This window comes from Lethenteron reissneri, chromosome 43, assembly GCF_015708825.2.
Source record: "Lethenteron reissneri isolate LAM-NWPU_2019-01 chromosome 43, ASM1570882v1, whole genome shotgun sequence".
NCBI lineage: Eukaryota > Metazoa > Chordata > Hyperoartia > Petromyzontiformes > Petromyzontidae > Lethenteron > Lethenteron reissneri.
This window is the reverse complement of record NC_083821.1, coordinates 2,836,520-3,097,513: the sequence shown is the minus strand read 5'-3', so window position 1 is coordinate 3,097,513 and position 260,994 is coordinate 2,836,520. Positions and strand designations below refer to the sequence as shown.

Sequence of the window (260,994 nt, the reverse complement as noted above, 5' to 3'; positions counted from 1 at the left end):
GATGGCATCTAATTACCGGCATTGTAAAGAGCGACGTTGGCCCGAGCGGAGTAAATATGTCTCGACGCACGCACGCGCACACGCGCGCGCACGCACGCACGCGCGCACGCACGCACGCACGCGCACGCACACACACGCGCACGCTGTAGCTGATGGCTTGCGAGCGCGCGTGGCCTCTCGCACCGCGGACTCATCTCTCGCTCTGTCTCTCTCTCTGTCTCTCTCTCTGTAGCTTGTTGCGCATCTCGTTCTGTAATTGCGAGCGAGCGAATACCGGTCCGCGCTGGCGTTCCTTCCCCTTGCAAGCATCGTCCGTTCATCTGCGTCTTCCGATGTAAATACACCTGCCCGATGCATTCAAACTAAAGCGCAAGCATTACATCTGACACAGTATCGTCGAAGCGCGCCACCCCCCCAACAGCGCGGGGCCCGGGGCAATCGCCCCGATTCTCCGTGCACCCTAGGGACGGCTCTGCCTACTGTGCTAGCGGTGGCACTGACGATGCATGAATATTCACCATCATTATTATCATCATCGTCGTCGCACATGGATGATAATGATGATGATGGATGTATAATGATGAAGCATGTATAGTTATTATCATCATAATCAGCCACGCCCATTCCACTCATCGATAAAAGTCTCCCCTCCGACCCCCTCCAAGTGCCCACGACCTCTCACGATCCTGCGATCTTAAACAATAAAAATCTACCCAGCATCTTGCGCACGAACTTGATGCCATTTACATTCAGGGCTTAGACCTCGAATTCTTATCGACCGCAATGGATGATGCGCGCACGCACGCATGCGTCGACTCACGCGCGTATTCATCGGTTATTTACGAATCCATCTCTACCTTCTACGCCTGGAGGTGCATTCATCGAGCAGTGGATAGATCATGGCTAGCGATTGTACGTCCTGTGCACACGACTGCCGCCGTGGATTCCCGTCTTTCCCTGCAGGCACCGGACGCCGTTAAATTCGCCATCGATAATTATCGATAGATATCGGGAAACGGCGATCCGCGGACCTTGCATCGATTGTGACGTGGAGGCGGTGGTAAATCATTGCGACAAGGCGAACTTGTCACAATGATCGCGAAGGTGTGGTCGTCATGAAGAGCTCGTGAACATTGCGCACTCGAGCGTGGGGGTGTTGCGTGTGCTTCGGACTGAGGAGACAGAGTGAGAGAGATGAGGAGCAGAAGGAGGCAGATCGAATGGATTCGAGGACATTTGTAAGTTAGAGAGAGAGAACGTCGTCTTCGTTATCATCACATTGACTTTCGATTTAAAGCTTTCGTGACTGCAGGGATTCATCTTCTTGGTTCTGTCGGTAAAGTCACGTAGAAGGGAAGTAATAAAATAATAAAAATAAAACATTATAAAATAATTCTCATTTATTATGTTTTATTTTTATTATTTTATTACTTCCCTTCTACGTGACTTTACCGAAAGAACCAAGAAGATCACATTGACTGTTAATTTAAAAAAAAAGTTCAGTCAGCTTGGGCATGGCAGGAGATTAGTAAGTTGGAGAGAGAGCATCATCGTCGTCATCGTCACATTGACTGTTAATTTTAAAAAAAAGTGCAGTGGGCTCGAGCAAAGCGATGAGATGGGTTCGCGTGGAGCAGGAATCGCTTCCATTGGCAAGCATCGTCCGTTCAGCTGCGGCTTCCAATGTAAATACACCTGCCCTGACGACAGGTAGGGTCGTCCATATGGGGGGGGGGGTGTGGGTACCCCCAGGCAACGACTTGGGGGCGGTGGGGGGGTGGGAGCAGGGAGGTCTTTATCCAACAGTGGATAGTTCATGGCTGATCACGATGATGACGACGATGGTGATGATGGTGGTGGTCTATAGAATTGTTAAATCCTTTATATTAAGTTCGCTTGCTTGCTTAGGACCGTGCAAATCTTTCGGTCGTTTTTCAACCCACTTCCCGTGATTCAATCGAGCTGACATTTTCCACACAGACTCGTTGCGCGTGACAATTAATGTTCGTGAAAACATTTTTCCAATATTTTAGGACAAAAATATTATATTTAATTACCAATTGCTTAATGGTGCAATGCAATCATCTGACCCATAGGTGGCAGCCATCTCAAGCCAGAGGACGAGAGGACTCTAGTCGCCACGCATATAAAGGATTTATAGTGAAAAACTTTGTTTTTATGGGTTAATTTTTTTTACGACTTGTGTGGTTGTGTACACAGCTGCCACGGCGCTCGCCACTGACCGCTAGGCACGCAGCGCCAGGTTTGATTCGTGGTATTTACTTGTTGAGAAAATTATAGCATCGCGCATTGAACGGACGTTAAACACCCCGAGACAACAATAGGCCAATTTTTTTTGTGGGTGCCCGTGCAAGAGCACACGTAACAATTTAGAAAATTGACCACAAACCAAATTGCTAAATAAATAGCACATCCTCGTCTCTCCACATAACTACCGGGTGTGGTTTTGAATTCGGGTCTCTTTGTAATATAAGTTTCATAAATATATCCTGGCTTCTCAATTGGTGAAATTTAGCAATGGAATATAAACGATAATTACAGGGATTATTTGTCATGTGCGTGCTTTGAACGAGAGACAGAGAGGGCAGAAAGATAACAAGATCAGGGAATACAAGGTCGTTAGTTTACAATAAAGTATTTCACCCTCCAGAATAGTATTTGGCCTACTCTTCCACGCTGACCATACGTCTCGAAAAACGTCATAGTACCCACACTTTACCCCACCGTACGCGGCCCAAAGGTCAGGACGCAACGGGTTATTACAATTATTTGAACAAATTGTCAATGGCTATTTAGTTCATTTCAACAAATGTTTAAGCTCACTTCCATGAACATCAATGCACGATGCGTGAAATTATCTTTAAAATGAACTTAGGGCTTTATTTTAGTATTATTACAGGTGTCATCTTTAAACACATTCATCAACTTCGTTTCGTCTCAATTCAGTCAACTTTCTTTCCACCTCTTTTTTTTAAACGTCACCTGAAAAGGATGACGTTATAGAACAGCGACAATAGGTACAACATTAACCTGAAGAATCAATTATTAAAATGTTTTAATGCCAGTGTTAAAATAAGTTCAATAACACGACGCGTTCTGACTTGTGTGCCACCACGGTGAACACGACTCGCTCTACAGAGGCGACGATAGGTGGTGGAGTTGGGAGTGCAAGGACTTTAAGAACCCGCTGAGATCGAACCGGCGGACCTGTGGATTGCAAGTCAAGTCCAGCGGTGCTAACCATTACAACCATTACAACATCACTTATGCATGAGTGCGCAATTAAATATAATAGCGTGCTTTTACAGTAACAGAGCCCCAGAGGCTTGAAAGTACCATGATAGGCACCCCCACCCACCGCCCAGTATTCCACAATCCACATCCCTGCTGTTTCGGCACCCTCTTTTGTATGAGCCCCCCAATCTTCCCCAAGGAAAACGACCTCTTTTGTCCCCCGCCAGCCCCGTTCCACCGCCACCTCCCGTAACACCTCTAAGTAGACCCCCCCACACCGAACAGCGTGAAGAGCCGACGCATTTGGCACCGGACCACTCCTGGCCGCGTCTCATTCATTATTGATCGGCCTCGTTTAAGAATCTTACGCGACGACAATGTCCGCGTGAAGTGCTCCGGTTTGTTAAGCGCGTGCCCCTCTGCGCGCCGGCTGCAGGACCGCAGTCGGTGTGGCTTTCCAGAGCCTTTGAACAACGCGTGATCATGTTGTAGAAAAAGGAGTGCTTTGCTACCTCTCTCTCTCTCTGTGTACCTCGCCCGGCAAACCCCCCCAAGGGTACACACAACAAGCGATTGTTGTACACAACAATAACCTTTTATTACCTTTGCTTAAACATTTAGTGGTCAGAGAATCGATATGCGTTGCTGTCCGCGGAGCGTACTAATTAAGACGAAATGTGTTGTCTGTTTTGTGGGCGAAATGTTTAACAAAAAAATTGTTTTTTTTCTTTCCATTTGTGTGATCATTAGCAATTGCATTTTCACGCATCGGTAACAAAACAGAAGGCATCTCGTGTAAACTGCTGCTGCGTGGGTAGTGGTGCGAAGGCCAAATCAACAAACGTTTCGTCAACAATACTGGAACCTTACAAGGAAAACTATGTAACAGGTGACGTTTCGGGCAATGACCCGTCTTCTGTTGCGTCTTACATTGTTCTTGTGGCTTTGTTTTGGTGATTTTGAGGACGGTTTGGTCTGGCCACGTTTGCTTGTTGTAGTACAGAGTTGGCCTGATAACTTTAATCTACATTGTCTGAATGGTATTATTGTTTGACTTGCATCCCACTGGGATTTTTGCACACAGCGTTGAAATGCGGTGTTTTTTTCTGGAAGACTTTGCTGTTTTTCCCAAGGATTTTTTATGTTGCGTGCAGTCAGTCACTTTAAGATGTTTCTTGTTCATGTTTTTGTTTTGTTGCGGTTGCACCCGAGTCAAGAGTCGCATGGCTCACAGGGTTATACCTAATACATGAAACTGAAACTGAACTGAAGTCGGGCCATTGCCCAAAACGTCACCCGTTATATAATTGTATTTTTTTATTTTAAGGCAGTGTTATTGACTAATGTGTTGGAGTTCAGTTTTTTTAACCTACACATATAAATTAACGACTGAGTGACTGATGTACATTCTAATGATGTTCTAGAACGTCTGGGACACTTTAATTCGCCACAACTAGTCGATGGACTATGTACACAGGAACGAGAAAAATAACAATAGTCTACAAAGTTTAGTTTAAATTATTTAGCCTTCCACATAAACCCACAGCTCTCATTAATGGGTTTCTCCAAATATGCAAATATCGCAGGATGCTTATTTAACAGTCTTGAGACCCAGTAAGGCTTTTTCCTGTTTAAAACAATGGTATTATCACGTTTGACTTTAAATATAAATTCGTTTACTTCGTAATATTTTTGCTTATTGAAGTGGTTTGTATGGTATTCAATTTCTACTATTTGGTAACTATTCATATGCATACCTACTTTAAAAAAAATATAAACTGATAATCAGGAAAAAAAACATTTAATTCTCATCAGGCCCAATGGTGTTAACAAGTGCACTCTCCCAACTCTTATATTGTCCACTCTATCCCTCCGGCCTCAGTTTTAATTATCCCAAATTAAACATTGTAACTTCCTTACTGGTGTTTTTAACACATTGCCACCGTACTAACGCCACTCCTATTACGACCAAATGAGTAACGTTAACCTACAATAGAGGCTAGGAGGGCCCGACACCCTGCCCTCGCCCCTTGCCTGGACGTCCGCCCCAGAAATCTGACACGAGCCAGGCAGCGAATCTAGGCAAGGACCTGCATCTGTTGGCCTCTGTTGGCATTTTAAACACTGAATGCGCCCTTCATTCCCTCGCCTCCATCCGCTGGCTCAACCACCTCAATGTTAAACTACTGGACGTTGTCCTAGATCAGTGTTCTTCACTCGTTTTCAGAGTGAGGGCCGCCACACACATTTGAAACCATTGGGGTTTTGACAGCACTACCATTGTCTGTCGTGGGGCCCCACTGAAGACCAACAGGGGCCGACAGTGGCCCGCGGGCCTGGCAATGAAGAACGCTGGGCCACGTCAACATTGAGCCGCACGAAAACTGGCCGGGTTTTCCATCATCGCCAGCATGGTCAGCTACAAAATCGTCCGCTACCTGTGCCACAGCAGTACTCTCTGCCCTACCGTTCCCCCTCTGCTTTTCCACCGTTGAACGAGACCTCGAAATGTTGCTAAATGCCATTGTCGAGGTCTACTGGCCACGATGAGAGGACTTCAGAAGAGAGTTCGTGTCGGTTTTTTTTTTGCAGTTTCTCCATTAAACGAGCACATGCTACAATGGTTTACTGGACGGTCCACAATGTTGGTTGCGTGGCCACAATTGTACTACTGTGGCTTGTCTTTAAATGCCCCTCCATGTATCCCTGTCTGTCTACGGGTTTACTATACGATACATAGTTTGTGTGACATGGCGATAAACTCGCTCCTGTTGCCTGTGTCTTTAATGGTGAACAGAATGACGCGGGCACGCTGAAACGGAACACATGAAGCCAATGTTGTAAGCATCATATCGCAAGAACGTTCCACTGTTTAACAGCAGCATGAAGGGTTAAAGGCACTGCCCTGCAATCGCTCTGCCCACGCCACCGCTGGCGGAAGAGCCTCCAGTAGAATGGTGGAGATCAAGAGGATACCTCCCGAGATCATTAATGGGTCTACTCTTCCACGCTGGTCACACGCCACACATTCATATGCTAGCATGTAGAGAGGCGTGAGTTGTTAGCGAGCACCTATTAAATGGCATGCACGCCCGCAGGTGCTTGGGTGCAAAAGAACCGAATGAACTGCAGCTGCTGTTTAATTGTATTTTTGTTTTAAATGCAATGTTGTGTTAACCTGATCGAACAATTGGTTGTCGAAAAAAAAACGAGAGAAAAAAGGTCACGACCCCGACTGGACACTGACCATTACGCCTTTAATGGCGACAGGTATGTGGTGTGACCCTCCCAACCTCCAACCCAGACTCCTGACCACACCCTAAACGACACCACCACCACGGCACCACACCAACGCATACATCAAACACATAACCCCAATGGCGCCGCGGTGGCTAGGAGATGTTAACTACCTCGCCTGGTGTGCAGGAGGTCGTGGGTTCGATCCCGAAAACATGACGATGGCTGCTGTATATTTGTAGTTTGCGTGTCTCTATCTCATCATCATCACGGTGGCTAGGAGATGTTAACTACCTCGCCTGGTGTGCAGGAGGTCGTGGGTTCGATCCCGACAACATGACGATGGTTGCTGTATATTTGGAGTTTGCGTGTCTTTCTTGCTTATCATCATTACAGTGGCGAGATGTTGACAACCTCACCTAGTGTGCAGAAGGTCGTGGGTTCGATCCCGAACCCTAACGCCTGCTGTATATTTGGAGTTTGCGTCTCTCTGCCCGTGGTCGCCCTGGCTTTTACTCCGGGTCCTCCAGTTTTTTTTTATCTCCACATTTCGAAACAACACGCGTTTAGAGATATTTGGCTGCTCTGAATTTGCACGCGACAAGCCACTTCGTTGAGCTCTCATTTGTGGCCAGGTCGCTTCTGAGAAAGAGCTGTGGAGGGCAGCTTACCTGGTCAAATAAAAAAAAAACACTTTATATACACTCCAATACCCACAACCCCAACACACCCCTTACATGCACCCTCAACACACCTCCAACTCTTCATCTACAAAACAGATCCATAGCCTTTACCACTAACAAAAGACAAAGATCCCCACATATCGCCTTAACAGACTGTTGAGGCAAGTGCTTTTAGCGAGCGCCTATGAAGGCCAGAACGGCACACGAGGGGGTGTGTGGCCAACACCACGCCCGGTCGCCTTTGTCTAATTTGCGTCCGAGTCGACCTAGGGGAAGCCCATGACGGGTTGAGATAATCATCCGTCACTGGGGTTTGCCGTGAGCGAGAATCGAACTCGGGTCACCGGGTTCGTAGCGCAACGCGCTAACCGCGACACTGCGGCTCCCTACGACAAACGCAACACAGATTACGACTCGTGCAACACGCGCAACTTTGCACCTTGTCTTTTTCTGGCAGTTCACGAAAGCAACTCTTTCTGCAGTTCATACACAAACACACGCGTGTGTACACATCGCCAGCTCACGCACTCACACACGTGTACACCCATCAACGCACACACAGACACACGTGCACATGAAGCGACATGAGGAACGCCTGTGTTGTAATCTCGGAGACTCTGAATGTGCCCGTCACTCAAGCACGCACTTACTAACCAACCCACTCACTCGTTAACCTCAACAACCCACTCACTAACCCAATCACTCATGGACCCACTTACCCACTCACTAACCCACGCACTCACTAACCCAATCACTCAATCACTCCCGCGTATGCGCACGGACTCACTAACCCGACTCGCATGCACACACACGCACGTGGGCACTCACTCACTGGGCGCTCCCATAACTGTGACACGCAAATGCACTCACTCACCCACTGACTCGCTCGCAAATGCACTCACTAACTCACTCAATCACGGACACACGCGCATATGCACTCGCACACTCGCTCACTCACCCACCCACTTGCACACTCGCTTACCCATCTGCTCGCTCACCATCCCACCCACCACTCGCACACTCGCTCAACCACCCACTCACTCGCTCACCCACCCACTACTCGAAGACTCGCTCACCCACCCACTCACACCGTCGTTCACCCGCCTACCCACCCACTCGCTCACCCACCCACACACTCGCTCACCCACCCACCCACACACTCGCTCGCCCACCCACCCACACACTCGCTCGCCCACCCACTCACACACTCGCTCGCCCACCCACCCACACACTCGCTCACCCACCCACCCACACACTCGCTCACCCACCCACACACTCGCTCGCCCACCCACTCACACACTCGCTCAAAACCCCACACAGTTGCACACTTGCTCACCCACCCACTCACTATCACACTCGTTCACCCACCCACCCACTTGTTCACCCACCCACACACTCCCTCATCCACACACCCACACACTCGCTCGTTCACCCAGCCACTCGCTCACCCACCCACCCACTCATCCACCCACCCACTCGCACACTCGCTCACCCACCCACTCACTCGCTCACCCACCCACCACTCGCACACTCGCTCACCCACCCACCCACTCGCTCACCCACCCACTCACTCACGCACACATTGGTTGTAACCCGGTCGGCCTCGTGGTAAATTGAGCGAATTCCGCCCCGGAGCGACTGGCGAAACACACACGCACACACACACGCACACACGCGCGCACACACACATATATATACACACACATATATACACACACACATTATACACACACACATATATACACACACACACACGCACACATATGAACACATTTTCAGACACACACGCACGCACACACATATGTGCACACATATACACGTGCGCACACATATGCACACATATACATACAAAAACGAACAGATATATACACATATATAAATACATGTGTACGCACACCCAATCATGCACAGACACATGTGACAAATAAAAGCAAAGATCCCCCGTGTAGTCTTAGCAAACTGTTAGGGACAAGTGCTGTTATCGAGCACCTATGAAAGCCGGCACAGTACACGAAGTGGTGGATGGCCAGCCCCACGCCCGACCGTCTTTGTCTCCCCAGCGGCGATGTTTACACACCACACCAGGTACTCATTTGAGGCTGAGTCGATCTAGGGAATGCCCAGGACCGGTTCAGATAATCGCCCCTGGTGTTGGTGGCCGTGAGCGGGAATCGAATTCGGCTCACCAGGTCCGTAGCGCAGCGCACTGACCGCTACACCACCGCTCCCCAAGGCACACAAAGATAAAGATCCCCCGTATAGCCTTAACAGACTGTAGGGGCAAGTGCTGTTAGCGAGCACCCATGAAGGCCGGCACGGCACACGAGGGGGTGGGTGGCCAAAACCACGCCCGGCCGCCTTTGTCTCCCTAGCGGCGATGTTTACACATCGCAGTAGGTACTCATTTTAGGCTGAGTCGACCTAGGGGAGGCCCGGGACCGGTTCAGATAATCGTCACTGGTGTTAGCCGTGAGCGGGAATCGAACTCGGGTCGCCGGGTTCATAGCGCAGCGCGATAACCGCTACACCACCGCTCCCCACACACACACACATAGACACACATGCACGTGCGTTGCTCACACGTACACACACACACAACAACAACAAAAAAAGAAGACAACTCTGGCTTTGCTTCACACCGACCCGATCTCGCCTAGCCCCGGGCCACTCAAGGTCGGGTGTCTATTTCTCAAACAACAAAAAAAAACAGAGAGAGAGAGAGAGAAAAAAAATCTTTCCATTGCTCCGTCAGCACGGCGTGCCCATCACACGCAACACAAATCAGACAAAGGCGCTCATTTTAGATTTGTCAGTAACGCCGCGCACGCTGCATGCTGCTGCGGTCAAAGCAGCATGGCACAGTTAATTAAAAAGAGAAGCGGCAGCGAGTATGATGCACATCTGTGGTTCGTAAAGGTGCAGGCCTGGAAAACATCTCCCTGATCACTTTGGCGGAAGGCCAACCCCACGATAGAATAATAATAATGATGATATATAATAATTTAGGTATTCACCCATGAGAGCCGCACGAAGTCGAGCAACTTTTTTTTGCACGAGTTATCCTGCGACATTTGCTTTTTTTTAATTTCTAAGACGTTTTCGGCCAATTTACTACTATAATGAGCCAAGAATGTCTGTGTGTCCCGCGCTGACGTCACTCCACGTCGGCCAGCCCCCCTCATTAATAATCATGAGCAGGTGACGTCACTCCACATCGAACAGCCCCCCACATTGATAATCATGAAGAGGTAACGTCTTCCACATGAACCCCCCTCTCATTAATAATCATGAGCAGGTGACGTCACTCCACATCGAACAGCCCCCTTCATTAATAATCATGAAGAGGTGACGTCTTCCAAATGGACACCCCCCGCTTATTAATAATAATTAGCGGGTGACGTCACTCCACATGGGGGGGGGCGAGGCGCCTCCTCCCCCCTCCTCGGCGTCAACTCACAGCCCTCACTACAAAGGCAGAACAACCCTCACGTCACGCGGTCTCCGTAACGCTGTTGAGACATCGAAGTAAAAAGGACGTCACGATGAACAAGGGATTATAACCTTTGAATGAAATAAGTCTGTGTCACCGCGCCCTTACTAATTGCACACGAATTGATGCAATGAATATCACGTCGCGGTCAGCTTTTCGCTTGCAAGGTTCAGATCTACTGCATATTTTATTTGTATTATTTTATTATTTCCCTTCTACGTGACTTTACCGAGAGAACCAAGAAGAAAAAAACGCTACAAGTTGAGTGCAACGTGCGAGTGAAGTTCCTTGTGGCGACTCGCTCCACTGTTGCTACAACTCAGCACCGTAGGGAACATTTCCGTCCAGCAGTGGATAGATCATCGAGAATTATAACGGTGAATTGTCACTGGCCACGTTTTAATACAGTGCGTATTACAGAACATACTTGCGTAAGACGCCGCATATTTTTTTATTTGGAAGTCTAATTTGTTGACATTACATTATCCCCTGGATCAAATTCATATGAACCGATTGTTTGTCCGTAATGCTTCGCGTGTACTGCATCCGTGAACCCGGTAACCCGAATTGGATTCCAGGCTACAAATTATATTAATTCATTCATAAGTCTAACACAATTTAGAACGCACACAAATTGAACTTAACGGGGACCTTCAGGCGCGCGAGAGAATACGGAGAGAGAGAATCAGGTCTAAAGATTCAGACAGAAAAGAGACATCAATGGTGATGTGCGGGCCAGTGAGAGAGGAGGATGAGGAGGGAGTGGATTCTGCGTGAGTCTATGCGTCTCTGTGTGAGTTTACGAGTTTTTATCTGTGTGCGAGTCTATGGGTCTCTGTGTGAGTCTATGCGTCTCTGTGTGAGTTTATGAGTTTTTCTCTGTGTGCGAGTCTATGTGTCTCTGTGTGCGAGTTGATGTGTCTCTGTGTGAGTCTATGGGTCTCTGTGTGAGTCTACGAGTTTTTCTCTGTGTGCGAGTCTATGGGTCTCTGTATGAGTCTGTGGGTCTCTGTGTGAGTCTTTGAGTTTTTCTCTGTGTGCGAGTCTATGGGTCTCTGTGTGAGTCTTTGGTCTCTGTCTGAGTCTATGCGTTTTTCTCTGTGTGAGTCTATGTGTCTCTGGGTGAGTATTTGGGTCTCTGTCTGAATCTATGAGTTTTTCTCTGTGTGAGTCTATGTGTCTCTGTGCGAGTCTATAGGTCTCTGTGTGAGTCTTTGGTCTCTGTCTGAGTCACAGGGTCTGTGTGTCAGTCCATGGGTCTCTGTGTGAGTCAGTGAGTCTCTGTGTAAGTCACTGGGTTTCTTTGTGAGTCAATGGGTCTCTATGTTATTCACTGGGTCTCTATGTGATTAACTGGGTCTCTGTGCGATTCAGTAGCTCTATGTGTGAGTCTTTGGGTCAGTTTGTGAGCCTATGGAACTATGTGTGAGTCCACGAGTTTCTCTCTGTGCGTGAGTTCATGGATATCTGTGTGAGTCTATGGTTCAGTGTGCGTCACTGTGTCTCTGTGTGCGTCACTGGGTCTTTGTGTGAGTCTAGGGGTAGCTGCTATGAGTCCATGGGGTTCTTTGTGTGTGTGAGTCTATGGGTCCACGTGTGAGTCTATGCGCGTTCACCTATGGAGGGAGTGAATTCCAGACGAGGGGAAATGCAACAGAGTAGCGACGTTTGCCGGGTCTGGTCCGAATCAGGACGACAGGTCGTGACAAGGAGGAAAAGTAGGCCAAGGCTACTTTGAGGTAGATGGGAGGTTGCGAGTTGGAACTCTTACACCAGGGGCGCGTGATGGCTCAGCCGCTCCAGGTGAAGTATGGTCAAACAACCCTCATCGAAAAAACAAGGACGACTAAAAACAAACCCCACCCACACACACACATACGCACACCTGTTTGAATTATGTATACAGTATTTTTTGAGTCATTACATTTATTTAACCAGGTGAGCGCCAATGTGCCATTCACGAGCCGGGCTGCAATTATCATATGAACAAATAGCAATAATTAACTTTCTAATTAAGTTGAAACAAGATTGACAGCGTTGGTTCCACACGATGACGCATTGCACTCCGTGATGTATTCTAGTGCCATATTATGCAGATGACGACGGTGATGATGTCAGATGATCTTTACCGTCAATATCACAGCAGCCTCAGCGCTGTGCGCATATCCCATTCAGTCATTATACTATATCTGCTTTCTATGTGCTCTGAAGAAGTGCCATTGCCTAGAACGTCGGATTTGTATATATACCATACTTGAGGCAGATACAAATGTCCCCCCTATAGCCTTAACGTAGTGTTGGGTCAAGTGCTATTAGCGAGCACCTGAGGGGGTGCATGGTCAAGACCACGCCCGGCCGCCTTTGTCTCCCCAGTGCTGATCTTTACACACCGCAGCAGATACTCAGTTAAGACTGAATCGACCGAGGGGAGATCTATGACCGGTTCAGATAATCGTCGCTGGTGTTGACCGTGAACGGGAATCGAACCCGGTTTTCCGAGTTTGCCCGGTTCGTAACGCAGCGCGCGAAGCGATGTACTTCTGCTCCCCATCTCACACACACACACATGTGCACACACATAATTGCAAAATAATTTGCAGATTCTTATTTATATCTTATATATAAGTAAATATATTTTGCTTTTCACGTATTTGTACTGTGCATATATCTAGTATATTGTATGTATACTGAACTTCTTTCGCCCCGTACGTAGCCAACCATGCTAATCAAGTGCTAATGTTGAAAAATATATAATACATCATATCATAATAATATAATGTATTGTATAACATATCACACCCGTGCTCAATTATAATTACAATTACATTATTACGTGCAATTAATCACAACTGCCGTATGAACGCAATTCATTACGAATAACATCATTACAATTGTAATTGGCTCCAGTTCTGCAACGTATTATATCTTCACAGTAATGCAGCATTAAAATCATGATGGTATATACTGACGATCAGCGATTCATTTTTCACTCGACATTATTCCCGAACGTAACTCGGCCGGCTTGGAGTAAGAAAATTATCGAATGTAAGGAGCTTATACCACAAAACCTTGTACAAGGTAGTCTAACCAATAACACTAATACTCTATTATCATACCCTATATATTGTTATAATTGTACAACGAGATTTAAGGAGAAAATAAAGGCGACATGGATGTGGTTGGGTGGCCAAAGTAACTTCGCTTTAACAGAGTCCACAACTTGTTGTAGTTTAAATTAATATCACGAAGCCGTCTGCAACTTGGCAGAGATTCTAAAATTATATAGACAATAATATAATTTAGACAATATATACAATTATATGGGGTGAGTGACAATAATATAATTGTGAGTTGTGTCTGTCCATCCCCGGGAGACTGTGTGTTCTACAGATTGTTAACTGGATGTATGTTTATCAATTCGTGTGCGAAATGGTTCACACACACACATTCATAGCACGCACACACACGGATACAAAGATAGCCTGTAACAGACTGTTGGGGCAAGTGCTGTTGGTGAGCACCTATTAAGGTCGCCACGGCACACGAGACGGTGTGTGGCCATCGCTACGCCCGGCCGCCTTTGTCTTCCTAGTGGCGATGTTTACACACCGCACCGGGTGCTCATTTGAGGCCGAGTCGACCTAGGGGAGGCCCTGGACCGGTTCAGATAATCGTCACTGGTGTCAGTGGCCGTGAAAAGGAATCGAACTCGGGTCGCCGGGTTCGTAGCGCAGCACAGCGCTGACTTCTACACTACCGCTCCCCACACGTACACACAAATACAAAGATCCCCCGTATAGCCTTCATAAGACTGTTGGGGCAAGTGATGTTAGCGAGCACCTATGAAGGCCGGCACGGCACACGAGGGGGTGGGTGGCCAGCACCACGCCCGTCCGCATTTGTCTCCCGAGTGGCGATGTTTGCACACCGCACCAGATACTCATTTGAGGCTGAGTCGACCTCCACCCGTACACACACGCACAAACACGTACGTACACACAACAACAACTGCCATTCGCCACTAAGTGGCGGTGACGTCACCACGACGCTTGTGCCAGGCCAAGTGCACCTTGAAGCCACGTGAAGTGTCGAACGCCCGCTGGCAGGAGGTCACGGGGCAGACCCAGCAGGTGCCACGGGTCGACTGACCGAGATGACCGAAATGACTGGCTGATGCACCACCTGTGCCCCCTACTGTACCAACTTGCTGTGCTTTAGCCACTCGGCGCTCCGCTCGTTGTTGTGAGCGTCGCTCCTCCGACGTACACACGCACACACACGTACACACACGTACACGCACACACACGTACACACACACACGCGTGGCCCGCGCCTGTAATTGGGTTAAACGCGTGTTTTGTCGCGGCTCGCTAAATCCCTTAATCAGCACCCCACACCACAAAAAAACCCACGTGGCGCAGCGGCTCTTTGGAGTGCGCGATAATTATAATAACACAAGTCGGTGACCCTCCATTTTCAGATTATCATCAACCTACTTGCTGTGCTGATGCCCCCCCCCCCCAACTTCGCCCCCCTCCCTCCAACTTCGCCCCTTCTTTATAGCACGTAAATAGAGAGGTGAGAGAGGCGAGAGAGGCAAGAGTGGACAGATTGAGTCTCCAACTCTGTTCATGTGGCCTCCAAGTCACGTGCTATGCCTAAGCAGACGGACAGCCACGCGGCCCCGACGTCTGCAGCTACAAGATCACTGCAACTCCTTATTCATTGTGGGAATTACGTCTACAATTTAATCTCCGCAAGTGAATACAGACTGCAATTCATACGTCGTCCAAACCAGTGGTTCTTAACCATTTACTTCGGCCCTGCACCCCCTTTGCCTATATCGTTAAAGCATGCGTCGTGCTAATACACACAGAGGTTTGATGAAACAAAGTCGTTGGACCTCCGTGCCCGTAACTTAATTTGTTTTTTTTCGATTATTAACCTTCTAAGACAATCTGGGCACGTCTCGCACACACCAGAAAGGGCATCTCGCACCCCCGGGGAATGCAGCGTGCACCCCAGGTTAACCGCTGGTCTAAGCGACGCCCCATCTCAACAAGTTGATATTAATCATTCTCGTAGCAATCAATCAACGTGTTATTGGATACACGGAAAGTCCCGTTTAGCGAGTTGGGCAGCGAGTTTGCGAGGGGGATCCGTGATTCATCGGCACAGAACAGGAACAACAACAACAGCAACATCAAAGAGACAGATACATCAGGGCTCACATATTTCCTCGCCCTTGCAATGCGATGAATACGATGTGGATTTGCTATAGAGTCTGAATGGCACCGCGTCTCGAAGATAAACAAGTGGGTAGATGTTGTGTACGTGCAGAGACAGAGAAAAGGTGGTCAAGTCGTCGGCAGAGGAGAATTGGAAGGCGCTCAAGCCCTGGTGTTGAACGATTGGCACGGAGTTCACAGGGCTGATGAATGAGGTGGAGCGAGTTCCAGACTCCCGGTAAATGCGAGAAGAATGAACGACCTCGCAACTAAACGAAAGTCGATTTATATGAAGAAGAAAAAATACGGGGAAAACTTTAGACCGGTTTTGACTTCGTTGGGTTTCATCAGCAGGGAGTGGACGTTTTTAACTGAAACCCAATAGGTGCCCTGATGCAATGGCCAGTGGTAGAATTGTGTAGTAATAATAATAATAAAGATAACCGTATTCTCTGGAATACTAGCCACTTTGTTAAAGTAAGACGCGTCGCAGACTTGTGTTCGGTGTCAACAAAGATATACAAATCAGATATTACAGAGTTTAAAACGTAGTAGGATTTCTCTACCAATATTATCCATAATAGGTATTTTTTATAGTTAGATCGCGAAAATATAAATGTGTCGTTAAACCCACCACCACCCTACACAGCCAATTAGTAAGGTTTGTCACGTAAGCGAAACGTGTCAATTAGTGACGAGTTCAGAGAGTAAATCCACAAAGTTTCGCCAGTGATTACAACCAGCATCATCAGGCGACAGCCAGAGCTGTGGAGAAATCCTCCTCCTAATTCGGTCTTAAATAGAGGCCGTAAATGTGATGTCGTCACTTGTGAGCCGATCAATCGCAACGTCGTACTCGAATTGTAAATGTTGTGGGTTTACTCTCCAACACACCGGTGTGCTGAACTAGTAACTAATTGGCACTTTTGTGTACCTGACAACCCCTTACTAATTGGTTGTAGCGGGTTTAACGACAACATTTATATTTACCTGTTCTCTAACCCAGGTCACACACACACAACTACGCGTCGTGACGTTTCGCTTAACATTTCACGGGGGAAAGCGGTGTGCGTCTTATAAACGGGAGAATACAATACCCAGATTGACACGTGGCGTCTTGAATACCCCAGCATTTCAAAACTCTGACATTTTGCCGATAGAACCGACAAAGACTTGACCAGAGAGTTGGGGGCAAGTACTGTGAGAGAACACCTATGAAGGACGGCGTAGCACTCACGAGGGAGTGGGTGGCCAGCACCACGCCCGGCCGCCTTTGTCTCCCCAAATGCTGATGTTTACACAGCAGAAAGGCACGGGACTGGCTAAGATATTCATCGATGTTATTGGTCGTGAGCGGCGAATGGAACTCGTGTCGCCGAGTTGGTTGTGCAGTGCGCTAACCCTACACACTACCGCTCCTCCGAGCTTACAAAGGCTAAGTCGACACACACACAGCACCACGCCCGACCGCCTTTGTCTCCCCAGTCGCACCAGGTGCTGATTTGAGGCTGAGTCCACCTAGGGGTGGCCCAGCACCGGTCCAGATATTCGCCAGGTTCGTAGCGCAGCGCGCTAACCGCCACACTACCGCTCCCCTACCGTTGACCTACACGCACGCACACCCACGTCTTGCATCAGCGTGGCGGCTATTGACATTTTAATAAGTTTGAGATAAGTTGCTAGGGCGGTTTTGAATGAGCAGCGGGAGGATAAATTACTCATTATACCCATCGGCCTGCGGGCGTCATACATTTGCGTCTACCTATAGCGGTCAGTGGGTGATATAGCCGCCGAACCGGTTAGCTGAGAAGAGTCGAAGGTTCGATTCACCCCACGGGCAAGAATGGACTATTTGGCTACTGGAGTTTGTCGAATTACAGCGCATCAATCAATCAATTTGGAGCACTGCAACTGACAGAGGCGTAGAGACACTGCCTGCAAATAAATACTTTACCGCAGTCGTCATAACAAACACTGCCTGTTATACAGGGGGTGGGGGTTTGGGTAATAACTCGTTGTGGCTTAGTAGAATGTGCATGTGCATTGTCAATCCATTGCTCGGTAAGGAACCCACGCACCACGCCTGGTCAAGCGAAGTGTGTGGGTTTGGTGATGGCTGGGGACACAGACAGACGTGGGAACGTAGAAGTACAGTCCAACTAATTTATATATTTTTTTCGTTGGCTGAAACTGCCCCTCTGCTTGGGTTTAAGCAGTAAAAAAAAAAGTCTGATCCGGTTTCAAGCTCTCGGGGCCTCATCAGCAGAGTCCGGCTTGCCTGAACAAATGCTGATGATTCCGCAAGGATGTTGTTACTGGAGAGGGAGCTCGTAGACCCGACCATCAACAAAGGGGAAGATTAAAAAAAAACACTCATTCTGGTCTCTCGTAGAATGCAGACGATTGCCCCCAGCGTTGACTAATCTTTGGTTTTAATCAATCAGTCAGTCGTTAGTTTGCGTGCCAACATCGCCCTCAATGATGGAGTCAATCGGTGCACACTGCCGCAGAACGGGGGAACGGTACAGGGGGCACGAAGTAACAGGAATGAAACAATAAACCTGCCTCGACATCAGTGGCAAACAATAAATAGCACTCTTAAGTTACATTCCCGAATTACTTCTTCGTTCGCATTGGATATTTTACCTTGTGGCTTTCTGCCATGTACACTACGGGGTTTTTTTACGACTGAACATCTGTGAAAGAGAGCATTAAAACACATCACATAAAGTCTGTTCAAGCTAACCAAATACTACACAAAGCTACCGAATTATTGTTACTAGAAAGACTACAGCACAACAGGAGCGAATGCTTCACTATTCTGGCAAAATCGCCCGATGATGCTGGATGTAATTACCAGCGAAACGTCGTACTATTCAAATTGTAAATGTTGTGGATTTACTCTCCGACACGCCGGTGGGCTGAAGTTGTAACTATTTTGCGTTTTGTTTACGTGAAAAATCCTTTACTAATTGTCCGTGTCGGGTGGTGGAGGGTTACGACACATTAATACTTACGCGATCTAACCCCAAAACCTTTATTATGAATGATCTTGGTCGCGAATGCCTACATGTTAAAACTGAGCAGTATAGCTCATCAAATTCCTCCAGTATAAATACATTTTCTAATTCATTTTGCTGTGATCTACAATCACATCTTAAATAAATTTTGGTTAATTTATTATATTAGGCAGATCTCCCTTTGAAAGTGTACTGTGTTTACCTAGGTGAGCTACTCAAGAAACCAGGATACAGTCGTTTTCCCAAGCGTGACGAAAGTGACCATATTCAAAACAAATCAATTCAAGTTGCATGCAATGACACAAAGAAAAATCAACAACAAATAAAAAAACGCACACTGCACCACGGAAGGAATTGAAACTTTTGCACAAATGTAAATAATGTTTTTTTATATTTATATTCGATTATTTTTCGCTTGTACACAAGAACGAAGGGTACCGCTTGCATATCGTTGGGCTACAGCACCGCACGCGAATACCCGCCAGGACACAGGGGCTGGGTGGGGAGGGTGGGGAAGGGCTGGGTGGGGAGGGGCTGGTCACCCCGTGGTGCCCTTATAAAACTCAACGTTTAACCTACTCACGCCGGCTTGTGCCCGCCATCACAATCGGCCATATTTGCGGAATACACCACGCCGCCGTTGACCCTGGCCATTGACCGAGCAACCCAACGTTCCTACCAGCTCCCTCCGCAGGAATGTTCTTATATTTTGATATTGGCAAGGGAGGATCCACGATTCAATTCCCAGAAGCGCAGCAATCGTCTCGGGACGATCCGCCTCGAGACTGGCCATCGCGAAAAATACAAAATGAAGCTACGTAAACATTCAAATTTTAACCAAATGGAGGTTTCAATTTGGGCGATGAAATGTAAACAAAGCGAGGATATAAGGCGCGTCTAATGATCGTCGTTGTGTACACATGAGATGCGGAAAAAAATGAACCCGTAAAAACAAAGTTTTTCACTATAAATCCTTTATATGCGTGGCGGCTAGAGTCCTCTCGTCCTCTGGCTTGAGATGGCTGCCACCTATGGGTCAGATGATTGTCTGCCACAATTAAGCAATTGGTAATTAAATATTTTTAAAAAATTCCCTAAACAGTGTAAAATTTAGGAAAAAAATTTTCATGAAAATTGATTGTCAAGCACAACGAGTCTGTGTGCAAAATGTCAGCTCGATTGGATCACGGGAAGTGGGTTAAAAAACGACCGAAAGATTTGCACGGTCCTAAGCAAGCAAGCAAGCACGCAAGCACGCAAGCACGCAAGCAAGCACGCAAGCACGCAAGCACGCAAGCAAGTGAACTTAATATAAAGGATTAAAAAACTAACGAGTGGACAATCAGTTCGGCAACATTGGCTCAACTCAAGCAAGCTTATCGTCTGTGTCGAGGCAATGCTGATGAAATAATATGCACTTTCTGACGGCCGTCTTGCTTAGGGGATGTGTAAAAAAAAATGTTTTTTGTACATGGAGTGTGTGAGCAATTGCTTGCGTATATGTGTGTGGGTATCACGTGTGTACATGTGCAGTATGTGTGTATGTGTACGTATAAAGTGAAGTAAGCCACTCGCTAACAGCGCTTGTGAGTTCCTCATTAACAACACTTGCTCCAAGAGTCTGTTGAGGCCATAGGGGGATCTTTGTCTTTGTATTACTTTCTATTAGCACGGTTGGCTACGTACGGTGCGAAAGAAGTTCAACATATTGTACATATAATGGGGAGCGGTGGTGCAGTGGTTAGCGCGCTGCGCTAAGAACCCAGGGGTCAGAGTTCGATCCCTGCTCACCGCTAACATCAGTGAAGGTGATCTGAACCGGTCCTGGGCCTCCCCTAGGTCGACTCAGCCTCCAATTAGTACCTGGCGCGGAGTGTAAACTACATCGGCACTGAGGAGACAAAGGCGGTCGGGCGTGGTGCTGGCCACCCACCCCCTCGTGTGCCGTGCCGGCCTTCATAGGTGCTACTCGCTAACAGCACTTGCCCCTACAGTCTGTTACAGGCTACACGGGGGATCTTTGTCTTTATCTTTGTGGGTTTGGCCACCCACCCCCTCGTGTGCCGTGCCGGCCTTCATAGGTGCTACTCGCTAACAGCACTTGACCCAAATATCCTGGTAAGGCTATACGGGGGATCTTTGTATTTGTCATGTATGAAGACGGTAGGGTACATGCATGTGGGGGAGCGGTGGTGCAGTGGCTAGCGCACTGCGAAACGAGTGACATCCAAACCGATTGGTAGGCTCTCTCTGAGGTCGACTCAGCCTTAAGTCTGCACCTGATGCTGCGTGCAAAACATCAGCACGAGGGAGACATCGGCGGCCGGGCGAGGTTGTGTCCACAACATCTCAGTCGCTCCGACAATAATAGCTGCTCCCTAACAACACCAACAGTTCGTATGACCACACGGAGATGTGGATAACAATACTGGCCCCAACAGTCTAAACAGACGCAGCAGTCGAAAGGATATATTATATATATTCCAATGTAACTATGTTAATCAATGCGTTTGCACATGTACTTAATGTGTGTGTGTGTAGTTATGTTGCGCGTGGCCTGTGTGTGTGTATGTGTGTGTGCACAGTGTTGTGGTGGTGGCGCAGTGGTTAGCGCACTGCGCTACGAACCCGGCGACCCGAATTCGATTCCCGCTCACGGCCAACACCAGGGATTATTATTTGAACGCGTCCTGGGCCTCCCCTAGGTCAACTCAGCCTTAACACGAGTACCTGGTGTGGTGGTGACCACCCACCCTGTCGTGTGCTGTGCCCTTGCTCCCAGCACTTGCCCCAAAAGTATGTTAAGCCTACACGGGGGATCTTTGTCTTTGCATTCAGAGTGGGGAGCACAGCTGGTGCATCCATCAGTCATCTTAGGCAGTTAAACCATCACACCTGGATCTTTCCCGTGATCTCCTGTCAGCGAGCCTTCACGTGTCATCAAAGTGCCACCAAGCCAGCCACCAGCTCTGTGCCGATATCACAGCCACTTGATGTCGAATGGGCCACTCTTGTGGCGTGTGCGTTTGTAGTAGTGTATAATGTATCCAACGTCATTTATAGGTGAGCATAATATGTTCAGCCCACGGGCCACGCGTTGTTTGCCAAGTACGAAGACTGTAAAATGTGATCGTTCTGAAAGTTACCGCTGCCTGCGCGATTATTTACACCCGGAGAGAAGGCGGCGGGGGGGGGGGGGGGACGCATCGATAACATACAGAGCAGAGCTTTCAATTTGTGTTCTCTCCGGGAACGTCGGGGAGACGTTGGGGGTGGACAACAAACAGCACACTTAAAACACGCCACGTGAAACACACGCTCAACAAAGATACATTAGCTTCTTGGTTCTTTCGGTAAAGTCACGTAGAAGGGAAATAATAAAATAATAAAAATAAAACATAATAAAATAATAAAATATTTCTCACGACGTGAGAATCATTCTTCACCTGAGGACGGCTGTTTGCGTTGTGGCCGAAACGTCGTGAGAATTATTTTATTATGTTTTATTTTTATTATTTTATTACTTCCCTTCTACGTGACTTTACCGAAAGAACCAAGAAGATGAATCCCTGCAGTCACGAAAGCTTTAAATCGAAGCATTGCAGATGTTCGCGAGCTACACTGTGAACCCGGCCACCTGAGTTCGAGTCCTATTCACGGCAAGCGACCCCGTACCTGGACCATGGGAACGAGGCCTTCATGAACCATGGGACCGAGGCCTTCATGAACCATGGGAACGAGGCCTTCATGAACCATGGGACCGAGGCCTTCATGAACCATGGGACCGAGGCCTTCATGAACCATGGGAACGAGGCCTTCATGAACCACGGGGACGAGGCCTTCATGAACCATGGGACCGAGGCCTTCATCATCCAGCAGTGGATTGACCACGCCCGAAGACCATTAACATCCCACACCATCACTCGTAATTCTTGAACGTATTATATTCAATGTAACCAACCAAAAGAGACATCCTATGATACGTTAGACAAACTCGATTTATTCCAGATTTGAAGCTTTCGTGACTGCAAGGATTCATATTCTTAGGTTCTTTCGGTAAAGTTACGTATGTAAAAAATTAAAATTAATAAAAGTAAAATAAAAAATAAATAAAAAATCACGACGTTTCGGAGGCAACACAAGCTTCCGTCTTCAGATGGAGCCGTCACAGCACGGCTGAAGACGGAAGCTTGTGTTGTCTCCGAAACGTCGTGATTTTTATTTTTATTTTACTTTTATAAATTTTAATTTAAATTTTTTACCTACGTGACTTTACCGAAAGAACCTAAGAATATGAAACTCGATTTAATTTCTCTCTCTTTGTACTGCGCTCAGAAGCCATTTGTCGTGGTGGGGGGGGGGGGGGTCTGCCGCGCCTTATAAAAGCGTAAATAAGAATATTAATAATGAACAACGCAATCTCTGACAGTCCCGACTGTGTCGACGCTTGCCCCTCTACAGGAATTGCCCTTCGTCCGGGCTTGCCTCCCATAAACTAACCCCCTCCGCTGCCCCCCCTCCCCTCCCCTCCCATATAACCCATCGTCCAGCCGCAAACGACGCACGACCAAGACCGCACCTCCCATTCCTCGTTTCCTTGCCCCGAGGTGAGTGAGCCAATGATTGTGCCCTGGTGCCACCACCTGGCAATTGTTTATTGGACTGTAAAAAAAACAACACGATTGATATGTGTGTGTGTCCCCCCTCTGGCTGAACACACCTGCACGCTCCAACTGAGAGACAGAGAGAAAGTTTTGTGTGAGTCTCTTTGTCTGGCTCTTTCTCTATTTTTCTCTCACTCAGACCTCTCTCTCTCTCTCTCGCTACTCGAGCTGCGCACGCAGAGATGAACGAGCGGTGAGTCGGCGCCAATGATTTCCCAAGCTTTGCGGTTCTCTGTATATATCAAACACAAAGGCAACGCTAAAGTAGCTGAGAGAAGGCTGGCGGTACCATGAATAGATTACATTCAGCAAAAACATTCGTCGAAGATTATCGATTGGAAGTCAATATCGATTGATCCCGCATTCATAAATACAAAGATCCCCCGTATAGCCTTAACAGAACTGTTGGAGCAAGTGCTGTTAGCGAGCACGGCACACAAGCAGGTGTGTGATCGTCACCACGCCCGGCCGCCTTTGCCTTCCTAGTTGCAATGTTTACACACCACACCAAGTGCTCATTTGAGGTTGAGTCGACCTAGGGGAGGCCCAGGACAGGTCAGACACTCGGCAGCGGTGTTGGCCGTTAGCGAGAATCGAACTCGGGTGGCCGCTTATTGCTGCACTGCCGCTCCCACACAGAGAGAGAGAGACACACACACGGACAGAGACAGAGAGAGACGCACGCACACACAGCAACCGCGACACGACAACACGGACGCAGCACGAGCCACGGCAGACACGTTAGAGACGCGACGACTACAGACAGAGCGAGAGAGTGAGCGACAAAGCACGGCAGTCACCCCACGTCAGCGCCCAGAGGGACCTTGGGGGCGCTTTCAAAGTGGGCTCGGTGCCGCTGTTGATTTGTTAACACTGAAGACGGGCCATTGTGGGCGACGATCTCGGCATGGTTATGAATTAAGGGCGGCGATATTAAACGAGTGGCCCCTGGGCAGCTCTGGTGGTTACCTGCAGCCGGGAGGAGTGGCCGGAGAGCGAGAGAGAGAGCGATCGGGGTAGAAGCATGCAGCTATTTATATTGAGCGTTTTGCAAAGCGGATTGCACGCATCGACACGGCTTCGAGGTGAATATTCTCGTGACGTTATTCGACACACACAGAGAGAGGGGTAGGCAGGGACGGTGTCATGATCCGTATTAAAAAAAATTAACCCGTAAAAACAAAGTTTTTCACTATAAATCCTTTATATGCGTGGCGGCTAGAGTCCTCTCGTCCTCTGGCTTGAGATGGCTGTCACCTATGGGTTAGACGATTGCCTGCCACCATTAAGCAATTGGTAATTAAATATTTAAAAACATCCTAAAAAGTGTTAAATTTTGGAGAAAAAAAATTTCACGAAAATAAATTGTCACGCACAACGAGTCTGTGTACAAAATGTCAGCTCGATTGGATCACGGGAAGTGGGTTAAAAAACGACCGAAAGATTTGCACGGTCGTAAGCGCGCAAGCAAGCAAGCAAGCGAACTTAATATAAAGGATTTAAAAAAACTATGAGTTAGTTTAACACGTCGTCGTTGCAGTAGTAGTAAGTTTCCTCGACCAATGTTAACCGTAAAATTTCTTTTTTTTGGGGGGGGGGGGGGGGGGTTAGATCACGTGATTATAAATGTGTCGTTAAACCCGCCACTGCGCGACACTGCCACTTAGTAAGCTTCGTCATGAATGCCCCAGCTGGTCTTCGTAACCGATAGGCTCACGGTGACGACGCCACCGTTACTCGATGTCAGAGCGAAACAGGAGGACTTCTTTACAATTCTGGAGATTCGCCCGATGAGGCAGGTTCGTTCATCGCCAGCGAAACGTCGTACTCGAATTTGGATTGTTGTGGGTTTGCTCTCCAACACGCCGGTGGTGCTGAACTAGTCACGAATTTGTCGCGTTCTATTTACGCGACAAATCCTTTCTAATTGGCTGTGTCGGGTGGTGGCGGGTTTAACGACACATTTATATTCACGAGTTACTCGCGAATTACTGAAACTAGTAGTTGAGGAAAACCAAATCGCAACATCGCGCCTGCCTGGCAAGTCTGGTCGGAGCGAGGGGAACGGTCCAATCAGCCCCACCGCCAGTCTTTAACCGATAAAACTGAGTACCACTTTGTGAGGAAGTGACCAGCCGTTGTCCAGTCGATGTAGTCGCCCACGGCTAGAGGAGCGCGCGATGTCCACCTCCGGCTGAGTCGGGGATGTACACGGAAGGTGATGGCCGTTTTATTTCAGCAGGATTTATTTTTGTACAGTGGCACGCATTAAACTCGACGCGTAGATTTCGATTTAAAGCTTTCGTGACTGCAGGGATTCATCTTCTTGGTTCTTTCGGTAAAGTCACGTAGAAGGGAAATAATAAAATAATAAAAATAAAACATAATAAAATAATTCTCACGACGTTTCGGCCACAACGCAAGCAGCCGTCCTCAGGTGAAGAACAGGTCTGTCGGACGCTGTCTTTCCGACAGACCTGTTCTTCACCTGAGGACGGATGCTTGCGTTGAGGCCGAAATGTCGTGAGAATTATTTTATTATGTTTTATTTTTATTATTTCCCTTCTACGTTACTTTACCGAGAGAACCAAGAAGATCGACGCGTAGATTTTCGTGGCCAGCATTACGAGGCGCAATTCACATTTCGGTTAGGGCCACGTGGTGAGAATTGTCATTGCTATTTTTTTAAATCAATGTCCACGTGAAGCACTGGCGAGGTCGGTGGTAGACGGTTATTGCCACCAAACATTTTGCCGCATCATAACGTGCGCTTAACCGCCCCAAACAATTATGCAGTATCATGAATGTGTATACCCACTTAGATTTTTATATATATAAAAAAAACAGTGGGCTGTTAAGTAAAAACAAAAAACATTCCGGATTGTTTATGCTATCCCAGGTTAGAATGCACCCTGCCTTTTACACAGCCAATTACCTGGTGCCTGGGCGGTAGGGCTCGTTCTGTCTCTGGGGTCAAGAGATTGTGACAGGAGTCAGGAGGTTATAGGTCCGGCTGACGCCAGCGTGTGTTGTGAAAACAAAGACACGTCCTACTATTATTATTACTACGACTACTAACGCTGCCGCTGCTGCTGAGGCCAGTATTCTCTTCAGGAATGTTCTTCCATCCTCCACCCCCGGTATTAGTATTACAGACGACATCACATTAACGAGATGGGCAAGTGAACGCGCCCTCGGCAGAAACCGCACACGCACATATTCATGTACAAGAAGCAAAGATAAAAGATCGACCCGTATAGCCTTAACAGACTGTTGGGGCAAGTGCTGTTCGGCGAGCAGCACCTATTGAAGGCCGGCACAGCACACGAGGGAGGTGGATGGCCAACACCACGCCCGGCCGCCTTTGTCTTTCTCTAACTTAACTTGTACACATTGCAACAGGTACTCATTTAAGGCTGAGTCGATCTGGTAGACCCCATTTAAGATCTTTGAGCGGTAAAGAATATTCGTCAAAGATGTTAGCGGGGATCGAACTCGAGTCGCCAGGTTTGTAAGCGCATTGCGCTAACTGCTGCGCCACCACTACTTACATATGCAGTATACACTGACATACACATATATGTAGACACATATACATATATATACACACATATATACTGTTGGAAGTGTTGGGTACAAGACGTGTGTTTTCTCTCGGGGGAATAAAAATAAATTGAATAGATCAACGCTGTATGGTTGTCGGGCCAAATCCCACTGGCTTTTATTGACAGGCTGAATGACACTATTTATCCGGAGTATATTCTCGAATCCGCGCGTTCATATTTTCTCACTTTTTATATTTAACGTCATTTATCGAGCGAGATATCAGTGCTGACAGTATATATATATACAAGTAAAACACTCATTGGGCAGCAATTTTTTGACAGGTCCGACTGCTGATGAAACCCTGAATGTCAAACCCCAGCCTCACAGAGTTTGCCGGACAATATTGGTGATGATTGATGATCAGGGGGTGGCCTTCATCCAGCAGTGTATTGACCCTGGTGGCTGCTGCTGATGATGATGATGAATGTGTGGAGACACTGCGGCGTAGTACCTAGCCCCGGGTCTATCTGTGTGTAGAGGTTTCGGCTGAAGCTAAAGTCGGGGCTAATCCCGGGCTAGCAACGGTGTTAGGATTTGCTTTAAAGAGAGCGTTAATACCTTCAGGGCTAATGTTACACTTGGGGATCACGTTTAAGATTGTGCTCAGAGCTCGGATAGACCAAATTCTTTGGTTAAGGCTCGGATTAGGGGGCTGATGTTACAGAGTCGTGCTTGCCTCGTGCTCTCGTCCAGGAGTCGGCAGCCTATTGGCTCCTGAGCCGCGTGCGGCTCTTTCAAGGACTGCAGTCCGGTTTTTGAAATTCGCAAACAATGGATCTTGTTGTTATTTTGGTTGCCGGCCCCTGACTATGGGAGTCCAGTTCTCCATGGAAGTCCAGTTTACCATGGAAGTCCAGTTTACCATGGAAATCCAATTTACCATGGCTGTCCAGTTTACCATGGAAGTCGAATTTACCATGGAAGTCCAGTTCACCATGGAAGTCCAGTTTACCATGGAAGTCCAGTTCACCATAGAAGTCCAGTTCACCATGGAAGTCTAGTTCACCATGGAAGTCCAGTTCACCATGGAAGTCCAGTTCACCATGGAAGTCCAGTTCACCATGGCAGTCCAGTTTACCATGGAAGTCCAGTTCACCATGGAAGTCCAGTTTACCATGGAAGTCCAGTTTACCATGGAAGTCCAGTTTACCATGCCACCGCATGCGGCTCATCAAGGAACTGTTTCGTGACCACTATTTATGAAGGACCCACCGTCTCGCATTCACCACACAGTGCATTGGGGGTTCCAGAAATATTTAGGGGTTTTTTTACCGATTTCTAAGAAGAATTTCTCTGCTTGTTGTTTTGGTTGCGACCTCTGCGAAGATCATAGAGCCAGACTCAGCCACTTTGACGATTCTTATATTTCGCCGTAAATGCATCATACTTATGTAACGTCAGCCTAGGCACCTTTATAATTCCTGGGGTTCAGTGTTCATGCCCTAGGCTCAGAGAGAGCCAAATACCTCTATTTATCTATCTATCTGTCAGATTTGCTGATCACAGGCCACACAATACAAAGCGATCAGCAACAAACGGCACTCCCTGTATGCTTGTGGTCCAGTGGTAATGCTTGCAACGAGTCAGACAAAGATACATACAGCATGCTTTTAGGGTTCGTGGTTGATTCACCGAGGGTGACTAAACCAACTCGGACAGAGGGTGTTCATGGTCCAACGTTAATGCGTGAAGCTCAGAGATTTAGATTCTAGAGCAGTGGTCTATAACCTGGGGTGCGAGATGCCCTTTCTGGGGTGTGCGGGACAGGGCCAGATTGTTTTAGAAGGTTACTAATCGAAAAGACAAATTCAGTACGGGCACGTAAGTACAACTACTTTACTCTTTGGTTCTTTCGGTAAAGTCACGTAGGTAGAAATAAAATAAAACAAATCACGACGTTTCGATCGCAACACAAGCAATCCTCATCAGGTGGAACAACCACAACAAGAAAAGATATTCTGAAGTAGACTAACAACTACTTTGTTTCATCAAACCTCTATGTATGTATTAGCACGATGCATTCTTTAACGATTTAGAAGCAAGGGGGTGCAGGGCTGCAGGAAAGGTTCAGGACCACAGTTTTAGACTCCAGGAACCTTTAGGATGCTCCGAATGAAGTTGTTGATATTTGAGGCTTATAGGGCCAAGTAGCTCACGTCCTTGACACCCTCGACAAATTGTAGCGGCACGGAGGAGCAGTGTCAACTCCCTCGCCTGACCATGACGCCTGCTGCTGTATATTTGGATTTTGCGTCTCTCGCTCTCTCCCCGTGGTCGCGTGGATTTTTCTCCGAGTCCTCCGATTTTTGCCTCCACATTTTAGAATGAACATCACGCGTTTCGAGTAGTTGGCTGCGATACATTTCCACGTGACGAGCCACTTCGTTGAGCTATCAACCGTGGCCAGATGGCTTCTGAAAAAGAGCTGGATAGCTCAGTGGGCCTTACCTGGTAAAATAAAATAGCATAGAAAAGCTTTTCATTGATATTGACCAGCGAAAATACATTGAGTGTATTTATTGTTGTTGTTGATGTAGGGGAGCATTATTTAAAACTCATTAAAAGATCTCGCCCTCCCCTCCCCTGCCCCTCGGTGTTCCTCTGGGAAGTTTCTAGACTCGCCTCTGGTTCCCGAGGCTTTTAGAGGGGTCCACACGAACGCACACAGCTCCATTGCGTGTCTCCGTGTATCGATCGAATGATGGCGTGTTCTTTTTCTTAGTTCATTTGTCAATCGGTCCCATTCATTGCTTCGGCTTTCCAGACAAAGCCGACGACATTTGGTTTCGGCAGGCAGCAAACTCTGGACCGGTTCTCCGACCTCCCAGCGTCTCGTCAAGGCGGAGGCAGGCGGGTGCTTGAACCGAATTGTGGTGAACGTCGCCAGATGTTTAGAGGCCGGGAAAGCCTCTCGCTGCAAGTGAGGTACACGTGGGGAGAGGAGGGGTGGGGGGAGGAGGCTGCCTTGGGTTCAACGCCAACACCGATGTGACTCGTCACAATGAACAAACCGGTCCGTTGTCGCCTCCTCGTGGCCACGATTGGACGATGCAGCCTCTTGGGCTGTACCAAGTGACAGCTTACCGGTGGGGGGGTGGGGGTGAAAATTTAAAGTGAAGGCAATAGATACGAATTTAATTTTGTTATTCCATTTCTACTGGCGTCAATGTCACGAGACGAAGTGCCCATGCGGAGTTCCCGTGTTCGATAACAGTCCGCGGAAGCGAGGACTATCACATAACTACTTTCAATTACAGCACAAAACTGGGTTACGTTCTGCCAACATAACGGCATCGTGAGGTGGGAGGAATGGGACGGTCTTGATTGAGCCTTGAGCAGGGACAGGGAGTCGACAGCACGGATGGCTGGGGGGCTGGGGGCTGGGGGGCTGGGGGGGCTATACGATCTTAGGGGGGGGGCAGCAGAGGAGTGACATCTTCACTCTACAGGGTGGGCCAGATGTCTTGTGACACCTCATTTAATTATCTAACACTTCATATTTTATTAGTATACCAATATGTATTCTTTGGTTCTTTCGGTAAAGTCACGTAGATCGAAAAATAATAATAACAAAAAATGAAGTGAATAAAAATAATAAAATAATGATAAAAACTCTAATGTAGACTGTAGCCTGGTTCTTAATCGGAGTGAGTGTACTGGCAGTCCATAATGTAGACTGTAGCCTGGTTATTAAGCTGAGTGAGTGTACTGGCAATCTGTAATGTAGACTGTAGCCTGGTTCTTAACCTCGGTGAGCGTGCTGGCAGTCTATAATGTAATTCTACATGTAATGTAGAATTGTAGAATTGCATTATAGACTGCCAGTACGCTCACCAAACTTAATAACCAGGCTACAGTCTCCATTATAGACTGTCAGTACACTCACTCCGATTAAGAACCAGGCTACAGTCTACATTAGTGTTTTTTTGTATTTTATGTTCATTTATTTTTATTCACTTTTTTTTCTACGTGACTTTACCGAAAGAACCAAATAATATACATTTCTGCAGTCACGAAAGTTTTAAGTCAAAATTTATACCAAATGGGTGTGTAATGTAATGTAAGCATCGCGCCGAAGGAGAGATGTGAATTACCTCGCTTTGTGTGCAGGAGGTCGTGGGTTCGATCCCGACTCTGACGCCTGCTGTTGTATATTTGGAGTTTGCGTGTCTCTCTCTCTCTCCTCCCATAGTCTTGTCGATTTTTCTCAGGGTCCTCCGGGTTTTCCCTCCACATTTAGGATCAACATCACGAATTTTGTGTATTTGGTTACTGCTATAAATTGCCACTTCGCTGAGTTATCATTTGCGGCCAGGTCGCTTCTGAAAAAGAGCGACATAACTCAGTGGGGCTTACCTGGTAAAACCAAAAAAATAGTTTATATTATATTTTTGATTTTATATAACATTATAAAATATCATCATTGCTGTTAAATCTTTCACAAAAATCCTTTGGAACATCTTTCGTAGTTTTTTCTGGTTTTTGATTTTTCGTGAGCCCGTACGCTCACCGCCAGCCGTTCTACAATAGTAATTAAGGTTTATTTCGAACATAAATGAATAAGTAAAGTGAACCAAATATTCGGGGCCAATTAATTGGTGAGGTGGGGGGGGTCATAAGACATCTGGACCACCCCTGTGCAATACTGTATCAGCACTTGGAACCAGATGTGCTGGTGGGAAATGTCAATATAACTTTTTTCTTTTTATATATATATAGATGATGAATTGAGTGTTTGCCAGACACCCGCTGTGATGTCTCCGCCAATTTGCCGCGAGGCAATACTTGGCTCTGCCGATGATAAATCGATAATTATCGAGATCCCGCCGTTGTGACGACGGCGAGAGACGGCCACAACAGCCTCGTGCCCAAATCATGAAAAGCAACAAACAACAAACAAACAACAAACCCTTTCTGTCTCGCGCAATGTGTGATTTAGCGAGTAAAGGCGAAGGCCCTGCAAGTGCGTGCGTGTTTGCTTGCTCGCCTGACTGCCGGCAGACGTGCCTTCCAATGGAGGGGGCGCTCTAGACTGGTGCTTTGGCCTACTCTTCCACGTTTGGCCAGACATCTTGGAAGGAGGTAAAAAAAAACATGCATCATGTATCACACGATCGGTCCGGGGTGGGCTGTGGGTGGGTGTGAGAGGAGGGAGGTGGTGATTCCAAAAGCTCCGCACAGATGGATTCAACAATCCATTGCACTGGATTCAACAATCCCAACTTTACTCCTCTAAAACGCGAACCTGCTAATCGACGAACAGAATCATATGAGCTGTAAAGCTCTTTTGTGGTCAACTGCGGTGAAAGAGGGGCGGTGTGTGTCGGGTGAGGTGTGGTTATTTAAGACACCTGCCCCAATGTTCCAACTGCCGCGCCTGGAGATCAAATCGGCCACCTCACGACGACAAGTCTGGTGTGCTCGTAACCATTGCACCCAGAGCCGCTTATACTTTGTGATTTCAAAGCAGGAATGGAAATCTGTCGACCGCAGAAAGGGGTTTAACCGAGTGATTTTCCTTTTTGGTGTATCCAGTCGTAACTTCGGGTAGGCAGCACTGCAAATAGGCTGCTGGACTCCCTGCGTGGTGTTAGATCTCTCGCTCCGGACACTGGCCTTGTAACTTTTGCACACAATGCTAAATCTACGCTCCCCGAGTCTCGGGTCTGCTGTGGATTTCTCGATCGATCATCAAATCGATTTCCTCCACCTGATTCGATACCACCGATAGAGATGGAACATCAAAGTCTGGACGGGAGGTGATCGATGGGGAGGGATAATTGATGACCTCATCGGCACAAGCCGCGTCACGCTGGGCGTGGCTTGCAGGAGGGTTTCCCGCATTCAGCATGTGGCTTTTGTTTTCATTTACACGTGGAGACAAAATCTGGCTGTAGTTATGTTTGTCATTATGTAAAAACACATTGACTCATAGCTTCTCGTGGACGTTCTATTTGGCTTTAACGTCGTACTTTATAGCAGTGGCGAGATGTTAACTCCCTCGCCTGGTATGCAGGGGGTCGTGGGTTCGATCCAGACCCTGACGCCTGCTGTATATTTGGAATTTGTGGTGTCTCTCTCATCATCATCACGGTGGCTAGGAGATGTTAACTACCTCGCCTGGGATACAGGAGGCTGTGGGTTCGATCCCAACCCGAACGCCTGCTGTATATTTGGAGTTTGCGTATTCTTCCCTTGATCGCGTGAATTTTTATTGGAGTCCTCCGGATTTTCCGTCCACATTCAGAAACATGCGATTACAGTATTTGGCTGAATATACATTTCCACATAATAAGCCACTTAGCAATGACGACCTCCTGTATACCAGGCGAGGTAGTTAACGTCTCGCCACCGTGACACGTGGCCACCCACCCCCACTTGATTCCGTTGGTTTTCACAGCAGCAGCAGAACTATTCTGGCAAATCACCTAAACGTCGTACTACTCAAATTGTAAATGTTTTGGATTGACTCTCCAACACACCGATGGGCTGAAGTAGTAAACTAATTGGTGCGTTTTGTTTACGTGACAAACCTTACTGGCTGTGTCGGGTGGTGGAGGGTTACTACACATTTATACTTATGCCATTTCACCCAAAAACCTTTATTATGAAGAACAAGCGACATAATCGTGGGTGCTTTAATTTCTTCATTCCTTTGGCTGTTCTGGATTATGTGCCAATTACGACATCCAGATGTAAACTTTATCAAGGATGTGGTTTTAAAGGTGCAAATTGTTTGCTTAATATCGATTAAAAACATTTTGGGCTGTTTGGAAATTTGAAATCCGATGTCATGATCGCATTTTTAACCTCTGAAAAACGTCCCAGACTAAAGAAAAAACTAAGTGCACATATTTCTAGGTATAAGTAAGCATATCATCAATTGTAGCGTAGTTTATAGTTCTCCAGCCCTTTTAGAACATCGTTATCATTTTCACCAGTCATTCGTCACAGCCACCACATACCTGCACAGCTTCTGATAGATCGAGGCTTAACCAGCACGGTACGGGCTGGAGAAGACGTGGGCTGATGTGTGGGTGGATGGGTGGGTGGGTGACACGGGCTAGAGAAGAAATGGCCTGATGTGTGGTAGAGGAGGACATGTAGCTAAGTGGACTTACTGGGCAGTTGGAGGCAGTCGCCCTCCAAACAACAATGGAGGGCGAAGGAACGACGGCTCACAACAACGAGCTGAGCACCGGGCGGATAAAACCCCAGCAAGTTGGCACAGTAGAGAGCACAGGTGGTGCGCACCGGCCAGTCACCTGACTCAATCGACCCATGGCACCACCTGGGTCTGTCCTGTGATCTCTTGTCGCCGGCGAGTCTTCCACGCTTGACGTGACGGCACGACAGCGGAGAGTCACATCACCAAGTGTGTAAAGCGCGGTGGCGTGTGAGCGCATGCATTGCGACGACACGGACACGTGAATGTATCCGCGCCACCATAAATGAGACGAATGCGAATGGAACTCCGAAGACACGCGTGTTTTATTAACGCGTTAAACCCAACCCCCCCCCCTTCCGTTGCATGTAATGAAAACCCACAAGATTAGCAAACACGCACACGCAATGTACATCGGCATTTCGCGTTCAGTAGATCAATTATTGTTTTGCGATTTACAAACAATTCAAGTATCCTAAATAAGTGAATATTTACACATTACTCATGTACAGCGGTTAGACCCAATTTGTGTTTTGTTTTTACTGAACACTCTATATCCCCTCCTTTCACAATTAAATAGTTTTACGTACACACGTGATCAAACAGCGACATGCCACCACAGCCCACCTTTTCAGGATTCTATGTATATTCACAGTACAACAACAACAAATCTAAATGATACGGGTTTAGTATTTGTTAAATTCCCTGGCACACGAACGGTAGAATTAAATAAGTGCAAACTCAATCGGAGGGTGCTGCTGCCACTCACCGACGATCTGAACGGTCATCGCCAATGATCCATCGATCGTAAAGGGGAGGCCGGGGGGGGAGAGATCCTCCTCCAACCCCGTCAGACGGCCCACACCCCCCACCCCCCGTACACGTGGTGTGCGCTTTTGATATTTCCGTTTTAAGTGCATTGCTGTTAAACCCGGCAGAGCGCAAGGCCACTCGCCACTTTGAATGGGAGCTCGATTCGTTTCTCAAATGAGGAATTCGCGTTTTTTTTTATTTTGAGATTTTTTTTTCGTCCCACGTTTTGAGAAGATATAGTAAAGGTTAAGAGAAAGGAAATATGGGAAATATTCTTCGCCGGCGCAGGCATGGTTTCATCCAGAGCGCGCCGTATAAATAATAAGACGTTTAACAATCCACTCCTGCTTTTATGAATTGTCACAATTCAGAGTCACGATGTCATGGAAAGGATGGCATTGTTTTACATTTACGTACACAAGACAGATGGTTTTTCCCGTCCTTTTTTTCCCCCCTCTCACAAATTGTATGCCAGTTGTGCAATCGGAGTCAAGTCACGAGATGAAGCTGAATACATGAAGCATCTCTCACAGACCAATGCATCACCCTATGCATCCACGCACTAGGGTGGCAGTGGGGGAAGGAGGAGGAGGGGGGGCTGACAAGACTTTTCCACCCGCCCTGCCACAGAGAGAAATGTCCATCAAACGGTGGTCAAACAAAAACAGTTGGAATTCTCAGCTGCAATTGCAGCAACTTTGGTGGACGGGATGAGTCCATTCATTCGCGGCGCTTCAAAACCATCACCCGCTGCGAGGACGACTGCAAGTTGCAGGGTGTCCCGTTCACCGCTAAATCTCGGAACGCGCAAACGGCTCGGCGTAATTTAATTTAGAGACGCGTAGCACCGTTGTTTTTAAATGCACTGTTACTCACCGCAGGTAACTGCATCGACACGACCACGCTCTACGATAGCCGGCGGCCAAACTGTGCCGCACGCCCTCCCACGTGGAGGGCGTGTGGCACAGTTGTGGGAGCCTCGGAAGCGAGGAAGTTATTTTATTTCTAGTTTTAGTTCAGGCGAACTGATGACACGTACGGCGTACGTGCGGCGCATATACGACACGTACGCGTACGGCATCGGAATGGGAACGGAGTTCCCATTCCGCCGGGATTCGAGCCCAGGAGGTCAGCGTCAGCAGCCCGGTGCCCCCTCTGACCTCCAGAAGCCACCCGGCGGTGGATCTGGCAGATGGAAACTGCAGCGGTCATTTGAGCCAATTAGGTACGGCGTGAATACGACACGGAAGGCGCCGATTTTCTTTACGCGAGCGATTCGCCGAGTGCGCTGCGAACGGAAGAACGGACGAGTTTGTGCACCGCGAGTTACGCCTCTTGCGAATAACCAGACGCGCCGGAGTTCCCAATACGCGGCTCGCTCAACCTCATCCGGAACAGTCCGGAATGTTGTTCCATCGAAAGCTGTTCGTGGGATTAGAGGAATATAGGGTACAATAATACACGATTCCGATGGATTGTCATCGTTATTGTGGATAAGCATAGCCTTTTGTACGCCGTGGTGGTAGTGCGTTAATGGTTACGATCGCTACGCCGAACTGGCCTTGCAACGTTCCACAAAATATTCTCGTGATAAATTAATCCCCGGTCAATCGGGTGTTGTTCCGAGTAAGTTATGAGCTTCGAATACTTTTAATCTCTTGTTTAGTTTACTGTTACGGCATGAAAACAAGTTAAACAAGACTTCGTTAAATAAATAAAAACCCGCATCACTGCTCTGCAACAGAGACCTCTGCACGACATGCATGTCTGTGGGCACAAATGTCCTTCTGATAAGAGTTGGATCATTCCCTAAATCATTAAAATATTAATAATTATTTTCTCACAACCCTTTGTCAATCCACCGCTGGACGAAGCCCTTCGCCACCGCCAAGCCGTGTCTTATCGCTGGTCGGCGTTGTGTTTGACCATACTTCACCACGTTGGTCAAGCAGGCGTGTTGGTGGACAGCTGTCCCAGCAGTGGTCCAGAAGACACTCAGCCACTGATGCCAGCCGTGGCCGGGAATCGAACTCGGGTTGATGGGTTTTGTTTGACGTTGAGCAGAATGTAAATCTTACAAATATAATAACTGTGCTTGTAAAGGCAACAATTATAATTCAAGTGTTCAGTGTTTTTTTTTTTCGATTTGTGCTGGCACGACACTGCCAATATAATCGCTTGTGCTCGTGTTGTTGAGCATTAATACTGTAGACGGGCTTTAGGGGAACGAAAAATGCTGGATGGAACGTGTGCTGCTGCTGTTGTTGTTGTTGGGCAGTGGCAAATAAACATTTAATTATCACCGCTGGCATTCACTGCCAGCGTAAGAATTTTTTTTTTCAAATCGACCAATCAACGCATCCGAGTACCCTTAACTTGACAAGTATTCCCAGTACCGTAAATACTGTCGCAATAGTTCACCTGGAGAGATATTCGTTTTCTGAAAGGCAGTTTTTTTTGTAGTTTTTTTCTTTCTTTCTCTCGGGAATTCAGAAAAGTTATGCCCATTTCGCAGCGGTGGCATTCCCAAGGGGCCGTCCGTTTAAACCGCTCAACAACAACAAACATCTAACCCCCCCCCCCCCCCCCCCCAGAAATGCGCTCGGGATGGACGCAAATATGTACACCGACGCACCCACTCATCGACGCGGACCACGCCAGAGACCGCACTGCGCGAGAACTCCTACTTATCCGTGGCCACGTGGTGTTGGGGGAGATGGGAATCGCAGATTCCAGTTATTCGCGGGGTGCCCGCCTATTTTAATTCTCTCTCTCGTCCGCGAAGTAAGCATCGTGGGAAACCCTCGTGGAGGATAATTAGGTTGTTTTCGTGGGCCCCCCTACAGCTGCCATGGATGCTCTATCCACTGCTGGGTGAAGCCCCCACCCCAAAGACGAGCACCGACGGTAAAATGTTAGGCACGTGTACCACGGTCGTCACGGGTGAAAAAAAAAGAACATCGGTTATTATCGAGCTTTTGTAGATTTGTAAGCGTACGAGTACCATCCCGGAGCGCTTGCTGCCGTTTCGTCAGCGACGCTCCGTGCCGCCGTCTATCGTGAACGATCACCGCCGCCACCGTGCCGCGGTTGTCAGCGCCGTACGCGGCGCTGCGGTCGAACAAACCGCCACGTTTTCTCAGAGAGCTCCCAACTCGGCACGAGTTTTACAACCAGGGCGGACGAATACTTGCGGGCGGTCTACACGTGCCGGCGTAATCGACTGTAAAACAACAACAACAAAATCGCGTAAAGTTACCGGTGGGATTTCTGACGCACGCGCACGGATGGCATGGGGAGTCGGCGCACTCGGAGACCGCTCTTCCCCCCTCCACCTCAAAAAAAAAAACCACGCGCTCCGCGAACTCTGACCCCAGCACCCCATGTGACGTCGTCACCAACTGGCAATTGTGACATCAGAGCATTAGTGTCGTTAGCCCAAACATAGCATGAGCCATCCGTGTATAAATACGCGTGTTGAACTACGTTCGCGCCATGAGCAGCCGTACATGGTGATCGAAGGCGCGAAATCTCGTTTGCGGACTGCGTACAAGCGGACTGCAAATGCAAGCACCGTGACGCATTGAAGGCTTTGCCCGCGTGCCCGCGTGATGTTCTTGGTGCTAGCGTTACCAACTGGTGGTCATTGGCGACACTAAGTATGTCTGGCCGAGCGCAGTAAACAACGGCGACGCTGGATAAAGCATCGTAATGGCCAAGTGCCGTGCCTCCCTTAATCATCGGATAAAAAAAAATAACACGCAAAGGGCTCAGTTGTTAACCGCAAGGCCAAGTTGGTGCTATGTAAACACAATTCAAACAGAGTCTGTCCTAACGAACGCACTCATGGAGTATGTACTCGCGTACGTACGTACGTACATACGACAAACGTACACCGTCTTGAAGCATTCGCAAGGAAGCTAAAGAGAATAGCAGCAGTAGCAGCGTCGGTTTAAAAAAAATCGCTCCTCTCAAATGGGAAGCGGAATTCGATAAAAAAAAAACTATCCGCGTGCCCTTGCAGTATTGACGTCAGGGCGCCGTTAGTTATTCACTTAAGAGCTTACAGGTACATTAGTAGAGGCCACGGACCGCGTGCTGATTGGCTACTTTGGCAGCATTATTTGCTCCATCGTTTGTCTCAACAATGTTCATCTTCGCAGGCAAGAAGACCCCACTGAGCACTGTCGCTCTTTTTCGGAAGCGACCTGGCTATTACAAATGGTAGGCCAAACGAAGCGGCTCATCGCGTGGAAATTCATAGCAGCGGCCAAATACTGCGAACGCGTGACGTCGGTTTCAAATGTGGAGGGGAATAAACCGAAGGACCCGGAGAAAAACCCACGTAACCACGGGAAGAACGTGCAAACTCCAAATATACAGCAGCAGCAGCAGGCGTCAGGATCGAGATCGAACCGACGACCTCCTGCACACCGGGCGAGGTAGTCAACATCTCGGTGCGACGGCTCCCCGACGGAGCTGCTTTAAAACCGCAGCGACTCCGTTTCTGCTCGTCGGTTCGGTTAGAGGCACTCGCATTGAGTTGTTGCGGCGGGGATCAGCACTCATCAGGAACCGCCCTATCACCCCTAAAAAAACTATTAAAAAAAACAATTACCACGACTGTAAGAAATATTGACCATGCGAGCAGAGGCACTAAGTCATTAAATAAACGCGAGTTGCTTCTAGAAGCCGGTCGAGATGATCGTGCACACTGCCCAAAGGAGTCTCGCAAACCCACCGGATGACAGGCGGCCAGGAGATGGCAGTATCCACATAAAATGGGTCTGCTCACCACCGGGCCGAATCATTGCGGCCGTCTTTATCCCCCCCCCGCCCCTCCATGAGCTCACGGCTGGGATTCTCCGGAAACTGAAGATTTGTCCCACATGCAAGCAAGCAACACAACAACGAAAAGCCCCACCCACACAGACGGAACGTTCCCATTCCCATCTCACATGATTTCTGACAAGTGGCTCAGGATCGTCGAGACAGAGGTTAATGCCGCCCCCCCCCCCCCCCCCCCCCGACGCTTATTCGGGCAGAGTCTCGTGTTGCCTCTCACGATTATTAAATCTTCGCCGTACCTCAGCCGTGGTCAATCCACTGCCGGATGACGGCCGTGCCAAACCATCGCAACCCGCCCCCCCTTCTCTCACGACCCTGCGATGCGAGAGTTCCGCCGATTATTTCCGACCGGCATTGCCAACGCACTTGGGGAACCTCTCGCTCTGTCTCTCTCTCAGTCGCGTCTTCGAGACAGCTTGGGGCTTCGGCGGTTAACGTCGGCATGAGAGAGAGAACAGATCTGGCACTCTGCTCCCGTGCGGAACGTGCCGACAGCGCGGGGTGGGGAGGGGGACGCCAAACTGATATTATTCCCTATGGCCAGGTGCGCTTCAAATTAATGTCATGTGAACATGAATAAATACTCTAAAAGGGACGTAAATAAATTACGATTATCGCACCACGACGAGAGAGGAACCCGCGGAAACAAGAGACTCGGCGAGTCTCTCTGCCGCGATCTGTTAGCTCATTGCCGGCAATTACATTGCTGCACGCTTGACTACAAACGAACGTGCGAGGTTAGAGGCGCCAACCTAATCACCGTCTAGCGACTGCTTTGTCCACATGCGTGCGAGCAGTTGTGCAACAACGAGAAAAAATAACAAATAACCGGCGCGTTCAGGATCGCGAAGCGCGTCGCTTCGAATCTGCTGAGCGACGCTTCAAAGTTGAGTCGGTCGTCTCCTGCGAGCAACCGGTTGCGCAACCGGCTGCGGAAACGCCGACATGAGAGATTCCAGTTGCACGCTACCCAAGTTGCGCGACTGCTCGCAACCGGTTTGCAAAGAGTCGTCCAACACAAAAGCGGTTCAGTCGCACGCGACCCAAGTTGCGCGTCTGCTCGCAACCGGTTGCAAAGAGTCGTCCAACACGCAAGTCGCCCGCTACCAAGTCGCACAGGTGTGAGCAGCCGGCTTAAGGCAAGCATAGGAGGCGTCGAACTTCCACTCGGGTTGAACACTTGGCGGTGGGGGATCAATACTGCCCTCTGGGTCTCCAACACGACCCTTCCGTTCCAGTGGCAATGATCCGGACGAGTTGTCACGATCCAAGGATTCTGGAATCGAGAATCACGTTTGCCGCCTCCGGCCCCGTCGCGGTGAGCGGTGGCGCGTTCCGGTGGCGGCCGTAAGAAGCGACGCCGAGCTCCCGTCGTGACGAACGCAATCGTTGATTTAAAAAAGAAACAAGCCAAGGGGCCACGTCGATTCACGCAAACTCGATGCGGTATTTGCGTCGCGAAACTTGAGAGTCGATGCGTTAATCGACTATAATCATCGCGGCACAGCCATGGGAAGCCGTCGGTAAGACGGACCCGGTCCTGGGCCTCCCCTAGGTCGGCTCGGCCTCAAATGAGCACCTAGTGCGATGTGTAAATATCGCCACTGGGGAGACAAAGGCAGCCAGGGCGCGGTGCTGGCCTTCCACCCCCCTCCACGTGCCGTGCCGGACTTAATGAAGCGCTACTCGCTAACAGAACTTAACACAAACGTCTGTTATGGCTATACGGTGGATCTGACATGGCCCCTTACTTGGCCATCTGTAAAAAAAAAGAGATTCATTGCTCGTAAGATTCCTCCTCCGGCATCGAGAAAGATTCCGATTCTCACCCTCTGCCTTCGTAGCCGTAATACGTGGCACAAGCGCAGCTGTGACGTCACCGCCAGCGAGCGGCGGGTGGCAGCTGTTGGCGACTATTTTCCTGCGGCCCGTTTCGATTTCACCTTCACCGTATCATTAGATTGTAGTTCATTATTGTTTTTTCAGCATACGTACTGCGAGTGTAGTTATCGTCATTATCGGCTTGCGTTGCGTTTCGTCTGGAATTTATTCATTCGTGGGAGTGCAGTTAGTCTTTTGTTGCGTGCGGCGGCGCCGTGATAATTTCGCTGTGAAAGGCGCCCTTATAAAATATGAAGATCCTTACTGTGGTTACAAACACGTTGTGTCTGTGTGTGATATTTCCCATCATCAAGTTCAATTATGGCTTCACGTGATCCCCTTGCTGCGGCCGCTTACGTTCACCGCGAAAGAAAAACAAATTCTAGAGATGTCTTTAATCAAAATCCCCCGAATCCAGAAATCTAACAAAACATCAAATCGCTGTGTGGGGCGAGGGAAAATAATTTAGGGTCTCAGTGACAATCGCAATTAAATAACATAAAAAAAGCTTCCGTACGCACTGGCGTTGGAAGGATGATTACCCCCCCTAACCCCCCGCCCCCCCCGCCCCCCACGGTAGCTAACGACGCTCATCGCTGTTAGTGCAAACCATCAATAGCCCACGCGGCAAGTAAACGTCACAATCATGGAAAAGGCAAATATTGTCGTTTTTTCCAAAACACCTTCCGGCCCCCCCCCCACCCCCAGCCCCCCCAAGGCCCCCCCCAAGGCCCCCCAAGGCCCCCCCCCCCCCCCACCGGCATTCCTAATAGTACAGTATTGTGTTGGTAAGCTTTACGGAGCACGACGAAGGAGCGTTTTTTTTTTAACCTCCTCGCAGCTGGAGGCGGTGCGGCGGGTTTTGACAAAAAAATATTGTTCCAGGGGGAAAATAGTTTCAAGTGGATGTTGTTGTGCTTTAGACTCCGTACACCTTACTAATAACCATTCGGGGGGTGGGGGGGGTAGCCACGGGAATGCTCATTTTTCTCAAACACTAAAAAAAAGCGAAAAAAAGAAGAGCAGGAAAAATAAAACGTAATAAAACATCGTATGTATATATATATATATAACAACAACAAAAACGTTGTAACCAGAGGAGACGCGGAATCCCCAGCGTGCCGTGCGAGCGCGAGTGAGACCAGCGCCACAGCGGAGCCTGCACGGCCTCGAAGGGCCACGGGCCTTGCCTCCTCGCGGGAACTCCCCACAGCGAGAGTCTTCCAACTTCGTACCCCCCCCCCCCCAACTCGAGTTCTTCGGTGTTTGTCGGGACAAATAACGCACGGACGCGGTCGTTCACAACGGCCGCATCGGTAGAACAGTTTAGTTTTTTTCCTCCGACGTGGATTTTTTGTTTCGTTAGGCTCGTTGCGAGGCCGGGCCTCAACCGCTCCACTCCCCACCCCTCACCCCACCTCGGCGTGGATCGCTCCTCACCCCTCTCGCCGCCGCCGCCATCGTCACGCGGGCAAGCGAGGTGGCGACGGACGGAGGTTGGAGCCAGGGAACGCCGCCGTCACCGTCATCAGACGTTGCTCTGTCTCTCCTCGGTCAGCTCCAGCGGAGCCTTCTCCACTCTGAGAATGAAAGCAGAGACGGGCGAGCGCTCGGGTCAGCGCCGCGATGCCACCAGCAGCAACAACAAACACGGACGCCCGACTTTCAGGTGTCGTTTCGGATGCGTATCCACGTCGAACTTCTGTCGCACCGAACGTAGACAACCGTGCTAATTGGAGATGCGTGGGGAAGGACAACGAACTAACACACACAAATCAGTTCTAAAGAAATGAATGCCCAATATAGATTAAAAAGTGCGTAGCTGCAGTGGGCTTCCTAACGTCGGAAGGAAGAGCATTCCAGACGGCCGCAGAAGAGCATCTGAAAGCGGCGCGATGCGGTGACCACCGTCTTATAACGAAGACAGAAACGCGAGAGACCGAGAATAGTTATCTCGAATTAAACGAACGGCACGGGCGAACGAAACGACAAAAGCAACAACAACAAAAAGACAGGTGACGGGAAAGCAGACAGGCGATGCACTGACTGAGAAATCGGAGCAAACCCGCTTGGGCACTTTCATCGAACCCCCCCGGGTTCCATTATCAACGAAACCGATGGAGACTAAATTTCGATTGAAAGCTTTCGTGACTGCAGGGATTCATCTTCTTGGTTCTTTCGGTAAAGTCACGTAAAATGGAAATAATAAAAATAAAACATAATAAAATAATTCTCACGACGTTTCGGCCACAACGCAAGCAGCCGTCCTCAGGTGAAGAACAGGTCTGTCGGAAAAGGTGAAGAACAGGTCTGTCGGAAAGACAGCGTCATGCAGTCGCTGTCTTTCCGACAGACCTGTTCTTCACCTGAGGACGGCTGCTTGCGTTGTGGCCGAAACGTCGTGAGAATTATTTTATTATGTTTTATTTTTATTATTTTATTATTTCCATTCTACGTGACTTTACCGAAAGAACCAAGAAGACGATGGAGACTACTCCGTGGCTCCGCCGCTGCGAGCGGCAGCCTCTAATCGGACGCTGCGGGGACAGCCGGCCAGGGCTGGCTCGCCACGAGAAGGCGGTCGTACAGCGAAACGGACCGATCGCCATCGGTCTCCAACTGCACTGGGATAGAGCGTTGCCCCCTTGCGGGTGTGTTTTCTCCGGGTGCTCCGGGTTTCCCCCCCCAACCCCCACCCCGCACGTGTATAACAATAATAGACAACAATTCGTCATCATTAATTGGCTGAACACATCTTCGGAATGAACACCCAACGTGGCAGAGCGGTGGTAGGACACTCAGCGTAGCCTCTCCTGGATAAAACGAGGAAATCCCAATGAATTGTCGTTATCACCAACCATGGCTTTCCTTGCTTGGAGAGAATGCAGACTGGGAGGTGACAAAACTATTTTACTTTACCGAGTGTTAACATCCCCAGCGTTTAACAGTACTCTTCTTTTTTGTATTTGATTGTCAGCCAACACTGGGTTAAACAACATGGGCATTTTCGCTCTCTTCTAGCATGTGCACCAACAGGTGCATGTGCACCTTTTGTTCTCTTTTAGCCCCCCCCCCCTCCCAATACGTTCCATTCATTGGCTACCACATTCAGATAAGCCCCCCCCCCTCCTCCCCCTTAACTTGTATTTAAGAACTTGCATCTTGGAATCCCTGCCTCACTTGAGACAGTAAATCTAGCTGTGACGGTCCCACCTGATGACGGAGACTTGTGTTGCCTCCGAAACGTCGTGATTTTTTATAATTTTATTTTTATTATTACTTTTATTAATTTTATTTTTTACCTACGTGACTTTACCGAAAAAACCTAAACAAAATAAAATAATGATTTATTATAAAATAATGATTTTTTATTTTGTTTCTATTACAACTTTTATTAATTTTAATTTTTACCTACGTCACTTTACCGAAAAAACCTAAGAGTAGGTGACAAAACGCGAGCGAGACGAGCGGCGACGACAGACCGACCGACCGACCGACCGACGAAAGAGAGACGCAAAAAACGGTTCGGGCCTACCTCTGCTTCAACAGCTCCTCGCTGTTGCGCTTGCGTCGCGCCTCGTCGATGGGGTACGTCCGGAAGATGAGGAGGCCGAGCACGATGAGGAGGATGGGGATGGGCACCACGAGCAGCTTCAGCGTCAGCGACACGGTCGGCGGTTGCTCGCACGCGTTCGTCACGTAGCCCGCAAACCTGCGCCGGCGGGCGGACGGACGGACAGACGGCGCAAGTTCGCACACCGCGCTGAGAACCCGGCGACTTGGGTTCCGTCCCCGGCCGCAAACTGAATCCGGGGTTGCCGGGTTCTGAGCACAGACTCCAGTGTCTGCCTATTGTCTCCAAAGTCTGCTAAGAATCATAAATACCGGCTCCGCGTCTTCCCCCCGCTACGCAATCGACGCTCTACAAAGGGCCGCAAATTCCCGTCACCACTGCCGCCAGATTTGCCTTCGTGTAAACCCTCGCTTGCATAGACAGTCGAAACGTCCTCATGGGACCAGTCACCGGCACCACCGTTGGCTTTTGGTCTTCTCTTGCGCCCTCGGTCGCTGACCCCTCTGGGTGCCACTGCTACGCCCGTCGCGGTGAGCTCACCACCTCCTCCTCCCCTCCTGCACGGAGTCCCACCCATCACAAGCTGCCTCTTTCGATTACGTCCGTGAACCGCAACGCTATTCCCTGCCTTCAGAGTTGCTCGGTCACGCGAAATGTGTAATCGTTTCCTTGCACCGCATCAGCAATCTCCGCACGTGCCTGCGCTGGCAGAAGCATCCTGCCCACGAGAGCCACCTCTTGCGCAACCTCGCCTTCCCGATTACACAAAGCGGTACTCGTTTTAGCCGGCGGGCAGGCGGGCGAGCGGGCGACTCACTCGAGGCTGAGCGTGGACACCCCGAGCGACACGCCGGAGGCGAACTTGATGAAGAAGACGTAGAATGAGTAGAAGATGGCCTCGATGCCCTTCATGTCCGGGTATTTCAGGCGGAAATCGTCGACCACGTCCGGCAGCATGGACCTGACAACAACAAGAAAAAACACGGTTAGCGGGTAAACCGGGCCGGCGTTGTGCCGTTTCTCGCCGGGGCGGCCGCGCGGTGGATACGCCGCCACCACCGCCACTGCCGCCACATGCGGCTGCTGTGATCCGGAGCCCATCGAGGCAGCAAACGAGGGTTGGCAGATCATCGCCGCGCAACAGGTGTTAGTTACACCCTTCCCGTGGGGCCTCGGGGAGGTGCCATAATGCACGCCATTCACGGCGTCACACGCGGTCCAGCCTGTGTTCGTGATCTTGTGGTGCGGGTTTGTTGGGTTGTTAAATCAGGTTTGTGGGTTCGTAGTCCAGGTCGACAGGTTTATGGCCGAGGCTTGTGAGCTCGTTAAGTCCGAGTATCCGGATTCTCAGCAAGCAGGATATTCATGGTGCAGCGTGTGGGGTGTTCATGGTGCAGCGTGTGGGGTGTTCATGGTGCAGCGTGTGGGGTGTTCATGGTGCAGCGTGTGGGGTGTTCATGGTGCAGCGTGTGGGGTGTTCATGGTGCAGCGTGTGGGGTGTTCATGGTGCAGCGTGTGGGGTGTTCATGGTGCAGCGTGTGGGGTGTTCATGGTGCAGCGTGTGGGGTGTTCATGGTGCAGCGTGTAGGGTGTTCATGGTGCAGCGTGTAGGGTGTTGATGGTGCAGCGTGTGGGGTGTTCATGGTGCAGCGTGTGGGGTGTTCATGGTGCAGCGTGTGGGGTGTTCATGGTGCAGCGTGTGGGGTGTTCATGGTGCAGCGTGTAGGGTGTTCATGGTGCAGTGTGTAGGGTGTTGATGGTGCAGCGTGTGGGGTGTTCATGGTGCAGCGTGTGGGGTGTTCATGGTGTAGTGTGTAGGGTGTTCATGGTGCAGCGTGTGGGGTGTTCATGGTGCAGTGTGTGGGGTGTTCATGGTGCAGCGTGTGGGGTGTTCATGGTGCAGCGTGTGGGGTTTTCATGGTGCAGCGTGTGGGGTGTTCATGGTGCAGCGTGTGGGGTGTTCATGGTGCAGCGTGTGGGGTGTTCATGGTGCAGCGTGCCGGTGGACGATGTGTTCAAGTGGAGTGCACCGTGACCACCGTCCGATTCCAGCGAAGGTGTTGGCGGCATTTAAAATCAGGCTAAACATGTAATGAACGCGCAGGCGGTTAGCGTTGCTTTTATTGAGAGAGGCCGTAGCGCTGACACTCGAACGTACTCGCCGCTGAGATCCGTGGCGACCACGACCGCACCCTAACGACTGTGCCACTACCCCCTGCCGTGCGGCCTTTCACTCTCCGGTTCCGTTCGCGAATCGATTCCGTTCCGATGATGCGAACGTACGCGATCGGAACGGAACGGGAAGCTGGTTCAGGTCACCGCTTACCAGGGCAGGAGGTACGCGGCGGCCACGCTGATCCCCGATGCGGCGGCCACAATGTAGGCCACCACCAGGTTATCGGAGATGAAGTAGAGGATGCAGAGGAACGGGAAGATCCACTGTCGACGAGAAGACGGTGGGCGGGGGGGGAAGGGAGGAGGAGGCAAGGGAGGGGGGAGACACGGGTGAGAAGACGACGCCACGGGTCGACGTAGCCTCTAATCCTACAGGGTGACAGTTTCTCAAAAAAACGAATAATCATCATCATCATCACCAGCCGTAATTCCCCCGCCCTCCCCCACCAAACACACTCTGCGGTGCACATTCAGGTGTTAGCGAGCAACCCATGGGTGTGTTATTCATGTAGGAGGGAGTCCACATTGTTTCTGCGAGCCAGGGGTTTACGGCTCCTCCTGCACACCAAACAGCGGAGCCTTCACAACATTTGCGCGTATGCACGCTGAACTTCTTTCGCACTGCGGGAAGCCAAGGACCCGGGGAAAAGCAAACGCCCTTTTCAATTCGTACACGACGGCGTTCGTCACGAGTTCACGTCACCTCCGCAGTCGCTTAGCGGTGCTATCGTTCACCCACAATGTAAAAAAAAAAAGCAATGACTCCATGCGTCTGAATCGAATCTCTGTTCTGCATTGGATAGGCTTAACAGGCTGTGGGGGCAAGTGCCGTTAGCGAGTAGCACCTATGAAGGCCAGGAACCGCACGCGAGGGGGTGGATGGCTGGCACCACGCCCGACCGCCTTTGCCTCCCCAGTGGCGATGCGTACGCACCGCACCGGGTACTCATTTGAGGCCGAGTCGACCTAGGGGAGAACCGGTTCAGATAATCGTCGCTGGTGTTGGCCGTTAGCGGGAATCGAACTCGGTCTGCCGGATTCGTAGCGAAGCGCTAACCGCTACGCGACCGTTCCCGACATCGGACATCCCAGTACCACAACACAACCAGCGGGGGACAGTATAACATTAATTTTCGTTTAAGTTTCGGTTTAAAAATATCCAAGTCAACCGTTCTAATCAAAAAATCTTTGGTATTCATTGTCTGTCGATGCTACGTGATTCGTATTTTAATATTTTTATGCAAGGCAAGAACACGATAGCCTACGCGCTGAACTGAATATGACATAATAAAAGAATAATTCACAGCTTGTGTGTAAATCTACTGCTGGATGAAGGCCGCTCCCACGCCGTGCGGGTCATGGAGATTTTTTGACCACTCTGCTCAATGCGGGAGAGCACATATAAGTATAGTACAACAATGGATTTTGCTGGGGGGGAGGGGCGGGTGGACGTGGCAGGAGTGATGTTATGTTATTAACATTTAGAGGATGCTATTTTTTTTAGATGGGTAGGCATTAAAGCAATGTTCCTTATCGAAGAAAATCCTCACGGAGTCTCGTCAGGAGAGAGTCTCGTCACATCAGGACGTTTTTGCAGATTTCCACGAACAATGACTTTGGATTCGTGTGGGAGGAGAGCCACCACGTGGAACTCCGCACAGATAGATTTAGCAATCCATCGCGTGCACAGACAGCCAGGCTCCCTTACCCTCGGTCACCAATCCTACAGCGCCTGTTTTTTTTTTTACATTCCCAGGCAGTCTCTCCCAGCCAAGTACAAACCAGGCTCAAAATTCCCTGCTTAGCTTCAGAGGTCTGACGACAGAGGGGGGGCTCATCCTCACGTGGGTCATTGTGACATCACGATTTGCAAAATAAATCCCCCCCGCCCCCAACCTTCAACCCGCACGGTCAAGTATGGTGAAATAATCATCATGGGTTGCACTACGAACCCGTCGACCCCAGTTCGATTCCCGCTCACGACCGCCGATCAAAGCCAGCGGCGGTATTATCCCAACAGATTCCTGGACCTCCCGCCTAGGTCGCCTCGGCCTCAAACGGGTGCCCGTGGGGAGACAAAGGTGGGCTGAGCGTGGCGGCTGTTGTGCCGTGCCGGTCCTTCGCAGGCGCTAGCTAACGGCACTTGCCCAACCAATCTATTGTGGCTCTCAACCGCTGGTACCAGAAACCCCCCCCCCCACCCTACCCCAGGGATGCCGCTAGACGAATTAGAAATGTTGTGAAATGCTCTGACGCGTGAGGAGCCGTTGGTGAATAATCACTGGCAAGATAAAATAACTGCGGTAACAATTTGAATCCGTACGGCGACCCAGGAAGGATATAAAGGAGCTTTCTAAATGCATCGGTCGTAAACAATGCGGGTTTCCAAGAGTAACCACGGAGCGCGGAGAAACATCGTAACGCGTGCGAGAGCGTCCGTTATTGTTTTTGTTGTTCTTACATTCGCTTTTGCAGTTACTAGCGGAGTTCGGGATACCTCACAAAATGGGACGAATTGGTGAAAATAGTGATGTTCATTTAATCGTAGATTTATTTCTCAGAACCATGTTGGGTTGGCTTGCTCGGTCGAAACAAACGCAGTAGCCCCAACAATTGTTGAAAACCACTGCAATGGAGGCGAGAGAAAGTCTGGGAGGATAATCTTTGTTCTCATAGCTGCTCACCGCGAGCTATGAACGCTCTGATGCGCGCGGCATTGTCTTTGTGCTGTCCGCCTCTTGGCGTTGTCCTCTGGTCTGACACTGGTGGTGAGACTCGGCCATGAAGAAGGCCACTGTGTCTCTGGTGTAGGGCAATGAGTCTCACAGACAATGCATCATTTAGGATCAGAGCAAGTTCGTTTTGCATGTTCACCACAAGGACTGCGTGTGGTTAACGCAGACTTGATTACTTGAAACATGTATCTCTTTGCTGTTTGACCATCTTAACACAACTCCTGTTTTATCGCCAGAAAGGGTAAAAAAAACCCACATCTCCGCTTATTTTTTAAATCCTTTATATTAAGTTCACTTGCGCGCTTGCTTGCTTGCTTACGACCGTGCAAATCTTTCGGTCGTTTTTTAACCCACTTCCCGTGATCCAATCGAGCTGACATTTTGCACACAGACTCGTTGTGCGTGACAATTAATGTTCGTGAAAAAAATTTTCCTAAATTTTTCACTTTTTAGGACAAAAATATTATATTTAATTACCAATTGCTTAATGGTGCCATGCAATCATCTGACCCATAGGTGGCAGCCATCTCAAGCCAGAGGACGAGAGGACTCTAGCCGCCACGCATATAAAGGATTTATAGTGAAAAACTTTGTTTTTACGGGTTATTTTTTCAACCTTCGTTTCTCGTCGTCTGCGCAAGGAAAACACTGGCCACTCCCAGCCTGCAGATGTCACTGTGCCCCGCCATGAGGAGAGACGCTGGGCTGGGCTGGGTGGACGGCCGTCAACATCCGGGAGGAGACACCCAATCAAGCCAAAAAACGAATTTCGCAAAACTTCCACCCAAAAAAAAACCTACCAAGAGGCACCTCCTGAAAAAAAATGTCGCGAGACTCGGCGAGGCTTTCCCGACCGTCGTCATCGTTGTCAGCCTGTCACTTACCACTGCCATCCGCCCACCCCATTCCCTCCCAATCCATCCTCTCTCTCCTCCTGGGCCACTCTTGTCCGGTCGCGACCTCCAGAACTCTGCCATCTCTCTCCGATTCCCTTCATTCCCCCGGTCGCCACCGCCATGCGAGAACATCTTCGTGGTGTTCGGAAGTGTCCGAGTAGTTCTTCCGATGACAAAAGGAAGTTTCAACGAAACACGCTAACCCTGGCCCGGACGTACGGCGAGGAATAACCCCGTCGGCGATGTTGTTGTGGTCGCGGACAAATATTGGGAAACGCTTCGCAAGTGGCCTCTGCCACGTGGAGACCCGGCGCAGATCGGTCCCTGAACATTGACCTGCGTCTGTGTGTGCGCGCGCGTGTGGCGTGGAAGTCCCCGCAAACAGCTGGAATTATCTGCAACGTATCGCCAGCGAACTTTCACCCGCACGCTGGCAATGTCATCAACGCGCAACCCCCCCCCCCACCCCACCCCATAGCCTACTTAGATAAAGCACGCAGAGATAGACGGCGAGGCGTGTGTTATCGTGCGCTCCAAAAACAAAGATGTAAAAAGGCAATGGTCGCCCCCGTGTCGCCAAACACAGCCTATGTGGGGGGGGGGAGGGGGGGGCAAGAGCTTGTCAGAGAGCACCTATTAAGGCTGGCAAGGGACATAAGTGGGTGGGGTGATGTGGCCAGGAACACAGACACAGACACGTCGCTATCCGCAGCCAGGTATAGAATCAATGGGGTTCACGTCACAGTGAGCGAATCACCGCATCTTCACGCGACAGTCGCCGTTCGCCACCAAGCGGCGTTGACGTCGCCACATCGTGTAATCGCGTTGTGTGAAACGTTGAACTTCCTTCGCACCGCACGTGGCCAACCGCGCGAATCGGAGGCGCGAAATAAGTCCAACATACGTACGTTTAGACATCACCGCTGGGGAGACAAAGGCGGCCGGGCGTGTTGCTGGCCACCCACCTCCTTCGCGTGTCATGCCCGGCCTTCGTTAGGTGCTCGCTAACAACACTCGCACCAACCGTCTGTTGCAGGCTACACGGGAAGCATTCTCCAGGCCACTGCCACCTCCCTCTGCGGTATAATAATAATATTCTACCAAGCACCTACGCAAGAACTGATTTTATTGCTCCATCTCCCCAGTTGTCGACCCTGTCGAGGGGAGGGCAAGGGGGACATTCCATTCCTTGCCTGCCAGTCCAGACCTTTGGCCAACATCCACTTCTTGAGAAGTGCCCTGCACGTGTCCTTTGATCTCCACGTTTTTTTCCCTATGAGGCCAAAACACAAGAACACAGAGGCTGTTCTCCTGTGACGCGCTAGCTGCGTTTTGTAGAAATTGGGTCGTAATAAATAATGTATAATATAGGGTAACGGACAAATACTAAAAGAGGATCATGAAAACCCCCAAAAATAGCCCACATATTCCAAGAGAAACCTCGATTTTAAAAGTTATCATTGCTTAGGATGGACTTTCCTTTTCCAACGATGATTTATAATTCTTCGTGGATAAACGAAAGGTCATTATGACTCACTTTTTTTCCACGGAGCTGGCCAAACATCAGGATACAGGGCCACAGAGCTTGGGCAACAACTGGGGCCGGTTCTGGAGCGTTACGAACTCTACAGCAATTTGCGATGCCGTTTTCACAAAGTACACCAAAATACAACAAAATTATTTCAACTATTATAACCATTTTAGGATGCATCGACTGTAGAATGAACGATTATGCTCACCATGCGCGCACGGAATTGCACGCCCAGCGTTTGACTATGTCCGATGGACGCAAATCGTATGCACATTTCACAATTATGCAAACGGCCAAGCAAATTTTACTAACGACTTCGTTCGAGAGAAAAAAAACTAGTATACAAATGAGACGGTGAAAACAGAATACAAAGTTATAGCCCACTCTGGAAAGGAATCGTATCAAAGTGTGGAATCTCTGGACGGGCAGGGGACAGGTAACATCGTTCCACTCCTAATAAAAGGTTGGACACAGGCTCTGCTGAAGAGACCCTGAAAGACGAAAACCGGTGGAGGGGTTTGTCTACTTAAACAAATGGGAATCATTGATCCAAAATTCCCACAGGCTGCCCCGATATCACGTATCACGTTTAGCTAATGAAACGTGAGTCCGTCTGGGTAAATTAATTATTGTGTGTCTGTGTGTGGGGAGCGGTACTGTAGCGGTTAGCGCGCTGCGCTATGAACCCGTCGACCCGAGTTCAATTCCCGCTCACGGACAACACCAGTGACGATTATCTGAAACCGGCCATGGGCCTCCCCTAGGTCGACTCAGCATCAAATGAGTACATGGTGCAGTGTGTAAACATCGCCACTGGAGAGACAAAGGCGAGCGGGCGTGGTGCTGGCCACCCACTCCCTTTGTGTGCCATGCCGGCCTTCATAGGTGCTCGCTAACAGCACTTGCCCCTACTGGTCTGTTAAGGCTATACGGATAGTCTTTGTCTTTGTGTGTGTGTGTCTGTGTGTGTGTCTATGTGTGTGTGTCTGTGCGTGCCGTTAGCGCGCCGTGCAATTTCAACATCGCTTCGTTTCAGCAACGCGCTGTGCGCCACTTTAACGGCCACAGCAGTGCGCTGGCGAGGACTGCTTCTTGTGTTTTAGTTGGTGGTCCTTCTCCGCACCTCCGATTAGCACAGTTGTCAGCGTACGGTGCGAAAGAAGTTCACCGTGCATACCATCACCACCTTATCATCACTACCTCATCACCATCGCCACCTCATCATCACCAACACCAACTCATCAAGCCACTGGAGCTACGCACTTTCAAATCTAGATTGGAAACTCGTTTCTTTAGAACCACTATTTTGTGTTTTAGTTTGTTGTGCTTCCCCCGCACCTCCGATTAGCACGGTTGGCTACGTACAGTGCGAAAGTGGTTCATAGCGCATACACACACACACGTGCGCGCGTGCATGCGGCGTGTCTACAATCGTTGTGGGTTTGAGAAAAAGCGGGAGATTTATCAGCCGGTGGCAAAACGTGACCACTTCCTGTATAAACTTGATTACACACGAGTCGATTTCAGTTTTTTGAGGCCAGCTGCCCAGGTTTTGGGCAAAACTTAGCCCGCTTGGCCACGCAGGCAATATGATAGCAGCACAGACTAATTGTGTGCATGTAGGCTTGATCTTCTTTCGCACCGTACGTAGACAAACGTGCCAATCGGAGGTGCGGAGGGGAAGGACAACTTAAACTAAACACAAAAAAGTGTTTCTAACAAATCACATGTTATACCCGAGCCCCACAATTCACCAACCCGGACTGACCGGCGTGGTGAAGTATGGTCGATCAACCCGCGAGACCCAAGCGGAATGGGGAGGCCTTCATCCAGCAGTGCATTGAGATGGAGCTGTAAATTAATGTTGTCAACGCATGAAAATTATAATAACAGAGCGGTGGGCTAAGCAAGAGAACACGTCCGGGCGGACCACCACGGAGGAGATGGAGCAATAAAATCGGTTCACGTGCAGGTGCTGGGTGGATTATGACGCTGCACGACCACGGGAGTTGGCGGTTGCCTGCGCAGGCCTTAATCCAGCAGTGGATCAATCATGACCGACGATGACGGCTTGGTTAAAGAATGCATTTTAGTAAGCCGAGCCGACACGGACGTCGCACGCTGTTTCTCACTTACCAGCATGCCAACGTATACGGCCGTCTTCTTGCCGAACTTCCCCATGAACCACTGCCACAGCGGGATGGAGAGCGCAGCGGTGCCCTGCCAACGACAACACACACACACGGCGGCGCGTTAAGCGACGATCGGGGCGAGGACCATTCGAGATTCATCTTGCGGCAGAAACCCGGCGCACGCCGAGGAGTCCTGGGGGCTTTGAAGTTGACACCGGTCCAGAGTTTGTCCTGCTCACGACAAAAGCTGCATGGGCAAAAAGTTTTGTATATACATCGGAACGCTCACACAGCAGAGGTCGCAAACGGGTTTCGATTCCTTACCCGTACCAGGCCGCACCAGGGTCGCAAACGGGTACCCGTACCTGTACCCGGCCGGGTATGGGTACCCGTTCCCTACCCGTACCCGTACCCTACCCGAAATGAGTGACAAATGGTGACTCACCAGTGACTCACGGCCTACCCGTACCCGGCCACACCAGGGTCGCAAACGGCTACCCGTACCCGTACCCGGCCGGGTACGGGTAGCCGAGTATCGGGTAGGGTACGGGTATCGGGTACCCGGTTGCGACCTCTGACGCTCACACAGCAGAACGGCCGCGTTAGAGCACAGTCCGCGGAAGCTCACGTCGCAACAACGACTTCTTGAGGTGCCCTTGAAGCGAGCGAACCGCTGGGCGACTCTTGTGGGTCACACTTTCCCCTTCCACGCTGCCACAGAGCGACGTTCAATTGAACAGTCGTTGACGTTCAAGGGCCTCGATGCTGCTGCACAGATCGGCGTCTGTTTTCACAGCGGGCAGGAAGAGGGCACAGATTCAGAGTGGGGGGGTTGGTCACCCACAAGCCACGTGATTTGGGGGAGGACTCAGCTGATTTAAACGGAGAAATCTACGGATCACAGGGGAATGATGCAGAGTGGGGGTGGATAGACACAAGCTACGTGATTTGGGAGAGGCTTGGGTTGATTTAAATAGATGAAATGGTTCAAAGATGTAAGAGGGCAGGGGGGTGGAGAATTAATTATTGAATCGAATCGTGACCAAGTACAGAAGTAACGGGTGGATTACCGCATGAGTAATCGGGTTTAACGATGTGCCAAATCGCGCGTGTGAAAGCGCCATCGTATTACTGATTTGCGACAGTCACCACATGCAAATATTACGCTTCGGCCAACTGGGGCGAACACACAGCTGTGCAAAATAGACGGGCATCATCATTATTATTATTTTTGTCTTCAGTCAACACAAGTGAAGTGGTAAAAAAACACGAGACACAACAACAACAACAAAAATAATCGACTATTTTAACCGAATCTTGGCCAAATCATGACGACATTCGTGACATTGCCAATTACTTCAACGTGAATGAAGTGTCATCATCGGCCAGCGTGCATGCACATTCGCAAACGTGTTTTTTCTCTCTCCAAATTCTCACGCGCTTTACGCCACTACGTATGGGACTGGTACGCTGATCTTCGTTTCGCCACCATGTGTAAGCCAGCCGCCGCGCTCGACGCAAGGTGCGTTTTGCTGGACAAGTCTCGATGTTTCAAAATAGGCAGAGCGGGGAGCATCTCTGCCCTAAATCAAGGGACGCTGAAAACACACGCGGTTTCATTCGTCACGGTAGACACAGCGCGTCGCTCTGCAACACACAACCGGCTTGTGCTGTACTGGTAACGCATTGGCGCGTTCCGTTTACGTGACGAGCCTGACTAATTGGCTGTGTCGGGTGGTGAACGGCGGGTTGAACGACGCATTTACATTTACGCGATCTAACTAAAAAAAAAACTGTACGATGGATCATGTTGGGTCGCGTGCCGTGCCGGCCTTCATAGGTGCTACTCGCTAACAGCAGCAGCAGCACTTGGGCGAGTGGGCGAGATGGGGTGGGGAAATCGGCGTCTGATTTTTGTTGCAATTTTTTTGTGTAGGTGGCCTTGCGTGGCGTGGCGTGCCGTGCGTGCTGAGAATACGCGAGGAGGAGTGTCCTCTTCGCGTTGACTCGGAGTAACCCCCTCGTGGAGCGAGCGGGGAGGGGTGGTGCGAGCGAGAAGGGATTGGGTGGCTTCCTCTATCACGCCACCTCGAGTGGGAGGGCGAGCACCATGTGGGGAGAGAGGGAGGGAGGAGAGAAGGGTAGGAAGGAACACCGCAGGCAGTGTGTGTGTGAGTGAACGTACCCGTCGATGTTGGGTCCTCGGAATGCGATAAATGTTCTCTCGTTAGTGACTCACGGCGAAAACTTGGAGCTGCGTTTAGTCGTCACCGCGTGTGAGGGCAACACCCTCACTGCCCCACGTGGGTCCGTCACAAATGACAGCTCGACGAAAATTCGTAGTGTCACGTTGTGGACATGTAGGGCAGCAGCAGCAGCCTTTTCGCCAAATAACTGTTGATTACACTATGTAACACGAGTTTTGTTCCTGGATAGTAAGTGTTATTTTCTAAAAATAATAAAACATAATAAAATACAATTCTCACGACGTTTCGGCCACAACGCAAGCAGCCGTCCTCAGGTGAAGAACAGGTCTGTCGGAAAGACAGCGTCTGAATGAACAGGTCTATCTATCCGACAGACCTGTTCTTCACCCGAGGACGGCTGCTTGCGTTGTGGCCGAAACGTCGTGAGAATTGTATTTTATTATGTTCTATTTTTATTATTTCCCTTCTACGTGACTTTACCGAAAGAACCAAGAAGATGAATCCCTGCAGTCACGAAAGCTTTAAATCGAAATGTGTTATTTTCTAATTGCTTAGTATATAAAATGGCTATTCCCCACAAACGTTGCTTTTGTGAGCAGGACTTTACGTGAAGGGAATGACACAAATGCACACCGCGTTTTCTCATTGAAAATAGGCACATTTCAAAATATCACTGTGCTGGTCACAAACGCAAAGTTTCTGGGGAACAATAGCCATGTTCTGTACTTTCGAGGCTTAAGCAATTGGAAAATAACACTTAGTACACAGGAACACAAAACAACAATGTTTGTTACACAGTGTTCTTGAACGGAGAGGGCAAGAAAGAATCGCAGGACCCGGAGGGAAAGAAATCCACGCGACCACGGAGGGAGAGAGACGTGGCAACTCCAAATATACAGCGGCAGTGGCAGCGGCAGCAGGGTCGGGGATCGAACCTACGACACAAGGCCCAACGCACAAGGGGCCGTCCATAAATGACGTCACGCGATTTTGGGCCACCCCCCCCCCCCCATCGTCACAAAAAGTCAGAACCCCGCCCCCCTCAAATATGACGTCACAAAGCTCTGCCCCCCCCCCCCCCAAAAAAGAAAACATGCTTCAAATCGCTTTAAACTATTGTCATTGTAGTGCGTATTTAATGTGGCGCTGCACTCTGATGTTGGATAAGAAAACATTAAAAAGTCTATTTTATTAAGTAGAACGTATTGTCTATATTTATTTCAAGTTGCGCATTTTCATGTGACGTCACGTTTCTCAAACCCCCCCACCTCGTCACACATCGTTACAAATGGCTGACCCCCCCCCCCCTAGGTGCGTGACGTCATTTATGGACGGCCCCTAACGTTCACAATGCGACGGTGGCGGTGGTGATGCTGACGATGCTTTTGGCGGGGATACCATAACAGTTCGCGACAGCGGCACAAAAAATAATAAGTAATATTTTTTAAAACTTTTTTTTAAACACGCTTTTAACATGAATGTACTGGAGTAATGGAGGAACTCCACGACTCCAGGAAGTGGCCCCGAAGCTTGCCATAACGTAAGGGGACCGTGGCCAATTACAGCCAACGTCAGTTGACCGTGGACAATTAGACCCAAGCCGAAACATAACATCTAAAAAATAATGTTGAAAAATATGTATTTTTATTTTTATGATAGACTATAGTATTGTCATCAGCATGACATAAGTATACCAAGTTTACAGTCGATACCACATTGGGAAGTGGGTTAAAATTGAGTTGCAAGATTTGAGGATACAACAACAACAGAATGAGTTAAATAAAAACGTGTAAAAATAAACAAAGAATCTCTCGACACAAGTCGTCAAGAAAAACACCGCGTGGCCTCAGAATAAAGGCACAGACGACCGAAGTTGAGGTTTGATTTGTTTTACAGGAACAGCGAGAGAACAGAACCCCATCAGGATGTGCAAACACCTCGGTAGGCTTTGCCTGGTAGGATGGAGATAGTTTGGTTGTAGTTTGGATGTTTTTGGGTGCTTTGTTTACCCACCTTGTATTTTGCACTACTATCACGTGTCTGTATTGTTTGTTGTAACGCTATTTACCTGCCCCTTTGCAGGACATCTGTGAAAAATATCTTTATAGCTTTATTTGAAGCTTTCGTGACTGCAGGAATCCATACTCTTTGGTTCTCTCGGTAAAGTCGCGTAGGTAGAAGATAAAAATAAATCACGACGTTTCGATCGCAACACAAGCGGTCGTCCTCAGGCGGGAGAAATATAATCCAGCAATTCCACTGCTGTATTATATTTTTGTATTACAGGGAAATTGAGTTTTCAGGTCCATACAACGAAAAAACACACATTTCAATACGGGCAAAACATTTGTAATGCCTTTCGTCTGGGTTTGTTCCTTATGATGGGACTTCGTTGAATGAACGTTCAGATTTATAAGAGGCACGAGTTGACCAATCAAGTCTGAATTGGTCTGCAATAAGCGAGGCTCTGACAAGGGGTTGCCATCGATTCTCAGCAACCACGATTGGACTGCCCCCCTGTGTTCGCGTGCTCAAGATCCGGAACTTGATCGATTCATCCGTCGTTCTAACCCCCTCCTTTATGTTTGGAAAACGTTGCCACTGCGTTATTCATCTCACAGCTGCTGCTGCAGCTGCTGCTGCTTCATCATCGGCAGCCACAATCGATCCACTGCTGGATGAAGGCCTGCCCCCAAGGCGTCGCCATCTCTCACGCGTATTCGCGACGTGACGGTCTGTCCAGCTACAGCTCCCGACAAGATACGACCGCTGTATTTCTTTATTCTGTATATATGTGTGTTATAATTTATCCGAGTTCTATCTCAATTGCGCTATGGCCGTCGCGTCGTCAGGAGCCGAAGAATCCGTTGGGAAATCTCGCAGAACAGTGCGACGAGACTACGTATTCGAAGACGGCCCCGTGGAAGCGGATACCCCAGAGCTACCTCCGAGCTGTGCGCTCCAAGTGGCTTGTGGTCCCACACAGGCCGAGTGGCGGTGGCTGCGCTTTGCACCTTCTCGTCGCGGAGAGACCAACGTTCATCGCATGACAAACTGATTTTTGTTCAATCCTCAGAGCTGGAGTGTATCCAAATTTAGGGCAAAACATAACTTCACAGTCGTGATTGACCTAAGCGGGGGTCAGTCATTGGTTACCGGGCTGATACCATCAACTCGCCGCACTCGAAGACCCGGTTTAATCACAAGCGGTACAGGCTCAGAGCTCTGACTGCTAAGCCACCTGGTTCCCCCACAGAAGTTGCGTGTTCGCGCATGCAAATTCAATGACCGAATGCTCTTAGGTTTTTCGGTAAAGTCACGTCGGTAAAAAAAAAGAAAAAAATATATTTTTTATAATAATAATAAAAAATTATAATGAAAAAAAAAACATTTTACGTGACTTTACCGAAAAAACCTAAGAGTATGAATCATTGCAGTCACGAAACCTTCAAATCTAGAATTCAATGACCGAAAATTACTCCAGCTGGGTTTTTCTTTCCTCTTCTCGCGAGAAAGGGGGAAATGTGAATGCCACTTCCTTCCAGGCAAAAGGGGAATAGCTTCCTTTATATTTAATTGATACTTGTTTTTTTATCCTGCAGCAAAATTGTTACACGTGGCGTATAATGACCGTAAAACATCGTGCACTCTGTGCTCTCTCTCGCTAGAATACTCACCTGTACTGAGTCTCGTGAATTCACTAAGAGATCCACTCTCTGGCTAGCAGCCTCATTTGTACTGAATCTCGTGAATTCACTAAGAGATCCACTCTTTGGCAAAGTCTCGTCTGTACTGTGCCTCGTAAATTCACTCAGGGATCCACTCGTTGGCAAAGTTTCATCTGTACTGAATCTCGTGAATTCACTAAGAGATCCACTCTTTGGCAAAGTCTCATCTGTGCTGTGCTTTGTGAATTCACTCAGGGATCCACTCTCTGGCTAGCAGCCTCATCTGTACTGAATCTCGTGAATTCACTAAGAGATCCACTCTTTGGCAAAGTCTCGTCTGTACTGTGCCTTGTAAATTCACTCAGGGATCCACTCTCTGGCTAGCAGCCTCATCTGTACTGAATCTCGTCAATTCACTCAGGGATCCACTCTCTGGCTAGCAGCCTCATCTGTACTGAATCTCGTGAATTCACTAAGAGATCCACTCTCTGGCTAGCAGCCTCATCTGTACTGAATCTCGTGAATTCACTAAGAGATCCACTCTCTGGCTAGCAGCCTAATTTGTACTGAATCTCGTGAATTCACTAAGAGATCCACTCTCTGGCTAGCAGCCTCATCTGTACTGAATCTCGTGAATTCACTAAGAGATCCACTCTCTGGCTAGCAGCCTCATTTGTACTGAATCTCGTGAATTCACTAAGAGATCCACTCTCTGGCTAGCAGCCTCATCTGTACTGAATCTCGTGAATTCACTAAGAGATCCACTCTCTGGCTAGCAGTCCCATCTGTGCCGGATCTCGTGAATTAGCATGGCGAACGCGTTGGCTCGACAGCCCGTTCAGAAGCGACGGTGCGGCGAGTGCGTGCGTGCGCGCTCATCGTCGTCAAACAAACGACTTCACCCCCACGCTCGTTCTCCTGGAACGAATTCAAAGGGGGCACAAACTGCCCTCAACCGCGGTCTCCTCGCTTCAATTAACCCGTTTAACGAGCCACCTCCTCCTCCTTCCCGAGTGACGCAGCCTCCGCCTCTACGAGCCCCGCCCACCCACACCGACCGACCCACATTGACCAGAATGGTGATGTTCAGACAAACCCACCCGTGACCAACACGGTATGCGGGAGCCCATCATCCAGCAGTGTGGACTGACGGCGTGGTGTACATAATGACCGGTCGTCATCGTCGTCGTGAGCCATCATCAACCCACGGCTGGATGAAGGCCTCCCCCAAGGCTACGCCATCTCTCAAGCTCTTGCAATGTTAGTCACCCACCCAGCACAACTGCGCGCGAGCCAAATTCTCGGCTCCCATCTCCTTGATGGATTTACAATCTCGTGCCACGGAGCGAACACTTCGCACACCGGACGCGCAATCCAAGATGCGGCCCCCTTCGACTCAATCTCCCGGCGGGGCAGCTGAAAAACAATGAGGGGGCGAGTTTCGTGAAGTCGTCGCCGCCGCATCCTCCGTCCACCCCAGCAGGTCGTTCGTTTTGGTCACGTTGCGGTGGGGTAAAGTGCGGGTACTTTCACCTATTCCAAGACATCTCGCAAGAGTGGAAGAGTAGGCCAAATACCACCTTCTGGCGGGCGAGGGGGGGGGTTCCTCTTAAGTGCGGGGCCCTTCCGCCAGCGGTGTTGCCAGCGAGCTATTGCAGGGCTGCGCTTTAACCTCCTTTATCTCCTCTGTAGCTCTGCTCGAATGACTGCACCGATTTTAGTTTCATCCGTCGTGTTGGGAACAAGCGAACGGATTGTGCCACCCGCCAAGTCGGTGCCGGCCAAGCGGCGACCTTCCGTGGCAGTCGGCCGCGCCGGGGGGGCGGTGAGGGGGGGCAGTGGCGGGGGGGGGCAGTGGGGGGCGGGGGGGGCGAGATTAAACCCACGAGGGTGTCGTTGATGAGGACTGCACGGCGCTCGCGATGGCGCGCCCGCCTCCTCGTCCCGCTGGCGCGGGTGCAGGGCTCGCGAGCGCACGGAGTCTGGTCCAACAGCTCGTGCAATGAATTCGATCGTGTGCTCCCTCACCGACACGTCAACTCAGCCACCCGCCCGCTCGCCCGCCCGCAGGCATGGCCTGGATCCCTCCGAATATGGCGCGAGCTCGACTCGATGGCTTCAATTCGTGATGAGAAACCCCCGACCCTGCGGGCCGCGACGCGGTCCGATTCACGTTGTGCACCGATGCCCGCCGTCAGCCCGGCTATCGAAAGACCGTGGCGGCGCGGCGTGGGTCGGTTGCACACTTTCGATTGCGAGCCCACCCCCCAAAGGATTTTGTCTGCCCCCTTCTTGTACCGGCACTCATCGATGCCTCTTGCCCATGTTGAGCACTGCGGCTCCTGACCTAACGGCACCCGACAGAATGCAACGTCCAGCGATCACGCCGATTGACGGTCGCAGCGCTCACCGATTCACTCCGATTGCTCGCTCGTCGGCGGTCAGTCGTCCCGTCATAACTCCCCTTCGCCGCCGCTATCATCGTCGTGGTGAAGCTCTTCTCATTAATTTCACCCGCTCCTTTTTCCACCCGTGTTTCGTCTCATCCATCACACTGATGGTCACAACAACAGACTCAACCAATCACCCACTCACCCACACATTCATCATACTGCAGGTCAGATCTCCTCTCCGCTTCTTTAACGCACACTGCTCAACTTTGGAAATTCCCTCCCATCGTCAAGTTTTCATAGTAACCTTGCTCTATAAAAAAAAACTATTATTTACTATTATCTGTTAACAACTTTGATAGTGTTGTTTGTTACTGCCCGCCTGACATGATGCAAGGCCTATGCTCAGCAACTGTGATTCCATCGTACGGAGTCGAGCGAGGGTTAATCCTGGCCCCGGCAGAAGCGGGGACCGACAGTATTATCATCGATATTGAGCGGTGTGTGTGTGATCGAGGTCAAAAAATAAAAATAAACCCTAAGAGTGAATGATTCACCGAGGCCACTCTGCCATGTGAATTTCACTTCCCATTCCTCAAATGCTTTTTGTCAGACTTGGAAACAGTTTTGGTAAAAAATAAATAAACATTGAACATTTGATGCGGTCGCAAACAGTGACATTTCAAACCGTGACATTTCCAAATTTTATATATATACACACATTTAGATTCACTAGCGTTGTACACATACGTATAATAGTACGCCGCAGTGGGGAAAAGTCACCCGCGCAGGGCCGAATGGGAAATAACCGATGATGGAACAGGTGATATTTGTTTGAGGAGGGGAACGGCGGTGGGCCACCCTCCGTGCGATTGCAGGGTTCAACACTGCAATAAGAGCTACGGTGGCGAGATGTTAACTACCTCGCCTGGTATACAAGAGAACGCGGGTACAATCCTGACCCTGACGCCCGTTTGCATGTCTTTCTCCCCGTGGTCGCGTGGATTTTTCTCCGGGTCTTCCGGTTTTCCCTCCACATTCATTTCCACGCGACGATGAGCCACTGCGTTGGGCGATTATTTGTGGCCTGGTTGGTTCTGAAAAAGAGCTATACAAGCCCAGTGGGTCTTACCTGATAAAATAAAAATAGGTGTAGTTTACTCACCAGGATCGTCAGCACGATGTGCTGGAGGTTATTCTCGAACCCGGCCGTGTAAACGCAGAAAAGAGCAAAATTTCCCTCCACCAGCTGCAACAACAACAAAACAACAACAACAAAGTTTAGACCACTGCCACTCACAATCATAGGCAGCTGTCATCACCGGTGGGCAATTTGGCGGGGCAGTGGCAACTGACGCTCGTGCCCCACAGCAAGAAGGGACCTGGGGGTTTGATTCGTGACCCGGGCGCTCTTCTCTCCCTGCGTGGCATTTGTCCGTTTCACTCTTCTCTCACTCTTCCGCGTGGGTTCCCTCCGGGTTCTCCGGTTGAAAAAAAAAAACTGTGTTGTAGTTGATATCGGTCGCGAAAGCCCTACGTGTTAAACTGAAATAAGCCGCCACGTGGTTTAACCGGTATAGGGCCAAAACTTCCCACAGGCTGGCATGTTTCCTGCAAGTTGCCCAAATGGGATTGCACAGGGCAAGCAACATCACCCACCTGCCCCCTATTATGAAAAACGTGGCAGGAAACGATAATTATCGATGCTCGGCAAACCTTCGCTGGGTAAAACAAGCAGAATAGTTACAGAATCACCGCTCAAATTGCCCTTTTATATGCCGCTAAACGCGATGCGGCACAAGCCGGCAACGCTGGCCTGGGAACGCCTGGGATTTGCCCAGGAAGAGCTAATCTGTCGCCAAGGAGAGGGAGGTCTGGACCGCCACTACTCAACATGCTGCCGTCACAACCCTCACCAGGACAAGCGGACTGAGAAACGAACGAACAACAACAATAAAAAAATATATATATTTTACCACTGAGCTGTATAACTCTTTTTCAGAAGCAACTGAGCCACGAATGAGAGCCCAATGAGGTGGCTTATTGTGCGGAAACTTAAAGCAGCCAAAATACTCTCAACGCTTGTTGGTTCTCAATGTGGAGGGAAAAACCGGTGGACCCGGAGAAAAATCCACGCGACCACAGTGAGATAGTATATGCAAGTATATGCAAGCTCCAAATATACAGAAGGCGTCAGGGTTAGGTATACCAGGCGAGGTCGTTAACAAAGCAAAGTGTCCGAGCGTGTGGCTTGCAAGGAGATGTTGCATAATCACCGCGTCTTGTTTCGGGATAAAACAGACGCCAAGGCGAGAAAGAGAGAGAGGAGGACGAGGTTTGAGTTTTTGTTGACATTACGCCGGCACAACATCTCACAGTGATGCCGCAGATGCCACCAAAAGCCGCTGCAACCAACACAAGATGCGGCTACGAAAAATAAGCACGACCTCCTGAGACGCGTTTGTCGCGTTTCAGATCGAAAAGGAGGGGGGGGGCTGCGACCGGCAGCATCGGCGACTCGGGCTCACACCGCCACGTCCCGGTGACACGAGTTCGATCACCGGCCGCGGCAAACGTCGGTGACCGGCGCTATCCGAGCTCCGTAAGCCAGCAGGGACGCGCTCATTCTTATCGCTGCGTCTCGGTGTTTACGAAAAAGGGGCCTTCAAAAAGAAATCGCGTTCGATCGATCGATTGACGGATGCATCCTCGAACGTTGCGTGCGTCGGCGGAGCGAGCACACTCACCAGGAATCCCAGCGAGGTGAAGAGGAAGGCGAAGATGAGCTTCATGTAGGGGCCGTGCTGCAGCACCAGGCGGACGCCCGTGGCGAACGGCACGAGCTTCTCCGTCTGCGAGCAATTCCCGTCTGCGAACGGTACGGCGCGCACGGGGGACACCCTTGTTGTCATCGTTGTGATACGTCATCATCGTCGCCGTCATCATCAGCAGTGTCGTCACATCGCCACCCTGCGTCATCATCATCACCGTTGCAATTAAAAAGCCGCTTAACGGAAACCGGGATATTGCTGTCCGACTATTTTATCATCACGTGCAACATCGTGGCTTGTACCCCACCCTGCCCAGCTCTTTTCCCACCCACCTCCCCACACAAATGTGGATTAATCTGAGGAAGGAGCTCACGTGGGATTTTGACGTGGAATTGAAACCAGCAGTGTGCGGGACTGGAGGGAGCTATTACCTAAAAACATTTTTTTTTTTACCAGGTAAGGCCCACTAAGCTATGTAGCTCTTTTTTACCAGATGCGACCTGGCCACAAACGATAGCTCGACGAAGTGGCTCGTCATCACCACGTGGAAATGCACCGCAGCCAAATTACTCTAAAACGCGCGACTTCGACTCCAAACGTGGAGGGGGGGAAAGCCAGAGGGGACCCGGAGAAAACCCCACGCGGCCACGGGGAGAACGACACGCAAACACCAAATACACAGCAGGCGTCACGGGGGTCGGAGTCGAACCCACGACCTCCTGCGTGGCACCGCGAGGACCCAACTCGCAAAGCCGAAACTTCTCCGAGTTCTAAGACGATCCCATTGTCCCTGTTCTTTCTTCCCCCCCCCCCCCGGATTCAGGGGGTGGGGGAGATTTCCGCTGGCACGGGAGACAGGTTGTGGCTTGTGCTTTGACGGCGACGAAGAGACCTTCTCCCTCCCTCCGCCCCTCGCGGCGATTAGACGCCGCGCCGGCGAGGGGGATGTTTGTTGGCCACCGTCTCCGTCCCCCCCCCCCCCTTCGCTGGGCCTGCTCAAAGGGCCATTGTTGTGCGGAGCACCACAGCAGGGGCCCCCCCCTCCCCCCGACTCTCTGTGTGCGCTTTAGCTAATGAGACACTACGTGTGCTCACGACAAAGCCCCCCCCCCCACCCCCAGAGGTCGCAAACGGGTTTTGATTCCTTACCCGTACCCGGCCGCACCAGGGTCGCAAACGGGTACCCGTACCCATACCCGGCCGGGTACGGGTAGCCGGGTATTGGGTAGGGTACGGGTATCGGGTACCCGGTTGCGACCTCTGCCCACCCCGTGTGTAGCCTACGCAGAACGGTCGGAGGCCACGATGGCGACAACCGAGCGCCGGCGTGGTTGGCCCACTCTCCTAAAGGCTTGACGTTAGCCAAGACTGGGAACGGAACTCGGGTCGTCGGGTTTGTGGCGCAGTGCCGGTCACCGTCGCTCAAAGGCAAAGATCCCCCCCCTAGTTTCGTCTTGATGGACTGTTGGCGAGCACCTGTGAGGGTCGGCGCGGCTCACAAGGGGGTGTGGGTGGCCAACACCACGCCTGGCCGCCTTTGTCTCCCCACCGCTGATGTTTACACACCCCCACCAGGTACTCACTTGAAGCCCAGTCGACCTAGGGGAGGCTCAGGACCGGTTCAGATATTCATCACGGACAGCCCGTGAGCGGGACTCGAACTCGGGTCGCCGGGTTTGTAGCGCAGCGCGCGAGACGCTACAATACCGCTTCCCACCGTCACCCATCTCCCCATCAAAGACAAAGATCCCCCATATAGGCTTAACACACTGCTGGGGCAAGTGCTGTTAAGCGAGCACATATGAAGGCTGGGAGGGCACACAAGGGGGTGGGTGGCCAACATCACGCTCTGCCGCCTTTGTCTCCCTGCTACTTGTTTGAGGCTGACTCGACCTAGGGGAAGCCCAGAACTGGTTCAGATAATCGCCAGCGGTGTTGGCCGTGAGCGGGAATCGAACTCGGGTCGCCGGGTTCGTAGTGCAGCGCGCTGATCGCTGCACTCCCCATTTTCCCATCAAAGACAAAGACACACACGCATGTCTATTTTACAATGTAGAAACATCCATGCTCGTAGCCAGTCATGATGAAGTCCAGGGGATAAAAGGATTTCATGCTCTGTTAGGCGCTTCTGGTCTGTGCTTTTCATTGTGCTTTTCACAGTGTCTCTACCGATTGCCATCACGGGGTATTTAATTACGTTCAATCAGAGTGCGGCGCTGTGATGATTGTTCGTGAAATAAATCTCGCCCGTGATTAAAGAACGGCGCTGCGCAGGGAGGGGGGGAGGGGGCGCCCACTCCACTGCTGGATTCAAGCCACGTCCGGTCGGGCATCGGATTTCGAAGAAAGAAACTGAACTGTGTGAATTGTTCTTTTTATTTCGCTTGCCAAGGGATCCGTGGAGCTTACGTTGCTTTTTTTTTCAGAAGCGAACCTGGCTATCGCAAATGAGAGCTCAACGGAAGTGGCCCATCATCATCACCATCACGAGTGGAAATTTGCAGCGGCCAGATACGCTCGACGCGTGACGTTGATTCACATACGTGGAGGGCAAAAGAAACGGAGGTCCCGCGAACCACCACGGGGAGAGAGAGAGACACGCAAACTCCAAATAAACAGCAGGCATCGGGGGTCGGGATCGAACCCACGAGACCTCCTGTATACCAGGCGAGGTAGTTAACATCTCGCCACCGTGGGGGCAACCTGAGCGGTGAAAGGTTGCCGGCCTTCGATCGCTCGCTCAGCGCCACTGCTGCCGGAAGGGGCCTCTGTGACAGAGGGACATTTCTGGCCCAAGGCAGACATCTCGGAAGAGGTGGGGAAGAGGTGGTGGTGGAGGGGGAGGGGGGAGTACCCACACTTTACCCCACCACCACCACGCGCTGCGTGGCGTCGACGACATATACCGCAGGAGCCGGGAGGGCGTTTCGGGAGCTTGCCCCGTTGGCTTGAACTGCCGCGTCCGGGAGATCCGACAGCCCTAACCCACTTCACCCACCGCACTGCCTCTTTGGGGTGGGGTGCCACGTTTAATGAATTAATAAATAAACCGGTGAATGTCAGTCGGTCACACCCGTGACAAGTCGTCAACATTGCAGAGCACTGCGTGTGTGTACGTATGAATGTACGTCAAACTTATTCTTGTGTACGCCGTGGGACCGCGCATTCTTATGGCGGCAGCTGCTGGCCAACACGCACGCACAGACACACGAACACGCCACACGCACACACAGACGCACGGACACGGCACGTGCATACAGATGCACGGACACACCACGCTCGCACAGACGCACGGACACGCCACGCACGCACACAGACGCACGGACACGCCACGCACGCACACAGACGCATGGACCCGCCACACGCGCACAGACGTACGGACACGGCACGTGCACACAGATGCACGGACACACCACACTTGCACAGACGCACGGACACGCCACGCACGCACACAGACGCATGGACACGCCACGCACACACAGACGCATGGACACGCCACAGGCGCACAGACGTACGGACACGGCACGCGCACACACAGATGCACGGACACGCCACGCACACACAGACGCACGGACACGGCACGCGCGCACACAGATGCACGGACACGCCACGCACACACAGACGCACGGACACGCCACACGCGCACACAGACGCTCCCCCCACGCTATGTAAACACGCGTGCACGTGCGCAGGTGTACTAAGATAACCACACGGGACACGAACTTTCGGGAGGTGCGTTGAGCGCGGGGGCACGCGGGTGCATGCCCCGCGCGCTCGGACGGATGCCACAGCCGGGCATATAAACTCGGCGAACCCCTGCGACCGATTGTAAACGTCCCAAGTATCCAAGTATTTGCGATCGCATCTATTCATAGTTGTGGGGGAGGGGGTGCGGGGGGGTCTCGTCTGGAAAGCTACGGCTACGATGGAATTTCGCGCACAGCACTGTGCTGCTGTCGTCTGCGAATGGTGCGGCGGAGAGGTGACGGATCGGCTCTGCAGGATGCCACGGGCGGATAGAGTTACAAGAGGACGGCTGGAGGGCGGGGCAGAGACAGTGGGGGGGGGAGAAAGCCCGAGGAGGAAAAACGCATACGAGAGGAGACGGAGCGGCCGTGAGATCCGTTCGCGTGGAGGAGCTACTGGCCGATTGTTGCGTCGTGGCGCGGCGAGGGACGGATTTCGTATCGCTTGGGGACAGCTCTCATCCAGCAGCGGATAGACGACTGCTCGATGGCCGCAGGTTGACGGCTGATCCTAGGGGGGAGAGGGGGGCCTAACGATCCAATTGGTCAATTGACTTCGATTCTTAAACGCGCAAAAAAGGTCACGTACGAGTAGATTTTCTGTTTTGCGACTGATCTACTGGAACTAAAATATATAGATTAAATTTGTACGTGTATAAATACGTACCTTCGATATTTAAAGCGATTCATGATTATCATGATTATCATGTGCGGCAGTAAAATGAAAGCGGCATCTATGCAATGTTTGAAATCAGTATTTAGATGGAAGATGAAGTAAAAACTCAACTATTTCTATTTTACCAGGTAAGGCCCACTGAGCTATGTAGCTATTTTAGAGAAGCGACCCGGCCACAAATGATAGAGCGACGAAGTGGCTTATCACGTAGAAATGTTTTTGAAAATACTCTCAAACGCATGATTCTACACGGGGAGGTAAAAACTGGAGGACCCGCATAAAAATCCACATGACCACGGGGAGAGATGCATGCAAACTACAAATATACAGCAGCAGGCGTGACCGGCCGGGATCAAACCCACGACCTCCTGTTTACCAGGCGAGGTAGTTAACATCTCGCCACGGCGCCGCCCCAAATACATCGCAACAGGTTGTTTGGCGGTGGCTTGGGGAGGCTTTCATCCAGCAGTGGATCGAACGTGGCTGACGACGGTGTCAGCGCTCGGCGAAGCGGCTAGTCAGTGGCGGGCAAACTTCCCGTCCGTCGTAGTGCTGGCGTAATGGTAACGTTGGTGACGCTGTTAGCGTCAAACTCCGGCGAGCGTGAAACGTGCGGGGGGAGCTTCGCTAAGAGACAGCGTCGGCAAAAGGGACAAATCCTCGGGCCCGACCGTTTTGCTTCAATAAACATTACCCAGCCGCACGCGACAAAGACCACAGCCACCCAGAGGAACGCATTACCGAGGCTTCCGGCACCGAAGAGGAAATCTGCGCTGTAGCCAATCGCTGGCGGCATTCAACGTCTCCACCCTCAAACCGCGGTTGCAACGACGGCCCCCGCATCTAGGAGTTTAAAAATTTCCACATTCCTCTCGAGGGAACCAGTCTGTCCGTAAGCCAACGGCGGCCGAAAGTGTCACTGCCGAGGTCTTGGATTCGAACGTGGGAACTCGGCGTTGCTGGCCCAGCGCTGCGTCACCCGAGCGGTCGAATCGCCTCCTAAATGAGGAACGCGAGCCTTGATCTTAGCCTAGCATCTCGGCGCTGCTGCTTCGGCGCTGACAGGCGAGCTTGTGCCCACCACCTCCCCCACCATCTCCCATCCGCTCCCCCCCGTGATTATTTCTGAGCAAGGGACGCGCGGAGGAACGATGAGGGCCGGCCGCCGCTACAGTGCGGAGGTGACCCTGCCCGGCGGTGAAGGTCGCCGGCTGGGGGCGGGACGAATCTTGCCCGAAAGTCGTCGGGAGCGAGGATCGACGGGGGGGGGGGGTGGGGGCGGGGGAGGTCGGCCTGCGCCGTGACCTCCTCCGAGGTGCCCGTGTCGCGAGCGGCGAGGACTTCGGCAACGTGAGCGGAAGTTGAAAAAACCCAGCGCTGGCGATCCCTCCCCCACGCCCTTCGCCCCTCCGCCCCCCCTTCGTCCCCTTTTACATTCAATTATCTTCCCTCTTACCCTTCTGTTTGCATCCCCCCCCCCAGCAAATAAACTTTCACTTCTCTTCTCGAAAATCCCCGGTGAGCCCAATCCGCCACTCCCCCCCCCCCCCACTTCACCAAGCCCTGGTGACATCGATCTCCGGGCTTTCGCTTGTGGAATTTTCGTCTTCCCCCCTTTCCCGTTTTGTGATCTTGCTCGCGTTGCGTTGAAATAAATAGCGTCCTGAGAACGATTGTTTGAGGGCGCTTTATGCATTGAAATTATTATTATTATCGTTAAAAACATACAAAAACCAGCGCTGCAGAAGCATCGCTGGCCGACGGGCGCCTTTAAGAACTGGTTGCCTGCGTTGCGATTATTTTACGGCGCGACGTGAAATTCCACGATGATTCGCAATTGTTTTTTTTGCGGGGGGGGGGGGGGTCGGATCACGGGACGCTCGCGAGTAAAATGCCAACGCCGTGTCGCGCAGCAGCCCTCCTCCACCCGACACGGGCAGACGCACAAAGCTTGTCACGCGAAGAGAGCGAAACGGCGCCGATTCATCCACCGGTGCGGCGCGCGTCGGAGAGCAATTCACACGCGTTTAACAAACGCTTTTCAGCGTTTCTTCTCGCAGTCGGGACCAGCATTGTCGGTCGATCCCCAGGAGCGCGGCATCATCGTCGGGCCATCCCAACGGCGAGAACGACGTCAAACCGACTCGCCGTGTGGATCGCTGTGCCCCCGCTTATGTTCACGTGACAACTGTACTTTTCTGGCCGTGTCGGGCGGAGGAGGGCCGTACGACACGCCGTAGGGATTTTACCCACCTGCACGCGTGGCGAATCCGACCCGGCAAACCGTTGACGGACGGCGACGCTCAGTCGCCAAAACCGCCCCCCACATTCAATTCCGCGATACGGGACGAACGTTGCAGTCATCAGTCCCCTCCCCCCCAACCCCCCCGCCGCGTTACCAATGCGGCCGCATGTCACGTCGAGTATCGTCCCGGGGTATCGTCGTTAAGAATCGTCGATGAACGCGTTTATAAGGAAATGTAAAAAAAAATATCGACGATTGTCGGGTTTGCCGCACACGAGAAACCAATCGAACGGTTACAGAAGGCTACACGGTTGGGCTCGGGATGAATACGAGCGACACGAAACGCACGTTCGCGCGCACGACCCCGTCCGCAATCTCGAGTACACGGCGAGTAACTCGCCCGAGCAGCGCGGACTCACCGTCACGCTCCTTCACCCCGAAGAACACCGTGACGGCGCACAGGAGGTAGAGGCCAGAGATGACGGCGGCGCCCACCATGTAGCCCATTCGCTGCGCGGAGAAACAACAAAACGTGAGCAAAAGCGTGTACCTCAGTGAGTGTACTTCAGTGTGTGTACCTCAGTGTGAACACCTCAGTGTGAACATTTCAGTATGTGTACCTCAGTGCTCGCCACTTTCGCCGATAAGCCATCATCAGCGTGAGGGCCGCTACACGCATTAGAAACCGTCGGGGGTTTTGACAGCACAACGATGATGGGGGCGGGGGGGGGGAGCAGGTAGTAGAAGAGGACGTGTTTTCACTATTTGTGTCATTGTCGCGAGGGGCGGGGTGCAAGTCAGGGGCTGCACTCAAGGCCACCCAGGGGCCGCCGGTGTCCCGCGGGGGCCTTGCTCGTGAACAGCACCGGCCTGGGCAGTTGCAGCTGCGCTGGGGCACAATGGCCGCCCCGAGAGGCCCCAGGGGGGCCGAGGGAGGGAGGGCTTCATAGCTCGTCGGATTCCTACCTGCAGTCTAAATCAAGATGAAGTGAATTTGAAGGTTGAGATTCGCAGTCCAGTGCGCTACCGCTCCCCACACTGCGCACACATCAACTTAAAGATTCCGTCTTGATTTGAAGCAGTTGGGTTAGGGAGGGAGGGTTCTGATACGGGCCACGTGCACGCCTGCAACAACACGTGACGCAGAGCGAGTGATTACGCACGCCGCTGGTGACGGCTGTGAATAATTAAAGCTGTCTATTTCGGCCAGTAGTTTTCCAGGATGTCGGTCATTCACCTGGCACAACCTTCTTTTTGTTTTGTGACGAGACGGAGGGCGAGGTGGGGGAGGTGGTGGCCTACGTTTGATTCGATTCGCTCTTTCTCTCTGTCTGTCTTCCCCTGGTCTCCACCCTATCCACACCCACCCAACCCAGCCTCAAATTCCTCAGACGACAACACATTCTCGCTCTAACCATGGACCCGGCTTGTCCGGCCACGCTAGCTGAGACCAGAATGCTCAAACACGAACGTGTTTCAAAAAATAAAAAAAATTAACTTTTTTTTTACTTATACACGCACGCAACATACCCTGTAGCACGCCAATGGAAAAGGTGGAGATAGAGTCAAGGGTATAAACGAAACTGACGTCCGTGGCAGACAGCGTCACAGCTCATCACATTCACCCACGCTAAGGAAATCATTCCGACTCTCACGAAGGAACACGGAAAAGGATGGGATGTCGGGAACGCCGGGCGTCACGTGTCTGCACTGACGGCCCTCATCCAGTGTGCGAAATCCCTCATTACTCTGGAAGGGTTAAGTCTTTCCCGTGAGACAGTGACGGCTGAGAGAGGGAACGCTGAGATCCTGCGTTCGAACCCGAGGGTCTCGGTCTCGCCGGCCCAGCGCTCCGAAACGAGCCACCCGACCAGCTCCCAGATTTGGAATCTTAACGGAGGTTCGAACCTAGCCCCTCGGCATTGCCGACGCGGACTTGCCGACGCGGACTTGCTCAGCGAAGGAGGGGGATGTGGAATCACATAATGGTTGCATCGTTGCGTCTCTGCTTCGAGCACGTGGGGTGAACTTGGATTGATAACGTCACGGCGCGACTTTCGCAAAACGTCGTTGTTGTTGTTCGGTTGAACACGTGACGGGCCGAAAATATCCAGGATCGTTATTTATTCTTTGAAATGCTTGGGGTCAAGATCGTGCGGCGAGCACTCGCGTGAACCGGCCTACGTAAAAAAAAAACAACGACTAATCTTAAAAGTTTCCGTATTTAAACTCTGTAAGCTCTATGATCATTATTATTATTATTATCTGAAAAGCTTTACAGCTGTACTGTAGCAATTTGTGATTTGAATCTTTACGGGGGCCCCGACAAGCTGCCTGTTGAGGCTTCAGCTCGGACAGTACCCCAGAAGAGGTTAATAACTTTTGCCCCATAGATGTTTACGGGCGATGTTAAAATTAACAAACATAGATAATGATTGTCGTTTACAACGGGCCAGATGAAAGGCGCCACAAGCACCTTATAAAGTAACCACGAGTGAAAGCCCAACGAGTCAAAGCCATCTCCTGCCCCAGCGGTGAAAATGACACATTTCTATTACATTACAGGGGGTGGAGAGCGAGAATAACTATAGGAAAAACGCTGTCGGCTTCGCCACGAAGTGGTGCTGATTTTATCGACCCCAAAGGGATGATGGGCTGAGTCAACCCCCCCGCCCACCCCACTCCCATCCCAACCAGGATTTGAACTCACAAGAATTACGACTTACGTGCGCCGCTCGCTCTGCCATGGAGCCATCCGACCGAATTAAACTTCCAAACGGTTAAAGCGTCATTGATAGTGGCAACGACTGAATGTGCGCGCTCTGAAATATTGAACAGATTACTCGGTGGCGGTGGTGGTGGTGCTGCGTTGGCAGCAGCGCACAATCACAATTAACAACAAACAAAACTCTACACATTCGTCCGATAACACTGGCCCCTTCTTAATAGCGCAGGTGACCTGTGAAGAAGCACGATTGGCCGAAACTTACCCGTCATATTTTTTGTTTCCCATTTTTTTTCATTGGCGAGTGCGTTGATGATTAATTTTTTTGCTCGTTCGTTCGTTAAACACCGCACACTTACAGCTTTCCACGTGACCGCCTTTCCTGTAAACCCGCTCCCCTGGCCCCCCCTTCCTATAGCAGGCACGTTACCGTGACGCTTTGACCCTGAAGAGCGTTCAAAGGGGCCCTTGCTGGGAGGACGGACTAGCGAAGTCGAAATCGATACCGCGGATAGCAAACGGCTTTATCTGGGAATGTGTAAATATTATTGTTAGCTCTTGGTTGTTTTTAGTGTGTGCTTGAATGCTCTACTTGTAAACTGATTCTGATAACAAAAAACGTTTCCGATAATCAGATAGGAGAGAAGACGAGATCGATTGTATGCCAACGGACAAACCGGAGATCATGAGCAACGTTTCTGCGTTCAAATGACGTCGCCGAAGACTGGCTGTGACAAAGTTTCATTTTAACGGAGCCAATGAGATGGTTCAAAATCATTGCAGGCTAAACCCTCAGCGTCAACATGAACGATCCAGTTCGGCAGATCGCCGAATAGCTGGTCGAACTTCTTAGCCGCAGATTCAAACACGCCAATTGACGCGATGCTCATCTTGAAACGACTGTCAATTAAACATCGCGCGATTCAGTGTCAAGAGTGTGAGCGGAGCGGAGGTGCAGCGGTTAGCGCTACGAACCCAGTGACCTAGCGTCAGCAACGAGTGATATCCGATTCTTGCGCAGTTGATGCAACCGCCGCGCCAGGAGATGTAATCAAAGTCGACCTCTGGGTTGCAAGTCCAGTGCACTGACCCTTCCCTCCTCGGATTCAGATGTAAACGAGATTGGCTGCTGTACATTTCCACGTGCCGATAAGCCACTTCGTTTAGCTACCAATTGTGGCCAGGGCCTTTACTTGGTAAAATAAAAATAAAAAGTGTTTAGTTTCAGTACATTGCCTAGGTAACACACCCAATCATCAGTGATTAAGTCACTGGCTAAATAACACCCATAATTGAACATAATTGACTTTTGGATCCGGACCAGAAAAATCACAATGCAGAAAATGACAGCAATTACCATGGGATATAGCCAAAGGCAGCTGAGTAACAAACTGTAAAAAAAAACTATATTTATATAAACAACTCCCCCCGTCCCTCCTACCCCCCCCCCCCAAGCCCCTCACCCCCACGCCCTCCGCAACGCAACGACGCCAACCAGGCTCGAGAATTTACCAGCATCTCGAGGTGCTCATCGTTGGAGCTGGCCGCGACCCCGGGGGTGACCCACAGGTCGGTGACGTTGGGGGCGATCGTGGCGTTGAGGGAGTAGAGGGATGACGAGTTAGCGAGGTCCTCGCACTTGACACGACTCTTGCCGCTCGCGAAGGCCTGCGCGATCTGCCCCTGGATGGCGGCGCCCAACACCGTGCCCAGCACCTCCACCGTCATGCCTGCGGTCCACCGACAAACGACAACAACAACAAGAACGGCCGCCGTTCGCCATTACATGGTGGTGACGTCACCGCGGCACCTGTGCCGGGCCAGGTGCGCTCTGAAGCCACATAAAGTGTTATTGGCTCGCTAATAGGAGGTCACGTGATAGACCCAGGTGCCATGGGTTGACCGACTGAGATGCACCAGCTAACCGCTACATTAACGCTCTCCCCACACGTACACACAAATACAAATATCCCCCGTATAGCGTTAACAGACCGTTGGGCAAAGTGCTGTTTGCGAGCACCTGTGAAGGCCGGCACGGCACTCGAAGGGGTGGGTGGCCAGCACCACGCCCGACTGCCTTTGTCTCCCCAGTGGCAACGTTTACACACCACACCAGGTACTCATTTGAGGTTGAGTAGACCTAGGGGAGGCACAGGACCGGTTCAGATGATCGTCACCAGGTGTTGGCCGTGGGTGGGAATTCAACTCGGGTCGCCGGGTTCGTAGCGCTAACCGCTACCCCACCGCTCCTAGCACACGTACATACACGCACGTATACGTACGTATTTGGGTACATGCACACTCAAAGTGAAAAACGATTACCCTTTTAAAGCGTACACAGTAATAGTTGATGTACACGTGTGGGTCCACGTGTTTAACAGAGGCAGAAGTGCATGGCGAATGGTCAACCAACGCTGTGGGCAGGTGAGTCAATGGGACGACAGGACATCTGTGAAAATGAGCTTTGTATCTCATCGGATTCCTCCAGTGTAAAGAAATATCCTGAATCTGAAATAGTCTATTCTGACGATCCCTCCAGGGCAATCCAGCCTTCGTGCATGTGTGCATGTTGAAACTTCTTTCGCGCCGTACGTAGCCAACCGCGCTAATCGGAGGTGCGGGGGAAGGACAACAAACTGACCACGAAAATAAGTTCTTAAGAATTGAGTTTTCAAACGAGTGTTGAAAGTACATAGCTCCAGTGGCTTCCAAAATATCGTAAGGCAGGAGAGACGCGTTCCAGACGGCCGCAAGCGCGCATCTGAAATGGCACGACGCGCCGACCGTCTTTAATCGAGGGCCGGGCCAAAAGCCGCTGGTGCTGCTGCCAGGATGACCGGAGTTTGCGCGTTGATGTTTTTTTTTGCTCCTTGACCAGATCATCGGCGAGGGATCGTTGCGGTTGTTCACTTGTGGCGAGCGCTTAATCTGTGTCTTCGTGCAGCTGTCGGGGTGGACTCACGGTAGCCGGTCACAGAGTCCCTCTCCTTCTGGCTGTCGCTCAGGAACATGGTGAGCGCCGAGTACGGCACGTGAAAGCACTGTGGACGAGATGTGACAATGGGAGGACAGAGAGAGTGAGTGGGTGGGTGGTTTGGCGAGAGAGAGAGAAGAAAGTCTCCGTAAAGTGAATAAATAGGTGAGTGAGTGGGTCAATGAGTCGGTGAATGGTGAGTGAGGAGTGGGTGGATAGGTGAGTGAGCGGGTCTCTGAATGGTAAGTGAGGATGTGTGTGTAGGTGATTAATCGAGTGGATGGGCGGGTAAGTGAGCGAGTGAGTAAACAAGTGGGTGTGCGAGTGGGTGAATGAATGGGTAGGGCGTGAGTGGGTGTGTGGTTGGGTGCATGAGTAGGTAAGTGGGTGAATGAATGGGTGGGTCACTAAGAATAAACGAGTGTGTAACCGGCTAGGAGGGTTCCTGCATGAGAGAGCGTGATTGAAGTGAAGGAGTGGAGCCGTTGAGTGGGTGAGCCAGTGAGTGAATAAGTGAGTGAGCTTGCAAGTGAGCCAGTGAGTGAACGAGTGAGTGAACGAGTGAACAAGTGAGTGAACGAGTGAGCCAGTGAGTGAATAAGTGAGTGAACGAGTAAGTGAACAAGTGAGTGAGCTTGCGAGTGAGCCAGTGAATGAATAAGTGAGTGAACAAGTGAGTGAACGAGTGAACAAGTGAGTGAACGAGTGAGCCAGTGAGTTAATAAGTGAGCCAGTGAGTGAATAAGTGAGTGAACGAGTGAGTGAGCTTGCGAGTGAGCCAGTGAGTGAACGAGTGAGTGAGCTTGCGAGTGAGCTAGTGAATGAATAAGTGAGTGAACGAGTGAGCCAGTGAGTGAATGAGTGAACGAGTGAGTGAGCCAGTGGGCGAGCATGCCCATCGCACCGTGAGCAGCGTCTGGAAGAGGCAGTACCACAGCAGGTACCACAGGACCTTCAGCTCCATCTGAATGTCACCGGGTGGCACCACCCACAGCAGGAAGTAGGTGATCACCCCCAGCGGTGTCGACACCGCGATCCTGCGCAGCGACAGAGCGGAGCGGGGGGGATGCCGACACTCAGCGAGGCGTCCCAAAGCAACCGCATCTCAAGACGTGGAAGGGAGAGCGAGAATGGAGTGTGCAAGTGTGGAGTGTGCAGTGTGCAAGTGTGCAGTGTGGAGTGTGCAAGTGTGGAGTGTGCAGTGTGCAAGTGTGCAAGTGTGCAAGTGCGCCGCGTGTAAGCGCTCGTAGCTAGAGACCAATAAACACGAAAACGTATGCTCCGGTTATTACTCGATTGGCGCCAGAAGATGAGGTCGCAAAAGTACGAGTGAAGTTATTTTACCTACACTCGGGCCACTTCCTGCAAATAATGTCCGTCGCATAGCAATAACACGCATTATCGTAAGACTCGGCGCTCGTAACGGAGACATAAGAAGCAAGAAACCCAACATTTCTTGCGCTGGCGTTTAGATTTTTTGAGCGCATCTCCGACAGTCACAATTTACCCCGCCGGCCGAGACATCCGTGCAATCTGAAATGGGCGACTTTAAACATCTCGCACCACTCTGATCGAGCGCGAGACGCCTCAACGCCGGTCGAGCAAAAAATATTTCTGAGCGCGATACCGCTGGCTTCGCCTCGCGTGCAGACAGGGCGGCCACCGTGTCCCCGCAAGAGCTTTGCAAGGAGGCGTGGTGGAAATTGCCACGCCAGGGGTCACCGTCATCAGATATTTTACCGGACCAGAAATAATCTCCTCGGGCGTGTGCCAGGCCATCGTTCTGGGCGGCGTGAACTCGTCCCGGGCTCCTAGGAGCGCGTGCGGCGATCGACGAGCAAAAAATAGAGAAATTTATATCGTGAACCGAGGTCACAGTGGACCTAAAACTTCGCTCTGCAAGTTGGTTCAGGACGTTTTGACTTTTCACCGTTTCTTTTTCGAGCGCATTTTCACTGGGCATTTGAAAAACTTGCTCCGTGACCGAAATGTTAACGTAGGCGTGTGTGCTGACTTTCTTTTGCACCCGTACGTAGCCAACCGCTCTAATCGGAGGTGCGGGGGAAGGACAACAAACTAAACACAACAAAAGCAGTACTGAAGAAATGGGTTCCCAATCCAGATGATTTTAAAGTGCACGGCTCCAGCGACTTCCTAATAATCGCAGGGAAGAGCGCGTTCCGGACGGCCGCAGAAGCGCATCCGAACGCGCGCGTCAGTTAAAAGCGTCGCGTTGCTTTCGCTCGCATCGCAAACGCGTCGACGCATTGCAGGCGGCAGCGACGTGAATCGCGGTGAATCTCATTTCGCTTTGGCAACGCGTGGCCTCGTCCGCGGCCAAGGATGAAAGAACACCGGCACGATAAGACGCAGCAAACGCTTCCCGCTTTAAATAAACTTCTACGATTCAGCACCTCCGGCAGCAAGATCGTCGGCTGTGACCATTTTAGCCCGTCGCAGATGCGCCCCCCCCCCCACCCCATGATTTTTAAACGAGACGAGGAAAGAGATGGGAGAGGAGGGAGGGGAGAGGAAGATTACATTTGCAAGAGGATATCAGTAAAAAAAGAGTTCTTTATTTATCCGGCGAAGCCTTTGACGAGTGTAGAGACTTAGTTTGCAAGGGGGACCTGCATTTGAATGTTTTGTTGTTGTTGTTGTTGACATTTCTCAAGGGAACCCTCTCGAATGCAGGTGGACAACAAATTTCCACGCAGATGGGTTCACGAACCCACTGTGTGCACCCGCAATGTCCAGTCGACCTCGCAGGTCAGTGAAACTCAAATTATCCGCACGGCCAACGCCACGCCCGGCCGCCTTTGTCTCCCCAGTACTAATGTCTAAATATACCACAAAAAGTACCGATTTGAGGCCGAGTCGACCTCCGGGAGGTCCAGGAGCGCTTTGGAACATTCGCCACGGTTCGTGGGTGCGCTTAGCGGGAGTCGAGCTCGGAACGTCGGGTCAGGGGGTGCAGCGCGCCGGACCAGTTCGCGCGCGCACAACCACTGTGCGCGCACACACACACCGCCGTTAGCCGCATCGGAGCACTGTGCACGAAGGTGGTGGTAGCGGAGCGGAGATGGTTGTGGCGCGATTCGTGCTCCATCGTCACGGTGCAGATGCGCCAAGTTAAAAAGTACTCGCAAATTACCGAATTGGGTAAAGCCACGATGCATCCATGACCCCCCCTGCCTCCCCCCCCCTTCCCGCAGAGACGACCCGTCAGCAGAAACACCGGCGCCCATATTTGTACCGCGCTGCGCCAGGCTGCGGCCACGACGGCGAACGGAGCGGTAGGAGAAGAAATAATCGCGCTCGGCAAACGCCGCATCGGCAGAATTTCCCACCAGCCCAGCCAGCCTGGAAGGGTGAAAGGGAACCCCCTGGTGGGGAGGGGAGGGGGTAGAGCTGGAGGGGGGGGGGCAGCATCTGGCTGGCGACCGCTGCCAACCGACGGTGAACAGCGCCAAGCTTGCGTGGCTCGGGTCGGATCTCACCGAACGCGGCAGCGCCGGTGCGAGCCAGCCGACGCGTCGGGCCAGATCTGCGTCGGAAGGCCCTCCACCACACGACGCAGGCAAGCTTAATGGAATCTCCACAGCGGCGTGTGCGAGCGGGAAGATTCTGGAAGCAGATGTAATGCGCGCCGCCTCTCTCCGACCGGCGAGAGTGTACTTAGCCTCGCGAAGGCCAACATTTTGCCGACGAAGGAAATTGCCAAGTTCTGGTTAGGCGACCGAAACAACACAAACGTCCGCAAAATGCAATATCCCGTTGTAATGAAATACGAGAGAGCAACAGGCGTTTGTTTTTGCAAGTGGTTCTCTAAAGCAGATCTCGCTCAAATTAAAATCACTTGTTCAACATGAATGGGTGGAGCGGTTGGGAGGCCCAGTGCTCCGTCCCACCGCGCCAAGGAGCCGGTGGCACCCGAGTTCGATACCCGACAATGGCTAACGTCAGCAGAAAAAAGAAAAGTGATATCTGAACGCGGGGGGAGGTCTTCGTTTCGAACTGGATTGATTCGTGGCTGCAAATTATTGTTCTATTGTTACTCTCATTATACTGTTAGGAACCTCCTGGTTACACCAGCCCACAGGGGATTATTGTGTCCGTCGTGCAGGGAGGGGCTGGGTGGGGAGGGGAGGGTGGGGAGGGGCTAGGTGGGGAGGGTGGGGCTGGGTGGGGAGGAGAGGGGGGAAAGTGGCTGGGTGGGGAGGGGCTGGTCACCCGGTGGTGCCCTTATAAAACTCAACGTTTAACCTACTCACGCCGGCTTTTGCCCGCCCTCACAGTCGGGCATTTTTGCGGAATACACCACGCCGCCGTTGACCCTGGCCATTGACCGAGCAACCCAACGTTCCTACCAGCTCCCTCCGCAGGACAATGTGTTTTCTGCAATACTTTCCGCAGTCTACGCGAGAGAAAGATGTTTCACGGCCACAGCTCGCGTCAGTGGCAAGTGATATCTGAACCTGCACTGGCCAGCATGGTGAAGTATGGTTAAACAGCTCGCGCGACTGACACGTATGAGGTGTACGTTGAACTTCTTTCGCACCGTACGTAGTCAACCACGCTAATCGGAGGTGCGGGGGAAGGACAACAAATTGAACACAAAATTAAGTTCTGAAGAAATTAGTTTTCAGTCTAGATTGAAAAGTGCATAGCTCCAGTGGCTTCTTAATATCGAAAGAGCATTCCAGACGGTCGCACAAGAGCATCTGAAAGCGCGCGATGAGGTGACCACCGACTTTGTTCGATGGTTAGCCAAAAAGTCGCTGCTGCGAGGACGACCGGAGTTTGCCCGATGGTTTATGTTCCTTAAGATCAGCGACGTTCTGCGGTTCATTTGTGTTGCAAGCATCGTGTGCATAATGAGTGCGAGCATTGTGGCGAGCTCACCGCACAACGAACCCGGCGACCCCGAGTTCGATTCCCGCTCACGACCAATATCCAAACCGACTCGACCCGGATTTAAATGAGGACAGTGCCTGGTGCGGTGTGTACAGATCGCCACTGGGGAGACAAAAGCGGCCAGGCGTGGTGCTGGCAACCCCACACCCTCTTCGTGTGCCGTGCTGGCCTGCACAGGCGCTCTTCGCAAATAACCACTACAGCCTGTGACTGTATCTCAATCTAGATACGACATGCGGAGACCCTTCATCCACCAGTCGACTAACAAACTGCTGTAAATCATGGGACCTCCTTTGCCAGTACCAAAATATACTAATAGGGTTTTTCCCCTTTTTTCTGGCAACAAAACTGACACCTTTTGCAAGGAATCATGCTTACATTAACCACAATACTTGCAGTCAAATGCAAACAAAAAATAATACTGATAATTTATGCATTGTCTTTGAAACTGATTGGTCCACACCAGAGACAGCTTTCTTTAGAGCCTAGTCTCATATGGTGTTTGACCAGATGACGCCAAAAGGCGCACAGTTCAAAGACAACGCACTACCAGAGTAATGAGAGCTTGGGGTGAGCAGCTACATCATGGGACCTCCTTTGCCAGTACCAAAATATACTAATAAGGTTTTTCCCCATTTTTCTGGCAACAAAACTGACACCTGTAAATTGTTAAGTAAATTGAAGCGTCAAAACGTAGATGGACTATAAGAGCGCGCAAAATGCGTACGAATGATACGCAGTCCAATACAAACAGAATGTTGCTATAAAGCAAACAGAAATAAAGCAATAAACCGATTATGAGTAAGTCACACTGGGGGGGGAGGGGGGGGAGAGAGCGATTGAGTGGCTTCGCAGCTGCGCTATACACCAGCGTACCGTGGCTGGGACGTACGTGCATGTGTGTGTACGTTGAACTTCTTTTGCACCGTACGCAGCCAATCGTGCTAATCGGAGGTGCGGGAGGGAAGAAGGGAAGGGGGGCATGGCGGGCGATCCGAACGTTCTTCCCACCGCTCGTCCCTCTCCACCCGTCTCTGCACACGCCACACTTTCATTTGGCGTCCGAGAAAACAAACACACGGCGGGGGCCTGATTATACGCTTCATGAAAATGAAACGAAACCAATATCTGGGCTGGTTCAAATGAGAGGGCACGGCTTCCCACCTCTGCCACTAAAGGTCTCCTTCGCTCCCCACCGCCGCTTCGGGAAGCAAAGCTGCTGTGAGGGTTTCACACGTCTCGCACCATCAGCTCTCGCACGACAAGACGCGCCGAAGTGTACGTCTCGAGCATCAGGAGTGGCGGAGCGGTGAGCCCGTTGCCCTTCCAATCCCATCAACGCCAGTTCGATCGCGGGCCACGGCTAATAGTCAGCTTAATGCACATTCATGATGCACATGCATAATGTACATCGACTCATCAATTCCCCCTCCCCCTCTCCACTTTGCGCAAAAGCGCAGAAATGTGGTCACCACATCTACGCCTCTATATAAGGAACAAAAGAGTTAGACTTCACAAATCTGGCTGCCGCCTGATGAAGCTGGTTGTAATTACTGGCGAAACATGGTACTCGGATTGTAAATGTTGTGGCTTGGCTCTCCAACACACCGGTGTGCTGTACTAGTAACGAATTGGCCACGTTCTGTTTACGTGACAAATCTTACTAGTTGGCTGTGTCGCGTGGTGGCAGGTTTTAACGACACATTTATATATTTACGCGATCTAACCCAAAACATCTCTATTATGGATAATAGTCAGCAGCGAGTGATATCCGGAACCAGTCCTCGGCGCAGCAGATCTTTCTCCACGATTATACGACATCTAACATCGAGTGGCAAGGTCGATGCCCTTATGTTACCCCAGGAGCAGGAAGGTCAATGCCCTTATGTCACCCGTGCCAGCTAGCACAGCCTTCAGCGCAAACCTGTCAAGTTTTAAAGCACACTGGGACCTTCTACTCAAGCAAATATATAACCTGCTCTAGGGTGATCATGTCCACGCCATTTCCTCCTTCTCCTCCCCCTCCCCCCCACACCCACGTATGTACGCATGTCGAACTTATTTTTCACCGTACGCAGCCAACCGTGCTCATCGGTTGGCGCGGGGGGAGGAAGGACGACACACACCGGCCAAAGGAGACGGAGCAATGAAATCAGCAGGATCGTGAAAGATGTCAGCGCCTTCACGTAGCAGTGGATGCATCATGGCCAATGATGGATGAGTGCATCCCAGGGGGGCATATTCTGCACGTTTGGTTTGTAAGGCACCGAGGGAATTCCCACGATGCCTTGGCAGGCTCGTTGTATGTTTTAACCAACTTTGAACACTGGCCGTAAGAAATGTTTTCTTGTTCAAACAAAGTGCTTTGCTATTAAAACAACCTTAACATTTCTCCTGGCACCCGCCAGGCGAGACCAAGGAGGCCAGGATTCATATAAACACAGACGGGGGAGTAGTGGCACAGCGGTGAGTGCACCGCTCTACGATTCCCCCCCGGTGACCCGAGTTTGATTCCCAGCCGTGGCAAACGCGAGTTTGCGCGTGAAAACCGGGCCCTCAACCTCAACGGCCAGGACTGGCCAAAGTGGTGAAATATGGTGAAACAGCAGCCAGGACCACCTCGCTGTGAACTATGTCCAGTCCAGTCGTGGATTTACCCTGGCGAGGTGCACGTGCAGCGGTGTGGCCTGCGGGATATCCAGGCGGCAGTGGCAAGCACCGCGATACGTTATTGAATCTATCCGTGTGGATATTGAGAGCTATCTCCCCCCCCCTCTTCTATGCGTGGGCATCACAGCCGTCGCTAGACATTTTGGCGCCCGTGACAAGGCCAAGGTGTCATCTTCGTCCTCCCACACCCCCACTGAGGAGCCGTCACCACCCCACAAACATGCTGAGCCACCAGCCGCCACTGCCGCCAACTATTTCGCGACACCAGGGAGGGTTGGTCCGGCAACCGAGCTAACGAGAATTCGGTAGTAGTAAAAATAAAAAGAATGAAACTCCAATATTTCACGGAGCCGCAATGAAACGCGAGCACGAGACGGCGGCCCTCAATAAACAGCGGCACGAAGCGGCCATCAAGCAGCCGCATGCGGCTACGGGGCCGCGGGTCCTACGACCCCCCCCCCCCCCCCGTTCCCTGGGGCTGCACATGTTGAGTGTGGTGCCACCAACCCCCGGGGCCCCCCACCCACCACCCCCACCCCAGGCAGTGCTTGACTACATGAACTCTGCTCTCCTTCCCCAGAGCCATCCCCCCTAGGGTTACGGGGCGAATCGGGGGACAACTGCCGTGGGCACCCCCCCACCCCGTGCTTTTTGAGAGCCCCCCCCCCCGGCCTGCCACGCTTCGACGCGGACAAATACCGGGAGCTCTCAATTCCTCCTTCTCCTTGTACTCGATCCACGCTTTCGCTCCCTCTCTCTTCTCGCCCCCCCCCCCCCCCTTCACTGGAACAAACTTCCCCCTCCACATTAAGCGGTCATCTCCGCTCACTCAATTCTTGTTCCCCGGCTCACCCCACGACCCCCTTAATCTCCCCCTCATAACCACGTCCATCACCGTTCCCTCTTCACATACAGCTATCACTCATTATTAACCCAAATTCATTCAATCCATTCACCATCATCATCATCTGTCATCATTTTCGCTTGCATCGAATTCCCGCATCATCACAGATCTGCCCCCACTGCTTCCTCTCATCTATTTAATTCACCACATCTCCGCCATTACATTCACACACGTTGTCGTAGTGCCGTTGTTGTTGTTGTAGTACCGTTGTTGTTGTTGTACCGTTGTTTATTCTTTGTAAAGCGCTTCGGTTAAGTCGCTTTATAAAATCCGTTAAGATAAAAGTGATATACTCTTTGGTTCTTTCGGTAAAGCCACGCAGTTAGAAATAAAATAAAACACGACGTTTCGATTGCAACACAAGAGGTCGTCATCAGGCGATCGAAACGTCGTGATTTGTTTTATTTTATTTTATTCCCAACTACGTGACTTTACCGAAAGAACCATAGAGTATGGATTCCTGCAGTCACGAAAGCTTCAAATCAAGATAAAAGTGACACACGCAGGCGTATTCCCTGCCGATTGAAAATAAGCACTCAGGATTTACGGTCTTGCGCTCACCAGACGTTGGGGCATTAATGTACACGTTGTCAGGCACCTGTGACCCGGGACCCCTCCAAGAGGCGAGGGTCAGTGGATGACGACGCAGAGATTTATGAAACTCCCCGACCCATTTGCGAAGCGAGCTCGATGTGTGGGTACAGCGGTTTAATTGTTGAATCCATCTGTGCGGTGCTTTTAGTGGTATCCCCTCAATTTGTATGGACTTTCTCCACGTACTCGTGTTTCCCTCTCACGTGCCACTCATTCATGGATATTAGGCAAACAATACCCAATGTAGCAGGGACCATTCCGACAAAAGCGAGGCTTTCCTGGGCAAGTAAATATGATATTGGAATTATTTACATTCATCTACACAATATTAATTTAACAATCTTCTCGAAAAAGGCTCATGACGATGATAACGAAGGTTTTGGCTCGTTTTCCACAGGTTCATTTGCATCATGACAAATCTCCGTTCAGTTGTGTAACGTGTCACGATGGGCAATTGTCAACCGAGCGTCTTTGCCCCATAATGATTCCCCTACCGCGTAGAATCGTTCTCTTAGCCGGGCAACAGCTGTGGTACTCTTCACGGAATAAAATAATCGGCAAAGCCCTTGTTTTTTTTATTGGCCTACCGAAAGGCTTTTTCTGAAATGTTCGCGAAGGCTTTGGCATTTGATGTTTCGATTGACGTGTCGATAAATAGGAGGCTCTGCGGGTGGATAATAGCTAACATTAGCGTGGGGCTCTGCACATTCAATGTTGTCCCTTTTTTTAACTCCATTTGGAACATTTCAAATGTGCCCATTTTCAGCACCGATTGCCATCTCTGCGCTCGATTAATTTGCGTTTGTTCATTGCATTAATCGTAAATGTAATGTTGTTATAATTCGATTATTTATCATTCTATTCAAGGAACCTTTTGATAAAATCTACCTTTGTATGGAAACACGCATATTTTGCCAGGCTCACCTCTGCGCTTGGCCGGCACTTTGAGGTTATCTTCAATCGAAGGCAAAACCCACAACAAAAGACAAAGATCCCCCGTATAGTCTTAATAGAGCACCTATGAAGGCCGACATGGCACACGAGGGGATGGTTTGTCAGCACCACATCCGGCCGCCTTTGTCTCCCCAGTAGCGATGCTTACAAACCGCACCAGGTACTCATTTGAGGCTGAGTCGACCTAGGGGAGGCCCAAGACCGGTTCAGATAATCGTCACCGGTGTTGGCCATGAGCGGGAATCGAACTCGGGTCGCCGGGTTCGTAGCACAGCATGGTAACCGCTACACACACACAGAATTGACAGACTACCTTACGTATATATGTCTGTGCTGGAAAATGGGAATTGACATTTGCTATTCGCTTCCTGACAGACCGAGTGATCGGCATTTCGCGTTTACATTTTAGGTTACGGCGATGATTATTTTTTTATCGCCCCGTGTACATCCTCAGTGTCGACTGTGAGTCATGATTCGTCTTCGCAATGGCGAGACCATCGCATGCATCCGTGCATCATCATCGTCGTGGCTCGCCGGTGCACGCACGCACTCACGAATGCGCACGCGCACCACACGGCATCACACCACCCCAGCTGGATCCAATCACAGCTGCCAAGCCACACCTCTCGACCAGCAGCCAGACTCTCCACACAACCAGACCAGAGGTGCTCCATTCATCTCAGTTGCAAACGATTCCCCCCCTCATCCCCCACCTCCCGGGCCCCATGCCCTCCACAGAACACAAATGGCACCGAAATTGTTGCGAGCGTCCCTCTCGCATAGATCGCCTCAATGCGGCAATTGTGCATTCACGTTTAAAAAATATATATATATTTTTTTTAGTTTTCCCCAATCGCATGCTAATGTTGTGTTACGGACGTCATCATGTCACGGGATCACCAAATCTAGCTGAGCGAGTCCATCGCCCCACGTTCGAGACTGGCCCGTGGAAGTAGATCTCACAGAACCGCCACCTCTTTGCCACACCAGACAAGGTTGGCCTCTGTTTTATGACGCAATAAGGAGAGCTGATTTTTTTTCTCAGACAGACCTGACTTGACACGCAGCACGGCAAAACGCAAACGAAATTCCGGTTCTGAAACGTGATTTGAAACACATTATTTATATAATCTTTTTTAATTACCATTACGCTTTAACAAGTTTAAAATGGCTCAGGAACGCGATTAACCGGGGTGGAGTATTGCTGCATCGTTCAGCACGCCTTGCTTTGAAGCCGGTAACCAGAGTTCAATTTCTCGTCACGATCACCGTCAGCGGCGAGCTAAATCCGAACCAGTCCTGGGTCCCGCTCGCTTAACCAACCCGCACCGAGTGGCGTGGGTAAAGTATCATCGTCACCGTGTCCTCCTTACCTTTGTACAGATCTAAATAGGGCCGTATTATTAACCTACAAGATATTCCAAGGCGCTCTTTAGCAATAATACAATTGTGCATCAGACAATAGCGGCAGAAATAAAGAGCGGGGCATGTTAGAACACGTGACGACTTCACACAAGTACTAATGAAAATTGTTGGTCAACGTATATCTTTTTTTAAATACACGAATTACGTTCAAATTGTTAAACCATTCATCAATCCAGTCGCGGTTGAAAGCCTTCCCATGCTACACTGATCGTGAGGATTACTTGACCACTCTTCACCACGCTGGTCAGTGTGGGTGAGTGAAGGGGACTCGCCCAGGTCACTCGAAACAGACGGCGGCTGGCAATTGAACTCGAGCTGCTTGGTTCATAGCGTGGCGTGCTAATCGCTGCACCCTATACGCCATGCATTGTACAGAAATACGTATTTTTTTTAATGCAAACCGATTGCTGATGCGGTAATTGGACGTTTAATTAATGCGGGTGCTCACCCAGTAGCATTTTACGTATTGAATTGCAACACACAGGGCAACACAATCGCTCCTCTGGCTTAGAGAAGCAGAGAGAAAAAGACCTGAACACACTTGGCAGCGATCCTAGTGCCCGCGTAATTCAGTAAACCCAGCCTCGTTTGTCTCTCCCGGTGACATTTTTGCAATTCGAACGAGGGGCTTAGTTACAGAGGTGTTGGCGAAGTTACCGTAATCGCCCTGGCGATGATCACACAGTGCGCTAACCGATGAGCTGCAACTTCACCCAGACACACGCACACGCGCGCACATATATAGTTTATACTATCTACTTTTTAAACAACAATAACATCGAGGGCAGTCAACAGAACCAGAAGGGCACAATTATCAACGCAACCGGGATGAACTTTCATTTGAGCTCGCGTTAAATCTTCCCGGGCACCTCCGATTGACACCGTCGGCTATGCACGGTGTGAAAGAAGTTCAACATACGTACATACAGGGGATGTTGGGCAGTGGGCATTGATGGGCGTGGTGACGGTAATCTGTGACCTGGGACTCTAAGAGGCAAGGGTTAGTGAAACTCCCTGACCCATTTGTGTGGCAAAGTAGATCAAAATCACAATATTTATTCATACTAGAGGAATCCGATGAGCTATGAAGCTATTTTTCGAGGTGTCCATTACAACAACAGACAATACAAAAACACGAGAGGAGTGCAAAGTATAGGAAAGGTAAACAAATATAGAATAAAACTATGTTTTTTAAATATATTCTTTGGTTCTTTCGGTAAAATCACGTAGATATATCAATATTAATTCCTGCATTCACGAAAGTTAAGTCAAAATATTTGTTTTATCTTAGCAGGTAAAGCCCAAGGATTATTATTAATCAAAATAATCCTGACCACAAATGATAGCTCAACAAAGTGGCTTATCACGTTGACATATATAGCAGCAACATTATCTAAATGCACGTTGCTAAATGTCGAGAGAAAAACCAGAGGATCCGAAGAAAAAAAATCCACGCAACCACGGGGAGAACATGCAAACTCCAAATATCCAGGCATCAGGGTCAGGGTAGAACCACCGATCTCCTGCATACCAGGTGAGGTAGTTAACATCACGCCATGCTATGCTATAGATGCCCTCTGCTGTGAGCTCTGAAAAACTAGAGGCAACGGAAAGGCAAGTGACGGAAGAGAGAGAGAGAGAGAAGGAAAAGAAAGGAGAGGGTGGCCTGGAGGTTGATGGATACCGCTGTGATGAGATGCACGCACGGAGAGAGAGACAGAGAGAGTTGTTTTGGGCTCACCATGGCAGAAGCGTTCCGTAGCGAGTCCTTCGGCTCCTGCTCACAAAGTAGCCCACGGCGGGGTCCGTGAGCGCGTCCCACGCTCTCCCCGCGAACAGAATCACGGACGCGTAGAACGGCTTCAGCTGGAGTGACGCACGCACACGCGTGTACACACACGCACGGCGACGTTTAGACAAGTGCTAGACGTGTGACGGCACCGTGTCACGTGACGTCTGGAGTGTGCGTCTACGTGCGTACATGTGCGTGCGAGTCTACAAGAATGGGACTTGGTCACATGAGCTCTGCGTGTGTGCGCGTATCAGTATGTATATGGAGAGTGGTAGTTCAGCGGCTGGCACAATTCGGTCCGGCGGTGTTGCCATTCGTTGTTGTGGGGCTTCGTGGTTCAAATCCAGAGACCGCCCTGGTCAATACTGCAACAGTGCATCGTATTGACCGTAGTGGTAATTATAATAATACTACTCGCCGTCCGCTTCACTCACAGCGAACCTTAAGGATTCCCCTAAAGTCGATAGCAATGGTCGGCCATTACGTGTCAGGGTTAGAATTTGCCAGAAAATTGGAAACTTCCACCGCACTTTACTCTATTGGGATCACACAGCAGCAGCAGAAGCAGCCATCGCCCCCCTACTGGCAGACTGATGCCCCCAAGTCACGCTTGAAAATGAGACTAATCATGCTCACTTTAGTTCTCACCTGGTTTAACAAATAACCAAACAATTAATTATTTTTTTACCAGGTAAGGCCCACTGAGCTGTATAGCTCTTTTTCAGAAGCGACCTAGCCACAAATGAAAGCTCAACGAAGTGGCTTATCACGTGTGGAAATGTATAGCAGCCAAATATTCTAAACGCATGTCTCTAAATGTGGAGGGAAAAACAAGAGGACCTGGAGAAAAATCCAAATGACCACAGGGAGAACATGCAAACTCCAAATATACAGCTGGCATCATAGTCGGGAGCGAACGCATGACCTCCTGTATACCAGGCGAGGTAGTTAACATCTCGCCACCGTAGCGCCAAGAAACGAAGTCTCCTTCGTAATCTTAGTATCTTATGGTTCCCCCACCTCGGTTTGTGCGTCTTGTGCATTCTAATTAGCTCCAGGGTGCGTTACTCATTGTTAAAATTCACATCAGAATTTTTATTTGCATCGGCTACGCGTAATATATTCGACGCTGTGTAACTTTAGCCTAATAAACTGAAATTGACCAGAAATATATACAAATTGTTTAAATAAGTGTATTTGGAACATCAAATGTGGAAATGTAACCACAAATGCAGTTCTGCTGAGATGAACTTTAAAAGTGGCAAAAATCTTCACAGGTATAAATCTTTGGGTTGGCAGGTGGTGGGGTTGCGGCTGGATATTTGTGATTTTTTTTTTACGTACATCAAGCGTCACCGATAAACCTCCGGGGCATGGAGCGGTGGCGCAGTGAACCAAGACCTTGAGTTCAACCACTTCAAGGGAGACCTTAACGTGTATTTAATGAACGCAGTGTGACCGGACAGCATTTATTTTGCGTTTCTTAAACGACTATTTTCGTCACATTATGCACCCAGCGACCTGAGCTTCATCCGCAGCCTGTAACAACAAAGCCCGCGGTGACATCGCCACGTCGCTTGTGCCAGGCTACGTGCACCTCAAGGCCACGTGAAGTGTCGGACAACAGTGGTGTGAGTGACATCTGAACCCAGCCCCAGATCTCCCACAACGCCCCCCCCCCCCCCCCCACTACTGCCCACCACTTTCCCCAACCCCACACGCCCACCGGCATGGTGAAGTATGGTAAAAAAAAACCCATGACCGAGGACTTCACCCAGCAGTGAATTGGCAAAAGGCTGTAAATAATAATTATTTATATCAAGCCCGCTCCCCCCAAAAAAAATACCACGTGTCATAATTACAACTGCCTTGGCTGATAGAGAGTCAGAATCTTGATTTACACTGGAGGATACCGATGAGCTATAAAGTTATTTTTTCACGGATGTCCACCAGGCGCGGGTCAGAAAGCTAACAAGGACAAATCGTGGAAAAAAAACACGATAGGAGTGCCAAGCAGAGGGGGCATGAGCAAGACTTCGTGAATATTAATGGGGTCTGTTGCTCGTGAACTTTCAGATTCAGAATCTGAATGTTTGTTCAGGTGGCAACGTCGCCTGGGCACGATGCCTCGCAGGCTTGGCTTCACATCAGCCAGTGCAGATGTAAACTCAGCGGAGGAATCAGGCCACGCTGCCCTGGTGTCGCTGCTGTTGATGTGTTTCAACGTGCCGCTGGTTGTAACTTGTTTTACGGAGGAAAAGTACACAGAGTCACTAACATTCTCCATCGCCCTCATGCCTCACCCTCTCTACGTTCTGAGTGTCTCTCTCTGTGTCTGTCCCCCCCTCCATCCATTCTCTGGCCTCTATCTCCAAGTCTTCCTTCTTGTCCGTGTGTCTCCGAGACAGACACAGTACTGTATTGCATTCTCTCTGTAAATGTCTCTAAATGTATCCTTCTCCGCGTCTGTGTCTCTCTGTGCTGTTCTCTGTGTCTATTTGAGTGTGTCTGAGACAGACACAGAATTGCATTGCGTCTCTCTAAATGCCCATGCATCTCTTCATGTCTCTATCCGTGTCTGTTTCTCTCGGTGTTGTTCTCTGTGTCTGTTGCTGTGTCTAAGACAGATAAGAGCGTGTAAACCTGAGTCTTTCTCCTTCCCTGTCCACGTTTCTCTCAATTCAATATGATACAATGTGGATGCGTGTGTGTGTGTGTATATAGCATCTACACCCACTGGATCTTAATGGCGAAGATAGTGGCCATCATTATTTGTAGAACGAGCCAGTCCAGTCATGGTTGAAAGAAAGAAAAAAAGGTATTGGAGCGTGGACTTCACAACAGGGGCAGGCAGTCGACTGCACGGATGGCTGTAGAGGCAGTTAGAGACTAGGAGGGGAGAGGTGGGGGTGTGAATCAGAAAAGAATGAGTGACCTCCTACAGTGCAAATATTGAACAGGGGGAGGGGGGGATGCTTCGACAACAGGACGTCTTGGTTGCTGGAATGGAGGGTTCACAAACGGTTAGCAGAGTGAGACGAGAGGAGAGAGGTAGGAGAGTGCGTGGAGGGAAGTAGATCTTGGAGGATCTTGAAGAGGGCAAGTGCGATCTTGAAATTTATCCAGGATTGATTTGAGAGCCAGTGGGGGGAAAACTGGGGTATCGGGGCGATATATTCTTGGTTCTTTCCGGTAAAGTCACGTATAAGAGAAATAATAAAATTATTTAAAAAATCTTTACCTTCTACGTGACTTTACCGAAAGAACCAAGAATATGAATCCCTGCAGTCACGAAAGCTTTATATAGGGGTGATGCTGTCTTGTTTGTGGGTGTCGCAATCTGAATATGTATTTGTATCGGTATCGGAGGAATCCGATGAGCGATAAAGCTCTTTTTCAAAGGTTAGGGTGTTAATGAGTGCATAAGAATGCTCCCATGACTTTCTCCACTTCTCTTTGTGATTCACTCTTCACCTCTGGCTATCTCTCTACAGGCCTAACCATCTCTGTCCTTATCTGTGTGTGTGTGCATGGGGGGAGCGGTCGTGGAGCAGTTAGCGTGCTACGGCTACGAACCCAGCGAGCCGAGTTCGATTCCTGCTCAAGGCCCACACCGGTGACGATTATCAGAACCGGTCCTGGGCCTCCCCTAGGTAGACTCAGCCTTAAAAAAATTACTTGGTGCGGTGTGTAAACATCGCCACTAGGGAGACAAAGGCTGCCGGGCGTGGTGCTTGCCACCCTCCCTCTCGTGTGCAGTGCCGGCCTTCATAGGTGCTCGCTAACAGCACATGCCCCAACAGTCTGTAAGGCTATACGGGGGATATTTGTCTTTGTATTAGTCTCGCTCTCCTCCTCTCTCCATTTCTATCGTCCCCCTGAGTGTGGAGACAGCTCTACCCGCAGATACGGATAAGCCCACACCTACGCAAATCCCTGCATCATTCCTGAGTCACATCCTTTTCAGCATTGTCCCGAATGTCGATCCGGAAGTACGCTTCTGGTTACAGCTCTGCGATTTTCCGGCAAGGTTAAGACCACAGAATGGAGGATTGATATTAATAATAATCAAGATGTCCAATGTCTGATAGTAAGACACGACGCTCTGAAGATGTTCACACACCAAATACAGACCTGGTGTGGGCCAATCAGCTTCAAGGACAACGAGTACATTACCGAAGCACGTTAGTTTGCATGCTTTACCACAGGCATGTGTGATTGATGCAGAATCTATGCCTTGTTGTGATAGGTGTCCATTTGGCATTGGAGCATCTCAACACCTCCTCCATTACTGCCAGAAAGGTGGTAAAGCCACTTCTTCTTTTTTTACATCAATAACACAATGTGATATTTGTGTAATTCCTCGCTCAAGCAAATCGCAGATCGGAACCCGTACAATTTGTGACGCCGACATATTGTCGCAATGGGGCGCGGGAAACCGCAGACGAAGAGGGAAGGCGGCCAGAACCGCGACGCCAACGATCGCCCAAGCTCTGCGATCCTACATCGGGATGTTTGACCAACTCCATTAATGAGCATTTAACGGCGTGCCTGTTGTGCATTATTGGTAGCTCTGCCGTGCGTGTCTGCGCATGCGCGCGCGCGAGATGGTGTTTCGCTAACAGCACTTGCCCCAAACAGCCTGTTGTGGCTACACAGGAGATTTTTGCATTTGTCAGTGCGTGCGCGTGCGCGTACGTGCGCACGTGTGTGCAAGTGTGTGCGTGTCTGTATGTGTGTGCACGTGTGCGTAAGTGTGTGCAAGTGTGTGCGTCCGAACCGCGCCGTGCGTGCTCCGTTACCTGCGCCACGTCAAGAAGGAATATTTGAAAGAAAAATCCGATGGCGCTGCCGGTCATCTGGTAAGGGGCGCCACCAATCCCGAAACAAATCTTGCTCATCACAGACAGCTTGGTGCTCTTGGGCTCCTGCGACATTGGCATTAGCGAGCACGCACACACACAGACACAGACGGACACACACAAACACACGCGGATTACTGCTTGTGAGCGTCAAAAAACATTATTGACAGGGTGGCACGCACGATGACAGACGTACACGTCCGACAAACGTCATATCAACCAGTTGTTAAACGTTGGGCATAGCGTGGTTGGCATGCGGCTGTGGTGCAAGAAATTAAATGAGTTACCCCCCCCCCCCCTTCACATCTTGTCGCCCGGTACCGGCTCTTGGGCTAGTCTAGCCAGTGGGCAGTCTAGCCAGGGGGCAGCCCAGCCAGGGGGCAGCCCAATCAGGGGGCAGCCCAGCCAGGGGGCAGCCCAGCCAGGGGGCAGCCCAGCCAGTGGGCAGCCTAGCCAGTGGGAAGCCTAGCCAGGGGGCAGCCTAGCCAATGGGGCCAAGTGCAATCCCAGCTCCTGCTCCACGCTCAACAGTTACCGCTGCTGTGAAGCTCACGAATTGCTACTTTGTGAAAACATAAAAGATCACGTGCATTCAAGTTGGGCTTTTTTGTGTTTATGCTTTGGAATGTATCTAAATATGGTCTGAGTGTGCTTGATCCTGAAAATGTGTGTTTCACACGCCAAGTTGGGATTCGGCATGTAACATGAAAATCACGTGGGTGAATAATTGAATTATTATTTCTTCTTGGTGAATTCATATACATCATATCAAATTTTTTACATGTGGTCAGTGAAGCAACAATAGTTTTTTCCCCATTTATACTGGAGGAATCCGATGAGCTATGAAGCTCTTTTGCACAGATGTCCAGCACGGGCGAGTCGATGTTCAGTGTCAGCTGGTAACGTAGTTCACCAGGCTCGACCGTGTTTAGTTAAGCAATCAGAGTCCCCGCCCCCACAGCACCTTATATACCATGATCTCTGTACAGCCTGTTCCACACCCACGTGCTAACCGAGCCCAAAGTCACGGTGGGTGCTCGGCGGGTGCGTGCGACGGCCCGTGAATGTGTTTTGGTGAAGTTTTTCCAGAAAAAGAATGAATACGTGGCTTTTAAACGAATACATTTGATATTAACGTAGGGAGCCCTATTTAAAAAGTTGGAAATGTTGTGACCACCCCTTCCCCCCCAATCCGCCCACCGCTCGACCGAGCGGAGATGTTAAGTCACTTGCCTGATATACAGGAGGTCGTGGGTTTGATCCCAGCGCCCGTTGTATATTTAGAGTTTGCGTGTTCTGGCCGTGGTCGCGTTGATTTTTTTTTCGGGTCCTCCAATTTTTGCCCTCCATATTTAGAATCAACGCGCGTATTTGGCTGCTAGATATTTCAACTCGACAAAGCCACTCCCCGTTGAGCCATCATTTCTGATAGCCAGGTCGCTCTGAAATACAGCTAAATAGGTAAAATCAACAATATATAAAGTTTAGTAGTTTAGTTTACTCTGATCAGCTGTTTGACATTGAGTTCATGCAGCGCTTGCCCCTCGTCTCTAGGTAGCCCCCCCCCCCGCTCACCCCAACGTGTTTCCAGCGTCGTTGGAGCGGACACTTTCCTACGTCGCGTCCTGTACGTCAGCCAGTGCTTCGCACCCGAGCTCCATGTTTCCATGACACGAATGGAATGTCTCGTGGCTCAAAGCGAAGGGCCCGGGCCGGCGTGACGATGTTAAAGACCACCGCCAACGGGGGCTCAACATTGCTGCGTGCCCGTGGCCACGTCGCCAATATATATGCAGAATGTGGAGAGCCTTATATAAGAGGGCCAAAGTGGAGCCCCTGCAAATGTTTTGCTCAAGCCACCGCTTAACAGAAGGGCCTGCTCAGCTTGACGGACTTTTAGACAATCCCTCCACATTTACGCCTACTCTCCCAGGCTTGCAAGATATCTGGAAATTAGGAGATTCTATTAAATTAGGGTAAATGTTTATAATCCATAGACTGTGTTTTAGAGGATCGGTCAGCCGTCACACTAATGTTGTTGCGTTAATATTCAAAGGTTATATGATATGTAGGGTATGGGTATGTATGCGAAGACGCCTGAGCTAAAACGCCGCATTATTTGTTCAGCAATGAGTTCTATATCCTATAGTTAAATAAAAAGATTTGAAATATAAAGTGTAAACTGTACAGGTAGGTATTACCAGAATAGCACCCCACATGCGAGGTACACAAACTGGAGTATTTGAAGGTAGCTACACTTTAAACATTCCACCGAACAGTATATCATATATGGCTTGATCGCGAGTGACTCAAGTAAATCCTAATTTGATTTGAAAAATAATATTTGCAGATTCGATACAGCTGGGAGCGCACGAGCGAGCGAGTGACTGATGCCAATTCAAACAACCTTCCAAAAAGGACTACACAGCTGAGATTTGGCACGCATATTTGCGGGTCTATATCACTGGAAATATTCCAAACTCAACTTTTTCAATTTTGGACCACCACAAAAATCAGGGGGAGGAAACTTTTACTTTGTTCCCTACTTTCAAACCGTGAGACAGTCATTTTTTTATTTTCTCTGGTACTTTATTGAAAAGGCGCGATGCCATGGATATGAGCCACAGGACAGGATAACAATCGTAACAACAATCCCAAGTGGCATGGATTTTAGCATAGCTCTCCCGCCACTCTAGATTCATGTGACACGTACGCATCAGCCTCTCCTTGTGCTCCAAAAATGCCAGTGGCTGTGTAGGCTCATTTGATAAAGCGATGTTGCCGATACACGTAACCACGGGACCTGCTGCCCCACCACACTGCAAGGCTGTGACAAGGCAACGTATGATGATGGAGCAACGCTCTGTTCCATTACTGTACGAATTATTTGGCGATGCTGATGCTGCTGCTGCTGCTTTGTTGGCCGTGATGCACAAGCCCAAACAAGGAAAAATTAACCCGTAAAAACAAAGTTTTTCACTATAAATCCTTTATATGCGTGGCATCGGTTTTATTTTATTATTCATTTCTGTTTTTCTTGAGTAAGAGTTTTATTTTTATCACATTGGTATTTTAAATTAAATATGAAAAAAAATTCCTAAAAAGTGGAAAATTTTGGAAAAAAATTTTCACGAAAATAAATTGTCACGCACAACGAGTCTGTGTGCAAATGTCAGCTCGATTGGATCACGGGAAGTGGGTTAAAAAACGACCGAAACATTTGCACGGTCGTAAGCGCGCAAGCAAGCAAGTTAACTTAATATAAAGGATTTAAAAATCGCATTCATCAATAATACCACTGATGCTGCCTTGAAAGAATATACTGTATCTAACAGGCGACGTTTCGGGAAACGGCTCTTCTTCATTACACATTGGTCGATTTCTGTATGCAGATAATGAGTTCCATGTGTAAGCTATACTGTACATACGTGTGTTCAGTTAATTAATTCGATGCTGCTGATGTGTGTATGTTCGACTTTGTGTGTCTGTGTGTATACTGTGTATTACTTGTCATAGCAATATTAGTTAGATTGTCCTTTCACATGCAGCATGTTCATTTGCGAGGTGTCTTACGTACGTTTGATGTGTCCGTGTATGTATTGATGCAGCTTTAGTGTGTTCTGTTGTGTGTATGCCCCGTTTTGGTTAATTCACATACAACTAAGACGCATAACGATTAATGTTATTATTATTTTTCTCGCTGATATCTTGCATGTTACTACACACCACAAGCGTGATTACACAACTCCCAGTAGGTATTACAAAGTGTTTTATGAATGGGTAGCACGCCACGTGTTACGCAAGTCAGATGGATGCACGCTGAGCCAAACCAAACTGCATTCTTAAACTTCAGCTGTTGAGCTGTGTTTTTTTTTTACTTACAAAGGCAAAAGAATATAGCGAGGAAGGAAAAAGTTGAGCGTTAAGCTCCGTGCCTAGGCAGGCTAAGGAAACCCCATTCATTCATTCACACAACACACACACAGTTCATACATACATACACACAGACGACACACGCACTTACACACATATCAAGGACAGAGATACACAGACACATACTAACATTCATACACAAATCACACACACAGATCATTCCTACATACATACACACACAGACGACACACGCACTTACACACATATCAAGGACAGAGATACACAGACACATACTAACATTCATACACAAATCACACACACAGATCATTCCTACATACATACACACACAGACGACACACGCACTTACACACATATCAAGGACAGAGATACACAGACACATACTAACATTCATACACAGATCACACACACAGATCATTCATACATGCATACACACAGACGACACATGTACATACACACATATTAAGGACAGAGATACACAGACACACACACTAACATTCATACAGAGATCACACACAGATCACAAAGACACAGATCACGCATCCATACATACACACACATCACACATGCATGCATACAGACACAGTCTACACATACACACACAATTTACACATGTATACACACAGATCATCGACACAGACAGATCACACGTGCATACAGACACAAACACACATCAAATGCATACATAGACACGCACAGACAAAAAGTCACACACGCATACATACAGACACGCACAGACGAAAGTCACACACATGCACGCAGACACACAACAAACCCGTACACACACAAAGTCACACATACATACGTAAGACACACGTCGCAGATAGACACGTACACACACACGTGTCACACAGACACAAGACAAAGATCCCCCGTATAGCCTCGAACAGACTTTTGGGGCAAGTGCTGTTAGCGAGCAGCACCGAATGAATGCCGGCACGAGCCTATTGGTGGCCAACACCACGCCCGGCCGCCTTTGTCTCCCCAGTGGCGATGTTCACACACCGCACCGGGAACTCATTTGAGGCCGAGTCGACCTAGGGGGGTGGGCCCAGGACCGTGAATCGAACTGCGGGTTGCCCGGTTTGTCACACGGGACACCCACAACACCACGCATGGGACACATGAAGTGTACACCCGCACACACACATAGCTTCACGCAAGCTCAGTCACTGCCACGTGACACTTATTTATAAGCGTAATGAATGAACGGATGTCACGATGAATGAACAAAGGAACGGAGTCTACAGACAGCGAACGAATCAGACGCGGAGCGATTCGCAAACGGGCCAAGTGAGTGTCGATAGATCGATCGAATGAATGAACCGACGCTTGAATGAATGAACTACGCGAATTACACAAACTGTGTTCGGAACGCACACGAAGAAGTGATGAGCACAGGGGTAGAGAGAGAGGAGGGGGGGGGGTGAGGCACCAGTGCACGCCGAGGGATGTATGTGGAATGAAACGAGTGCAATCCGTGGACGTCGCTAACCTTGAAAGATTCTTGGTTGAGCAGGTTGGACTCGGAGAGGGATGATTCGCTCCCGCTGTTACTGCTGTCGGCACCTTTACCCTCGCCTTTCGCCATCGTTCCAACAACTGTTAAAGCGATACACAATATATCGATTCTCCCCTACGGGTTTGTTGTGTCTCTCTCTTTGTGTGTCTCTGTGTGTGTGTCTCTCTCTCTGTGTGTGTTTCTATGTGTGTCTCTCTTTGTGTGTCTCTCTGTGTGTCTCTCTCTGTGTGTGTCTCTCTGTGTGCCTCTCTGTGTGCCTCTCTCTCTGTGTGTCTCTCTCTCTGTGTCTCTGTGTGTGTGTGTCTCTCTCTACCAGTGCTGTGGGTCTATTCCCAGCCGTAGCAATGCCAACGCAGCCCTTGCGAATGGCAATCGAATAAGCTGCTGTTGCTGCTGCTGCTATGGATGGACACCAAGGAAGTCAACGCCGTGCTTGCTGTTGGGATGATCTTCTTCCTCTAAAAACAAAAACCCGGGACAACCTCCCCGAGCTTCGTTATGCGACTCAAAGCAAGCCTAGAGCTCCTCCCAAATTGCATCCGCTCCACGCCGCTCGCAGAAAACCAGACGAAGGCAATCCACCACCCCCACCCCGTAACATTCAAACGTGGGGAGGCAGGGCGAGCATGTGGGTTGGGTTCGGAGGGTGTGCCGATCTCCGCTCCTCCGGTTGGTTGGCTCGAGATGTAAAGGGAGGTTGGAGGGGGTGGTGGCGGTGGCGGCGAGGAAGATCGAGGGGAGCGCGTGCGTTGAATATGAATAGCACTGCGCACCCACGACGCCTCCCCAAGCGTGACGGGTGGTGGTGGTGGTGGGGAGCGATAGGGGTGGTGGTGGAGTGGGGGTGGTGAGGGTACCCACATTGTACCCCACCACTCGCAGACGAAGTTGCTTAGTGAAAGAGGAAGCGCAGTTTTATATACAAAAGGATCGATTGTCGTGTGTGCAGCGGGGGTGTACAGAGTGTTCACTTTCGCTGCGTGTTATAGATGGACAGGAGTTGGTAGTGGTATTATATGTTTAAACCATTCGTTATTTCACAGCTGGATGAAGGCGTTGGTGGTGGCCGTTGTGCTATACTTCACCACGCTGGTTAGTGCCGGGTTTAGTTGGCATCAGGGTCTCCCAGCTTCGCGGAGCTAGACGTTATTTGGCCTACTCTTCCACGCTGGGCAAAACGGATTATCCTAATTGCAAAAGTAGCTATTACATATGTAGGAGCTACGGACCCAGCACTTTCAAGGTCCCCGCGCTAAATGGTTTCAAGCTATCAATTCCGGTTTAGTGATTCTGCACTTGCTCTATTACGATAGTACTATACTGCCTTTAACTATTATGAATGACTGGGTGTTTAAGGTTAGCGATTTGTCGTATTATCTGGCTGTATAGCAAATGAAAAAATACAATTATTTTACTATGCAAGTTAAAAATGTGTGTTTTAATATTTACGTGTCTTTTTAAAAAAATTAGGGCCCCTTTATAACATATTCGAAGGGCCCCGCACTAGCTTAATACGGCACTGCGTATACCCACATTGTACCCCACCCAAACGACTGGCTCTGTGCTTGGGGGCCGTCCATAAATGACGTCACGCACCTAGGGGGGTGGGGGTCAGACATTTGTGACGATGTGTGACGAGGGGGGGGGGGAATGTGACGTCACATCAAAATTCGCAACCTTAAATAAATATAGACAACACGTTCTACTTAAATAGGCTTTTTTATAAATGTTTTCTCCTACAACATCAGAGTGCAGCGCCACATTAAATACGCACTACAATGACAATAATTTAAAGCGATTTTAAGCATGTTTTATATTTTTTTTTGGGGGGGGGGCAGAGCTTTGTGACGTCATATTTGAGGGGGGGGGGGTCTGCCTTTTTGTAACGTCGTGTGACGAAGGGGGGGGGGTAAAAAATCGTCCAAAATAGCGTGACGTCATTTATGGACGACCCCTTGTACTCGCGTATAAACTGCTGGCTGGACACAGTGGCGAGCACACTGTTTCTACTGCCGCGCCCGGAGATCGAACTTCCACAGTGTGCTCACCGTTCGCACTGCGGCAGTCGCCCCGAACGAATGACGGTGCCTGCTGGACTAACAGAATATTGTTTCAGTGCGAAAAATAAACTAACCTAGTCGTACGTTGACGGGACGGAAGTGATTCACAATAGAACAATATGATTCATCGTAATGCATCAACATTAAGTGTCTCATTACGTCAGAACACGGTTCGGAGTAAATCATCAGCCACACGCGCGCGCGCGTAATGAACATTTTCATCTTGGCTATCATAATTCGACATTGCTATTTTAGCTCCTGAACATATTGCCTGCCACACGCAACATGAAACGCACACATGCCCTTTACCCTCGCCGCCGCCGCCACGCTGTGAATGTTTCCATTGCAACCTGAATGGATGGGACACGCGTTCAACGCAATCACAACCCGCTGACGCACGTGCCACACGGTGCAATGCAATCAAAGCTCTCCCATCGCCCATACATGTCCACACGCGTCTGCAGTAATGTGGGGAAGCGGACCGAAGCAAGGTCACATGATGTGGTGTGAGTAGGGGGGGGAGGAGCAATGTCGTGGCGTGGCCCACGTGGCAATCCTTGCCGCGTGATGTCCCGTGTCACGGCCACGTGGAACGGGCGGAGGATGGCTCGAGTCGATGCCACGTCGCCACCATCACCGGGGGGGGGGGGTCTGGGGGGGATGAGCGCCGTTTCGGTGTATGACGAAACCTTCTGGCAGTGGCGAGGCTTCATGGCTCCTCAACACTGCGGTGTTGTCGTGTTCAGACAACAGTGGGTGGGTGGGTAGAGGGGGGGGGGTGATCTAATGATTAATTCAGTAAAAAAAAACGTGCAACGACTTACATTTGTATTGCGCCCATAACATAAACACGCATCTCAGCCCTGGTTGTTCGCCGAGGGGAGCCCCTAATGACAGCTGCCCCAATACCAAGTCACCGTGAATGTGACGGGTACGTGGACTGTGTAAGTTGTTCGTGTACTTGACCGAGCAAGGCCACTGCATCATCGACTGCAGTTCTCTCGCTACTGATGCACACGTGCTGTTACCCATTGATTGACGCTGTGTATACTCCCGTGCACAATGGTGGGTGTGCACGACGATGACACGTCCCTAACTTTCACGAGGCACGCGAAAGGTAAGGGGATGTTCAGCGAGCACCACGCCCGGCCACCCGAAGAGTGATGACGCAAACACGCAATACCAGCTACTCAACTACTAAGTTGGGGGAGTGGTGGAGGTGGAGGGCAAGGCAGGTTGAGATGACACTGATGGGTGCCTTGACCAGGAATTGAACCCAGGTCACTGTGTTTCGTTGTGCAGTGTGCACACCACAGTGTACACACGCAGGTATATCTATACACATACGAAATGCTGCTTCAGAAAATGAAATACATCATTTATAATGAAGGGAACACGTGACCTTTATGCACCGCATGCCTCGTGTGCTTTTGACCTAAACATAATATGAATCTATCGTGGCAGAAACCACAGTAGGCCACATAGGGTTTATGCATATCGTAATATTCTCTCTCTCTGGACTCTACATGCTCGAAATGTCACAACGCATTTATACGATTTGTAATATGCACGTGAGAGCTCATTGAATTATAACTTCTGAAGAAGATATAAAACACTAATATGTATAAAAGATACCCCGTATTTATAGAGGCTACTGCACATATTTAAGGGGCAAAAGCTGGCAAGGGGAATGATCAGAGATTTCTCGTGTATACTAAAACGTTCAGTAGTGTAATTTGTGGAGATAGTACATCAAACGGAATAAGTACCAATCATAATCGTTCATGGGCTTTGCCCACTTTTTAATTACACTCTTCGCAAAAAGTACTAGAAAATCCAAGGTATCAAACCCCGAATGTCATATTTGGATTCAGCGTACATTGAGTGTGTCCAATGCATGATGCTCGCTGAACCATCCCCTTACCTCTCGCGTGCCTCGTGAAAGTTACCCAGTTTGTATTTTTAAAGCACTCAAACTCTTGTAGGCCGAGGTTTAAAAGAAAAAAAAAACTTTCTTTGACCCCACCTTTTTGGGGGGCTAAAAGTGTACATTCTCTTTCGAGTGTCTCTAGATATGAGCATAGACACAGCTGTAATAGTTTTTTTTGTACAATAAGAGCAAATTACTAAGAGATCGGTGCCTTTTGGCACAGAAGTGGAAAAAAATGTCGAAATGTGCAGTGGTGAACCTACGGATCATGATGATGTATTATTACGTTGCCAAGACAGGAACATGTACACTCTTGTAGAACAACATTAGAATTTGCATTGAACACACTCAATGGACTGTATTATTCTTGATTTGAAGCTTTCGTGATTGCAGGAATCCATACTCTTTGGTTCTTTCGGTAAAGTCACGTAGGTATAAGACTCTTTCTTTAGAACTAAACAATTCCTGAATTGGGACTATCTGTCAGTGGATCGCGATGATGTACACTTAAACAATTCCTTATTTTTTTAGGCATATCTCAACGTTTTGACCAGTAAGCCAAAACGTTGAGATAATCCTGCTCTCTCAATGGTAATAAAAACCTATCTAGCGTGTTGTATTTTTTTGTATACGTTTTTCGAAACAGCCACCGTTTCGACTTACACGGTGAAAATGTTGCGGATGTAGAACCCTACGTTTACAATATTACCCATTTTCTCTTTTTAAAGCACTCATTGTATACTGACCGTCTTCAATGCAGCATCGAGTTATTTTTTTATTAAACTCGCATTTTTAGCCGTGGCCTGCGACAGGTTTACACACAGCCACCGCAGCTGCAAGAGTTACGTTACGTATTGGCACAGCAAGTGCGTTCTGGATAAGACAAGACTTCTTCATACAGCACAAGCCATACAGCGTCATCACATCACTTGCCAGCATCCTTCCGCAACTTCAAACCACACACACAACACTCCTCCCCCCTCCCCGCATTGAACTCAACCGTCGGAGCATCAGAGCCCTCCCATCACAGCATCAGAGCCCTCCCATCCGTCCCATCGAACGATGGGGGGGAGGAGCTTTGATTCTGACCTCCAGTAACACCGCACAGCCCGAGGGAGGAAGGTCGGTCGGTGACTCACGCAAGCCAGTGAAGTGGTGTGTGAGAGAAGGCAAGGAGGAGTCAATGTAGCAGTTGTATTCTTTATTTGCACCAGGAGATTAAATGAACATCCATTGCGACGCATGCACCAGCCCTGTTTCTTTTGCACGAGGGGGCACTTGCGTGGGCTCTGGGATGTCGTGATACAATAATGCACACTCTTGTGATTTGTGCAACAAAAAATCCGAGACGTTTCGTCAGCAGGGTAGACTGGTAATTTCAATAAACAGTTTATATAGTTACATTTAATTGACATCATATAATACGGCAATAGCAATAATTGTACGGACATTTGTCAATCGACTGCTGGACGAAGGCCTGCACCCACACCAATATAAATGTTTTATTTGTTTCAAAGTACACATCCAATCTACAAATTAGGAACCGCATAGGTTGACAGATAAATACCGTATTTTAAACAGAAACGCATACATTACGTTTCAAACCATCAACCTATTTTGGTACATGTTTTTAACCAGGGTGGTGTTTCATGTATGTCTATTGGCTAAAAACCATTGAATTAACGCATGTTGGCTTCACGTGGTCTCTTGAAATTCCTCTTTTGCGACAACATATACAGCGTATACATTTCATAATATACTGTATAATAGTGACAATGGTTTCAAAATAATAATAACCACCACTGATAATGTGTATATACATTTTTAATTGAACTTATATACTTCATGTATGAATTGCATTCTGGGAATTGTCTTTTGGAACAGGAAATGAACACATTAAGGGGGATAAATGAAAATCACATGACATTAATTGTTACGAAAAGTAAGGTGGCTTGGTTGAGGATGGTGGCCAGAAGTCAAGACTTGTGACGGAATGGGAGCCAAAGGACAAAATACGTTTGAAAGGACAAATCCACCGTGCAAACATCGATATCAGTTTGTATGCAAGGGTATGGTGGAATTGTGGCATCATGGGACCATGAGGGAATGGCAATGGCGTGGGAAGGCCTTCATCCAGTCGTGGATAGAGTATAGCTCATGATAATATATACAAAATAAATGTTAGGTTTATTTACCCAGTAAATTATTGCCTTATTTCCAGTGTGTGTAGGTCCGAGAAAATATCAAGCTTATATGTTGCACAATACGATATGAACCTTAACCAAATTAAGATAATAGCTGAGATGCGTTTGTTTATGCTTGTGAACATTGGGTCCAGTACACGCACGTACACGTGGCACATTCTGTTTAAAACATAGCCCCGAGATTAATGTTTATGGTTCGCTTTGAACCCAAGTCGAGTGAGTTTCCCAATGTGGACCTAAATGATTGCCCTCCAAATAGAGAAATGTAGGTGAAAGGCCGGGACCTATAGCACACAATTTAAAATAAATATCATTTAAGTTTGGGAAAAATATATATATCTACCCTGAGATCTCATGACTTAATATTTGCTCAATCAGCAGCTGACAGACTAAAGTCAAATACTGCCTTTGATACACAGAGTACTGTTTTATTATTGCCATTTGTCCATCCACTTTTGGATGAAGGCCTCCCATGTCACTCATTGGATCGGGTCATCTGGGAATGTTTGACCATACTTCGCCATGATGGTCAGTGTGGGTTGATGAAGAAGAGAGGCCCAGGTCTAGGGTTGCCAGGGTTCAAAGCAAAGTGTGCCAACGACTGCGCCACCACCCCATATGTTATGTTTCGCTACTTTAAATCAATGGAGTGTTAATTCATGCAAGATCTTACTCAGCAGCAGCATTCTCAGTGATAATACGTAACACTTTATAGTCCAGCACAATCACTGCTCTTGTTCAGAGACTAAAAAACACTTTTACACATTTGGCAGTTTTTCTCGCAAACGTAGTGAATGAACAGAGAGCTTCGTTTGTTTCCCTTTGTGACATTGTTGCAATTCAAGATAATTGTTTGGTGACTAAAGTATAAATTAAGTTAGAATAATCGATCTGTCATTCACATACATTCTTTAAGATACTGGTCATGTAGAGTTGCGCTGAGTTGAATTAATAATTGAATTTAATATTAATGCTGGATTTGTGAGTTACTTGTTTTTTTGTAGGTTATCTTTCTTTGAAAATTCCAGTTTTAAATACTGGACTGCCGACTTTCCAGATGATGATACGACAAGCCTTTCGAGTATATCCCAAATACTTGGTCCATCTAGTGCTTTTCGAGTTTTCACTATGATTATTTCTAATTTAGCACTATGTCCAAATGAGAAAGATAACGCATCCGGCTCACTCACCCACGTGGTGAGATGTTCACTACCTCGCCAGGTATACATGAGGGCGTGAGTTTAATCCCGACCCTGACAACTGCTGTATATCTTGAGTTTGCATGTCTCGCTGTGGACGCGCGGATTTGTCTGGGTCCTCCGGGTTTCCCCTCCACATTTAGAATCAACGTGCGTTTAGAGCATTTGGCTGCTATAAATTTCCACGTGACAAACCACTTCATTGAGCAATCATTTGTGGCCAGATTGCATCTGAAAAAGAGCTACATAGCTCAATGGGCCTTACCTGCTAAAATAAAAATAATTAAATAGTTTGGCCTGCAAGGAACAGAGAGGCCCTCATTCAGCAGTGGATTGGCAAAAAACGGACTATTCATGTAGATTATACGTTGATTGACGACACAGCTAAAATATCAACCTGCCGTTCACCACTAAATGCTGGCGACGTCACCACGGCGCTTGTGCCAGGCTAGGTGCACTTCGAGTTCATCCAGCGTGCCCCAGCAGGGCACCCAATCTTTTTGAAGGTGACAGCCGTTACCGTTTGACAGATGACAAATAGATGCGCGCATACTCGCCATCTGAATAATTGTCAGGCCGTTTGTCCGTTTACATTGTACGGATAATCGAATCAATTCATAAGGTTAGCTTGGACCGAACTTTACACCTTGCATTAGACTGCCCCCTGTCGCCACAGGCAACAAAGAGGGGCCGGTTCCATCATCTCGAGTGAAATTGCTAAATATACTACCCCCCCCCCCTCCAACCAATAGTTGATGGTTTTTGGTGACAACATTTAAGCATTCTGTGTATTTCAGATAGGACCTTTGGCAGTCTGACGCCATAGGAACGTGGAATTTCCACCGCTGGTTTAATCGAGGTCACTCATGTACATGGACCCTATTTCCACGCGTTGCTTTAGACTTTAGAGAGACCGATTTCACTTTTGTTGTTGACAGTTTTCCGTCTGACAGCAAATTATATTCTTAGCACGCACAAAATCAATAACTTAGCCATAGGGTTGATTATTAATAATATGCGGTCAGGAATGTTGCCAGACGAAATAAATACAAACGGCGAACTTGTTAAACCGCATTGAACCCGTGGCGGCTTATTTAATAATCTCAACATTCTACAGCCAGCTATGAGCGCCACCTGCTGTTGGCAAGTGGCCCATGCCGAGGGATATCAGCGAGAGGAGGGTTAAGAGAGACGGTGCTTGTGAAACATTAGAGTTTCCCTCCAATACCACGATCTTAAGCAACCCAACTCGGAGGCTGCTATAGAGACTGGACATCGTTTGCAAAGGGAGACCCCCCCCCAGGAGGTAACGTACAAATAGCAATAATTGTTACCGCAAGTGCAGTATTTAGCAATTTTTGGGGGAATTTTATTGCAGATTTTTGGTTTGGTTTATGGGAGTTATGGTTGTACCGTATTTTAACATTAACACGATGGCCCAACCTTGAAAATAACCAGTTTTTTTAACAGGAATATTTTAGGTTCACGTTCGTTTGCAGTAGGCGGCGCTGCTTTGATAATATAGTAAGCGATAAAAGATAACCGTGACAGTGATAGCACGCGTATTTATGGGTCTTGGCTCAATGGATAATTGAGCAATTAAATTAATCAGCCATCCCTGATGTGTATCTACATAATAATTTGAAATTGGTAAGAGGTACGCTAAGGCCACAACGGACAGATAACTGTAATCTTAGCTATTCTGAGGGAAGCTAACATGTATTTCTAGTATTAAGTGTTAAACAGTGTAAATTAAGCGGGTTTACTTTAAAACCGATGTAAGGGGCGACCGCTCGCTTGTCATCAGCTGTTTTTTTGACTTTCCCGCCAAATCCAACGCTGCCTCATCACACCTAGAAAGTAGTGCCCCTGCCGAGTCCCTTGATAAAGTAACGGTGCCAAAAGCCCCGTTCGTCGAGTTGTCAACAGTCACAACGGCACATATATATCAGCGCCGAAACAAGCGAGACTTTTTGTTGCAAAAGTAGGGATTTCAGAGGCACTATGTTTGCCGCTTGCGCGCTCAGCTGGTCGAGTATCCGTGCGCGGCATGGCGTCCGCGTCTCGCCGCTGTTAAAGACGGTGTCTGTATTCAAATTTTAAAATAAAAATTACTCATCAGACAGTGGAGACGATGGTGAACACGCGCCGGACGGTCGCCGATCTCGACTCCAGCACCGAGTTTCTGTCGCTCAAGCCCCGCCAGAAGCGCCACGAGGTGAGCCGCCGCCGCACAAAACCCCGACACCGACTAGGCCGCGCCGGGCCGCCTCGGTCTTGCCTGAGGCGCCCGGCCGAGCAGCCACGACGCGAGGCCGGCAGGGATCCAGGCGAGCGCCGGGGGTGTCCCCTAGAGCCCGGCCGTGTGGGCAGTCATAGTCGGCGGAGCGGCGGCAGAACGCTGCGATGTCTCGGCGTCTTCGCGTCTTTGGCGAGACGCCGAGGGGCCTCACGTCGCGCCTGCTGACGGAAGGGCGAGCGTGGAATTCGGTGTTAATTGAGGGAAACGTGAGCGAGAAGAGACAATACCAACATGGCATCGAGACGGGCCGCGCAGAGGAGGGGTGGGTGGGGGGTTTGCGTGCGGTGAACGTGTTTGTTTGAGAAGTTGAAAACACTTGAGTGTTAATTTTTGACAATTTGAATTCTCCTCGCCCGTAACGCGTCCCCTTTTCGTCGTCGACGGGGACATTGCCTCCTGCCGCGTGTGTGCGAGACGCGACGCGGGAGTTTGTTGTTGGTGGTTGTTCCTGCTAACAAAAAATGGTGGGTTGTGTTTTTGTTTGGGATGGACAAGGGAGCTCGCTTGTGTCATTTGTGCTGGCGTGCTGTTGTTTACACGTCGGTCGACGCACCCTTTCAAGGATGAATGGATCGTCTGAATCCACTGCCACTGCTTGGTGCGCGAGATGTTGTTATAAACCCAGGTCTCCCTTAGCAAAGAAGCTGAGTCTCAGCTGGCTTTAACCTAATTATCATGAAAGGTCATCGATCAAAAATAATCAAGGATGTATTATGTGCAATGGTGTTACGTTTATTACGAATTACCAAAAAATTAAGGGAAGTATACACATTAAGTTTTAATTGTCTTGTATATACTGCAGTTGTTTTTGTATGCTGTGCAGCATATGTACATTTTCATCGTCTTAATTCAGTACATGCAGTACAATAATGTAATTAGTATAATTTTTATACTGAAGGGTTCTCGTTAAAATGTCATTTAAAAAATGACCTACTAGAATGTTAGCTTTAACTTCAAAACATGGTAAATCCAGATACAGAAGTGCTGGTGAAAGTTTATTTTAATATCACACACCCCACGTGATGCTAGTTCACAGCTCGTATCGCAATGCAATTTGATGGAATATTATTTAGCAGTGCTCCCAAGTCCATCAACGCTGTCACATTTGTATGCCCCCCCCTCCTGCCAGCCAAGCTCGGAGTCTGACGAGAGCGATGGGCACACCCAAAAGAGCAAGCGGAGGCGAAACGCAGCACCGGACCCACGCCACCACTTGCGCCACAGCAACAACGCGCCGGAGAGGGACGATGAAAGCGACGATGACAGCGACAGGGAAAGAGAACGCGAGCGAGGAAAGGGCGGCAGGGAGAGAGACCGGGACCGAGACAGGGAGAGAAAGAAAGAGAGCGGCTGGGGGAGACCACTTCATTCAAAGAAACGCGTTAACGAGAGGTCTCGTTTGATACTTTTTTGAGTTTCGTGCCCTTGTCACTTCAAAAGTCGATGGAGTCGTGTTTCGTGAATGCGATTTGTTGACTCTTGGAACTTTGTGATTCGCAGGTATTCGAAGCAAAAGTGAAGAGGATGGCATCAGACGAAAACTTAAATCAGGTTTAGTTTTTTAATATTTTTTTCCCTTTCCGGTGATGGTTTACACGATATAATTTGATACGTAACAATTGCCAACTTTTAAGTTTGTAAATACTTTTTATTCAACTCTAGAAAGTTGTTTTAGTGCACGCATTAGGACACTTTTTTGTATAGCAGTACATTATTAAATGTGTTATTGAATGTCTCGAGGATAATGTCTATTTAATATTTTCAGGATTTTGAGCCAGCTATATTTAGGGACGGTTTATGGTGAGAAAGACATGAAGGAGAATTAGCAAAATTGAGTGTTTGACATATCCTTATTTGTCGATATTTGAAGAACATTCCAATGAGTGCACTATAACATGACTTATTGATATCGACGCTCATTTAAATGTTTTTCTTGTGCCCAAATTTAATACGACCCAATTCCTAAACATTGAATACAGGCTATGGGAACACTTATTTCACAGCATTTGGCGCCCTCTACAGGTCAGAGAAAATATTTACTTAAGGAAGTCAATTTTTTTATTGAAGAGCTGCACCCTAGGCAATAGGAAATAAAAATAAAACTTAAAAAACATAAATGGACTCAAAGTTCTAGATTTGAAGCTTTCGTGACTGCAAGGATTCATATTCTTAGGTTTTTCGGTAAAGTCACGTAGGTAAAAAATTTAAATTAATAAAAGTTTTGTTTTATTTTACTTTTATTAATTTAAATTTTTTACCTACGTGACTTTACCGAAAAACCTAAGAATATGGGCTCAAAGTGTAGATAGAAAATCTCAGGGAAGCCGATGTTTTGACAAAGTTAAGGGACGGGTAACGCGCATGTCTTTGGCCATTTTGCCTAGAAGGTGGTGGAGGACGGGCCTCGTTCGGTAAGCGCTCCACGGCAGACGGGGAGCTGGGACACAAGATGGTGAACGGTGGCTCGGGCCTGGAGGTGCGACGCAGCCAACGCGTCAAGCAGAGTCGCTACGCCTCCCTCAACCAATCGCTCCTGGATGAACAGTATGTCACAAAGTATGTGGCAGCCTATAGCAACCGCACATTATAGTGTGCTGGCATTGTAGTTATGTGTGTTTTGAAAGAGCTGTTTGGGAGAGAAGCGGAGAAGTGAAGAATGGTGTATCGTAGAGGTGTAACGATTCACCACCTCGGTGATTTGATTTGTCGTTATTCAGAATTGCTATTTTATTCAAGTATCAATTGTTTTTTTTACATTATGGTGAATGTAGTGGCCACCATCGGCTACAGAAGTCACGTGCAGCAATTATAATGTATACTAAAATAATTGATTTCCACATTCTTGATTTGAAGCTTTCGTGACTGCAGGAATCCATACTCTTTGGTTCTTTGGGTAAAGTCACGTAGGTATAAAAATTAAATAAATCACGACGTTTCGGGCGCAACACAAGCGTCCGTCATCAGGTGGGAAAACATGCTTTCCCACCTGATGACTCTGGTTCTTTGGTAAAGTCACGTAGGTATAAAAATAAAATAAATCACGACGAAAGCATGTTTTCCCATCTGATGACGGACGCTTGTGTTGCGCCCGAAACGTCGTGATTAATTTTATTTTTATACCTACGTGACTTTACCGAAAGAACCAAAGAGTATAATTTCCACATGTACGATTCAATAACTATTATGGACACAATTTGGATGTGTCAGTGCATTGTTTCTTGCAATATATACGTAGTTTAAAGGAAATATTTTTATTATGACTAATTAGCAGAATTATTCAATTTAAATTACTTAAAAATAATGTAAATCTCACTAACTCAGGACTTTCATGAGTACCTGCATTGGGAATGTTGAACATTCCCTTGAGCGTATTGGTGGAAAGGAAAATAATAACCAGATCATATCCTTGCATATGAAGGTATACCACTTAAAGGTCTACGACAATTGGTTCAATTTGTAGATTTGCATGATCCGCCAACCCTTGCCTCCGAGGCAGTATTACACTGTCATGCTCAGCCATTATCTTTATTTGGATGGGCTTTGGGGAAAAAGAGTTCTGGATGGCAACGTAAACTTTGTTCACCTATATTATGAATGTTTTTGCGAACACTTAGGATAGCTTGTTTTCCATACAGTTGTACTCTTCATTATATTGCGTTACCATATCCTCCGAAATACAAGATGGTGCGAAAAGTAAGACGCATCCCAACCGTATGCTCGGTGTCAATAAAGTTATAACAACCTTGTCCTACACACATACCTAGCAGATAATAAAGCACACCTCCCAACTCTTGCTTTAAGATACAAGGGGTATTACTGGGAGAAACACAATCCCAGAAGACTCAACCTTCAAATCGACCAGCCTCTGAGTGTTTCTCACCTGTAACTAGGCCTCGGCAAGGTAAGGTAAATTACCCTTTTTACCGGGTAAAAGGGTAAAGGTTCGACATGCCAAGGGATAAGGTAAAGGGTAGGGTAAAGGTAGCTCAGAAGAATTACCCGGTAGGGTAAAGGTAGTGCGAATAATTACCTGGTAAATACAGTACCTTGTTTACCGCTAGAAGCTCCGTGGCGCAGTCCGTGGCCTCCATTTTAAATTGCGATAATTGATGTCGGACCAGATGGAGACGGTCCACGTTCTTGAGGTAGAGGTACGAAAGGACGAGGTCGAGGATGCCAGCAACGGCATTTTTGGGATTGCGGCGAACAGCAATCGAAAGAGGCAGCGGCATGCGTTCCTGTGGGAGCACACGCACGATTGGATGGAGGGTGATCCTCATGTACAGCAAGGGAAGCGGCAGTGCATGCACTGCTACAAGTGGTTTTCCACCCACACGAACGCGTCGGGGTGGAAAGCCCACCTCAAGGACAACGCGCTCGCCCCAGGCAGCGAGCGTCGGGACGTCGGCGTCGGCTGCCTGAAGGTTCCGTCTAACTGGGCCGGAGCGGCGCAGGATCTTATTGCCTGTCGTTCGTCCGAGGACGATGGCAATGACGAACTTGATCAGGTTGTTGATGAGATCGCCATCGACCAAGACGACTGGGACGAGGAGGTTATGGAGGACGGTGTCGTCGACAGCCTCAACGCCCGATTCGAGAGTATTCTATATGTATAAAGCGCTCTACCGAGCATTTATCGTTATGAACCTTATTCATGTGTTGTACCCCAGTAATTTCCCTGTAATTGGCTAATTTGTATGGGATAAGGGTAAAAGGTAGGGTAAAGGTAGGCTCGTTGCTTTTTACCTTACCTGCTAAAGGGTAAAAGATAGGGTCGAGCGATTGTATTGTGGCAAGGTAAAAGGTAGGTTAAAGGTAGTCTTGTGTTTTTTTACCGTTTAACTTTTACTTTACCTTGCCGAGGGCTACCTGTAACCGTCGGATTGGCACTGGTTGAATAAAAGAAACTAACTTTTCAGGATAAACAAGTAATTTTTTATAATGTGGATAATAAAGTACATATTTATTTCATGTGGGCCCTCCGTTGCTGTGCTACTAACTGTCTCTCCGTGTTTGTGGCATTGTTAATTTTCCCATCAGTTCGGCTGTTTTGCAAGACTTCGACAAGATTGGGGACCAGTCGGAGAGCAATCTACACAGCAGCCGCCGCCATCGCGAGATCGAGAAGCTCCGCCTGTGGCAGGACACGGAAGATGTGAGGATTGGGTTTGACCCCTCCTCCGTTGATGTTCGTGCTGTTAGTAATACCTCCATCAATGCATGGCCTCTGACCTGTGGTTGTGACCACTGACTTTGAACTCTTTGACTTTGGAGCTAAAGTATTCTACAGTCTTGTAAGATAGCCGATGTGTTTTGTTTGACGAAGCAATATATTTTTTACAATATTTTTAGGTTTGGTCTCTTGCGTACAGGTTAGCTCGAGTGCAGTTTTGAGTGCTTTTAAAAGTAGTGGCTGATTACATGGATCAGGGATCAAACATACATAATTGACATTTGCAATAAAAGTAAATAGCCTTGGGGACATCAGAAACTGGCCGATGAACGAGACTGGTTACGGAATGGCACCCGATGTAGAGACTACATAGAGGTAATCCACTGCGGAGAAGGAACGATGACCAGTTCATGGGAAGAAGTGAGATGGATCGTAGCAGCACTGGAACCTTAAGGGATATCCATGACATCTGGAGGCCTTCATCCTACAGTGGATATATTTTTAATCAAAGTTGTTAAATGTCTATTTGGGGCAACTTTAATAATTTAACTCCACAAATTACTCCTGACTTGTTTACACTATAATGAACACTTGTGTCTAAGTTATTTTGACCTAAGTATCAAAACTATTGTTTGCATTTGGTGTTATGGACTCTTCACTTGAAAATGAGTTTATTGTATTGTAAATCTGAGAGGGCCATGTCTAAGAATTACTGTTTGCCTCCCATCCGCTGCCTCCTAAGTAATTGTTATGGAATTGTGTGTTGTGCTCTTTCCTGTGGCTAAGGAGAGCATGGACATGTACTCGCGTGTAAAGCGAAAACGAAGGATAGCTCAACAGGACGATTTTGAAGAGGCCTCAAGCGACAAAGAATCCTCTGAAGGCGAGGGGGAAGAAGGGCAGACTGAAGGTGCGTACCTATGTGTGTGTTAAACTTCTCTCGCACCATACGTGGCCAACCGTGCTAATCGGAGATGCGGGAAAGGACAAACGGAACACATACGCCTGATCTCGTCAGATCAGACTTGCCTTCCCATAATATCTATAGTGAATTAAAAAAAAAGGAAACTTTCTTTATTTTATACTTGCCTTTCCTTATGCCACTCGTGCACGGTTGAACTTTATTTTGTGTGCGGTTAAAATTAACTTTGCTCCATCGGTGTGTTAGATGCTGAGGTGACTGATTTATTTTTTCAATCCTGTTGCTCTATGCCCCCTTTACCGTTTCTCTTTTGCTGTTATGTGCAACGATGCCTTCTTTATTGAGGGCGATGTTGGCAAATAAAATAAAAAAGACAGTGATTGATTGAGATCTCTGAAGCTAGACAAAGTTTAGCCTGCGTCGTGCCTATATGTGCTACGCCCGTTGGGGTGCTGTGATGGCAAGATGTTAACTACCTCTCCTGGTATGCAGGAGGTCGTGGGTTCAATCCCGACCCCTGACACCTGTATATTTTGAGTTTGCATGTCTGTCTCGCCGTGGTCACGTGGATTTTTGTCCGAGTGGATTTACAAAAAACGGACTTCACGTTCACCACTAAATGCTGGCGACGTCACCACGGCGCGAGTGCCAGGCTAGGTGCACTTCTAGTTCATCCAGTGTGCCCCAGTAGGAGAGCCAATCACGTGAGCTGTGGGCCTCTTTTTGAAGGTGACAGCCGTTACCATTTGACATTTAACAAACGTGCGCGCATACTCTTCATCTGAATAATGGTAAAGTCGTTTGTCTGTTTCCATTGTACGAATAAGCAAATCAATGCATAAGGTTTGCATGGCTCTGTCTCCCCGTGGTGGCGTGGACTTTTCTCCGAGTCCTCCGGTATTTCCCTCCACATTTAAAACATGCATTTATTTGGCTGCTATAAATTTCCACGTGACTTCGTTGAGCTATTATTTGTGGCCAGGTCGCTTTCTTAAAAAGAGCGAATAGCTCGGTGAGTTTTAACTGGTCAAATGAAACATAGTTTTAGTTTTTACATAGTTTTATTAAAGTTGTTATGGTCTACCTTGTGGGAAGCAGACCAGTGTGGTGAATGAAGCACCGTCAAATAATTTCTACAAACCGCACTGAGGCATAGTAGGACCCTCATCCACCAAGATATTGACAAAGAAAGAGCTCTCCAAGTATATTATACCGATAGTACTGGTGAGTTATGGTCTGTTGATCAGCACTCGATAAACTGGTTATCGTTCTGGTGTCTAATCAGTGCCCGACCTGGTTTACTGAGTAAGGATTTAAATAACAAAAAAGAGTTAAAGCAATGCATTATTTAATCAATTAATAGTGATTCTTAAGCTCATGATACTGCGTCAAATCACGTGTAAAAAAATTGTATTTTTCATATATGTATTAACTAATATGTTAATGTGATAATCTCATGAAGATGAAAATTTGTAAGACCTCGCATGTATCTCGCTCACTCGATTGCACGGTTAATTTTGTCCGTTGTCACATGTGTAGACTCGCATGAGGCGGAGGGAGATGTGGGCGCGGATGGGGATGAAGATGAGGATGAAGATGAGGATGAAGATGAGGATGAGGAGGATGAGGAAGAGGAGGTGAACGAGAAGACTTATTTCCTGCGGAAGAGGAAAGTGGTGCAGCGATATCAGGCCCCACCTATCGGTCAGTCCCGGTCTCTTCTTTGGGGAAATGAAATATTTAAACTTCCTAAATTACTTCTAGATTTGAAGCTTTCGTGACTGCAAGGATTCATATTCTTAGGTTTTTTCGGTAAAGTCGCGTACCTTTACATCAGCCACACCTTAACAACTCTTAGAACCTCCCAGTTCAACCAGTCTACACAACAAAGACTCAATCCTGGCAGCGGTTTCAGCCTCACCACCTCTACATAACAAAAGGCTCAGTCCCATTTACACGCACCTTTACATCAGCCTCACCTTAACAACTCTTTTCAACCAGTCTACACAACAAAGACTCATTCCTGGCAGCGGTTTCAGCCTCACCACCTCTACATAACAAAAGGCTCAGTCCCATTTACACGCACCTTTACTTCAGCTTCACCTTAACAACTCTTTTCAACCAGTCTACACAACAAAGGCTCATTCCTAACAGCGTGTTTCAGCCGCACCGAACCTCACAATAATATTCAGGGCCTACCTTGGCTCCTCTCACCCTCAACCAGTATATATACAAGGACTGTTTTCTTGGAATTTCTCTTACTTGATACAGCTATCGTTCTGTGACTGTTCCACCTGAAGACGGAGGCTTGTGTTGCCTCCGAAACGTCGTGATTTTTATTTTATTTTTATTTAACTTTTATTAATTTTAATTTTTTTACCTACGCGACTTTACCGAAAAAACCTAAGAATATGATTCCTAAATTACTGTTCAACTCTACCTGCTGGCATGGCTGACGTGTGGTTGACTAATGGTTGACTCCTGCATTCTTCACCATAGAGCCGGTTGCTCGGCGGCCGGCACGCTCGGGCGAAATTTACGATGTCCATCGGTCGCCCGTGCGCCGCCGCTATACTCGCCATGCCGGAGGCCCCCAGAGCCCATACTACAAGCGGTGAGGCTCATCCAACTTTCCATTCTCCGGTCTGTCAGTCAGATCTCAGAAGCTAAACAGGTTTAAGCTTGAATAGAGCTCAGATGGATGACTCACATGTAAAAAAACGGGTGTTGTAGGCTCCTGCAGGGCTCCTTTAGCAGAGGGCAGTGCATTGAATTTTATTGTTGTAGTGTACTAAGCTCCAGTATCTATGCTGTCCCATTCTGAACTGGCTTGCATGTGAAGTACAAACAAATAATCTACACAGCTCTCACTGTGAGGGGGGGGGGTCCTCGTCCTCAAGCGGGAGTGAGAAAAATGACTGTAAGATGGTGGTATCACCTATCAAACATTGGAGAAAGGCGAGGGGTAACCAACTCCAACTATTGCTGGAGGGACCTGATAATGGAGTGTGGTATGAGGTGAAATGGGGTAGTGACATCAGGTTGAATGGAAGAAATGTTAGCTATGGTAGCAAACTGGAGATGGAGGGAGAATATGGCAATATTAGCACATTCACTTTGAATCATGACAGCTTTAAATCAAGCATTTGACACTCATGTACAAATATGTGCATTGTTTTTGTCCACTGTTTGCCAAAGTAATTGTTTTATTAATGCTGTGTTTTTACTGGGTTATGATGAAATTAAGCGATTGCTTTTATCGCTTTATTTTGCCCAGCAAACTACACACATCATGCAAAACTGTCTTTAAAGACCCGTTGCTCGTTGTGTTTTTTCTTTTGCCGCATGTTTGCAGGCGAAAGAGGCATGCAATCAACAGCAGTGACTCGACAAGCTCCTCGTCGTCGTCTTCTGATCAAGAGCGTTTTGACAAGCGCATGTCAAAGAGCATGGCACGTGCCAGAAATCGGTGAGCGTGCCTTTGCCCCATTCTTCTCATATATTGACGGATTGAGCAGAATTGGAAGAGCCCTTTCAATCTCCTCATGTGGATACATGGGTTTCATTTTAACGATGTTCGCTCTGTATGAAAGCATTCTGGTCACCTTTTAATCACATTAGCTTTCTAAGGCATGGAATCACCTTAAACGAAAATAAAACCAAAAAACACATTTGTTATTTTACAGATACATATCTAAGGCCGTATGTCTCAGGCTGTTTAATACAGTAAAACCCTGGATTGTGAGCATAATTCGTTCCGGAAACGTGTTTGTAATCCAAAGCACTCGTATATCAGTTGTGGTCACGTGACGCTCGGCAGACAAAGCGTATACACATACTACTCGTGTTGGAAGACCTCGCTCATTTATCCAATTAATATTTATTTAGAAATTTTGCTCGTCTTGAAAAACACTCGCAGATCAAGTTACTAGCAATGCAAGGTTTTACTGTACGAGTCTGTCGCTTTATCAATGAGATAAAATGCTTGCGAGTGACTTTCAGGTCGTTTTTATAACATGTGCTATAGCACGGTAGTAACATTGCAGTGTGATTGCCGTCATTTTTAATTCGTCACTGCTTTGATATCACAAGCACTACTCGGACACTTCTGAAAACCACGAATATTCGTTTTGTTTTGACCAACGAAGCTTTAAATGTTTGTTGTGCACCTGAGGGCACACAGCCTCGGTACGATCTATGAAATAGTCAAAATAACCATTCCAGTTTTGGATTGTGTTTAGTTTGTTGTCCTTCCCCCGCACCTCCGATTAGCACGGTTGGCTACATACGGTGCTAAAGAAGTTCAACATACGTAAAGAGCTGTAGGAATAATTTACACCTGGTCGTTGATGTTGTGCAGGTGTCTACCGATGAATCTGAAAGCAGAAGACCTGGCAAGTGGTGTTCTGCGAGAGAGGACACGAGTAGGAGCCAGCCTGGCTGATGTTGACCCCATGAGCATGGATTCCTCCGTGCGTATTGCATCTCACTTGTTCATTGCCTCATTACCCTGTATTTTGCCACTTGAATGTGCATCGCAGTACATATTCCTTTAATTCTAGATTTGAAGCTTTCGTGACTGCAAGGATTCATATTCTTAGGTTTTTTCGGTAAATTCACGTAGGTAAAAAATTTAAATTAATAAAAGTAAAATAAAAATAAAATGAAAATCACGACGTTTCGGAGGCAACACAAGCTTCCGTCTTCAGGTGGAACCGTCACAGCACGATAGCTGTATCAAGTGATACAGCTATCGTGCTGTGACGGTTCTGTATCAAGTGATACAGCTATCGTGCTGTGACGATTCCACCTGAAGACGGAAGCTTGTGTTGCCTCCGAAACGTCGTGATTTTTATTTTATTTTACTTTTATTAATTTTAATTTTTTACCTACGTGACTTTACCGAATACATATGCCTTTCCATGATAAATCTGAGTAACTGTGTTTGCGTAATATGCTGAACATAACTTGGAACCCTTAAATGTGACTTTTGCCTATGGCATTGGGCAACCCAGCAGTATTTGATTTAATGGACCACAGACTGCTCATAAGAGTTGCAGAATTAGAAACCAGTTAATTGTTTGAATAATTAACATTTGATGCTTTTCATTATTTTACAGTCATGCAAAGTTTTATAATGGGAGAGAATATATTTGTCTCACATTTGACAAACTTTCATTTGGCTGAGCGTAACCTAACACAATATTTGTTAAAATATATCTAACTTGGGAATCTTTATGGTTGGATGCATTTCTAAGGTTAACGTCCAAGTTTAACGCAATGTCATTCAGCGTTCTTTGGCTACATTCGGTATGCCAAATATTGCTCTTAACATTTTGATCAGAAGCCTAGGAGAAGCAATTAAACTTTAGCAAAGGTCATGTGGTGAGTTTCGATGTTACCATGGCATACTTATAAGAAAAATATTCCAAATTGTCTCCAACTAATGAGAAAATCATACTTCCATAGACACCCATGGAGGTGGCCAGGTAACTGAGTAGTCACAATACTTGTTAATGAGCCACTTCTCACAGAGTTGAGGGTTCTTCTTCCAAAGTCACTCATTTACTGCATTTACCAATGTCACTCGTTTAACACTATTTGGCTGTTATTAATTTCCACATTATAAGCCACTTCGTTGAGCTATCATTCGTGATAGCCAGGTCGCTCCTGAAAAAGAGGTACATATCTCAGTGGGCCTTACCTGGTGCAATAAAGAGGTCTTTATTTGTTACACACAATGCTCAAAATAGGCCAAATTATGCCAGTGTTATCGTTCATTTCAAAACTTAAAATTGCCCAGAAGTGGTTAAAATAAAATGGAATTCTGTATGTAGCGTAACTAATTGATTAATTTGGACAATGGCATTTGTTTTTTTTATCACTGAGACAGCATGATATATAACATAGCAATTAAAGTATCAGTTGATGTTGACTTTTTATATTACTGTACATTTTGGTTGTGTTGTTCATGCCTGTATGCAGATTGGCTTTCATAGTATTGGAGGGTTAAGTCAACACATCCAAGCCCTCAAGGAAATGATTGTATTTCCACTCCTATATCCAGAGATCTTTCAAAAATACAGCATTCAGCCCCCAAGGTAAGAGTGTTGCTATTGTAATTATTAATTCAGGAAGGATACTTTGCAGTTATCCGTACAAAAAAAAATCTGTGTGGTTGGTGGGTCATATGAGACAGGACCCCATTCAATTTCAGTAGAGTGGATATATTTTACTCACTGCACCAACATTATTATCACCGTGTACTCTGTAAATATATTAAACAAAACATTTACATGCATACAATGAAAATGGAGTGCGGCAGTGAGACTGGTTATTCGGTCCTACACTCACACTCGGTGACCTGAATTCGATTCCAAGCCACAGCTGACCTCAATGGGGAGTGATATATGAACCGGTTCCGAGCACCCCTACACACCAACCTGCACTGACTAGAATGGCGAAGCATTGTCAAACAACCTCTGAGCAACATGACGTTGGGAGGCCTTCATCGAATGGTTGATGAATAAAGAACTATCAATGATTATTTATTTAAAGTCTTTCTAGATTTGAAGTTTTCGTGACTGCAAGGATCCATACTCTTTGGTTCTTTCGGTAAAGTGACTTTACCGAAAGAACCAAAGGGTATTTAAAGTCTACTTGTATACCATTTACTATTCATAATTTAATTGATTTAAAGAAAAGTAAAATGTTTAAGGCATCTAAATAATGTAAAATGCATATACAAATTTGTATATTTTTGTTGTCTCCATGCGCCTTTGCTTACATTGCCAGGGGCTGCCTCTTCCACGGCCCACCGGGAACAGGCAAAACGCTGGTGGCACGTGCCCTAGCCAACGAGTGCAGTCGCGGAGACCGGCGCATGGCCTTCTTCATGCGCAAGGGCGCCGACTGCCTGAGCAAGTGGGTGGGTGAATCCGAGAGACAACTGCGACTTCTCTTTGACCAGGTTCGCATACACCCCCTCACCTTCCCCCCCCCCCCAACTCTATCGAATAATTGTTTTATTTTGTGATGCTTCGTTTTTGGTGGTGGACAAGCGAGAGAGATGATAACACTGCTGCGGAGGACGGCCATTTCCTGAAATGTCTCCTGTTCTATTTTTGTTCCTTATAGAGAAATGTAATTGAGGAATGTGTTGAGTCTTCATCTAACAATTGGACCATGTTCTTCCTACCGGTTGTATCAAAATTGTACTTTCGGTGTCTATGTATGTAGTGCAGAATTATTTTTATTGATGAAAATAATGTCAGAATTTAATTGTCCATTGAATAGCATAATCCGTTTGAATGTTGATTCAGCCAACTCGCAGCTGATCAAATTGGCATTGAGGAAATGTTTTTTGCAACACATGCAGTGTGGGGTTGTGCCTTGGCAGCCTCCCTAAATCTCAAGACTCCTTTTTAATGAGGGGTCTTGCATTGGGATGCTTGGCCAATTAATTTGAAGGTTTTTGCCTTTGGGAGGAAATTTTAAAAACGCAGGAAAGAAACCATCGCACATGATGAAATAACACTCAGAGGTTTACAGAGATAGATTGATATGAATGCGTTTAGGAATTGACATTATTCTATATTTTTCACTTGTCTAGGCATACTTGATGAGACCCTCAATTATATTCTTTGATGAAATTGATGGCCTCGCCCCAGTTCGCTCAAGCAGACAAGATCAGATACACAGGTAAGGAGATGCATTATATTTTGATTTAAAGCTTTCGTGACTGCAGGGATTCATATTCTTGGTTCTTTCGGTAAAGTCACGTAGAAGGGAAATAATAAAATAATAAAAATATAAACCAATACAAATTATCACGACGTTTCGACTGCAACGCAAGCAATCATCATCAGGTGTGAAATCCACAGCAAGAAAATTTGAAAAAAGTGGCGGTTTCTTCTCAACGTCAACACCACGAACAGCGATTTGGCAGTTGGTCAGATGGACAAGTCCATCTATGTTCGGAAAAGAGGAGGGGAGAGAAGAAAATGGAATGCGGTCTGAAAGTCACCATAAGCGTGAACACAATCAATTAAGACCCGAAATGGTGTATCAAATCCTTGCAATGATTGCTAAGCCAATCAATTATTTCCCTTCTACGTGACTTTACCGAAAGAACCAAGAGATGCATTATGCTTTTACGACATTGGTATTACCATTAAAGGAACATGCACCTCAAAAATAAATAGCGCTTGTCTTGTAGCTCCTTTCCAAGACTGTCCTGAGCTGTCAGACTTCTTTGAGGGTTATTGATTAGGAGCAAAGCAAAGAATTTAAAGTCATGATCAGACACGTTAGAGTGAAATCAGAACAGTTTGACTTCCCTATTTCCTAAAGTTGGGGCATCTTCCATCAAGTTTGTATATTGTTTTTCAAATGCTATCTAGATAATATTGCTACACGAGCATTCGTTCTTCACGTATCCTTGCGAGTCTTACGGGAGAGAAACAAGCTGGTCAGCCAGTCTGTTTAGGGAGTCTACATTTGAGAATAGGTTTTCCCCTTATTTCTGGCAACAACAGGTGTGCAGATGTTAAAACACCAAATTGAAACCTTTTTCAAGGAATCATGTGTGCATTAACCACAATACTTGTGGTCAGAATGCAAATAAAAAACATTCTGCATTGTCTTTTGGCGTCCTCTGGTCTAACACCGTTTTGAGACTTGGCTGGATAGAAAGCTGCCTCTGGTGTGGACCAATCAGTTTCAAAGACAATGCATATGCTATCAGAGTGTTTATTGTTTGCATTCTAACCACAAGTATTGTGGTTAATCCACACATGATTTCTTGTAAAAGGTTTCAGTTTGGTGTTTTAACATCTTAACACCTAAATTTTGATATAAAGCTTTCATGACTGCAGGGATTCATATTCTTGGTTCTTTCGGTAAAGTCACTTAGAAGGGAAACAATGAAATAATAAATATATAAAACAATAAAATATACATCTTAACACCTGTTTTGTTGCCAGAAAAAAGGGGAAAACCTATTCTCATATTTTGATACTGGCAAAGGAGATCTCATGATGAAGTCTACATTTGTTTATGAGTTTTTGACTGTACAAACAAAGGTGCACACAGATCTACATCTACAAATTAAAAAAACACTTATAGGTGTAGAAGTTGCCATGACGAACGTGACTTGTATTCAAACATCCATGCGCTAATCACTCTGATAGCGACTGGTATTATTTTGAAGAATACTTTTTAAAAGTTATTTCTGTTGTCATTGCTCAAACTTAAATTTGTGCATTGGTATCGGTAAGCTTTGTGGTAGGTTTCATAGAGATATTGGTTCCCAGGTTTTTTTAGTTGGATGTACACCAATGGACATGACATTTCTTAGGCATGGCAAATCGGGTAGCCGATTATCTGCCTTAAACCCGATTTTGAAACGTGCATTTTTTTTTTTTGCGGCTGCTGCCCCTTTGCGCAGTTCCATCGTGTCGACGCTGCTCGCCCTCATGGACGGGCTGGACAGCCGTGGTGAGATCGTGGTGATCGGCGCCACCAACCGGCTCGATTCCATCGACCCTGCACTACGCCGGCCCGGCCGATTTGACCGAGAGTTCATGTTTAACCTTCCTGATGTGCAGGTATGAAACTGAGTCGCACAGAATAATACAGGTAGGAACAACAGGTTCCACACTGCCCACCAGGGATTATCTGTCTGTCTGTCGTGCATATTCCAACCAAGTTCCTACCTGCCCACTCCGAAGGAACGTGCTAATTGTAATGCCATTTATACCTCATGCAAAATTTCACAGACGTAAATGACTGTGATGCTTGAGGCTTGGTGTTGCTTGGCCAGCGATGTAAGGATTCATCATTTGATCAATTGAGACCTATTCTTAAGCTCGTTTGCACATGCCTTGATTGTGCATATTGCAAACACTTACTTTTTATGCACATTATAGATGTGCCTGGTATGCTCATGTTAAATGGAGGCAAACGGGTCGAATAAAGCTGTATAAAAGAAACGAAGCCAATAAGAATACCAACGAGATAAAATAATTTAATTTTTGAATGAAAGTATCTCTGAACCGTGACAATTTGTCATTTCATCATGGGTACATTTTTCAATATATAATGATGTGGGACTTGTATGCTTTTACCACTTTATTATAGCAGAAATATGTTTAGCCGCACATTTGGACTATGTTTATATCCAGATATTAAAAGTGTGATTTGTCTTGGAAAGTCTCATTGCATATTAATGCTTTTTCAGGTGTGTCCTGCAATGGTATCTTGGGCTATTTCCATTGAGAAGTTGTTTTGCCTTGTGAATAAAGCACTGTGCAGGAGAAGCCTGTCCATATGCGGGTGGTAACGCTTCAAAGTTGTACACATATGGCTTCATCACTCTATTTCCTGTACTGTCTTCTGACCACTTAAATAGTGCCAAGGGTTTTAGGAGTTTCATAAATCTATGTGATGCAAAAACCTTTGGCTCCAAAGCCTCAAATTACAGTTATGCATCAGCTTGTATTTAAAGTACCTGCATTGAGCCCTCGAGAGCTGCATTCTGATGGGTTTCCATTTGTCCATTAGGCACGGAGGCAAATACTGGAGATCCACACATGCAAGTGGACTCCCCACCTCTCCAACTCCTTTATGGATGAGTTGGCCGAAAAGTGTGTAGGTGAGTGGCCTTGCTGGTATTCAGTGTACAGACCACGATGGACCGTTCACAACTGTTAATGGTATTGATGATGAATATTCCAAAACTCACGGGATATCCTCGTGTTTGCTACGACTGCGCAGGCTACTGCGGCGCGGACGTCAAGGCCTTGTGCACAGAGGCCGTGCTGTCTGCACTGCGACGGCGCTACCCGCAGATCTACGCGACCAGCGAGCGCCTGCTTATTGACCCTTCCTCCGTGTCGGTGGCAACGTCGGACTTCCAGCGTGCCATGGACACTGTGGTGCCGGCCTCGCAAAGGGCGGTGGTGGCGCCGGGCGCGGCGCTTGGCCCTGTGGTGCGCCCGCTGCTCGCCTCGCAGTTCATGGTCTCCCTGGAGCGGCTGCTGCGTGTTTTCCCGCATGGACGCGTTGTGTGCCGCAACAACAGTGGCAGCAGTACTGCCGAGCAAGGTTAATCTGTTTTAAATGATCTGTCGTTCTATTCTATGGGAGCACTTGGCGACTACATTTTTTTCATCCGAGACCTAACGTCTCTTCCCGTCCGCTTGTTTTGCACAGGGTCTATTGTGAATTTTTACGTCCGAATGTTTTATATGAAACGATGTTCAAGTTAATTTAAGGATAAAATCATCGTAAGTTTAAATTTAGTGTGCCTTAAAGTTCTGAAAAGATTTTTAGTGGGAGAATCAGACGGTAAAAGTTTAATTTTCTTGTCCTGTAATTTAAAATGCTTGTGGAATGGAGTCGGTCATATTCCTTCATTTTTTTCTATGTACAGCTTGTGTGATTCTCTATTGCATGGTGTGTTGTTGCGTGCAGGCCTAATGAGCCAGATGGTGTTTGATGACCCATACAGTGATGAGGAGGATGCCCCCTCCATCTTCCAGAATGGTCCACTCCCTCCGAACGAAAAGCAAGACTTAGTGTCCATGGCAAACAGACCCTTCCTCAACTTTAGTAGGTGAGTATTTCCACAAACGATGAAACAATCACGATTTGAAAATCATCACTGTAATACACAGAGGTGTAATTTTGAAAATAATTTTTACTCTTTTTTTTTTATAACATACGGTTTGTTTACGATATAAATCAATAGTTTTCACATTCAGTAAAACCTCAGCTAGCCAGAATAATTTGGGTGAGCCTTGGTCCGGCTTGCCACGATTTCAATAACATTTATGTAAAAAACAGTACACAAGTCTGTATTAAATGTACACATATGTACAATAGTGTGTATATTTTTTAAAATATGTGTGTGTGTATTGGTTAGCGGTGCTAACCAACACACACACTCCTATATACTTTTTTTAACGAATGTGACATACGTGGTTTCTGCAACAGCTCGGTGCTACGCAAGCCCAGCACCCATAGGCCACGGCTGCTCCTGGCAGGAGACCCTGGCTCTGGGCAGAGTTCGCACATCGCGCCTGCACTAATCCACAGCCTCGAGAAGTTGCCGGTGCACAAGCTGGACCTGCCGCTGCTCTACGGTGTGAGCGCCAGAACGCCCGAAGAGTCCTGTGCTCAGGTAACAATTTATGGCCGTGCGATTGAGCGGTGAGTTAAGTCATGGCGAGAATTAATGTTGAATTGGTAGACTACACGTTTGAGCGAGTGGTGTGTGTCACCCATGTCTGTGCTTTTTTTAATGATTGACCCATATGGTTAAAAGTAGAATGCGGTTGGAGTCATCGTGGGGTGGAACACAGGATTGTTTCACCTGTTGCATTAAGCTCTGTTTTACTTTTCCTGTTGTCATGTTTCACTGTCAATTTTAGCTACCCTAGATTATTTTCTAAGCGGGCTCACACAGCATTATGCAAATTTCGCAAAAGGTTGTTAAAATAGAGAATGGTTGAAACCCTCATCATTTGAATCAACCAAAACCTGTTGACACAATTATATTGTGCCTTGTGTCAAAGAACCACTCTTAAGACACGTGACAACGAACCGCTTATAAGGCGTACACATTACCGTACTCATTCAGCCATTGTCACTTTGCAGGTGTTCCGCGAGGCGCGACGCACAGCTCCCAGCGTGATCTTCACGCCGCACATTGACGAATGGTGGGAGACCGTCCCGGAAGCCGTACGCGCCACCTTCACGTCGCTGCTCTACGACGTGCCACCCTTTATGCCCGTGCTGCTGCTCGCTACGGCTGAGACTCGGCACGACGCCATGCCGGCCGAGGTCAGCGTTACACCTTCTTCAGCCCATTGCCACCTGGCCCTTATCCACATTATTGTCATCGTTAAGGTCCTGGGGTAGGTTTGTATCGATTCGTAGGCAAAACATGGGATGCATTGAATGTTCCTAACAATTGCATGCAATTTACTTAGCGGGTGTGAAATTGCAGACTCATTTTTCCCTAATCCTTAATATTTTTAAGGTCCTGGGGTAGGTTTGTATCGATTCATAGGCAAAACATGGCATGCATTGAATATTCCTAACAATTGCATGCAATTTACTTAGCGGGTGTGAAATTGCAGGCTCATTTCTCCCTAATCCTTAATATTTTTTCTTTTGAGTTATTCCATTAATGTAGTTTCGAGTCATTCTCAAACGTAAGATCTTACACCCTCTCCACAGTTCAGTTGTTTGATTACCAACGATCAAGTGGGTGTAAAGTGTCGGATTGATTTGCATGTGAATAGATAAGATTGGTAATTTAATGATTTATCATCATTGGGGCAGAATTTCCGAGGCCCTTAGAGTGAGTAACACTGTGTTCTGGCTTATCCTTCACACTCGCCCTAACGATCGCAACGCCAGGTGTCTCTCGGTCTAACCTCTTCTAATCTTTGCCCCTCGCAGGTGCAGCAGTTGTTCCGGCCTCGGTACAGGGGAGGTGGTGATACTACAGCGACCCGGGGAGAAGGAGCGTCGTACCTTCTTCCAGGACCTGTTGCTAAACCAGGCTGCCAGGGCGCCCCCCACCAACAAGATGTCAGGTGAGGAGTGCTGGGGTCGTTTGTAAAATGGTAATCTTGATGAGATGTAGGCATGTGTTGATTGCCTCCCCACCTCCTCTCCCCTTACATCAGTGATGTTTTAAAAGGTGTTAACATTGTGGAATTTCAATTCATTTGAGAATGGGTTGTTTTTTTCTCTCGTTTGTAGTCTTGTTTGTACTGTTTCTCAATTGTTTTCTCGTGTTTGTACTGTTATTTGATTGATCATCGAGCCCTTAATTTAACATTCACATGTATTTTGCATAGATTGTGAAATCATTCTTAACGTGCGTAATTTCATGCTCATAAAAAGAGGATGAAGATCTACTTAATTTTATAAAAAAAACTCTTCATTTGTCAACAACAGTTCGATATACGGAACATTACCTATTATAGATGAGCCAAACTCCTTAATTGCTTGAATTATTGCAAATACACAGTGTGCGTGTTAAATGTTTGTTATTTGTGCTTTTATGCACCACTGGCAAAGCAGTATCACAAGAAAATCTTGATTTTTATTGATATATTGTATTTCTAGTGAACAGCAGCGCTGCTGAACTGTTGATAGCATTCACACATGGGATTTGTTTTGCTGTCAGAACCAAAGCAATTACATTTAAATAGATTTTTTTTTTTTACACATTAATGTGCAGTCAACCTGATGAGATTTTGTGACGTGGGCAGTGACACTTTCCCTCTCTTGGAGGGCAGGAGTGTTCTCGGTAGAAATAAATGCATTTTACTTAGTCTAGTTTTTCATTAAAGGAATACAATTATTCAAGTACCATTGTTTTTAATTTTCTAAATAATAGCCTTTCAAGTCACACTCGACCACTATAATTAGAGTACTTTATTGAATTAATTGTGAAAATACACGTTAATACAACATCATTGCAGAGACACGAATTGAGTGCTATGGAGACACATTCATCCACAATTGTAAAGTTCTCCGCAGTGAAGCTTTATATTCACGTGAGGAGAGCTCGCCACAATTGGCGCACTTGTGTACGTACAAGATATGAGCTATGAGTTTCTTCGTCTGTCTTCCACTGTAAAAAAAAAAAGCCTTTTTATATTCAATTGCCTTATCTGCATCAGCCTGTGTGTTAATCAACGACTTTAAGATCTCTTTAAGTGACCTTTTTCACACACTTCCCAACTTGCTTTAGATGCTCGTCCAATTGGTGTCAAACTGATGTTTTCAATTCCCGGAGACGGAATTTTTCCAAACTAAATGAGATTTTTTTTTTTATGTTGTGGGTTTCATTTTGTGCAGATATTTGTGACCAGGCTTAGGTCATACATTTTCTGCACCGCATTTAATCACGGACGCTGCATACCATATTCGAACACAGTATATCAGCCGCGTCGACCCTTCCTTGAAGCACCCGGGCCACCTATGTTGTAACTTTTCTGACCCGCCCAACTGGACATCTTTGAAAAAGAGCTTCACAGCACATCGGATTTCTCCAGGATGAATAAAGATTCTAATTATGATACCCGGCTGGTGGGTGTGTGTGGCGCAGTGCTGCAGGCCCTAGAGGTGCTACCGCTGGCGCCTTGCCCCGAGCCACGCAAGCTGTCGGCCGAGGAGTTGCAGCGCCTGGAAGAGCAGGAGCAGGACACCTTGAGGGAGCTGCGTCTTTTCCTGCGTGACGTCACCAACCGCCTGGCCACCGACAACCGCTTCCGCATGTTCACCAAGCCCGTGGACATAGAGGAGGTGCGTAGTGGACGTGGCACTTGTAAGAAGCTTAGCCATGCGTGGGTGGCCTAAGTACTACAGCGTGTCTGTTAATGCAGCGTTTCGGAGGCAAAGGTCGGTGGTTAAAGGGTTCTTAGGAAGCTCTTAGATTTGCTCGCCACAGAGGTGGCCAGAAGATGGCAGTGCAGGAAAAGGGGGCGGCTTGCAATCCTGTCTTCTTGGACTTTTGAGTGATGTCCCCTGTCATGTTTATGGGCCTTTAGTTATCACAGAGAGATAATTACTTCAAATATTTAAGTGAGTTCCAAACTATTTGCTGCCCTGAGATAGTGGTGGAAATTCCAAATTCTTATGGCCTCGGCTTATTTAAAGTAAGAGCTCTTCAACTCGAGTTGTGACGTGGAAATAAACATTTAGAAATACATGTTGTTTTTTTAAAGTCATGGTTACAATTTTATTTTTTCCATAATACGAAAAAAGATGATAATCTTCCAGTTAAATTGCGATAGCATACAAGAAGCAATTAGCATGAGACGTGTCAAGCAGTATGATCAATTCATTTAGTTGAAATAATAAAAGTTATTCAGGATTAGATAACCTACGACAACCTGTCCACTAGTTGCCTATTATTTGAAATATATCTTTGGACTGAGTAATGTGTAAGGTGGAATAACAAATTTATGTGGAAGTTGAGAGTTAGAAGACCATGTTACCCTATTACCTAAAATAACTATTTTCATAAAACAAAGAAAATAAATAGACCCGTGTTAACGGCAACAACTCCAACATGGAATTTAAAGCAGCTTATAGAAGCAGCAGAACACATCCCCTAGCTCTTACATAATCAGATTGTTTCTGGATTCTTGAGTGTCTTCCTGCATGCAAATTCTACTTCTAATTGAAATGTCCGAGTTGGCCAAGCACACAATTAATGAAACGCACAACCCAAGAAACGAGCAGTGCTTGTAGCTCTGCGCACACAGGCTGTCTGGCATGGCTTTGAAGCTTTGTGAATGAGTAAATAGACTTTCAAATTACCATCAGACACGCTAACACGATGTTCTGTAGTAACGTCACTGCATTGATGTATGGGATGTATCGGAGTGACGTCAATGCGTACCTTGGAGACGCGCTTGGCCATGATATTAAGAATTTTTAAAATCAATAAAGTTTCATAATCATGTTGGATACCCGAGGGTACACAATCTAGTTACATACCTACACATTAAGAGGCATTTTTTTTTGGGGTTGTCTCCAGTGCACAAATAATCATTCTTTATGGGACCTCCTTTGCCAGCACCAAAATATGATAATAGGTTTTTCCCCTTTTTTCTGGCAACAAAACAGGTGTCAAGATGTTAAAACGCCAAACTGAAACCTTTTAAAGGAATCATGTCTGCATTAACCACAATACTTGTGGTCAGAATGCAAACAAAAAACATACTCTGATAATGTATGCATTGTCCTTGAAACTGATTGGTCCACACCAGAGATAGCTTTCTTTTGTGCCTCGTCTTAAACGGTGTTAGACCAGAGGACGCCTCTTGTGGTTAATGCAGACATGATTCCTTGTAAAAGGTTTCAGTTTGGTGTTTTAACATCTTAATACCCGTTTTCTTGCCAGAAAAAGGGGAAAAACCTATTATCAATCATATACTTATTTCAACAGCATGTGCCTTTTGTGCATTATTTTCTGGGCGAGAAATGTACAGGTGTCAACATAGGGGGATATATCTGGATTTCGATGAATTTAAGTGAGTGCCAATTTGCTGGGTCTGTAACACATTCGTGACACTAAGACACGGAGGGATAACGAATCTGGTGTTGGGAAGCTCCTTTGGATGTGCTCAGGTTGAGGAAGAAAGGAGCTTAATGTGATTGTCGGGAGTTGTTTGGCTTAACAAGCACTCGACCGGTAAGCTTAGCACAAAGTAACAAAAACGTTATTGACAGCAGTAGGGCCTTTATCTGCCCTGAACCCTGTTTACTCAGCCTTCGTGCGTCATGCGAGTGTAGGTCCTATGATATGCAATTTGCACCTTCGTCTGTCCCTGCAGTGGGTCACTGACCTTACTTTATTCCTGCTTCCCATTTCCAAAACCACTTCCTCCCCACAAACATCCACCTAAATACGTCTGTCCCCCACTCTGGATCAAAGCAGGATTTCAAGTCACCATTGACTGCAAAAAAAGTAATTACCGTCCAACAAATTAGTTTTTGCAGAGCATTAAAATGCGTGTGCCACTCATGTGGATGAATTCGCTTTTTGAAGTAACCTCAGAAATGCTTTTGCCGTGTGTTATGCTGCTCACCACAAGATGTCAAAATCTAAATGTAATGTTCTCATGATAGCCAGTTAATGGTTTCATCCTCGCCAATGACTGTCCACATTTTTTAAATTAAAAAAAATAAGTAAATTGCAGCTCTTTGAACGAAAATTATTATTTTGTTTACTATGCGATGAACATTTCTGGAGCAGCATGCACGATAAGGTGCTGCACGTGAAGGTGGCTGATGCTAAGTTGGAGAACCGAGCTGGATCAACTGAAATTGTGGGTTCAGATCCAGACAGACAGACACCCGTGATTAAATTGTACAGGGAGTTTATGGTCACCGATGACTGCACCAGAAAAATGTTTGCCTGATGACGAACGCTTGTGTTGCGATCGAAACGTCGTAGTTTATTTTTATTTTTTTCTTTGAACCTATCTCCGTGACTTTACCGAAAGACCCAAAGAATATGTTTGCGTATGTTGTGTTCATTATAAAACTAAATCGATTTGATTGTCATGTCAAAAAACATGCGAGGAGGTGCTCTACCAAGTTAAGATAAAGAGTCAACTGAAGGGACTTCAGAAATAGTTATGTCATCTCGAGACATTTTTTTGAACACAAGGTGATGTTTCGCTTTTCAGGTGTCCGACTACCTGGATGTGGTGAGGCTGCCCATGGATCTGTCGACAGTGCGGATGAAGATTGACCAGCACAAGTACGAGACAACGCGTCAGTTCCTTGATGACATCGCCCTCATCTGCAGTAATGCCCTCGATTATAACCCTGACAAGGACCCCAGCGGTGAGGCATCTGCCTGTGTCTGCACAGTGTGCACATGTACACATAACGACACATATCCTAGGTATCGTGATTTATACTGTTAGGAACCTCCTGGTTCCACCAGCCCACAGGGGATTATTGTATCCGTTCGTCCGTCGTGCAGGGAGGGGCTGGGTGGGGAGGGAGGGGCTGGGTGGGGAGGGAGGGGCTGGGTGGGGAGGGTGGGAGGGGTGGGGCTGGGTGGGGAGGGGCTGGTCACCCCGTGGTGCCCTTATAAAACTCAGCGTTTAACCTACTCACGCCGGCTTGTGCCCGCCCTCATAGTCGGGCATATTTGCGGAATACACCACGCCGCCGTTCACCCTGGCCATTGACCGAGCAACCCAACGTTTCTACCAGCTCCCTCCTCAGGAATGTGTTATTGCTGGGAAGCACTGTTAACAAGCACCAATCAACGCTGGCACGGTGCACAAGGGGATGATTTAGGTCGGCACCATGTCTATGATTAATGTAATTGATGAGTTTCTAATTCATTGTCATTACTCGGCTTCACGTTTGGGTTTGAAACTTACTTTAGCGCCCTTTGCGCCATGGTGTTGTTTCAAGAGGGCATTACATCATATCTCATCTCAGACATTTGAATGAGCACTTCTGCCGACAGCTGTGGGCACAAGGTGACTCAACACCTTGTCTACAAATGACAATTCGTGTGCCAGTTGGGGCAATGATTGTTTCGTGTAATCCCAATCGAGTGATATGATGGTAATGTTTCAAATTTGGCAATTTGGACCCTTACACTTGCACACAATGCCCTACTTATTTGGAATGATGTCAGGAGATCGTTTAACTTCCACTGTTACGCTGATGGTGCATAGTTGTATGGTATTTACACCCGCGGTAATAACCAGGGGGGCCGCTGGGCTCAAACCGCAAGCTTCTGCGGCAACAAGTAGTGAATGTGCTTCCGATAGGCCATGTCGCAACGTTGTAGCACTTCTAGTGGCTGTTGGGTTCATGTATGTATTCATAATAAAGGTTTTTTGGGTTAGATCGCGTTATTTATAAATGTGTCGTAACCCTACACCACCCGACACGGCCAAACAGTAAAAAATGTGTCACGTTTGCAAAGGACAAAATAATTCACTTCTTTAGCCCACCGGTGCATTGAAGAGCGAATCAACATCATTTAAAATTTGAGTACGACGTTTCGCTGGTAATTACATCCAGCTTCATTGGGCGATTTGCCAGAATGGTGAAGCTCTCCTGTTGCTCCCGGTCTTAAATAGAGCAGCAGCAGCAGGGTGACGTCATCATTTAATTCAATAAGGTGCAGTGATTAGAGGCAGAGAGGGTATTGTAATTATATAGATTGGTATTTGTTTACCTTATAAGGAATTGTAATTGTATTATAATTTTATTTATTTAATAACACTCTTCCAGACCGCACCATTCTGGCAAATCGCCCAATAAAGCTGGATGTAATTACCAGCGAAACGTCGTACTAAAATTTTAAATGATGTTGATTTGCTCTTCAACACACCGGTGGGCTAAAGAAGTGAATTATTTTGTCCTTTGCAAACGTGACACATTTTTTACTGTTTGGCCGTGTCGGGTGTTGGAGGCTTGCGACACATTTATAAATAACGCGATCTAACCCAAAAACCTTTATTATGAATAATATTGGTCGCGAAAGCCTTCATGTATGTATGTATGTTGAACTTCTTCTGCACCGTACGTAGCCATGCTAATCGGAGGTACGGATGAAGGACAGCAAACTTAACATGATTTGGGGTCGTGAACAATTAGAACACAAATGTAAACCAGTTCTTACGCAATTGATTCAAATGCACGTATGATAAGTAAAAATAGATGTAAATCGATACGTCACTGCTTACTTAATATTCGCTGACAATATACATTTAAAATATATGATTATCTTTCTGTATACTCTGAGAGTTTCATAAATGAATAACATACAAATAAGACACACATACCAGAGAAAGCAGCATGGGGCCAATGAGGAGGACATGTAGTCCCCTTCCTTGCGATCAATTTCAAGGCAGAGGTCGTGTTATTGGCGTATTGTGCGTGCTAATGTGAATGGCGGTGGTGAAGACAGTTGGGTGGCTTGCGCTGTCGTGTTACTATCCATTGTGGAAAGTGTTGCGGCCCCACGTTTCAATTTAAAACAAATTTGCTTGCAGGCTCTCCCAATTGATCACTTGTGGTTGTACAAAATCGTATAGTGAAATGCATATTTTTTTTCTCTCCTTTTGTTACTGTTTACGTTAAAATGTGTCGGCCGAGTCTTTTTTTACGATGCAGCATATTGCCCACACTTACTCCATTTGTTCCTCATTGCAAGGTTTTAAAATGAAGCTTTAATAGAATTCGAGGGCTCCATTTTGAGAATGTTATCTGAGCTGCAGTTGCATTTTTACGGTGCGTGAAAGCTAATGACTTGCATACAGTGTCATTAAGCATGGGCAATAATTCATCCAACACTCGATAGAACATTATTAATGATCATTCATTCACACCTTAATTTGAATGCTACCGCACCATAATTGGGCATTCACATTCAGGTTGCTATAGTCATTAACACGGCAAGATCCGTATGCTGTCGGCATGGTACAACACAACAGGCACAGTTTAACGCAGAGCTGCATTAAAATTATTGTGTCCATTATATTCCTTATATAACATAAACACCTGCCAAATATTACTTTTATGAAATTCCTGTATTCCTACTTTCAAACTCTGGCACATGTGTACTCTGTTTGATGTGTGTGGTGGGTGTATGGGTGCACGTGCTCTTTTTTTTCAAAAGTGGTGTGTTCCATAAAAATTGACATTTATATATTGCACAGGGGCTACTTGCATTACAATTTCCTATAATAATAACGTGATGTCGATATTTTCTCTGATGGTTGAGTTGATGTTCTTGTGACGATATTGTCCCCGATGCCTCGGCTTGCTGCAGATCGCATGATCAGGCACCGAGCGTGTGCTATTAAGGACACCACCTACGCCATCATGGCCTCAGAGTTGGACCCCGAATTTGAGAAACTCTGCGAGGAAATACACGAGTCACGGAAAAAGCGAGGTAAGCTGTGTGCGAGCGGCCGGTGCGCGTGTATGTAAACTCAATAATAACCTGGATCTGTCCCATGGCCTCCTTGCCAGCGAGTGTTTAACATTCCACGTTGCTTCAAAGTTCACTCGATTAGACAAAAAAAAAACGTGCTGTGATGTCATCGTGGTGTGTCCCACAATTATTAAAAAAAGTCCTCAAGTGTTGCCTTGTCTGAGGATTTTACGAATCCTTGGATTGTAATTTTTAGTCAACAAGTAATTTGTTTTCAGCTTGTGTTTTCGCTCTATTTTTTGGCTCTTTGGATTGTTCTTTCCAAAGACGTTCTCATCCAAGTTATTCTTGGACAGGACCACCTTTTTGTTAACTGCTCAGAATCTGTGTAAATGTACAGGGGACCTGTCAAATAACAGGACGCAGTGTGTGGATGAGTGAGTTGGCGAAAAATAAGTACTTGGGTGGTGGTTCATTTTCCGATCACATTTTATGAATTTGGCATGATGTGCATTTTTCACACCGTCGTAAATAATTGAAGCAAAAAGCTTGTGGAGTTTTTCAAAATATGTTTTGCCCACTTGTGTAATATGCATTTATAATTCATAAATCTATTCCTGGTTTTGGACGTACAAACGGTATTTTGTTGTCGTGATTGTATTAACCCTGACACTTAAAAATTAAGTTTGTGTCACATTAAATAATGTGAATCACTCAACTAAATCTACCCATAGACTTCCATTAATATGCTACATGTGTAGGTATTTTTCTATCTTTTCAAATATGTAAGGGTACATTTGTTTTTTGTATGAGCACATTTTTGTGTACTTTACCTAAATGAAGTGCTTGCTAACAGCATCTGGCTGTACAGTCTCTTGTCGGCTGTGCAGGGAACTTTATAAACATATTTGGTAGTAATTTTTTTGTGAGTAGGATGGAGGTTTTTTTTTACTTGCACAAATAGTACATAAATGGGCTTGAATATAAACGTTTAATAAATATTGTATTTTGATTTAAAGCTTTCGCGACTGCAGGGATTCATATTCTTGGTTCTTTCGGTAAAGTAACGTAGAAGGGAAATAATAAAATAATAAAACAATCAAATTCTCACGACGTTTCGACTGCAACATAAGCAATCCTCATCAGGTGAAAAAAAAAACAAGAATATAAACATTGCATTGATTTTTTTGTTTCAGTGTATCTCACGTTGGTTGCTTGTTCACAATCACATGTTTGTTTCAGGTGTTGTGCCGGCCATGTCTGCACCAGAATGTTACACTGTAAGGACGTTAAAGAAGAAAGACAGTGAAGCTGTAATTCTGGCTTCTGATGAAACCGCTGTGACAAATACCTCCAGCCCAATCGTGAAGATCAATCGTAAGTGCTTGTACTCCACTAAGATCGTTTGTTTTGAAAGCCAAACATTAGTCCAAAGCGTTTTATTAGTAGCTTGTTGCCTGTTTTGAATTTTTCCCTTATTACATTTGTGCTCTACTCACGGAGTTTGCATAGCTAAATAATGTATTGCCGGTGACCTCGTTTTAAAACGTAAGTAAAAAAACATCGCAAAACGGCCCTGTAGTTTCACTGTGCCCGTTTATCACAACAAAAATTATATGCTGGAGACATTGGGATCCGGCTCACTCGCTGTCAGTTGGAGCATCCTTGGAGATGAATTGAAAATGAGCAGAGAGGGGGAGGGCGGCTCTCGTTTTTACATCTTCGCGGATTCCAGGTTGGCGTTTGCCGCCCAATGCAATGGACCTCGTTTGTCGGAGGCGTTTTGTGCATCTGTACAGAGTGCTCGCGCAACGGCGGCATGCTCCCGGGGGGATCCGTCCGGCTCGGAGCGCACGTCAATTTAATCTGCCCGTCGGCAGCCATGCGCTATTCTTGGTTGCTGCTGTGATGTGCGCCCTTGTGCTAAAGTCACCTGATGCCACCTTCCATTCAAATCCTCCTGCCATTTCTGTTTGCCTGGTACTTTTTTTTTGGACTGGCTTTTGCAAGTGTGTCACTCAGTTCTGCGCACTTTGGCTGCACTCCTTTTTATCCGGTCATAATGAATGAATATATAAATAAGAATGCTTTTGTTATCTTGAGTAGCCACACGGTTTGAAGTATATTCATAATTCGGGAATTATGATAGGATAAAGGACACATTTGTCAATCATTGGCGATAACAGTGATGGGCTTCTTTAGGGCTCTTATTTCAAGGCCAAAATCAATTGGGGTGAACATTGGTGATCTTAATGCCAGGGACTACTTGCAGACTCATTTGTCTTGGCGGTTGACCTCATTGTATTGCAGGGGGAATTTGACAAGGGAAACAAAACTTTAGCTGACAGAGAAATCGAGTTCATGGAGTTTCCATCGCAATGGATAAAACATTGAAAACGTTAATTTAATTAATTTCGATTAATCTTATAACTCGGCGTACGTTATTATTTTTTCTTCATGCTATTTTCACATATTTGATCTTCAAGATTTGGATAAAAAAATCTGAATGCAGTACGCAAATGGATCCTTTAGTTTTATTACAGTGCTTTATATATGTTTTGGCTTTTACATTACCACCATTCTCCTAAAGCACATTTGTTGCAGGCTTTAGTCGCTTGGCGCATGAATTCATCTTGGCCAGAGGAATTTGGCTGTAGCTGTCATCCCAGCAGACACCGGTTTCTGGAAGAGGCTCTCTTACCACAGGGCAACTGTAATGAGAGTGCCCCCTTTGTGCACCACAAGGCCATAGAGTGCCATCTGCTGTCATCCTCACTCGGGATCTGGTTTGTTTCTGTGTGCTACTCGAGGAAATCGAAGGCACACATTTTGCAACTTCTCTTTGTGCAGTCATTCATCACTTCCATGACTTTACAGTAATTTTCAGAGGTTTTTTTTAGTCGCAAGCGAGAGGCAATTAATGGCCCTTCATCCATAAACATTACTTTATACTTTATTCGTTAAAAAAATCTGATAAGAGGCTGCATTGGGGGTGCAGTGTTTAGCATACCATACTATACATTTCGAGCCCCAGAGTTCGATTCCCGGCAAAGGCTAACATCATTGGCAAATGGTATCTGAACTGGTCCTGGAGACTTCCTCCCCCTCACCCTTTTACCAATCTGAACTGACCAATATATATGAATAGAAAAACATTGATTCTTACATGATCTGATGCATGTGTCATGAGCTTCAGAATCATTAAAAGAAAAATCTACGTATATTGTTTGTCCTTTGTTATATGATACTTTTTGGTGTGTGCAATATAATTACGTTTTTAAATCCCAAAACATCCCTTTTAGGGCCATTTTTGTTTACTTACAACTTAGTTTTAATTTTTGACTATTCCATTTCATGAACAAGGGTCACCGAACATTACTGTTAGTGCCGCAAACGCACAGTGTGATTGGTAAATGGTTTATAAACAAAAAAAACACAACTTGACTTTAACATCCTATTGCTAACGTGTATATGTTTCACGCATTGTTGAGAGACGATATAACAATCCCTTGAGTCATGTATTACGTACACATAAAAAAGACAAACATCAGCATGTATTGCCATACAGGCCGTTATGACAAGTGCTGTTGGCGATCACCTTTTAAGACTGCTGATGTGTGTACACTGCATCAAGTACTCATTTAGAACCGAGTCAACGTACGGGATAGCCCGGAGAAGGTTGTGATGCTATTTGATGTCCCGGTGGCCACGAATTGAACTCTGGCTGGTCATTGGGTTCATAGCACGTGGTTCCAACTGCCGCACGCACAGACCTGTTTGTAGGGCAGCCTCCAAGTACGTGTGCTTGTGTGTGGATGGCAGCCTACAAGAAGAAGCCTCGACGGCGCATTAAGTGGTCGAGGGGCGTGTGCTGCTCCTACAAGAAGGCCCGGCTCCCGGCGCCGGCAAGCGCCGGCTCGAGAAAAGACACCGACGTCAAGTCCGAGAAGGAGGAGGCGGACGACAAGGACGATGAGACGGAGGACACGTTGAAAGATACGACAGAGAAAGACGACGGTGCCGACACCAGCGACAATCATGAGGTATGCAACTTTGTTCCACAGCTACAGTAAGTCGTGCTTTTGTGCTAAAGTATTTATTCTCACTGCCAATTTTTACATAAATGTGGGCAAAGAACACCTTGCTGCCTCAAAGAACGTTCGTGTCTGGTTTTAGGATTTTGTGCTAAAGTATTTATTCTCACTGCCAATTTTTACATAAATGTGGGCAAAGAACAACCCTGCTGCCTCAAAGAACGTTCGTGTCTGGTTTTAGGATTTTCAATATATGTATGTTCGTTTATAGAGAATAGTTGATGCTGTGAACTTTTAATTTAAATTCCAATGAATTTAGAATACTTGTGTGCTTTGGTTTTGTGGCATGTATCAGGAATCCTCATTCATATAAGTGTTTAAAAACATGACCTTAAAACTAAGTTAATAGTATTCCCCCTGCAGGAAATAAAATTCCTATAATCAAGTTGTTGATTCTTAAGAGATAATCTCTGTATTAGGAGAATCGGTTAATATCATATAGTGCACCTTGATCTGCAACGATCGTTCTGCTTTCTGCGTTAGCAAATGCAAATGTCATTCATATAATAACATCGAGCAACCACAAATTCCCTGACACAAATCTCCATATGGGAATATATGGTTGATTGTATTGATTGTGATGTGACACACACACGCATGCGCAAACATATGGTAATAACGTTACAGGCATTGCAATTGTGAAAGCCCTGCAAGGCATGAAGCCACTTGTCACTGCCTGGCTTTTACATAGTTGGATCTATTCTGGGTTTCCACCCTCAATAACTCTACAAGTAAAGTGCTGCTCATCATTTAAGCAGCACAATTGCTAATTGCCAAGTAAAATATGTAGTTTGGCAGGAGACCGCTTGCTCTGGTGTAGTGGCTTCAAATTTGGTTCCCAGCATTGCTTCGTGAAGCAGTATTGAACCGTTTGGAGCATTGTTGACTTTGGAAGTATTTCATGTTTCATATGGGATTAATAAACATTTGTATTACTCTATATACATAGCTGCACCCTTAATCTCCCAGAATGTTCAGTTCGTATAATACACTCGCTTAACTTAAGACATTTAGAATTACTTTGATTCAGTGATAATTAGCACTACTTTGTGAGAAGTCTTATATATAGACTGTTGTCCATCCAAGGAATGGAGATTTTCCCTTTGCCCATTTGAGCATGAAAACACATGTTGAGTTGATAGTGTCAGCAGTCTAGCTGTTTCGGTTTCCTCTCTGCCATGAATATCTTCTCCGATTTGTAAAATGTAAGGCGAGGTAATAAGGTGATGTTCTCAACCAAATCACCGATGAGTGCACCAAAATTCCTCACGTAAAATGTATGCTCTTCACTATGGGGACCTCATTTGCCAGTAAAAATATGATAATTGGTTCTTTACCCTTCTATCTGGCAACAAAACTGACACCTTTTTGCAAGGAGTCATGTTTGCATAGACCGCAATACCTGCAGTCATAAATACAAACAAAAGACATAACTCTGATAATGTGCACATTATAAATACAAACAAAAGACATAACTCTGATAATGTGCACATTATCAGAGTTATGTCTTTTGTTTGTATTTATGACTGCAGGTATTGCGGTCTATGCAAACATGACTCCTTGCAAAAAGGTGTCAGTTTTGTTGCCAGATAGAAGGGTAAAGAACCAATTATTGTATGCTCTTCCTTAATATAGCAAAATTTGATCTCTGAGAATCGGTACATTTCAGTTTTATTGTCACATCACAAACACCTTCATAGTAGGGCATGTGGGAAAGTGCCGTGGACACTTGAAGGGATCTCAAAACTAGTTCTGTTTTATCATATTCCAAAGGAATTATCTAATCCAGTGTGATGTGATGCTGAGAAAGATGGACATTTATTAATCTCATGACACGATGCCAAAAGCACATGTTCCGTGACATGGCCTAACGTTAGTGCATTCGCCGCTTGTTGCAGAGGTTAATGGCTCGAACGCAACGGCCGTCGTGAATATTACTGCGGGTGTGATAACCGTAATAATACTATGCATCTTAGCTTCGTAGTGGACTTAAAAATCCATTGTGTCCTGGCGTCGCGGTCAAAATCCGACAAAATTCGAAAGTTGGCCCGGAAAGTGCTCAATTGGGATTATGCATAGCAATCATCACCCCCAACTTTCAGACTAATGCCCTAGGTCACATATACACATGAGAGTATCCTGCTCCAGTTCTCACCTGCTAAAAAATATGAACGTTAAAATGTAAACATTTGGAATAAAATTGGGGGAGAAACCCAAAATAAGTCATTAAAAAAATGTACAGCGGTGAGCGTTGATTTACTTTATTCAGAGCCACCAACTGTACAAACGACGAGCGTTTACTCATGTGCAGACGGAGTTGAGCATGGACATCACGGGGCAAGAGGAGGACTCGCACGATTCTCGCGACGCTGCAGACGGTGGATCCGTCACCGGGAAGGAGGACAACGCTAACGGTGCTATCGACGAGGGACAGCAGCCGGTGCTCAATGGTCCGCTGGGCGGGAATGCCGATTCCATCATGGAACTGGACAGCGACACAGGCGAGCTTGACCAACTCGACGAATCTGCCATCCCCATCATTGAGGGTGAGAGCTAGGAGGCAAAGCTGGCCTCTTCTACTTGTCGCGGCCACGTTGTACTGGGTGTGTTTGTAAAAGATTAACGCTTTCCCGATCCGAGACGTCTGCAAATTGCAGGGTGGGTGAATCTCGAGTCGTTCAGCGAAAATTTTATTTCGAGAGGCGTTTTTAAATACATTTTACTCGCCTGAGAGAACTGTTGCGACACGACCGCACTTTACGAGAGCTGGCACCAAACTGTGCCACACTCCCTCCTGCTGCGTGGCCTTTTACGTCCGGTTCCGTTCCAATGGTGTGCCCGTACGTCATCGGAATGGAATATAAACTGATGACGTACACGTACGTCATGTACACGTACGTCATTGGAATGCAATAAAAACTGATGACGTACGTCATCGGAATGCAATAAAAACTGATGACGTACACGTACGTCATCGGAATGCAATAAAAACCGATGACGTACACGTACGTCATCGGAATGCAATAAAAACTGATGACGTACCCGTACTACACGTACGTCATCGGAATGCAATAAAAACTGATGACGTACACGTACGTCACATACACGTACGTCATTGGAATGGGAAAGGGTTAAACTGCTCGACCCGAGCCATTCATGCTTTGATATCTGCGTTGCCTTTGTTGCTGTTCGCCTTTTGGCGTCCTTTGGCAGCTAAAGGAGGCTGTCTCTGGTGTAGGCCAATTGGTTTCAAGGACAATGTATACATTATTATCAGAGCATGTTTGTTTGCATGTTTTACCACAAACATGATGTGTAGTTAATACAGACGTTGATGCCTTGTTATAGGTGTCTATTTGGTGTTTGAACATCTTCACACCTGTATTTTTGCACTAAAGGCTAAAGCCAATTCGTTTTTTCATTAATGTCCCGTGATTGATTAGGTCGTTTAAAATTGTTGCGTAGTTACAGTGCCACGGTCTAACACTTAGCATGCTGGATTAGCAATCCAGAGGTCGTCGCTTCGATTCGACCTCCCGGCGTGGAAATGAATGCAATGGTGCAAGTTTATTACTTCACGCGCACACCGCCTCTCGTCCCCGCAGCAGTATATATACGTACACAACAGTCGATTGGCAAGTTGAAAGTGTGGGTACTTCCACCTCTGCCAAGATGTCTGGCCAGCTGGGAGAGTGGGCCAAATGCCCTCTTGAGGGACTCTGTAGATCTCCCTCTCGTGGTGACCTTCTGCCAGCAGTGGTGTTAGCAAGCATTTGCAGGGATGCGCCTTTCACCTATAATTATTTAACTAATGTAACACTCTATACCATTCCGACTGTCTTCACGGTATGTTGCTTTCTTTTGTCCACAACACAATATGAGAATAGCAAAGCATCATTTAACGTATTAAAATTTACTCTCATGCCGTAGATGCATGTGTTAAATCACGCATGTACAAGGATCATATTTACGATTTATGGGTATATACAGTTGTTACATATTTTTAGACTAACGGAGTAAACAAAACAATGCAAACGAGAGAGAAAAAACAAGAATACAAGCGTGACTGTAACAGATAAATACATTTTTACCTAAATCAATGACCGTGAATCATGGTGGTCGTCCATCAAGTCACTGGCGACGGGGGGGGGGGGCATACGGAGAAAAGTGTAACATTTCTAATCTCCCCTTGAATTCTGTCTCACTTCTAACTGAGAATTGTCATTCGGTGGACTCCTGTTTGGCCAGAGTAAAGAAATTGACCGTTTTGATGTTTAACAGAAGCAGGTGAGGAAGAGGCTGACACCGAGGTGTCTGGCGGCGGAGAGGCGAGCAATGGCAAGGCGGCGGAGGAGGAGGGCGAGGCTGACAGCCTGGCGAACAAGGAAGAAGCAAACCCGGCACGTTCGTCTTTGCCGCCTCTGGGTCCGGCCGCAGGTGATAACGGCGCCGACGATCGACTCGCAGAGACAATAAATGGAGATGCCTCGGCTTCCAAAGGTGAGTGAAATGACAAAAACTCAATACTATTCGTCGGTAAGACTGCCTTAAACAGGAACGATCATATAATGGACGATAGTTTAGGTGTAAGGCCCTTTTTGAAATGTGTGATGCTTTGGCGGTCGGTAGTGCACAAGTAAGGACAACTCAACACTAATGTCAAAATCGCTGCTCTCAAGAGTAAAACCTTTACAACTAGGCTTTTGCCCATCCAAGAACGGGTGTATTGCAGTAAATCTGAAACTTGCAAGCGAAAAGCAGAACGCGACGTGATATTAATGGCATTAATGCGTGTGCATTTTGTAAGGGCGCAGTGACACAGACCTATTTCATTTTAAGGTTATAATCCCTTGTTCATCACGACGTCCTTTTTACTTCGATGTCTCAATAGCGTTAGGGAGATCGCGTGACGTGAGGGTTCTGCCTTTGTAGTGATGGTTGTAAGTTGACGCCGAGGAGGGGGGAGGAGGCGCCTCGGCCCCCCATGTGGAGTGACGTCACCCGCTAATTATTATGAATGGGGGGGGGTGTCCATTTGTGGAGGACGTTACGAGGGGGGCTGTTCGATGTCGAGTGATGAGGGGTGAGGGTGCTCCATGTGGAGTGACGTCACCTGCTCATGATTATTGATGAGGGGGGGGGGGAGTACTCCATATTGAGTGACGCCGCTCGCTCATTATTATTAATGAGGAGGGGTAGGGGTGTCCATTTCGAGGACGCCACCTGGCCATGAATATTAATGAGTGGGGCTGGTCAATGTGGAGTGACGTCACGAGCATTAAGGACATTCCTGGGTGATTATAGCAGGTGTAGGTGACATTTCAGGCAACGGCCCTTCAAACGTTTGCTGTTAACGCAATATGACGCTTTTTGTAAACATTCTAAACGTCATTTGAAGTGACTCGGAGTTGAGCAATCTTAAAAAATATATACTAAAGCAGAGAGCTCAGCCACCAAGTTAGATCCTGTTGAGATCAGAAGTATATTTTGTGAGAGAGGGTGCGTTGGGTAAAAATAAACACGTCTCTATATTGAGAAATGCGAGGCACTCTTCACCATTGGTATTCCCGAACCATTCATGGAGATGGCACCATCCAAACAAAGGACCATAACTTTATTTCCCACCAAGTGGTCATCATTGTTTCGTGATTGCCCGAGTTGGCTGTGGGCAGGGGTTTTGAAGTAACAGTTTCACGACTGAAGTAACAGTTTTCTGACCTTGAGGTCTTCTGTTCAAATATATATAGGGAAGAAGTAAGTTGACATTGGTCAAAATTGAAGTCTGCGCTTTATATGTGACTGTGATGGTTTTGGTAAGATGTGAAATTGCATTCAGTTATGGTGTCACCTAAACAAATAGCGTTGATGAAGTTCAACCAAAATAACTTCTCATGTCCTTCCATAGCTATGGCTCAAGGGCACTAGACGGTCGGGGAGTGCTGTGAGGTGAGGAGAGAGTGGAATTTGATGGAATGGAGGGGGCTTGAGCCATTCAATCTGCCGTTGGGCAGAAAAACTTGAGAGGAGGGAGGTTTGTGGAGATCAAAATTGCGTCATTTCTTGTTTTTCTTTTTGAACCAATTGCAAGATAATACCATTACCTACTTTCTTTCACTTTTGGATGATGGTCTTTCCATGCTAATAAGCTGTCTGTCATCTTATTTAGCTGTAGCTTCATCCTGGACCATGTGACTATAAAATGGTAAGATGTTGACTTTATAAAGGTTATTGATATTTGTGAGACTTCATTGTTCAAGAGCAGTCAATTGACAATGTTATTGTTTTTAGCAGCTGTCCAAAAATATTTCAAAGTAGATGATTACTTAATGTCAGCATACGCTGAGTCAGCGTGAAACGCTAAAAGCAGATGACAAGGATGGCCCAATATGCCCCATTTTTTGGCGTACAGCCAATTTTGTTTGCACTCTTCCCACACAGCTGATGCGCTTTGTAATCACAATCCATTCATTTCGTTTTCGCGTTGATGGAGCTACAGATGAAAGGATGGAGATAAAGCAATTGTATGAGGTTTTCAGTGGCATGACCCAGTTCCCACCTGTCTTTGATGAAATGGGTGAGGCATTCACAGTTTTTTTTTTACAATTTGGCACAATTCATGTTCTTGATGCAAGGCATTTGAAATCATGGATGAGGGTGGCTTGATTTAAAACAAGACAAATTCCACGTGATTTGCAGTTTTCCCTCCCCGTTTGAATGTGTGTGTTTTCAGACAGAAATAATACATTGTGATGAATATCACTGGGTTCAAAGGAGAGGATTCATGTTTCATGGGTTAGCATCTTTTCACTAATTTAAATGCATTTAGATTTGAATGGCTCACTTTGTATGTGTGTATGCCGAATTTATTTTGCACCATACGTAGCCAACCGTGCGAATCTGAGGTTGTGGCTCTTGTATTAACAACTAAATCTGGATTCTGTGTCACTCAGTAACAGAGGACCGTTGTTAATATTGTGACCAAAGCAAATAGCATGTTGTAATTTAAAAACTAATCTCGTAAAAAAAACTACAAATCTGTTCAAGAGTTTAATTTGATGGAGAATTATTATACGGTAACAATAGTCCATTATACGTTTGCCAGCCCGAAAGCCCTGGTTTTTGAAAGGTTTACTGCCCGGCTAAAACTGGTGTGCGATAAATATAAATGAATACGTTTATTTGTGTGCACGAGCTCATTCAGGATGGATGACGTTGTTTTGTCCCTGCTACAAATTGTACAAAATTCTGCTGGAATTTTTTTACAAATGTATGCAATTTGTTCACGTGATTCTACTTCTGACATCGCTACACTTTCTCTGAGATTGTTTATCAAATAGATTTCAAGGTTCAGCTTTTAGTTTGCAAGGCTCTAAGTTGATCTTACCCAACTGAGGTCCCTGATAATGCACTACATTCACAAGATGTGGGACTATTATCTATACTCGGAGTGACATAACTTTACCTTATCCTCATAAACTTGGAAAAGCCTTTCTGCCCTCAGTAACATTTTCAAATTTAGTATATGTTTTTAATCAAGCTAAAGCGATTTGCTTTTTTTGGCCCCTCTCTCCCGATACTTTCCATTCATTGGCTACCACATTCTGATGAGCCCCCCCCCCCTCTCCTCCCCCCTCAACTCGCTTTTAAGGGATTACATCTTGAATCATTGCCTCACTTGATCCAGCTGATCTGGCTGTGACTGTCCCACCTGATGACGGAGACTTGTGTTGCCTCCGAAACGTCGTGATCTTTATTTTATTTTATTATTTTTATTAATTTTGATGTTTTACCTACGTGACTTTACCGAAAACACCTAAGAATATGATTCCTTGCAGTCACGAAAGCTTAAAGTCTAGAATTAATAACATTAACTTTGGCATCAATGAGCTGATTATGTAGCTGGTTTTAGTTTTTGTAACTACTGGGAGTGCAACTATATTCCCCAGTCATGGTGAGATGAATTTTCACAATTCAAATCGTTTATATTATTTTACTTTGTGGGGCATTCAGTATTCTAGTGGCTGTAGGAGGTATGAGAAGAAAAATAGTAAAAAGTAAGCATTACGCTAGCCTGCTTTGGAGAGAGTGAGCATTATGTTTTAAATAGAACCCCCGTAAGTTAAAGCAGTGAATTAAAAGACCCTCGGGAGATTGAAGTGGAAAAGAGACCCCCAAGCAGGATACATTCTAGCAAAAAAAACTATCATTACTCACGCGTTCACCATTTGCCATAGAAATTCTGTCACTTCAACACGTCACAGTGATTTCGTGTGATTTGATAAGGTCTCTACACTCGGGCAACATCTGCTCCGGTTCACATCACTCTGATCCATGGCGCTAGCAAATCTAAATTACCGACTGTTCACAAAGCTTGCAGTAGGTGCCTGACATCTTTAAAGGGGCCCGTGGAATCAACCACAAAAAAAAGTAGTCAATTACACATTTAGCTGACTATTCGTCCCAGCTGTAATCGCTACAAGCCTCTTACCTATACGTTACAGTTGTATTGTTAAGCACTAAAGAGGTTTTTGCTGAAAAATCAAGATCAAGATGTCAGAAAGGTCACGCCATTGACAGCACCACCGCCCGCCAACGCTTCTACCATCGGTCAGATCCTGCAGCTGCTGCAGAGTAGATAAGCGTCCTCCAAAATCTGCAATAACAGTATCCCACAATCTGCTCTTAGGTCTTTCCCCTTGGTCACCAGGCTTCTGGAGGTCATTGAAAAGTGCTATATGAATGTGATGTTGTGCCACTGTACCCAGATGCAAAAGCCTTGGCAGATGAGAAGGACGATGCCTCTCGAAGCCAGCGTGCTCAGATGGAGCAGCAGAGGGCAATCGATGCTCAGAAGCTTCACCAGGTGCTGGAGGAGCCAGTGCTACCAGTCATTGTCGATAGAGACAAACTGCAGGTGTGTATCGACCGTCCCAGTTTCCTGGTTATGTTTCGCAACGTTTTTCTGCAATGAACCAGATAGTTGCACACTCACCAGCTAATACACTGCAGGTATGAACTAAACATTTTGACCTTTCAATTGTGAAACAGAAGCACTCGTGAATGGCATTGGCCAGGTGGTTCAGATGAGTAATGCCACGTCAGAGAACATTTAGTCGTCAAGCCCCAGTTCATATCTGGGTTTCAGCCACCCTTGTTTAAATTGTGCTCTCAAGTATAGCGAGTTGACAGCTTGTCACAAATAACTGAACAAAAAGAGAATGAGTTTTTTCATGTCATTTTACTTATTCCATCTCGGTGATTAAAAAATTTGTGATTTTATTGAAATGTGATAAACACACTTTGTAGGTTTTAATACTTTAAGCTTAATAAGGTTAGCTTTGTATTATGGCTTTTGTGATGGCAAGTGGACATATGGCTCCATTGGAGCCATGCTGTTCATTGTGATGCTGTCTTACATTGGCAGGCGAGAGGAAAACTGAATATAAAACCAACGTCGTAGAAGACAGATACACGGTGTAATACGGAGAGATAGGTTTAATAAACAGCATTAGATTTAGCCGAGTGTGAGTGTAAGGTTTAGACTTCCTAAGATACAGTGCGCGAGTAGCAATACAGAGATGGGTAATGACGTATTTTCAGAATAATATTGCAAATGGCCATGCATTGTAAAAGCACTGTATTTTGAGATAGCCAAGTGAATTAAGGGGTCAGAACACTGAGCCTTTACCGCTGATATTGTGGATTTAATTCCAGACGGCCGCCTGTAATTAAGCCAGGTTTTCAAGTGCTGCAAATTGACAGTCCCCTAAAATTTGACTCATTGCCGATCCTGGGAATTAAACTGTTGCTTTTTTTTCGTCATGCGACAAACATTGTATGCATGCCATATCAAAACTCTGTGCTTTGTGTGAATAAAACGTCAAATTGCAATAACCCGACAAGGTGGTCCACTATTAGCTGTAAGATTTCCGAATGGAAATTTCTCAACGTCTTGTGACGCAATATTGCTAAAGGACAATTGTGATAATTGAGATAAAAATAAATGGCTAAGAAAATGTTCATTAAAGCCTAAATCATTCTTGTGAATAATTGAGAAGTCTTTGAGGCTCTACTGGATAAAGGACTGAACTGGTTATGCTATTAATTCCGATGTAATTCATGACTTCCTGAAACCCCGTGCCACGTTAAAGAAAGGCACTAATTACTGGGTGCAATCCGTGTTTTTATGCTTGTGTGTGCGTGTGGCGGTGCGTTTGCTGGCAGGCCTTGCTGGACCGTGTGGTGACACGGACCGACGCCTCTACGGTGGAGGAGCTTGAGAGACTTTATGCCATACTGAGCCAGTGCGTTTACAACCACCGCAGGGAGAACAACAAGATGGCACTTGTACAGGTGAGCCCTGCCGAACGTACGCTCACTGGGCACGCGATGGAGTCGCGAAATGTCACAATTTTTGGCAACACCAATTTGTCATCTCGTAGTTTCTGCTTCATTTGTGCGGTTACGTTTGCTCCATTCGGCTAAATGTTGCATCAGCCCTTAACTGACATTATAAATTGCGTAATACGATTGATTCTCACGCGTGATTCCACATATGCGACGAGAACATGTGACTGGAATGCATCGTTATGTGATTTATGCACATCACGTTCAAAAGCCTTACATTTTATTTCTTTAATTGTAATAACAGTCAATAATTTGCGTTATTTTTCTGGTTTTCTTTTTTCTATAGTGTTTGCATTCCATTTTACCCCTGGACTTTGTAATTTCTCTCATTGTGTTTCCTCTTAAGTCCATTGTTAAAGATTTACGCTTTAGCATTCATTAGGTTATCTGGTTAAAATAAGTTATTGGTCTGGAAAGCATTCCTAATATGTTGTTTTATTTCAATTCAAACTGATATGAATCAGGTTCTGCATCTCTCTCCATGTTTCTTCATTTTCACATGGAGATGCTGTACGAACACAAATTGTATTTCACCGTGTGCACCGTTGAGTGGAATTTTAATTTGCCTTTCATTTTCCTCCCACTCTGCACGCCTCTTTCGATTCTCTTGCTTCCTTCTGTGGTCCTTGTGTCGATCAGGAAATGGAAAGCGAGGTGGAAACATTCCTTTCAGGAAGAGCACATGGGACGGCACTTGAGACTGAGCGGTGGACGGATGCCTTTCGCGCACGGGTTCACAAGTAGGGTGCTGTATGTACAGGGTTATGCATGTGAGCACTCTCTTGTCTTGCGAGCAGCCCATAATTATCACCATCTTCTCAAAGATTGGGCAAGAGGTTCCCTCGGTTCATCTCATCCCCTCTCACCTGACTTTTTACACCGTAGCGAGAAAGCATTTGAAATTTTAAACGTGTTCGTCAGCCGGCATCGCTGTTGTTGTGTGTTTCAGGCTTGGGCAGCCGCATGAAATTTAGACCCAATTTCTCAAGCATAATGCATTCATTGTCTTGACTTGGTCACCAATGACCGCACAAAATTGGCAATATGATAAATTGGCGTGGGTTGACATTTGTGTGTGATGGCAGGCGTTGTGGTGCACCACTATACAGGCGTAACATCTAGTGTTGGGTAAATGAGGCATCTCAAAAAAACTTGGAGGTAGCTTTGTGATATCATTTCCAAAACCGGTCTGTGGTAATCCACTGGCTATAGTTAGGTGTCCCTGAAGGACTATGTTCGCCCAGTGCCTTGACTATATTAGCATAGTTTAAATATAATTGGTTAAAACAGTATTAAATATACATGTGGATAAACTAAATCTAACTACCCATCTGCATTAAACATGAGTGTACAGGTTGGTGTTCCATCTACCTTTTGCCCTTCTCCCATGGTGCACTTTGAATGTTCATGGTGATAATTATGCCCTGTACAAGCTCGCTTGAGTGTACTGCTGTAATAAAATATATAACGGGTATTGCGTTGATCTTGACCCCAAACTAAGATCTCTTGGTGACTGTTTCTTGAAATTTATACGATAAAAACAAGAAAAAAAACATTAAAAAAGGATAAATTAAAATAAAAAGTTTTCAAAAGTCCAGTGTATTTATGGCAAATTCTAAAAAAAAATATATAAAAATGTTAAACATCTTTCCAGTTTTTTTTTTTATTGATGGTGCTGCCGTCAACATCTCAGGTAACCTTGCACAGCTGGCAAGCTTTGCCATTCAGGTCATGAGCCTTTAAATGGAAATACTTGTCTCCAACAGTGAAATGTCACCAAATAAAAACTACTGTGGTGCTTAAAAAAAAAATGTTAAAGGATATGAATAAAAAAATTCAATCATTACAAGCCATTGCTTTTGCAAGGGCCTTTTTGCCATCAACATGCGAAACGAAGTGAGGATTTTGAGGCAGGTTTCATCTGATTATCCTTGACAAGTGTTTACAGATTTAACCGGGAAGCCTCATACTTTTCACTCTTTAGCGTCATCTCCCATCGTGCGTCTTGGCTTTTGCGTGGAATAACCTCTGTTGGTGAGAAGGGTGATGCTGCTACTACTACTTTGCCATCAGTGTTTTATTTTTGTCCGTGGTGCTGTGTTGACTTTCTATTTTTTGTTCCAAGTCTCATTTATGGACAGTTTGCTTTTTGACGAACATTCAGCACCATCTTGTGTGGAAAAAAATACGAATATTATATTCCTGGGGAAAAAAAGGTTTAACTACAAATTAAATTTAATTACCAGGGGTGTAACAATTGATTAGTATTGCTTCTTAAGTGGCACAATGCATGCATTGTATCGCATGAGAATCAATGTTTTTCAATCCATATGTTTTAAGTAATGCGTTTTACAGGAACCCCTGCAAGTCACTAGTGACAGCTGCATTCACCACAATGTTTTAAACAAAAAAAGTAATCGATCCTAAGAGTTGAAACAGAAAAATAACCTGAATCGTGACAATACATCAAATCGCCGAGGAGGGGGGGGGGGGAAATGTTGTTAGTGAGTGACCAATATGCCCTATAGAGCTGGAACTGGAAGCAGTAGTGTTTTATAAGAAGTTTGATTCAGATATGCTGCCCGTGTAATTTACATGGAAATCCTGCGAGCAAGCTTAGTTCAAACCCGTTGTGTTGTCACTGTGCGGCAAGATATGGAAGGGATTTAATCATGGGCTTCTCGGATTGAATCGGTGGCTGCTGAAAAGCACTACTGTCATGCTCGCAATTGAGACTGGTTAAGATGACTTAAATTGAGACATGTGCATTTGCGTTGGTTGGACTTGTCTGCCTCAGTTTCACAAGCTCAGGGGCTTCCTTTATTTAATTTAAATGGCCAATGTCATAAAGGATTTATCAATTGCTTATTCCTTGAGGCAGTTTCGACTGCTTCTGAAACACTGTTTTAATTTAATTACGAGAGCATATATTCCCCCCGGCACTAAACCTGTCAGTCAATTTGTCAAACGTGTCTTTGTGTTGTGCTTTGTATTTTGCTGCAGATATCTTTGTAAAAAAAAAGCAGCTGGTGTTGTTTGCATGTGTTTGCTTACTTTCTCTATGCCTTTTTTACGTCAACTAATAAAGAAAAGTTAAAGACTAACACACGCTCGTGGTAAAATAACTCTCGTATGATTTTTGCCTTGGGGTCTCATATGCCATGAACATGGACAGGCAACCCAATGCCTCCAGGTCCAAGCTCTCTTCATGGCATTAAACTTTTTGGCAAATATAACAAGAGGTGGTGACTGCAGTGGAAGGGATGGCCCATAAAGTTGGTGGTGGGGGACGCTGTGTCCATGGTGTAGAATGTAATTGATTTAATTTACTGGTAGTCCAAACCACATGTACTCGATGTAGTTAAAAAAAAACAATTCTAGCATTCCTAAACAAGTGTTACGTCACTGGTTTGCAGAGGTGTGGACTCGAGTCATGTGACTTGGACTCGAGTCAGACTCGAGTCATGAATTTGATGACTTCAGACTCGACTTGGACTTGCATAACAATGACTTTGTCCCACCTCTGAGGTGTGGACTCGAGTCATGTGACTTGGACTCGAGTCAGACTCGAGTCATGAATTTGATGACTTCAGACTCGACTTGGACTTGCATAACAATGACTTTGTCCCACCTCTGCTGGTTTGGTTTAGACATTTGCAAAGCTGTGTCTTTGGTTACATTATCGGTAACTCCGTAAGACTTGCCTATGGGTGCACACCGATCTGGCAAGTGTGGTCACCATACACAACTTTTGTATTCATGTTCACGCGAGGAAGATCTCCTTCTCTATGATTAAATAAAACCTTACACGAAAATAGATTAGTCTCCCTTCCATCCAAACAGCTGTCAGTATTCATGACGGCTGCATATCCTGACTGCTGTTGACCTACTGTGCACATCTCATTTCAGATATCTGATGAGTGCTCAAACACAATTTAGGTTCCTTGTACATTGATTAAAACTTATGGGGCTATTTATTTGCTTGTATCACCTATATTTTTTATAGTTTTTTTTCCTCTCATTGCAATATAAGACCCTTTCAAGGTGACTTTTTTTTAGTTTTAAATTCATCCAAGGGCAGCTTTAATACAAAAACTATAAAATAATCGAATCAGCATTGTATTTTGCCTGGAATTTTATATTGTACAGTAGATTTCGATTTTTCCATAAGGATCCCCTTTGCATGCTTGATATTCTGACAGGTTGAAGCCGATTTTACTTATTTAGAATGCTGCTCATTGATAGGACAAGTGTGCACTGTATGAACATTGCGTAGCCATATTTGCTGGTGTATATTTGTTTTTTTTTGTCACGTTTCCTTTTGTAAGTACAGTATTTCAAAAACCTCTGCTGTATAAACGCTATCTGGCCACGACAACTTGAAAGGGTTTTGCATTTTTTGTTGTTCCCCGTTATGCATCAATGGATTTTATGTGATTCAATTTCTGCCGTGCTTTGAAATTATTAGAATGGGGGAGGTGGAAGGCAGTTCTTTTTTAACGCTTCAGGAGTAAAATTGTCCATTTTGATAAACATAGGCGTGTGTTTGATCTTTTAGCATTTATGGGGTGAACAGTATTTGTGGGAAAACATTGCATTCGTTTCTTCTGGGTTAATGTAAAAAAAAATCCTCTCTCTGATGTATACACACGTGCGCAAGATAAACTTTGGATCTTGTTGAAATAAATAAAATAAAGCATTTTCTCAAGAATATGTCGGGATTATTTTGAAGGATGTCAGAATAATAATGGAGCACACTGAACATGTTTTGCTTTTCATTGGTGTGTCGTACAAACAGCTTTTGACGCAATGTTTAATCCTTGCTGGTATGTACAGTTTGCACATGTCAACATTCATAGTGATGTGCATGTCACAAAGCGTTAAGCACATTGTATTGCTGTATATATATTGCTGTTACAAGCTTTTACAACAGCCATTAACACCGTACTACAAAATAAACATATCTTCTATAGTATTTATATAAAACATTTAACAAAACTACAAACATCCCTCTTCACAAGATATTAAAAATGTACACAAAATCTGATAGTGAATTAGCAGTAGAAGATTCTTTTAAAAAAAGTAATATTGTGTTTTTTTTTACTGTGTACCAGTCACAAACGGTGCCATATTGTCACATCCCACTGATATACACATAAACGTTTACTTTCCATTACTAGTAATTATGTAGCCAAAGAGCACAAAGGCATATTTAAATATCGCAAAAGGCGTAGTTTCGGTCATCGCAGCAGCTAAAGGAAACTGCAGAATACATTACACAATAATTAGTGCGCTTCGGTTAAGTCAATCAACCCCACTTCTCACAAACTCCGACAGATGGACATGACCAACCAAGTAGAGTTAGCACGACATCGCTTCGCGTAAAAGTGAAATCGACAGCGCAACATTGCTGCTGCTGCTGCTCAGCAACGTAAAGCAAGTGCTCACACAGCTTGCGGTCACTGGCTACGAGAGAAGGACACGGGGGTGCGAGCTGGCGAGTGCCCATAAGACAAGACCGAGAAATCCCAATTTTACACCACATCACCAATCTTTTCAGCCTTGCGCAGACACGACAATAATGTCCGGTGATGGGAGGAAATTGAAATGTTTTATTTAAATTGCCGCAGGATTTGTCCATCCCGCTGTCGTTTGTTTTTTGTTGCGCGCGTTTGTGTTGGCGAGACGTACATAGCGGATGTCTGGCCTCTTAACGATTCGCGCAGAGATTGCGGAGTGCACGGGGACCATGGCTAGGGCTCGGATTGAGTGGATGTGACATTCATTTTCCGAGCCGGATAATCTCGACACCAATACAATGACGTGCGGGGATGACAAGTTCAAGGCTTGACTCGTCGGAACACATCTTGCGAGTGGAAGGACGTTAATACTCGCCCTATATCGAGTTCTATTTTCAAACACGGGGCATTGTCTGCTTTCATTCCTTTGATATTGCATTCCTCTGATGTCTTTTGCCACTGCGCACAGGGCCCACGGTGAAACCGTGCCGTGTTGTTTTGATGCGGTAGGGGCACTGGGACGTGTGGGAAGCTCCCGCCGTGTGCGGAACGCTTCTGCGTTACTCGCCGTGCGCGCCTGTGCGACGTGCGGACTCTTTCGTTAGTCCTCATCAACTCCTAGGGTTTCCCAGTGCGAAGCTACTGACACGATTTACACCTCGGCACTCATTGGCCAAACGTTGCGCGCTCGTTTCGGTGCGTTGCAGCATCGAAGCAAATTCGTCCTCAAAAGGCGTTGCATGCACGCGATTGATTTTTTTTCGGGATGCACCAAGCTACATAGCCATTCCAAATTGTGCTGTGTGTGTGTGCTGTATAGATATAAGTGTGGGTGTGTATGCATCGTAGATGTGTGGAAATAGATTTGGTGAAACTAGATCTCGTTAAAAATAATAACATTCTGTATATCGGCTTAACAAGTAAAACCAGCTCTAGACGGAGTCCTTTGTATTACGGAATACGCTTACAAGACCACCGTGCCAACGTAAAGACGTGGTGCTGAAATTGGGAACACATGTCTTTCTAGATTTGAAGCTTTCGTGACTGCAAGGATTCATATTCTTAGGTTTTTTTCGGTAAAGTCACGTAGGTACAAAATTAATAAAAGTAAAATAAAATAAAAATCACGACGTTTCGGAGGCAACACGTCTTCAGGTGGAACCGTCACAGCACGATTGCTGTATCAAGTATTTTATTTTACTTTTATTAATTTTTACTTTTTTACCTACGTGACTACCGAAAAAAACCTAAGAATATGAACACATGTCCTGTCTCGCTCAGCCCCTGCATCCTGGAGTAACAGATGTCAGAGCCTTAAGGTTGAGTTTTGACATTCCAGCATTGAAGCGCATGCGCTATAATTGTGTCAAAATGGAGACAGCCACAGATGGAGCCTACCCCCTGGCCTGTTCCACTCCCGACTCTGTAGACAACGCGTGTGTCTGAACCACCATTGCACATTACACACGGCCGCACGTCTACCGTAAAAGATGGTACGAATAGTTATATTTGTTAAAGTTTATTTTGCTCTCTCAATATGTATATACTGTATATCGATATATAGAGTGTGTATAAATATAGTGTTTTAAAAAAGAAGTTCCACTTCATCTCAACGCTGTCCATCTCGCCCAACGTTCTTCTTTTGCCGTTAAGCCGCAGAGTCTTCCCCCCCCCCACGTCCCGCGCGTCATCTCCCACAAAATCTGAGAATATTCGCGGGGAAGCTGCTCCAATTGTGCAAAACTGCACGCGGGCGGGCGTTGTAAACCGCTAGCGCCCTCTCCCCACCGCCACCCCGGGCCTGCCAGCGACGACGGTGCGAGCGGCAGGCCGTCACGCCGCGCCTAGGCGCTGGAGTGCAGCAGGTTCTTCTTGATGACGGCGCAGCCGTGCCGGTAGACGGGGCCCGGCAGGTTGGGAACGACGGTCCAGCTGTTGGTCTGCGGGTCCAGCACCTCCATGCTGGCGAGGCCGGGGCCGTCGGTGCTCGCCGCTCCTCCCAGTACGTAGATCTTGCCGTCGAGCACCACGGCGCTGTTCCGACGGGGGGAGCGGGGGAGCGAGTGAGAAGCAAGGGGCGCGTTTAGGGCACGCTGACGATCTGCTGCTGCTGCTTTACGGCGGCCGCGTGGCGCGGAGAGGGCCGAACCAGCACTGCTGAGACCTTATCTTAATCCGAAGGTGCTTGACAATTCTCACGGTGCACGTACGATGATGGTGGTCAGAGTAAAGATTCGGGCTGCTATTAAAAGTGGACAGGCGGGAGCGGTCAAGGAGGGGTTGGGGGTCGGCCTGGCCATAGATTCTCGTTTCGTGACCTCGCACAAAACCAAAAAAAAGTTACTTTTCGATTTAAAGCTTTCGTGACTGCAGGGATTCATCTTCTTGGTTTTTTCGGTAAAGTCACGTAGAAAGGAAATAATAAAATAAAAAACAAAATATTTTATTATGTTTTATTTTTATTATTTTAATAATAATAAAAGAATAAAAATAAAAATAATATATTTTTTTCCCTTCTACGTGACTTTACCGAAAGAACCAAGGAGAAAAAGTTACTTGTGCGTTCTTAATTCGGCAAAGATTACAGCTCCGGGAATGCTGATGTGTAGCTCTGCACAGATAGATTCAAGAATCAAATTGCTGTGCTGCTATCTCCTGGTCACGTTGCAGCCAATGCCAACAATCTCTGGGTATTGGGCAGTGTCCCCTTCTTCAGCGCTCATCACGCTGAACCCTGCTTAACGTCCAGGATCTGACGTGATTTGATGTACTAATTATATTTTTTTGCATTACAATGTTTGCATCGCTTTCTCAATGCCTTGGCGCTCACCCCAAAGGGGCTCGCATACAAACGAAGCCAAGGTCGTTGTCTTAATGGGCTCTTCACTGAGCAATGAAAGGGCGAGTTGTCATTCGCCAAACCACTCCGTGTTGGAAGCAACGATGCCCAGGGGGGGTCAAACAGCGCCTCACTCTTGAACTGAACGAGGAAGGTGAAACGGAGCTTGTTTGTGCCTTGATGCACGCAAGGCGACCTGGGAAGCGTGCCCTCATCGCCGCACAAATTAATCCCTTTTGCTCTAAATCATGGCTGGAGCTCTGTCACCTGATCGGTGATTGTGCCTCCCGACGTATTGTCATTATTCCATGATTCACACTGCTGCCCTGAAGATCATCTCTGCTCCCTCTGTCTTGCATACAACAAAAAAATTTCCCCTCTCTAACAAAAAAAGCTGATCTTGTACAATTTCTGGAGATGTCCTATTTTATTTTCTTTTACAAATCCAGGTTGTCATGTCTGTCAGCTTTGGCGGACCTCATTAAGGAACAATTCAACTCCGCTTGGGGTTTTCCTTTAAGCTGCCGTGTGCAGCCGATGATTTGTATCAAGTTATGCGATTTTCGAATGCGACGTGGTTCCGGTGTTAAGCTAGGAATCAGTCCCCTTGCTAAGGCCAGTGTCTGCAGGACAAAAGACAAAGATCCCCCGTGTAGCCTTAACAGACTGTTGGCAAGTGCTGTTAGCGTGCACCTATGAAGGCTAAAACGACACACGATGGGGTGGGTGGCCAGCACCACACCCGACCGCCTTTATTTCCCGAGTGGCGATGTTTTTACATACCACGCTAGGTAATCATTTGAGGCTGAGTCGACCTACGAGAGGCCCAGGATCGGTTTGGATAATATATTCATCACTGGTGTTAGCCACGAGCGGGAATCGAACTTAGGTCGCCGGGTTCGTAGTTCAGCGTGCTAACCGCTACACTACCGCTCCCCACTGCAGGACAACAACAACAGCCATTCACTATTAAGTGGCGGTGACGTCACCAGGACGCTTGTGCCAGGCTATGTGCACCTTGAGGCCACGTGAAGTGTTGAATGCCCGCTGGCAGGAGGTCACGGGGCAGACCCAGGTGCCACGGGTCGACTGACTGAGATGACTGAGATGACTGGCTGACACACACACGCGTGCACTGTGGACACACCTACTGAACTGGCGGTTGAAGTGCATGTTGGGTCCAGACTTGATGTTCTCCTTCTCCGGGTCGTAGATGGTGGTGGCGCGGCTGAAGGCGCCGCCGAGAATGTAAATCAGCTTGTTGAGCAGAATGGCCGGGGCGTACTTATTGTCTGCAGGGGGGTGGGGGCAGGGGGAAATAAAAACCACCGAGAAACGTTTAGCCTTTCCCAAACAGCCCCGTATTCCATTTGGCTCGCTAATTGGCACATTCATCTCACGGCGCCGATCGTGACGGCAAGAACAGCTGGCGTTCAATTATCGCGCGGTAAATGTGGTTAAACGCGTTGACATAGGCAGTTTGATTGTTTTTTTTAGGGCGGTTTGTGTGAACCTACAGAGTGAGCGAGGAGGCAGCATAATGCGCATAAATGCCGTGTGTGAACACACGCGCGCGCGCGCGTGTGTAAATATACGCGTGTAAATATGTCCCAAATTTCTTTTGGGTTTTAACGTCTTTTAGCGATAGCTCGCCGAGCGGGAAATGTGACGTGAAACCACCGGCCACGCGGCGTGACGATGGCGCCACTGTCATGCGAATAGTGAAAACGCTTCGGTTCTGCTGCCGTTCACCAGCTGTGGATTTGTTCGTCTTCATGGGTTAGAATTTTTCGGCACCCAAGTCGGGAATCAAACCCGGGGGGGGCCCTTCTTGCTGTGAGGTGCAAGCATTACCGCTGCGCCCCGACCCTCCTTCCCTCCCACCCTGCCACCCTCCCTGCCGCCCTACCGATCATGGGCGTCTCGATGAAGCTCCAAGTGTTGGTGCGCGGCAGGTAGGACTGCATGACGTTGGCCGAGCGGCCGGTGTCCCCGGCGCCGCCGAACACGTACACCTTGTCGCCGTGGACGGCGGCGGCGGCCGAGTGGACGGCCTTGGGCAGCGGGGAGAGAACCTCGCAGCGGTTCGTCTGAGCGTCGTACCTGCCCGCGAGAGAGCGCCGGGCCCTCGGTGAGACACGGCGTAAGGGCGGGGGGGAACTCTCGGCACATCATCGGTGGGCCACAGCAGGCAATGGGCACCGCCCGACAGTGCGTACGTACGTACGTTGAACTTCTTTTGCACAGTTCGTAGCCAACCGCGCTAATCGGAGGTGCGGCCGGGGAAAGGACAACAAACTGAGCACAAAAAACTTTTTTAACAAATGAGTTCGTCAATCTAGATGATGATTTAAAAGTGCATGGCCCCAGTGGCATCCTAATATCAGAAGGAAGAGCGTTCCAGACGGCCGCAGGTGCATTAGCTAGCCAGCAAAGAGCGGCTGTGAGGATGAGCGTAGTTCCCGTGATGGTTTCACGGCACAGCAGTGGCAGGAGCAGTGGCCGCTTCGCCATCGCCGGGCGCGACGACGTTCCGTCACACCTCTCGCAGTGGCCCAGGTTGCCCGCGGCGCCCAGGCCGCCCAGCGAGTAGATTTTCCCGTCGGCGACGAGGCCGCTGTGGCGGCAGCGCGGCACGGCAGTGCGCGCCACCAGGCCCCACGCGTCCGTGCCGGACGAGTAGCACCAGATGTCGGGCAGGATGACGCCTCCCTCCACGCCGCCTGCAGTGACACACGGTGGGAGTGGCAGGGTGGCAGAGTCCATGAGCGCATTATCAGGTGTCTAAAATAAAGACTATAAAGATTTGTATTTTTTAAATCCTTTATATTAAGTTCGCTTGCTTGCTTGCTTGCGCGCTTACGACCGTGCAAATATTTCGGTCGTTTTTTAACCCACTTCCCGTGATCCAATCGAGCTGAAATTTTGCACACAGACTCCTTGTGCGTGACAATTTATTTTCGTGAAAATTTTTTTCCAAAATATTCCACTTTTTAGGAAAAAAAACATTTCATATTTAATTTAAAATACCAATGTGATAAAAATGAAACTCTTACTCAAGAAAAACAGAAATGAATAATAAAATAAAACCGATGCCACGCATATAAAGGATTTATAGTGAATAACTTTGTTTTTACGGGTGAATTTTTTATTATTTTATTATTTCCCTTCTACGTGACTTTACCGAAAGAACCAAGAAGATGAATCCTCTCGTTCTTCACCAAGCACCCGTCGTTGCCAAAATTGCCGTAGTCATAAAGAAAACATTGAAACTTTGATGAGCGCATCGTGTAGAGCTCGTCGAGAGGAATAGATTGCCGTGTCGTTCGCCTTCAACAGACATAGAATGACGTCGCAACGCAGTTCATGCGAGAGCCGGGGGCTTCTGGGACCCCGTGGTCCCGCCATAAGGTTCAACTAACCACCCTACGTTAAGGGAGGTTCGTTTCGTTTTTTTTTCATGCATCGTACAAAGCTCACCTCGGCGCCGCAATTAAAACACCACGCAGATGCTAGCGGGGGTAACAAAAAAATGTCAAAAATATTAAAGAATGAAAGAAAAAACACTGAGCAAATTAAACGCGCGGGCATGCGCACTTGAACACGCGGACGCCAGACGCCAATTAGCTGTTGTCAGCGCCCGGGGTTTGGACGTCGCTTTCGCTAAATTCCAGAACAATTTCTGCGTTTTTTTTTTGTTCCACCACCTATAGCTGCTGTGCCGCTTCTGATGAGCACTTTGCGCGCCGTCGCCCACACCTGCCGGAGGTGTAAGGGAGAGATCGTGCGCACATCTGCGGGGACGTCTCGAGTGAAAATTAAACCAAACGTGCACGAAGACTGGGATTTTTGCACACAGCGTTGGTGTACGGTGTTTTATTCTGCAATATTTTGCTGTCTTTTCTTGGATTTTCTGTTTGCACTCAGTCACATATTCACTTTAAGATGTTTTTTTGTTCTTGTTTTTGTCTTTTGTTTGTTGCGGTTGCACCCGATTCAAGAGCCGAATGGCTCACAAGGCTATACCTAATAAATGAACTTGAACTTGAAGATGGCAGTTTTTATGCCGTTGTAAAAGTTCCAAGGTTCTTATTCTTAGGTTTTTTTCGGTAAAGTCACGTAGGTAAAAATAAATCATAAAAATACTAGAAATAATAATAGAAATAAAATAATGATTATTTCTATTATTTTTATTATTTATTTTTACCTGCGTGACTTTACCGAAAAAACAAAAGAGTATGAATCATTGCAGTCACGAAAGCTTCAAACCTAGAATTCCAAGGCTCTGCCAAACATTTAGCTCTCTCTGTGTCTGTCTGTCTCTCTGTTGTGCTGGGTGGGCGTTTCCTTTCCCGGCTCACGGCCGTAAACACCAGCGGCGATTGTCTACACCGGTCCTGGGCCTCCCCTAGGTCGACTCAGCCTCAAACGGGTATCCGGTGCGGTGTGTTAACATCGGTGCCGGCCACACCGCCCGCTCGTGTGCAGTGCCGGCCTTCATAGGCGCTCGCTGACAGCGCCAACAGCCCCCGTGCAGGCTACGTGGGGGGTGGACCACTGCCTCTGTCTCTGCCGTGCGTCTGCCTGCCCTGCGGATTTCACAAACAGATAGATGATGACACCCTCCGGCTGTCGGGCTACAAACAGCGGACAAAGATAGAGGTGGCGGGGGGGGGGGTTGGCAAACGATGGACGGAGGCGGAGGAGCGGCTCGGATTAATGACCTCACTTTGGGGTGGGGATTAGTCGGAGGCAGGTGAGGGGGGGGGGGGCAGCAGGGGGTAAAGCCTGGGCCCTTGAAGTGCAGAGGGAATTGATCGTACGCGTGCGCTGCCGCGCCTGCCGCGCCTGCCGCTTCCTTAAGGTGAATTGGGAAATCTATTAATCACAAGCTGCCCACGAGCCCTCTCCCGCCTGTGGCTTCAGGGCCTAATGATAATGTGTCAGTGGCCAAATTACATCCTGAGGTTGGTGCGCTGCCCGTACCAAGCACGGCTAAAGGGGGGTCAAACCTTTCCCGCAGTCCGACCGTCTCGCGACGACAAAAAGCCAGACTGATGCAGGCACGCAAACAGAGTCGAGCGTTTTTTCCGACGAGCAGACATCTCGGCTCTGGAGGTGCATCGGCCCGGCTTGGTTATCCACTGACAACCATCGCCGTCATCGGCTGCGATCAATCCAGCGGCGTTTGCGCAAAGTTTGTGCGAGCACGGGCCGATGACACCGACCCATTCGTCCCGTGCGACGTCAGCGGCACCGCTCTAAAATAAACTCTTATGAAATTTTTTTTTTATTTCACCAGGTAAGGGCCCACTAAAGCTCCGTAGCTATTTTTCAGAAGTGACCTGGACATCACAAATGACAGCTCAACGAAGTGGATTATCACGTGGACGGCAGCCAAATAACTCGAAACCAGGCGTCGGCAAACCTGCGGGGCTTGAAGTGACCGCTTCGCGATGTCATTTATCACGGACCGCCGTCTCGTTTCCACCACGTGCGTTGCGGCTCTTGAGATATTGAGGTAGTGGGGGAGGGGGGGGCGGTTGTTTTTTGTTTCCGAATTCAAAAAAAATAACTCTTCTTGTCATTTCGTTTGCCCTTTTTCAGAAGTGACCTGGCCACAAATGTCAGCTCAACAAAGTGGCTCGTCGTGTGGAAATTCTCGGCTCGGCTGTGGCGGTGGAAATTTTTTTTTCACGTAATAATAACAAATAATAAATAAATATTCCGTGCGGTCGGGGGGGGGGGGGCGGCGCAGTCACCCAGCACGTAGATGTTGTCGCCGCTGCCCACGACGCTGAAGAATTCGCGGTCGTAGAAGGGCGGGCTGGCGAGTGGGTGCCAGCGGCACGTGTGGGGGTCGTAGCAGCTGACGGCCGTGAGCGCGTGGTGGTTCGTGCCCTCCGCCTGGCGCCCGCCCACCAGCACGATCACCTCCGTCACACCTGCGCCAGCACGCGCGCACGCGCCAAAGACAAACGATTCCCCATTATGGGCCTTAACAGACTGTCGGGGCAAGGGCCATTAGTGATCAGCTATTAAGGCCAGCACGGCGCACGAAGGGGTGGTGTGTCCATTTTTTTTTATCTTCATCAGCCGTGCTCAATCCGCTGCTGGACGAACACCTCCGCTGGCCTAAATTTCGATTTAAAGCTTTCGTGACTGCAGGGATTTATCTTCTTGGTTCTTTCGGTAAAGTCAAGTAGAAGGGAAATAATAAAATAATAACACATAAAAATAATAAAATTATTCTCACGACGTTTCGGCCACAACGTAAGCAGCCGTTGTGGCTGAAACGTCGTGAGAATTATTTTATTATGTTTAAGAACCAAGAAGATGGACCCCCGCTAGCCATAGCCGCCACAGCCTCTCGCGATTCTGCGTTGCGGTAATCCAGCGAGCACCAAGGTGGTACTCATTTTACAGCCCCCCGCAGGCAGATGATGATGGGCTGAGTTGACCACCCCCAACCAGGGGGATGTGAACTCGCAACCTTCCGATTGCGAGCCGATCGCTCTTCGGCCGAGCCGCCTGTCCGGCTGGTTCACGTACACCTCGATCGCTGATTTTAAACCAAGTCAAAAATCAGAATCGGAATATTTATTTACACTTGAGGAATTGCATGAGCTATAACGCTCTTTCACAGATGTCCAGTATTTTTTTAATTTTGCCAGGTAAGGCTCACTGAGCTATGAAGCGATTTTTCATAAGCAACCTGGCCACAAATGATAGCTCAACGAAGCGGCTTATTACTTATACAATTTTAGCAGCCAAATTATTTAACCTTGTGTTTCTAAATGTGGAGGAAGAAACTGTCAGACCCGGAGAAAAATCCATGCGACCACGTGGAGAGAGACACGCAAACTCCAAATACACGGGTGTCAGGGCCAGGTTCGAACCCATGACCTCCTGTATACCAGGCAAGATAATTAACATCTCAGGGGCGGGTCAGAACAACAATAACAAAAACTCGACAGGAGCGCAAAGTAAAGGAATGTTAAACAAATAACAAAAAAATATACAAAGAAAACTAAATATACGTGTTGCATTACCAGGTAAAGCCCACTGAGACGTATTAATGTCTTTCAGAAGCGACCTGGCTGTCACGAACGATAGCGCTGGGAGTCGGATCTTGCCGGGCTGCCGAGCGCGACGGCGAGCAAACGAGCCGCGGTGGCATCACGGGGACTCTTGGGAGCCGTCACCGAGCGGAGCGCCGAGCAGAGCACCGCTCGTTCAACCCAGCAGAGAAGGGCATCGCGCTCCGATCGCGACGCTGGTCATTACAACCAGCTTCATCAGGCGATTAGCCAGAATTAGGTCGCAAAAACCCAAGTATTAAACTGATCTAGGATCCGGTCGGCCAGTGCGCTCCCACCGCCCCCTGCGCGGCACGGGGCACAGCTGCCCCCCCCCCCCCCCCAACGATTCTCTGCCCGCCACCGCACGGCTCCCCGGTGCACCGGACCCCTCCTCACCGGCCAGGAGCCGGGGCCTCGTGCGCGGCGTCTGCATGGCCTGGCGCGCGTGCGGGAGCATGTGGTAGCGCTTGGCTTCGTTGACGAGGTCCCTGCACGCCTCCGAGCCCTTCACCATCTCGTCGTTGTCCACCACGTTGAGGAGGTACGTCGGCTGGATGAAGGGCAGCCTCACGGCCGCCAGGACCTCGGCCGCAAACTGCAGGGGGTGGGGGGGGGGGGGGCGCACAGGTGGTGTGGGGATCACAATTGTTACCATCGGACCACGGTCGTTATCATCGTCCAGGCTCGTTCCGCTGCTGGATCGAGGCCTCCGCAAGCAGTGGCCACCAATTCCCACGCGAGCCGCCCTGCTTTCCTGAGAGGCTCGGGACCGCGTGTCTGTCGTGGTGTTACTTTGGGGGAGCCCGCAATGCGCGTAGCATCAGGCCCTCCAGCTGACAGCTGGGGGGAGGCTTAATTGGTAATTACGCGGAGGAGGCGACGCTTCATTAATTCGCCGGCGCAGGCGACGTCGTTCCGAGGATGGTTACCCCTGGGATGCCGCGCGTGCACCCTGCTCCAAGTTCTTCGTGCGTGGCAGCCAGAGCAGGTGTCTAACTAACCGCTCGCTGCGACGCGAGCCGGGGGGGGGGGAATGTGGCTGTCGTTTGGCGCAGATCCGAGATGTATAATTAATTTCGCGGAAGCTGTTAGTCGTTCGTGTAACGCCATGGCGCCCTGAAATAAATGTCGGCTTCTCGCTCCGTGAACAATCGGCGCACGTTTGTTGTTCGTCACGTCTGTTGTTCGTCACGTTTGTTCGTCACCTGGCAACTTTATTGGCTCTGTCGGGTGGAGGAGGGTTTGCGACGCACGTTGTACTTACGGCGATCCGATTTCAAGATCAATTATGAATCAACAAATTGATCGTGAAAGCCTCCTACATATGGGAGGCCACATTTAACCCTTTCCCATTCCAGTTTTTCTACCGAATCTGTTCCGATGACGTACACGAATGAGGTACACGTACTTCAATATAGTTAGTTTATCGGTACAGAGGCTCCCACAAGGCCATGCGGGAGGGCGTGTGGTACAGTTTGGCGCCAGCTATCGTAGAGTGCGGTGGCGTCGCTACAGTTCTCTGCGGTGAGTACAACGTCTTTAAAAACAGCGGCACTATGCCTCTCTAAATCAAATGAACACTAACCGCTTGCGCGTTCTGAGATTCGGTGAACGGGACACCCACCTTGCAAACTTGCAGACGTCTCGAACAGGAAATGGTTAAGAATAGCGATGACAATCCCCACTGAGTAAGCATTACGTGGCCTAACCCAAAGCAAGTGGCACTCGCGACTCAACCGCCTCCGTCACTGTGCCGCTCACCTGCATGCGCTCGCCGGGCTCCCTGCGGATCCAGCGCTGCGCCGCCTCGTAGACGCCCTCCTCGGCGCCGGCGTTGAGGCTGTCGCCCGACAGGTAAGCCACCAGCTCGTCCTTGCCCAGGTGCAGGAACTCCTCCTGGGCGCTCACCGCCGCGAAGTGGTGCAGCGCGAAGGTGCGCGCACGGCCCGCCAGCTCGGGGCACCCCATGGCCTCCGCCATGGCCTGCAGGCCGAGGCAGTTGGCGGCCGACAGCTGCTTCTCTGCGGCGGCGAGAGAGAAGCGGCCGCTCGTGACAAAACAACGGCAACGTGGGTTCGCCCGCCTCTTTCCTGTTTGTTTTTCGTTACTCGGAGACCGTTGGAATTTTGAGAACACCTCGAAAGAATTGTACGAGCGTCGTGAGTTGCGTTCGTTAAGCAATTGTGTAATTGCGTGTCGAAACTGGGGACCCGCAGCGTGTGAGGGTAGGGTCCTCTCGCATCCTGTAAGATCGGCACTTTCACCGCTGTTGAATCGAGCGTGCCGCGTGTCAGAAACCGGTCCAGAGCTCGCTTTGTCTGCCGTTGAAAGGATGCGTTCCCAGAAGTCTGCGTGGCCGATGATGTTTTTTGGAAGAAATACTTTTCAACGTGAATAGCGGTCTAAAACTGAAACTTTCTCCGAACATAAAAAGTCCCTGCTTTGTGTAAAACTATTTTTTTTAAAAATACCCTACTCGAGACAATGCTTTCATGGATACTATTTCCCTCTTCCGGCATTGTGAGAAAATCTTCATTCCATCACATGTCCCTTTCCACAATATACTCGACAAAAAAAAATAACACAATGCCACGATGTTTTTGGTCTGCCATTGGTGACCAGGACAAAAACCATGATTTCACTCCACTTGAGAAAGCCCGGCTTTAATCACAGGCAGCTAAAACCCTCCCAGATTCAAACCCAGGATCTGCGCTCTGACCCCGAAGCCACCCGGGCCGATCCAACTCAATCCTCCCGAAGCAAAGAACACCGGACAATCTCTGCGCGTGTGCGCACGATCAATCCCATTGCACGTGCGCAATCAAAATCAGCGGCTCCGCTGCCCCGCGTCACCGCCCCACAACCACGCCCGCCCCCCCCCCCGTACCCAGGAAAGCGCTGCAGACCCTGCAGAAGGTGCCGAACTGCAGCTTGCTGGCGGCCTCCAGCAGGGCGCGTGCGTTGACGGCGTTGATGAGCAGCGAGCCGGTGTACACGAACTCCAGCAGCAGCTCCAGCGCCTCCGCCTCCAGCCCGGGCACCTCCAGCATCAGGGGCTCCCCGGGGGTCGCGGCGCGCACGGCGCCGTCCGTCGCCGCCGCCGTCTCCCCGTCCGCGCCGTCGCCCGCCCCGTCCTCCGCAGCCGCAGCCGCAGCCGCTCTGCTCGCTTTCTCCCGCTCCTCCGTGGCGCTGTCGCACAAACGGGGGATGTGAGACGTCGCCGCCGCCGTCGTCGCCGCCCGGTCGGTTCGTCGGACGGTGGAAGCGGTTGGCGGCCCGGCGCGCCGAGATGGAGACGCGTCCTCTGCCCCGCCCGCTTCGCAAACTCACCAGCCGTGGCCGGGAGTCAAACTCTGAGGTTTAGTGCAGATGTGTGGCAACCGCTGCGCCACCAATCTCTCTGAAGAAAAACACGGGTTTGTTTTTGGCTGGGGTGGGGGGGGGATGTCACTTTGACCCTTTGACCTTGAGCCCGGGTGGAGCAGCGGCTAGCGCACCGTGCTCCAAACGTCGCGGGCTGGATTTGACTGCCGGCCACGGCTAACATCTGAGATGGTCCTGCACTCTTCCCGCTTCACCAACCCCCGTGTTGGCCAGTGTGTTGAAGTATGATCAAGCGTGTCCCCCCGCCCCCCCATGACTGACACAGCAGTGGCAGGCCTTTATGCAGCATTGAAGTGACGAAGAGCTGTAAATGGTAGATAACGGTCGGCGATTAAGAAATGTTTCAAGTCACCCGCAAGTGCGAAAAATATCAACTCTCAATGATGGTCCACACTTTAAATGCATTCCCAGTAAACGTGGTACGTTGAGCCAACGTCCGACCCACGGTTCATAACCACGAGCCAAAGTGGGCCCGAGGTAGCATGTTTACTGGGTTTCTGGCCTGAGCGGGGGTCTATGTTGAACTAAGCACGGGGGCATGACGTTGACTTGTGTAGCAGCGACACGTCAAGTGTTTACAGAGCAAAGCATCCCAGTCCAATGTTCGCGCCTGAAAATGAAGACAGCTTTTGTTCCGTTTAACGACGACGACGGCGACAAAACTTGCGCAGAGCGGCCCGCAATACCTGGATGTGAAAACGACTGCAGTACGGGAAAAAACGTGGTTACATTTGTGTGTTGAATAAGTGGAGGATTTTTTTTTTTTGCTCAACTCCAAAAAAGCATAATTTTTTTAATTCAATTACATTAAATACGCCCGCGTATTTCGCTCAAGCGAGCCTTCTCTTCCGGCGTCAACTCAAAAAAATTCCAAAACATCCATAGACTCTTCACACGAGTCACTCACAGAGTGGCTTGACTGTACGTGCGCACGCCGGACACAAGGTGGGCCTGCGTAAGGCCCGCCCGCCCACCCGCATCTTTGTGCGTTTCACGTCTCCTCTCTCTCTCCCTCCCTCTCTCTCCTCCGTCTCTCCCTTTACTCTACGGGTCGGCGATTTTGACGGATGTTGGGCCCCTTGACGGACAAAGCTAACGAAGCCATCGGCCTGCGCCCAGAAGGCCGGTCCCTGTCCTCCCGAGACGCGGGGAGCTCTGTGGAAGGCCGCTCTTGTAGCGTCCGCCGAGATTGGGGGGTGGCGAGGAGGCATGCGCAGAGTGGACGCACGCCAAACCTGCCCGCCTGCCTGCCCCTGAGCTGCTCGTTATAAATGATCGATGCTTTGGATGAAGGAGGGGGGAGGGTAGGAGGGGGGGGTTCTCGTCCTCAGGACTATTCGCACGAGTGAGAATGACTGCCTGGGGTGATTGCGCCAGCGTGATGGGAGAAAAATATAATTGTACATATATATAAAATGTACCCTTTTATTTACCGGGGTAAAGCCCAGTTGGGATATTGGCTCTGTTTCAGAGGAGACCTGGCCACACTTGGCGATGGCTCATCGAAGTGGCTTATCACGTGGAAATTCATCATCATATTTCACACGTGGGAATTCATAGCAGCAGCCAAATCGTCTGAAAGCGCGTTGATTCTAAATGTGGAGGGGGGGGGGGAGGAGGAGAAAGTGGAGGAACCCTGAGAACAATCCGCGCGGCCATCGCGGGGAGAGAAAGAGAGAACGCGTGGGCTCCAAATATACAACAGGCATCGTCAAGATCTGGGATCGAAGCCATGACCTTCTGTGTAGCAGGAGAGGGAGGTAACATTTCCTTGCTACCGTGAAGCCCCATAAATGATGACATTTTTTAAAATCCCAGTGCGCCTCAGAGACAAACAGGTTTTTGTGGGGCTGGGGGGGTGCGGAGGGTTGGAAAATTTCACGTTGGACCCTTTCGGCCTGTCGATCGATCCCAGGTCGTGAGGTCGTGAGTTTGCGCTTCAAGAAACACGGTGAGAGATGTCATGCACGGGCAGTTATTTTCGTTGTGAGAGCAGAGAAACGATCGCCGGTCGTGTTCATTCCTCCCTGCAAGTAAAAGTCAAGCACGCGTTCCAAATGAACCCTTTCCCGTTCAGAGACGTCTGCAAGTCGCACGGTAGGGCGGTCCCGTTCACAGCCGAATTTTGGAAGGCTCAAGCAGCTCAGTGTAAATTTGATTTAGAGAGGAGTAGCGTGGCTGTTTTTAAAGACATTGTACTCACCGCAGAGAACCGTAGCGACACGACCGCACTCTACGATAGCCGGCGCCAAACTGTGCCACACGCCCTCCCGCATGGCCTTGTCGGAGCCTCGGTACCGATAAACTTATTTTATTAAAGTTTTTCTTCCGGAAGCGGAAGGAAAACGTAATGACGTAGGCGTACGTCGTCGAACGGGACAGAGCGCCAGCGCCGATCGATCCCAGAGTGTGCGCGTGCACGGAACGCGCGGGGGATTTACCGTCACTTGGCGGCCGCTCCCGCGCACGAAATCCCGTTACAAAAGAGGGGCGAGCACCGGAGCCGAAGACGTCTTATCGGTGGTCGCCTCCCCTGCACAAGGGGTTCGGTCCCGGCTGAAGAGCGGCTCGAGTGATTTTGTTCTGGGGGAGGGGGGGGGTGCAGCGATCACCCCCCCCCCCCCCCAATGCTACCGCACCTTGCATTGGCACAGGCGCGTTGCCCGCACGTGCTTGAGAGAAGAGGCCCACCCCCCCACCCCCTTAGGACACACACACACAAAAACAAAGATCTCCCGTGTTGTAGCCTTAACAGACTGTAGGGGCAAGTGCTGTTAGCGAGCACCTATGAAGGCCGGCACGGCACGCGAGGGGCCAAACAACACCACGCTTGGCCGCCTTTGTCTCCCCAGTGGCGATGTTTACACACCCCACCAGGTACTCATTTGAGGCTGAGTCTACCTAGGGGAGGCCCAGGACCGGTTCAGATAATCGTCACTGGTGTTGGCCAGTGAGCGGGAAATCGAACTCGGGTCGCTAAGTTCGTAGCGCAGCGCGCTAACCGCTACACTACAGACACACGCAAACACGTGTCGTGCATGCGCCAAGATCAAAGATTTCCCGTTTCACCGTCTATACTCTGCAGGGGGCAAAAGTTGTTTGCGAGCGCCTACCAAAGGCAGGCGTAGGCCACGCGAAGGGGGTGGTGGGTGGAACAACACCACGCCCAGGCCGCCTTTGTCTCCCTAATGCTGATGAATACACAACGTAACCAGGTACTGAGGAAGGTTCACACACGCACATTCAAATGCACGGCACAGAGACAATATAGCTTTCAAAGCGGATGAGTGGTGGACTTGTGAGAGCCTGCCTCTGAAATGATTTCCAATATTACCAGCACCGGTCGGTCGTCTGATTGCCACACCCATCGCCTGGTTCTGTAAAGTCTCCCCCAAGCGCCGTGACCCACAGGTCTCTAACAATGTCTGTCACCGGCCGCTCACACAAACGGTGACAAAATTCATTCAGGTGAGAGGCCCCGCTGAGCTGCTTACGTAGCTATCTTTCAGAAGCGACCTTGGGCATCACAAATGGTAGCTTAACGCCAGTGGCTCATCATCATCATCATCACGTGGAAATGTATAGCAGCAGCCAAATACGTTGATTCTTAATGTGGAGGGAAAACCCGGAGGACCCGGAGAAAAATCCACGCGACCATGGGAAGAGAGAGACACGGAGACTCCAAATATACAGCAGGCGTCGACGGCCTCCTGCATACCAGGCGACGGAGTTAACATCTCACTGCCGCGTATCTGCGAAGTGACGCGCGCACAGCTCCTGGTCTGCTGGCGTGAACGACAAAGAGATTTTCTGCCACCGTGAGCATCAACGCCCACGCCAGCGCTGCACTTATGTGTACAGCCCCCCCACCGTCCTCCCCCCACTATCCCACCCACCCACCACCAATCTGACCTAACCAGCGTGAAATATGGTTAAAGAAACGTCCAGCAGTGGATTGAAAAAGGGGGCTGTAAATTACTGTTGTTGTTGTTATTAACGATATAAAAACTCGTGATGACGTCAGAGCCCGTTGCGACAACCGAAAATGTTGTTTATGCATTTTTATTGGTTTTAACCCATAAAAAAGTTACTGCGTTTGTGTTTCCGTGCATCCTGCAATTATTTATTCGTTGGTTGGGAGCCTCCGGGATGTTCTGAAGTCACAATAAAATAATTGCAGACTGCGCGGAAACAAACGCAGTAATTTTTTTATGGGTGAAAACCAATAAAAATGCATAAACAACATTTTCGCTTGTCCCATTGGGCTCTGACGTCGTCACGAGTGGTGGAAATTCCACGTTACCATGGCGGGAGAAGAGTCTCTTGACTCTCCGACAAAGTCGCACTCGTTTAATTGACCCCGGAGGGATGACGGCCCGAATCAACCGCCAAGCAGGATTTGAAATCGCGGCCTTCCGATCACGAGCCGCTCGCTAGACCACGCTGAGGTTACTGGCTAGTTATTAACGCAGCAGTCACGCAGCCAGTGAGGGCCCCACGGTGGCAAGATGTTAGCTCCCTCGCCTGGTATGCAGGAGGTCGTGGGTTCAATCCCGACTCTTGACACCTGCTGTATATATGGGAATCTGAATGTGATCTCTCTCCATGGTCGCGTGGACGTTTCTCCGCGTCCTCCAGGTTTTCCCTCCACATTTAGAATCAACGTCACGTGCTTTGAGTTATTTGGGCTGCTCTACATTTTCACACGACGACGAGCCACTTCGTTGAGCTCTCAATTATAGACCAGGTTGCTTTGCAAAAAAAAAAAAACGAGCTTATACAGCTCAAGTGGGACTTTACCTGGTCAAAATGTATTTTTTTTATAGTTCGTGGTTTGTAATAACGCAGGCAGGGGAGAAACACTTTGCGATGCTGCGTGGCCATCCGCGGCGACACTAGACGTCCACGCCGACGCACACCGGATCCCGAGCGGCGCCCCCTGCGCTTCAATGCCAATTCGCCGTTTCCGACGTCGGCGACCCGGCTTCGTTCGTCCTCCAATTTGTACCTCGGCGCCTCGGCGCAAATTGGTGGAGCCGGGGAACGGTCCGCGACTCGGCTAGCCGTCTCGCCAGGCGAAGCGTCGATCGATCGGCAGGCAAAACGTTTACGCGTTGTTTTTTTTCTTCCCTTCCTGTGCGCGAGCGAACGGAGCCCGACGGTCGAAGGAGAGCGTTGAGATTCTGAGAGACATTCCCAGGCGATCGCCAATTAAAGGGCCTTCAGGATGCAAAGGAATCGGGCGCCAACATTTCAGCCGCGCGGTTCAATCCGTCGTCCACATTGTAATTCTCCGCTTATGGATGGGACCATTATGGACGGGCTCGAGGGATCGTGTGCGTGCGTGCGTGCGTGCGTGCGTGAACCCAGTGATGCGAGTGGTTTTTTTTCCATCACAGTTGCCGAGCAACAAGCCCAAAACGCCTAGCGGCCAGCAAGAGACAGCATTTTGCGGCTGTGACGGGTACGAGCGCTGGAGCGTCGGTGCGTTTCTCGAATGCAGCGCGAGGAATGACAAGGAAGTCACGTCGTGATGTACGGATAACAGGAAGAGCGGATAATACGGATGCGTTGGAGGAGTTTCGCTGCATCGTGTACAGCCATTGGCCCCCAAAACACAAAGGACCACTAAATACGATGTGTGTTCAATGTACCAGTATTTCGTCTTGATAATAACGGCACTCTTGAGCGAGCTTTTCGCCGTCGTTCGGGATGGGGAGAGCGGCCGAGGTAGGAAGCGGCAGGGACAAGGAAGCGGTCTCGTTGAACGTCGTCATCGCCAATTGATACTTTAGAATGCGAGCGGGCCCCCGCGGCCTCCGCACCGCTGCGGGGAAACAACAACATGCCCGTTTGCACCGACGCCCAATGCCTCGCCATGCCCCTTAAATGAAGGCCCACACGCAATCTCGCTCGCTCGCTCTCTCTGACGCAACTTTTACTGGAGGCCGAACCTCGCGGGGGGGGGGGGGGGTGTTGCTCGATGGGTCGCTCGGCCAGCTGTATCTACCGCGCATTTAAGCGAGGTGCGTTCCCTCAATGATAAAGGTGGGGGGAGGGGGGGCAGCGGTGACCAGGGGTCTGTCACTCCCTCTCCAGCGCCATCGCTTATGACTACTAACATTAGTGGCGAACGGTTATCCTTTAAACAGAAAAAAAAGGAATAAAAGAAATGTTTTTTTATTTTGCCACGTGTAAGGCTCCACTGAGCTATGTAGCTCTTTTTGAGAAACAACCTGGCCATCACGAACGATCGCTCAATGGAGTGGCTTACCGCGTGGTAATGAATAACAGCCAAATACTCTAAACGCATGACGTTAATTCTAAATGCGGAGAGGAAAATCGGAGGATCCGGAGAAAAATCCACGCGACCATGGAGGAAAAAAAAAATCGAAATCCAAATACAGCAGGCGTCAGGGTCGGAATCGAATCCACCACCTCCTGCATACCAGGCGAGGGAGTTAACATCTCACCACCGCGATCTGGGAAGGGACACGGCACGTTAACGACGAAGCGATATTCTGCCACCATGAGCATTATCGCTCGCACCAGCGCTTCTCTTCCCCTGTATACAGCCCCTTCTGCCCCCCCCCCCCTGCTTTGCCAACCTGCCCTGACCGGTGTGAAGTATGGTCAAACAACCATCCAGCAGTGGATCGACAAAGGGGCCTGTAAACGATTGTCGTGATTGTCATTAACGGTATAAATATTCCAGAGTATGGCCGAAGCCCCCGCCCACGAAGTCACAATAAGCATCGCAGGCCGTGCGTGAACAGATATTTGTCGTGGCGATAGATGTTCGTTTTTCTAAACCACGTTCCAATTGCACACCCTTGGTTCTCACGTGCTCGTTGCGAGATTAAAATAAATTGACATTCGGAACTTTTGCAAGCGAGCTGTGTACCGTGCTGTGCCAGAGAATGGGCCCAAAGCCACTCCGGCTGGCGAGGAACACCTTTGGGTGCGCCGCGGTGACGAGATGTCATCTCCATCGCCCAGTACGCGGTGGGTCGTGGGTTCGATCCCGGAGCCTGACGATGCCGGTTGTACATTTGGTGTCCGCGTGTTTTCTCTCTCTCTCTTTCTCTCCGTGGTGGTCGTGTGGGTTTTTTGTCCACGTTCCCTCCGCTTTTTGCCCTCCACGTTGAGAAGCGAGAGTGTGGAGATGAGTTGGCTGCTGCTGCTATAAATACCCACGTGTGAAGCTTTCAGCCACCTCGATGAGCCTTCACCACGTGTGGCCAAGGTTGCCTCTGAAAAAGAGCTCATAGCTCAGCGGGGCTTTACCTGGTTAAATAAAAATAGAGCGTCAGCCACCTGTCAAACCGCGCTGACTTGCCTCTTTCTCTCTCACAGCTGGCATGATTTAATGAAGTGGCAAAACAAAGATGTTCACGCGATGTGCTTTTTGTCGTCATGCTGCCATTGCCAACTGAGCCAAGATCATCGACTCGTCACGCCTGAGAACCCGGTTCAACCACGGGTGGCTGAAAGCCGGCTTCAAAAGCCCCAATCTCAGCCGCGCGGGCTCGGTGTGTCCCAATCCTGAGTCATTTGCCACCGGGTTTTTGACGGAATCGTTCCGAGTGTGTGGAAGTTTAAGGACGGGGGTCTTTTGGAAAGGCTGACCCGGGATGTCGGAGTGCTGAGCAGCCGGCACCGCTGGCTACGCTGGGTTCGAGTCCAGGTTTCAGCTGCCTGCGGTTAAAGCCGGGGGTTCCCAAGTGTAGGGAGTTGATGGTCTGAGTCTGGTCACCAATGGCTGCACCCCAAACCCCCCTACCCCCCACCTCCGTCACATTAAATTTCGTTCTGCGATTAATTCGGATGCATTTCAGAAGGTCGGTTGGGCCATCACGCGGCGAACCTCGCCCTCGTATAGGACGGAATCTCCGGCCTGGCTCTGCGACGTCCGCTTCCGCGCGTCGCGACGCTCTCTCCACGGCGTAAGTTCCGAGTTGGGGCGGGGGCGGGGGGGGGGGTCCTTCGTCTCGTGACGGCGAGAACGACAACAAAATAAGACGAATAAAAACAAACGGGGTTTTTGTGCAACGAGGAGAAAGAGGAGGAGGGGGGGGAACGACGACGCCCCAGCTGCTGCCGTACGTTAGCCGCCCAAGCCCTCGAGGAGACCGCATTTCCAATGCATGAGTTTTTGAAATGAATAGCGCCTCTGATGTCCCCTTTGGGGTCAAGACACAGTGCCACAACATTGAGGATAGCATTTAAATATAATTCCGTTGGTTGTACATAATGCATCGCAGCTATAAATATAATAAACACCCCGTCTCTAAAAGTTAGGATTATTTTTGAAGTGGGCCTTCATATATTCATGGAGTAATAGAAAAAATGAGTCGGGGGTTGCAGTGAAATTCGAGCGTCCCCGAGGGAGGAACGCTTCACCGTCGTCCCCCAATCTCCCTCCCACACCGACAAAGAGACGCATCAAAGGAGACGTCGTGTGCGCCAATGAGCATCGGGGTGGTGCGCGCCTCCCGTTTACAGCCCCGAGTAAGTCGTGGAAATTCCACGTCCCTTTGGCGATGGGGTGAGTCTCTCTCTCTCTCAGTAGGACAACCGCTGTTCACTTCCCACAAAGTTTGTACGAATGTCGATCGACCCCCCCCCCCCCCCCCGAGAGATGATGGGCTGGCTGGGTCAAGCCGCCCAACCAGGATTTGACCTCGCGACCTTCGGAGTGCGAGCCCGCTCGTTTCCCCAATGTAACCGCTGCCGCAACCACAACTCAGTTGTAGACACCAGGGTATTGCATGTTAGGAATCACATCATTTACAGATGGGATTAAATCACGGATTTTGTGTACTGTGTTGAAACAAACCTGGATCTTGTGTTTGTTTACGATTTTGGAAATCTATGTATGGTAAAGTTATGGTTTTGGTTGGATACTCAGAAGGTTGTCTCCGCATGGCTGGGGAGACAGCTTTGCGGATTGTACGGTCCGAGTATCCATTCATCCTGAGGGCTTGGTGTACGTGCTCCAGTTCACTGGCTAGGTGGCGCTGGTCGGAGATGCAGCGGGCCCTATGGTGTAGTGTTTTGATGATGGAATTTTTCTGGGCTGGATGGTGGTGGGAGTCAGGCTTTAGATAGGCCTCCGTGTGGGTGGCTTTCCTGTAGACCGAATGTCGCAACGAGCCATCAGGTCTCTTCTCGATCAAAACATCCAGGAATGGTAGCTTGCCATCCTTTTCCACTTCCATGGTGAATTTGATAGACGGGTGTATAGAATTGATGTGGTTGAGAAATTGGTTCAGTGCTGGCAGGCCATGTGGCCAGATGACGAACGTGTCATCTACGTATCTCTTCCACAAGGAAGGATGTAGGGTGGATGTATGGATGGCATGTCTTAAATTTCTCCAAAAAAACATTCGCTACCATTGGCGATAAGGGAGAACCCATTGGGGTACCCTCATTTTGTTTGTAGAATGTACGATTCCAGGTGAAGTATGTGCTGGTAAGACAGTGCCTTACCAAAGTTGGTACATCTGGATTCAGTCCTTATTGGACCAAGTCTTCAATGATTGCAATGGTGTCAAGTACAAGTACATTGGTGAACAGAGAGACTACATCGAAACTGATAAGCAAATCATCTGGAGACAGTGAGATATCCTTGATTAGATAAACCAAGTGAGCTGAGTTAAGTACAGCTGAGGTGGACTTGCCCTTGAAAGGAAGCAATGTCTCAGACAGAAACCGGGCCAGTTTGTAGGTGGGTGAGTTAATGGTGAAGACAATAGGACGGAGCGGGGTACCAACATGACTTTACCGAAAGAACCGAAGAGTATGGATTCCTGCAGTCACGAAAGCTTCAAATCAAGATTAATCTTCTTAAAGGGCTAGAGAGTTTAAAATGCTTACTCAAAATAACCATCTACGCTTATAACAATAACCAGAAAAGTAAGCCGTTTAAAAGTGGCACCCCAAACACTGTGGCGTGTAGCTTGATTTGGTTTAATTGACGGAGTTCGGGTTCACCAAATACAAACTCTTCGGCTATAACGCCGCGTGTAGTTGCCATCGCGCGAACTGGATGTGTAAGGCAGCGAATTTATTTGGGAGCACTTTTCTTTTTATAACGCGGATGCTGGGTCGAATATAACGCGATCGAGTGAACGGAACTACGTCGCAGCGCAAGTAGGAATAATCGCTCGTACGGCATTTTTCGACGTAGCATCATCATCGCACAAGGCACTGGGATGCTGCTGGATGCTTCTAGATGCTACCCACGCGCCTCGGGCTTTGTGCGGCCTGCGTTATGCATCTCGTGGTGTTATCGGGGACGGTGCTTTACGCCCTTTATAACATTTAATTTAATACAACGCGGTTCTTCCATAACGCGGTGTTCTTCCAGAATGCAACGACTACCTCGTTATAGGAGAACGGACTGCGTACGATCCGCATCAACATTGAACCGAGCAATTTGCCTCGCACTCACAGGGTGCGACTCTAAAGCCGACAGTGAGTGGGCGAAGCCAGCCAGCTTGTTACCACGTAGTTTGAATGTAATATTCATAAACTGCGCGGTGTAAAATGTTCAATATATTCTCTTTCTGTTACCTTTCTCTATTCTCTTATTCATTGGGACTTTCCGTGCGTCAGAAGTCCCCCCAGTAGACAGCCATCTTTGTTCTACAAAGGTATCAAAGTTGCCATTTCAGTGAACATCTACAATGAAAAATAAGTTGACTAAATTATTATCCTCTTTATATTCTAGATTTGAAGCTTTTTTTTTTACCTATGTGACTTTACCGAAAAAACCTAAGAATATGAATCCTTTTTATACTTTTACTGCCACCAAATAGGAATGAATTTATACCGATGATTGATTCGACTCCTGGATTCACGGTCACGGCCTCACATCAGTGGCGGTGGGGAATAACTGAAACTGGGTCCTGGACCGTCTCTCTCCACCAACCCGCACTGCCCAGCGTGGTGAAGTATGGTCAAACTCTCGACAGTGACATGGGGAGGCCGTCTTCATAACCTATGAAAGCCGGCACGGTGGCACACCAGGGGGTGGGTGGCCAGCACCACGCCCGACCGCCTTTGTCTCCCCGGTGGCGATGTTTCCTACGCACCGCACCGTGTACTCATTTGAGGCTGAGTCGAACTAGTGGAGGCTTAGGACCGATTAAGAGCAGGAAGCGAACTCGGATCACTGGATCCGTAGCACAGCGCGCTGACCGCTGCACTAACCGCTGCACTAAAAAAACAATACACCTCTTTACGCACACACACAGAAAGCACAAAACTGTAAAGAAGTGTCAAATAATTCAACGACACAAGTTGTCTCAAAGTTTTGGCCGTGGCACGACAACGCCACGCACGAGGCCAACCCCAATCACCACAACCTCCAGCCATGAATGCCTTAGGGCGAGAGAGTTGGTGGATCACCGGAAGAAGGGAAGACGGTTCCCGCGTACCCCACGGGGAGGAGGAGGAGGGGGGGGGGAAGCTACCCGTGGCGCCGACAACTCACGGCAAATACGAACCCGCGGGCCTCTCTCCTCCCTCGCTCTCTGCCCACGGAACATTGCGACGAGAAGGCGACGGGAAATCGCTTCGCACGGAAAGCCGCACGCGGCGTCCTTTCACGTTCCTTCGAGCGGCCGCGATACCGGAGGCCCTCCGCCGCTGCTATTTTCTACCGCTCGGTATCGAGACCCCCCCCCCCCCTAAAAATACTCTGCTGATCCGAATGTAATTGGAGATTGGGGCGGACGTGGCGAATTTCCGTCGCAGTGCAGAGCTGTGCCCGGCGAACGGTGAGCTCCCTCCAGGCTAACGACGAGTCGGCCGGCTTACCCGGGGATTAGGGGAGCGGTGGGTGGTGGTGGTGGTGTGGGAGAGAGGAGGAGGTGTGGGTGGTGGTGGTGGTGTGGGAGAGAGGAGGAGGTGTGGGAGAGAGGAGGAGGTGTGGATGGTGGTGGTGGTGGTGGTGGTGTGGGAGAGAGGAGGTGTGGGTGGGTGGTGGTGGTGTGGGAGAGAGGAGGAGGTGTGGATGGTGGTGGTGGTGGTGGTGTGGGAGAGAGGAGGTGTGGGTGGGTGGTGGTGGTGTGGGAGAGAAGAGGAGGGGTGGGTGGGTGGTGGTGGTGGTGTGTTAGAGAAGAGGAGGTGTGGGTTGGTGGTGGTGTGGGAGAGAGGAGGAGGTGTGGGTGGGTGGTGGTGGTGGTGTGGGAGAGGGGAGAAGGGGTGGGAGAGAGGAGGAGGTGTGGGTGGTGGTGGTGGTGGTGTGGGAGAGAGGAGGTGTGGGTGGGTGGTGGTGGTGTGGGAGAGAGGAGGAGGTGTGGATGGTGGTGGTGGTGGTGGTGGTGTGGGAGAGAGGAGGTGTGGGTGGGTGGTGGTGTGGGAGAGAAGAGGAGGGGTGGGTGGTGGTGGTGGTGTGGGAGAGAGGAGGTGTGGGTGGGTGGTGGTGGTGGTCTGGGAGAGGGGAGAAGGGGTGGGAGAGAGGAGGAGGTGTGGGTGGTGGTGGTGGTGGTGTGGGAGAGAGGAGGTGTGGGTGGGTGGTGGTGTGTTAGAGAAGAGGAGGTGTGGGTTGGTGGTGGTGGTGTGGGAGAGAGGAGGAGGTGTGGGTGGTGGTGGTGGTGTGGGAGAGAGGAGGAGGTGTGGGTGGTGGTGGTGGTGTGGGAGAGAGGAGGAGGTGTGGGTGGTGGTGGTGGTGTGTTAGAGAAGAGGAGGTGTGGGTGGTGGTGGTGGTGTGGGAGAGAAGAGGAGGTGTGGGTGGGTGGTGGTGGTGGTGTGGGAGAGAGGAGGAGGTGTGGGTGGTGGTGGTGGTGTGGGAGAGAAGAGGAGGTGTGGGTGGGTGGTGGTGGTGGTGTGGGAGAGAGGAGGAGGTGTGGGTGGTGGTGGTGGTGTGTTAGAGAAGAGGAGGTGTGGGTTGGTGGTGGTGTGGGAGAGAGGAGGAGGTGTGGGTGGGTGGTGGTGGTGTGGGAGAGAAGAGGAGGGGTGGGTGGGTGGTGGTGGTGGTGGTGTGTTAGAGAAGAGGAGGTGTGGGTTGGTGGTGGTGTGGGAGAGAGGAGGAGGTGTGGGTGGGTGGTGGTGGTGGTGTGGGAGAGGGGAGAAGGGGTGGGAGAGAGGAGGAGGGGTGGGTGGTGGTGGTGGTGTGGGAGAGAGGAGGTGTGGGTGGGTGGTGGTGGTGTGGGAGAGAGGAGGTGTGGGTGGTGGTGGTGGTGTGGGAGAGAAGAGGAGGGGTGGGTGGGTGGTGGTGGTGGTGTGTTAGAGAAGAGGAGGTGTGGGTTGGTGGTGGTGTGGGAGAGAGGAGGAGGTGTGGGTGGTGGTGGTGGTGTGGGAGAGAGGAGGAGGTGTGGGTGGGTGGTGGTGGTGTGAGAGAGAGGAGGAGGTGTGGGAGAGAGGAGGAGGTGTGGGTGGTGGTGGTGGTGGTGTGGGAGAGAGGAGGTGTGGGTGGGTGGTGGTGTGGGAGAGAAGAGGAGGGGTGGGTGGTGGTGGTGGTGTGGGAGAGAGGAGGAGGTGTGGGTGGTGGTGGTGGTGTGTTAGAGAAGAGGAGGTGTGGGTTGGTGGTGGTGTGGGAGAGAGGAGGAGGTGTGGGTGGTGGTGGTGGTGTGGGAGAGAGGAGGAGGTGTGGGTGGTGGTGGTGGTGGTGTGGGAGAGAGGAGGAGGTGTGGGTGGTGGTGGTGGTGGTGGTGTGGGAGAGGGGAGGAGGTGTGGGTGGGTGGTGGTGGTGTGGGAGAGAGGAGGAGGTGTGGGTGGTGGTGGTGTGGGAGAGAGGAGGAGGTGTGGGTGGTGGTGGTGGTGGTGGGGGTGACCAGGGCCAAGCAGCCAGCCGCCCGGACTGCTCGCGGGCACGCTAGCGGCCGTGGTGGGCAAAGCTGCTACTATGCTCGTGTCTCACGACAATCAAACTTTAAACTAAACGATTTTTGTTTTATTTCACCAGGTAAGGGCCGGGCCCACTGAGCTGTGTAGCTGTTTTTTTCAGAAGCGACCTGGGCTATCAAAAACGACAGTTCAAAGAAGTGCCTTATAGTCGTGTGGACACATATGGCAGTGGCCCAATAACTCTAAACCTGGGGTTTAGTGACCGCTTCGTGACATTATTTATTAAGCACCCCCGTCTCGTATTCACCACTTGCATTGCGCCTCTTGAAATATTTACGGTTGGGTTCTTTTTTTTACCGAATTCGAATTTTTTTTCAAATGGGTCCTCTCGTTACTTTGTTAGCCAAGCCCTGCTCTGGACGCGTGGAATGACGGCGATTCTGAATGTGGAGGGGAAAACCCGGAGGAACCGGGGAGAAAAATCCTCGCGACCACGAGGGGAGAAAGAGAGAGAGAGACATGCATCGTGCACAGCAAGTGCGGACTAATCTCCACATGTTTTCTATCTGTACGGGAATACCAAAATATAAACGAAAACCAAACTTGATTTTACCAGGTAAGGCCCAGTGAGCTATAAAGCTCTTTTTGCAGAAGCGACCTGGCCACAATTGATAGCTCGACTAAGTGGCTTATCGCGTGGAAATTTATAGCAGCCAAAGAGTCCAAGCGCGTGATGTTGATTCTAAATGTGGAGGGAAAAACCAGAGGCCCCAGAGAAAAATCCACACAACCACTGGGAGAGACACAGGCCAACTCCAAATATACAGCAGGCGTCAGGGTCCCTCGCCTGCTTCCTCTCATAGCGAATGACAAACACAACCACGACACTGTAAACTGCCATTGGCCAAATAATAATTGCAAAGAAAACTACCTGAAATTTGCAACAAAGCACCAAAGCTGCACATCGCCTCCGCACAGCATGTGTGATCCAATCCCCAAAAGTTGAATCAGTGAAAAAATATATTACGGACGTTTAATCCGAAGCCACATTTCGTAACGCCATTCTACGGGGTCACCGTTCTTTGTTGGTTTAACGCGACTGAGTGTTTAATGGGGCCCTCAACAACCCTGGCGAACGAATGAAGCGGTCGCTCGTTAATTCGTTCCTCCGCGCCGCCGCTAAGAAAGCGGAGTCAAAAAAAGTGTCTACAGGGGGAAGGCCGACGACGCTCGCGGTGTCACATCGACGGGCAGCAACACCCCTCTTTACGCACACACAAAGACAAAGATCCCCCGTGTAGCCTTAATAGACTGTAGGGGCAAGTGCTATTAGCCAGCAGATATGAGGGCCAGAACGGTACACGAGGGGATGGGTGGCCAGCACCACGCCCGACCGCCTTTGTCTCCCCAGTGGCGATTTTTTTACGCACTTCGCCAGGTGCTCATTTGAGGCTGAGTCGACCTAGGGGAGGTCCGGCTCAGATAATCGTCACCGATGTTGGCCGTGAGCGGGAATGGAACCCGTGTCGCCGAGGTCATAGAGCAACGCGCTATCAAAGTCGTGAGAATGTTTATTTATTGGTGGAGGAATCCAATGTGCTGTCAAGTTCTTTTTTCACAGATTTCCAGGAAGGGGCACGGCGTCCGAACGCTACAACAAACAAACAAAAACACGATAGCAGTGCAAAGTTTTGGAAAGGTAAACAAATATTGCCACAAAAAAGATATTGTACAAATAAAACCAAACTTTATCTTACCAGGTAAATCCCACTCAGCTATTAGCTTTTTTTCAGAAACTACCTGGCCACAAATGATAGCTCAACGAAGTGGCTTATCATGTGGACATTTTTCTCAGCAAAGTAATCAAAATAATCTTGACACAGCTGTCTAAATGTATGTACGTTGAACTTCTTTCGCACCCTGCATCGCCAACCGCGCTAATCAGAGGGGAAGGACAACAAACTAAAACACAAAAAAGCAGTTTCTTAAGAAATTCGTTTTCAATCGAGATGATTTAAATGTGCACAGCTCCCATTCGCTTCCTAATATCGGAAGCAAGGGTGTTCCAGACGGCCGCAGAAGAGCCTGCGAAAGCGCGCGATGCGATGACCGTCTCTGTGTGAGATGAACGGGTGGTGCGCTCCGCTCAGAAACGAATTCTCTCGTTAGGTGTAGATGTCCTGCGATTGTGATGGTCCCCTCCCCCAACAATAGCAACAGATAGAAGAGAGGCGCCGGGGGCAGCGTGCAAAGCGTCCGAACGACGTGCGGCATTCGGGAGAACGGGTAGAGAAACACGAGAATCGGAAATATATATAGAGAGAGAAAGATAAAAATGTATAGAAGATGTGGACGTTGAGAGATGGCCAGGCCAGCAATACTCTCGCCTTGCACTGAAGCCCACAGTAGAACCCTTACACAGCAGCAGCGTCACTCAAAATCTGCTTCGGGCACCGAGGTCTCAGCCTGTTACAGCCTCACGTCGCTTCTCCGCCGTCACTCCCTCGGTGTGGAAGTCTCTAATCCCTTTGCACATTCGCAACATCAAACGCACTCCGACTTTCAAGGAACATCTAAGGGCCTCTATCAGTGTTGGTCAGGCTTTCGGGCAGCCCTCAGCTTGGCTCCCACGTGCCTCTGGGTTGTTGACACCGTACTCTTTGTTTTTTTTCCGGTAAAGTCACGTAGGGTATTGTTATTCGAGCCCAAAGCGTTCGGCTTGAGTGGGATAACGTAAATCGTAAAACAACACCAACAACAACAACAACAATATTACTAATCCAGAAATAATTACGTACGCGGCCTTTGACATCTGCGTTTGTCTGTTGTTGTTATTGTTGTTGTCTTGTGTTCACGCAGCACCACGGATCTCCCGTGGAGGACAAACGGCCTTGGAAAGGGAACATCCATCCAAGCAGCAAATCAACGCCTCAACTAGAAGTGGGCCTTCCAATGGCATGTCTGTCAACGGGGGCTGTTTTGAACATACTTCACCGCCACGGACCGCTGCCAATTGGCGCGGGAGAGACACGGGACTGGCTCAGATGGACATCTCCCGTCACTGACGTCGGCGGCCTTGACGGGGAATTGAACTCGGGGGGCCGGGCTCCCACGGTTGCTAACCTCCCCTCGCGCAAATTTGCGCGTTGACACCTCCTGCGATTTGAATCGCTCCGACTCAATTGCAGCAAAGCGCTCGCGAGACGGTTTGGATTTTTTTTTTCGTTTCTCGCTGAACGGGGGAGCCTAACTGCCGAGTGTTCCAATTAAAATGGAAAATGTCACAAAGTAACACGCTCCTCGGTGATGGGGGACCATTACGGTAATGAGACGACCTTAACAATGCACCCCCGAATACTGGCCTGGACACTGGGGAGGGAGAGAGAGAGAGAGACAGAGTGAGCGAGAGGGCGGGCAGGCGGGAGAGAGAGCGGGGAGATGGAGAGGAGTGGTGGGGAGCAACTGGGAGGCGAAGTGGATATTTCTCACCACTCTTCCGACAGGAAAAATTAAATGTGGAAAAAAGCGCGCTCACGTCTGCGCCCTGGCCGTGAGCGGGAGTCGAACTCGGGTTCGCAGCTCGCCAACTGCTGCCACTACTGCTCCCCTAACACATTATACCCAAAGACAAAGATCCCCCGTATAGCCTGTAAACAGACTGTTTGGGGAAAGTGCCGATAACGAGTAGCAGCACCTATGAAGGCCGGCACGGCACACGAGGGGGCGGGTGGCCAGCACCATGTCCGGCCGCCTTACAGACACACAAAGATAATGACAAAGATCCCCCATATAGCCTTAACAGACTGTAGGGGCAAGTGCTGTTAGCGAGCACCTATGAAGGCCGGAACGGTAGACGAGGGGGTGGGTGGCCAGCACCACGCCCAACCGCCTTTGTCTCCTAAGTGGCGAAGTTTACACACCGCACCAGGTACTCATTTGAGGCTGAGTCGACCTAGGGGATGCCCAGGACCGGTTCAGATAATCGTCACTGGTGTTGGCCGTGAGTGGGAATCGAACCCGTGTCGCCGGGTTCATAGCGCAGCGCGCAAACCGCTACACCACCGCTCCCCACTGGGGAGACACACAGACACACACAGACATACACACAGACACACACAGAGACACACAGACACACACACAGACACACATACACACAGACACACACACACAGACACACACACAGACACACATACAAATGCAGGCGCTTTGCCAGGCAGCTCCCGCACTCACCGTGAGACTTCTCCGTTTTCAAAATAATGAGGCCTATCGCCCCCCCAACCCCCACCCCCCTTTTTGCTTTTGTTCCTCTTCCGTCCCGTTCCCTTCCCCGTATATAAAACAACAACCCCTACCGCTCGCAGTCCCTACGTGAGTGGGGGAGGGGGGGGGGTGAGCCCCAATCTCCTCTCCCCCCTTTTCCAGAACCCAGGAGCACCGAGTTTTACCGGGGCTCTTGTCAATATGAAAAAGAAAACTATTAAATGAGAGAACAAAAAAAATGAGAGCAGCGAACGGTGGGGAGCTGTCCACATCCCCAGCGCCCAGCACCCCCTTTCTAGCGTTTCCCATTTTCTTAATTGCGGTCAAAAGCAGTGAATTATTGAAGGGTGCCGCGGTGGCCAGGAGATGTTAACTACCTCGCCTGGTATGCAGGAGGTCGTGGGTTGGATCCCGAACCCGACGCCTGCTGCTGTATATTTGGAGATTGCACGGTCTCTCTCTCTCTCGCCGTGGTCGCGTGGATTTTTCTTCGGTTCCTCCGGTTTTTACCCCGACATTTAGAGACACGCGCTTAGAGTATTTGGATGCATTAAATTTCCACGTGATAAGCCACTTCACTGAGCTACCATTTGTGGCCAGGTCACTTCTGATAAAAAGAGCTGTATAGCTCAGTGGGCTTTACCCGGCAGAATAAAAGTTTTGTTCAATAGTTTTTCGGTATAGTAAATTTGCAACATTGTGCCAACCACCACGCCGGGAGATCAAATCAAACCGCCGATTTATGCAGCTCCAAGCCCCGCGCACGCGAACGAATATTCCACCCACAGTGGCATCCTCGTGCCCTTGTTGTTTTCACCCGGGGGCTCTTGTCAATCGGAAAAAATGAAAAAAATGAGAGCGGCGACGAGGGAGCAGCCGTCCAGATCGCCACCGCCCAACATCAGCCACCCGCTCAACGCCTCCCTTGCGCTCAACGCCTCCCTTGCGCGAGACGCCTCCTTTGCGCGAGACGCCTCCTCGCAGCGGGCGTCAATGATCCGCTCTGCGCGAACGTCCACGTGCTCCGCTAAAGTATTTGTTCCAGACCCCGTTACGATCGTCGTCGCCGTCTGTCTTCAGCCACTGACTTAATCTCATTCGGCGCGTAAAAACGAAGATTTGCGCCCACGACAACGTCAATCAGACCGAGCGTGTAAGAAACGATTATTTTCAGTTGGCAAATGCTGTGCGTGATGGCTTCGTGCAATCCTCGCAGCCACGAGGGGAGGCTACAGTCGAGCACAATTTTAACGGCGATAGCAACGGCAACAAAATAATTACCGTTTAAAAATACAAATCGCGACCCCTCAATTGTGACGACGATCGATTAGTGCGTGGAGGTGAATCCGCTACTTGCTTCGTATTAACAACTAAAGAGGTGGACCCGCGATCGATTTCAACGGATCGATGGCGTGGAGCCGCGCTGCGAAAACCACAGCGACCCCACCGCCGCCGCCGCCGCCGCCGCCAACGCCGTCGCGGTGTTCGACGTGCGGCGTCGCGTGACGTTTCGAGACGGCGACGGAGTTGCGCGCGGGGAAAACTCCCAGCGGTCAACTTCGGTTTCGGGATTCAACGCCACCGCTGGGTCGTCGGTTCCCTGCTGCCTGCGCCGTAACCGACAAAGACAACCGCGCGTCATTGCGTCGCCGTGGACCACGAATCGTGCTCAAAGAGTCGCCGCTGTTGCCGACGCACTTGGTTGGGTCGTCTTTACGCGACGGCTCGCATCAGCACGCGGCATTGGAAGGCGTTGGCACGACTGTGATTTTCATTTTTGTTTTTTTCGTGTGACTGCCACGGGCCACTTTCGCGCGACAACAATCGGTGGCTCCAATTTCAGCGGGCAGGGTCGCCAGTTGAGTTCACGTCGTCATCTTTTGCAACTTTATTTTTTCGTGGCAGCTCTCCGAAATTGCAATTCAGTTGCAGGGGACTGAGGTTTGACATTGTTAGGGGCTGAGATGGAGACAGCTGTGGGGGGGGGGGGGCTGGGAGGGAGCGGGGAATTTGCGTAAACGGATTTAGTGAGGAGCTCCTGACAAGTGCATCGGAATGAGGAATTGGATGCCAAATGATGTGCCCTCTCTTCGTGGAATAATTCGTGGCCTTCTGCTCCTCCCCCCAACTCCATCCCACCATGCCCCATCCCTCCCCACTTTCCGCCCACTAAACCTCCCTCCCAATGTCATCTAACCCTTGGCCATCAACTCTTGCCTTTGCCCATTCGAATCATTACTGCCTTGTGTAAGTTACTTTCCCTGGAAACCAATTTTAAAATGGTAATTCCACCTGCGGGGTTCACACGTGGTCACGGGCGATACGTTAAAAATCGCTCGCTCGCTGCTATGATTATCCGAACTACCACGGACAACGAGACGCGACGAGGCGGGTGCGGCCCGGGCACGGGTCGAGGCAGTGATGGCAAAGTCAGAGGGACCGCGCACAGAGCACCGTTCACCGGCACTACTGAGAGCCCGAGTTCGACTCCGGGTTCTGGCCATCCGGGTTGCAGCCAGGGCTCTCAAACGTAGCGAGCCGATGGGAGTAGTCTCGTCACCACTGACCGCACGTTAGACAATCAAAGTCACAACGGGTTTTACACAGAATTTGCCACATTGCAGCTCCAGGAAATTGCATATTTAAGTTGGGGGGGGGAGGGGTGGCTTATTGACGTACGAATAACAACACTGCTTGCTAGGCATATGAGGAAGTCCACCATGTACAGGAGTGGCCCAGTAGTCAGGGCACGTAGGGTTATTGTAATTTACTTCTAACAAATCACCAAGGGTCACTTTGTTGTAACGAACTTGTCAAGCGGACCTACATTACGTCCACCAATTTACGTTTCTTTGTCGCAACTCATTCAGCGGTTCTTGGTCGAGTTTGACACGTGACAGATTTGAGGGTAGCCCCATGGGAGAAGAATAACACAACTATTAATAACGACAACAGAGATAAAATATTAACTTTGAAGAACACACAATTAACACGTGTTTCATGCCAGTATTCTGGGCCACCTTGCATAGTCCTCCATAGGCCGAGGCAGAAATGGGCACCCCCTAAAGGTGGCAAAACTTTAGCTGCACCGATTCATTTACAATGGGCTAAGTGGAGCGGATTACTTGCTAACGCCACTGATTTCAAATGGCCATAAAATAATGCACTGAAATTGGCCACAATAAAAAGTTATGCCACCTCAGGGGTTCGATCCCGACCCTGACACCTGCTGCTGTATATTTGGAGTTTGCGTGTCTCTCTCTCATCATCATCATGGTGGCTAGGAGATGTTAACTACCTCGCCTGGTATACAGCAGGTGGTGGGTTCGATCCCGACACTGACGCCTGCTGCTGTATATTTGGAGTTTGCGTGTCTCTCTCACTCCCCGTGGTCGCGTGGATTTCTTCTCCGGGTCTTCCGGTTTTTCCTCTCCCCACTTTTAAAAACATGCGTCTTTATTATTTAGATTATTTTGCTGCAGTAAATGTCCACGTGATGATAAGCCACATCGTCGTCTGGAGGAATCATCGACATTAACTATGTTAGTAGCCATAGAAGAATGTGATAAGGATGCGACTAATCACCAACCCACCACAGTCGTGAGATGTTAACCACCTTGCCTGGTATACAGGAGGTCTTGGGTTTGATCTCGACCCTGACGTCTGTATATCTGGAGTTTGCATGTTCTCCCCGATTATGTGACATAATCATCATCGTAAGCATAACCTGCCGTTCTGCGACCACATCATCTGACAAGGGACCATTCTCCGACGCGGAACGGCGATGTCGCGCCACGGCCCTGCGACAGCGCGCTCTCTCTCATCTCGCGGGACAACGCCTGCCGTCAATTATAACTAAATAAATGTTAATCAAGTGACACTATTTTGGAGGGGCGCAACCCCAACGGGACTGGTGCACCTTGGCTCCCCCCCCCACCGCCCCCGCGTGAGATCGCCGACTTACACAAAAAAAGTCTCGTGGCATTTCCAATTCCCCCGGTGGGGCTGGAGGGGGGTTACATCGATTCCGCCCCCCTCCCCTCTCCCCATGTTTTGCCAACTCCGAAAAAGCGCTGGATATAGCGGCGGCTGATAACCAAACCTCTTGCCCGGAATTAAAGGGCCGGGGAGAGAGAGAGATAATTAAATAAATAACGTCGGCTTCCATCCCCCATCTAAGGTCTCTACGCGGGAAAGTAAAAGAAAAGATCAGAGTGCCTGATGCTCGCTGAATTATTAAACCCCCCCCCCCCCCGAAACGTATTAAATAGGTGGTTTGGGTCGAGCGCGACGGAGTCGTTTGGGCTACGCTCTCGAACAGCATGGTGTGCCGCGCGGAGGCCTTGTTTCATTTTCACCTCGGAACCAAAATAAAACGACGCGGTTGCTACTAAAGCGAGCCGGCATGAAGGGCAGAGACTAGAAGTTGCTAGCACCGCTCGCTGGCGGAAGGGGCCCACACTTGAAGGGAGTTCTGGAGAGTCCCTCCCTCCGGTGGGGTCTTTGGCCTACTCTTCCATGGCGGCCAGACAGCTTGGAAGAAGTGGCAATGACCCACGCTTTGCCCCACCACACACGTGACCTGCCGACCGACTCGCTGCGGTTGGACCCATTTACAACGGCCGGATGGACAGAGGAGGAGGTGGTGGGGGGGATGATGGCACCGCTTTTAGCGGTTCCAATTTTCTTTATTGCGACCAGGAGCAGTGAATTATTTAGGTGTTGCCATGGTGGCGAGATGTTAGCTACCTCGCCTGGTATGCAGGAGGTCGTGGGTTGGATCCCGACCTTGGCGCCTGCTGTATAGTCTGCATGCTCTTTCTCCCTGTGGTGGCGTAGATTTATCTCCACATAAGCCACTTCAATAAGCAACTATCTGTGGCCAGGTTGCTTCTGAAAAAAGGCTTTACCTGGTAAAAAAAATAATTAATAGTATTTAGGTATAAGAAATTTGCACCATTGTGCCAACTACCATGCCGAGAGATCAAATTAAACTGGTCATTGACGGATCGCAATTCCCATTTGCTAAAAAATTTGCCACCCACAGTGGCATCCTGCCGATGTCTACAATACACTGTACATGTTTTCAGAAAAATGTTTATGGCGCTTGGTCAAAACCCACTGCTGAATGAGGGCTCTGCGTGCCATTGGACCACAATCCCTCCGCACCGGCCGTGCAGATGTCACGTTGATCCGTGACATCGCGAGAATTCAAGAGACCAGGACTGGAGTCTCGCCTGCAACGGAGACCTGCGGCAACAGCCCGCCAGTGAGGGGGCAATGATTGCTACGTGTCATTGCAGGCGAGCTATTTATGGTGTCACTTGGACCCCCGATGGCGTGACGCGGACTTGTCGTCACGGTTGTTAGCGCACCGCCGCAGTATTAAATCACGGCGGCCGCTGGAATCGAACCGTGAACCTCTTCAACAACAACAACAACAACCAAACAAGCGGTGAACGCGCCACCACCGGGCCGTGCCACCGTGCGCCACCGTGCGCCACCGTGCGCCACCGTGCGCCACCGACGCTGGCCGTGGTTGGGAATCGAACTCGGGGGGGGGGGGGTGGTTAGCGGAGTATCGCGGTGCAGCGTGCTAACAGCACTGCTCCTGCCCGGCAGCGTTCTAACCACCACCGAAGCAGCAGCAGCTTGGATATGGAGTGGAAATTCCACGGCCAAAAATAATTATTTCCGTGGAGATAATACCGCCTGGAAATGAACGCGCGTCAGTCACTCGACCCGCATAGAGTACGTACAGTACGCAGAGCCATCCGTATGGCCGTGGGGGTCCCTAACGTATCCCTCCGGGGGGGGGGGGGGGGGGCACTGGACTACGTGGCTCTCCGCTCCCGACCAATTAGCAGGCGCCCGCCTGCTGTGCGGTCGGTCGGTCGGTTAATTGGCGCTGCCGCACGTTCGCGCGGCTCGTAATTGGTGGGTGGTCTGCACGAGCATCGACGGATAAGACGGGAAGGATGAGCCGCTGACGAAAGTCGATATTCGAGTTCGGTAAAACCACGAGCAATTTTCATTCGTTCATGTCACCCGGAATAACGATCGTCATTGTGGCTGCTGATTTGATTCACGCGCCAGTTATGTTGCTTTGACAGTTGAGTCAGGACTCATGATAATAAGTTACATTTGTAAGGGGCATTTCATCCCCAATGCGTGCCGTGTATGGAAAGCAGGGAAATAAGACAGAGCCAGCGGTAAGACGACCATAACTATGGGGAATAGGCCATTTTACAGGGATGAGTTTCCAGGGGAAGATCTCATTAGCTCTAAAGATTGTGATTTTGCTTAGTGTCAGAGGCCAACGTGTTCCAGTCTTGGAGCTGTACTGGCAAAAGCCTGACCACCCCAGGAACTGAGCCTTCACCTCGGAATACGAAGAAGAAGACCAGAAAGACCTCATTGGTGGTGCATAGAAATGGATAAGTTCCTGTAGGTCAATAGCAGGGACTTTATAATCAATTCCATATTTGATTGTGAGCCAATGTAAGGACAAGAGAACTGGTGTGATGTGCTCACGACATGGTGTTCATAGCACTGGGTGAGAGCGAATTACAGTGTGGCAATGCACTCAACATTAAGCGTTCGGGTTTAATGATCCAGAACTCGGTGATTCACCCCACTCACTCACTCCCTCACAGGGTTACTTTTTTTTAAACTATTTTTTTTTCGAGCAGGTAAGGCCCACTGAGCTATGTAGCTATTTTTCAGAAGCGATCTGGCTATTACAAATGATTGCTCAACGAAGTGGCCTATCATCGTGTGGACATTTATGGCAGCCAAATATAAAGGCACGTTTCGAAATGTGGAGGGGAAAATCCAGATGACCCGGAGAGAAATCCACGCGAACACGGGGAGAACATGCCAACTCCAGATATACAGATGTCAGGGTCGACATCGAACCCACGACCTTCTGTATACCAGGCAAGGTGGTTAACATCTGTGGTGGGTTGGTGATTAGTCGCCTCATTATCACATTCTTTTATCGCTCCTACCATAGTTAACGTCGATGATTCCTCCACCCGTGTTGAGGATTTGGTCTAACAGACACCGACTGTTTGGTCTCATCCACACTGTGTTCCAACAGCCGTCGCTGCAGGTCACAACTTACACAACCGCTAACTCACTGATTCAACAACCCACCCACTCGCTCACCCACTCACTCCCCCACTCAACCACTCACCCACTCAACCACTCAACCACCCACTCACCCACTCACTCACCCACTCAACCACCCACTCACCCACTCACTCACCCACTCCACCACCCACTCACCCACTCACCCACTCACTCACCCACTCAACCACCCACTCACTCACTCACTCACCCACTCACCCACTCACCCACTCATACTCCCGGGACAAATAGGTGCAATTCGCAGCGAAGAGACAGTAGCGCTCACGCATAGGAGCCGATCACTGATAATTGTGCCAACTCCCGAAGCTATCCGTGGCCCACCTGCAATCATTCACATGACACCAGTGTACGTGTGCGTGCGTGGGTTCGTGTGCGTGCGTGTGCGCGCGCGCGTTCGTGTGCGCGCGCGCGTTCGTGTGCGCGCGCGCGTTCGTGTGCGCGCATTTTCTTATCTTCTAAAAGCTAGTGCAAGTAGCCTTAATGATGCGGGAGATAAAGGCAGATGTTAAACGGTTCCCGCGCGCGTCGCCGTGCGATCGCTTTGAAGAAACGCGAGCACAACGCAGCCTCGTGATGGTGGGGAGAGAGGCCTGCGCGTGCCGCACTAATGCCGTCTGCGCTCCGGAGCGATCGCTCCCCTGGTTACAAAACCCATCTGGAATAAAGAGGTCACGGAACAAGGGCAGCTAGGTCACCGTGTTCTCCGGATCATGGGACGCTCCGAAAAGTAGGACGCACCCCAAAAAGTGTGCCCGGTGTCAATAACGTTAAACAACAACAACATTCGCCACGATGTGGCGGTGATGTCGCCGCAGCGCTTGCGCCAGGCCAGGTGCACTCCGAGGCCACGTGAAGTCACGGGGACAGACCCAGGTGCCATGGGGTGACTGACTGACTGAGATAACTGACAGATGCACCACAAATCTGGTCACACACTCACGCGTGCACCTACCAGATTGATGCACCTCGTGACTTGCTTTATAATTTCGGGGGGCGGGGCAAACTTGCGTCATGATACGGAGAATACGGCAATTTGAGGCGTGCGTCTAAACGGTGGGTGCCCTCGGTGGGAGAATGGAGAGACGATGGTGTCGTCCGTAGCAGCAGCTGCGATAAAACAAAAACAAAAATCCTTCGTGCAAAAGGAAGTTACGTAAAAGGGGACATCTTTGCGAAAAACGTGTATTTAGAATTCCTGACTTGGTTTGGGCTGTAATATATAATATATTGGGTGTTCCAGAAGCGTTAAAACGGACAAACGGCCTTTAAAAAAAGATATCCATTGCTGAGACACTCTCATCATGTCAGTTCTTTCTTTCATTCAAACCACTACGAATGCCCTAATAATCTATTAGAAATAATCTCTACGCATTACTGTAATTCGCAATTGTTGGCGTTAAAATCTGCAGCAATTCGAGCCAAATTTCCACGGGAAACTCTGAGCACGCCCACGTGACAGAAAGGCCCCCTTTTCTGTTCTTGCAAACAAAGCGTGCTTCTAAATCGGCAAAAAAAACATCGACGGAAACGCGGCGTCAACTCGGCAGCAAAAATGCACGGGAATTAATTTGCCCTTTTCCGATTTCTGAGCCACGGGGCGAACGTCGCCCGTGACCCTCTGAAAGAGACGTGCATCGTTAACACGCACTGCAGCGACAGCTCGACATGTCTCGGACCGACGACGGCCGGGCGGTGGGAATCGGCGACGGTTTTCTTGAATCAATCGCCCCTCTCTGCCCCCTTCTCCGACTTCGCGGGACGTCGCCGCGAGCCATTGGGAGCGGGTTGCTTCCGGCGTTTCGCTCCCGCGCTGGGAGGGAAACGCCGGACGGACGTCGGCGCCTGATGGCTCGCGGTGCACAGCCCCCCGTGCCCCCCCCCCACAATCCGAAAACGCATTGGTGAGACGCGCATCGGCACGGCCGGGGAGAGACTCGGCAGGGTCGCGTTGAAAGCAATATTTAACGCCAAAAAAAATATAATAAACAACCACGATTTATCCAATTTTGGGAACGGTTCTTCGCCGTCGCTGAATCCAAAGGTTATTTTGACATTAAAAAAGAGAAATAAATTTCGGTAACAATTCTGCCAACGTACGTATTTACTTACTTCCGAGTCCGTCCGTAGCTACCGTGGCGACGTAAACAATTCGCCTCGGCGCCATCGAAGAAAGAAAAATAACAAAGCGCAAATTTTCAAAAATCCGACAAAATAAGTGAACGATCGCCGTTTAAAACGACAATGGACGAACAGTTTGACGGGCGGCGTGGCGTTCGGCACCAAGCCAAAGAGGGGATGTCGCCAAATACGAGCCGCATATCCCTTCCCGGCATTATGATGCAAAAAAAAACGAAACCGCCCGCCGCCCTGCAGCGGCAGCGCCGTACAGCGACAGCATAAGTCCGTGAAATATGTAAGGGAGGCATGTTGACAGCAGTGTAAAGTGAGTGTTGTCGTGCCCAAATGAGGTTACCCTAGACGTGCGCTTTCCCGTACACAAGGAGGCTGTGGAACAGTAACCGGCAGCAATAACAGCGATTCCGAACCCACGCTCAGCCCCCACGCTAAATCCCGCGCTCCAACCCACGCTCAGACACCGCTGCACCTGCAGTCCCCTCGGCATCTCACGGACCGATTCTATCGCGCCACGGCGCTGGCCACGTCCGCCGCGTCTCCGTGAACCTTGCGCGGGTTGCAGGGCAGTGCCGTTTTGTGTGCAGCAACTGTCGCTTCGTGTCGGGAGGTAGAAAGTTAGGTGTGTGTGTGCGTGCACCCACAATGCAACGGATTCATCCCGTCAACAGCAACAACAGGCGCGGTAGCGATGGTGGTGATGGTCGTGGTGGTGGCGGCTTTGATGGCGGTGGTGTCGGTGGCGGTAGTGGCACCAGTGGCGATAGTGGTGCTGACGGTGCTGACAGTGGTGGCGGCGATGGCGGTGATGGTGGTGGCGATGGCGGTGATGGTGGTGGCGGTGCGGTGCGAGGTTGGTTGTTCGTCAGTGGAGCGGCAGTGGTGGTGGGGAGGGGAGGTGGGGACGGAAAGATCTGGGTTAGGGGGGCCCCGTTTACCGTCATGCCATGAGCGAGTTCAAGGAGAGGTGGGGGTAGGAGGGGTGGGGGGAGCACAGGGAGAAGAGAACGGGGTTGGTGAGAGAAAGAGTGTGGGGGGGTGGGGGGCAGGAGGTGGGGAGGTGGGGAGGGGGGGAGGCGAACCTTTTGATCAGCTGCTTCAAATACAAGCTGCAGGACGCTAGGATATTACGGTGTGCCCGGAACACGCGTCCCTTCACACTTAGTCTCAGGTCAGTGAACGCTCCTTCCTGCCGTTGTTCATTCAACGCCTGCAGCAGTTCTGGACGGCAAAGAGAAGACAAATCATTACGGCGGGGAGGGGAGGGGAGGGGAGCGAGATCGGGCGAGGGGAGAGGGCGGTTGTTCAGGGTGGTGGAGGTTTGGGTGGGAGATGAAAGCAGTGGGGGGGGGATTGTGGGGCAGAGTTGACTGCCGGGCGACTCCGGTTTTGAGGAAAGCTCCACCTCGGGGTTTTTCCGGCTTTCGGGGTCGCTTGGTTTCGTCAGTGAGGGAAACGCGGCCATGAAGTGCCGTATTTTTCGTTAATAAATTTAAAAAAATTCCACCAATTGTGTAGAGAAGCCACAGTAATAGCACGGTGCAAATCTTCAGCGTTGTTTGTTTAACTCGGTCGTACGTTGTATTACTCTTAGTAAAAAGGCCACTTGCTTGTTCGTGCCACTGCTGGCTGGCGGAGGAGCCTCCTCCAATACAGGGAGCTCGAGAGAGAGACAGACAGAAAGCCCCCCCTCTCTCGGAGGGTATTTCCGTCCACTCTTCCACGCTGGCCCAAACATCTCTGAAGCTGTGGGTGCACGGACGCAGGCGGGCAAGCGGAGTTGGTGGTGGTGGTTGCGGGTCGGGATTTAAGCGACGTTAGCCATCGCATCAACTGCCGCACCGGGGAGTGTCATCATCGCCAACGTCGCGATCGTTATTATCATTGCCCGCGTATTAACTCCAGATTGAATGAAGACGATAACAACAACAAACGAAACAAAACACACCGGGTACATAGTCACTTTTAACCTGGCCCCAAAAAACATAAAACGTGGTGGAGTTTATTACCTCCTGAAACCGGAGCCGCGAGCGGTCGTCACCGGCCGCGGGGGAACGCTCGCGGCGAGGGGGCGCATTGGAACAAACGACGAGCAGTCGGTGCGGTGTGGAAACAAAATCGAGAAAAATTCATCGGGTGAGTTTAAACACAAACAACTTTCGAGCACAACGACAACACAGTGCCAACGCGACGCGGTGGCCCTCACTCTGGCCGCCTCTCCCCCACCTCCTTGACCTGCGCAAGCAAAAAAAAAACGAACGCAAAAAAACGAACGCCGTGAAACCGGCGGCGATAGGTGGCGAAGTTCGCGAAACTCGGCTCCGGGTCGATGGCTTCCGCTCGAAGCTCCCCCGGCACAAAAAAAGAGGGAGGCGACCGATTTTCCGCTCGTCGCTGAACGTCGAGAACGAAAATATCCGAGCGGGAGGTGCCAGATTTGAATCCCGGGCAAAATCGGCCCGAAAACGGCGGCACCATCGCCTCGGTTGTTTTCCGGCCTGGTGTTTTTTTTGGGAATGCTAACCCACCCAATTCACCGTATTTGCCCAATCGTGACAATTGGCATCACACCGCCTCACACGGGGAGGAATCCATTGGGCAATCTTGCCGGGCACCGCGTCCCGTTTGTCGGACATCGGCTGCGGAAGAGGTTTTTCCCCCTTTTAATCCTTCACACAGTGGGGGGGGGGGGGGGGGGTGTGAGGGGGGCGGCACTTTCACTTTCCCACACACTCTGCTATGGGATCGCTTGCCGCACGTCGGTCAAACCAACGTCGTCCGTACGTTGTTGTTGCTGCTGCTGCTGCTGATGTTTGAGAGACTACGACAGAATTTCGGGGAAAAAAACAGAACGAATATATATCGTTTGCCAGTAGCAAGATGATGAGAAACTAATACGGTAGTAACTCGAATGTTCAAACACCAAATAGCCACATTATACAAGCCATCAAGTCTGCATTGACCACACATACTCGTGGCAAATCGTGCAATCAATTATGCTTTGGTCGTGTATGCATTGTCCATGAAACTGATTGGCCTACACCAGAGAGAGACTCTTTCATGGATGTGTCCCACCGGTTCCGAGAGACCAACAGAATGCCAAAAAGCGAACAGTACAAGGACGATGCAAACACCAACACGTTAATAGTTTGGGAAATAATAGTTAGTGATCGGACGAAGATTAGTTTCCGCCAAGAGCACGTGAATCGGTCCCGAGTAGAGCTCGCATACTCGAACGAGTGTGAGGTGCTTCTCGTCTCTGTCGGTGGTGGAAATTCCACATTACCGTGGCGATAGCTAGAAGTGCAATGATTCGTCGATTCATCGATTAACGTCGGATCTTAAGCTCGCTGCGCACGAACCGAATCGCTCGCGCGTGAATCGATTTTTCTCACTTCATATTTGTCGTACGCAATGAGCTCACGTTTACAATCCTCTGTATCGCCTGATGATGCCGGTTGCAATCACCGACGAAACGAATTGTAAACGTTGTGGGTTTAGTCTCCGAACACACCGGTGAGTGCCGAACGAGTCAACTAATTGGCACGTTTGTGTTGACGTGACAAACCTTGCTAATTGGCCGTGTCGGATGGTGGTGGCGGGTTTAACGACGCATTCGTATTTACGCGACCTAATCCAAAACCCTCCCCCCCCCCTTAGTTATGGACAACATCGGTGTGCGAAATCCCGTCTACTGCTACCACTACTACGTGTCCAACAGTAACGACACCACGCGTGCTCCTCGGGTCCCATGCCCCTCGCCCACACACACACAAAGATAAAAGACAAAGATCCCTCGTATAGCCTTAACAGACTGTAGGGGCAAGTGCTGTTAGCGAGCACCTATGAAGGCCGGAACGGCACACGAGGGGGTGGGTGGCCAGCACCACGCCCGGCCGCCTTTGTCTCCCCAGTGGCGATGTTTACACACCGCACCAGGTACTCATTTAAGGCTGAGTTGACCTAGGGGAGGCCCGGGACCGGTTCAGATAATCGTCACTGGTGTTAGCCGAGAGCGGGAATCGAACCCGTGTCGCCGGGTTCATAGCGCAGCGCGCTAACCGCTACACTACCGCTCCCCACACACGCGCACACACACACGCACGCACACACGCACACACACACACACACGTGGCGTGGTGTGGCGACAACGACCGCTGCGGCCGCGAGTCGCTTGATGGCGGTTGCTCTTTATGTTAACGGCGCCGCCGCCACGAAGGCAGCCTCGTGCGCTCGGAACCCAGCGGCAAAGGATTAATGGGCGCCATTACGAGCGGCGAGCCCTTTGCAAAGCCAGGGGGGAGAGTGCGGGCAGAACGGATGAGGTGAAGGGTCACAGGGAGGGGGGGGGGGCGTGAGGGGGTTAATTAAGGACACGGCGAGGTTAGATGGAGCGGTAGCGGCGCTAACCAAACCGGCGAAAGCTTAGGGGTCCCCTAGCAGCGCGAGGGGTTGCCCCCCCCCTCCCTACCTTTGCCATGAAATAATTAAAGGTTGCGTCAAAATATGAGCTCGAATTCCAAGCCGTATAAGCGCGACGAGATCACTTAACATTCATATTCCGGTAAAGTCACGTAGAAGGGAAGTAATAAAATAATAAAAATAAAACATAATAAAATAATTCTCGCGACGTTTCGGCCACAACGCAAGCAGCCGTCCTCAGGTGAGGCCGTCCTCAGGTGAGGCCGTCCTCAGGTGAGGACGGCTGCTTGCGTTGTGGCCGAAACGTCGTGAGAATTATTTTATTATGTTTTATTTTTATTATTTTATTACTTCCCTTCTACGTGACTTTACCGAAAGAACCAAGAAGATGAATCCCTGCAGTCACGAAAGCTTTAAATCGAAATTCACATTCCGCTTAACAATCTACCGTCTCTACCAATCTTGCTTCTATCCAAATCAGAGCGGTCATCTGAGACTGCAGGAGGAATCCGACAAGCTGTAAAGCTCTTTCTTGTCCCACGGATGCCCGGGGGGCACGGGCACTGATCCATCGCACTCAGAGGTCTCCCACCGCCGTCGCCCTCGTTTCTCTCGTCTCCTGCACTGCCCTCTCGTCTCCGCCTCTTCCCCTGCTCTGGCTTTCACTGCGGGGGGAGTTTCGATCTCGCTGCCCGGCGACTCGTTGGGGAAGGTGATGGGGATGGCGCTCGAATTTTATATCTGCCTCGGGCTCACGAAATACTTTACGAGGACAGACGCAAGTCGGGCAGTCGTTTGGCAGAATCCGCGCGCATATCGTGCGATCTCTGTGAGTTTTTTTTTATTTTAATTAGTTTTTCTTAACGCGACCACATCATTGAAATGGGCCGCTTCTTGAATTTACTCCAAAGCGTCGTTCAAGGCATCTCCCAACGACCACCGGAGCAACGCTCGTTCTTCTCCGCCATCGGTCGGCCGTGGAAATTCCGCATTGCCGTGACAAGACGACGTTAAATCCATAAGACAGTCGCCGTTGATATCTCCATTAAGTGGGCGCCATTTTATCGACCCTCGAGGTATGGTTGGGGTCCGTCAAAGAAAGGAACACCGTAGACCCGAATGACCAAATGAGCCTGAATGCGCCAGACCTCGTCATATTTGAAATGCTCAAATGAATTTGCGCCCGATTCGTTTTTTTCTTTTACATCAGATTGGCCCGAGAATAACAGGTTGCTGTAGGCTTCGGGTGGCCCCAGCGGATGGCAATACGGCAAGTGGATCCTTGAATCTATTCACGGGGAGTTGTGAGCGTTTCCCTCCGCGAATGCATGGTGGGTGTTCTCCGGGCACTCTCCTCTCCCTCCAGCACGAAGCCAGACACTCAGTCGTGGAAACTGGCACCAAACATCCCCGGCACTGAGGGCGTCACGGGGGGGGGGGGGGGGGGGGGGGCCCGTGCGGCAGAGGTCGCAAACGGGTTTTGATTCCTTACCCGTACCCGGCCGCACCGGGGTTGCAAATGGGTACCCGTACCCGTACCCTACCCGAAATGAGTGACAAACGGTGACTCACCAGTGACTCACGGCCTACCCGTACCCGTACCCGGCCGCACCAGGGTCGCAAACGGCTACCCGTACCCGTACCCGGCCGGGTACGGGTAGCCAGGTATCGGGAAGGGTACGGGTATCGGGTACCCGGTTGCGACCTCTGCCATGCGAGGAGTGGCCACGGCACGAGGATGGGCCCTTTAATCCGGCAGCGGATAGATCACTGCTGCCGACGATCACCGGCCGCCTTGGGTGCCATCAACTCGGGCTCCGACGACGTCCGTCGGGGCCTTTGAACCCCGTTGCGCTTTTGACTTCGCCACGAAGTTCCACCCCGCAAGCCGTGCCACCAACGCTCAAACTCTTCGCAGTGAATGGTGCGTCCTTGTATATCCCCCCCCCCTCCCTCCTGCCGTGCGAAACCACAGATGCGCTGCCAAAACTACAATAGGGGCGCCAGGCGCTGTTAATTAAGGCGGCTTCTATGGCTCTTGCCCGATTTCGGCGATGGCGGCGGCTGCTGCTGCCAGTAATAGATTTCCAATGACGTAGGGCACTCGCGAGGGGCTCCGTAATTGGTGTTTGTGGAGGCAGGAGGGGCTGCTTTGCTTTGCTGCTGCTGCTGGCAAAAGCTGAAGAGGTTTTCTTTGCGCCAAGAGAGCATCCGTCCGGGAGCTGCTCTGCACGTACGTACGTATGTGTGTATCTTGAACGCTTTTCGCACCACCGTACGTAGCCAACCGTGCCAATCGGAGGTGCCGGAGGAAGGACAACGAACCGCGAGGTCGGCCGGTAATGCGGGTGCCGGGATGGGTCGCTGCATTGCAAGACCCTGGGAGAGGGCGACGGCTTGGGGAGGGTCCTTCATCCAGCAGTGGATAAAACATGGATGACGACGATGACGACCAATGGTGAGGGCTCTTGACTCACAGTCAAAAGGTTGTGAGTCTAAATCCCAGATGGGGGGGGTTCGTCTTATTCCATCATTCCTTTGGAATTCCTCTGGAATGATGACCGCTCCGTGACACGTCAACAGGGTGTTGCTCTACGGATGGACTTAACCCCCCGGCCACGAAATGTGGATTTTTTAAAAAGTGACTAAGGACTAAAAAGTTGCAGAGGTATCCAGACCCGGAATATCGCAGGGGCTCCGGCCTGGATCCTCTGATCTTGGGGGCTCCCGTAAAATGTATACACTACTTTACATAATCCATAATAAAGGGGTTTCATTTGGGTAAATATAAATGTGTCGTTAAACCCGCCACCGCCAGACGGTCAATTAGCAAGGTTTGTCGCGTAAACAGAATGTGCCAATTTGTTGCTAGGACAGCACACCGGTGTGTTCGAGAGTAAACCCACAACATTTACAACTCAAGTACGACGTTTTGCCGGCGATTGCAACCAGCTTCATCAGGCGATTAGCCGGAATTTTGGCAGTATCGGGTGTTGACGGATTTAACGACACGTTTATATTTACGCGATATGACCCAAAAAAACCTCTTTTATTGACAATATTGGTCGCGAAAGCCTACTACGTATGAAACTGCTTCAGATAATGTTTGAAACGCAACGCAATGCTGCCGCACTGTAATAAATCCGATAGGTGGCCTGGTTGTTAAAGCCACAGCATTCACTGTGTGCATTGCTGCTGGTTATGTAACCGAACTCAAACGAGCTGTGTTCGTTGTAACTTTGATTTTGGCTTTACAACAACAACAACGGAGAGAGAGAGTTTGGCATCATCAGGCGCGGGTGGTGGTCAAACCGCCAAGGGACAAGAAATCAACAAAGAAGGAGAGGGCCCGATTACTCTAATAGCACGCGGTAGGTCTCCATCAAACTTCATTGGGCCCTACGTGTAACTATTTAGTGTCTCCCTCTTGGTTTCATGAATTGCCAAGACCCAGCGCTGTGTGATTTGTTTCCAGAATCACTTCTCTTTACGCATACATATCCCCTACAGTCTCGTTTTTTTCGTATTATTTCTCGAAGTCCTTTCCTCCTCTCGCTTGCAAAATGCTCTCTCGCTCCATTACATCAACATCCGCAATCTGCGGGGCATGAAGACCTCCAGCCGCCCCCCTTGTCGCGATCAACCGAACTGCCACGATTCAGAGTTGGTAAATTGGCCTCAAGAATCTGTCGTTATTTAGCCCAACGTCGTGGTATCATGTAGCGGCTACGTTACGGTCCAAAAGAAGTTCAACACACGCACGTTGTTTTTTTCACGTGCGTACGTGCGCACGTGAAAAAACAACTCGATTTTTACCGCGAGCCGCCCTGAGAATTGACGCTAATCGGCGAACGCACAGCAAAACGCTTGCGAACGAGCAAAGATGACGATCGTCACGCTCGCGGCTCGCGGCGTGCGGTCGATACCGACCGACGCGGTCGAGAAACCACATTGGCCACGGCGGCGGTGGGGAGGGCGGGGGGGAGAGGTGGGGGCGGGGGGGGGAGCCGTTGTGACCCGGCACAGATTTTTTGCGAGCGTCCCAAGACGGGGGGGGCGCGGGCCGATAAAATTTAAAGCAAACACGCCGAGCCAAAGTTCAATTCCCCTTATCGGAGGCCGCAGCCGAAGTGGGTGGCCAAGAGCGAGCGACGCTCATCTCCAGCGCTGCCGACGTCCGCGATGCTCGCCGAGTTTTAGTCTCGCCGCTCGTTTGCCGATCCGATGCCGTGACGGGCGACGGCGCACCGAGGGTGACCTTTGCGTGGCGAGTAAACATACGCCCACCCCCTCACCCTAAAAAAACGACGCTTTCCTAGACTTTTATTAAAAGTCAGCGGAGCTGTTTTGGGTTTGCTGCGACAATTTATGGATTCATTTACGATTTTGAATTTTTTTTTATCTTTCGATTTAAAGCTTTCGTGACTGCAGGGATTCATCTTCTTGGTTCTTTCGGTACAGTCACGTAGAAGGGAAATAATAAAATAATAAAAATTTTCATAATAAAATACAATTCTCACGACGTTTCGGCCACAGCAGCCGTCTTCAGGTGAAGAACAGGTCTGTTATTCAGACGCTGTCTTTCCGACAGACCTGTTCTTCACCTGAGGACGGCTGCTTGCGTTGTGGCCGAAACGTCGTGAGAATTGTTTTATTATGTTTTATTTTTATTATTTTATTACTTCCCTTCTACGTGACTTTACCGAAAGAACCAAGAAGATGTCGTGAGAATTGTATTTTATTACGTTTCATTTTTATTTTTTTTATTTTTTTTATCTGTTTGTTTTTTCCCGCTCCCACCCATGGGAGAGAAGGAGTGCCTTGTCCTCCGTCCAGCCGCGTTTGGACGATTTCTGTTGTGGATAAATGCAGCTCGTATATATACCAGTCTAATCACAGGAGGCACAGTTTTGGAAAAGTACAAAAGCGGCGGCTTTATTCAAGCCACACGCGCGTGCTTGCCGCCGCACGTGTGCAATTTAAAACGTCGGGGGTGACATTTCCACATATGTTACCCAATGGCAGAGGGGAATAAAAGAGGGCCAAATTGGAAGCGTGCGGATTAAAACCTGTCAGGGGACGACTCGCAGTCCAACAAACAGGCCTCGCTCGACCACAGCGGTATTGACGGAAAGAACGGCTGTCATTCGTAAAGGAAAATACTAATAATAGTAATCGAAGTCCCAACTGAGCCTCAAGATTCCTTTACAGGAGGGTCCTGCATTGGGATGTTTGGGAGCGGTGCCATGTAAGCGAGCGTTCGGGAGGAACAAGGCAGGAGCGGCCGGAGAAAACCCCACTGCATGCGATAGGGTAACACTCAAAGTTCCGCGCAGACAGATACAATAATCATAATCAACGTTTTTGGGTTTAGATCGCGTTATTTATAAATGTGTCGTAACCCTCCACCACCCGACACGGCCAATCAGTAAAAAAGTGTCACGTTGACAAAAAGTTCACTGCTTTAGCCCACCGGTGTGTTGAAGCGTGAAACCACAACATTTACAATTTGAGTACGACGTTTCGCTGGTAATTGCACCCAGCATCATCGGGCAATTCACCAGAATGGTGAGGCTCTGCTCTGTCTCCCGGTCTTATATAGAGCAGCAGCAGGGTGACGTCATCATTAACTCATTAACTTATCAGGTGCAACGATTTGGGGGGTTATTGTAATTATCTACTAGATTAGTAATCAGGCAGTTGTTACGATGCGAGTTGTAGATTAGTAATCATTTGGCATGTGTTTTATTGTGATTATGTTACATTAGCAATCAGTTAGTGTTTGTTTCCCCTATAAGGAATTGTAATGTATCTTATTTAATAATACGCTTCCAGATACAATAATCTACTCACGTACTGCCTTCTCCTGGCCACCTCGCGGCTCAATCTTGGCAACCCCAAGGCAGTCGCCAATTCGAGCACCAAATGGTCTCAAGCCTCGTCAGCTCCCAAGAGCTGACGGGATTGGGGGCGCAGGCGGCAAAAAAATATTGAATCGTGGAATCATCGCCTCCAATTTACGTTTTTGAATTCGTGCAGACTAGAGAAAGTACGGCGTTCCCTCACTTCCCTTCTACGTGACGACTTTACCGAAAGAACCAAGAAGATGAATCCTTGCAGTCACGAAATCTTTAAATCGAAAAATTCCAACGCTGTTCACGAACTCGCCATCCGCGATTCTTGGCTATCCGCGAATCCCGTCTGCAACTCCGCACGACTAGCGCATCCAGAGGGAGAAATAAATAAAGTGATGCTAGAAGTGACGAGGTAAAGCGATGAGAGATAAAGTGATAAAATAAAGTTATGATGAGCATCATCATAATTTAAGGTAAGTTAATTTATAAGCTATTATTTAATACTTTAATATTTATTTGTTTTTACTGTGTTTATTACAACAATTTTTTGCGTGTTATTATAATACTTTAAACGTATTTAATAGCTTACTTACGTATTTATTTAAGGTAATTCATTCAAAAGTTAGCTGTTCGTCGGCCAATATCATTATCTGAGAAATGTGCAATTCACGAGCATCTTCAGAACGTATATATATCCCTCGCGAATGACGAGTTCTTATACTTGTAGGAACCTCCTGGTTACACCAGCCCACAGGGGATTATTGTGTCCGTCGTGCAGGGGCTGGGTGGGGAGGGAGGGGCTGGGTGGGGAGAGGAGGGTGGGGAGGGGCTGGGTGGGGAGGGTGGGGCTGGGTGGGGAGGGTGGGGAGGGGCTGGGTGGGGAGGGTGGGGAGGGGCTGGGTGGGGAGGGTGGGGAGGGGATGGGTGGGGAGGGTGGGGTGGGGCTGGGTGGGGAGGGACTGGTCACCCCGTGGTGCCCTTATAAAACTCAACGTTTAACCTACTCACGCCGGCTTGTGCCCGCCCTCACAGTCGGGCATATTTGCGGAATACACCACGCCGCCGTTGACCCTGGCCATTGACCGAGCAACCCAACGTTCCTACCAGCTCCTGTGTAAAACACAGGAATGTGTTTAACAAACCCCATGGATCTCATTCGTGATTTTCTGAACACGAAAACGATTTCTTTACACAATTCTCGGCTGTTCGGGAGTGGCTCCTGGTGGGGGGGGGGGGTGATTATCGACGACCGTCTGGTCCTGACGGCTGATTAATGGCAACGGTAATCGCTGTTGATGGCCGATCTGGTCAAATCATGCGTCCGCCACGCCACTCAATGATTCAAATCACGCGTCGGCCACTTTCCGCACCTCCGATTAGCACGGCTGGCTACGTACGTACATTCGTTTTTTACGTACGTGTATCGCAATCATTCCCAACAAACGCAACGAGAGCGAGGCACGTCACGCAGGGAGCCTGACAACAAAACAAAAACCTGCAGCAGCATCAGCAGCATCAACAACAACAGATTGCAGATCGAAGAAGAGAGGACAAAACTCATTCTAAGCAATCTCCGTCTCGCAGGCATCAATTTTGTAGCCGACTTTGTAGGTCAAAATAAGGAATGAAAGAAAAGGCGGTGGCTACGCCGCTGCTCGTGGCTGCCTGTAAGCCAGTGCTGTGCCGGCAGCAGCAGCAGCGAGGGGGTTTGTGGATCACTGCGTGAATGGTGTGAAACTCCCTTCCCGAGGGCGTCGTCGAGGAGCCATACCCCTGGCGCGCCAGGAGAAGGCTGCGCAGCCAAAATGTGGACTCCGCCTGTCCCTGTCTGTACGAGATCGAGCGTTTCCCCCTCGTTCACGCGAGGATTTTTTTGTTTTCGGACAATTATGCTTTGCTCCCACATGTAAACATTCACAATTGACCGCAAAGTTTGGGGGGGAGGGCGGTGGGGGCAGATTTGGCAGCTCGCGTCTCCGAGCCGTTCTCTCTCTCTGTACGAGGGCGAGCGAACGGAGGGCGAGCGAACGTCGTGCAGCGGCGTGAAACGTTCAAATCGCCGACTCTGAGGTTGTCTTGTTTTCCGTGCGCCCGCGGGAAGCACAGACACACGGTGTGGAACGCGCGCACGCAGGGAGCGCCCCTTCAGCCGGCCGCTGTGAAAAGGAAAGCGTGGTTTGGCGCACGGACGAGATTGCAGCGTGTCGCAGTGAGCAGAGCCTCCTCATCGCACGCGCAGGGGTTCGCCTGCTCGGGGAGGGGTGACCGCAAGTCAGTGTTAAAGGCACGATGGGCTCATTTCCGGATTAGAAATAACGGTGGGGGAAAAAAGACCAAGTATATACAAAGACAAAGATCCCCCGTATAGCCTGACACAGACTGTAGGGGCAAGTTCTGTTAGCGAGTAGCGCCTATGAAGGCACACTAGGGGTTGGGTGGCCAGGACCACGCCCGGCCGCCTTTGTCTTCCCAGTGGCGATGTTTTACGTACTGCACCAGCTACTAATTTGAGGCTGAGTCGACCTAGGGGAGGCCCAGGACCGGTTTAGATAATCGTCACTGGTGTTGGCCGTGAGCGGGAATCGATTTCGGGTCCACTGGGTTCGTAGCGCAGCGTGGCGCTAACCACTGCACTACCGCCGCTCCCCACTACACCCACGCACACGTTTAAACGAGTAAGGTCTGGAACAATTTTTTACATCTGGCACATTTTTTCTATTTTCTTTGCATGCATCGCCTGTTTGCATGGACGGCGCACTTTGAAAAGGCTCCAGACGTGTCCTCGGGTAGAACCGTAGCCGTGTGAGAACGGGAATCTTATTCAGCGGTTCCTAAAGACCCCGCCGGTCAAACAAGCCAACAATGCTGGTCGATTTCTGCACAGCTCTGTGGCTGTCGCCCGATGATGATGGTTGTTGTAATTACCGGCGAAACGTCACGGTATTCGAATTGCAAATTTTGTAGTGGGCTTACTCTCCAACGCACAATCGGTGTGCTCAACGCAAGTGACGAACCTTACTAATCGGCTGTGTCGGTGCTGGCGGGTTTAACGACACGTTTATATTTCCGCGATCTAACGAAAAGGAACATCTAAATAACTACAACAACCGCTGAATAAATCAGCCGACAATCAGCGGTGGTGGCTACGCTGCTGCTCGTGGCTGCCTGTAAGCCAGCGCTGTGGAGGCAGGGGGTTGGTGGATCACCGCGCGAATGTTGTGAAACTCCCTTCCCACGGGCATCACGGAGGAGCTGTACCCCCTGGCTCGCCAGGAGTAGGCGGTGCCCCCCCCACAATTGCCCAGCACTGCCAAAAGTGAATAATCCCCGCAGGTCTCCCTAGCGTTGGTCTGCCCGCAACAGTGGGGGGGTGGGGGGGGGGTCCATGTTTAATGAGTGGCCAATTTGAACAGCCTAGAACCCGTAAACTAAAGTGTTGGCCCTCGCCTGTAACATCTGGCAGCCACATCAGCACTCATTCGAGCGTGCTCGCATGAGTGTATAGCGTGCGCATGGGTGGGTAGCGGTTAGCATGCTGCGTTACAAACCCGGCCACCCAAGTTCGATTCCCGCTCACGGCCAACACCAGTGATAATCATCTGAAACGGCCCTGGGCCTCCCCTAGGTCGACTCAGCCTCAAATGAGTACCTGGTGCGGTGTGTGAACGTCGCCACTGGGGAGACAACGGCGGCCGGGCGTGGTGATGGTCACCCACCCCCTCGTGCGCCGTGTTGGCCTTCATAGGTGCTACTCGCTAACAGCACTTGCCCCGACAGTCCGTCAAGGCTATACGGGGGGATCTTTGTCTTTGTGAACCCGGTCCAGAGACTTACTCGCGCTAAATCAATGCTGCTGAGAATTACACACTCCCAGGAGGCCGTGAGGCCAACGGTTTGTGCAAAGAAACACTTTTAAATTACATTTTGTCATTTAATGTTTTCGTTACTTTTGGCAACCGGCGACGAGCCCTGACCTGTGCGTGGCCCCCCGTTCCGCAACCGACGACGACTTCCGGATGGTCTTGCGAAGAGTCCTGTAGGAGAGATCGATCTTGCCAGTGTTACGCGTCAGCGGGACTGCAGCCAGGGGAGCTGGCTGGCCACGTGGCTCAGGTGGAGGTTAATACCGTGGAGGTGGTGGTGGTGGCGGTGGTGGGTTCGAGTCCAGATTTCGAGGACCTGTGATTAAACCGTGTTCTCAAGCGTACCCGACTTCATGACCTCCGCCTGGTCGCCAGTAGCTGCGCAAATAATAATGAACGTTTTGATATAAAGTTTGGCTGGCTGGCTGGCTGACTGGCAGGTCATCACATCTGGAGGGAGAGGAGGGAGTGGGATCTAGGCCAAGGGGTCGGCAACCAGCAGCTCCAGAGCCGCACGTGGATCTTCAAGGGACTGCTTGGTGAAGTTATTTATTAAGGACCCATCGTCTCGTATTCACCTCAGTGCATTGCGGCTCTTGCAATATTGAGGGTTTTTTTGTTACCGAATTCAACAAAAACATTTCTCGGCTTGCTATTTTGGTTGCCGACCCCTGGCCTAGCACAAAGAGGGCCTCTTAGTTTATATATATACGTAACAAACAAACAAAATCCAGCCAGGTGGATTAATATATTTGTTTCATTTGATTTGCCACGCGCAAACAACGTCGTGTTCAGCAGAGCACGTGGGGACGGTGCACTGGTGTCAATTGGAGGCAACCGAAGGGGCCTCAGAAGTAGTTCTGCGATGTCACCTTCCGTGGACCATTCTCTCCCGCACACAGGGGGCACCGGGGGGGGGGGGGTGTCATCACGAGCATTCTCTGCGAACATCGCAAATCACGACCGTATGTATCCGTTCTGGCGACAGCACGACGCCGGACGATCGATTCGACTGGAAGGACATTTTTGTGGGGGGGGGGGAGGAGGCATAAAAAAAAAACGAACGTTATCGGAAAACAAAAACAACAACGGAAACAAACAACAACAACACGCAACGGTGTGCTGCTCACAAGAGACCAGCAGCAAGGCGCGACTCCCGCCGTGCCTTGCATGCAACGTCCCATGTGACCACCACACTCGCCTAGGCCAGCAGCTATGGCAGAACTGCAAGCGTGGCCGTTATTGTTGTTTAGACCGGCAACTCGAAGAGGCTGAGAAGCGTCGCAAGTGGCGGTGGCGGTTTGCCGCGGTGCGTCGGTCGCACGGCGGTGCGTGCGTAACGTGGAACACGATCCTCACGACGATACCGCCTCGTGCCTGAGCTCATCGAGGGGGGCTGCATGGCAAGGAGCGTGGCACCACGACAGGTGAACCACAGGGACGAGAACGTGAATACCGGCAGCGCCTCGCTCCCTCGGCTCGTACCCGCAGCTTCCCCGCGGCAGCGGCCGCACGCGGGGCCGCGGTGCGGGCCGCCGTGGCCGCCGTGGAGCAGAGCTCCCTGCGATGGGGCTTGGCCGAAGGGGTGAGGACCGCCACTTACCTCTGGGGTGGGCCGGGTCGGTGAACTCGTAATCGCCGCTCGCTGTCACTCGCAGGAGCTGCTGCTGCTGCTCGTCATCCGCTCGCTGCGGCCTCCCGGCCGTCGCCTCTTTCGCCGGCGCGGCGTGCGGATACGCCGGCGGCTGGGCCGGCGCGGAGGCAGGCGCCCCGTTGACCGGTGGCGGCGGCGGCTGCTGCTGCGGCTGGGCGTACGCGGCGGGCGGCTGCCCGTGCTGCCCGTGCTGCCCGTGCTGCCCGTGCTGCCCGTTGGCGACCGGCGGCAGCAGCAGCTGCTGCTGCTGGGAATGGGCGCCGTGCTGCGGCATGGGCAGCAGCGCGAGGCCGGGGTAGCCGTAACCGTAGGGCTGCCCCGGGTCGCCCCCTGCTAGGCCGCTGCCAACAGCCGTGAGGGGTGGCAGCTGCAACATCGGCTGCTGCTGCTGCAGTTGCTGCAGTTGCTGCTGCGGTTGTGGCGGTAGTGGCAGACCACCGGCGGCGTGCGGTAGCGCCGGCGCTGGCCCCAGCGGGTACAAGGCGTGGGGGTGGTGGTGGTGCTGCTGGTGGTTGTGGTGGGGGTGGTGCATGGGTGCGGTCATGTTTGCCGGCGGATGCTGCAGGGCAGCGACTGGGTACGGCGGTGGCGGCGGAGGCAGCAGGGACATCTGGGGCGAGGGGGCGCTGACGAGCGTCGGCGCTAGCGCGGCGTGTGCCGCGTAGCCGGGCTGGGGCTGCTGCTGCTGCTGCATCACCGCGTAGGAGACCGGGGGCGGTACTGACATGAGGGTGGGCACCGTGGAGATCCAGGTGACACCTGCAAAAAGACAGCGCAGGCGTGAGCACGTGTGTGCGTGCGTGCGTGATGTTGAAATTCTTTCGCACCATTGCGCGAACTCCGGTCGTCCGGCTTTTGGCTGGCCATCGAAGATTGACGGTCACTGCATCGCGCGGCGCGTTCGGATGCGCTTCTGCGGCCGTCTGGAATGCTCTTCCTTCCAATATTTGGAAGCCACTGGAGCTGTGCACTTTTAAATCATCTACATTGAAACCTCATTTCTTTAAAACTATTGTTTGTGTTTAGTTTGTTGTCCTCCCTCCCCCTGATTAGCACGGTTGGCTACGTAAGGTGCGAAAGAAGTTCAACACGCACACAACCCCCCGCCTCCCTCCACCAGCGTCGTTCAGAGCCGTCGCCCGCTGTCGGCCGTCTGCTCGCGGGCGGATGAGCGACGGGCGGCCTGCAGTCCCCCCACTCTCCCCCGACTCGCGTTATCCAGACACGCTCCGTTGTTTGACGACGCGACACTCGCAGGTGGCAGTGAGCCACTGGTTCCCTCGCCTCTCTGTGACGACGTTTTTGTCCCCTCTCCCGATAACGTCACAGCACCCTAAAAAAATGCATTTTGAAAAATGGGGTTTGCGAGTGTCTTTTTTTTCCTTTATAATTTTGGTGCATCGGCTTGCTCCCGCTTTCAGACTCAGAATCTGAATATTTATTCGTACCGGAGGCATGCAACGATGTCCAGCAGGGCCGGGTCAGAACGCTACAACAGGGGAACTCCACACGTGAAGACCACAAAACAACGCTCCCCCCCCCCCTTGCCTCCTGCAGCTCATCCGCCGTAGCTCCCCATCCTGAAGCAGCGCGCCGTGCGACAGAGACAATATTCTGGGGTGGGGGGGGAGTTGTTTTAGTTGTTGTTTTTACCGCGTGACCGTAACGCGCCTTGGCCTACGCTCTCCCGGCCCTTGACTGTGCGTCACGTCGACAGGTGCGTGACGACGCCCGTGCGTGCGCCACGGGGGTGGTGGGGGAGGTTGTAGTCGTGATTTTTTGCTGCCTCCGCCGCCGCTACAGCTCCTGAGCGGGCGATTACGGCCACGCTCGTGCGCGGTGGCACGCTCGCGAATTGGCGCGAAACGGCGCCCATCGCGTTATTTGCGGACGGAGGCGAATTGAAAACATCCCTGCCCCCCCCCTGCCCCCCCCAACCACCCTGCCCCCCCCAACCCCCCTGCCCCCCCCCTCCAACAACCCTGCCCTCCCCCAACCACCTCGCCCCCAACCCCCCTGCCCCCCCCCCAACCCCACCGATTATCGGCTCTGGAATGTCACAGTCACTGCGGACAGCACACCCCACCCGTATGCGAAGCTTGCGCAGAAAGCCGCGGCGGATTCATGCGCGGCAAAATGTTCCACGCGAACCGTTTGACAACGGAGCAGATGTGACAAATGCACGGTTGCTAAGGAATTACCGTCACGTCAAACGACATTTGCCCGCGGGTGCGGGGACACACACACACCGCCGGAGCGTTAGCACCACGGGGAATGCCAAGTCTCATCAAGTCTCCCATGGACCCTTTTCAGGAGTTATTTTGCAAGTAAATGTGTCATCTATTGTTAAACTTCGTTCTCACCGTGCGTAGCCCATGTATGCATTAGAATGGATGTGTGAATGAAGACTTGCCGCCTGGACTAGGTTTCCGAGATTCTCTTTTGTTCAGAGGTGGCGACGGTCGTGTCAATAGATTTGAAATCACCGACGTAACGATTCAACCCGACGCCCGCAATTCTGCCGTGTTGTGCGGAGCCGTGCTAGACACTTGCTTGGCTTTCACGTGGGAGATGACCTCAGAGACAAAAACCAAACCTACACAGCGGTACAAAAGGCCTTGATTCATCCTTAAATGAGTACCCGGCAGATTGTTGTGCGAACGTCGACTGGGGAGACAAAGTTGGCCGGATATGGTAATTTTCTTTTCTTTACTTTTTCTTCTAAACAATTTTTATTTTATCAGTTAAGGCCCCAGTGAGCTACGTAGCTCTTTTTGGGAAGCGGCCTGGCTATGACAAATGAAAGCTGGACGAAGTGGCTTATCATCACGCGGAAATTAATATCAGCCGAATACCTTAAACGCGTGACGTTGATTCTAAATGCGGAGGGAAAAACTGGAGGAACCGGAGAAAAATTCACGCGACCAGGGGAAGAACATGCAACCCCTAAATATACAGCAGGCATCGAGGTGGATCAAACCCACGACCTCCTGTATACCAGGCGAGGCAGTTGACATCTCACCACCGTGGCACTCTGGACACACTACCCTACCCCCCTTTTGTACGCCATGATGGCCTTAATAAGGGCTCGCTAACAGCACACGTCCAATTGTCTATGGGATTAAATGGAGGGATCGATGTCCCGGTGTGTACGAGTATAGATAGGTCGGTTTGAGCTACAGTGAAGGCAGAGTTGTCAATATCAAAATTGAGGAGCCAGGCAATTGCTTGGTTGTGCTATACTGCCCACGCCTCCTCGTGCTAAGTGCCAGGATTGATAGGCGCTCGCCTACACCACTGTTACCATCGGGCTATCCAGTAAAGGGGTCCTTGTCTCTGTGTGTGCGAGCGCACAGGTGAAAATGCGGTAAAGGCGCAGCCCTGAAATTGCTCGCTCCCACCACTGCCGGGAAAAAAGCCTCCACCTAAATGCGGCTCCAGAGAGCCACCGACAAGGGGGCATTTTTAAATCCTTTATATTAAGTTCACTTGCTTGCTTGCTTGCGCGCTTACGACCGTGCAAATATTTCGGTCGTTTTTTAACCCACTTCCCGTGATCCAATCGAGCTGACATTTTGCACACAGACTCGTTGTGCGTGACAATTTATTTTCGTGAAAATTTTTTTCCATAACTTTACACTTTTTAGGATTTTTTTTTTATATTTAATTACCAATTGCTTAATGGTGCCAGGCAATCATCTGACCCATAGGTGGCAGCCATCTCAAGCCAGAGGACGAGAGGACTCTAGCCGCCACGCATATAAAGGATTTATAGTGAAAAACTTTTTTTTACGGGTTAATTTTTTCATACTCTTCCCAACGCTGGCCGCGATGTCTGGGGTTGGGATGGGATCACCCACGCTTCACCCCACCGCACGTGTCCTTCCAATCGGGTGGTGGTGGGGTGGGGGAGATTTTAGACACCGCCGCGCCAGGAGCTTGAATCGAACCGACAGCCCTCTGGATCGCAAGTCCACTGATCGTTATACCGTGGCGGCGTTCCGTAAATGCGCACGGGCAAATATCATCCACACCTTGAAGGGCAGATGTTCAGAATGTCACCCTTCCTCCCAGCATGAAATGAACGACGTTGCTATTATTGTCTTTAATCTGCCGTTGCTGCAGTAACAAAAATTGATGCGCATAAATATTAAATATGCTACGTATAAAAAGACAAAGACCCCCCGTATAGCCTAAACAGACTTTTGGGGCAAGTACATATAGCGAGCAGCTATAAAGCCCGGCACGGTGCACACGGGGGTGGGTGGCCAGCACCACGCCCGGCCGCCTTTGTCTCCCCAGTGGCGATGTTTACACACCGCACCAGAGTCGACGTAGGGAAGGAGGCCCAGGACCAGTTCCGATAACCATCACTAGTATTGGCCGTGAGCACGAATCGAACTCGGCTCGCTGGGTTCGTAGCGCAGCGTGCTAATCGCCGCTCCACTTCCCCCTATATATATAGACAGTATATACACACACACACACACTGTGTATATTTTGACAGTCTATGCAGTCTATCCACTCAGTCTCACACGACTGTGTAGACACAGGCACACAGACTGTGGTAATTCCCTGAGTGTCTATCCCCCTCCTCTTGACAGTCGCTCAATGGCAGAGCAAAGTTCAAATCCTGGTTGGCCGAGGGGGGTGGAGGGTGTTCACTCAACCCATCATCCATCTGGGGTCAACGAATCAAGTTCCACTTTGTGCCGAAGTCATCAGCGGTTGTCCCATTTGAGACTCACCTCCGCCCTGGGAATGTGGAATTGCCACCGCTGCCCTCCGAGAAGTGCACCGTCTCTGAACGCTCAATTTGAGCAGCAAATCGGCTGGATTTTACCTCCGGAGAGAAATATGAGCAGCAGGGTACAGACCGACCTCCCTTTAAGGTCGTGGGGGGTTTCGCTGTGCGGTGATATTCGCGCGTGCGCACCGTTAACTCCACGTGCTGCGCGAGGCACACGCGTTCGAGCACGCATGTGCCTTACACCCACGCGCGCACGAATCGCACCGATACTCGCAACAACATTAGTTTCCTTTCGTAGCAAAAATGCCGTTTTGGAAGTACCACGAGTGGATGAGCATCTAAGTACTGTGATTTGGGGGTTTTGTAGTTTACTTGTGATGTGCCCTCTGACAGACGGACAGACACACGCGGACAGACGGACGCACGGAATGACAGACGGATAGACACACGGATGGACACAGAGACAGACACACGGACAGATGCACGGATGTACACACAGATGGACAAACGAATGGACACACCTATGGATAGACACACGGATGGACACACGGATGCATGGGCACATGGACGAGGTAGCCTCGTCAGGCACCGTTGCGAAACGTAATCTGTATCTGTCGGACCTTTTTGCCAGGATACAAAATGATGAAAAATAAGAATAGGTTTTACCCTTTGTGTTCGGCCTTTTGGCGTTCTCTGGTTTGACACTGATGAGACAAGGCCATAATAAAGAAGGCTGTCTCTGGTGTAGGCCAATCAGTTTCTAAGACAATGTTTCTATTATCAGAGCAAATTGTTTGCATGTTTTGCCACAAGGACATGTGGTTAATACAGACTTGATGCCTTGGTGTTTGAACGTCTTAACACAACTCCTGTTTTATTGTCAGAGCAGGGTTAAACCTATTCTTATTTTTCATACTTTGATACTGGCAAAAACTTCCATGAGATCTATTTTGTATTTGAAAGTCCTAACACGACTCCTGTTGTATTGCCAGAGAGGGGTAAATACCTCTATTTATTTTTCACCACGCAATGTGTGCCCTTGCCGAGCAGCAACAGGCTCTCGGCAGAGCGGCTCCTTTCCACAGGCACCAGCAGCCCTCCCCGCCGACCTCTGACCCCCATTAATTACCCAGCGTCCATCACCAAGCGGTGGGAGAGAGGCAAAAAAGAAAACCCAAGGCGTTATTTTCTAATGTCGCCCTCCCTCTCCCCGCCACGCTGGTCAGCGAGCACGGGCCGGGCAGTTATGTAATTATTCCGCTGAACGAGTGGCTGTTGAACGATGACGCACGCACGTGCCAGTGACGTGCGGTGAGGTCAATGGCTGGGGAGGCACTGGCTACTATCAGAGCCGGATTTAAACACTGAGGGGGGCGTGTCTGGCACGCCCCCCTCGGTGAGGCAGATGTGATAGCTGCCTCCCCTGGTGCTTTTTCATTGCAGCTTCATGACGAAACCAGCGAGCCTAAATATCTTTATACACATACGTGAAATAAGTTACCTGGAGTATGGAAGGCGAGGACATGAAATGAAGGGGTCCACAAACATTACATTGGTGACATACTGAGATAGTAACAGGCACGCGCTTATTGCCCGTGCTCCATCCAGTTACTGAGGGGTTGCGCAATCAGAGGGGAGGCTGAGCTCGTCGCTGCCTCACCTCTCGTCTCTTCCTGTATATGCAGCGGAGCTCCGCAAATTTGGCGATTTTGACTATAGAAATTATTGGAATCGTACGGAAATTACATTTATAACACAGATCAGTGGAAAAACCTTAATATTTATTTGATTAGATTTTAGTTTTTACTTTTGGTAACAGCTATTTTCATTTGAGTATGACAGGAGGTGAGGCTCCGCCTCCCCCGCCTCCCCTGACCGCACGTCCCTGGCGCGTGCGTACACCTTCGCCCGACACCGCTCCTCCGTGAGTTTTCTGGCCGCTGTGGGTTAGTGGAGGTGGACGGGAGGACCAAGACCAGCTCGGCAGATGCCGCCTGCCACCGACGACAGCCGCGATCAGGGAGCGCGTTCGGGTCGTCGGGCCCACCGCATAGCGTGTCACCCGCTGCGTCACGACTCCTCACCCACCTTTGCGGTAATAACGGAGATGGGCAACCAACGAGAAGCGGAGGAGTGCGCCGGAGAGAGGCACGCACGCTGGTCGGAAACGAGACTTGAGAGAAACGGACGAACAGCAGGCGGAACGCGTCGTCGCTGGGAGGGACGGCGATGGCCGGGGGCAAGGAACAATAACAGGGGCAGTGCCGGATTATCCTAATAGCACAAGTAGCTACTACGTATGTAGTAGCTACGGGCCCCGCACTTTCAAGGGCCCCGCGCTAAATGCTTTCAAGCTATCAATTCCGGTTCAGTGATTCTGCGCTTGCTCTATTACTCTAGTACTAGACCGCCTTCAACTTTTATGAACGACTGGGTGTTTAAGGTTAGCGATTTGTCGTATTATCTGGCTGTATAGCAAATGAAAAAATACAATTACTTTATTATGCAAGTAACAAAAAATTGTCTTTTAATATTTACGTGTTTTTATTTTATTTAGGACCCCTTTATAACATACGCTACAGGCCCCGCACTAGCTTAATCCGGCACTGAACGGGGTGGCAGCCAGGGAATGGAAACGCATCCGCGAAGGAAATGGAGCGACGAAATGATCTCGCGTGGAGGTGCTGGGTGCACCGTAACACCGCCGTGGGATCGTGGAATGGGGGCTTGGGGTAGAGCGAAGGCCTTCGTCCGGCAGCGGGTCATTATTCTATTTATTCCGCGAAGCACATTTGTGCCAAACCAGGAGGCAGCAGCTCCATCAGCGGCAAATTGACCATGGGCCCCTGCTGCTGCTGCTCCTGCTGGTGATGGCGATGATGGCAACGCATTCGTGCACATTTACGCGGTACGCCGAGCGCGTATTGAAATTGCGGGCCTTACGCCATTTACGCCGTGGGCTGGCGGGGCGGAGGTGACGGGAGGGCGTTGCCCGAGTGTGTGCTTGCTGCGAGCACCGCTAGTCTGCCCCCCCCCCTGCCCCTCCCGGACCCCCCCCCCCACTCACCCCCCGCCGTGGTAATGGCCCCCTGAGAGGTGAGGCTCTTTTGGTGCTCACTTCGAGAAGGGGGTGAAGGGCGACAAAGACAAAGACCCCCCCCCCCCCGTATAGCCTTCAACATAATGTTGGGGAAAGTGCTGTTAGCGGGCAGCACCTACGAAGGCCGGCATGTGTACATGAGGCGGGCGGGTGGCCATCGCCACGTTTACAACACACCGCACCAGGTACTCGCCCCCCCCCCCCCCCCCCCCCACTTGATTCTCTGGTCACTGTGCGTTAGTGAACACATTGCCCCTATCCGTTTAACACGTATGCTTCCGCGACCAATATCATCCAAAGGAGGTTTTTTGGGTTAGATCGCGTACTCAGATCTGAGTATTCAGAATGTAAATGTTGTTTGTGGCTTGGCTCTCCAACACACCGGTGTGCTGTGCTAGTGACGAATTGGCCACGTTCTCTTTACGTGACAACCCTTACTAGTTGTCCGTGTCGGATGGTGGCAGGTTTAACGACACATTCATATATTTACGCGATCTAACCCAGAAAAACCCTCTATTATGCATTGCCCATATGCATGAAGAGAGCTTAAGATAGAGGGGTGTGGTGGTTGGAGGTAATGGGGAGGTGGGCTGGAGGGAACGGAGGCGGTAGTTAATCACGGTCTCTCCATTCAGCACAGAACTGAAAGGAAATATGATTTGGATTCACGCAGCGGCTGAATACGGCTGCACCTCAAGATGCCGTAGAGAAACACGCTGGAGATGCCTGCCGCGCGCACAGTGACATGACGCTGCAACTCACGTGCAACGTGTTGCATGCGTGCAGCGTGTTGCATATTTCACGCAAATCTCGAAACTCTGCAGAATTTGCAGCGCGCGCAGATATTCGCAGGGAGAGACCCCCGGCAAAGATGCGAGGCAACCACAAGCGGTTGGTGCCAGCAATTTGCCCGTGCTCTGCAGTCCTACATCGCGATGTTTGGCCAATCTCCACGAATGATTGTTGATACGGTGTATATACGTGTGTGTATGTGTGTGTGTGTGCGAAGATCTATTCTAGAGAAGGGGCAGTCGGTCAGCGGAGAGGGGGAAGGTCTCGAGCCTGGACGACATTTCCTCCGTGCGTGTCTCACGGAGGCGAATGACGCTCGAACAAAACCATCCTCGTTGCTTTTCTTTAATCTGGGCTAACCCGGTGTGACCTGGGCATGAGGAATCATTAAAACGTTCACTCCTCCCCCGCACGACCCCCCCCGCCAACCCCCCCGGGGAGGGGGGGGGGCGCAGGCTGTGCAGAACAAACGAAGAGCAGCGTGTGCCACGACTCTGGTGCAGCATGACCTGGATTTACACACGCACACACGCACACACGCACACACCGTACGCACACACGCACGCACCGTACGCACACGCACAAACACACGCGCGCACCGCACACACACACGCGCACACCGCACGCACATACACGTGCACCGCACGCACACGCAACACGCACGCATCGCACGCGCACCGCACACACACACGCATGCACCGCACATACGCACGCACCGCACGCACACACCGCACGCACGCACCGCACGCAATCGGGATGAGGATTATTTTCGTCCGTGCCAGCTCTACCCCTGAGATGCGCGTCTGTGCCCACGAGCGAGGGCCAATGGGTGGCGTGTCGCACGACGGTGCAGCACTCGGGTCGGAGAGGCCAGGGCACCGCCACCACCACACCACCACCATCACCACGCCACCACCACCACGCCACCACCACCACGCCACAATGCCACCACACCACCACCACACCACCACAGCAGCACTACACCACACAACCACCACACCACCACCACCATGCCACCACCACCATGCCACCACACCACCACGCCACCACCACGCCACTGCACCAACACCACCACACCATCACCACACCACCACCACCGCCACCACCATGCCACCACGCCACTACACCACCACACCACCATCACACCACCACCACCGCCACCACCACGCCACAATGCCACCACACCATCACCACACCACAACCACTACCATGCCACCACACCACCACCACACCATCACCACACCACACAATCAACACACCACCACACCACCACCACAACACTACCGCACCACCACACAAATATATTGAGGCCGCCACCGTTCGGTTTCCGCGTGCGGCAGCAAACTCGGCGCCGCGTCCCTGGCTGCTGTCCCACTCTGCCGTGGGCACGATCCCCATCTGGGAGCCGAATGCCGACGCCGAGGTCTGCGCCGCCACAGCGAGGGGGCTCCAGTTGCTGCCTGCTGGCCGAGCCGCCCCTCGAAAAAATATATGAAATTTTCTTAGGCTCGACGGGCTTTCACTCACTCAAAGGGAGATGCACTTCTGCATCTGATTGTGCTTCAGGGAGAGAGTTCGCGGAGTTGTGTTGCTGTTTCTCCTCCGTTGAAGGAGCATGCAGGCAACAGTGGGTTTACCGCACGGTCCGATCAGTTGCCTGACCACAGTCGCACGACTGTGGAGCGTGTCTGTAATCTTCGATTTGATGCGCGCAGCGGCCTGTCGCTGACCTTCTGATGCGGTTGATGCTTACGCTACCGACGTCTTCGTGGAGGAGGATGGGGTGGAGGAGGAGGAGGAATGCGAAAGCAATGAGGTGCGATGTTTGGTTCTCGAACGACGTGTTTGTTCTGGACGTCCGCCATCGTTCCGCTCTGCCCTCTGCCAGCGCTCTTTCGGATCAGTGCCATGGGAACTGCGTCGATGCCGCCGCTCCGAACCTCAGTCGCTTATCTCCTGCAGCGGCTGCGGCAGTGGCGCCGCACGAGACAAGAACATGTTGCCCGCTACGTAACGACACGAGCGGCTACCAGCGCCGCACTCGCGTAAGCGCTTGCAGATGTCGACCCCCGGAGCGCTTAACGGCAGGGAGTAGGGTGGTGGTGGGGGGGGAAGGAAAAAAACTCAAAATATGCTGCCTACCCACGCTGGGCCTACGCGGGGCACCACGCACCACACAGACACCACGCACCACACAGACACCACGCACCACACAGGCACCACGCACCACACAGAAACCACGTTCCCGTCGCGTCACGTGCGGTCCAGCGCTACTGGGACGAAAAGTCCCTCCCCCCCCAAGGCCGTGCCGGTCCACGCTTTGTCGCGTCGGACACTGCGGCTCGGTGGGCTACGCGTGGAGGCGGGTGCGGCGACGGTTGAGGAGGTAGCGTTCGTCACCGGTTTGTAGCCGTGGACGTGTACCGAAGCCGGCTGCCGGGTTTCGTAGCGCGGCGCGCTAACCACTACGCCTCCGCTCCACTCCTGGTACCGATTAACTGAGATCTACAAAACCTTTGGCAAAGTGCAAGCAATTTTTTGTTATATATATTTTAAAAAATACATTCCTTAGCCATAACAAAACTTTGCAAATAACACAAAAAGGGGTAGTTTTAGTTTCACTTCCCCAAAATGTGAACGATTGACCGCGGGGTTTGGTTTGAGCCGGCAACCTGCAGCTCTTTGCGGAACTCTTTCGTCACCGTTATTTATTGAGGTCCATCCAGCAGCAGAGTGTGCTGCTGCTGCAGCTGCTGCAGCTGGATGGACAGAGGTGGTGGCGAAGACAAGTACGTACGTGTGTGCATGTCCAACTTCTTTCGCGCACCGTACGTACCCGACCGCCGCGCCGGGAGACGGAATCGAACCGGCGACCTCTGGATCGCAAGTCGAGCGCGCCGCTAACCGTACAACCGTCGAGGCAGAGCATATCCACTTTTAATGTAAACCAGTTCGTAGCTAACCCCGTTCCCGTTCCGATGACGAATGTGTACATCAGCCAAACGAAACAGGAAGAAAGACTAAAATGCAATCACTCGGTGCCGAGGCTCCTGCAGGGCATGTGGCAGAGCTATCGTTGAGTGCGGTTGGTTCCGTCGCTACAATTCTCCGTGGTGAGTAACAATGTCTTGAAATAACAATGGCACTGTGCCTCTAAATAACATTAATGCTGAGCAGCTTTCGCGTTCCGAGGACCCCCACCCCCCATCCCCCCCCCCCCCACCCTGCAACTTGCAGACGTCTCGGAACGGTAAAGGGTTTAATTGGTGTCCATACGAGGGTTAGTTCAATTTCTCTGCGTCCGCTAAAAGAAAAACTGATGACATGTCGATGAAAAAGCCGTTTCGCTTGTCGACTTTGTTCAAAGGGGCCGTCCATAAATGACGTCACGCGATTTTGTACGATTTTTGACCCCCCCCCCCCATCGTCACACGACGTCACATAAAGTCACGCACCCCTCAAACATGACGTCACAAAGCTCTGCCCCCCCCCCCCAAAAAAAAACATGCTTCAAATCGCTTTAAACTATTGTCATTGTAGTGCGTATTTAATGTGGCGCTGCACTCTGATGTTGTAGGAGAAAAACGTTTATGAAAAAGTCTATTTAATTAAGTAGAACGTGTTGTCTATATTATTTAAAGTTGCGCATTTTGATGTGACGTCACATTTCTCAAACCCCCCCCTCCCTCGTCACACATCGTCACAAATGTCTGACACCCCCACCCCCTCTAGGTGCGTGACGTCATTTATGGACGGCCCCAAACTTCCCGTGTGTCGCAGTGGCGTCATTGTGTGACGTCCACACAATTACACCACTGAGACACACAGGTTCAAGAAAATTTCCCCTGCGCTCTCAGCAAGGGACCCTTGCCCATCCAGAGGAGGAGGAGCGGTGGCGCGGCCGTTAGCGCACTGCCCTGTGAAACCACGAAACCCGAGTTTGAGTCCGGACCGCGGCCAACATCAGCAGCGAGCGATATCCAAACCAGACCTCGGCTTTGGCTTTGACCCAGCCCGTCGCTGACCGACGCGGTGAAATATGCTCACGCGAACCCCGGCACGCAGAGGCCCTCACCCGGCAGTGGGCTGGCGAAGGGCTGTAACTTATTGATAATTACAACCGATCAAATCTTTCCAGCAGGAGTTGCCGACATCGTTACATCTGTTTTCCCTCCCCACCTCCCCCCCCCATTGCTCTATCCCAATGTTGGGTCCCTCTCACCCCTCAGGAGGCCCAAGTGAGCCAAGTTCATCGCGCCCACTCACTTCTCAGGGAGGCACTGGGGTCCGGCCGCCCGTTCGTCTCATTGAATTAAAAACAACACCGGAAAGCAAGGACACCAACAAAAACACCTCTTTCCAATGTGATCACCCACACATGTTTTGAGTAAACCTCAACTCGCGTAGTAAAACACTGACCACGTTGTTCGCCCCTCCGGCGATAGCGAGAGGCTCGTAACGACGCCGTCGAAGCCACCGGCGGTAATAACTTCCTGGGCTCGTGACGCACGTAACAAAACCCGCGGCGCGCAGATAAGTTGATATTCGTTACGTGAATTGTGAAAATTAGTTGGGAAACTACGTGGCGGCCTCTCGGTTCTCGCCGAATGAGATGGGGAAATTTAACACGTAGCAGGCTTTCGCGACCAATATTATTCATAATATAGGTTTTTGGGTCAGATCGCGTTATTTATAAATGTGTCGTAACCCTCCACCACCCGACATGGCCAAACAGTAAGAAATGTGTCACGTTTTTTCAAATGACAAAATAATTAACTTCCTTAAGCCCACCGGTGTATTGAAGAGAGAATCAACAACATTTCAGCACACCGGTGTGTTGATTCTCTCTACAACACACCGGTGGGCTAAAGAAGTGAATTGTTTTGTCCTTTGAAAAACGTGACACATTTTTTACTGTTTGGCCGTGTCGGGTGGTGGAGGATTACGACACATTTATAAATAACGCGATCTAAACCCCAAAACGTTTATTATGAGATGGGGAAAAACAATCGAAGCGAAAATAACCTTTCTGTTATTGGATCGTGATTCAAGATTCGTCATCAAGAACCGTGATTCTTCAGCGAATTGCCGATGGAGTAGGTGACTGTATGCATGCGCGTCTACGTACGCAAAATTTATGAATGCATGACAAAAAAGAATGTGCGCAGAGGGAAGCGAGATTTTGAGTTCACAACGAGAGCCACGAGTAGCCTTCTCCAGCCAAACTTTGCTCACAATATTCCATCGCAAATACCAGAGTTAAAACCGGACGACACGTCGCCTCGAAATGTTCCATCCTTGCGTGATCGTTGTTAAACAACATCCTTTTAGCACAAATTCCCTCGTACGGAACAACAAGGTTAATTTTTTTCCTACTTTTACATCAATGAAAATATATTTTTTTATATAAATATTATTAAAATGAAGTATATAGGTTGTGGGGTTCATAACACAGGGTGATAACCACTGCGCCACCATTCCGCCCCGCGCACTACGTAACATGCCGTACTGTAGATACATTATTCGTGAGAACTTTAAAAAAAAATCATCGATTGAATTTGATTCTCACGCTCGCGGTACACGCAGTGAATCTTGCATCTCAATGATCGATTATTAAAAATTTTTAATATTAAAATAACCGAATGGTAATGTGCAACCTTATAGGCTAATATAACGGCGCAGGAGTGAATCGTAGGGACTGGTCTAGATACATCTCGCACCACACATGTGAGGCTCTGCGGAGGAATTTAACTGACTTGGCCAGATTTCGATTTAAAGCTTTCGTGACTGCAGGGATTCATATTCTTGGTTCTTTCGGTAAAGTCACGTAAAAGGGAAATAATAAAATAATAATGTTCATTAGGACGCTGTCTTTCCGACAGACCTGTTCTTCACCTGAGGACGGCTGCTTGCGTTGTGGCCGAAACGTCGTGAGAATTATTTTATTATGTTTTATTTTTATGATTTTATTATTTCCCTTCTACGTGACTTTACCGAAAGAACCAAGAAGATGACTTGGCTGGCTTGATGGCGCTGTGCTCAAACCACCAAGCCACCATTCCCTCCCACGTTCATTACGTATGTTGCAAATCCGTGGCATCATACATATTATATGTACATTTACACAGAGCCCATATATTTTACATGTGGTCCTGTTAGAGGGTAGAATATATATTTAAATATATGTTTTGAGATGCGGCTGATGATTTCGAAACGTCTTTTTTGTTCAGCGGAATCTGTGCCAGCGCATTATTGTGTTCGGCTGATAAATACCTCACAACGCGTCCTGCCTCATCCCCTGCACCCTTCAGGGGTCCTCACGTCAATAAATTCAGGAGTGGGGGGAGGGGGCCAAACAATCCAGAGGAGAGGGCAGGACGTGACGCTCCGGAAAAACAGCTGACGGCGCGCTATGCGGTAAACAAGGCTCGCTTAACATTTTTTCCTCGCTCTTCTGCATTGCACTAACCTCTAAAACTCAACGCATCAGCCAAATGGCCTTCCTCAAACAAGAGGTTTACTTGTACACGAGGCGTAATGAAAGGCGCGCTCTTTGAGTTCACACGCGTGTAGGGTGTGGAGCCAGCTGACGTGAATCCTTTGCCGTAGCTGAACATCCACGGTGAGAGGAAAGTGAACCGGTCCTGATCATTATTGGACTGCACTGCATCACGCAGGAGCGCAAGCCACCACGCGCACACTCCGGTCATCCTTTGCAGAAGCGGCTTTAGGCTGACACCATCGAACATCGTGCACCTCCGATTAGCACGGTTGGTCAACATACGTACGTACGTACATACGTCGCGCGCTTTCAGATGCGCTTTCTGCGGCCGTCTGGAACGCTCTTCCTTCCGATATTAGGAGGCCACTGGGTGCTATGCAACTTTTAAATCATCATCTAGATTGACAAACTAATTTCTTAAGAACTACTCCAATCAGCACGGTTGGCTACGTACAGTGCCAATAAAAGTTCAACGTGCACACATACAACTGTGCTGTGGAGCCAGCTAAAGTCAATCTTTGTCAAGTGAACCGGTCCCGACTATTATTTGACGACACTGCATCACACGCACGCACACCAGCCCGGGTTGGCAAAGGCGGGGAGCATCGACGGCGACGCAGCATAGAAGTACAGCGCAACAACAACATACCCCGTCCAGCAGCTCATATCAACCGGCTGTGCATGGTTCTTGCCAATGCAAGCTCTGCACACATCTCGACCCTCCCCATTCGTCTGAGATCCGACGAGATCTCAGGCGCGATCGCGGGTGATCGCCACGCGGAGTTTCGTTGAACCGGGGCCGAGGACCTCCAGAGACCAGGATCGGAGTCTCGTTCGCAACATCGAAGTGACGAAGGCAAAACGGAGTACAATAAAGCACACAGCGACAAAGCGAACAGGAATCGTTTAACAGCTAGTAGTGGTAATAGGGCTTTCGCGACCAGTATTATCCATAATAGAGGCTTTTGGGGTTAGATCGCGTAAATATAAAAGTGTCGTTAAACCCGCCACTACCACCCGACACAGCCAATTAGTAAGGTCACGTGATCAAAACGATGCCAATCCGTTACGAGTTCAGCACTCGCCAGGTTGTGCGTTTGAGAGTAAGCCGACAACGTTGACAATTCGAGTACCGTGACACTTCGCCGATAATTACGACAACGACAACCAGCCTCACCAGGCAACAGCCACAGAGTTGTGGAAAATTCCTCCTCCTGTGTTGGTCTTAAATAGAGCGCGGTGGGAGGAGGGAATGAACGTGACGTCGCCACTTGTGAGACAATAAGATCAGAAGGGCGCGTGGGGGGGAGTTTATTGCAGTCACATAAATTACAATGTACATCCATTATTCGTTGGGTTATTCACAGTTAATCAACATACACAATGTCCTATGCGACGCCGCAAGCAAACTGCTGCGTCGCATGACACTGATATTGCACAGGCACGAACCGACGTCAAACAACGAACTGTCCGCAGCGCGAGTCATCTCGGGGCAGATTAGTTCTTAGACCGATCGTACGTAGCGCAATTTCACATTTAAGCTACGGAAACCTCGAACGCACTAAGGATGACAATCGTATTGAATATGGCAAACGGACAAGGACATGGATATCCAATACATGCACACACACACACATCCTGGTCTGCTTACATATCAATACAGAGTCTGAATCTTTATCTATCCTGGAAGAATGCGAAAAACTACGAATCTTTTTATCACGGACGTCCGGGGGGGGAAAAAAAAATCGAAATAATTAAATATTAATACAATCCCGATCGCGCGATGCAACGCACCTTCGATGAAAGGGCAACCGAGAGACGACACAGGCGCGGACAGAGGAGAAGAGAGAGGCGCGCGCCCAGACTCACCGTTGCTCTCGCGCATCTGCTTGGCGGGAGGCTCCTGGGTGCTCCAGTGGAGCCCCTGGGCTGCCGTGGAGGTCTGCGTCCACTGGCCCCCGGTTCCCATCGCTGCCCTCGAAGGAGCTCCTCCACCCTCCGCCGTGCGCGCTGCCTGGAAACGCACGGAATGAAAGTCGAGTGCTCCGCGCGTGCGTGTCATGCACAGGTGCTGCTCGCTAACGGCACTTGTCCCAGCAGTCCGTTGAGGCTACACGGGGGGGGATCTTTTGTCTTTGTGTGCATCTCAGTCAGTCAACCCACGGGCACCTCGTCGTGTCGACGAGCCTTCGACAACACCACCGTGGCCTCGGGAGTGCGCCTGGCCTGGCAACAAATGCCGTGGCGACGTTACCGCCAACTTCGTGGCGAAGGGCGGCTGTTGTTGTTCTTGTATATCATAGGTGCTACTCGCTAACAGCGCTTGGCCCAGCAGTCTGTTCAGGCTGTACTGGGGATCTTTGTCTTGTTGTATGTTAATAGGATGCTACTACCGTAGTCTAACAGTTAGCACATCGGAGTTGCAATGATTTAGCAAAGTTTCTTAACTTAATGGGTATGGCGCAGTCAGTCTGACTGGCAGGCTGCGTGTGGTGGGGTAAAGTGTGGGTACTCCACACCCCTTCCAAGACGCGTGGCCTGCGTGGAAGGCCCACTCGAGGGGGCTCACCAGAACTCCCTGCGGTGGAGGCCGAGTGGCACGAGAAAGCCATTGGAGAGGGCAGCACCATTAAAAATATATATATAAATAAATGTCTACGTTCGCTTTAACACGCGGATCGAGGTCGGTAAGGAAATCAGGCCATTCTAGAACCTATTCTTATACTTCATACTCTGATACTGGTGAAAAAATGTCCCAAATCATTTCACGTTGGCGCCGTCGGGGCAGCGCGAATGCGACGGCGACGTTCCCGAAACCCCGACCTCCACCGCCTTCCCGCCACACATCCCAAATTTCACCCGCACGGTATCCACGCCGCAGCCTGAAAGGTTGGGATGTACGAACGGTGAACCTCTTTCGCAACGGACTTTAGCCGACCGTGCACATCGGAACCGCTGCGATATGGTAATTGGAGTCGTCGGGTAGCAGATGAGGTGGGGGGGGGGGGGTGTTGGTGGGGGGGGGGCACGAAAGCAACTCCGCACCTACGGAGGGATCGCGTTACGCGCGCCGTGCAAAGCAAGGCAGGTGGTCGCTGAGCCCGCGGATCCCCTCGGGCGAACACGTGTCGCCCGGGCGTCATGTAACTGATGACCGGCCACTCGGTCGAGCACGTGTGCCCATTCTGTCACCCCGCTCCGTCCTGCGCTGGCCCTGCCGGCCCGCCGTCTGTCTGCTCGTCAACGCTGCTGCTTACTGCTGCTGCTGCTGCTGCACACCTTTAATAGAAGCGGTGTGAAAGGAAACGCATATTGAGTTGGTGAAAAAATCACGAACTCTACCCCCCCCCCCCCCCCCCCCCCCCCCCCCGTTCTCCCATACTCAATGGCTGAATTCATTAGGCCCGATCTCAGCACTGGAGCATCCGAGTTACAAGCTAAGAGACAAGGAATTAATAATTAAACCAGTCTTAAAAACCTGAACCTTAGACCAATCTTGAACATTTGAACCTTCGACTAGTCTAACACATCTGAACCTTAGACCAGGCTTAAATACCTGACCCTTAGACCAGGCTTAGACACCTGAATCTTAGACCAGGCTTAAATACCTGAACCCAGAATGGAAATAACCGGCCATCCAACCCCCCACCTGCCTGCTCTGATGAGTCCGGGGTGCCTGCTGATATTGTCGATGCCCCCGGTACTACCGGCCGAGAACGTCAGAATGTTGCAATGTACGATGTGAGGGAGGACGTGGAATAAAAAATACATATTTTGAAAAAAATAAAAATAAAACAGGCGTGATAAAATTACTTCGTGATGCGTGAAACTGGTGGAGTCACGTCGAGTTTATCCGCTGGGATTGAAGTTGATGGAAACGATAAATAAAAATAAAAACGCAAATGCTTTGCCATTTCCGGAATAAGCGCGGGAGGTGTTCAGATGCTCCAACACCAAATCGACACCTTTTTACAAGGCATAAAGTCAACGCTCGCCACACACACGCGTGGTGATAAAAAAAAATACATTATATACACACACAAACAAATGTGCGTTCATACGGTGACGCACTGGCCCTTAAAACCGACTGCTCTGTACCCGGAGTCGGCCCTCAATTACGGCTTCGTCTCACCAGTGCTTGACAAAAGGCCATCAAAAGGCAACCAGCGCAAGGACCATGCACACACCAAAGCATCGACAGCTTGGACTGTCTCCAGTGCTCGCCGTTTTGACTTGATAAACCAAAGCGAAACGCCACTAAGATTGTGCATCGTGCCCCAGATGCTCGTCGAGACGGGTTCGTGCTCGGTATCACACCGAGCTGATATGAGCTACCCGTCGGAGGCCGTCGGACTACGAGAAGGGCTGCGTGCAGACCGAGAGAGTGAGCGAGAGAGTGAGCGAGAGGTGGGGGTTTACATAAAGCAACGTTTAAAAATGTTTAAAAAAAAAATTACGAAATGATGAACGAAGCAAAGTACCGACGACACCGAGCATCTTCTTGTTTCCACTGATCGTAAAAAAAAGAGAGAGGCAGAGAGAGAGGAGCGTGTGGATCAAAGGATGGACCGTGCGCAGGTGAATGGCGACACATTGTTCCGCGATAGGAGTAAAGTTGGGGCTTGCGAGGGACGCGTCGCCACCAGGAGGGAATGACGGCTGGTGAGGCGGCACTATCGATGAGTTGGCATCTAAAGGAGAGGAGGCACGCGGGAGGGGACCCCCCCCCCCTTCCTCCATCGTGAAGACGGAGCAGTGAAATGAGCTCGCCCACGCGGGATGACCGAGGGATCGTGGCGCATCTGCAGGGACGGATTGGGAGATGCCTTCATCGAGCCGTGGGTAGATGACGATGATGATGACAGCACCTACGAATAGCACGGTCGGCTACGTACGGTGCGAAAGAAGTTCGACGTGCGTGCATGACGATGATGATGCCATCTGCTGCAGTAATATATTGTTTTACCCGTGGATTTTAAGCGAAAAATGATGAACCGTCGCTGACATCTTGCCAGGACCTTCTTGGAAATGAGTTGTGCATCTCAGGGGCCTGCCGCAGATAAATAAAGGCCATCACCATTAAAAACATATTTAACAACGATAACGGTAAATTACATAAACGATCGTGCTTAATTTTCATGCCCCCCCCCCCCACTCAAGCTGACGCTAATGCATCCTAAATGAGTCTGTAATTTACTTAGGGCTTGTGTGCGATCGATGGAGCTGGAATTATTTTCTCATTTGCGGGCACTCAAGACCGTTGGGATTAGGCCAACACACACGCAACCAGTCACGCTCGCTTCCTGTGTGATGCGCACATCATCGATATCTGTTTAATCGCGTGCGGCCTGGCCACGGGGGGGTGGGGGGGGATGGCTGCACTGCACATGGCTATGCTGCATGAGGCTACGCGACCACGTGGTTACGCTGCACGTGCCCACGGCAACCACGTGGTTACGCTGCACGTGGTTATGCGACCACGTGGCCACGCTGCACATGCCCACGGCGACCACGTGGTTACGCTGCACGTGCCCACGGCGACCACGTGGCCACGCTGCACGTGGTCACGTGCGTGACGCACCAAGCAAAGGGTCTGTGCCGTAGCATTCTTCCACGAGACTCCCGAACCCGCTGGCACCGCGAGGTGGCCAGGAGGAGGCAGAAGAGCAACTGGGGTCGATTATCTCATCTGTGTTGGCATCGGAAGAGAGGAAGCGGCCACGCATTCCGATGCAGGAGGCTGAGTGAGGCGTTGTTCATGGGTAAATGAACGCGCTGTTTGTTATTGTTGCTGGTGCGGGCGATAGTTTGGGTGTCTTGTGCACACGTAAGTGCCTGCTTTGGGTTAGCCTCAGGGGGAATTGCCTTTCACAAACTCCGCCCCCCTCTGCCTGTCGGATTGAATATTACATATAAATGGCTCGAACTTTGTACAGTTTTTTGATTTACAACACATGCTCACAAGCAGAGTCTGCCTTCGTTTAACAAACATTAAAAAAAAAGTCAACGTCGTCCTAGCCACCAGTCGCTTTCGTAACAGAAAAATTATCCACATTAGTAAGCCGATCTTTCCGGTAATTACCCTTCCTCAAAGCCATTGGTGACTAAGCAAATTTTTGTTGTTGCATTAATTCCACGGATCAAAGGCGCGCGCGCTCGTGTAAATGTCCCCGTTCGCATCATCGACCAAGGCCAATCCGCTGCTGGATGAACGAAGGCCTCCGTCTCAAACCGTCGCCATTCCGTGATCGTCACGCGAGGTGGCGGCCCCCCGTCTGGTTCCGGCGCCACGAGCGCCCGATTTCATCCCCACGGTGGGCGCGCTATCGGAGCGTGGGCACAGTGGGGTAACACTGCCACATGCCGCACAGCGGTACCCTGCTGTGAGGGCCACGTGGTGGTGTGGCCACGTGGTGGTATTACCACGCCGCTCGCTTTTCGTTGAGGCCGTCTACGTTTGCGGCGATGGTTAAAGCCCAGTTCAGTGCTGAGTGTGCGAGTGTTTGAAACGTCGTCAGTCAAATCCCCCGCCACCTTTCTCCCCCATGTCAATGACATTTATATTTTTTGTAAATGAATAAAACTAACAACTTCTGTGAACCCAGGGGACAGCTGCTTGGGCACGGACGGCAGTTGGGGACAGGGGTTCACCACCGCTCTGCGGGACGTGAGGTGGTGATACATTCACTCAGCGCGTGTTCGTTCTTACTGCTTTGCGGATTTTTGTTAAGTTATCTCCCCCCTTTGTTGCCTTCTCTCCCTCCCCGCCCACCTTTAACCCCTTGTTTTTGCTATCCTTCCCCGATCCTTCCATCCCCCATGTTATTTGTCATCCTCTCGCTCACGGTCCCCACCCGGGAGTCCAACTTCTGCCCCCTGCTCCAAGCCCCAGGCGCACCGAGCACTGGGATTTGTCCGCAGAAATTCTTACGTCCCCCACCCCACCCCACCACCTCCCCACGTCACGGTTTGTGCTTTGCACCTGGCTAGTGTTGAGTTAAAACAATAAAAAAAACTATTGAAATGAAAGATGATGGCCTGCAAAACCGATGTATTCCAATTGCGCTCTGGGAATCGTGCGACAATGCAACGGAACGAATTCCCACACCTCTATCTGTGCCGGGGCTTTGACGGGTAACCAACCCCAAGGCCACCTTCCTACGCGTGCTTGGGGTTTTTATCCGGGCTCTGCCGTGTTGATCCTCGCGCGATGCCAAACACGCCATCGATGAAATCGGTCAAACAATCCCGACGAAAAAAGAAACACTCGGTCGCAAAGAGTCTCGAGGCTTAGTTGACGCCCTCCTGAATTATTGAAGCTCAGCACCGCCACCACCATCGTCGTCGTCGTCAGCATTATTAGAGCGATCAGAAATATCTGCTGATAGGAGGATACGTGGTGAAGGCTCGGGGAAGGGATGGATGTTTTAAGGAGGTGACTAGAAGAGGGGTGAATGGGGGGGGGCAATATGAGAGCATGCACAGAAGCACACACACACAGAGACAAAGTTGCTCCGTGCATCATGCTTGCTGCTGCTCACAAGAGGCATCAGGAAACGTGAAATTGGCAGCGTTTTGTGAGCACGTGGTCCGGGGCAAATAAGGGCACGGACTCCGCTCAAAGGAAGTAGCAGAACAAACCTACCGCTGTGCGGCTACTGCTGCTGCTGCTACTGCTGCTACTGCTGCTGCTACTGCTGCTACTGCTGCTACTGCTGCTGCTACTGCTGCTACTGCTGCTGCTAGCGCCGCTGCTACCGCTGCTGCTGCTGCTACTGCTGCTACTGCTGCTGCAGCTGCTGCTGCTACTGCTGCTACTGCTGCTGCTACTGCTGCTACTGCTGCTGCTAGCGCCGCTGCTACCGCTGCTGCTGCTGCTACTGCTGCTACTGCTGCTGCAGCTGCTGCTGCTACTGCTGCTGCTACCGCCGCTGCTACCACTGCTGCTGCTGCTACTGCTGCTGCTAGCGCCGCTGCTACCGCTGCTGCTGCTGCTGCTACCGCTGCTGCTGCTGCTGCATGCCGAATGTAACATTAATTCAAAGAAATCTATAGAAATTCCACGAAAAGAAATAGCACGAACAAAACAGAAAGTTATCACAATGTCAAATAAGTCCATGAGGTCAACTACACGTCACGGAACACAGTCACAACTTCCCAGCCAGGTCAAGACCTTCACAGGAGGAGGCGGCGGTGGTGGTGGTGATGGAGTGCCAAAGAGTTATGACTCAATTTAGACCAATCGGTCCAATGTCCGAAAAGTGATGACCTCTTTTTCAGCGCATGCCTGCAAGAATTAATTAAAAAGAAGGCCTTGAGTTCGGATTTCAATAATAAAATAATAATCAAAATGCGATGGGAGTCGATTTGTCGGACGTGGAGTGGGAGTCTGGCATCGGGCCTCCGCGTCAGAAAACTCGCCCCACCAGTGGTGTGAGTCCCCCGCCACGCTCCACCAGTGGTGGAGCGTGGCGGGGGGCTCACAATTGGAAGGGTACGAGTTCAAATCCTGGTTAGGGTTTCACTCAGCCCATTATCACCCCCCACCCCCCGGGGTCGATCAAATGAGCACCACTTTCTTGGGAAACCAACAGCGGTTGCCCTCCGGGTGATGTTTTTTTGTTTTGTTAAAGCGACTCGTTAACCTTGCCAATCACTTTGCACTCATGTCGTGTGTGCTTTTTTTGTGTTGTTTGTTTGCCGTCGTAACTTTCTGACCCCCGCGCCCCTTTCGGGACGGCTGTGTGAAAACGAGATTTCGTAGTTTCTCGGATTCCTCCGGCATAGGAGATTCCGATCCCGAATTGCGTCCCGACCGTTAGGAGCGTGGAATTTCCACCGCTTGCTCCGGGGGGTTGGAAAGAGGAAGGTGAGAATTGCCTCGATCCACACTGGGAGGAGAGAGGGGTGAGGAGCATGGTTTAGTTTGTGACTATTTATAGAAAGTGCTCCTCCTCCGACGATATGGCGTGTGGATGGTTTTTTTGCAGTGGGTTGGTTCATATTAAGACTGCCATTAGCGGGGGTGGGCGGGCGGCTATCCCCTTAGGCTAAATAAAAACTGTACTTCGAGGAATGTTGTTACTTTATGTGCTTAACATTTGTTGTATGGTGATTCTATTATACTTTACCGGAGTTCAGCCGGTTACAATTAACCCCTTTGGGGGTTTAAATGCAGATTCTATATTCTCCCACAAATACAATCGCTGTTCCTCCTCGCGGTGAAACTGGAATAGAAACTTCATAAATCGCATCGCGGGCAGAGATCACACGTTAACTAACCAGGCTTATGTTGCTCTGCAGGCCAACCACTTTTCATCGAGCACATTTTCTTCAAAAACAAAATTAATCATCATAAAAGGTGTCCTTCACATATACGTCTCTCCACGTATTCCTTACGCGGCCCATCAGCTGCATGCCCTTCGTCGAGCACATCGTTTCAGCAGCATTGATTCAACAAAATGCAAACCTTTGGACCGGTTTCAACACACAGTATCTCATCAGCAGTAGGGTCAGGCTCGCTTGAATGAATGCTGATGAACTGACAATCTTACAGGTAAGCACCCTCCCCTTTATGTTAAGCGGTCCAAGTCCAACGCGAAATTATATACAAGGTTTGAGTCTTCTTGGTTCTTTCGGTAAAGTCACGTAGAAGGGAAATAATAAAGTAATAATACATAATAAAATAATATAATAAAATAATTTTCTGTTATATTTTTTTTTCATTATTTCCCTTCTACGTGACTTTACCGAAAGAACCAAGAAGATGAATCCCTGCAGTCATGAAAGCTTTAAATCGAAATTTAAGGTTTGAGTCACTATGAGACCTCCTTTACCAGTGGCAAAATATAGTGATAGGTTTTTACCCTTTCAACTGGTACAAAAACTGACACTTTTATACAAGGCATCTTGTTTGCAATAACCACAACACAAGCAGTCAAAATGCAAACAAAAATAAACAACTCTGATAATGATAATGATATGCACTGTCCTTGAAGTTGATTGGTCCACACCCGAGACAGCTTTTCTTAGAACCTAGTCTCCAATGGTGTTGGACCATTGAGTTGTACGCCTTTTGGCGTCATCTGGTCCAACACCAATGGAGACTAGGCTCTAATAAAAGCTGTCTCGGGTGTGGACCAATCAACTTCAAGGACAGTGCACATGATTATCATTATCAGAGTTGTTTATTTTTGTTTGCATTTTGACTGCTTGTGTTGTAGTTATTGCAAACATGATGCCTTGTATAAAGGTGTCAGTTTTTGTACCAGTTGAAAGGGTAAAAACCTATCACTAAGGTTTGAGTGATTTCTTAACTCACTCTGTATTCATTGGCCAGACATAACCCACTCACTCACTCCATGCCATCGCTGTACAAAGTTTCCACTGTTGCTCATCATAAGCGATGAAGATGACAATGACAACCCCGAGGACGATGATCCCAATAGCGATGATGACAGCGATAATGACAGCGACGATGGTGATGATGACGATGATGGATACTTTATTTATTTTACGATTTCAGTTTTTTTTATAAGGCGCAGCAGACCCAGCAAAGGGCTTCATTGTGCCGTACAGTAAAATGTACACGCAAAAAAGCATCTCCAGATTACCCAACATATCCTCGGGATACAACTGTTTTGGTTTCTTTCTAAATGGGGGCATCTCAGGCAGAGAGCGTTCCAAATTTGCGGGTCCAATGGAGCAAAAAAGCCCGAGCTCAAAAACTTTTTTTTTCCGAAATTGTGGCTCACCAAGGATCGTGGTCGCGCGTGACGACATCAAACCCCTTAGAAGGATCGGTCAAACATTGACGCTACTACTGAATGAGCGCTTTGTGAGTTAAGCATGGCGATTTGAATCGTGTAGCACGGAGTCCAGTAATGAGGAGGGACGACACACTGACGTCGAGGCTGACGGTGTTGACGATGACGACGACGGTGATGATGATGATGATGCTGCTGCTGCTAGCGTGATGCGAAGTCGGAGCGTACGTGCGTCGGCGGTTTGAGGGGCCCCATCCCAGCAGGGATGAGCGACGGAATGCTTGGCGCACTGGTTGGCAGCGGTAGCAACCCAGGTCTCCCCGAGCCGTGGTGGTGGTGGTTGTTGTGCTGCTGCTGATGTTGAAGCTGGAAGTGGTGGTGGTGGTAGTGGTGGTCGCCGCCACCGCCGCTGCTGCTGCTGCTGCAGCTGCTGCTGTCGCTCATGGCGTCGACGGAGCCCCGTTCCTTGCGGCCGCGGTAGTCGCAGCGGTCGTACCGCACGTGCGGGCGAGACATCGCGGCCAGGGGCCTCAACCGCCCGGAGCCTCGGCCGCGGCCGGCGTCGCCGCCAGCGCTGCGGCCACTCTGCGGGTAGAAAGAAGGTGTCAACGAGGACCACAGCTTCTTGCGAGGAGCCGGGTTCTTAACACGATTCGCGACTTGGATGGCGGCCTGCCTGAGGATACAACCACAAAAAAGTCAACACGTTCGTCAACAACGCCGTCGTAATTTTTAAAAGAAGATATCAAATCGGGCAACGTTTCGGGCAATGGCCCTTCTTCGTAGCACATGAAGCAGGTTTTGTGGACTTGGGGGTAGCAAGTTGGCCATACGATGGCAGTAACACCAATCCCCACTAAGCCCGAAGAAGCCTGAAGTAGATCAGGTGAAACTGATGGCAGATAAGGCTTCATGACCTGTGCCGCTGCTGCCGCCGCCACCATTGCACAATCTGCTGCTGCTGCATTCTGCCGTTGCTGGTAATTATTGCAAAGGAGTTTCAGGCGGAATGTTTCTCACCCGTGCCAACATGTAAAATAAATCATAATAAGTCGAACTAATGAGGGTTTACATGCGAGAGAAAACTGTAGCTCCCGTAAGAAAACCCACGCGTACGAGGGGGCAACACTCTATCCCTTACAGATGGAGCAGGTGGAGTCCACATTCGTTGTTAAGAAAAGTATAGTGGCTTGGGCAGGGCACATCACTCGAGGAGATGACGGCCGATAGACAAGACCGGCGATGGAATGGCAGCCAAAGGTCAGAATACGTTCAAGAGGGCAAATCCACCGTCCAAACGGACCGATAAGATAAGTTATCGTGTGCAAGAGTGCGGTGGATTGTGGCGTCGCGGGACAGTGAGGGAAGGCAGTGGCATAGGGAGGCCTTCATCCTGGAGTGCTGGATTACAGGTCACGTGCCTAGCCACCACCACGTGGCTAAGCCAGCGCTGCTGATAATCTTGTTTGTATTATTATAACACACTTATTGAACTTGCCGTGTTGTTCCTCTTCATATTCTTTGGAACCTTTGACGCTTAATATCTTAGGATTTTCATTTAATTTTCTTAATGCGAGCCACCCACGTTTTTAATTTAGCACATCAAATTTTATGAATTCCGGGGTCAAAATAATTAATTGTTCTACTTTTGAGTGCAAATAAAAGTGTGTGTACTGAAAAAATAGTTTTTACCAAATATTTTTAAATGTGAGAGTCATCCAAAATTAAACCGGTTTCTCTGGATTAAGCACAGTGAGTCGATTGTAATCATGTACTATAAATAAGAATGTACATTAACTGCCTTTGCACGAACATTAACCCAACAAAAATTGCGTCGACAATATTTCTACATGGCCAATGAATCACGGGCGAACGTCAAATTATCTCCCGAGTCCCCAAGTTTGTCGTCGGTGAAACTTTCATAAACACAGTAGGAAATGTAATAAGCCAAACCACGGAATTGTGCGTGAACACGCCAGACAAGGCGCCTGATGATAGATGTATCTCGTTGCATCGCGGGCCCGTCAGAGACGACCAAAACTCTGGCATTGAGGCCTTCATTCAGCAGTGCATAGCTGCTGCTGCTGATGATGATTACTGCGATGAATGTTCGGACACACACGAGGCAAAAACTCTTGCGGAACAGTCACGCTGAAAAAAAAATGTCAAATCCCATTGATAATTCCTAGAGCCCTTGAACACACAGAGTCAGCAAGCTGTTTCCTACCCGAGCTCTTTACGAGCTTAGCGGCGCTTATTGTCAGGAACGACCACCGATGCAAAGTCCACGACTTAGTCACTGAACCTGGCCACTCTTTAACGCGATCACCGGCGATCGCACGCGCCCATCGCCCCGCATGCACCTTGCCGAGACCTCGCCGAGGTTGAGCTGCCCACAAAAACCAGCGGCCCCGGTGGACACGCAAACAGTTGGGCCCGCGCCAAAGTTGCCACCCCCCCCCCCCTCCAACGTCAGCCAGCGTTTGACCTCAACGTTCGCACGTTTTGTCGGGCAGGAAAAGGCACGGCTCCCACGTCGTTTCTCGCACCGCCACGTCACGTGGCCACCACCCTGAAAAGCACAACGCTCTCAGCCTTGCCTAAGCCACCAGTTCAAAAGAGCGGAGCGCGTTGGCTGTGCCGCTGCTGAAGCCAGAGAGAGTTGAGGATGTGGCCTTGACCCCGTCAAGCAACGGTGAAACAAAGATACAACTGCAGACTGAATTTTTCGATTTAAAGCTTTCGTGACTGCAGGGATTCATCTTCTTGGTTCTTTTGGTAAAGTCACGTAGAATGGAAATAATTAAATAAAATAATAATTAAACTGCTGACTGGTTTCATTCTCAATTGGACTCGTCAGTAACGGTGCAGTGCGGCCACGGACGTCCACTGCTGCCCCTCCTGCTTCCACCCGGCACGCATTTGTCCCGTTGTGGGAAGTTCTCGTCATTCACACAGAGTGTTGGATTCAAACAAAACGTTGGGCTGGGAGGCGGATGCTGCCAGCCCATGGAATGGCCCAGCGGATTGGGGGGTTTCGGAGCCATTTGGATGAACGCTTTCCTCCTCTGCGTATGACTGCGTCCCGTGCGCGCGTGTGATTCGTCTTCGCGTACGCTCGTTACCACAGCGCAAATCCGTGGCCTGTAGCATGTCGCCTCATTATTGAAAAGCTCCTCTTGGAGCTCCGTTAAAGAGGCCGCGCAAGCGATTCCCCGATCGTTGGGCTGCGCCTTCAGATGCGGCGTCGGCGGCGGCGGTGAGCGTCACCGATGGCACGCGGTGACGCTCACCGAGGACGCTTTGTGGACGCAGTGCGTGTCGTGGTCGTGGTGCGTGTCGTTGTCGTCACAGTGCCTCCGTCGTCCTCGTGTGACGTCCGGTTGGGATGGGCAGAGCAGGCGGCGAAGTTGTCGTGGTTTTGTGCACCTCGGTGACTCGGCGGCTCAAACACAAACAGTGGCAAATTAACTCAACTTGGTTCACATTGACGGGGTAAAGCCCCCCTGAGCTCGGCAACTCTCTTTCAGTAAGTGACCTGCCACACGAACGAATGCTCAGCTCAACAAAGTGGCTTATCACGTGCGCCAGGTGGGGGGGGGGGGTGACATTATAGCCGCCGAATAATCTAATGGGGTGTGCGAATCCACTCTGTGCATCCCCTAGGTTGGCTCAGCCTAAAATTATTATCCTCAGCAAAAGTGATCAACAGCAGACCAACCCCCACGCCCAGAGAGCAGACGATGATTGATGCTGGTGACCAAGCATGCCCCAACCCCACCATGACATTAATAGGAGCTCGCTGACAGCGCTTGAAACCGCTATACTTGGAAACCTGGTCCGATTTAATATTGAAGTGCGTGCGTGTGCGTGTGCGTGCGCGTGTGTGCATGCAAAGACGTAAATATATTTAGGGGGGTGGAGGATGGGGAGGGGGGTTGTTTTTTGAGGTTGTCAGCAAAGCAACGTGATTCCTGATGATTTTTAAATCCTTTATATTAAGTTCACTTGCTTGCTTGCTTGCTTACGACCATGCAAATCTTTCAGTCGTTTTTTAACCCACTTCCCGTGATCCAATCGAGCTGACATTTTCCACACAGACTCGTTGTGCGTGACAATTAATGTTCGTGAAAAAAATGTTTCCAAAATTTTACACTTTTTAGGACTAAAATATTATATTTAATTACCAATTGCTTAATGCTGCCATGCAATCATCTGACCCATAGCTGGCAGCCATCTCAAGCCAGAGGACGAGAGGACTCTAGCCGCCACGCATATAAAGGATTTATAGTGAAAAACTTTGTTTTTACGGGTTATACTTGTTACGTGATCGACTTGTTTGTTGAACGCTGCAGTATCGGCAAGTGCATGTTGGGGACGATTAATACGCAGCGTGTCTCCTGTAGCGGCGGTGGTGCGGTGGGTAGAACATGGCGCTATGAACCAGGAGGCCCTAGGTTCGATTCCGAACCAGCGCCAAAATCATGATGATGGTCCTGACCCTCTCCTCTAGCGCCACCTTCAATCAAACCGCAATTAACGAGAGTGGTGAAGTATGGTCAAACACCCCCCCCCCCCCACCATGATCGATACAGCGTGGAGATGCTTACATAATCCAGCAGTGGACTGACAAAAAACACCACTGCTGCTTTGCTGCAATGACCAACTCAACACGCTCGCAAACATACCGTGGTCTTAAAGGTGCGGGGATAATATATATAACAGGCAACGTTTCGGGCTATGGACCTTCTTCATAGCGCGTGTGCATCGGGCAGCACGTGACGCGTTCAGTTTTGTTTTTACTTAATACGGGACAGCATATACGAATGTAAATTAAAATGTTCTATCATGGGTAGACAGCTGGAATTTGGCACAGATGTTTGTCGAGTTTGTGCCTTAGACTGACTGAAACATCTTCTTGGTTCTTTCGGTAAAGTCACGTAGAAGGGAAGTAATAAAATAATAAAAATAAAACATAATAAAACACAAGCTTCGTGGTGTTTCAGTCTTCACCTGAGGACGGCTGCTTGCATTGTGGCCGAAACGTCGTGAGAATTATTTTATTATGTTTTATTTTTATTATTTTATTACTTCCCTTCTACGTGACTTTACCGAAAGAACCAAGAAGATGAATCCCTGTAGTCACGAAAGATTTAAATTTACTGAAACATGTCTTATTATCATCATTATTATCATTAAAATGTTGATCCTCGAAATTCAGTGGAGAGGCGGCTGATTTGAGTGGCTGCTGAAACAGAGTCACGCTCAGCCTGGCGGTCCCCACTGCCTGCACAGCTACTGCCCCCATCACTTCGTGAGTGAACCGAGTAATTCGCCCCCCGCCCTCCCTGTGGAGTGTAACACTCGAGCCGATACAAAGTGGCCAAAGCTCGCAACTGTTCAGTGCTGAAACTTTCAAAGTTGCCGCAGCATCCGTGAGGACAAAACATTCCATTGATTGTTGGATCGATAACATTCTCTCTGCGAGGTATGGCAATACATAGGCAGTATATGCAAGCTTAATTAATCTCTACTCAATGTGAAGACTGATCTGTTCCGAAAACAGGAGCAGTACACACTCACGATCCCGTCTCACTAAATCACTCACTCGAACTCGCCTCTCTCACTCACTCACTAACTCACCCTCTCTCAATGCTCTCACTCCAACACTCACCGCTCTCACTCACTCACCGCTCTCTCTCTCTCTCACCTTACTCTTAACACACTCACCTCTCTCCCTAACACACTCACCTCTCTCACTCATTCTCACAACACACTCACCACGCAACGACACACACACACTCTCTTACTCACCTCTCTCACTAACACACTCACCTCTCTCCCTAACACACTCACCTCTCTCACTCATTCTCACAACACACTCACCACGCAACGACACACACACACTCTCTTACTCACCTCTCTCACTAACACACTCACCGCTCTCCCTAACACACTCACCTCTCTCCCTAACACACACAATATCTCACTCACTCACTCACTCACCTCTCTCCCTAACACACACACTCACTCACTAACACACTCACTCTCCCTAACACACTCACCTCTCTCCCTAACACACACTCACTCACCTCTCCCACTCACCTCTCTCCCTAACACACTCACCTCTCTCACTCATTCTCACAACACACCCCAACGACACACACACACTCTCACTCACTCACCTTTCTCACTAACACCCTCACCTCTCCCACTCACCTCTCTCACTAACACACTCACCTCTCTCACTAACACACTCTCACCCACTCACCTCTCTCACTAACACACTCACCTCTCCCACTCACCTCTCTCACTAACACACTCACCTCTCTCCCTAATACACACACTCTCTCACTAACACACTCTCACTCACTCACCTCTCTCCCTAACACACACTCACCTCTCTCACTACACACACTCTCACTCACCCACTCACCTCTCTCACTAACACACTCACCTCTCTCACCGAGAGAGACTGCACGAGGGAGCGAGCCAGAGATCGCGCGCGGCTCCTCTCGAGCCGAGCCGCGGCGATGTTGAGGCGGGCAACGAAGCGCGTGCAGTGACGACGATCCTCCCTCCCTCCCTCCCACCCCGCAAAGCCCTGACCGCCACCACACACACACTCGCTCGCTCGCTCTCTGTCCCTCCCTCTCCCCATCACACACACCACACTCTCTGCTTCCATGTCCCCTCCCTCTCCTCTCTCTTCCCTCCCTCTATTTCCCCTCCCTCTCTTTCTCCTCCCTCTCCCCATCACACGCTCTCTCTCTCTTCTTCTACGTCCCTCCCCTCCTCTCGCCCCCTTCCTCTTCCCATCACACGCACAGGGGAATAGGGGAGGTCACGAGTGCGCGCTGTTTGTAGCAGCAGCAGCACGGACCGCACCAAACTCCCTTGGCGGGGAGAGATTTTCGCGAAACCTCGGCGACGCGGCGTGCCGCAACTTGCAGGTCCAGTGGTGGTGGTGGGAGGGGGGGTACCATTTGGAAACTTGGCACGCATTCGCCTACAACACTGAATACTGCCACCTCGTCGCCCCCCCCCCCCACCTATTCCACCGCGGCAACCCGCCCCCATCCCCAGTGCCGGATGAAGCTAGTGGGGGGCCTGTAACATTTGTTATGAAGGGGCCCTAAATAAAAACAACACGTAAATATTAAAACACAAATGATGAACTTGCATTTTAAAGTAATTGTAATTTTTAATTAGCTATACAGCCAGATAATACGACTAACCGCTAACCTTGAACACCCGGTCGTTCATAAACGTTGAAGGTGGTATGGTACTATAATAATAGAGCAAGTGCAGAATCACTGTGCCGGGATTGCTAGCTTGAGAGTGCGGGACCCGTAGCTACATGTGTAGCTACTTGTGCTACGAGGATAATCCGCCACTGACCCCCCCATCCCACCTTCGCCCCAAAATAAAAGTGGGGCAATTGCCCTTCTTCGCAGAAGAAGGGAGCCATCGCCCGAAGCGTCGTCGATTTGTCAATCCCAATGGCAATTTGCTTCGCGTAGCGCTGTGAACGGCAGAAGGGGGCAGTTTGCCAGTGGCGTGGTAACTACATTCAGCAGCTCGGGGGCTGCAGCGAATCGGTCAGGTGGGGCCCCCGATATTATTGAAAACGTACTTCATGTTGGTTGTCAAAGGGGGGCTCAACTCGTAGCTTTGACCACCACGGGGAGCCACAAGGCACCCCCTTACCCGCGCCACGCTCGCTAACGCGACTGGCCCATGGGGGGTACGTTGGGTCAGCAGATGGATTAGGGTCTTCGCGATCAGCGTGGGAAGGAAGGAAGAGAGTCGGTGGCAGCCAGGGAGGGGCTCGGCTGGCCCCCTGGTAAGCCGTGTGGCTCATTTTCCATTTCCGGCTGAATTGAATTTGGGGGGGGGGCAGTTTTGTTGACCTGTATGGTAGCGGTTCGCTGGCTGCTGCTGCGGAACAAACCCAGCAGGTTCGCTCTGCTCCCTCCCGTTCTCTGTGTAGCCCTGTACGGCCCGGTTTGGGGGGGGGCAAGTCGTGTTTCGTGAGTGCCCATTAAAGCCAGTGCTGCCCAAAAGTGTGGCATGGTGAGGTTCAACACCGCGTTGGGCCGCATCTGCCACCTCCAGCGTTGTGATTTTTGTTGTTGTCGTTGTTGTTGGTATTTGCACCGCACAGAGGGTTACATTACTGTACCCATTTAAGGCTGAGTCGACCTAGAGGAGGCCCAGAACCGCAGGTGATATCACTCGCCGCTTGTGTTAGCCAAAGTCACTGCGCCACAGCGGTAAGAACACACGCACAGCACTGCTGCTCTCAGCTGTTGTGTGCCATATAACAAACAACAACAACAACAATGCACTGCACTGCCTTTAGCCAGTCGAGTTTACGGTCTCTCAAGACGCGTTTCCCTGCCTCGATCTGCTGCCTCCTAACCAAGAATTAAAGACAATTACCGTGTGCCTAGGAGATACACGAGATACTGATAACTGGGTCTCCGAGTCCAAGCAAAGGTTACCTAGTTGATCATTTAAGGGGCCGTCCATAAATGACGTCACGCACCTAGGGGGGGGGGGTCAGACATTTGTGACGAGGGGGGGTGAGAAATGTGACGTCACATCAAAATGCGCAACTTTAAATAAATATAGACAACACGTTCTACTTAATTAAATATACTGTTTAATAAATGTTTTTCCTACAAAATCAGAGTGCAGCGCCACATTAAATACGCACTACAATAGTTTTAAAGCGATTTGAAGCATGTTTTATTTGGGGGGGGGGGGGTAGCAGAGCTTTGTGACGTCATATTTGAGAGGGGGGTCTGACTTTTTGTGACGCCGTGTGACGAAGGGAGGGGGGGTCCCTAACAGACGCTGTTGTCTTCCTGTCCGAATGGACGGACAAATGCAGAGAAAGGGGCTGATCAATACGAGATACAGTAACGTCAGTAAACTACCCAGGCAGGCCTCTTTGAGACCCAAGACTTCTTGCACAAGTGGGCCCAGTCTAATGCTCTGCTAGAGTTGGAGGCCTGGTTTTGTAGCTCACGTCACTGCTCGTGCAAAAGGCCTCCATGCTGGCCAGCCGTCTAGGAACAGTGGCAGAGTGTTCAGAGTAAAGACAAAGATCCCGCCGTTATAGCCTCAGCAGACTGTTGGAGCAAGTGCTGTTAGTGAGTACATATGAAGGCCGGAACGGCACACGAGGGGATGGGTGGCCAGCACCACGCCCGACCGTCCTTTGTCTCCCGAGTAGCAATGTTTACGTACTGCGCCAGGTAATCATTTGTGGCTGAGTCGACCCAGGAGAGGCTCAGGACCGGTTCTAATAATCATCACTGGTGTTGGCCCTGAGCGGGAATCGAACTCGGGTCGCCGGTTTCGGAGATCAGCGCGCTAACCGCTGCGCCACCGCTCCCCGCCAGTGCTCAGAGTAAAGACACACACACACGCACACAAGGGGATATAACCCACTCAAAAGTTCCCCACAGATGTGTTCATAGATCCGCTTGATGTGCTGCCAACTTGTGGCTACCTAGAAACCGAGGCAGGTTCGGTTGGTCCACCAACCCTTGCATCTGAAGCACCTCCGATGGTTAGCGTGGTTGGCTACGTACGGTGCGAAGGAAGTTCAACATACGTGCAACATACGTGGCTCGCAACATTGCCCAGACTTTGCTTGTGGGGCATTGAATCGATGGCGCTGACGAGACCGTGCCGACGATGGGTTGTGTGAGAAAGGAGCGTGGCATGCAGTCGTGACGCCCGCCTATTCATTCGTTTGATAGCAAACTGACGACTTCCCATGCCTGTGGTGGTGGTGGTGACGAGCACGTGTGATCCAGCGGCATTGGAGGCGAGGGTTAGTGGATCACGCAATGGCATTTGTGAATCTCTCTCATTTCGCTGGGCTGCGAGCGCTGGGATGCACGGGCTTGTGGCAGGACACCCCAGGTTGGCTGTGCAGCACTGTGGTCAGTTGATTGATAAGCGTTTATAATCTTAAGCGCGCGTGTGTTTGTGTGTTTCCGTTGTGTGCAAGTACACAGGATAAGAGACAATGCTCTGTCTCTTCTTTGGGTCTTTCGGTAAAGTCACGTATAGATAGGTTCAAATAAAAATAACAACAAACTACGACGTTTCGATCGCAACACAAGTGGTCGTCACCCCCCTTTTTCCTGATGACGACCGCTTGTGTTGCGATCGAAACGTCGTAGTTTTTTTTTCTTATTTTTCTTTCAACCTATCTACGCGACTTTACCGAAAGATCAAAAAAAAAATAACAACCGATTTTTACCGAAAGTTCCAAACAATATGAATTCCTGCAGTCACGAGAGCTTTAAGTCAAGACGTGATGCTCTGTATGCGAGTGGCGTTATGTGCCACGTGGTGACCAGGCGATTGATTGCCAGCGTCATCGTCGTCACGCGCCCGACACGTGGGGGCCCCCCTTCACCGCACGCCGTGTCTGTCTCTCTCTCTCTCTCCTCGGTGGCGGGGGGTGGAGAGCCGCGATTCACAGGGACAATTGCAGCACTCGCCATGCCGAGTAAGCGTCGCCGGCAATGCGTCTCACTGTGACGAAGGCTGTGATTTTGGCAAACGGTGGTTGTCGGTTAAAAATAGACGACCGGCTACTGTGCGTTGGGAATTACATATTCACGGAATACTGTGGGGGCGGTGCTACCCCCCCCCCCCCCCCCCCCCGTCCTCACAACGTGCATCGTGGTTGTTGTTGTTGTCCTTCCTTGCAACTCCGATGAGCACCGTTAGCCACGTACGGTGCGAAAGAAGTTCAACATACATGCAGGGCTAAGGGCCGTTCGCCCCCCCCCCGCCCACCGCGTAAGCATGCTCGGGTTAATGGCATTAGCCAAATGTTCCAAACGCAGTACTCTCTGTTCAATATGAATCTCGAGGCCCGGTGAGACTCTTGTGGTCACAATGGCACTATTTTGCTTCCATTATTATCGTTGTTGTTATTATTGATAAGTACATTGCCACTCGAGTGCTCATTGAATGTTTACAGAACTGAGCCTGTTGGTGGAAACTCCGCATTTTGTGTTGAGTTTGCTGTCCCCCCCCCCCACCTTCTATTAGTGCGGTTGGCTACGTACGGTGCGAAAGAAGTTCAACATGCGTACATTGCTATGGCATGGGCAATTCTATCGATCAGCAAATAGCTGTTGAAATCTCACCGAGCCACGGTTGCGAGATGTTAACTACCTCGCCCAGGTATGCAGGAGGTCGTGGGATGCATCCCTACCCGGAAGCCTGTATATTCGTAATTTGCGTGTCTCTCTTCCCGTGGTCGCGTGGATTTTTTTTCCGGGTCCTCCGGTTTTTCCCTCCACATTTAGAAACACGCGTTTAAGAGTATTTGGCTGCTGTAGATTTCCACACCATAATCAGCCACGTCGCTGAGCTTTCATTTGTGGCCAGGTCGCTTCTGATAAAGAGCTGCATAGCTTAGTGGGCCTTACTTGGTAAAATAAAAACATAGTTTATAGTTTTAAGTGATACTAAATTCATGGAATCTAAAGGAGAATCATTGGCTTGTTTTAACTCACAAGCTTGTGATTGCGAGTTTGACATTGTAGCAATCACGCAGTCGTGCAACCTGACAAATAAAAAACATGGATATTTATTTAATTTTTAAAAATATATAAAGAAGTATTTTTTTTATTTTGTGCCGTAAGAAGGTCGTTAACTTTTGGCTGCTGTAGTGGCCCTTGTCATTACGGGCTTCAATAAATCACCTCGTACATTTTGTGATTGTGAATTCTAAGGATCTTCCTTTAAAGGCCGCAAAGGATGACATTTAACGCACAGTAAAATCAATTCTTATCAATGTAAAAAATAAACCCACGACATTTTATTTGTTTAAATTTAGGGCCCCTCAGCAATTTGATGCCCAGAGATTCATCGGTTTCAGTCATCGGGCAAGTTCAAAATGCGTTACAAATTGCTTTAAATCACGTACTAAACATTAACACACGTGCGATTCTCATCATCGTAATCATCTGTGGACCAAGTAACTTGCCTCCTACAGAGTGTGACGCTCAAGTTGAAAGAAAGTAGACAAAGTTTGGTGCCACAGAGGCGCGCAGTGGGGATTGGCGTAGGCCCTGGCTGCAGGGAATGAAATTATACAGATATATCTTTCGTATTTTTATACTAATTCGCTTTTAATATATGATTAAAACAACTACTTAATAATAGAAACGAGAATATATAACTTTGAAAGGAGCGTTGTAAAAATTTTCTACGCGATCCAAAAGTCTTACTTGTAAATTAATAATTACGCATATGAATACCATATTTCATATTAACACATTTTAATCTCGGAAGTAAGAACGCTGCGATCTAAAACCTGATGTAACGATACCTTTCAAGTGTGCAATTATATGTAATAGTAATGCAGTATCATTGCTTGTTTTCCAATTAATATTAATTGCTATACCTGCAGTTTCAGTTGTGTAATGGTGATGGCTGTTTTTTCCACACGCCCATGACGAAGTGATTGCAGACTTTTCCGGTGACACTGATGACCGGCTCTTAAACTTTTCGGCCGAAGTAATGGGGACCTTGCTCTTCCACGCGTCACGATTATTATGATGATTACGATCATTACGATGCATCTCAGGAGCAGTTTACATCACACATCTCATATCAGTGCACTTGGAAGGGTTGTGTGGAAGGCTCAACTCTCGCCTCCCGGGGATATTCATGGCAAAGCCACATGGCTTGTAAATCCACTTCAGGCCAGAGGGCACGCTTGCTTGCGTTGTGACGTCTCGAGGCAGGGATTTCATATTAAATTAACAACGTCTAGCCTAACCTTTGACAACCAATATCTGCCACGTGTCACATACATCAATGCCGGGTCTCGTTTTTGTCTGCCGAACATTTGTTCTTATTATTAGTGTTATAAATGTTGATATAGCATTGTTTAGAATGAGCCACCATTCAGTAAAGATGCAAAAAGATTCCGTACAAATTCATAAATGCAACGAAGGCAGGCTGTGAGATGCATAAATCAAACATATCAGCGTTGGTGGCGAGCGACACAGATGGGTCTGTGAGCACAGGCATTGAACCGGCAACACGCGTCTTGCTCCACGCGTCTAAGCTTGCTCCACGTGTGCTGTGTGTGTCTCTTCTCTCGCTCTATGAGCTCGGGTTGCCACGTGTTCTGGGTTTTTCCCGGGATCAGCCTCTGTGCTGTGTAAAAAACACAAGTCTTGCCAGGGGACTATAAACAATCCCAGAATTGTTTTTGTTTTGTTCCAGTCGCGTAATAATACACCGATCGATGAAGTGACTTTACACGCTGTTCTCCCAGCTGTTTGGTCTTGTGGAAATCTTCTTCTCCTCCTCATAATGTCCTAGTTTGTTTGGACCTCAGAGCTGGACATTGACGACATGTGAGCTGGCACGGCGTGCTACTGAGCTGTCACCCCGATGCCCCTGTCAGTGTTTAGTTTGTTGTCCTTCCCCGGCACCGCCGATTAGCGCGGTTGGCTACGTACGGTGCGAAAGAAGTTCGACGTACATACATACAAACAAACATATGTGACGATGGCGCTTTTGCTTCCAGAGCAAGCTTGGGCCTAGGTCACAACATCTCTAGTCTAGGCAGACCCAACAACAAGTGGGGGACAAGGCCAGTAAGCAGAGGCTGCGTAAATTGATTCTCACGCGTACAAGGCGACGTATCGTATCGCGAGCCCAACAATCTAGTTTAGATGGATTTAGGGATCTTGTGTCCTTGTATCACAGCTGCCGAGCCGGGAGATCGATTCTAACCGGCCAACTCTAGATTTGCAAGTCCAGTACGCTCACCGTGACACGCCACACAGCAGCAGTGTGTAGGAAACAATCCACAGATACAATGGAAATATACTTGCAATTATATATAGTGTACATATTACACGAATGTTGCACGATTGTAGCTCGGTTTGCATTGAGTATGCGATACGGTTCAACTCAGCCGCAACAGCATTGGCCGACATTCCCACGAACTGAACGAGTTGAGCGATTTCACATTTTCCCGAAACACGAGGGGTGTTCTTTTATTTCCCCACGAGCAGCCAACTTGGCATCGTTCGCCGCTGCTGTTTATTCGCTGTTGTTGACAGCAGCGTCCAGAGCAGGGTTGTCTGTTACTCAACATCGTGGGGGGGCAGGCAGGCAGGGAGGTGCCTTGCCCCCCCTCCCACCGCCCCTCCTCTCCTGGTGGTCAAAGCTCCGAGTTGGGGGGCCCCCCTTGATAACTGCCGTGACATGTTTTCAACAACAGTGTAAATAACAACGCTTATTTAAAACGCGGTTTCAATTGTTTCATGGAAATGCTTTCATTGACGTTCCACGTTTTTATTTTAATTCAATTCTAGCGGTGAAGTCTGGCTTCCGAAAACTGCGCACAATTAAATATTGGGTGCTCCTCACCTCGCCGATTGCCGCACCCCCCTGGGCTGATGATGTAGTTATTACGCCACTGCTGTGATGGGATGGAATTCGCCAAGTGATTATTATTATTGTTGTTGTTTGTTTACCCATGAAAACCTCACCCAGTCTCTCTTTTTTCACGACGTTCCTGCCAAGGCTGGAGCTGATTTAGATATACACCTAGAGATAAATAAAAACAATTACTTTAAATCCATGTGTATTATTTTACCAGATAAGACCCACTGAGCTCTCATTTCAGAAGCGACATCTCCACAAATGATAGCTCAACGAAGTGGCTTATCATCATAACGTGGACATTTATAGCAGCAAGATACTCTAAACGCGTGACGTTGATTCTAAATGTGGAGGGGACAAAAGCGGAGGGCCTGTAGAGAAGTATACGTGGCCACGGGGAGAGAGAGACATGCAAACTCAAAATATACAGCAGGCGTCAGGGTTGGGATCGAACCCACGACCTCCTGCAGACCAGGCGAGGGAGTTAACATCTCTCCATCGTGGTGCCCAACAGATGAGCGGGGAAAGCCACACAGAAGTAACGCGATTTGGAGGAGGCTTGAGCTGATCTAGATAGATCGACGTCACAAGGTCGTGGTGCTACTCAAAGCCAGAACGGTTTGTTTTCTCTGCGGAGAAAAGTTGTAATTCGTTGTGAGTTGGAATTGGCCCGTGGAGCGAAAATAAGTACAAGAATTTCGAAAACAGATTTTTTTTTTGGTATCACTATTTTTTTTTTAAAGGCATTGTCCAATTTCCCACGCGCCTTGTTAGTCGGAGCCAAGCCTTAACCGTGACCTGGCCCGGCAAAAAAATAAAATAGTGGCGCTCGAGTTGAAATGCACGGCTGCCACATCAGATACCCATCGATTGAATCTTTACAACGGTTTTACTCCAAATTACCTCTGGATTTCTGGACTTTAAAAGCATTTGTCTGGAAAGTTTTTTGTTACGCTCAGCTGGCTCGCTCCCTATGTCTTTGTGCTCGCTCGCAGCACTTGCCGACTAAATGTCTTTTTTACCTACGCGGGGGGGGGGGGGGATCTTTATCTTTGGTGTGTAAGTTTCAGTAGCGGGGGGGGGGGGGGTTAGTGGCACCATGGTTCACGCACTTGGGTTATTTACCCAGCCACTTGAGCTCCATTGCCAGCCACGGGATACTATCGGCGGCAAGTGGTATCAGAATTCGTCCTGGCCTTCCCCTAGGTCGACTCAGCCTGAAACTGGCGAAACAAATGCAGCTGGGCATTGTGCTGGTCGCGGCAGCCTCTTGTGCACGGATCAGCCCTTGGTGCTCGCATACAGTAGTCTCTATGGCTACACATGACATTTGCAGATCATTGTGTGTGTGTGTTTTGACGTCATTTCAAACTCAATTTTAACCATTCTGTGTAATACAGTCGTAGTGTAATCACAATCGTACCTGGCCAATGGTAACATGTTCAGCATTCAAAGAACCCCTTGGTTCCAGAATGCTGCATCGATAAATGCAGTGGGAAAATCTAAATAAATTTGTAATCGATGCTGTCATTATCTGCTCATTAGCGCATTTACGGTGCAGAGTGCTTCGTTGTAAGCGATGGACACGGGACGGGGGGTGGAGTTGAGAGCGGCGTTTTTTTGGAAAGGAAATGTAAAGAAGACGTTTTAGGACACGGTCCGTTTGGACAATATATTTATTTTGGAGGGTTCGAATGGGGTGCCTTGTTGGCGAGATGTTAACTACCTCGCCAAGTATACAGGATGTCCTGGGTTTAATCCCGACCCTGAAGCCTGCTGTATATTTTGAATTTGTGGTGTCTCTCTGCCCGTGGTCTCGTGGATTTTTCTCCAGGTCCTCCGATTTCCCCCCGCCCCCACATTGAGAATCAACATCGCGCGTTTAGAGTAATTGGTTGCTATAAATGTCCACGTTGAGCGATCATTTGTGGCTAGGTCGCTTCTGAAAAAGAGCTGCATAGCTCAGTGGGCTTTACATGATAAAATATAAATTTAAAAAAATGTAAAAACGTTGTTTAAACATTTAAATTAACGTGATTATATTTCCATATCTATACCATCCACCCACCATGCCGTAGCCATACAGAACAAAATCACTGCTTGAGAAGACGATTAGGCCACAAACAAGCCCGTGATGGTGGTGAATTTTAGCACCAATCATAAGGGACCGTGATAGAATTTTTTTTATAAACTGACCTCTTAACCGGCCACGTGATGCAACTGCTCGAGCGAGCGGCTTCGCAAACGGAAGGGCGCGAGTTGAAATCCCGGTCGGCGGTAGAATTAGCCCATCATCGCTTTGGGGCGGCGGGGGGGGGGGGTCGATAAAACGAGTACCAATTTGCGGGGAAGTCAACAGCAGCTGTCGTCCTATGGATGGACTCATCAAACCCACAACCCCCCTCCACTCCGCAATAAGAATGTGGAATTTCCATCCACCACTGTCTTCCACGGGGCTGGCTGTCAAGAGGAGACGAGCAACCGCTCAAAATGCTCAAATGAGTGGAAAATCACGATGACTTTTTTAACTCGTCGAGGGTAAACGTAGGGCGGCGGGCTTCCAACGTGGCGCTCGCTTGCCGCGTGCGGTTCCGCAAGCCGCCGTTGCTGTTGTTATTGCGTGGCAGCAGCCTTCGTGCTGTCGATGACGATGAGCGATGACGCTCCGGTGAAATATTCGATCCTTGTCCACTTCACCCCAGGCAATCGGCCCGCTCGCCGCGTGACCAACGGATGCGCCGATTTAATCCATCGTAATAAATGGCAGCGCACATTCTTCAAAACAAAACAACAACAAAAACCGTGCGAAAGTTTACAATCAATTTTTTTTCTTAATTAAAATCGTTATTATCTACTCGGTAATTGCGCGGTTTTACGTGCGGCGACATTCACCGCAAAATCTCCCCGGAGCCCGTGAGCGACGAGCGAAAATGTGCGCTGGAAATTACCTTCGTTAAACTCCTACTGCCTTTCCATGAGCTCTGCAAGATTCAAAAATATTCCACACCCCACCCCCCTCTCTCTCTCTCGCCCCCCCCCCTCTCAGACGAGGAATTGCCAACTCCTCCGTTTTAAAAGTTCGGTGCACAGGATGTGGCCCACGCTTGTGATCTCACACGTTGTCGGCAAGGAAACACGAAGATGATTGATGGATGATGGATGGTGATTATTACCATTATTGTTCCTCCACTTGATTACCTATAAGAGGCTCGCCGAGTTTCAAGACCTTTTTTTTCACGAAGGTCCTGCCAAGTGTCTGCAGTCGGGGCCCAATGTTGCGATGTGTAATGCCAAAAGCGGACTGACGCTGGCCCATGACACCTGGCATCAGCACCATTCACCCCTGGCTTAGACGATACTTTGAATGCATGGTTAAGAGACGAACAAATGCAACAAAATAAAAAAAAATGTGCATTTACATTCCAGTTGCTTCTGAAGACGAATCCATGCGAATGGCCAAATAGCGAAGACCTTCCAAACTGACCTGCACATCACACCTGTATGTGTTTCCTTCCCGGTATGTGTGTGTGTGGGCGTGTGTGTGTATGTGTGTGTCTGTGTATGTGTGTGTGTCTGTGTGTGTTTGTCTGTGTATGTGTGTGCGTGTGTGTGTCTGTGTGTGTGTCTGAATATTTACAGAGATGAGTTATACTATACTGAGCAATGTGCTAAAGTGGCGTGAACCATATTTACAGAGATGAGTTATACGATACTGAGCAATGTGCTAAAGTGGCGTGAAACACCAATAGTCGACATGAACAGTCGATGCAATCGTGGCTTGGGGAGCGGTGGTGCAGCGGTTAGCGCGCTGCGCTATGAACCTGGCGACTCGGGTGCGATTCCCGCTCACGACCAACACCAGTGACGATTATCTGAAGCGGTCCCGGGCCTCCCCTAGGTCGACTCAGCCTCAAATGAGTACCTGGTGCGATGTGTAAACATCGCCACTAGGGAGACAAAGGCGGCCGGGCGTGGTGTTGGCCACCCACCCCCTCGTGTGCCATGCCGGCCTTCATAGGTGCTCGCTAACAGCACTTGCCCCAACAGTCTGTTAAGGCTACACGGGGGATCTTTGTCTTTGTGTCTGTGTGTGTGCGTGTTGGCCACCCACCCCCTCGTGTACCGCGCCGGCCTTCATAGGTGCTCGCTAACAGCACTTGTGTAGTGTAGAGGTTAGCGTGCTGCGCTACGAACCCGGCGACCCGAGTTAGATTCCCGCTCACGGCCAACACCGGTGACGATTATTTGAACCGGTCCTGGGCCTCCCCTAGAGAGGCGGGTGGGGGTGCGGGTGGGGGTGGGGGTGGGGGTGCGGGTGGGGGTGGGGGGGATCTTTGCCTCGTGTTGCTGTGAAACTCCCACTGGACGGCGCAGTAATTTGTTTTCTGGAGAAACTGAAACGGCAGCATCGGGTCCTACTTTTGGTTTAATATCTCGCGTCGTGCCTCTCGCTGGGCCAGATATTAATCGGCAGCCAGCACAGCTCAATATTACATCTCACTCGATGCTCCAATCTGATAGGCTCCTATTGCAATCTCACACGGTTGCTATTGAGCGAATCGTAAAACTTAATTGTGTTTTTTTTTTCCGGCGGCGGCAGGGATACTGAATCAGGATTCGCATTGGAGGGTGGGCCGGGTGGCTCAGAGATGAGAGAGCTGTGGTGACACGGGGGAGATGTCCTGGGTTCCAATCCAGGTTACAGCCGCCGGTGATTAAACCGAGGTGCTCGATTCTAGCGAGTCGATGGTCTTTAGCCAGGCCAAAAGTGACTGTGCGCAAAGCAAAAACACCAACTCATCGCATTAATTCGGCGGTTGGAATTAATTTGACGAAATTCCAGGTCTGAGAATTCAACGTGTACGTTTGAACGTCACGTGACGAGCGTTACTCTTCGTTGCAGGTCAGGCTGGTGAACGTCTAGTGATGAACGTTAACTCTCCGTATAAGTTTGAACGTCATATCAAGAACGTTACTCTTCGTTGCAGGTCATGTTGGTGAACGTCAAGTGAAGAACGTGAACTCTCCGTATAAGTTTGAACGTCATATCAAGAACGTT

The 260,994-nt window shown here is 49.3% G+C and overlaps 3 protein-coding genes across 3 annotated transcripts; 1 reads left to right on the top strand and 2 right to left on the bottom strand.

Annotated features, from left to right (window-relative positions):
• Positions 1-42,671: 42,671 nt before the first annotated feature.
• Positions 42,672-102,459, bottom strand: LOC133353339 (sodium-dependent lysophosphatidylcholine symporter 1-like). Its single transcript, XM_061569488.1, has 14 exons — positions 101,840-102,459; positions 96,394-96,519; positions 91,541-91,665; positions 79,240-79,372; positions 78,324-78,402; positions 76,874-77,091; positions 73,056-73,146; positions 65,946-66,067; positions 64,364-64,447; positions 54,938-55,021; positions 47,791-47,903; positions 46,282-46,425; positions 45,426-45,602; positions 42,672-43,470 (listed from the first exon to the last, which is right to left on the bottom strand). The coding sequence occupies exons 1-14, from the start codon at positions 101,933-101,935 to the stop codon at positions 43,419-43,421; spliced, it is 1,644 nt and encodes a 547-aa protein (XP_061425472.1). The 5' UTR covers positions 101,936-102,459; the 3' UTR covers positions 42,672-43,418.
• Positions 102,460-111,142: 8,683 nt separating this feature from the next.
• Positions 111,143-158,312, top strand: LOC133353278 (ATPase family AAA domain-containing protein 2-like). The gene is given in 31 exon segments (XM_061569387.1): positions 111,143-111,477; positions 112,691-112,958; positions 113,062-113,112; positions 113,946-114,117; positions 116,602-116,758; positions 117,521-117,644; positions 119,196-119,360; positions 120,156-120,270; positions 121,012-121,125; positions 122,017-122,128; positions 123,642-123,757; positions 124,452-124,626; positions 125,269-125,357; positions 127,105-127,264; positions 128,220-128,310; positions 128,433-128,762; positions 129,132-129,273; positions 129,654-129,840; positions 130,317-130,502; positions 131,127-131,153; positions 131,155-131,263; positions 132,790-132,986; positions 135,884-136,043; positions 139,006-139,128; positions 140,353-140,487; positions 142,933-143,153; positions 145,516-145,750; positions 147,486-147,704; positions 151,970-152,118; positions 153,429-153,557; positions 154,251-158,312. Coding segments are annotated over 31 exon segments (4,647 nt in total). The 5' UTR covers positions 111,143-111,393; the 3' UTR covers positions 154,356-158,312.
• Positions 158,313-159,277: 965 nt separating this feature from the next.
• On the bottom strand, positions 159,278-248,025 carry LOC133353277 (kelch-like protein 29). The gene is made up of 14 exons (XM_061569386.1): positions 247,948-248,025; positions 241,710-242,066; positions 232,585-232,729; positions 215,521-216,330; positions 214,002-214,088; positions 200,860-200,998; positions 171,939-172,240; positions 170,813-171,072; positions 169,448-169,646; positions 167,732-167,914; positions 164,512-164,692; positions 163,879-164,072; positions 163,117-163,261; positions 159,278-161,164 (listed from the first exon to the last, which is right to left on the bottom strand). Exons 2-14 carry the CDS (start codon positions 241,995-241,997, stop codon positions 160,975-160,977), a joined length of 3,123 nt encoding a protein of 1,040 aa, XP_061425370.1. The 5' UTR covers positions 241,998-242,066; positions 247,948-248,025; the 3' UTR covers positions 159,278-160,974.
• Between the last annotated feature and the right edge of the window lie 12,969 nt (positions 248,026-260,994).

What these genes read in the sequence shown, in the direction of transcription:
- LOC133353339 (XM_061569488.1), bottom strand. Translation starts at nt 101,935, where the DNA reads ATGGCGAAAGGCGAGGGTAAAGGTGCCGACAGCAGTAACAGCGGGAGC. An exon ending in TCCTTCTTGACGTGGCGCAG is followed by an intron (nt 91,666 to 96,393) that starts GTAACGGAGCAC and finishes GCGTCACTCCAG; the next exon opens with CTGAAGCCGTTCTACGCGTC. An exon ending in GCCGCGTACCTCCTGCCCTG is followed by an intron (nt 46,426 to 47,790) that starts GTAAGCGGTGAC and finishes TGTTGTTGTCAG; the next exon opens with GTCCATGCTGCCGGACGTGG.
- LOC133353277 (XM_061569386.1), bottom strand. Translation starts at nt 241,997, where the DNA reads ATGTCTCGCCCGCACGTGCGGTACGACCGCTGCGACTACCGCGGCCGC. An exon ending in TTGAAGCAGCTGATCAAAAG is followed by an intron (nt 172,241 to 200,859) that starts GTTCGCCTCCCC and finishes TTTGTGCGACAG; the next exon opens with CGCCACGGAGGAGCGGGAGA. An exon ending in CGACAACATCTACGTGCTGG is followed by an intron (nt 164,693 to 167,731) that starts GTGACTGCGCCG and finishes GTGTCACTGCAG; the next exon opens with GCGGCGTGGAGGGAGGCGTC.